This window comes from Orbilia oligospora, assembly GCF_000225545.1.
Source record: "Orbilia oligospora ATCC 24927 unplaced genomic scaffold scaffold00076, whole genome shotgun sequence".
Lineage (NCBI taxonomy): Eukaryota > Fungi > Ascomycota > Orbiliomycetes > Orbiliales > Orbiliaceae > Orbilia > Orbilia oligospora.
The window spans coordinates 180,569-457,757 of NW_011645633.1; the positions used below are offsets into that span (position 1 = coordinate 180,569).

The window sequence follows — 277,189 nt, forward strand, 5'->3', positions numbered from 1 at the left end:
ACAACCACACTAGGAATCCAACTACAATGTATCATGTGCTTTTCGTAAACGCTGTTGAACAATGAAAAGTTGAAGGCTTTACCACATCAAGCGGCCTTGATCATGAGAATCTAAAAGACGAAAGTCAGCCATATTTCAATCTAACCCAGAAATCCGAAACAAATTGCTAGGTGTGGTACCTCGTTCAGCGCTTTCGCATCCATAACCGCCATCCTCTTCTGCGCAATCCATTTCGACCGAAGCGCTTGACGACCATTTACGGGTGTTGACGTCCCGGAGCCATGTAAGGAACTAGGTAGTGATTTCGACTTCTTGTCAAGTTTTGGTAATGGTTCTGGTTCAGCTGAAGGCATTGCAGGAGGGGTAGATGCTGTTGATGGAGGCGCCGAAGACGCTACGATTGCCGACTTGAGGGCCTTCTTTTCGGCTTTCATCCTTCGCTTTTCATCTTTTCGTTGTCGCTTCGCCTCTTTTCGTTCCCTTTTAGCTTGTCTCTCGGCCTTTCGGAGGGCTTTGTCGGCCTTTCGTTTCGATTTGTCGGATTTACGATCTTTTGAGGCTGACGATGAAGAAGAGCCGGCATCTTCGTCATCTTCAGAGTCGGATGATTTCCGTTTCTTCTTTCTACTATCTTTATCCTTCCCCTTCTTCCATTTTTTCGGCTCTTCCTTTTTCCCATCTGTGGTTTCCGATTCATCTTCCTCTTCGTCTTCACTCTCTGACTCCTTCGCATCCTCCTCCTCCTCCCCCTCATCGCTCCCCTTCCTCCCATCCTCCTCTACGCCCTTCTTCAACTCCTTAGTAACCCAGGTACTTTCCAAAGTCTCCCCTTTGACGAACCTCATGCCATACCTCCCTTCGATCCACATCTTCCTCCTTGTATCCTCTTCACTCCTAACCAACTCATCTGTCTTCCCATTCAATCTCCCCAATAAACTTTGCAGATCCCCTAAACCGGTACAAGTATCCTCCTGGTTGCCTTTACAGCCTAGACCGAGATTATCGTCCTTCAACATGACTTTGATACCGACTTGTGAGGCGACGGTGTGGTGTGGACTATTTGGGTCCGGGCCGAGGATTGTACCTGGTGACCACCCTTGAGAGAGAAGCATTTTGTGACCGAAGCCGGTGGAGCGTGTCCATTTTGTATTATTTGGATCGTGAGAGATTTTTCTGTGCGCGATTGAAAGTTAGCGATTTGGTTGGTCCGAAGGTCATCCATGACGAGTGGGCGCCAATTGACGGGGCAGAGCTTGGGAAATGAGATCGCAGTCATATACCTCTTCTTTGATGGTCCGGCTAGACCCATTGTGATTAATTAATGAGAGTGTGAGGTCGTTGAGGGGGTGTATATGGAATGCGTATGTATCGCGGGTCCTCGAACTAAGAGCGCTGTGTCTATCGCTGAAACAAAAAAAGATCTCCAGAAAATTTGGCTCCCAAACCTACCAGCTCGGCGCGGTCTAGCCGAATCAGGAATAGCGGTTATTATAAATACAACATGACAACACAACATCTTGTGGAATCGCGGCCATCGATCATGCCTTCATGCAATGCTAACCCCAAAACTCCGAAAGATTCCCAAAACCCCCCTTTGGAAGGGTGTGTATATATCAAATCCACCCAAAGCTCTACCCTTAAAGGGTTTTTGTGGCAGAAGAAACTTTCCCTGTATATCTGTAATTTTCCTGTGCATTTCTAGAGCTCAAATATGATATTAAGAGCAGGAATCACTTCCCTCCATAGCACGTTTTCGAGACCAACTTTAAAAGATTTCCTCCCCTCATAGCAAATTTACGTGAAAATTAAAATATCAGACACGCTGACGACTTCCCCACTAAGTTATATCATCTCTACGGAGAGGAAAAGATTACTCTGCCTGTTCGCTGTTACTAGAGACGAGCTTACACTATTTAAGCCCCACTGTTTTAATGCTGAGCTCTCTTTCTGTCTTTTCCCTTTCACTTCACCTCCTCTTTCTCTTGATTCTTTACTAAAAACGTACCAAGATGCATATCCAGCCTTCTATTTATGTTATCGCCGTTCACATCTCTTCGACACCACGAAATACATCAACGGCATCCCACAAACCCATGTGCTATAGATAGCAGCAGCTAACATAAGCTCCGACCGGTAAGTGGCTACAGCCTTCTTATCCCTTCCTCTTTATTTATTTATTTTCTAATTAGAGGATAAAATTTGGGGTAGTGAGTGGTCTCGTTGGTACCAGACAACACGAAGTACAGTAGTGAGCTGCTCCAAGAGACAAACCGCTGAGGTCGAGTTTCATCCTGCAGCGAAGCGCCATCAACGATCAACATCATATACCGTATTCCGATATATCTACCCTACGAAATGATAAACGATAGTCTCAAAGCCGTCTCGTATTAGGGTGCGTACCAAGACGCCACGGACCCCGAGGCTAGATAGTATCCACAGCCGGTTGCGACATGCATGACCGGCGTGAGGATACCAGAAAACACCAACAAGAAAAGGCCGAGAGCCCTCACAAACTATGGGGACATCGTTCAAACAAATCTAGATCTGTAGCGATTGCTGCGAAGAAAACCAACTTTGAGAATGCTAGAACCGGGATTCAACAAAATAGGTCCCCAACTTTGGGAGAAGCACCCAAACCCTTCCTTCATAAGCGATAATATAATACCTTCGAGACTATAGAGCGATATATTACAAACTTAATTGCGTGCATGTGTAAGTACATATTAGTCCTTCAATGAAGCAGCCACCCTCGGAAGTCTTATTTCCAGTCTATGAGGGCGTGATACATATCAAGATATATAAATTCTTTGCCCCGCCTTCCCCGTTGACGGAGGAAAACTAATATAGCCAGAGCCAACTACCCTATGATATAATACCATCACCGAGCCGATGAGCCGGTGCGATAAATACATGGTTTAGGAATATCGAGTTAAACTTGCGGCCCATGGCCCATCTAGAAAAGTCCAAACTTATATCATTATCGTGGCCATATTATCGATGAAGGGGTATACTAAATATAGGCAGGGCTGGTCTCGTTCCCAGACGCCACAAAGGGCAAGGCAGGGCCTAGGGCCGATCCAGATTTCACAATTTGGCGACTGAGGTATGCCTATACAGGAAGTCAGTGGCTTTTACACACTATGTCCAGAACCAGACTATAGCAATAAAACGCTAACGCGGGTCACTTAAACGAAGAGAATGGGTTATTCTAAAATCGCAAGCTAATCTCCAGGCCAATTACAGATATAGGAATACTAGAATACATAAAAAAGTGCATCAAAATAGAAATACTCCAGACCAGACCACGGATGACAAAGTTCGCTAGACCATTGACGATCAACAACAACCATATATTTTATATATAAGGCACAAGACGTCCATAAGTATTTGCCATAAAACAAAACATTAAAAATGAAATTGATTTAACGTTATAACAGGTTAGACAAGTTAACCTACCCCAGTGAACCGGCGCAAGCGCAGTAGTAATATAGTCTCGTATTGCAGACGCGGTCCAAGCTTTGGTAGTCATACTAACGTATTGACATCAAATCTAATAGAAATATTGCTCAATCTTTATATTCAAGTCCTGAATATATACGAAATCGATCATCCTCCACGGACTAATCAAATACGCCGCCATGCTAAATGATAATCACTAATCAGAAACCCAAAAACAAACAGCATATCTGGCACAACATCTTCATTCCGGGAGGTAATGCCGCCATAGCGTTTGACTTGAAGCTACCATCTAGATCTGTTAGCAGACTATTTGAAGTTCGTCAAACAATATATATATATACATTAGTTGCCAGCAGCACAGAGCACTCTACTCCTACATGTTTAATCTACAAGCACAGCTGCAGATTATTACACCAAATTTAATCAACTCTCCAACAACGTATCACAATGCAAATTCCTCAAAATATATATATGCTACAATTCGCCAGCTTATTGATCATCCACCTTAAAGTTTCGAGTTAGTCATGTACTCACGAGCTAACGTCATAATATACCGAACGTTTCCCAGAAGTTATACATGAAGCCAACTAGCCCTACCCTGATGGCTAAGGTACAATAGTAAGCCGCCTAGGTGAAACATGTTAACACATGCTCGACAAGAACCATTATATATTACTGTATACATGTAACGTTTCAGTATACATATACACGGCTCAAACATCACGTTTGAGTGGCATGGCAGAACGCATCACTCATACACCTCTAAATTTCTTATCAACGTGAACATTCTACTTTTTGTCACATGTTGTGATATGCGGCGTACGGAATGATTTGTATATATTCCTGACAAAGAAGCACAAGCATAAAAAGGCCGTTTGTGAACTACATTATATAACAATCATATGCAATATATTTGAGTAGGTAGCAGATGACTGTACGTATAAACTCACACTGCTGAAACGAGAAACCCTGTTAATACCAATTAATTATAGGCTCTATTTAGATAAATTCAGGTTTAGGTTCAAAAAGCGGTGTTTACCACGACCCTATATAACGAATAACTCCAAGCCCTATCTTCCAATGTGGTCACTGATATTAGATCAACACGAGTCGAAGATTCGATTGGAGACTAAACGATTGAAACAATTATATAATTAAGGGCTCTAGATCTATAGACCCTCCTCAAGTAAATCCAGCATGCCCAATACTCCAGGTCTAATGGGGCCTATTCGTCAAGACAACAGGCAATATCGTCGTGGTCCGTATAACAGGCCTAGAGCAAATCAGTTTTGCCTATTTTTTGGGGTGTTCAGCATCCGTCTAACAACTAAACTAACTGGATAGCACTCTTCGTCGATATCCTCGCCATAGAATGATTCATCTCTTCGTCGCTCCCGAATAAATATGACGAGTCCGCCCCTTATCCATCGTATAGTGGATCCATGGAACCCAGTTGACCGAATTTATTGTTATTTTAAAACTAGATGTTGTTGCATGCGATTTCCATACATGTATATATACAACGTATACGCGTACGGCATCGATTTTATCAATCGGAAAGCGTCTACGACTAAGTATACGACACTAAAAAGCCATCATCTGCACTTAACTCGACGGCTTATACAAGAAGGGGTCGGTTGATGGGGCACAGAACTAAAATACCCTCATTGAGACAGTCAGCTAAGGGGGGGTTGGATTAGGACTGTCAACATCACTATATAGTACTATTAGCGAAACACTAAATACATTCCCTAGTCTTACTGTTCCACGTCCGTACGCGTACTTCTATCCGTAGTTTTAGTGACTCTAGATAAGTAATCTGTCCTGGGTTCAAGTCAGATTTTGGTGCCATTTGTGCAAATTTATACCGCATGCGCAGCTCTGTATTTCATGAACGTCTAGAGTCCTAGGCCCTAGGCTCCTAACCATATTGTTATAAATATTAATTTACAATTACATTTCCCCTTTCTTCCCTATCACATACACGTTCTTCCAACATAATAGATAGCCTAGTAGGTCATATATTGTCTCGTACCCAGACCTGGAAGGTCATATAGGGGAATTGAAGAATAAATTTCAATCCACTAAAGATTTATCCTATAATGCCGTTTGCTTTGGCAATTGTACAAAAGCCCCATTCCTTTCACCTTCGCCATGCTTTTTTTTCTTCACTCAAAATGATAAAGACTTCCCAATTTGCAAATCCCAACCGCTCCACAAAAGAAAAGGTATGTTATATGCAATGCTATGTTGACCAAGAATGATAGTGACAGACCTAAAGGAAATGAACAAGTCGATCAGGGTACAGAAATAAAGGGAAAGGAAAGGAAGATAGCGGAAATGACTGGAATCAAATGTTCTATATGTACTTTAAAAGAAAATAAAAAAGAGAGGAGGATCCTTCAAAACTAAATATCCACAGTAGCTCCGTCCTTATCGCCATCCTTCGCCACCTTCGCGTATGTAAGCGTCGAATAAGGCTTCAACTGTCCTGTCCCGCCAGCACTGACATCCATATCACTTACATCCTTCGCCCCCTGGATCCTCGCTCTCAATTCATGCTCGTCCTCCTGTGGCGAGTCACTATTAGTAACGATTCCCAAAGTTCTGATAATTTCTCCCGTCCTTCCTTCAAGGACGCCGGGGTTCTTTACCTCTGCTGGCATACTATTAGTTCTAGTCAGACCATTTTGGCCCCAGTGGGTTTCGTTCAGTCCGCCGGCGCCATTATCTTCATCGTAGGACCAGCCGCCGTATCCGGTTCTTTTCTTGGATTTATTCGCGATGGAAGTCGCGGCGGCTTCGGTCATCGAGGCGGTTACATCGACATCGACGATGGTGCTGACGTCGGCGGTACTGGCGGCGCGACTGGAGCGCTCTAGGTCCATTTCTCGCTGCTGTTCTAATTCACGTTGGTAAGAGGAGTCTTCTATTCTACCGGCAACACTATGGGAACGTCCTGCATCTGTTTCTGAACAGCCCGCAGCTTTAGTGGCTAATCCGGCTCCAACACCAGCTCCGACAGCTCCAGCTACATAACCCTGGCCGTAGCTGTTGTTTCCTTGCCCGTAGCCAGCATATTGTTGACCGTAGCTGCTGCCTTGTGTGTAAATGCTATCTCCTTGCGCATAGTTGCCGCTTCCCTGAGTATAGCTACTAGACTCGTTGAGGTGTGTGGAGCTCGAGAATTCAGATTGCGATTGATGGGAATAACCAAAATTCGAGCTAGCGCTGCCCTCGGCGATAGCACCGGCTGCGTAACCAGCAGCGAGTCCAGCACCAGCGGCAAGGCCTGCTGTTGCAGCTACACTTCCTTGGCTGTAGCTAGAATTCTGCTTCTTTCTCTCTTCATCGATACGTGTTGAGCTCGAGAATTCGGATTGAGATTGGTGAGAGTAGTCGATTCTTGAGTTGCTGCTACCCTCCGCAGCAGTGCTGGCTACATAACCGGCCGCAGCTCCTGCTCCAACGGCAGCCGCAACATTTCCACTTCCAGTACTCTTTCTCCTCCTTTCCTCCTCAAGGTGCGTCGAGCTTACGAGTCCAGCTTCAGACTTTGACCGTCCGGAATGAGAGCTGCTGCTATTTCCAGCGATCGCACCAGCCGCGAGTCCAGCAGCAAGTCCAACACCAGCAGCGGCAGCCATATGGCCGTGGCCTCCCTGGCTACTGCTTCTCCTCCTATCATCCTCATGATGAACGATATCATACCCGGTTTCGGATTTTGATCGTCCACTAGATTTTCTCGATTCCTCATGGTATGTGGAGCTGGAGCTGGCTTCATACTTTGACTTGGCACTCTTGCGTTCATGGATGGCACCGGCTGTTAATCCAGCCGCGAGTCCGACGCCAGCCGCTGTAGCCAATTGGCTAGTACTATGACCACTGTGCTTTCGCCTTTCTTCCTCGATTCTAAGCTCGTATCTCCTCCTATCCTCTTCGCTAAGCTTGACATCGAACTCATCTTTCCGCACCATCTTGATCCCTGGGTGACTTCCTTTACTCTCATGTGCGGTAGCTTTAGCGTTGACTCTACCCCAGATGACGCTACCTGCCAATACACTGCTAAGGAGGTATGCCAAACTGATGGCTTCCTTGTTCTTGTACCACCCGACTTTACTAGCAGGGATGGCAAGGTCGCAGACATCAGCCAAAAGTTGGGTGACGATAGCACCGGTTTTGGGTTTATCTTCATTGCGCGTTCCAGAAGTTCTAGCTGCATCGATGAAAAGTTTCTTACGCTCCCATTCGGCGGCGTTAGCGAGACGGGCTTCGGCGGCAAGAACAGCGGGATTGAGTGTTGGAGACGCTGCGGACGATCCAGTCGATACCGGTGACGCTGCCGCTGGTAGCGTCCCTTGAGAATGGCGGTGATGGTGATGGTGACGCCGACGGCGTTCATCCTCTGAAGAACTGGAAGAATCACTGCTAGAAAAGCTCGATGAGTCGCTACTACTACTATAACGGAGACGTGCTGCGTATGGAGTAGCGACGCCGACCGTTGCCGCCATAGCAATCCTTTGGTGTTTAACCCGTCTTTTTTCCCTCCTCAATTGATGTTCCGCTATAGCGATTTCGTACAGCTGATAAGCGGAGGCGAGGACGGAAAAGACAATTGAGAAGAAATAGAACTTATTCCCCTTGCGGTTGGCTGAGTGGGCCCATTTCGATTTGACGACGTTGAGAACTCGCATTGTATGCAGCTATATCGAACCATTCATATTAGCTATAGGTCCTCAAAATATTCGAAATTTTAATAGTTCGCACAATTGTTACCGCTTCACTTGCAGCGTATACGAATGCACACGCCCATTTGCCAACAATGAACCATTTCAATGGACCACCTTTAGCACCCTTCCGCGCCTCAAGAGCTTTAAGGCCGGCATCGAGAACGTAAAGAAATTTGACGACTTTCCGGGCAACACCGAGTTCTTTGGATGCTTTGTCGACTTTACACCTAGCGCCATGGGAGATTGATGACATAGACTTGAAGGTTGGCGTTCCAGGGATCAGGAGAAGGCCAAGAAGCCCCTTGAGGATTTTTTCCATGCCCGCTATACAAAAGCAGTCATTGTGGGTTAGTACGCTGTGATTGAGAGAGAGAGGGAGCACAGGGGTGATAGATGACATGAGAGCATACCAGTATTATTGGAAAAGCGGATGATGTTACCCGCGAGTTCACGCATTGCGACGGTGGTGGGGATTTAGAGCTCCCCCGCTCTTCTTCTAAAATAAAATAAACTAAAACTAAAAATCGTATCTCCAATTCAATGACGTTGTGTGTGTGATGGCGATGCTGTGTATAATATGGTGATGTCGATGTTTTTGTTGATGGTTTTGATTTTGGGGCACGCGCCCCCCTGGCTTGAGGGCTGTCAGCAGGCGTCGTTGGACGCCTCACCGACGAGGCAAGAGAGTATATTGGTCACGCCTTTTTTTTTAGCTTATCGAAAGTGATGTTATGATATTAGATGATGTTTAAGAAAGAAAAAGAAGGAAAATGGAAGATCGAAAAGAGGACAGCGGTGGGCGAAGAAGCTAAAAGGGATGGCTGGGTGTCAATTGGCCGTCAGTCGCGAGACTCAGCCAAAAACGGGCTGAAGTGGGTCTGTTCCAAATCCGTCCGATTGGAACCGGAAGCTTGTCAAGTCTTAGCTCCCTGAAGGGCTGGGTGGTTCCGAGATCAGGTCACGTTTGATCTTTACGATATCCAAAAGGTGGATTCTTTATGCACATTCCGAATGTTTAACGTTATATCATAGATCTATAGATCTATCTATTTGTGTATGAGATAGTGAGTCTGGTGATAAACTCCTGTGATAGAATCAAATTTAATCAGTTCAATCCAACGTTTGTAACTAACCAAGTATGTATGTAAGTACTAGCAAAAGGTCGGTATGCAAGAGGTGGGAGGCTATTACATGCAACATAGCTATGTAGCTAAGTACCATCCATCGACGAGCTGAAGATGGTGGGGAATGTGGACTAACTTAGCTAACTGGTGCTAGTGAATGACGTACGGTACTTATTCAGATACACACTAGTGCCTAATCGAGGCGAGGATGTGGATAGTGCCGAAGAGATGTCTTGAAGTTTTAATGATTTGTTGATTCAACAATGGTTGTCGATTGATGAATTGACCTTCCCCAATCAGCAGATTTAACGGCCGAAAAGGGTCACGTGCCAAATTGCAACACCGGTTTGTGTTCCATAGACGAGTGTCGCCATCTGCCGATTTAGGAAGTTCGTAAGACTCGATAATTACAATAAGATAATATAATATCTCTAAGCTATGTCACTACCTATATATAACATCTTGAACCCCTCAATCACATACAACAAGACCAATAATTTACTACGATAAATTACAATCATTCAGCATACGTAACTACAGACTAGTATATGTCGTGTACAAAATGTCGGTCATTCAATTCCCGATCTCATATCCCGCCCTCATCGAGGGGACGCCCTACGAAAACGCCCCTCCTCTACCCACAACAATACGATCAGACGGCAAATCACTCGAGAACCCGCCATCAGAGTCGATTTCTACCACCTACAATGAGTTCCCAGATCCATTAGATAAGAGACCCGGAAAGGCTGCCTTTGACGTTCATGTATACTATCATGAGCCAAACAAGAAACAAAAGGAGTTTGCCAGAAGTCTCTGGGAAAGAATCCGATATGAGTGTATGTATATTATATCTACTAGTATATATCCCTAAATACATATATCTTCGATTGCGAATCTACCTAATCAATCCCTTTGGAAGCACAAATATACGATAATGAACTGGTATTATGGTACTAATGGGAATACGAATTAAATATAGTTCCCGAGTTAAGAGTTTATAGATTCTGGGAGCGGCCCATTGGTATATCTCCCCGAATTCCGGCCTCAATTCCATGAATACTGCCGTTATGTTTTATATACCCTGCTAATTATAATTTCAAATTCCTAACAGGACCCCATTTGTAAGTATTATGTTAATATCCCTCAAGGAATACTATACATTCTCTATGTTGGGTCGCTAATTCGTACTCCAATGTACTTATTTAAGAACCGCCATGTTCGAAGTAAGTCTTACTCTCCCCAACTAATAGGTATCAATGTATATAAAGTATATGAATTGACTAAACCAATAACCGATTCAAGGTAAACCTTTTCACTCCTGCGCAGTTCGGTGCATTTATCCCCTGGCTTATGCTCCACCGAGGACCTCTAAGCGTCTTGGTTCATCCAAATACCGGCCACGAGCTGCACGACCATACTGTCGGGGCCGTCTGGCTAGGCGAGAAGTTACCGCTCGATGTCAGCATTCTGGTTAGCTAATGTTGTTGAAGGGCCACAGTTTACCTAGCTTCCATCCTTGGGAATACCGGCATATCATGGAATGATTGGGAAAAACCAAGTACTAGTATAGCGTCCACATTCCCTGGTTGCTCTTCAGCATAGTTACTGCCATTGTTTCCTCCCAAGTCATTTTATACCAAACTCCATTTAATAAAGCAGGCCCAAGAGTGGCGGTTTATCTCCCAGGTTTCCCAAATATAACTCCGTCTATATGCATGCTGGTACCATCAATCCATCGAATAGACCCAAAATAAAATACATCTCACCCAAAATTACTAACCATATGCCCAACCACACTCACACTCACATCAACAGCCTCCACACACCTAGGACATCACACAGTATTAACATCAAACCACCTAAATCCTTTCCAAAGGAATCCAATTGGGACACATACCAAGAATAATAGCACTGGTACCGGTCGTCACACCGATCAACCATTGTAAAGTACTAAACTTCACAGACTCTAATTGAGCCCTCGCTTGACTCAACTCCGTCTCAATCCTCGTATCCGTCTCCTTGATCTTCAACTCATGCACACTACTCTCCTCCCTTATCCTTCCCTTTTCTAAGTTCAAGTCAAGTCTAACATTCGCTTGGGTACGGTTAATCTCCTCTCTAAGCCTTGAGCGTAATTTATCAATTTCAGATGTGAGATGTTCGTATTGTGTGGAGGTTTGGAGGAGCTCCGAAGACGATGTTGTTGAGAGATCGTGACGGAGTTTGGCAAAATCGACTTTTTCTATAAGACCCATGACATCGAATTAGGTTTACTGAAATAATACCTCCAATTTCAATACAGTGTTGATTTAAGATACTAACGAGCATAAGTAACCTTCTCCTGCTCCTCCTTCAACACCATTGCCTGGCTCAGGTTCTGGATACTTTCTTCAATAGCATCACTTAAAACCCTCATAATAGCGACCGATTGGGTCTCCGTAAATCCCTCGGACTTAAGGCGTTCGACAAACTTAAGTGTATCGAAGTGATGGTCCCGGCGGAGTGGTGAGGTGCTACTGAACCCTCGGGCGGAGGGGTATAAGAAAGGTAGGAGGGGTTGCGAAGTGGGGCGCACGAAGACGGTGGATAACGCCCTGCCCGATGTCATTAGGAACGGTATATGGCGGGCAGACGGCATTGTTGAAAGTCTGTAGTAGGTACTAGAAGATATCTATTACGAAGAGGGGTTCTGGCGATGTGAAGTTTGAGGTTGAAGTTGGAAGCTTGAAGCTGCACGTTCTCGTGGCCGTCGGCTAGTTGGCGATATCGCGTCACGTTACTACGAGCCTCGGCATAAATCCGGCTGGATGGCGATTACAACACAACACAGACAACACAGCAACATCAACACATACACTCCAGCCACGAATCTTCTGCCCGTTCTTCAGCCACAGACAACTCCCCCAATGCAATATCTTACCCAGAACAGCCCCCTCCTTGAGATCTCGAGACAGGATCAGATAAGCCCCGGTCCGTGCTGTGTATTAATTTTACACCATACGAAAGTCCATCATAGCACTGATGCTCATCGCAAGGGAAACCTCGGGGCCCGGGTCACTCTACTGTCGTACTTCGTACTCAAGGTCAGCGTACGCACTTAAAAACCTTGAAAACTTATAATCTCATACAGTCCGACATAATCGCAACCTCACAATCCTGCAGTAAGACTCAAGTATCATGACATACATGTCTTATACTATTACTAGACCTCGGCGCCTTCAAACGGCACTGCACAGCAGCCCCCCACTTTTCCCCACCAAAAATAAAAAATAAAAACAGAAGTCTTCCAATCCCAAAGTACCGATATCCCCTCGAAATATACCCCTCTCTCCATCTATAGATCTACTCCACTATGCATCAATAGCATTATTCCATCGTTTCATCTCTGCATCTAGCTCAAATTCCAATCACGCACCTCGGCAAGCAGGTTGCTTTCTTCCCTTTACGAGATGCAGGTAAAGACCAGGATTATGATATTTCGCCGGGGGGAGGGTTGTAGGGAACGGCAGACGGCATATTAACCGATGCAATGCATACTTCTGCCCTCTCTTTCTATTCATGTAGCAAATGTATGTAATAGTGACTGTAGACTTCTTGCATGCATACATGCAGACGGGGGACGAGTACGAGTGCACCGCCCACCCCGGGACGCTGTCGCTTGGTGGCACAGCGTCGAAATTAGCGTTGATTTTGTTGTATTTTTGATATGCGGTAGGATCCGTAACAGGGGTCACGGATGCCGGATGGCCCAAATGCCATATATCAGACGGGTACACGTACTTAGGCACGTAAGAACTATGTATCAAGGATTATATTTAACCCGAACTTTTGAGTTTTGCTGCTATTAAAAAATGTATTATGGAATATCTAGATTTAGAATAGCCGATATCAGTGTGGCATACCTTCTGGAGTGCATTTACTGGGATTTAACTTAATTTGTAAACCCGAGATGTTGATACGCGATATCGACATGCGATGTGCATCTAAACGATACCGGTATAGTATCTTTAATCGTGTTCTCTATACATTTCTAGCCAGTATCACGATACAATCATCCTTTTTAAAGGGGACCAGTAAGGAAATACTTTTAGCGTATTCTATATCAGTGTCATCTTACCCCAGATATCTGAAACTATCGACCAATGTCCTCCAATTCGATTCACATCAATTGCAACTGCATCATATACGAACGTTCGAACCCCCCCCCCCCCCCCAAGGATCTAGTAAATGCAATCACTGCAAAAGTCATCAATCAACTATCTAGGTACTCTGAATACAGGTTATATCGAAAGATATCTTAATATAAAATTACCAAATGTATTTTCCTTACGGCCTTAGCTAGCTATCTTACGGCCATTGATCAAATAATCGAGATCAAAAGTGTAACATTACTCAACTAGTTCCCAACACCTAGTATAATCCAACAATAACCTCCCTAGAGGCAGCCGAAAACGTGAACCGTCTCATCCGGCGTACTTGCCATCCAACAATATCCTCCTTGTTGGATGGCTCGGTTAGACAGCAGTGAAGGAATATCAGCAACTGTTAAACTGACCGGGGTTCAGTTTGGTGAAATGGAACTATATATCTCGATTGAGATGTATCAAAGGAAGCTGGGCTTTTTGAGACGATATGAAACTAGATCTAGTGACGTCTATGCATATATGCATAATCATGGATATTCCATGTTGCCGTAAATCCTTTGTAGTATAGCATATTATTTTATTTAGATATCAAACTACATAGCTATTCGAAAAATGCCAGACGTTAGTATACCAAATCTAGATATCTGTTGAAAGGCGTATGCATGTGGCTGAGTTTAAGAAAAATAACCCCTTTCAATATGGCAACCCGGTCCGCATGTTCGTGTGTTATTGTCTTTGTTACAATACCGTTTCATTGACATGTTGATACCATGCATCTTTTGGAAAAAGGCAAGACCCCTTATGCCGAGTCGACGAGAATACCGCTATTGTCACAGGAGATACCGGGTGGCAATCAAAAACGCACAGTATCGATCCTCCAACTAACCTCGATGTACATATGTACATATATCTACATCGTTCGCTGTACCTCATGCTCACTGAGCTGTGGCAAATCATGTATCAAGAACCCACGCCGCGTGAGACAGACAGGGCTCTCTAGAATGAAGTTTGGGATATCAATATATTCTGCCTTGATCATCGATCCTGACTCGACCGAAGATTCTGGTATGACATGTCCATGACACGAGTTCATTGCATCAAGCTGTGTGAAAGCTCCCAAATAATACTCCCTGACAAGGAACAAAAGCCTATTCTTAGTGCTTCAACGGCTCAAGGACTTGCACTTCCGCCCCGATAGATCCCGTGTTTTATCACATTAGTAGCTCTGCTGAGCTGGCAGCACTATAATTCAGGGCCGATCCAAAAATCCCCACAGCAAAGCCAAACCATCCTATCAAAGCTAAAGAATCGAAAATCATGAGACTGTTCGAGTCATATCTATACCATCCGATCCTCTCACCACTCTTATAGTCTTTCAGACCGTCCGGGGTGTACAATAAGTTATAGCATTGGGGTCAACTATTGGCGCTAAACTAAAACCACTTGCGTGGGAACTATATGCAGAATTGCACAAATTAAATTAATTATTGAATTTTTTTTGCCAAAACATTCAAACTAGTTTCGCAGAGCCTTTCGATCCACCCGGGTACCCAGGTGCAGTTGACTTTGACATTCGCCTTTCGATCCACACGAATCCGAATGCGTAAGGTTCACCAGAGGAATATTCTAGGCAAACGCTGGGATTCGTGGCAAATCCAGCTTCCAGCCATTAAAAGTGAATTAACATGTGAGGCGTAAGTATGTGTACGCAAGTCTTCGACTTCGCCTTTTTTCACCTTCGAGCTGTCATTAATGCATTGAGGTTGTGGCGGGGAGTGGCGAAGTCCTTTTGAGACTCTAGACATATGGCGAATTATATCACCGTATTGGGGCACTTTCAGCTCAAGAGCTTCAAGAGCTCGGTTCAACAAAGCACAAAACACTTTCCGTTTCCCAAATCATACCCGAGATGTTTCTTCATTTAAGAAAGAAAGAAGAAAAAGCCAAACAAATGCCGACGGATATTAATGAAAGAAACATATTATTAATTATGATCAGAAATCCATTCCTTTCCACAGAACTCATCTTCTAGAAGCGCCAAGCCTAGGCGGTTACCTTGCCAATCTCATGAGAATGTCACAAATTGCGTTGTGTCAACAGGCGCTGCGAGCTTCTACTGGTCACCAAGACTAGCTCAAAAAAAAAAAATCGATTGAAAAGTAGTGCAGGGGGGAGGTCCAAGGATCCTAGAGAGAAGACCTGAAGGCTCCACTTCAAATTAATTCTGCTTTGACAAGTTGAAGAACCCATGAACAAGCTTTGATGATTGGTGCTATTCTTGGAGTTAAGCTTAAATATCCAAAAAAAAAATCATACCATTAGTTCTCCTCGATGGGTGAAAAGGAAAACCTCTTTGAAAAGCATGAAGATCCTAATCCTGGTGGATCTACATACGTAGTAGGCTGAAAGCCCTTTGGACGAAAGAGTGGCGAAGAATTCTGTCAAGATCGTAAAATGGCTAAAAAGAAAGAATATTCCAATCGGGCCAGGTAGATATTCCGGTCATCTACGGCGCTCCAAAGGGTATCTTCGGCGGCGGATCGCCGGTGCATGAAATTGTAAATGCAAAGGTAGTGTGGGCAAGACGTTATCTCGCCAGATTTCCTTAACTTAGAACGCCTCTATCTGCGGTGTAGCTGCGCTATGCACGAGTCAGGAAAAAGTAGTGTAACGAATCCCCGGTTGAGCGCGGGCCCTAGAAAAGAGGGATTTGAATTTCGTCGTAAACCCCTCCACTTCTTTGCATACGACGAAACATCGTACATCTTGGATATGAATACTTGGGATCACAGGATAGTACACATGGCAGATGAAGATCACATTCTCAAGCTACGATACGTCCAGCGTGGCCATTTATCTCCGTCCACTTAACTATATTTAGATTTGGGATAGTTAGTCCAGTCTAGAAGGAACAGCCCACAGTTTTCAAGATCGATGACATCAAGGGAGGCTGGGAATCCCTTAGATTCGATTCAGTCGCTAAATTTTTAGATACTCATTCGGTGTGTTAATTGGCAATTGGGAAACTCCTCGCCTGCAGCCGATAATATAATGCCAATGCAATAGCGCTCTTATGAACAAAAGGGTTTTCCCAATTGCAAAACTAAAGGTCCACCAGAGCTCATGGCATGTGGAGAAGGCAGCTGTAATGCAACATGTATCACACTTCTGCAGCTAGAGTTCTTGCTATAACCCGATGTCGAAAAAATCCGCAGATGTGATGACAGACTCCCCTCAAGAAACCATGACACCACCTTTCTCCATTTCCAGAGCGATGAGCGCCTGGAAAAATATGAGCCGTCTTCATCGACAGCTAGAAAAACACATGAGAACTAGAAAGATGGCTAACAGCGCCATCATGGTTCGATAATTTCCACCCTTTCTCGATGCAAGCAAGTCTGCTCTGGAAGAAAAGAACGAAGTCACGATTTCCGGCGCAGAAAAGCCAAACTTTCTCGGCGAATAAGAAATGCTATCTGGACGGGAGGAGCAGCCTTGGCCTAAAGAAATTCCCCACACCCAGGCTCAGACCCACAGTTGTTCGGTTCGCACGGGCAGCAACTTCGAGGGACAGGGCTCGCTAGCCAACCACAGACGATGTCGGCCTGCAAGGGTGGAAGGATTGGCATGAAGGCCTTTCAGCGAATCAGAGCCCACTCACCAACCAGCCAGGATGTATCCAAAAAGCCCGTTCCCTGTCGCTTTCCCTTTCCAGGCTTAAGGCGCTTTTCTGGCCATCTTATCAGAAGTCTTCAGACCCCTCATTCGTCAGAATGGTGCACTCTGACCTGGGCGCATCCCTCCACAGCGCGAGTTTTTAGTTGGGCGCAAAGGACCCAAAGAGAGACACAATGGTCATCTGCAGGCAGCGTGAGGGTCTGGCCAATGAACAGTTACCCGGAAGTGGGCCTGTTTGCTTTTCGAGCCAACCGTAGGCTTTATGTTGGCGCCAGAAATTCCAATGGGCCACCACTCCACCTAGAAATACATCTGGTTCTTCATGCTCTCCGGCCCAATAGGCCATTTAACGGGATCGTACAGAAGAAAGCTACGGCAAGGAACCAGGAACAAATTTGCCTTTTCGTCCGTTAGCTTTTTCATCCAGTCCATGAACCTCGTCGCTTACATATAATGATAGATGCCTGGCTCCAAAAATAACTTGCCCATATACTCCTCATCATCCGCTCCTGTGACTTCTTGATCTCTCTTCCTCTTTTTCTTTCGAACATACCGATCTGACTCCAAGCATACACTGACAATTCAAAGTTCCTCTTGACGACCTGAACTTTGGCCAACACTTTCGCCTTTCTATTCTGCTATCGTCTTTTCGAGGTTTAACGGGAAAAACAAAGATACTTCAAGAAATATTGCAGGACAGTCTTTCGGACAGAAGTTTATATCAACCTCTCCGAAAAGGATAGCTTCTCTTATCCATTCACTGTAGTGAATTATATATTCGATAGCGGTCTTCAGAGAAGACGCACTTATCCTTCCCATTATCATTATAACAGGTTCCAATCTTGAGCGCAATTTTATAGCCGCCCAAGGTTTCAACGTCCCCTCCAAACCCTTCAAAAAGGACATTTCCTTCCCCCTCGTCCTCGAGGATATCAATACCAATGGATTCCAATCGTCCAACAACACCACTACGCATTCATCAAAGAGAATCAGTCAACGTAGACTTTTCTACCTCGGGTCCAGGAATGAGTAACTTCAGAGAAAGTAGGATCAACGCTATGGCTTCGACTGAGGCTAAGCTTTCTGAGAAGAAGGGGTCTGACAGCAGACCTGGTACTTCTTTAAGCAACGTTAGCAATGCAAGCAACAAGAGACCGAAGACCGCCGCCTTTGCCCTCCCAGAAGACGACGAAGAAGATGCCGAAGCAAAGAAGCAGAGGATTGCGGAACGTGAAAACCATGTCAAGTCAGTCATGGAAAAAGATATGAAGATTAAGTTCAGAATCAGGGCTGCTAAGCTTTTCCTAAGATTTCTTAACTTTGGCTGTTCTCTTGTCGTATTGTCTCTCGCCGCATCTAGCTTCGCAATCTTCTTCGCAACAAAGCATTTAACCAACAGGAACAACCTTCCTCCATGGGCTCCTAACACAATACTCTGGCCTACCTACGCTACCCTTGCCATCGCCTGTATTTCGCTCCTTATGGCTATCGTTGTTCTCATTTCGTATTGGAGAGGCGGTCATGAAAAGGCTGAATCTGCTAGTCTTTGGTTTACGGCTTTCTCTGTCTTTGGCTTCCTCTTCATGATCATTCTCTGGGCTGTCATCGCTGGCACGATCACCAATGCAAAGAACAACAGTGGCGGAAATGATATGTGGGCTTGGGCATGCAAGGACAATCAGCGAAAGGAACTATTCCAAGAAGACATTGACTACGATCTCGTCTGCAAGCAATTGGTAAGTTACATCTGTTCTCATCTCAGCTCTCACTGAATATAAATATCTAATTATTTACTCAGGACTGGACCCTTGTCTGCTCAATCATCGAAATTGTCATTGAGTCCCTTGCCATCATCCTCTACGTTGGCGCTTTCTGGAGATATGCCTCTAAGTCCAAGCTCCGCAAGTCTATGGATCTCCGTGACCAAGCCCGTCACGAGCTCTACCTTCGCAAGCTTGCTGATGGTGACGATGATGTCTACCGCCCAACTGAACACGAAATGAAGACAACTGGCGACGTCAACCTCGCTGAACGCGGGTACTCGATGTACATCCAACCTTCCACTCTCCCCGTCGGTGCCCCAATCATCGACCCCAACTCGGGATTGGCTATCGATCCTCACACCGGTGAAGCCACCAAGCCACCAAGCAAGTAAATTGCTTGATGACTTGATCAATCAAAACTTTCGTTTTCCTTTCACCGTTGATCCCTTAATTTACATGAGGATTCACGAGTTCCTTTTTCCTTTTCTTGAACATAGCCAATTTCCTTTTTGTACAGGTGGATACCCATTGTCTTTTTGCTTTTGTTTTATGTCCCATCTACCTAAAGTTATGGCGACTCGCGGATAACTACGACTCACGTCTCTCGTCTCCTCATACCTAGCGTGCATAGGATTGCGCCTCTGTGTGTGTTTATTTATTTCCTTTGGTAGTACTGGTTTGCTGTACTCATATAGTCAGGCCTTGAACCTTTTAATTTCTTTGACTTCATTATCGAGACACTGAGCGCGCTCGATCTAGATATCGAAGTCACTTTCTTCTTAATATATCCTATCATTAATTTATATTTTCATTTACAATTGTTTGTCCCTGTCCTTCTTAAACTCTGGTGTCATTTAGCAAGTAAAATATCTCAATGAACTTCTGTTTTTTTTTTTTTTTGAAGCTTTCGTTCCGAATTAACTTCCTTACGCTCCTTTATGAAAGAATGATGTTAAATTTAAAGACCTCATGGTGTATTTAGAAAGGAACTAGACGACGCAGATTGACCTTCAAACTAGGAAGAACTTGTACTCGAATCGGTTCGACAACCAGATCCGGTATTCAACTTCTCGAGGGAGAATAGCAACTCGCGTCTACTTTGAGACCGATATATTTCGAGCAATAATGAACTTAAGGACTGAAGGTAAAAAATCGGGGCATTGTTAAAACTAAACTCCTATAGCTCGATCACGCCTAAGCGCTGCTACATGTATATAGCACTAAGAATTCGCCGAAGATACATGTTTACGAATGCTCCACAGACGGAACGGTAATTATATACAATTCCGAAATGATTAGGATTTCTATGTTTTCTGACTGGGGGGTTGAATTAAAAGCCATAGTCATATACTTAAATATCTCAACTACTTAAGCTTAAGTATGATGTTATAATTACACCCAATATCTGAATACTTATATACACTCCAGCCGCTGTCAAAGAAGATGCATGTCCTACTATCCAAATCAATTACACAGCAATACCCCCACAGTTAGCAAAATCATTTAGATTTCTAATCAGTGACTTGCTCTGGGAGCCGGGATTAGTACTTTCCTCAAGCATCCCCACGTTCAATGCGTCGACGCACAAACCTGTCAGGCACCCCGTACGTCTACCGACATGCGTGTAGTACCTCGCAAACCCCCAAACTCTCAGCCGAGAAACCAGGGCAAGGCATCACTAACCTAGCAGCTCGTCCAAGCTATCCGTTATCTTCCCGACGTCAGTGCCCATCTTTCAGGAACCAACTGCAACCTCATGCAGTCCGTCGACAACACAAAAGGGCTCGGTAGGCGGTACGTTATGTTATGTTTTTTGACGAATGATATGGCTCGGTTTACCGCCCGACAAACAATCCATATTGTTCAGCCCGTGAAGTTTATCATAGTGAGGGCGAACGGAATTCATGCTTAGAGATGCAATGGCTGCATTCTAACTTGATCGCGGGTTACTCGCATCGCCATTATCCGTTCCCCTCACTGCTTCCTTTGCGAATCAGAAAGCTTCGAAAGTGGTAAGTGGCTCAATTATGCATTCTGATGGCTATAATGTTATGGGGTTTGGCTTACAAGAGTTAGATTCCCACCTTTGTCAGCAATGAGCATGTGATACTATCGCTTTTGCCATTGGTTCTCAGGAACCGACAGTTAGGTCCAGCCGTTTCAATTGCAAAACTTTTCTTGAGAACCCTAGCACGCAACCTTAGTATATTTCTGTATCTCTTCCACATAGTTGTCGTTCGAATGACACCTTTTAACGTTTCTGAGGGGCTAAATTTTTTTTTTCTATGTTGCACAGAAAAATCTTTTATTTTCTTATACAATAGTACTCGTAAGATTTGATTCTGCCCTGACAGCAGCTCAGCTGTGTGTGTATAATGTGAATGATCGATATGTCGTGCGAGTTCGAAGCCTCGACAAGCGCTCAAGACATGTTCCATGCTATGAGTTTCTTTAAGAAACCGGGTACGTCAGAACCCCACAATTAAAAAGGTAATTCTCGTATTCGCCTTTTGAGGACGGCACTAAACACCCTAGCAACTGTGCACACCATACGCCCGATATTATCTTGAATATGTTCATTCTGTCATGTATTGACATCTATGCTCGCAGCTCCAGTCCACGGCCCTAGCTATGCATTCGCATAGTTAACCTAAAGAACCACTCTCAATTCGCCAACTTAATTTCATTTCGTAGTGTAAGCTGAATAGCACACAGCACATGCATGCAGGGCTTCCACAAATTCTCGCTGACTCCCACATGGGCGTCTACAGTGACACTGGCGGTTTTATAATTCCTTTTTTTTTGGACTTGAAAGAGCGCTACGTCGCCAAAAGGAGATCGTAAGATTTGATCGGATTGTATCGTCGAATTCGTGTCTATGCATGCATCGACGCCTTAATTCATTATGGCGTGAACACGAAACATTTTGGTGATATTTTGTTTCTTTAATTGGAAATTTAAATGACTCGACGTCACGATCTCAAATAGATCTCAAATCTGGTTGATGAAAAAAAAAATATACACATCATGATTACAGATTCGATGGTTGAACAGATCCAAACCCGAAGAAAAAAAAAGACAATTCCAACATTTTCTGAACTGGAAACCCCGACCACCTCTTTTTTGGCTCCAATCAGCTGATTTTGTGCTTATGCATGTAGTTCAAGGTAACCTGGAACATGCATACCGTTTGTGGTTTGTCGGCTGTTGAAAAAAAAGAGAGAAAGAAAAAGACATCGGTAAGATTCGCCCACGATATCGAATATGCCAAACCGTTGGCATGGTCGCACAATTATTATACCCGCGGGTGACCACAGAACGACCGGATCGACGGCCAGGAATACCTAGTAAGTGCAGTCTTTCATGTTCAAAACTTTTAAGACATGCAAGCCGAGGGAAAAGGGGCCCTATTCCAACGTTCGAAATCTGGCAAGGTATCCAGCGAATGTTGAAGCCTTGCAGTAGAAATTACAAACCTACGCACCTAGCCTGGCTTAATCCCATAGAATACTATCAGGTCATGATTTCGGGAGGACCAAAGCCAACCGTGCGACTACGACTCCAACAATATCCGTTCGGTCGAACGTGTTGCCGACGCTTATGAGTGATATTGATTGCCTTTGATATTAACCGTCAAGCCGTTATATTGCCAAGTATATGGAAAATTCTAAGGATGCCCATGGCTAGTTCACCGATCCCCTTAATTCTTCTTTTTCTTCCCCTGACCCTTTCACGGTAACGTAACCGTCCCGCTACAGGCATTACCTCACTTAAAGTATGGCGGTGCTCAATTAATTCGTTATCATCCTCATCGATGTGCCTTAAGCCTGACAGTCGTTGATATAATATGATTGTAACCGAACGGAACCCTGGCATTCAGGCACCTTGATTCCGACTTATGCTCGTAATAATATTGCCCCTCTTACTAATTTTAAGGCGGCACTGCATATGTGTTTAAAATGCGCAAACTTTTTCTCGTATCGCCAGGATCTGATCCGTGGATTGTATGGAAATGTGCAACTAGCCTAAATCCCGAACGATAATCTGGCTTTATATATTGATCGTAGATATATCCGGAATGTAAACAATCGTGGACCGTGCGCAGGTCACGGTCACAGCATCACTAGCGTCGGAGGAAGAATGTGGAGAAATATCAATCTATCGTTAAATAATATCTGGGAGTTAGTTTGGCCTTCGGCTTGGGGGATCACCAAGTGGGTAGGGTATATTCAAGAGAACCCTTAAGCTTAAGCTTAAGCCAGGAACGCACATATAATGCAAGGATCGAGAGGTCTGGCTACAGTGAGATCGTGGGGCTTCTTTCGGTTTGTGTGTGCATGTGGACATGATCAGTGCTTCACAATACGGAATCTATCGGGCAGAGGCGACAGATCGGAATATATCACCTACACTAAATGTTCGAGGGCTGGGCACTGTCGTTGGAAGTTGGAATTGATGCACGTCGATCAAAACTACTTCGAGGTAGCCCACCCCCTCACAGCTCGGCATGTCAAGTTCCACGAGACCAAAAGTTATGATAGTTAGGAATGTGATGGACAAACACTGTCAGATTGATCCATAATATATACAAAAGGAGATTTAACATGCAAGTTGGCAAAAAACAAGTATTCAAATGCTTGTCAAAAAACAGAGTGGTATTGTGAGCTAAAGGTAAAAAAGGTGTGAAGTCCAAACTGAATCCATTGGCATAACAAACCCGGAACAAGAAAAACCCAAATCAATACCAAGAGACGCAAGTTAAGAAGCAAAACAAAAAACACCCGTTATAGCTCGCGCTATTACCAACGTCCCTCCGTAGGTGCTATAGTCTTTTTTGAATCCCGCTGTATATACCGCTAATTACCCAGATATCGCAACTGCCTTTTTTGTGAGGTTTCGTCGTACTAGTTGTGGTATCTTGTTCCAAGCCGCCAGTGCGTAGAAGAAAAAAACCATACATAGGAAAGTCGTCATGAGAAGAAAAAATGAAATGGTCAATTATTCAAAACAGGGGGCTTAGACAGATGGCATAGCCAAAAAAATAAGACGTAGCTCGCTGAAAATGCATGACAAGTATACGCAAACAGACATTTGAATGCAAATAATCATAACGCCACTAGAATATGAATGCTTATGGATAGAAATAGAGAGGTGTATAGGATGGTGTTTGGTATGTGCAAGGGGGAAGGTAGAATATGAACAAATGAATATTGGATAAAGAAAAAGGAGGATCCTGAGGGAATAGGATCCAAGAGCCAAAGCTACCGTTTTTTCACATCATCTTTCCATTGACCTCAACTTGGAATCCGGATTTCTTTTGCTTGATAGCTTTAGCAAGCATCAGCTCCCTCATCCAGTCAATACGCTCTTCTCGGCTAGAGACAGCAAAGTGATGTTCTTTCTTTTGATCACCGACCTTCTTGGTATCTTGGTTGGGAACAAGTTGGAAATGATACATGCCATCTGAATCCTTCTTGGATCCGGTTTTCAAACCTTTAAACTTGTTTGATCCGGCTGTGGTGCAAGTGACGCTATATTCATCGATTTCGATTGCCGCGAGGATGTCACGGCTGTTGGTTGATTTGTAGACCGTGAGTTTAGTGCCACGAAGCTCAACGCGATGGGTAACCCATTCGTTCCGCAAGAAATGATTGGTCCTCTTTTTCATTTCACCCGTGAATACACGTTCGCTTGGCGATGCGGGGGCGGATCCATGGCTGGAGGCATCTTCCCATTCCGCTTCTTCGTTGACAGTATCAATCAAAGATTTCCCGAGGCTTGGCGGCTTCTTGCTACTGCCACTGAAGGAAGGCTTTCGACTGATGCCAGACACAGAATTTGAACGGAATGCACTACTGGTCTGGGATGGCTTAGGACTTGCCATAGATGCGGATCGAACCAGTTGAGGCGGAGGGTTCTGCGATCCGAGAGGCGGGCTTGGAGCAGTTGATGATCGTAGAAGAGGTGGCACTGGCCTAGTGACGATTGGTGGTTGTTGTTGTGGTTGAATAACCTCCGGAGGTTGATAGTTTCGAACATCCTCGGTATTGCGAGGTGTGAAGCCAGCACTTGCCGGGCCTGGTGCCACAGCTTCATTTGATAATTGCAATGCGCGAGGCCTGTGTCTATCAAAAGTTCTAAGAGAAGTGCTCCTCTGAACTGCTTTCGTCATAGGAGGAGGCTGTGCTTTGATTGGATAGGTGCCGTGTGGAGAGACAGGGCTCTCACTCTCGCGGGGCATCTCATTTTTTAGATTGGAGGGAGCTCGCTCCTCCAATCTTTGTAAGTGCTGAAGAGTGATGAACTTGTTGACCTGTTCCTGGGCAGTCAATGCGCTGACTTTGCGAAGTTCGTCAGCCTTCAGCTTCATGTCTCCCCTGTCTGATGGACTCAACACGTCGCTAGAAGCACAGATTGAAGGCGCCCATGGGCTTTTAGCATGAAAATCGTCATTATCCCATCTGGGGGATTCAGCCTCAAGCATTGAAACACGTTTGCCCTTCGTTAGACCAAGAACGGAAGGTGCGGCAAATATTTCAATGGAAGCAGACACGGGCGAGATCGGGGTCGAAAGGCGCTTGCTGATTCTTCTCTTGGCAGGATTTGGCGCTGTGAATCGGGGTCCCGGCTTATGCCTTCGACCCTCGTGCGAAGGCGTGTGGGAGGACTTAGACTCGGCTGAATTCAAAGCTCTGGGAATCGCAAGTGCGGAATCCGGAATAATGATGGAAAGACCAGTTGGACGACGCTTCTCCTCCATTGGGGGTGGGGAGTACGGGTCATGGTCGCTGAACTCATCGACTTCTTCAATTTCGTCCTCAATTTCGTCCTCAATTTCGTCCTCAATTTCATCCTCACTTTCATATTGAGGAGGGGCAGAAACTTGAAGTCTTGTGCGGTGTTGAAGCGAAGCGACATCTGTGCTGATTCTTAGGACAGGGGCATGCTTTCGAGGGCTAGCAGCGGATGGCCTGCTAGTTGCTACGGTGTTGGAACGGGTGACAGTAGAAGGGCTTGAAGCATAAGACGAAGGCGACACGGCGGATAGGTTAGGGGAATGGCGAAATTTTGATTCTCGAGATTTTCGAGACGCATGCCTCGAGAGAAGGGGTGGAGAGTGAACGGAGCTAGCCTCAAAGCTGAGATCCCTTTTAGGAGATGAGCCTGATACTATGGGCGATTTCCGAAGGTGGTTGAGTTCGGACCACAGTTCAATACGCTTGCCGAAAGATTGAATGTCCAGCTCCTTCAAATCCTCCCACTTAAGCTGCATGAGAATCGCTCCAGAGATGTCATTCTGGCGGAATTTCTCAATAAGCGTCTCTTCAAACCCGAGGCCAGACATCCAGGTGCAAACTTGCATAGGGGACCAGTTCTCAATCTCAGACTCCTCGATGTCATGAAGGGCCATTGACATGGCACTGACAGGCCTCTCGTTGACATTGAGGTCGACTGGGAGACGCTGTACGGGAAGTGCATGTGGGACCTGAAGGAGACTGTGCTGAGACCCAACCGGCGACTTCCTAGAAGAATAAGGGCTCGAGTATGAGTTTTCGCGAACCGGAGAAATTGGCGACAGGTACTCGTCGTCCAAATGTTCTTCGCTTTGGTGTGGTTGGAGGAACATCGTGCTAAACAAATGAGGTCCACGGGGGCCAACGGTTGTTCTTTTCATACTCATTTGCATTGGCTGCGACGCTCCAAAATCCATGGCCAATGGAGGAGTGGTCGGAGTCTTTGCTTCATCGCAAGAAGATGCAGTTTTCATGCCATCCTGCGATTTCCATATTATCATTAGCTTTAGTTGAAGTTTGAAAGAGATATCGAGCCCGAGATTGCACTCACAGATCCAACAGAGTCCCTAGCGGCACCATCTGACAACCAATTGTTCATCCTAAGTGCCTTATTGTATAAACTATCTCCATGAGGTGCACCTCTTCCAGTCTCATATTCCTCATCTTCCTCCTCGTCCTCCTCGTCCTCCTCCCTAATATCATCAATTATATAATCTCCCTCCTCTGCATCCTCTAGAAGCTCCATGTTGTCATACGAGGAGTATCGGTAACTTGGCGCCTTTGAAAGCCTGGCATGCGACATTTGAAGTACTAATGGGTCCTCGAAGTCTATGGATGATGCGATCGAAGTCGCTTCCGATAAAGGGCGTGGAGTTTTCCTGTGGTCCATGTTTACCAGGTTCGGTAAAACGGATGAGTGGAGGTACTGGTGCTGATGGTACGACATCTTGGAGATGAACTGTAAGGACTGTGATTTGATTCGGGTTTATAGCTGCTGGCGACAATGCCGCTTCCCTAGGGAAGTCGAGCCACGGCAAACAATGGCAACTATATATATTTGTATATCTGAAAACCAGACACAAACCTATAATAGTACGAATGCCGTCGTGCGTGCGTGCTGTTGGTTATTGTTAGAGTCTCAGTTGAACCGGATGTTGTCTAACAGCTGTCACCACCCGTCCACGTTGATATCTGACAGTTTGGAGTTAATACTGCAACTGAGGCGTGATGCGTATAAAAAAAACTGAAATGGGGCAAGTTCCAAGTCACCCGCAGGTACGATGATGACAGAGGTGGAAAGATATATCCCAAGTAACCAGGGAAGTGGGTGAGAAAAAGGAATAGAGGAGGCTGCGTCTCGCGTGTGGGCGAGGGCTTCAAGCTTTTTTTGTAATCTTCTTCTCTTTGCGGTAGGCCGGCTTAAGCTTTTTGCGTCGTCGTTTTTTTCTCACCGCATCCTTCTCATTCCTTTTTTTCTCACGAGGGGTTCAAAGATGAAACTCGACGCTCGAAACTCCAGTGTCATGGGTGGTGGTGTTCTCCTGCTTCGCCCGAAGCTAGAGTGTGGCCGGACCCTGTAAAGGCGGGAAATAGCAAAATGGAACGGCAAAATACCTTCCCACTTGTCTAGTGGGATGTGAGCCAGGAAGAATATGAAGAGCAGCTGTTGGAAATCAACGCTCAGAGCCCGAAATAGATGGATGACAGTCAGGATTGGAGTGGACATGGGCTTTTAGGTCATCTCCTGGAAAAGACCATCTAAAGCAGGTTGAGATTCGAGGTTCTGGTTGGCGCCTTGGATTTGGTTCTATATCTGGTCTTTCTCTTCCTGGATGACTGTAATTCAACGGGTCGCAGCTCGACTAGTACCTGGCAGGTCACTATACAAGTCTATGGACTGGTTACTACCGACCCTCATCGGAGCACGAACCGTTCAGACCCAAAGCAATCACGGGTTGGCGTCCGCTCGTTTGGTTTGAGCTCTGCTCATGCCTGGTTCTATACTGGGAGAGAAATGGGAAAAGAAAAGAAAAGGTTCCCCCAAGGCAGGCTAATCACGCTCTCTTTTCTGTTGTGTGTCTGAGATGTCCCTCTGCAGAATCGATAGTATTGGATTGGACAGCATAATAGTGATGGTGGGGAACCTTTAGCTTAGGCGCTGGGGTTATGTTTTCACCTGCATCCCAGCCTCGGCCTCCCAATTGGATCAAGCTGTGTTTTAATCCTTGCCCGCAGATTTTTGAATGCTGTGATCCATTAAAAAGAAAGCATGGATACAACCGCACCGCATGGAAGAGTGAGAGAGGTTGCAGTCGACCTCATCCGCCTCGAGTTCTCCCTAGCCCAGGTCAATCCTTCCGAGGGGTAAAGAAGTCCAACCTTGTTCCGTTCACCCCCAAGGTTCCTAAATTTTAATATATTTTTTATCCTTCTTTTTTTTCGAAAGGTGCCCCAACCACTAAAACTTTGCGCCGCTTTTTGAAAGAGGCGAGTGGAATCGATGATATTATCGGTATAATATCTCGAGTCCTAAGGTTGTTTCCTAGCTTGCTCTCCTTCGCTAGAGGAGGGGCAATTGCTCTTTGTGCAAATGTCAGTGCGCGCACGCCCGTTTGTTTCTTGCATTACGGAACGGGAAAGCCGGAGACTCGAACATCAAATTTGCTGTTACGCGCAATATGCCGTAACAAATCGGTGTGATCGGCCCCATTATTAAACGAGACCAAGAGTGCCGTCATCAATGACCCGGTTCACCGTGCCAATCGATTTCGTTATCATCACGGGTTTTCGTTTTCTGAAGCTTTAGAGCGGACTTAGCTCCTCTCATTTCGCTTCATTAAGCTGGTCAATTGCGAAATCTTCCGCAGGGAGTGGAGCCCTTAAGAGAGAAAGTAGTTTGATAGATCAGGCTGTAGGTCTCCCGCAATCGAAACGTTAAAGGATGTATCACCCAATCGCGTAGTGTTCGAAAACAGGCGGTCGTAGTGGCTCTCGTGCTGCCACACCTTCAAGCCGTCTCAAAGGACGGCAAATTTCTCATCAGTCTAGAGAGAATATTTCAGTATCGTTCAGAAGAAATACGATACCCAGAGCTGCATGTTCATTCATTAGGCGAGAATCTGAAACCATCTTCATCCTTTCCCACCCACATCGTCATTCAACTCTAGAAACCAACCTTGTCGAAAGAGAGGGAAAAAAAAAACTCTTTGTCCATCCGTCCTGAGAACGTTTATCGAGGCCCTGGTAGGTTAGGTTATCCCGCATCCGCCGACCAAACAAACGTTCGCAAGATTCGTGGGGTTCCTGATCGTGCGTTATCGTTTAAAATGTCATCCCAATTGCCCGAGCTGGACATTTGAAATGCGGGTCGCCGGGATGTTTCGGTTGATAATCACTTCCTGTGATCTTATTTGCAGGCTGGAGTGATAAAACAGAACGGTTTCCGCCTCAGATGCCTTGCCATGCCTTCCTTCCTCCATCCTAATCCTAGGCCACAAATCATACGATGACCTCGCCAATAGACAGGATCTCGATTCGATTGAGGCCCTGCTGAATTGAGGCATTCGTGACGATTCAGGATGTTGTACCCCTCGTTTATGCTAGACCACGTTAATAAGGCTGGATTAAATTGTGCTGCCTTGAGGTCGCCAATATGTACACCCATACTGATGTCGGCGAATGCGGTAATGTCTTTGTCTTAATGATCAAAAAGGCCATTGGATGCTGTCCCAACACAAAATGGTTTCCAACACCCAAACAACTTGGGCTTGATCAATTGATTGATGCCTTACGTACTGGAACAGCCCCTTCGGATAGACTCTATAGTACTAGCTCCTGGCACGGGATGATTTTGACGCATACCTATCAGAATACAGCATTGAGGGAACGGTCGATTGAGCAGATCTTGGTTTGAGTCAGAAAGCCCCCTTTCATAGCTCGAAGTGGGTCTCTGGTCCCTGATCGATCCTCGCCTGCATCTTGGCCGCGTTCGGAACAGCCAACGTTGGTTGACATCGTCGCCGGATCAAGCAATCGTCTGCACAGGAACGCCTTAGTTAACACATGGCAGCGACTAGTGAGACCTTCGGATAGCTACGAGCGAAGGTTTTTTGAGGCAACTAACTAGTTCATAATAAATCAAATATATGGTATTTACGCTAATTGAAATGCTCATCCCTAAGTACTTATATACTAACCTGATATTGTTAAGGCGAGTTTCGAGATATCTGATGCATATTTCTCGGCGTGTGCCTGGGCGGCCATCAATGAATATAACAATATATATCCAAGACAATTTTGAACCATGGGCTTACAATATCCCTAGGCTTCCCATCATCTCTCTTCGAGATACCAGCAGAAGGTTAGACAATCTTGATATAATTACCGGAAACATATAAATATGTGACTTTTGTTTTACCTTGGTGTGTAAGCGTCTATGAGATGTGTCCACCATGAACCCTTGGATACAGTCCCATCCAATCTAATTACCCCGGCGGATGATTTATATGACAGTTAAAGCTTCACGTCTCGTGTCGAAAAGCATCAAAACTTAGATTCTAAGGTTGACCACATGAGCAAAAACCTGCAGTTAAGATTGGCCTTAGCTAGGGCCTTTCGCAATTCTACACTAATATTTACAGATGCACATGTATACACTAACTCAGCAGATACAAGATAGCAGCTTCTCCGCATCTCATCGCATGATATCTGACGTCCAACTAAACTCAAACACGGATAGCCTCAAGTATGGTTGTGACATGTCTAACATTTGCAAATGGCTGCACCCTGGTAGACAACCTTCTACTTCCCCTCCCGTCCGTGCCTCCTCTTACTTGCAATTGGCTTACAAGGAGCTTCTTCTAGTGCAAATCTTATTACATAGTACAAAAATATATCGGGTGTTCTTGCTCATACCTAAGCTAGACCTTCGAAAATCTATCCAATAGCGAATTTTGGCGATACTACTAAATGTTAACTGAGATGTCTCAGGACCAGGTTCTCAGGCACACACACTAAAATACGTTGAATTCTACACACCATTTCCCAAAAATAAACTAGTCAAGTCTCCACTTGATAGAAACTATAGAAGATGCTTGCTGTTAACGTGGTTCTATGAGATTTGTACTGGTGCCCTCAGAGCTCGGGAGCTCAAAGCTGCGTTCAAGCAACTCTCAGGATTAAGGCGTTTCTACGCTCAAGGAATTCCATTAGTTTCTTGAAATCTAGTAACATCGTCTAGCGAGAGTTTTGAGCGCCTTCCGGGCCGTATACGCCCGCCACGGTACCCGGCTGACTAGTTTTGGGGTTTCATATAAGCAATATTCAAGAAACAAAGGCTATATTCAGCACACGCATACTAGTAGCACATGAAGATAAGAATAGTTTCTCTCAACTATGATATCAAAAACCATGAGATAGGAACTGAGACACAAAATGACAATTCTACGTTTGACTACACACTTGAGTAAACCTAGGGCGTACAATAGCTTCGTGATAGCGGGCAGTAGTTTGAGCGGGGAGTTGGGATCGTGGTTTTTGTTGCATATTGGTTGAAAGGCAGGGTTATCCAACACAAATCAAATAGACATTTGATAACCAGAACCAGTCCCAGTCTTACGAGACTGGGTGTCAACAGGGAATATTATGCAGGTTGGGCCCACACCAAGGTATTATTTTACTATACAAAACGCAACGTAACCAGATGTCCCTCCAAGTACAATTGCTTCTGCAGGAAACCTTAAGATCTTTCCTGATTTCTTTGCTTTAAGGCGCCAGGCATAATTAGTTCAAAACCATTAAGTGGCTCGACGCCCGAATATACACATCGTGGCTACAACACGAGTTCCTGTAAGCGCCCGAGAATCCCCTTACCAAAAGTATTTACCTACGACCGAACAGGTAAATTTCTGCGCAAATTCGAAGACCAAACAGTTTAGGGTTGATAATTTAAAAGAAAGAAGAAGATCTACAAGATTTGTGACTGTAATTTTGGGTTTCTTTCCATTGCATTAGGATTGCAAATATCTCCGGTTATCAAGGTGCCAAACTTGAATTTTGAGGCATAGGATGCTTGTGGCCCGAGGGCGGCACGTATCTCTCCGACGATGGTCATCCGACTACTCGTTTTACCTTTGCCGCTTTTATAAGAATGATACTGCCATGCAAGCCAGGAGGCGGTCAAATCTGCCGCTCCGAGTAGCTGGTCTTCAAGCCCGCATAAGGGAACGAGAATATGCGTCCCCCGGCGTAGAAGCCAAAATTTAAAGGAAGGCACACACTTAATATCTTGCCCCCGTGATATTAATTTCCATAAGCTCGGTAGAAATCACCCAAGCCCAAGTGAAGCCAAGGCTGGCCATTACCATAGGGTCTAAAGTATGTTCTCATTGGATCAGGTTACAGAGTTAGACTCGTAAATTCTTTCCCAGACTGGTAAAAAAAAAACGATATACTGGACTGGTATATAAATATATATAATGTTCGAAAAATACTTGTTAATTTACTGACATTATATTACCATTAGAGCAAACAGATCTGCAAAAAATTATACGTACAAGCTATGAATAGAAATACTTAAATCTGGAGAAGGCTCCCACATACAACATAGTGGTCATCTTGTCTGTACACGCGTAGATGGAACTGAATTTTAAATGCGGATTTTCTAACAGGATAATTATAAGTTACAAACACTATCAAAAGTCCTAAATAGAGGCAAACCATCTATAGCAAACCATTTACTCCTGAAATCAGATTGCATGCATGCCCATGCAGAAACAATCGTCATCAGCTTCGAGACTGGGAACCCTAGTACATGACTTCATTTCATTGTTAAATACGTATTTCAGGTACCGGAGTGACATTCAAAAAAGGATTACAGTTTCATGATCAGAATACCCACCTTAATTCCCCTAACATCGTCCCATTTCGTCTTAATGCTGCAGAAACATACTACGTAGAGCTTCTGACATCGCAAGATCGATTAACATGCGAGGCCACGTTTTCCTTGCAAGCGAAAACCACGAGGTTCGGAAACGTAATGTCGCCTTGCATAGAGCAAACACCATGCATTCCAGACCAGAATCTGAGACGCCAGGCAAACATTTCGCTATTGGCGCTCAGACGATATGCAAAGAAGCCAACGAGAGATCAACCGACATTCTCGAAACCCGCATGGGAGTGCGAATCGACCTCCTCGTTACAGCACGAATGTCTCTGGGAAGCCGTGTCGCTCATGTGATCCTCGGGGACCCCATACCAAAATCCTTCACCTCCTGGAAATGTGTTGTTACACCCGTGTTGTTGCACAAGCTGCTTGTGTGACGGTCGATCCCACCAGGATCTTTTGTGTTACGATCCAAAGCTTTAAAGCCGAAACTTTCACCCATTTTTAGCTATCTTAGCTATTTTTTTTTAAGTTGCTGCCGTTGGGCAAAAGTTTCCGAACCCGTAGTCTCGAGACCAGATCAATATCAATTATGGTCGCATGCATAGTATGCATGCGTTTACCTTGGAACAAGACGAGTGCTGGTTGGTATTCTCTACACATGGAGGCCATACTGGTACTACAGTGGGTTTAAGTTAATTGATGTAATGGAATCGAGTAAACCCTATATACGTATTTCGATGCCACCTAGTACCTACTAGTATAGCACACTGCTGCATATACTAACTGACCCGGACCAAAGACTCTGACAGAGCAATACCTCCGGAGCAGGACATAGCTACATAGATCTGCCACATATCCCCGTCTATGCTGTGGTATCGCCGATACAGATATGCAATCCTTATTTGTGCAACAGACTACATCTTTTGTCGCGTCTCTAGTTTCGAATCTCACATTCTCTGGACCATATGATGGTACGGACCTAACATCATCTTCGCTCATCACCTTCCCCACTAATGTCAGTCCACGTGATTCGGAATAAAGGCACCTACACCCAGATCCATCCCATCTACTCCGTACTAACTGCAGAATTGCGCGTTGTGCCGTGAACGGGCGTCGCTTGGTCGTCCCGATGCCGCTGCAAAGAAGTCCTTCAAGCACGCAGGGATCAACCGGGATGGCCCCCTAGGAGGCTGCATGATCGGGGGCCGGGGCACAGAGCGATGATCTGGGAGTTCTGCAGCTGTATTCATGGGTAATCCTGGTATCGGGTTCTGCCCGCGCGAGTCGTTCGCCAACTTTGGATTTTCTTCATCTGTTGAACCCTTAGGCTTTAGTTTGGATCCGTGCCTCGCCATGGCTGTGTCGATGGGGCAAAGGAAAGACAAATGACCTCAACCTGTGCTTAGAGGAGCGCTTTCCGCCGTTCTAGTTACTAGAAATTAATCCCGAGAGGTTATTTTAGGAAACTAGAGAGACCTACCGCCGGGTTCTGGCTGATACATTCCGTTTCAATTAACGGTTCTGCCCAGATTTCGATTATCTAGGCTTCCTTATATGGCGCTAGAGCTCTTCCTGCCCAGATCCAGAGATTTGGTCGTAGGCCAAGCTGGAGAATTTTTTTAAGCAGATTCATGGACTCGGGTAGAACATGACATCTTTGGCACCGTTTGACAGGCGCCTATGCTGGGAGCTGCCGGGCGCCTAGGTAGGGCAGAATTACAAAAAGGTTCTGATGCTCGCTTTGTTGCTTAGAATAGAAACAGCACCAAGATGTGGGGACTGCTGTGGGGGCTCGTACCTGAGGGTTCCCGGGAGAGCTCAAGGGGATCGTGAGCAGGGGAGCTGGTCATTTCCCCCGGATCGGATGAAAGTACTAGTACGCCGAGTACCATATCGCCAAGCCACCATAGCTATATAGCTCAGAAATTAGTAACAGCCTACTTAGCAAGTCCTTGCTCAATGGTAGTCTTCAAGCTATTAGCTAGACATTGTCTTTTTGCGAAGGACCTGGTGCCTCAAGTGGTCCAGCACTAGTGAACACCCAGCCTCCAGCTTCCGCTGAGGTTTTCGATCTCTACCACTCGATCACTTAGCAAGAATCGAATCTAGCACTGAGTGTGCCAGTAGTCCCATACGACAGATCACGCTTCCCTCACAGGTAGCTGAAAATGTGAAACTTCCTGTGAGAGACGGAATGGCCCGCTCTAAGGGATCTGAGCTCAATTGTCATAGGTAATAGAAACCTCCCGGAAAGACCTAAAAGACCGGATTAGACTCTAGCCAACTCTCATAGCTCTGGAGTGGGGCAATGAATTGCTGAGTTGTTCGTTCAGCCTATTTGATAGCTTACCTGCATGGTGATAACTTTTGGAGATTGCCAACGCACAGGTGCATAATGACGTGCGACCCGCTCCCGCTGTGAGGAATAGCATATTAAAAATTAAATAAGGAGGTGTAAAAAGTTTACTAGAACGTCATCCCAAGCACATCTAGGCTTGGATCGAGACACATTAATCGTTTCATTCTTCGAATTTTTATCCAAAGCGGTTTTCGGGCGGAGATTGGCGGGGAAGTTAGCGGTCGGCGAAATTGATCAATTGAGACAACCAAACGCAAAAATACAACATAACAGACTGAAAAAGAGGTTGGGCTTACCTGGATAAATGGGGAGTAAGGTGGGAATTTCAAACTGGTAAAAATTTGCGGTCGGGAGTCAAAGAACTATCGGCTGGCGCGCGCAAAACTGTACGTAGGAACTCTAAGAAACCGTGGGGAGAGTCTTTTTTAGACACATCTCGAACGGGCGAGGATGAATATTCGATCCGCTAACTTCCTCCAAAAGGGATCGTGTAGAGTGAATTTTAGGAAGCATCATGACGTTGAAGCTTCGGTTACCGACCCCTATAAATTGTCGAAGCGTGTGGTCCAAACGTATAAGAATCGGATGATAATGGCCTCAGATCGAACCGATTTGCTGATTTCGAGAATCAATAGCCTAGCCAGCTCCCAGGAGGCATGGATCAAATTGTACGTTTTGGAGGCAGTATTTGTCGGAGGGGACACTACCAAAAGCCTCTCGAGCCTCAAATTCGGATATATTCGGTGCCCATTGGCGATAGAAGGAAATGTATGGATGGATCATCGTCAAGCCTGGCAGGTTTTCGGGACAGTTTACAAGACCATCGGGACTGGGGGTCGGTCAGTGATGTGGGAGAAATGTCGACATTGTGGTTTAGATATTCAGACCTCAGCTGCTGAATCGAGTCGGGGGCGCTGCAGTTCGGTTTAGGGGGATGACTCGCTGGGGGGGCTCTCAAGGTCGAAGGATCCTATGATCATGAAAAGAGTCCAGAATACCTGACCAAGAGATTCCAGAAGCCGTGGCCAATACCATAACTAACCGGAAGCAAAGGCGAATTTCTAGAGACCCGAGGCCTAATATTGGCAATGGGGGCATTGGTTTTTTCTATAAGTGGGAGAGGAAGGAAGGAAGGAAACAGGATACGCACTGACTTAGACCAAATTCAAGATACATCGGCGTAAAACTTTCGAAACTGGTGGAACTGTGCGACGAAAATTCCACTATACCCCCGAGAATTTCGAAAGAGTACAGGTTAATTAGATTGAAGGATCTAAAGCCTCATATCGTGGAGATCCTGAGAACGTACATATTTTGAAAATAGGAGATTAGAACATCTAGAAATAGTATGATACGACTCTGAACTTGGACTGAGTGGCCTAGGGAGAAAAGTAAGTTCAAGACATGAGGGGCTAGGGAGGTAGACGTGTAGACGTATGAGCCGACCTCACTTCAAATTCGCTTCAACGTTTAGACAACTTGACAATCTATAACCAAAATTTACAACGTATAGTATGTTCTCAACCACAAAAGACCAGTGTCTTTCCATGAACTTCACCGATAGACCGTGCATGAAAACTGTTGCTTTGAACTGAACTACTTCGATCTCAATCATATCATCTCAAGGACCCCCGCATATGCAGTCGCTAGTGCAGTAATATTTAACCATGTGGAAGTTTCAATAGTTTACTTCGTAGTTTGTCCTATGAACCCCAGAGGCAAGGGTAGAGAGAATCAAATCAAAAGGGAAGTCATTCTAGCGTTTAGACCCGACCCATGAAGATGCTTGGAGGAAAACAAGGCAATCAAGCCACAGGAATACGGATTAAAAAGAAAGCTTTCTTGAAATGACCCGTATTCTTGGATGCATAAGTGGTGTTCTTGTGATGAAGATGATCGTACCATTTTTCCTTTCAATAGTGCATTGCATCTTGCAGAAGTGAAGTCCTCGCCGTTCTATTGGTAGCGTGGTAGAATGTTGCGTTGACCAGATGTTTCTCCGCTGGGGTTGGCTTATCACCAAGCACAGGCTGATTCTTAATAATACCTACCTCAAAGTTCCACATTGTATTTCCAGGAAGCGACTCCTAGACTATTGTATTTCTTTCTTTCTTTCTTTCTTTCTTTCTTTCTTCTTTCTTTTTTCGGTTAGGAGATGGAGTGGAAAAGAGTGCCGAAGTCGATCCAGAGAGCTCAGATATTTAGATATCCTCCCATTTTTGGGGATGCCCCAAGCTGGATACGACGGAGCCAATCTTTTGGGATCGTTTCAGTCCTTTTTGGCAACATGGTGATATACTTACAAGACAAGATAAATCAAATAGGTATTGAACTCAGTGTCAATGATTAAATCCCTCAGTTATTACTGAGATTATTCAACGTCTATTGGCTGGATTTTTTTAATTCGAACTATATTTCAGAATCCGACCGTATTAGACATCCAGACAAGGGGCCCGGAGGGGCACAGCGGAGTCCTCGAGTACGAAGTCTTAGATCTATAGAGGGATTCACAACTCCCATTGCGCAATCGACAGAGAAAAAATTCCTTTAGTTCGCTGAGATTTCTGAGGACGGAAACAATCGACTGGCTGCGAGGCCCGGTCAGCTCCTAAACCCGTGAACACCCTCAGGTTTTGAACATTTGAAAACCATGTGTCGGTCCTATAGAACGTCTACCCAATCATGATTTTTAGCAGCTACCACACCATGGTCACGGGACTTAAGGTCAGGGATGTCGTGCAGGACGCTAAAAACTTGGTATCTTGAGCTCTGTAGACTTCGCAAGATTCATTTTCCGTATAAACTTGTCGATGCAAGCCGTCAGATACAACCAAGCATGTGAATTATTGCCTCGTTCGAGAATGGTCCTTGGAAAGCTAAGATATCAAAAAAATAAAAACAAAAAACCCTAGCGAGTCCAAGTTTTGTACAAAATGTACAGGTACAAGTGGCCATATTTTCAAAGCTAATCCCTGAAATCGTTGAGCTTTTTTTCTAAAATCTCTTTTTGAATTTTCACAGTTATGACTGGTAACATTTGCAAATCCTGTGAGGCCTTCGCGTACTTCCGCTCTTGCCTTTGCATTCCCGTTTCACCCGCGAAGAGCCGGTTTTGATTGATTTCTTTCGCTATTACACAGCCGATTCAGCTGGCCCGGGATATGAGGGTTAGGGCGCAGTTTGAGGATGCTCGCATCTGACCTAGTTTGACAGCTCGAAATTCAAATTTCATTGCATTTGCGAGATGCGAAAGTCAATGAGCTCAGACACGGTTGCACAAGACTTCAAGCTGAAACCAGCCGACAGCAAGATCCGGTAGGCCTCATGGGCTTGGCATGCTGGAATGCTTCTGAGATGAGGTGACGCAACGGCACCCGGCGCTCCCACTAAAATTCCCGTCCTGAGAGCCGTCATGTGGAGTGCGCACTTGCAAGAAAAAGGTTACTAATTGCATGAAAGCTGCTCTTTTGATGTTTATATTTTATAGACGAATCGACCGAGGAGCTTGAGAAATTTCTGGCGGGTGGAGATCCATTTACCGAGTTCCCGTGCAAGACACAGTTTCTCGGTTCTGGGGACTCTCACGAACATCTAAGCTCATCAGGCTCGTCACGATGCACTCTGCATAATTCTTTGCAACCTCGCTCTCGGCCGCTTCGCTTCTAGACTATTGCGATTGGACAAACCCCCCTAATATCCTGGATGGAGTCCCAGAGTCCATATGCACCCTGAATCTCACCTGCCAGGAGATAATTTAAACCAAAAATTCCTGTTCCGTATCCGGTATTAATGCGCAACGTAAAATTTGCATTCGATATAGCTCTGGGATCACACTTTACAGTACGGACATTGGGCGAATGCTCGAATTCTTCATGGAGCTCTAGCTCATTGGTCTCGTAGCTGTTGTCTTTCATCCTTATTGACTTAATGCAGACACCCCATCAGACTAGTATTTCAGAGACAAGAGGGTCGTTTAAGCGGGACGGCAAGCCCACCGCACTGATGATCTGTGACTATGACCAGGTCTGCTTTAGTTTTCGTATCGAAACTAACATGGAATCGAAAAACTAATGGCCGTTGGGTCAGCCTGAGACAGACAAATAATAGCTGGGTCGCCTCGCTACACGAATATGAAAGATTGACCACTTCCGGACAACAATGGGGCTATGGAATGGCCACGAGATAACTTCCCAGTAATCGCACTGTCGGAGAATCCATAATATATGACACCAATGACAGTGCTATTTCTCCTACGGATATACAACCGAATTTGGATTTGACCGATATACAGATCGAAGCTGAACTAAGTCTAGATTCCACGGATCAGACCGATAGCCTCGAAGCTTCAAAAGGAATATTATTTGTGGCCCGTGCTATTGGTGGCCATAGGATCTATCATCCATCCGTTCTCGTCCATACAACTATAATTTTAACCTTGGTGCAGCTGAGATATATCGTTCGGGTCGTTCGTGGTCGGACTACGTGTAGCTTTGTTGTCCACCTCCTGGAATCTGAAGGGGTCTGGATCAAAATAATACTGACTATACGAGGGAGCTGACATTATCTTGGTATATCTGGCATGTTCGAACGTTCGTCGATCGAGACCGCCGGCTTGTTAATCGGTTATCGGAATGTGTAAAATATCCTTTAAATGATTTCAGAACGCTAGCATGACTTAAATTTTATGGGGCTGACAACCCTGACCTATCCGCTTTGAGGTAGATATATAAAAAAATTTGCATACTACGTCCACTGGCTATCATAAAGCTTGAACTTGTACCTGACAAGAATTCCGACGTAGTGACGAACTAGACATCAATAGTTGAAAACAGTTGGGTTTCGTAGACGCGGTAAGACCGCCATTTGCGGAGTTTCTTCTATTGTCTTGGACCCAATTAAAGATCAAAAGAGGCCACGCACGAAAGCAATTGTTGCTTTGTTGGAAGACTAGTCTAGCCCTTGAATTGGAACTATCAATGGTAATCGAGTTCGAGTTGTTGTTTCTTGTGAGTTGTCAGGAAGTATATATTCCTGAATCGACCTCGCCCAACGAAGCTGGACCTGAACACAGTTTAGTTCCCAATGTGTAAGCCAATGTATGCTGTTGTTACTATATGTATATACTCTTAGTCGCATATGTTAGTAAGTTTGATGTTAAGTTAGTTTTATCTAGTACCTTTGATATAATATCTGATTCAAGATACTCTGTTCAGTTTCCAACCTTTGAACTAATTATGTTATAGTTAATATTCGAACTACCTTAGTTGGCTGACTTATCTCTTGATATTCGAAGAGCAGGCCGCCGCAGCCGGCCGCAAATTTTATCAAAGTATTAGAGACTAGATTTCCGTGACAAACTTTAGGTATAACACTGATGCTATTGTTTCAAGTCATTCTGGCAGACCGTCCATGTGGGTATATCGGGAGAAGCCATATTCCTTGTGAAGTTCCTGCGTTAGTGAGATGTGTCAGGCCTCGCGGGTCTGTATACACCTTGAATATATTACTACCCGGCGACACCCGGATTCGTATTAGGAAAGAATGTCATATCAGGCCATTATAAAGATTATGGCTAGGCCCATAGTGCCAGCTCGGTATCCGCGACTTACTTGCTTGTGAAGGGATTGGATATTGATTGCTCGTTGTCAGAAAGTTTCAACGGGCTGAAGGCGAATGATTCTCACTGCAATCGTGGTTGGTCTGTCATGCAAATTATAATAAGGGACAATCAAGGCGAATGAGCAACTACAATCACACTAAGGCGAATTCATCACGGACTTATATCATATCAACCAGGGAGGATCAATTATTCGCCTCATACAATACAAGGTCATTTTAAAGATACGGGTATGAAAGAAGGGTATTAACGGAATTGCTATATGGACCCATTTACCATGTGGCCATGCAATGCATGCGTGGTAAAGGGCAAACAATTCGCATCTACGGTAGAGCCGTTTCATTTGACCTCAACCGGGCTGCCAAAAATGACACTTTAGGCCTTTTACTCGCGTGTGGAACTTCGCGAAGGCAAGCTTCGACAGTAGCCATGCGACGCCAACGGAGCCCCTGCATTCAGGTTGCAGAGGTACGAAGCGAATATTGATCCCAAAGCTTCCTTTCTCTGCACCAAATATTTGACCGGAGCTGGATTAAGGAAACACTTTTTAGATTCGGAAGTTCTCATACGAGCGAGTGTTAATTCTCTTGGACGCCCGAAGAGGGAGAGAGGGAAAAAAATAATTCAAAAAGAAACATTTTTGAGCGTCAAGGATTCATCGATCGTTTTTTTTTTTTTTTTTTTTTTTTTTTTTCGATCAAGATGGCCGGTAGCCAAAAATAACTTTTTCCGTCCTCTGATTATCGTAAATTTGAAAGATGCAATGGCGTTCTACTCCGTAAGTGCAGGGTCGAAGAGCAATCCCGCCCGCACATAACCTTCTTTTTGGTTCATTTGCTTTTCCTCACGAGCCTAAATACCGGCCTTTTTCGAGCTCACCTTAAGTAAGGGGAGGTAAAAAGAAAAAGAGAAGGTCAGCTCAAGGAAGAAGCAAAGGATATCTAAGGCCACGGAGTTCATCGTGACCCGAAGGTCTCACTTTGTGCTTTTTCCATAAACTGTGCAGAGTTGGACAGAAATTTCGCACTTGCACTTGACCCTTGTGCACGTGGGGAGGGTGAGAGATGGCGACCTGTTCTCGTTCCTCCTCTTCCTCCACAAGCCGTCGCTCTCTTTTCTTTGGACAAGGCTCCAAGCCTGGGGTGGGCTCCCCATGTCGAATAGTAGAAGGGAACGACGAGGTCCACCCATGCCCAATAGTAAACCCTTGTCTAGCTCGCAAGGGCTGCAGCAACCAATCAAAGGCTGCATGAACCTCGTCTGTTTTTTTGAATTCTCTCAGGAAAACACAATTTCTTTTTATTCGCATCTGCGAGCCTGCAGATGCATGTTTGGTTGAACTGATAGGAGGGACTGGCTCAAAAGTTAAGATAAAGTATCTGGGCTTGTACCCATCGGGATAAATGGACTAGGGTGGTCTGTGGGGCATTTGGTGCATCCATGTAGGCGCGTACCAAATATAAGTACACTGGCAGGACCGGCATGCTTTCATGCAAGCTCCGGGCGCCAAAAGGTCTCTTTTCTCAAGAATAGCAGGAAAGTCGAGCAGGAAAGCAGAAGGGACTTACATAGCACACATACAACAGTTCTTCATACCACACCGCAGCGCACGCTACCTACTTTCGAGCACCATCCCTCCATAACAGTACAGTCTTGCCAGCACACGCAACCGGTCTAAAAGGACCTGACTTAGGACTTACTATACTTGACAGACGGCCGACCCAAGATACGGTTGTTACTAAGAATAACCACGATAGATCCAATATCCACCTCCAAAAAAGAAGTCCGCAAAAAGAATCTGTTCTATAATTTAGTCTTTTGACAGGGGGAAAAAGAAAGAAAGCTTCTATCTTTCGACAAGAACTTGCCTGCACTTACCTTTCGAGTCAGCCTCTTGATAATCTGGTATGTCTCCGCTCCAACCTTTATAACTTATATGCTCCCCATACAGCCTCTACCCATTCTGCTTTTCATCCCCAATTGCTATTCCCTATCGTACCAACTTCAATTCTACAGGACGACGTTGACGCTCTGCCCTGTTTCCATTTCCCTTGTTTCTATTTTATATAATAGTCCTAGTATATCGTGTTGCTTTAGTCGCCCGCCTATTACAACGGCGCCTGCTCTGATCTTAGATTCTTCAACCACTTGTTTGGTTCTAATAATTTTTTTTTCTTTCTTTATTCGTCTGATACCTTTTGAGTCTAAAGACTTACCACCTTCCTTTGATCAAAGATACTTTTCATTACTCCAGAGGTAGTCGTGTAGAGTTGAAGAGCAAGTAGCTTGACGCCTTCCTTCAACCTTCATAACCCCTCTCGTCGCTTAACCTTCCTTTCAGGATGCAGCCAAAGGCCCCAAAGACAGCTTCAAAGACCCACAAGAGGTCAAGGACTGGTAAGTCCCTTCGCCCATGATTAATATCAATTAGATATCAAATACCTTTTACTATCGTGGGTTCATACTAATATCCCCTCCCCCCCGCAAAGGCTGCTTCACATGTCGCCTTCGCAGGAAGAAGTGTGACGAAGGAAAGCCTGTATGCAGAGCATGCAAGCACTTAGGATTAAGTTGCGACTACAAGAGACCCTCCTGGTGGGGAAACGTCGAACACAGACGACGACAGAAAGAAGTCATCAAGCTGCAAATTAAGAAAACAAAAGTGACCGAGAAGGCAGCAAACAATGCTATGGCATCAATGAGCGTGACAGCATATCCGTCTTCGGTGTCCCAGTCCACATTGCCTACTCCGGAATACTACTTTGATGGCATGGTCCGACCTGTACGATCTCACTCTGTCGACTCTGGATATTCGTTAGAATACGACTACGAACAACAGGACCAAAGCTTCGATAAGATGCAGATGGCCCACCCGACACAGGTAAACTTCGTCGAGACATACGACTCTTCTGGCTACTCCTACAATCCTGCTTACCAGAACATCCTCGAGAACAAGTCTCAGTCGTACTTGAACACAATGCCGACCATGGATAGAAGGGAAAGCATGGCTTCATTCTGCAGCACACAAAGAAAGGATTCGAACTACAGCACAATCAGCAACACTATTCTTCCTTCAATGCCAGCGGAAATATATCCAGCAACCGATCTTCCAACTCCTCCATTACACCCGGCTGTTATTCTTCCATCGCAAAATGTGACTCCTGGCGAGGACATTGTTGACTTCAACTTCGTTGATTTCAATAGTTGTCCAGAGTCCGTGCCAATCAACCATGTTGTCGATGATGACCAGGACCAACAGCTTCTCAACCACTTTGTGATCAATGTTCTCCCAATGATCTTCCCAATCCTCGATTTGAATGTTCCATACTCACAGAGCAACTTCATTTGCCCCGCCCTGGGCTCCAACCCAGCATATTTGCACTCCTGCCTGGCAGTCGCTGCGATGCACATCAAAGCCACCGAGCAAAACATTGACACCTCGGCTGTTGATGAGGATATCATGAGACACAGAAAATCTACAGTTGAAAGGCTATGCGAGGCCATGAACCTTAACGTCGACCCTGTACAGCCATTGGAAGCGATCCTGAGCGTTATCGCACTGAGGGCATTCGTTGCCTCGGTTCACGATAACTTGCCAGATGTCCCATGGCACCAACATTTCGAAGCCGCGATAACCATGATCCAGCAGATGGGTCTCACCTCCCAATTCCAGGAACTCACTTCAACCTCCACCAGCGCCTCCTTCAACATGACTCTAGCAGCCTGGATTGATATCCTAGGTTCAACAATGCAGGGCCAATTCCCAGCCTTCGCCCACGAGTACTGCCAAAACTTCAAGGAAGGAAAGAGTGCCGGCTTCAAGGAGTTGATGGGCTGCGATGACAAGGTCATGTATTTGATCTCCGAGATCACATGTCTTGAGTATCACAAGCTCTTCGAGAACCTCCCCGACGCAACGCTTTTGGAGCATATTACATCCTTGAGTGCTTCTATCACTTCGACCGAAACCGAGTTCGATCCTATTGCCGCCGCCCAAAACGGCCCAATGGACCCGAACATCCTTTCTGGTCTCATTACTGCCGCTTACAGATACGCTGCCAGAATCTATCTCACTACCCTCGTCCCTGCTTATCAGGGAGTTCCTTTCAATCACAATGTTCCAGCCGTCATCGAACTTGTCGATAAGCTCACTACTGTACTTGAGCTTATCCCAACTGGCGAAGATGGGTTTGATCGTTCCCTTTCTTGGGTCTACCTCATTGGAGGATCCGTTGCTACACCTGGATCAGCCTTCCGTACCTTGTTGCAAACCCGCTTCGGATCTCTTCCTCAGGAACATCGATTCGGGAGCTTTTCTGACATGTACGAGTTGGTTAATCTCGTCTGGAGAGAAGCCGATGCCGCAGGTACTTATGTCCCATGGCGAAACGTCATGAACGCAAACAGCTGGGATCTTCTCCTTCTCTAAACACTACAAATCACCGACCTTCTTATTCTTGTATATATTACTTTTACCATATACCCGTTTTTGCACCTAATTTTTGTTTCCTTGCAGGAGTTTTGCATTTTTCTTTCTATTCAGGGTTGGCCGTTGTGCTTTCGATACTCTGTATAACGGAATACCTCCTCAACCTCCGTCTACTCACATGCGCTGAGCGCTCTTCACGACTCGAGGGCGCGCAGTTTATCAATTTCTTTCCTTGTTCTTTTCGCTAAACTATTTGACGAATTCCCTTTCTGTTAACCATCCATACGTGTTTCCTTCTCTCTCAAAACCCCTCTTATCGCTTCCCGCTTTCTGCAAACTGTAATACCCACTGAATACCCTCACGGAGTTTTTCTTCATTTTCTTCCCTTGTACTTTTTTCCTATCTCCAATTGGGTTTCTAATTTTCCTTGGGACTTCGGCGGACGGGGGGAAAAAAATCATCTTGGGAAATAATTACATTCGTTCATCGCATAAATTTTTTTGTTTGAGCAGATCATAGCGGCAGGGCTCATTTCTTTTATCGAGCCACATTTTCATTTTAGCCTTTCCTTTCGGGCTTCTACATTAGAGACTGGAGAAATTTATCTGATAAGCGGAGTTTCTTTTCTCTCAACTATTTTATACATTTTTACAGCCTTGGAATTTAGTTAATCAAAAAAGTTATTAAAATATATTGGTTCCAAAAAAACAAGTAAAAAGGAATAGTAATGAGTAAACAGCATTCGGCAGCTAGCATCATCTAGGTTATCGTGAGACTTTCCATTCTCGATTTTTCTGCTACGGTCCCTGATCAAGGCTTGTTCCTGATTTTTCCCAAGGCCCTGTCTGATATTGTCCAACTGTTATTGAGTGACTTTTTTTTGCCCCTCAGCCATCCCCGGTCAGGACATGGCCAAGGTCCCACCGTCTTGAGAGCTCCAAGTTAAAATATATTACGAAAATGGCGTCTTTGCCAGCCGAAGTCGATCCAGCCCGCTCCCTCCTAGCAAGGTAATGCTTAAGGGTTTGCCATGGTTTACGGAATACCAAGTGGTGCCTGGCATAAAGTTGCACAAGACAATTCAATAATAATCGTGCGCGTTCGAAGTCTCGAAAACACGGTGTGGTAGCTTTGGAAATACGTCTGACAACAGGTTGGACAAAGTTAGCTTACATGCCCAAGTTTCCCGTTGACAGTATACACGGAGATGCATGAATTTGTGACAATTGAAATAGGCATCGTGCATGCATGTCGGAGTTGATTTTCCCCGAACTGTCGACCCTGAATGAACGCTCGGGAACCGAGGCGGCGTGGGAGACTTAGGCTGATGGGTTTGTCAACAAAAAAACCCCACACTCTTTCATCCTTGTTTTTGCAGCTTAGCTTCGTCCCGACTTTGGGATATCTATTCGGCCAGTTGAAACATGTGGAGATGATTACAACTTGCAACCCAAGGTTCTTTGTAAATGCGTAAAGATATGGGGCCATAGCCTGAGGCGCTATAAGTATTGATACCTACAAAGACATCTTGCCTGTTTTATTCCGCGCTTTCCCTTCTGAACAATAGCCTATGCTACAGTAATGGATTTCCTATAGAACTAAGCCATGGTCATGACCGCTCCGAGTCGGAGATACCTACGAACCGGTCTCGCCATTTATTTTCCGGTCATCGCAGAAAGAAAAAACAAAATTTTTAAAAAAAGATTCCGAATATCCGAATAGCATCGACTTCGCCAAAATAAGGACGTCTTTGCGAATGGACTTTCATTTCCGTTGGGATAGGGTTGATGGGAGAGTCTAATCGAAGAAAGCTTGAAGCCAGAAAGCCACAACAACGTAACCAACTTGGTTTGCAACTCCAACTGCAGACGACCTGCAGAGACCGTTCTTGGATTCCCAAAAGGCTCCACCACACCATGCACTCTTATTTGGAAATTTACGAATCGGAATAGCCACAGGGTCATCCGCGGAGAACCCATGCATTTGCAGGACATCTTTTTGGGGTTCTGAAAATCCTGACCCTGTATGAAGTACAGTGTAAAATCTACTCTTCACAAGCTACACAAACTCTAAGGCAAGGGGTCGGATGCTAGCACTTTTGGGGACCAGAGAATCATTATTCCAGGGTAGTACTTTTCTTGGGGGATATCTTTATTCTATGTAGTGCAAGAGTTTGGGGCGAAATGTTTGAATTCCCATTGCATTAACGTCTCAGAAACGTAACCCACAAGATGACAATTAAATTCACAATAGATCGAGATCCGCATGTTGCAAATGTTAACTCAACGGTTATGTTAGGGCTGTTCTATGTTAGTTTTGGGGGGTTATGTTCGTCAATACATTAAGTGGAATCCAAGTATTCCAACTGCCGTTAACCTCATTCCTTTCGTGAATAACGTGCGTCATCGAAGAAGTTCTATGCAGTTTTTCTATCCCTTCTAGTTGGAATATAATGCTTCTAGATTGGATACACGGCAAACTCCTGCCCGAGAAAGACGGCAGAGACATCAGGGTAATAAGAACATGATTGTATTACCGGTATTCGCAACCGAATCGCGGATCTATAGGCCTGCAAGGTATCTCGGAATGCTTAACTCGACTCTGATGACACTACCTCAGTCAACTAGCTTGCATACCGAAAAGATTTTTTTTTTTTCTCTCGCAATTTCTTCCTAAACCACGGTTGGTCGCAGACGGCGTGGGGCCATGTGTGGGTTTATGTTTCTTGGTTTCAATAAAAAGACGGTTAGATCACCTGGCCTCGTGTTCATTGAATTCCAGTTGGTCCTACTTGTGCACCCAGCAGTTCCAGGGGATTGGTATTCCCAGGTTTTGGATGCAACGTCAGAGCATGTGCATATTTCGTGGGGTTCTCTTTGCATATTGATTCCCAGTATATAAGACGACCTGTTTTTGTTTTGTTCATGATTACCCACTTCTTAAAGCTTAAAGGTTAACTATTTTTGCCAATTGAAGCCGTACTTTATATTAATACTGCATCAACTATAGACTTAAACAAGGGGTGGTTCTATAGTACTATCGTCGATATCAAACTCGGCCACAGCTGGTGGACATGGTTCACCATGTAATAATAAGACGGACCATGTAAAAAGAAGGTGCATTGACAAAACAAGAAAACCCCGCATAGAAACAGGTGCAAAGTTCCTCCTAAAATGTTGTCATGGGTGTATCTGATAATCATTCAATAAATATAAAATCGTGGGGTTGCTAACTTATCCGTGATATTCCCAAATAGGTGCGTCAATGGCCGGGTCTGGAATGTGTATAGCTTGAGCCGTGTCTCTTGTCTAACAGGCTACTGCGAACCATTCTATCCTTTCCAATTCACCGTTCGAATTAGTCTATTTGCGCTCAAATAACACAACTGGCAGCTGTGAATTCGTGAAAGGTGTGTTCATTCTTGTGGGCTGAGACATAACAATTCGGTAGAGCCCTTTTTTTTTTTCTCAAAGTAAATTCAAGACCCGTTTCTCGCTAGTGGGGCGGGCGCGGGAGCGGGACAGCTGCAAAAGTTTTCCGATGCTTAAATAGGAAAATGATTACCATGTTTCGTCTCTTCGAACAGCCTTTATGAGTTTACTTCTCCGAATACGGTGAATGCACGGTTCAGAACGTGATTTGTACCACCAAACCGACATACTCTTAGGAAAGAGAAAAGAGAATGAAGGAAAAGAAAAAGAAAAAGATCATAACTTTTCCTCCGTATAATCAATTTTAAATTGCTTCGAACTGGCTGAAGGGGATAGGAACGCGGCTTGTGTCAAGATTCAAGCTAGTGTCGCTGATCCGCACTGTCATCGGAAGAATTAATTCAGCCGCAGTAATGATTTACAAGTCTCGATGCAGCGCAGTGCACAAGGCGTGTGAAGTTGAGCTAGTAATCACGGGCGCTCGGGCACCTGGACCCATACACAGTACACCCACAACCGAGAAGATTATCCTGCTTGGAATGATACGGTTTCTGCTGAACTATCTCATGCCCCCATGGCTATAAAAATTGCAAGTTCGACTACTGTGCCGTTAGTGCGCAGAATCAATCGTGAAGGGATCTCCGATAAACTTTTGAATTTTCACACTTAGGTGCAACTTCATCGACGTTTTTGGTGAAAGTTCGTTCTGCGGCTCGGAGCGAGGTTTCCTAGCCCGAGCTCTAATAAACCCACCGGCCTCAGCCGTGAACAACGGACTTGCCGAAGAGCGGGCCTTTCCTTTCCCCCTTCTTTGCAGCGATATTGCAATTTCGGTTAGCTGAGAGGGTTCGTAATCTTGATGGCGAATTCCTCCCGCTGCGGAGCCAAGGTCAACGTTCTTATCCGGCTGGCATCCCCACTCTTTATGCGAATCTCTGATTTTCGGCTCAAGCAATTGCAGCGCCGCAACATGGGTTTGCCAATCACGGGCGAGACTGTTCCCACTTTAACGAAAAATTGTGCAGATAAGGTTATTCTCTTTGTCACGCTTTGTCGATGGTCTCCATCTTCGATACCCATCTTGCGCAGGTAGCTACACCAGGAAAGGAAGTATCAGCCCACCTTCTACCAACTACTTAGCCGTCTAAACGAGACATGATTGAGAGGACATTTCCCTGTAAGCGGCGTAAATACTGTCTTCCCCCAGCGAGAATCCTTGACTTTTGTCGATTATAATCATCCACCTGCAGCAAAAAAACAGAATTCTCGCCACACCTTAGGCATCTTTGCCATATGCAATGTCAGTGAGTGTAGTGCAAATGCCTAGCATCAGATCATGAAAAGGTTCCGTCGCTTGGTCTACTGTATGGTTGTAGCGAAGCATTCGCGAAAGGGTCAGAATTGAGTTCTTTCAGCCAAGAAATGACTTTGAGGGCGCACAGGGCGCAGGGATCTGGCATCCATTGTGCCGCTTTACCCGCAGAAGGTTCCTGAATTCGAACCTTCTAACCGACGGTCGGGAAGCCCTGATAGAACGTGGAGATGCTTCGATACTCGACAGGCATCGCAGTCGCGGCCTAATGATTTCAACCGGATAGAGTGACGCCGACGCATAAAATTATAATGTCAGTCTTGGGATCAATATCGAGGGTTTAAGGTACATATAGATATCTCAGCTGTCAAACCCAGGTTTTAACAACGTGTGGCGGATATGTTACAACGGCCGCTTATACTCTTGCTCAGATGAATCATGAACGCACGGCAGATAATTAGTATTCCGAATCAACTTGTCGCACAGATCACGTTTCTTCTAAAGTGGGTAATTTCCTATCATCTTCTATAGCTCTCCGAACAATCGCCATATTCATTGCATTTCGCGAGATTTTGTATTGCTTTATAATACAAACGGGTATAATATCAAAAGACTTGCAACTGAAATGTTCGGTTGCCTTAAAGCGCCATTGGCTGGTACAAATCCATTCCGACTCCGAACGACCCTCATGATTTTTTTTGACTCAGTTTCACACTGTTTCCCCGCTGTTGATATCCCACAACATCCCGAATTGCAAACAAAAGAGCGAAGCAAGAATTGACAAAAGAAGAAATTTACTTAATAAAAAAGAAACTGTCTCGTGACATGATGATGCCCAGCCCGGATTTAAGTCTTGCCATCGGAAAACTCCCCGGAGCTCGTATTCCATCATCACACGGTAATCCACCAAAGCACATTTTGTCACATCCTTTTTGCCTTATCCCATTCCACCCCGCAAGTTTGCAATGGGCGGTCACTCCGTACTCTAGACTCAGGAAAACTCCTTGAAATGCCAAATGATTGAACCATCACTTGTCACTACTGTTGCTAACAACCCTGTTGATGCAACTTTGCGGTGATATTGATGTTTAGTCTGCATTCGGGTTTGCTGCCGCCTTATGCGCCGTGCTCCGGCAATTTCACCCGCAGCAAGCCCATTATAGGCATCCTCTTCATCGTCGTCGTCATTGTCGCCTTCGTAGCCATCACCGACTTCCGCCGGTGAGAGTAAGTTTAGTTTGTCAAAGAATAGAGGTTCTAACCGGTCATCATCGCTTTTGACCGCGGTCTTTTCTCCGGATAAGACACAATTCACGGCCGATAATGCTGGTGAAGGAGGTGGGTTGGTTGGAATAGTGGTTGCTTCTTCTTCATGATCGAAGTCTAGGCTCGTATCCGTTGCGGTGTAATCAATTGACCCGCCGCGAGAACGTGGGGTGAGTGGTTCGCGAAGGCGAGGGATGGAGTGATCAAGGCATCGCAGGAGGAGTTTCTTGTATGGGTCCGCTGTTGAAGTTACACGAGGTCAGCAACTGAGCTGAGACATCTGGGGATGGCATATATCCCCACTCACATGATTAAAAACATCTGTGATATGTATGCATATGGGCTGTATATGCAACGCTTTGGGGAGCATGACTTACTTTCCCATGAAGAGCCAAATAATTCCAACTGACTGATCCTTCGAAGGTCAGTTTGGTCTGGAAAGTCGAGCTCCTTCGCAAGATCCTCGCAAAGGCATTTGTAGAAATCGCTATCAAATGTGTCGTAAATACATCTAGGATCGTTTCTTACGTCCTCAGATAACATGCCGTATGATAGATCATTCGGACTTGAATCAATGCAGATGGCCATCTTTAAAATCCCAAGCAGGCTCGAGACAGAAACAGATGTTGATGCTACTGAAATATTACTGGCAGTATTGGAAAATTGGGTCGAGTTTAAGTGAATATCTTTCTCTCTCGATATGGCAGTATTTTGTGAATATCGATAATAGAAGAATCGGCGTAAGGGTATGATATGTTGTATAGAAGGATATTTGAAAGACAAGTAACTGCGCGAGATCAAATCATAAAATAAATAAACTATGAAAACGCCTTTGAAGCCTCGCAGCTATCCTGAAACTCTATAAAAGACTGAAACGAGAGAAACCTGTACGAACACGTATACGTGCACAGCTGTAGAACAGGCTGAATGGGCGATATCAAAAGCGGATGCGAGGATCTATATATCTTGAAGTATAACATAGCTCGAGTGACAGCGTCCGTAGTAAGAGTTTCAACGAATGACAGACGCCCATCATGATCCCTGGGATTTGCCATGGTCAACTGCCATTATTGTCGTCCTTTACAAGAAAACTTCCGTGCTTATTCGAGCTCTCCAAGCCGCTTACGATAGACTCTGTGCTGTATTCATCACACCACAAACTCTTTTTTCTTCGCTTCAAGAAAAGACCCATATTACCTTTTTTTGATCAAGGTTATCCACTTGTGGCGAAATTCCAGTTCATAGATTATTGTTATCCCGCATCAGAAATTTTATCGGAGCGGTGATAGGGACCCTGAACCAGGTCCGACCAGTCAGTTGTTTCAGCGCTTATCGAGTGGTGTGTCTCCTTTACCAAGGACGTGGATCTGCCGTGTTGTGATCTTTATCAAGTGGAGGAGTTCCACTGCCACCGCTTTTCATAGCGTGGGGATTAATATTCGAGCGAGTGCAAGCAAATTCCAAAAAATGGATGGGTAAGATTGAAATAATTTCTTGGTCTTGTGGGGTGTCCAGGAGCCCACCTTCATCAAGCTATTGGCGAGGCCCGTCGGCCATTGATACGATTCGACGCATTTGTGTGCCGCATGAATTTCAGCGGGATGCATCGATGTAGTTTAGTATGGTAGCTCGTACAGGTACTATACTTGGCCGGCGCACTCGGGCTTATCGATTCGACGCGAACAGCGACGGTGGTTGCAACTAAAAAAAAACGATTGCGACAAGGAATTTATCAAATTGTGGTGTTTACTTAATTTATGTCAGCTCAGGATTCATTATCTTGCTAGTTCATTTTCAGCCCGAAGTGTCTACGTAGACGTCTTGACGGGAGCTCTAGTGCCCAAATTTGTCAATATAGGCATAGTTACACTAAAAAATTAATTTAGAAAAATCTGATTCGTAGCTGATCCTAAAAAAACACTCTCGTGTAAATGCGTTATGCATGTCTGAGGGCCTGGAGCTAAATATTCAACATAGCATGATTTTTTCAACTAGAACCGGAACTGCAGTCTCATGCCAGGGACTGTATAACAAGATCGAAGCTCAGCTACATATCTGCATGCGCGATATTTATCATAGGCTCGTCAATGATAGGGTACCCTCGCCATCTGGGGAAAGAGCATGCACACATGATAGATTTATAATTTCAAGATAATCGAGACGGCCTGAGACATGTCCAAAAAGAGTCCTTCGGCACATAGGCGATTGGATAAGCGAGGCCAATGGAATTGGTTATTATAGGTATAAAATTTAATTTCATGGATGTGTGCACACCATTGGGAATGTTTCATATACTATATCAATTTCTAATTCGATATTAATCACTCTAGAAGTGATACATATTTGTGATATCAGACTTCTAGAGGTGTAAATATAACGTTAAAGGTGCCAGTTAAGTCAGAGTGTATCCTATTCTTATGAAAGTGAGCTCCACATACCAACATGATTATAAGCTCACACGGAATGATATTCGAGGACTAGACCTCCCATCACTAAACTTTAGCATCCTTAGGTCTTTGAAGCCCTCCATATTAATATCAAAGCTAGATTCGAGTCCGTGCGCATGCGTGCTCGAGCATGACCCGCTTCAGCTGTCAGATAGATGTCGATAATGCTATGGAACTAGCATAGTGCACCATGAAAGCGGGCTCATTAGCCATTGGATCACAAAAATATTTATTATGTAAATACTTACACTAATACTGAGTCCTAAAGTATAGTTAGTCATTAGGTAGTTTTTGCATCTTAACATGATATCATTCTGATTACGACGAGTGCTTGCGTCGATGCCGCACGCGCACCATGCTATCTAAGTAGTCCACGGGACGGGACGAGCGACCCTTCTCCGGCTTGGAGCGTCACTAATCCTGGGGACCCGGACGCTTCATCAAGCTGAATTTGAGCGCTCTACCGCATGTCTTCGACGTCATGATCGCAGGATGCATCAATGTATCGATGCTCAAGCGCTGGTAGTACTGATCTGGATACCTATATCCCCTCTATGATTGGGGGTGCCGCTCATCCAATGATAATCTCGTTGGAGAAGAAGTATCGATACTATTAACGTGCCTTAGGATGGATCATAAGGAGTTATACATTTTTTCTTTCATAGATAATATCCTGCCAAAGATTTTAAAAGTGCCAAAAGGGCTGCCAGGACCGCTACTTCTGCGACACAATTGTTGCATTTTGAGATGTGTTGTGTTGTCTACCAAGATGTTTGTCATGCTTCCGCATTGCTTCTTTCGGCGGCGCTCTTCAATGCTTCTCAACAACCTCAACGACGTCCCTCTCTTTGAGCTCGTGACATAGCTCCCGACATCATCGCCAACTTCATCGGACCATCCAAGCCATAAGCCCTAGATTTTACGGCTTCCGATTAACATATAGACACGTATACGAAGCGCACGCTCTAATAGAATCCCCATTATATAAAGGGGACCGGTTCACAGACCTATTCCTTCTTCCTTCAGCTTTACCATTCCTTGGACCGAATAGACCGTCGTTATCAAGATTCTTTCAGCTCTGCATCTACAGGGCATGCAAAGCATGGCCCTAACATTCCACCCTAAATCGTTGAACAAAATGTCAGTCTACGTTAGGACTCTTACGGTCAACGACATCGACAAGATAATCGAGTTGGAGAATGCTTGTTTCCCTGAAGCAGAGAGAGCCACACTGGCTAAGGTATGCTATAATTGGGTCTTCAAGGGAAAATTTTTTTTCGTTGGAAACCCTGCTAATGTTTATTTGCGATTAGTTCCGTTACCGATTGAATGTCTGGTAGGTTTTCTTGAGACGATTGATTGAATTCATGGTTAGGAGAAATCGGGCACTGACATGGTGTTATGATAGCGGGGAACTTTCGCACGGATTATTCACACTATCAAAGCCCCACCCTGATACGCCGAAGGGCGTATCTGATTTCCAACCGAAGGAGGTCCTGATTGCAATGATATCGGCTACCAAGACTACCTCTCCTGTTATTACGGAGGCTTCGATGCGGATCCCTCATGACCTTCTTGAGAAGTATGGAGCGGAGAAACCTACGGTGACTCTGCCCGTTGCGCAACCACCCCAGACCCCGGAGTCTCAGAACACCCCACCTACCAGCTCCACAGAACCAGCCGCCGACTCACAAGCATCTTCGACAACAACATCTTCTGAGGCTGCGAAGAAACCCGTGCAGGAATCCGTACCGGCCGTAGAAGGCCATGTTGAACATGGAGAGACCGTCTGTATCCATTCTCTCTGTGTTGATCCTACATACCGAAACAATGGATACTCCCAGGTTCTTCTGAAGGACTTCTGCCAAAGAATGAAGGATGCAGGTCTCTCGAAGAGGATCGCTTTGATCTGCCGCAAGGAAACAACCGGTGTTTATACCAAGAGCCAGTTGTTCAGGTACAGAGGCGGTAGCAATGTTACGCACGGCGGGGTTAGCTGGGTAGACATGGTATATGAATACACGACTCCTCCTAAGGGCCGGGGCTCCGCAGTAAGGGCCTAGGATACCCAAAGCAGAACCATCGGTTATCGAGCTAGTCAGGCTAAGAACCCTTCCGTCTCACGAGGCCGAACCGAAGAAGCTGAAAGGGGGCCCAGGCCACTGTTTGGGACAACAATTGGAGCTTTGGCACAAACCCACCCGTTCGCGTCTATTTTGAGTAGTTATAGGTCCGAGCTTGACGAGGGCGGCCAAATTGAAATCCCCAATCTTGATTTCGATGAAGACTGAGATTGTTGGTCTCTTGCCCTCTTTTTGTATCCATTTTTTCTTTCAGCTCTTAGTTTTTCTTCTTTTTTTTTTTATAACCTTTACCACTGTTACGACTATGTGCATGAGGCGTTTTGTATTGATTCGTTTACTGTCATTTCCTGTTGTTTGATGCTTCCCAATTTACATCTGGTATTGCATCATGATATATCGAATAAACTAGGAGCGGGCTTGGTTACCATACTGCTCTTGTCTCCTCCAGCAAGCCCCAGTGGGGTACCCCGATAGTCTCTCCTTTCATTAGTGAATTTCTGGATTTGAAAACGATTGGTAAGCATAAGTTGTAGATGATTTTTGCTTCCCAGTCTTGACAGATATACACAAAGTTGCTTAGCTTGTCAGACCGGATGCCGACCACTGCTGACTCTTCTCCTAAATTCTGACTTTGCTTTGGGAATTGATTGTAATTTCAATTGAACCATCTAAAGGGTATTTCAACTATTCTCCGCTATGCGACCTGCTATCGAGAACCCAAGACTACCATACTGAGGGATCTCTATACCTTAGTATCGTTTAATAGGGATATATCAACAAATATTCCAGGCGTCTGTCGGAGTCCGATGAGTTTTGTATCAGCCTAACATCTCTGTTCTAGACTATCCCAAGTCTCCGTTACCCTCAAGCTTCTAGATAGCCGACACCTCTCCATATTCATATTGCGTTATATCGTTCTCGTAAAAACCAGGTAATCATTTATCTGCCGAAATGTACAATACTAATGATTTAACCGTCTTGTTAGCATACGAAAGCTTCTACAAGCCCTCTACACCCCCGCGCCCTCAACCAGGGTGGAAGTCAAGAGTTTTTCTTACCATTATTCCCTCTGATAAACACATCACCGTACCGATTCTTTCGTTCACCGTTGACATATTCCTCCGTATTCTCAAGCGCGATATTCATATACCCATCTACTGACTGAAGTTCACCTGTTTACCCCCCAGCCACCATCAGCATCCCTAATGTCCTATCCGGGAAAAACGCCTGCTCTCGTATTTTGATTTGGGAGGGGGGAGAATTGAATCTCTAACCTTTGTATTCAACCCCGGAGTTGAGCTTGACAGTGATCGGAGCGCCATGGATTTCGGATAGGAAAGAGGACGGGTCCTTCGACGAAGATGTCGGAGCGGCTTCACCGGGTGCGTCTGCCATTGTTGATTATTGTGTATCTGATGGAAGGAGGGAGGGAGGGAGGAGGGGTGGTGAAGCCTGCGATGTGGGATGTCGATACTGTTTGTTTGGGGGGAGGGTTAGTGGGAGAGGAAAGTGACGCGATAAGGATTGAGAGCTTTAAAGCTCAAGGTGCTGGAAACTTTGGTGTAACCATTGAGGGGCAAAAGAACACGCTGACAACACAACTGAGCTGGTCTTGGTTTTGGAAATCTCGAGAGTCTGCGTCCATGAATTTTCTTGACAAAATGCTTTAATTGATTCAGAGTCTTAGTTATTACTACTCTTGCGTATTCTTTGGGGTGCGTCGGGCTGGTCTCATATGTTGGTTTTCACGGAGTGATAATTCATATCTAGATTTGGCGGTGGTATGAAATGCCTGAATAATATGCATAAGACTGAAGTGTTTTCCAGGTTTTTAGGAACGTAAGGACTGCATTGGCTCCTATTAATATATTCTAGTTTATAATTAGGTAGTTCAGGATATTAATTGAAGAAAAACCTTCCTTCAAGGCGAGGGGGTTTATCTGAGCACCGCTTCCTCGCCTGTAAAGTCCCATACTGGTATCCCGAGGCTGAAGATATAACTTACTTACAACTGGGTTGGTGATTAAAACGCCGAAGTCACATATATATTGATCATATAGATGAATTAAATCTAAGCGAACTTCAAAGGCTGCTATATAAGGAAACCTTGAATATTACATCTTAGCTTTATGCTATATTAGTCTAGTTTATGCTATATATAGATCCATACATATATACTTACGCCTTAAAGACTCAATGCTCGCACAAGCTATAACAAAGCCCCTGCACCATCGTCGAACTATTCCCAAACGAAGCTCTCTCCTTCATTAGCTCCCTTCTATACCCTTCCGCTTCTCTTCTCTCTACAACCTCTGGTATCATCCCAACTACCATTCTAAAGACTTCCTCTGGCAATTTCCCCATCGGCCCGTTCCGCAACATATCTTCAATTTCCACTCTAAACTCCGGTTGTTGCGGAGCTACCATTCTGGTAGTTGGAATATCATCATTAGCTGGATCACAGAGGAAGAACACTAGTATTTTTCTATAACCTGGTTTTGCTGGGTCGAGGAGCTTGAAGGGTTGGACTTGGTGTTGGTAGATGTTTGGGAAGGCTATTGCACGGTTTTTCTAGATCGTCATAGACCTCGGACTTAGATTGGCTCGATGATATATTATATGGGAGAATATGGGCCCTTACCTTCGTTTCGGTTTGTCCAATCTCCTGAACTGCCCATGACTGAGATTTAGAGCTCATATTAAACACTATCGGCCAGTCCGAGTTCTGTTCTAATATATGTGAACTCTCCCAATTCGGTACGTTTCCCACTGTCCGACGGAAAGCTAGTCTGCTTTCTGTGACATTTTCTTGATCGTAGTAATATATTCCTGTAGATATTATTCTTTCATTCTACATATCGGGGTCATCAGCGTTTGCATGTTTGTATCTCTATAAAATACTAAATAAGAGGGCTGTAATTACCAGCATCGCCTCTACATGCCAACTCCCACCTTTGTATGTTGCGTTATCTGGCGTTAATATAATATTGGCCAATTTGACGATCACTTTCAAGGTTTTCCCTTCCAGCATTGCATCTTCAGTAATCTCTGGGGGCTCCCAACTCGAAGGTAAGTATTGTCCCATATTACCCCTTACCTCATATATCCCCGGGTCTCCTCTTTGATCAAGATCTGCATCGTCACTATCATCGCATCCTTCGAACTCCGGGTCTCCTTCATCATCGGCGTCAAATCTTTTCGAAGCGTGTGGTAATTTCTCTAGAAAGTCGACATCCAAATATTCATCGTTGATAAACTGACCCAACAATTTATCCCATTTTAACTTATGATTTTCGTTGCTTAGTCTTATGAGGTCTTCGCACCACCATTTACGACCCGCTATGGCGAATACCCTTCTAAAATCATGGGCACCCGCTTTGAGATTCGCGAGGACTTGATTAAATAATGGGACGAACTTTGTAAAGATTTTTTCGAGGATAGGGTAAAACAAAGACTTTTGTTCATCGGATGCGAGGTTGTTGATGTATGATTTTATGGTTGTTTTGGTGCCGTCTGGGGAAACTTCAAACTCGGAGGGTAGCCAGCAGAATTTATTGGAGAATCCGATGCTGTCTATGTTTGTGTCTTTGGGAGGTTGGATTGGCTCTCCAGTTTGGAGGGAAAGAGTGTGATTGTAGATTATGGGCCAGAGAGAAGGGTGGACAAGGTCTAGGACTTGCTTATTAGAGCCGGGGTGCCAGTCTTTTTTATCCTTTGGGACGTTTTCGAGGGTTGCTACCGCTGTATTATATATTCAGATGTTAGAATTCTCGTCTCAACTGTTATAAATAGAATCTTGCTCAAATATTGATCCATTCTTGAGGAGTTTAAGCGTATACCATCAATCAATTCCATCCTCAACCCCTCATCGACGCCCCAGTCTTCCCTCCAAACCCCGTCAACATCTGGCTCGAACCTCACCCCTTGCTCCCTCAACCCCTCAACAAAAGGTTTATAAACATTCATAAGTTCGTCATGTATATACGCCACATCATCCTTATCCCACGTCAAGACTCGATGTCTTCCACCGTCACACGGAGGAGCCTGCTTTTGCGCTTCTCTTAGCCACTTCGCAAATAATTCTCTATCCAATACCTTTTCCGTCCAGTTAGGTTTGTTTCTAACTGCATCAGAAAAGAGACGGATATATGTTTCTTTGTAAGTTATTGCGGTGGCGAAAGAGGGTTTCCCGTCCAGTGGGTGCGGGTAAGCTGATGGTGGTGGGAGTGTGAAGCGGACCTTTGAGCCGGAGAGGTTGAATTCATTGGTAGGACGAGGTGAAAGGTCTGAAAATTCATTGAAGGAGGATATAGGACTGTTTATTTCCTCTCTTTCTGCATCTTCTATGCTAATGGGGTTGGAGGGATGTATATTAGTCCCAAAAGTCGACATGTTGCAATATTGAAGCTACGACTCGCTAGCATGCTCCTGTGTTGGTAACGTTGTGTTTTTTGCTGGTCAGCTGCAGCGCTGGGTTAAATCGAATCCATGGATTGTGAATTGAATTCGAAATTGGGATATATTTATAAGACGAGGAAACTGTATCTGTTTCGTGTAGTGCGGTCAAAGTAACGAATGCGACTGTGACTTTATAGTTCCTGGCCCTTTGTGTAGGCAGCAGCCTTCTTAAAATCGATCTGTAACTCGCGAACCGAGTTTGGCTGGCTCAAGCTATGTAATGGTGTGGGTCTGGATACAATTCGGCGGGCCGAACTAGAATTTTGCGTTATTCATCGGAGCCACTAGGCCATGTTGCATGCTGCAGGCCAGAGGATCTGTCACGACTTGATCGAAAATAAGCTTGAATCGTAACTATAACCACGCGCGGTGTCAGGTGAGACAATGAATTAAGCTTAAGTAGTAGGAAAAGCAGTTTAGTCAATTAAATTAGTGTTAATATTTAATTCAGAAACATGATAATATTCTTTTCTAAGGCAATGGCAGAGGCGGATGATTTCACTCGCATGCATGCATGGCACACACTACGGTGTCCATAAAATGAAAATGGTTTTAAATTTTATTCTCGAGCAACTGGCTCCATGAATCCAAGCTATTGAAGTAAGATTATATACAATACGTACTCGTCAGAATATATTCTAAACATAAATCTCGATAGTACCGTCAGCTGAGGGCCTTATGGCTGCAACAGGACAAGGCGGTTTCAGATCTGCTTTCACCTTAAGGACATTGTATACATGTAAAGTCTTGTGATTTGTCCTGTACAATCTACCTTAAAACTTAACAGCACCAAAGTAACAAGCTTTAGTATTTCCTGACAAGTATTATGATATTATAAGAATTGAAAGTGCCTGCCCACTACGATATCCTAAAATCCGACATGAGGCATCGGAAACGTGGTATTTTACCACCGAAAATGCGTTGTCGATGACTGTCCGAGCTCCAACCAAAAACCCCTGCAAAAATTTCCAATTCGAGCTCTTCCAGCGACTCAAATGCAAATCCAATCATCGTTTTCAACTTCAAGCTTCCCCACCACCACCACCACCACCACCACCACCATCATCACCATCTTGTCTCCATCTTGTCTCCATCTTTTTTATCATCGTTACCTGTCATCATATTATCCCCATCATGGCGGACCAGCAAGATTTTAACCCTCCTTCAGTAATAAACGGCTCAGACGCTCACTCCAAAATCTCAATACCCCCACCACCCCTCCCTTCCGATCAAAACCCTTCCACAAAGCCCCCTCGAACCCGTCAAATCGCAGACGCAGCTCTCCTTTCGTCTTCTCTCCCTTCAAAGCCCTCTTCTAGACCTCCAAACTCCGATACATCCTCAAATATTACCAATAGCACCGATACACCGTCATCTTCTACTGGCCCTTCTTCAGAATCATCAACCACCCAAAAACAACCCAAACCAGACGGCCTAAAACGTTCAGACCCTTTCCAATTCGGTACCAGATACTTGGAAGAAGGAGACGACGAGTTTGCGTTTAATGCGTGGGACCATGTTGAGGTAGATGATGACTATAAAGCGTATGCCGAGGGACAGTATGATATGCAGAGGAGCAATCCAGTGAGGGAGTTTGATAAAAGTATGTCCCTTCTATATTCAACCATTCTTCAGAGGGGGGGAGGAAAAGGAAAATGAGGGAATATAGAAAGGAACTGACAAGTGTGGTTGGAATGAATAAAAGATCGGTTCAATTCCGAACCTGAGAAATGGTGGAATAACTTTTATAAGAACAACCGTGAGAATTTCTTCAAAGATAGGAAATGGCTGCAGCAGGAAGCAAGTTCATCCCTTCCGCCGCCTTTCACACCCTCCTCCAACGTTCCCACGTCCTAACATTTTTCCAACAAAATAGTTTCCAATCCTAACAACCGCGACCGCTGAAACCTCCCCTCCAATTCGTCTTCTCGAAGTCGGCTGTGGCGCAGGAAACACCCTTTTCCCGATCCTCTCCTCCAACAAAAACCCCAACTTCCACATTCATGGCGCCGACTTCTCAAAAACTTCTATCGAATTGATCCGCTCCAACGAACTTTACACTCTCCACCACCCAAAACATGTCTCGGCATCCGTTTGGGACTTAGGAAATGCCGATGGAGTTCTCCCAGAGGGTATTGAACCAGAATCATTAGATGTCGTTATCCTCATCTTCGTGTTTTCAGCATTACACCCGGATCAGTGGGCCCACGCCGTTAATAACGTAAATAAATGCCTGAAGAAGGGCGGGAAGGTTTTGTTTAGAGATTACGGAAGGGGCGATTTGGCGCAGGTGAGGTTCAAGAAGGGAAGGTTCTTGCAGGAGAATTTCTATATCAGGGGAGATGGGACAAGGGTATACTTCTTCGACCGAGACGAGTTAGGTAATATATTCGATCCGAAATACAAACCCCAAGTAGAAGAAGATACCGAAAGAGAGGACACAGGAATGAATACCGTATTACTGGGGGTAGATAGACGAATGCTAGTCAACCGTGCAAGAAAGATAAAGATGCATCGATGTTGGCTTCAGGGGTTATTCGTCAAAGGTGGTGACGAAGAAGTCGAGAAGACACTAGGAGAGCAGAAAGGTCCAGAACCGCAATGGATGAGGGTGGCGCATACCGATGTGACCGACCAAAGCCAAGAGAAGGAGGTTGAACAAATAGTTGATACGCCAGGGTTGGAGGAGCAGGTGAAGAACCTAGATCTAGGGAGTACTCCCTCTGTATGAGTTTACGTATGCGATATATAGACGCATGTTCCCGATGATTTTCTAAACAATGATACCCACTTGATCTATACACCTTTGAAACACCGTAGAGAGGATAAATAGGTGGATAGATGGATAGGTACTTAAGTACCTATCATTCAGCAAAGACCATTCCCCCATCCTTCCCAATCATCTCCCTACAATACTCCTCCAAAATTACTCCAATAGCGAGCAAAGCACTCTCATCCAGACTCCGGGCCATAACTCCATCCCAGCCTTTCGCATCAAAGAACTCAGAAGCATATCTGTGTACCGCCTTTAATAGATCCGAATCCGGTAGATCTCCCATTATCTTCTCATCTTCTAAAATAGACTTGACAGAGTCAGGGAGTACAAAGTCGGGATTCATAGGATTATGAAAGAGGATTTCATCGGCACCGGCAGGTTTGGAGTGTCTTTGGGAAAGTGAACGCTGGGTGACCGTTACAAGGGAGGATGAGGCGGTAAAGACGTTTGCTTTGGAGTGAGAGTATGGATTCCACGGGGTTTCTTCTTTTTTTGATTCTTCTTCATTTTCACCGTTGCTGTGGTCGTCGCTGTAATCGTCCTCTTCTTCTAAGTTAGATTTAGGACCGCCATTATTTGTAGAACCATTGGCAGGACCTGGCGGTTTAGGTTGGCTGGGCGCAGCTAGAGATGTCGCCCGTTCTGGTGACGATTCGGCAGATTTGGAAGCTGACGAAGATGAAGATGACGAAGACTCCGCTGAAGATTCGATATAATCCGACTCGCTGTCTTCCAGCGACAATTTTTCTGTCATTTTCGAGGGTTATAGAAGCTTTGCGGTGGAGTGCGACGGGTATAAAAGCTAAGGTAACGTTGTATGGAGCCTGTGTGAGGTTGGTTGGTTGCATGAGATTAAGGACGCGAAGAACTTAAGTCTCATTCAATTTCTTGGCAAGCCTCGACCTTCCTCCAAAACTACACAACTGCCTGCAGCGATATAAGTGTTGTATTCAGATTGAATGGAACATATTCATTTTGTTAGCAGTCTCGAAACTGGAACGGCCGAGCAAAATTTGTTAGTAGGATTGCATTAGTCTTGTTGAGTATGTTACATATTACACTATCGAAAGGTTTCGTTAATTCTGACCGTGGGCTATTCCCGACGTCAAAATATCTATTCACTTAAGTACTTACTTGTTCAAACCCAGTGGAAGTAGCGGGAAGTCGAAATCCGATCCTCCCTAGATTGTATTATTTCCTCAGGCACATCCTCAAGCTCCTCTTCCTCAAAAATAGGACGCTCTTCACGAAACTTTCGCATTTGTTCGGAGTCGTAAGATATACTTCGAGTACCATCCCGGTGAAGAATATAGACATTGGAATTTCCTGAGAAAACCGTACAATGATCGTGAACCGGATTTTTTGGCCTTTTCCGGACAAGCTCTGGATGATGCACAAGATTGTGTATCACGATCCAACTCTCTGATAGGTACATATTCACATCCTCCTGGTTGTACCTGTTATCTTCCGTATCCCTCCCATTGTTTTGGCGAAGACACCAATAGCACCGAATCCAGTCCTTCTGATACCCGTTCGACTCGCCCATGAAGTATAGATAGGTGTATAAAATATGCCACGTAAACACCCCTACGGGATGAAAAACTGTCCCTGATTTGGAACGTATTAGTTCCGTCTTTAGGACCATGGACCACGGATGGATTAACGTCTGCGGCTCGAATTTTTCAGGATTGCCAAACAGGCGGACATGGAAACTATTAGCGAGTTCTGTGGCTATTGACCGCCCCCTCGATCCTTGAGCAAGTAATCTAGATATTTTCATTGTTTCCTCGGCGATAGACAAAGGAGGTATGGTGAATTCGTTATATAAGTCCGAGGACGCCGCATCACTGGCATGAACGTTGTTGAGCTCTCTTCCAAGCAGTACTGTCCGAAATTTGTCGCTTAAAATGAAGTAGAGCAAGGAATCTGAGAATCTCTTGTAATATGTCTCGGGGGTCATTACAACTTGCAGATGCTTGTAGTTTTGCTGGTAGATGTCTTTTATGAAGTTGAGAGCGTCAATAACAAGCTGAGCATCGTACTCGCCTCGAATCCGAGACCATCTTGCCCTAAATCGGTGAGGTATACTATTTGCGGTTTCGAATTTAAGGCCATAGAAGTCTTCTATGGCTTTGGTTGCAGTAGTAATAGGTATAATCCGTTTCAATTTTGCACCAATAAAGTCCTGGGCGGAAGTTATCCCCCCTTCGCGTGAAATTTGAATACCGACTATGGCTGGTAGCGGTACAAGCGGGTGTGTAGCTTCGAAGAACTCAAGGTCTTTATATTTAATACCGTGAACGTGTTAACCAACAATCAATAGGCCAACTCGCTGCAATTGCTATAGATATCAAGGTGAAGCGCATGGACTCACCGATGTGCCATTCAGAGAAACATTGGTGGCAATATCGCCGCATAAGCCTCTCCCCGTCATCTACGATACCGAGTCTGGAGACTGGGAAATAGGCGAAATAAGAGTACTCCTCGAACTTCCGCATGCTGGCAGTCGCCAAACAGGAGCTACAGCCATGGTCAGATTTTCCCGAGATGATTCCTATGGCCTCAGCCCAGTAGTCTTTGTTTTCAGGTCGAAATCCATCAAATTTGATGCGACTCAGCCATGAGGCAGCCCTGAGCCTGATATTGATGGGATTAGAGTCATATCCACTGCGAAGCAGATTATACCAAAAAAATTGATTTTCATGACCGAGGCGTCGCTTCAGGGTCTGACAGGTAAGAGCAAGAGCTGCAACATCGCAAGGGAGGAGGAGCTTTGCAATGTGTAGATGGATTTCGGTCGGGACAGTCTGTAATGTTGCCATAGTCGAGTTTTAGACGGAGGCATAGCTCTTTACAAAAGCATACTAACATATAGATCCTGATCCTGCTGCTTACCTAGGTATTTAAGTAGTAGTTACACATGCCCGCCCGCCCCGAAAGCCATATGAATACTTAGGGAGCAGTCTCGTGGCCAGCCCGGCCCAGACGCTGTCTTTCGAGCTTGAGCTGCAGCTGCGATTCGTACAACTCATGGATCCATTTTCCGGTAAAGGGATAAATATCGATCATGACATGATATCAAATTTCAAATCACTAGCTGGTCGGTGGAATTAGATCCTCGTCTAGTCTGTATACTATTATTGGATATCGCACGATGAAGGATGTATATGCATAAGAATATATGCCGGATGAGAGTTGAGATGATGATGAAATGAATTCAAGCTGTTCATGCAGTCTTCAGCAGCAATGATAATATGGTCGACAACACATCAACACATCTCCGGGATTACGAACGTCGTTGACATCGAAGCCCTGTAGCCAGGACGCCTAGGACATCGAGATATCCGGATTGCCAAGAGTCTGACTTACATTGTGTATTTGGTACACCAGACAGACTACTACTCTTAAACATCACACAGCCTCCTCCTCTGTCAGTATATAAAAACATGTCATGAACATCTCACCTCTCCTCTTCCATCGCAGCTTAGGCCCTTATACCCCCAATGATCAATCCACAGCGGACCTCTCACGCGTTGTCACTTCATTTCTATATCGCGATGTAGATTATGACTCCTCTACGCGATTTACTTTGAGGAAGGGAATGAGAGGACACCACAAAGGTGTTAACTGTATTGGTGCAGATGAAGACAACGGACGATGGTAATTAGTTTATATCTCCGTCCTTTTTTGTTTCATTTCTTCCCATCATCATAAAGTAGATTTGTTAGAGGATTATAACCGATTCTATGGCTAATACAATTATCTATTGTCGTAATTTTGGGCAGGATGGTGACTGGAGGCGCTGATGGCAGTATCATTACCTGGGACCTCGAGCAAGAATATCACGATGATGATAATATTAGGGCTTCAACTACGGTACTGGAGTATGTTACTTCCCCACACTTACAGAAGCTACAGCTGTCTAATTGATGTGGTATAGGGAGGATAAACCAGACCATGGTGTGTCTTCTATCAGGTTCAATCCTCATAATTCGTCTCTCGTATGTCCCCTATCCCTCCAGTTACATAAACTAGGTAGCTAGGTATACAATTATAAAGTGCTTATTTACAAGTGTAGTTCTCTGCAACATCCTATTCTTCCACACTTTCCCTCTTCTCTTTAACCCCTTCAAATCCAATCTGTCTACAAACTTATCCTCTCGATTCCCACCTCTACACTCACTCAACTTCTCCAGCATCCGTCTCAACGGCATTAATAGCTGTCGCCGGTTCCTCTCCACATATCCGACTAATTGATCCTCGCACTTCATCAACCTCACAAACACTCTTTGGACATGTGACGTCAGTATTCAGTGTTTCTTGGTCACCTATTTATTCATCAATTCTTGCATCAGGTGGGAAAGATGGCAGTGTGAGAGTTTGGGATATTAGGTATGGGGCTACTTGTTTGGGGAGCTTGGATGTTAATATGCTACCGCGAGCTGCAAATAGAGCTGCGGGGAAAGCTCATGATGGGGGTGTTAATGGGTTATTATGGACTTCCGATGGTAGAAGGATCGTCAGCGCTGGGATGGATGGGAAAATAAGGGTATGGAATGCAGAAAATGGGAAAAATACAAACGTCGTCTTCCCACCCGTGATCAAGAACAAGTTTCAATCAGAGTTCCCAATGGTGATCACGGAAAGCGACGACGCCGTCGGCGGAGAAATGCTATGGACTGGGAACGAGGAAGAGTTATTGGCTTTCGATCTTGAGAATGGAAAGATGTTGAAAAGGGTCAGGATTCCAAAGACTGAAGTCAGAGATGGGTTAGGAAGAATTATGGGGCTAGTTCAAAGACAAAGAAATGGGGAGTTGTATACTTCTCATGCGTTAAGAGATGGAAAAAAGCTTCTTGGGAGAAGAGAAGGGGTAGCAAGGTGGAAGTCAAAACGGTTATGGAAAGGAGATGAAGTGGAAGTTGAACAAACGGAGAAACAAAGGAAGTTACAGGATATATTTGAGAAAGCGACGAGGGGACCGGTGACATTTTCATAACAAACGACCCGACTCTACTTTGCTATCATCATTTTCTTTTCTTTTCTTTTCTTTTCCCTTGAAAAATTGATTACGAAAGGAGCAATTTGATGAACCGCGGATTTGTTGCAGCCAAAGAGAGCCTAGTGTTTGTTTGCATGAGCTTCAGGCAATTACACTAGGATCCAATTATAATACATCTACGACCCCTCCTCGCGATTCCCACCACATAGCCTCGTCTCTCACTACAATACACTACACTGCACTAATATTTACGATGTCCCTAACCGGCCTCCCCCCGGAGCTCCAAACCCTTATTCTTCTCTTCATCCCGTTCACATCCCATTTTGCAGTCTCCAAGGTCTCCCCCTTGTGGTCTTCCATAGTCTCCTCCCACGCACTCCAAAAAGCTCGGTACGGCCCAAAATTCACAACATTGGGTCTACCAAACCTCCACCGTCTCCTCAATTTCAACGGAGATTTTAAGTTTACAATCAAGGGCGACAAGGTTATCAGCCACAAATTTCGGAATGTCATTGAGACCCAACGGAAAGAACTAGGGGAGAAGATTATCACAGAAACTAGGGAAGAATGGATGGATATAACCAACCACCCGTTTCTAAAGGAGCCTATTTTTTCGCCATTCATAACCTACCTATCAGCAGAAGAATCTGACAAACAACCATATGGGAATTTGGAGGATATGGTTCTTGATAACTTCTTTATCGAAGTAATTCCGACCCATAGTGCGGATTACCCCTCGTTTCAGAGTATGTCACCTTTTCACTGGTCGGTTGAGAACGATGCCTTCCAGGTCCGGGTACGAGATAATGCTACAATTGAAGATTTGATCCATTTTCTTGTGAGAGTTTTGAAGGTTAATGAGGGTGGCGATGGGGGATACGAGGTTATTTTGACACATCTGTGGGATGCTTGGTGGAAGAAGTGGGTAGGGGTTTTGAGGGCGAGGATTGTTCTTGCATAAACAACTTCCAATCTGATATTGAAGTTCACCATTGCGACGATTCTATCGATCTGGATACAAGAGATACGCTAGACCAAATACTACCGACTGAGGTATATATATCTTATGAATCCCAAGCAATATTATCCCCATCATCACCCCAGCCGCTTCCCACCGTCGTATCCCAAGGGGGGCTTGTATTCCACTCCCCTCCTCCGCTAGCGCAATTGGGATCACCGACTTCAATCCTTTCAATAGTCCCCGCAACCAGCCAATCCCCATAATCGTCTTCACGCTCATGACTCAACATAATCTCATAAACGTGTTTATCGTCCTCATCTAAATACCGCTCCACGAACACTTTTTTCATAGTTTGGATCACATCCTTAACTTTACAGTTCCCTAACGGCGAGAAGGAAACATTCGGGGTTGGAAACCATGGAGTAGAGCCCCATAGACGGGGATGGAATATATATATCGTGAATCCATTCTCTTCTCCAGTATTTTCAATAGCGTCGGGGGAGAATAAAGCATCGCTTAATAGTGATGACGACGATGGTATATCCACCCATTTCGCTTCTTCCTTTTCTCCATCTAGTAACTCCGAATCAATACTAGAATCAAGAAAACTCAGAGAAGCCAACTCCTCCCCCGTCATTTTGATCTTCAAACAGCCACTCGAATCGATCAGACGGTGGAGACCTGGGATTTTAACACCAGTTTTGTATTTATCAACATTATCCTTTGAAACGGATAATGGAAGATATCGAGATGAGATATGTGAAGGTGTAGAAAGGATGGAATTCCATAGCTTGCAGGTTCGGAGGGAAGCTATGATGGTTGAGAAGGGTAAGTAGGAGAGGATTGTAGAGTGGAGTTCTGGGGGGAGTGAGTTGATTGTTGTGGGTGGCATTTTTGGAATGAATCGTCGGAAGGAAGCCAAAGAACAAAATAAAAAATAAAAAGAAATAAAAGAAATACAAATAGAAGAAGACAGAGGAACGGAAAATCGGGACAACAGGGAAGCCATTGAATAGTCTCCGTGGGTATATGGGGTGATACTTTAGTGTTCTAGGCGGCTTTGGGGCTAGCTAAGCGGAGTTGTAGACGATGTAGACTTTGTCGTGCAGGGGTTGTAGTCTCATCTTCAGAGAAGAATTATAGATCATGGAATTTTTTGATTTTTTTCCTTCTCGCGGTCAGGCTTCGCAACTAAATTGTGACCGTCATGAATAAAGCCGATCTCCAGTAAAATTGGCTTAGCCAGTGGATTTCTAAATCTCGGGAGACTCGACCGCCTAGGTATACGGCCCCTTAGTAGGCTGGATATCGATGCGGACGCACCAATACAATACGATGAGGCTAACTTATTCCCCCACTCATGAACCTGACAATTAACAAAAATATCAAATAACCTTATCAAAGATCTAGACTTAACCCATACTGACTCCTAAAGCAGTTTGTAACGATATGGTATCGATCATTACATCAAAAAAACTTAGTGTGGTTCAATCATCAATTGCTTGTTGATCACAACCTTGGGTTTACATTTGACTTTAAGCCAGAAAATGCAACATGATCAAGCAACATGTTCCTCCCGAACCCCAGCCAAGATTTCCATGGGACATGCATGTGCATAGATATATCCCCAGAGTCTCCTACAAAAAAGAAAATTTATCATGACAATTGACTAGTGCTACTCCGAAGACGTCTTCTTTATCACAATAGGAAAGTCATTTGCTGATCTCGAAACGTCTTGGAACCAGGAAAAAACCATTGGTATCTGTTCCGAATTCTGCGAAACTAGACCGACTAACGTAGTCTGGTTTAGCCTACCCACTATTATTTTTTCCGCCGCGCCGCCCGCCCGCACAAGCTAGTATATAGTTAGCCGTTCGTTTCAACCCCTACATGCTTTTGAGACTGTCCAGAATTTCTTAAGCTCAACAAGCAACTGCCAATATTTGGTTACGTCGGTGGCGGTTTGGATGGACGGGTATCGACAGCAGACCGTTCTGTTTGATTATACTTTGGGACATCAGTCAGGCCTTATATGGAGTATCGATTATATCAGGACTAGTTGGCTATATTGGACTCTGCATATAGCAAAACTAGGATGGACCCTTTCCCCGCTGAATCTTTAGAGTTTCTAACAGCTTCATACCTACCGCTGCAGATTCGGAGATTTTGAATGTCCCTGAGCTTTGCATAACGGGAAGATATCAAACGCCAACCTTTTGACGAAATACTTCTTCTAGAATTTCTTACCTTTCTGACACCCCCAGTTTCTCCTCGGGTCATGGTTTACTTTAACAGTGGCATGCAACGTTAACGTTAACTTTTAAATCATTGACTCCGTCAGAACCCTCCTTCGCATTTTCTAGAGTTTGTTCCAGAGCTATAGAGAAGGAGAAAGAGAAAATTGAATCCTAGCAACAGGGTACAGGACACAAAACATGCCTGCATAACATACGTATATCAATCCATGTATCGTATGATTTTCGAAATAAAGTTGATCCAATTTTTTCTTTTTGCTGATGCAAGAACGTTAGATCTAGAAGCTGTTATTTTGAATCTAGGAATTAGATGCGAACAAGGCCGGTTCTAGATGTGCTAATCGAGGGTTTGTGGCGTTTGTGGCGTTGGCAGTATCCAGATATGCGCGTAGAAATCTTGAGCTTCGAACCGGCTGGTATAATTATATAAATAGATGAGAAAGGGCCTTTCTGTAATTTTCATTATCATATCAGAATCATCAGTTCATAGTTTAATCACCAGTCCGTACAATCCAATCCTCAGATCGGTATATCAACCATTACCCTTTTGAATCTTCCGACATCTCCATTCTCGACTATATATTTAACAAAATATCTCCCTTTTGTCCGATAAGAAAAATTATCTATTTATTTTAAAGAATGTCCAACTTACAAGGAACCCACCTCCAAAAGAAATCCACCAACCTCCTCTGCGGCGGTAACCGTGCCCACTCTCACCGTCTCCGCTACGCCAGACGCCAAGAAGAAGTCGACGACCTTCAAGACGGTAAAAACACATGGTTCACCGACCGTCCCATAAGATGGAAACTCTACGGTACCATTAAAGGCTTCGACATGTCCACAATGGAATCCATCATCGTAAAAGCTCTGAATAAATGGGCCGCCGTATCGAGCCTCACATTCGAAAAGGCGGCTGAGGGGGCTGATCGGGACGACATTGAATTAAAAATAGAAGTTTCGGGACCTGATGTTCTTGATCCTGATTTCCCAGCACAGACCGATGGATCTTGGATCGCTGCTAATGCTTCATGGGGACCTGGCATTTCAAGCCGATGGGTCCCAGTCGAAAAGAAGGTTTGGACGGGATATGTCAAGTTCAATAACACCAGTACTGGACCGAATAACTGGAATGTTAATCAGATTCATAATGTTTTTTTGCATGAGGTTGGTCATACTTTGGGATTGGGGCATACTTTGACTGAAAATGCTATTATGGCGAGGTTGATGGCTGGCGGTGGTGGAAATGTGGACTTGGACTTGAAGCCAGAGGACATTACGAGGATTCAGAAGTATTATAAGCCATCGGGAATGAGGAGAGTTAGGAGAAGGAATATGTAAATTTCTTTGATTCTCTTTTCTAGCTTTATTGTATTATATATGCACTGGATTATATTTAGAACGTCGGAGTTAGAAGGCTTAAGAGATAGCGATATCTGGGTATTATAAAAGTTGTATTATCTTCTCAAATGCATGTACACGAATAAATATTAAGTCGTCTTGAATATGAAATTTACTGTTCTAAGTAACATTAATACCCATGATATCTTCCACCTATAAGCGCCATAAGATCCGTGCCATATAGCCCATGAAATGCCTTACCTCGTTCCCAAATTGCAAACCCGGTCATAGAATGCATATGCTGAACATAAATTTATAGAACAAAATTAACTATCAACTCTCCCAAGCCGACTCCTCAGTCCGACATTTAGATTCTCTACAGGACACCATCCATACCCATGAAACCTAGTCCCATTAGCCAGCTGTATTCCCCCAGTCTTCTCTTCAAAGTCCCTAATATTGCCATGCCATTCCTCTAGCAGATTGAAGATCTTAACGAGGCCAGATTGTTCAACCGATCTAATAAGATTTCCGTACGAAAGTGTCACACAATCCCAATTCGAACAGCCTTTTGTAACATTTTCTGATATGAAGGTCTGTAAAAACGTCCGCCATACGGAGATTTGACGCGTTAATTCTGTTACTCGAGAGGACATTATTTTTTCTTTCACGTTTCTGCATATTAGCATACGCTCTCAAAAATCCATAGAAGAAAGAAATCAATCGATGTAGAAAGAAGTATACATACCCAATGTTTTCTCTGGCAAAAGTATCGTCTCCACCACCCTTCCACATCTCAAAAAGTAAGCCCCACAAACGCTTAACGAACCGGCCTCTTGGACCAGCAGCTTCTCCAACTCCTTGGTATTCCTAGGATCTCCAAAAACCTTGGCAATAAACAGCCAGTCCTCATACCCCGGTTCACATGCAACGGGGGCCCATTCGTCCAACCATACCTTCGAATAAGCGTTCAACACATGTATACAGTCGTACTTATCACACAAGACCGCGAAAGACCTGAGTTGTCCAAAGTTTATCGATGTTGTCGGAATACTCGATGTGGAGAAATGAAGGATGTTTAGAACCGATAGTAAAGTGTCCGGGTCATCCTCATATAGTGTCATAATTATATGCGGACGGTCTGAGATCGTTTCCATGGAAGTGGAGAGGGATTGGAAGGGACTGTTGGGGTCTAGATGACGTCGCCACACCGGGGAGACGACACGGAGAATTTGGGAGGAGACTAGATAGCAGTGGGAGACTGCCTGGGTGGGGAGATGGATTATTAAGTCGGATACTGGGGAGATGGGGTATGTTATCGGGGTTGACTGTGAGGTAGTACCGTGCATGCTCGTATCCGTGTCATTGCTACAGCTATTGATATCGATGCTAGTACTAGTGGGGGTGGTGATAGCAACTGGGCGGGTGAAGTTGGCATCGATTTCACTGGGAGTTTCGGAGGCCCATAACGGGAGTGGATCTTCTATTTATTTGGTTTATTTTTCTGTCAGTACGAGCATACTAGTTAGTTATCATAGAGACGGGGTGAGGAGAGAGTTCGACTCGAAACTCTAAAACTTACTACACCGGGCGCAGAGTTCTCTTCCTCTTTCTCCCTCTTTTCTTCCAACATCCTCAACTCTTTCTTCCTCGGCTTCCTGCGCATGCGCTGTCGTTACCATACCTTTATTTTATTTATATTAAAACTATATATATCCGCAAAACGAGTCGATAAGCCGGTTATCGTGGAATAGAACTGAAGTTATTATATTACCCGTGACACTAATGTAATATCATATCTAGGAAAAAAAGAAGGAAAGGAGGAAAGAGAGAGGGAGAGCATGGCGGCCACGAGGCTAGATAAAGCTAGCCCTGTTTCTCCTCGTTCGACCAGGATGAAGCGGTACTCTGAGCGGGCCAAGAGTGAAACGAGAAAACAGGGCTGCATCTCTCTTCTCTCTTGCATTGCTGTAATGTGTCATCACCTATTTTTCCATATCTTATTCGCTACTTTGAGGGATTCAGAGGGTACTACTTCGGGAAACAAACATGAGAAACGAGCCTGTTCCACTTTTCCCCTCTTCCAAAAAAACCCAAGGCGATATCTCCAATTTATTTTACGCATGTCGATTTCAAGACATCTAAGTATCTATTCGAACTCGACAAAAGTGGTCATGAATTTGGTACTCTGTACAAGGATTTGCATTCCAGAATTGGCATCAGATGGCGGGTTCTAGCGAACATTCCTACTTACAGGGGTACCCCATGCATGCTTAGCGGGTCGGGCTGAACATTCGACTTCTCGTCGCGGGTTAATTATGCACCTTTGGATTTCCGCGTCACCATTCCCGTCATCAACTTTCTCAATCCTTCAATGGACAAGTAGGTCTCTTCTCTTTTATGATTATATTTAACAAGAAACAAATCTCTGTATTCAAAAGTGAAATATTTACTTGATCTACAATTCAACTAATCACCGTCTTAAACGTTAAAACGTATAACCATGACTTTCCTCCCCACTCTAAAGTCGATCTTCTCCCGCTCTAAACCCCTTCAGACGCCGTATGGTGGTACACATACCTCGAGCATCCGCTCCTCAACCCCCACATTCCGACCTATCCGCCCTTCAAATCCCAAATCCACAGGGATTCTAAAACTTCCTCCTGAAATCCTTCTCGCAATCTTCACTTTCGCATTGACGAACAATAATGGAATCAATAAACTCCACCACCCAAGCTCAATCGGGAAAACATGTCGAAGATTCCACGAAGTCCTATTATCGTATATCTACGGAGAATGTAAAATGCTTTTTCAGTATTCAGGATGGGAGAACCAACCCGGGTGTATTTATTCTCGTGATAAACTAGAGTTGTTTAGACACTATGGGAGTTTTGTCAGGTATATAATTATCCTTCTTCTATATCTTTCCAAGTATTTAGATAAAATATGCATGCACAAGAAGATCTAATATAAATTCCAGAAAACTATCAATAATATCCGACCATGCAATTCTTCCCGACTCCACACACCTAATCGCCCGTTTCCCGTGGGCCCCTTCCCTCCCGTCTGCCCTCTTCGACCTAACACCCTCATTCACCCACCTGACATCCCTTGAATTCGACGGTAACTTTTATAATTCAATCCAAGATCTAGTCCAAAGCCTTCAATACCTTCTCACTACCTCCTTCTACCTGAAAAAGCTATCTCTAAATGTTAGCGTTCGGTATCAATGGAGCTACAATGATGTATACGAACACTTAAGTAAAGGGATAAGACTAGAACAAAGCAATAAAGACACAAAATACGCGGTTTTGGATGAATTAAAAATTAGGGTATTGGACGAAGGGGTTGATACGCCACCAGGGGAGTTGAGGAGGTATCACTTACTTGAGATATTGTGTTTGATATTAAGACCCGCTACTAGGAAGACGAGGTGTTTGGGGTTTAATATCTTCAACAAATGGGAGCCGGCTAGGTATGAGAACCATAGAGAACAGATCGAAAATGAGAGGAGTAAGTTTTTTGATTTCCCTCATTTGAAGAAATTGGAAATCTCGGGGGCGGAGGGACAGTTGGAAATGTTTGATAGGTTTGTGAAGGTGGATTGGAGTGAAGTTGAGCAAATCAAAGCTTTGGTTGATTTTACTAAGGAGTTTGATAACTTCAAGGTACATCCCCTCCCTCCATTTTCTCCATTTTATATATTTTCGTATACTTATATCTAGATAGTTCGCCCATTTCATCCGTCGTTTTGATCGCCTTCGCACTTTAACCATAACAGTCATCCAAGAACTCCTAACATACCTCCCAAAGTTAATTCCTCCACTACAACGTCGACCGTGGTTTCATATATCTCCGTGGGGATACTTTCGAGATTCGATCATACTTCCTCGCCATCCTTCTCTAAAAGTTATAAAAATTGGGGATACGGGAGATAACAAAGTAGAGATTGAAGAAGAGCTGGGATGGGATGTTATGAGGGTTTGTAAGTTGGAGATGAGGGATAGAGGGATTAGGGGGGCAAGGGAGGTTTACGAACCGTATAGAGTGCTGAAGGAGGGGAAATGGCAGAGTTGGTTGGTGGTGTTGTATTTTGATTAAACTATTTCCAATGCATTAATGGTAGTTAGTGTTGAGATCAGTGGTAGTATCAGAATAGCGCTATAGCCCATATATGGAGCCTTAATGATGATGTTGATAGGGGTGGCAAGTTTAGACTCGAAAGGCTTTCCGGTGGATTACCGAGTCCTCAGTTGATTACAAAATTACAAAGCTCCTAGACCCCGAGGTTTGCAGAAATTTCGAAACCGAAACCAAGGGTCTTGCCCATGGATATAAGATTTGAAACTGAAACCCGACAAGGTGCACAGGATCTATATATATTCCATTATCCCATATAATATCCAAACATCAAGGCTAGGTGAGCTTGTTCAGAATTGTCTGATATCGGCCAGGCCATGCCCCTTTCATGAACCCGCAAACCGGGTTAAGATAGCATATGTTTTCATGAAACAGTCTATCGGTCTTGGGAAGATGCATACTCATCTCACCAGCCTCGTTTATTTACGAAATTGATAAGCGTCCATAACCAATCGTATATTTACCGCTTGAAGTCTAGAACGAGGAAAAGAGGACTATGCTAGTACAGTCCCAGCACTAATTAGCTTCATGTTAACAAGGTATCCTAGCCGATCGGGAATATAAGACTAGTCTTGGGTTCCACCGTCGATGCATTACCATCATCCGACCTCGCTCAGCTTACGATTTGTACTACCATATGCCCATTGAGTGGAATTGAGGCTAACTTTGAGGATATGCCTGCTCTATTTCGATGTACGGATCGCTTTGGGGAGCACTGGTAGGCTCGGGTCATGGGTATTACCATCGAATAAATAAGTGATACGAGACCATAAAGATTTAGAACTTTCATTTCCAAGCGGCTACGTTGCCCCGGGCCGAGTGAGGTCCGAGATATCCAGGCTTCGAGGTTTGGGCACCTACCCATCATATACCTTTCGTGATTCACCCCTCTAGTAATAATTGGCATTTATGGATACACGTAGCGTAGGAGTGGGGTGCCGAGATTGGATATTGGTTGGATTGCCCTTGGATTAACAAAAAGATAGACGTAATTATGTTTGAAGTAGAAATTTACCTGCAATTAGTGGGACTCGCCCACATATGCATGATCCTCCCCCCTTTCCGCATTTTCCGCGCCACCAGCCACCACATCAGCAAATCCTTCGATTCTGTACTACCATGCATGGCCAAATGCGTAACACACATACTAAAATGCATATGCATACGATTGGTCACACGCCATGGCACTTGCGCATGCTTCAAACATATCGAAATTTCCTTTCCTAGATTTGCAATATTAATTATTTCAAAACTTAAACGTTATAAACCACAAACATATCGATACATCATCTTTACTAATTCCCTTTGACTGGGCCGTGATGAGCCGTCCGACATTCTAGCGGCACCCAGTGCCAGGCTATGGCTTAAATATGTATCCTCGTATTTGGTAGCTTCAAAAACGCTAAATGGATGGCTGCAGTTGAATATTCATGGACTTATTTCTGTTGCATAATGAATGCATATTCTTTGTTTGCCTATTCTGTGAAAAGGCAAACAACCCGAGACCGCCTAATGCACAGGACCTAGTCCGGGGTACAGGACTTAGGTATGCATATATATGATCATATGAGGCAAGCATTAATATTGATATCGATAATCTTTGGAAAACAAGCCTCCCTGGCGTTGCGCAAACGCAGTATAAAATAAAGCAGGAAATAGATAACCCGATCCGCGTTGATATCCCCAGACTACATCAATATGAGCAATTATAGTCTAGAACCAATGGGTATTGTTACGTTTTATGCTGCTTGGCCTTCGTGATCAGGCCTATAATATATGAAATATATCAACAAGTTTGCTTGTAAAGCCTAGCTTTTTATTAAGTACTGATCAAGTGACCTTGAACTCAAACTATTAGTGATTTTATATCTTTCCCTGCACTAGATCGACAGAATTAACGTAGATATTCTTTGAGCTGATTTCACCTGTACTTTGGAGAAACTCGGGATCCTGTATTGGAAATAAAATAATGGTATTTGTTTCGATAATGAACGACGGTTAAATATCTAAAGAATGGGGGTAGGTTAGATGTACAAAATGATATAGTACAAAACAATTCTCGCGGGGTTTCGCATTCGAAGAGAGTGTAAAACTAAAAGCCGCCTCACCCCTAAATATATAAACAAAAACGGTAATTTAATACAAATCTTTGCAGATAAAATATCTTTAACATATAGAGTTGCAACATTGAATAATAGATTCATTCCTGCCTTGTGATCGGCCTTTGATCTAGAAACTTAAAATTTTAAAAAACAAAACGCCTTCATGCAATGATATATAACCCTTGTACCACTATACTCGCTGGTAAGGGAAAAAGTAGTGCCACCCAGTGTATTTGCTCGATACTAAAACAAAGAAATCCGCCCATATACGAGAAAGTAGCCTTGTTGCTTTAACCCTCGACCCAAACCAATCGGTTTGGTCGAAACTTCAATGTTCTCTCCTGGCCCGTTCCATCCCGAACCACACAAACACCCTTATCATCATCCCAACCCAAGATCTCCCCTAGACTTTTACTGGAATCTTTCTTCCAAGCATAACTCTTCACAACCGCCATTTTGATATCTCCAATTCCAACAAATACGACTGCAGAAACATATCCGACAGAAGCCGCGGGGGTCTTCAACCTGTCGTTCAAATTTCGTAGATAACACAATTTCATAGATGTTAGGGATAAAGATCCCTTAGCGTGCGTGAACGGCGTATATAGAATGTTTTCATGGATGGCCAATTGTGCATCCATCAACAGCATTTCTCCGGGAGCAGGTTGTGGAACCCATTGCTTGGCTTTGGAATTCCATTTGAATTCGATTGGCGGCCCTGGCGCACCGCTTTCATGGGGCGATGTAAGTTGGAAAATACGAGGCTCAAGAGTTTCGCCCCCATAGAAGACATCTTTGATCAAAAGAGTTTGCTGTGATTCACCACGGTAGGCGATGAGGTTGACCATGTTTAGGAGGGAAAGATCGCCGAAAGTGAGGTCTATGGTCCATTCAGGGGTGCTAGCAGGGTATGGAGCAAAGTAGCCAGAAGTTTCAAAGTAGACTGCAAGGATCCTCGCTATTAGTTTTTTACCCACCCATCAAGTTAGTTTCAGAGGTGTTAAAAATGATAATATATATCGTAGAGAATAATTAACGGAAGTCTTACGTTTCACAACTTGCAAGACTTTTTCAAGAGGGTCGTCCTCGTTAAGTATAAGTTCGATCATTCGGTTTGAGGCCACGAGACTGACGCGGACTATGACATCGTGGCAATGAGATTGAAGTGGTAGATTCCCACTGGGGGCATGTTTATACAAGGACTCTGAGCTGAGGCCCGCTATGGCGCTCGATATTTGAGTTCCTCCCAAAAGATCCTCTGATTCCACCTTTATGGTCTCAAAGGTCGTGCCGACGGCGGGAGCCCTGTACGGGGCTCTTTCTGTAAAACTTCCAGGCATCTTAGGCTTGTGGGTTTTCAAGATTCGTAATATTGACTCGGGCAAATTAATGGAACAAAAACAAGCTCTATTTTATATATATTAGATATTTATCTTATGGAATATGATGAGGTAGGTAAAAAGAAAGTATGACTCTGTAGGCGTTTATATAAATTTATTGAAGATACCAGCTATAAGCGGTGTATGAAAATGAGCACTATACTATGCTTCTAATTAAGTGTAATACTGAACGTCTGCAAGCTTAAGACTATTCTATTTATAATTATATAGTTATAGTTTCCAATGTGACGCGCACAAAACCCAGTCACGCAAACATCCAAAATAAGGTCACGCTCTACGAGTAATCTGGGATCGCTCCGGCACGTTCACACTCTACAAGGCCATGTCACTTGTTCACTCTAAGGATAGCTTCTGGACGGGTCGATCTGGTAGGCTCTGAAACTCTAAGCAATCTTGGTGTGAGTTACTGTGAAGGCTTAGCAAATCAAGGGACCCGGGCCTCCAGGCATCAGCTGCAACCCGCCGTAATTAATGTTGCCTTATTATGGGGCTTCAGAAAGTATAGATATCCCGTAATTGACGGGAAGCCACTCTGATCTATATATGAATTCATGGATATATATGCGTATTACCGGTCTCGGGATATCAGTGCATGTGCACTAAGGGTACTTCTAGGCCTGAACTTAGAAGATATGTAAATATGATATCGACAAATTAGTCAGTTATTCTTTGATTTCCCCTGTACTCGATTATGCAATAAATACATTAGGAATCATTAGCCTCGTTTGAAATAGAGAACTTGGTCCCTAAGTTCTAAAAAGATTTGTCGCTCTGTACAGTGCTATGGCAAAATACGAGGACAAATACTCTCAAGTGGAATTCATTGTAGGCTTATGTATCTACATGTACACAGAGGATGCATTTGCTATACTTCCACTCTTCAATTCTTTATAAGCCTCGATCCTTCGGCTATACTCAAGGCATCAAATAGATGAAACAACCCATCTTTGTTCTAGGGTTCCTGTCGGATCAAAGCTAGTCGCCTGATCGATAGCCTAAGGACTTTTTCGTGCTCCAAGTGTCTAGATGCATCGACACAATCCCCGATGTTCCTCCCCGAATACATGGTTATATAATGGTTATGTTCCACCAACCCTACGAGTTTGAGCAGATATTTTTAGGAATCTCTGTTGTGGGCCTGATCGCTAGGGGAGCAACGCGCACGTAGGCAAGTCCTCGGCGTCGGTGACTAGTTTCCGTCCGTTGTTTATCAAATCTAAAGAAGGATGCTACTTGCCTGACTAATCCGAATGGACGGTCTCAGCGCTGATAAAGTGGGCTGTACTCTATGCCACGATACACGGGATCAAAATTTTCCTTCAACGGAAAATCACTATCGAGATTTTTTGGGTGTTTACTAGCAATTCAATTGATCAAGATGTCTAGGCATCTGTGCTTTAGGTGTTCATATATCGAGACTGACATATAGACAATAGAATTCATGAGGTGGTATAGCCTGACCAAGTGACAATGCGATTACGTACACATTCGTTACCTTTTTATTTTTATTTTATTTTTGAAGATCTCTCGAAGCGGATCTGCTCAACTTTGGGGGCGCTGTAACAGCAGCCAGTCATAAATTAACATATTACGTATAAACCACCTTAAAGTACCCCGTAACTCAGAATTAATGCTACCGACCTTGAACCCGAACGTCGAAAATCGAATTTCGGAAAAGGTTAACAATTAGATCAACCCATCGTGAACTCAACGCACGGGTATCAACCGGCCAATAATTAGATAAGATATAGTGGCTATGTTCATAAGATGGAAGTTGTGCACAGACATATAAATCCCGAAAGCCTGTTGCTTGATCGAAATCGTAACATTATCAATCGCAAACTTAGGCTCAAGGCCACTTTTTCAGGCTTTAATTACCTGGCCTAAAAATTCACAACTACAGAATCTCTAGATGTGATTATAGCGAAAATGACAAGAATAATCGATCTGCGAGCATAGAATCTTAATTGACCATCATAACTTCGACAATTGAATTAGTATATACCCAACAGCGTCCAGGGCGCAGTATGGTACTGCCGGATCATCACGGTTCAAACCCCGTCCAGGTGGAAACCCGTCTAGGCGGTCAACGTTATACAAATCAGTCTAGTTGGAATGTTTGTACATGTATGATCAACACCAAACATCATTTAGGTTACCCCCCTAAAGCACAGAGCTAGAGGCGCAATGCAGCCTGCGCATGTCCATTAAGGAGAACCCGTAAAAGTACCGCACCCGGCAATATTCACAATCAAAAAGTTTTGCAACTACCCGCATGACGGCGCTAGGGACTAGCACAGCTAGTTAGGTTGCATAATAACAAATGTATATGATCATATGTCCCTTCCGCATGTTGGGTGGTCCCTATGTTCCCATCTGCCTGACCATTCTGGCTTCTGCAGGTCTTGTGCTAGACTAATCTTTTCATTTCTGCTTTGTTATCTACCCACGCGCGGCATCAAGCAAACATGGCGGACGAGAAGGAGTTGCACGAGATAGTATCGATTATTCAAAAGGTCATGTTATATAATTACTTATATATATTATGAGGCTATCGTGCATGATGCAGGCATCGATTCGGTCACATTTGCGTTGCTAGGTGCAAAATCCAACAGTTTGCGCAAACTCGCCGTTGAAAGACAAATCTTACTGCTCACATCATTATGCAGAGTATCTAAATCAAAGGTTATGTCAATCATTTGAGACTTTCTTTTGGCTGGTATGTTCCTTTGTCTATCTCATACTTATGTCCAAAATGATATATTCATGTGCATCATTCAAACAAAGCATTGCATTGCGCATGCCGCAGAAAAACAACAGCCTCGAATCCATCCAGAACGAATGTCCGTATCTCACATCTTGTTAAACGCTGACACCGCCACATTTATGAGGCAACTGCTACATTCCGGTAGGCTGTCAAGGTATCAAATCGTTTCCCTTTCAAAATTCAATCAAAGCCTCCTATCGATTCCAATATCCGCTTTTCCATTTCACCGGAGTATATCCTCCGGAAGTATTATGCAGTAGTTACTTAATGCATGCAAACAAACGGCTTGAAAGGAGATGGCTCCCAAAAAAGTGAGATGTCAAAAAAAAAAAAAAGAGAGAGCTGAGGTCTGGTCCCGTACGAGAAGTTACAATATATATATTTGTAATATTATATCACATTTCCCACCACATCAAATAATCCCTACCTATAGCTTGGTCTATTAACCACCATGCAAATACAGGGACCAGCCTACCTGTCTTCATCTGCTGAAAGGGAGCAAAAAAGAGAGGGAATCGAAATGGAAAAGGAAAGCATGGGCAGAGGAAAAGCTTTCCAACCAACCAGACGAAGTTAATGGGGCTGCCTAATTTGATAGATAGCCGCTAGCCGGTGCATACAGAAATAGAGGTAAGAATTCCGAGAGGTGGCGTTTGGCAGGGAATACTAGCTACTCCTATTGAAGAGGGATAACGAGAGATAAACGAAGCCTGGGGATATCTTGCACCATCGGTGCATCCGTTGATGGTTAAGAGCTGCGCTGTAGAGTCCAAGAGCTGAAGTCAAAGTTGATAGTGGTTGGTCACTATTACACATAGTCAAAAGCGGCGATGCGGCAATACAAACAGCCTGAGATATCAAAGATCCCCCGCAGATGTCCGTCTCATAAATGACATGAGTCGTGAAGGGGCCTCTGTATATGGGACGAATAAAAGTAGAATGTGAAGTGGGAAAATTAATACTCAATTCATAACAGATCGACAATTCATAGGCCAGGTACAGGTACGTACATGTATATGTACTGTCGGTATAAGCGAATGTGATATCACTCTACACGGGAGAGGAGAAGAGGGAGTCGACTATCGCGATCGAGAGAGTGTGTGATAGATCTTACAAGGAGATAAAATGCCTCAATGCGGAGATATATTGTTGGTTGTGGTCTGATCTCACGTTCCTGGCTGTAATCTCCGAGTTTGCAGGCAGGAGCACGGTTAAGGTGGGCTCTTCCAGACCGTGATACAGCAGTGAGGCAATTGGGGTCACAGATTTCATTCAATAGTTCGCATTTTCCAAGAAAGTCACATGGGAAATGGGCTGGTGGGGCCGGACAAGAGATATTATTAGGAGTCGTTGGGGGAAGGAATTCGCGTGTGACTGGTTAAAAAATATTGGCTGGCATCCCGTCGATGTCTGGCAACCATTATCTGGAACCGAGAGAAGGAAACGGCCCACTCTGAGCTTCCTCCTCTTTTGGACAAACGGACAAAGTCGATCACGGCTCTTCTTGACCCTTCGCAATCTCAATCATAAAGGACCAGCGAGTTCACGCAAGTTTACGCGCTCCACTGATCGTTTTGGGATGTGGAGTTCAGCCTCGAAGACGTGGAGGAGCCTTTCAGGACAGTGAAGCAAGGGTCCTTGTTGTCCATCCGAACACGTTTTGGGAACGGCCTCGAGAAATCCTGCCCTGTATCGAGAGTGGGTCTAGCTTCAATGGCAAGTAAAGACGAATTCAGTGGATACCAGTTGACCGGAGATTCCATTTTTGATCATGATATATCCGTCCTTACTATAGGGTCCGTGAGATTGCTCTTGCTTGGCCTGCGGGTGTCGTACGATCCCATTGCCTTGCATGGCCCGGTTAGAATTAACCAGTTTTTTTTTACCCAAGTGTGTGGCTACTGACAGGCTGGGATAAAAAAGATGTCTGCCCGAGAGACAGAGTTTCCCTTCGTATTCATTCGCCCTATTTTGGCAGAAAAAGATGCGTCTAGACCGTGTCGACCGTTCAAGTTTATCCTTGAGGTACATACATACGTATGTATGTACATGTGTGTGTAGTGTATGTATGTATGTATCTTTTGCATGCAAGAACGTGCAGGTAGATACTCTTAGGCCCTGTAGGAGTTTTCTTTCATGTCCAATGATCTCATACATGCGGATACAGGGTCTTCCCATGGAGAACACAGTAGGAAAGCTCGAATGGCACGGTCACAGGATCAATCGATGTAATCTCAAGAGTCGATTCGAACACGAACGTTGGGCATCTTATTAGAGTTTCGAATGAATTTGAATGAGTGGCATTTACAGGTTGTGGAATTTGCAGGGGAAAGTTAAACACCAACACCCACCACCGACTGTTCTGGACTATGGAGATCTATCAAAAAGTAGTAGCATGTGGGAAGATCCGTTTTCGCAAATTTGAATTGGAAGGGGTTGAATCAAAAGTAGGCGCTCAGCCTATACACAAAATATCGCAATTGAGGCTCTCACAGATTGTTGAAATTTGAAACACCATTCTTCAGCGCTGATTGAAGATATTTATCTCGTGCAGAATAGTTCGGCAGGAACGCCTCCCACGCCGCAAATCACTCGAAGTGTATCGACAATATAGCGCCCGCGGGTCGAAATTCAGCCGTTGCAGTTGGCGTGCAGCAGAAATGAGGCGTTTTCTTCGCAGTTGACCGCTGCAAGAAGCAAAGCCAAATTAACTCGATTTTCATGAATCAAGAGCAACGTATCCCAGAACCGAAAGGGGTAATTTTCAATTTGTTTCTGTGATTTCTTCTTTGTTCTGCTTGCCGGGTGGTCAGACTCCCGGCATCCAGGGGAAAAAAACGTGTCCGAATTTATATCTTGTGGGACATGACAGCACGGACAAAATGCCCCGGACAAGCCTTCTTTTTCTCGCCTGCTCGACTGACCCAGATTCGCGATGTTACTCTGTATATAGGAAATGGGCGGAGGCGTTCAAATTGATCAGATCGCGGTTGAAATTGAAGAGTGAGGGCCAAAAAGCGTAATTGGGTGATTAAATTCACGAATTGTGTGGGCTTGGCCTAGAACCCTGTTCACAAACCCTGCCCGAAAGCCAAAAGCCTGTATGAGTTCAAATTTAAAGATTGCGCTGCACACCGTTGAATTTCAAGCTGAACGAATGATGACAGGCTTGTAGTGTAATGCATGATCTAACGTCCCGGATGTCGACGGTCTTTGCCAGAAGACGGTGCCGTCCGCAGTACGAAAATGAACAGCAAGCTCGAGACGATAATATAATTTGAAGCACAACCTGTAGCAGATACCTGTCCCCAGTAAAGTTGCTGAAAGGGGGTCGCTGATTGGTCAGTCTAGGAAAAATCGGACCACCTCTTTCTGCAATCGACCAGGGCATCTGATGCTTCCAAGAGTTCTAGACGCGCCCATTGCCCACACCTGCTCCCCTCACTCCCATCAATTCCCGAATGAGTCTCCCATCTCGAGTCAAGAAGAGTCAGTTAGGAAGCAACCGCTGCTGCAGGCAATATTAAATAAGGATTATCTAAGCCGACCTGGTGTCTCTTCGCAATAATGAGCAAAAAAGAGTGTTCGCTATTTCGACAAAATCAAAATTGCATTTTTGTGAAATGGTCAGTTGCAAGTTGGCAGTCGTTAGGCCTCTTTGAATACACGGGTACATACCGTACGGAGTACTAGTAGTGTATTCGACCAAGCTGAAATGTGGGGTCTCGTTGTCCTGTCTGCCTGCTTTGTCGGGTTCTCCTAAGAAAGGGAGCCGCAGGCCTTCGGAAGACCCGTTGTACTGGTGCCCGTTTCCTTGGGTCGTCTGCCCATCCCTTTGTACCGCTCTAACATACGTATCCACTGTAACTACTACTATCTCTGACTCTGACCGTCTTGCTTGGTGTTTCCCATTTCTTTCGCTTTCACTAGGCGTTGTAGCCCTCTCTCTTGCACCAAAGAGAGGATGGATGCCAGAGGTAGCATGGTCCATCAATAATAGTATTGCATTCCTGCTTGGACGCATGTTTGAACGCCACCTTCTCCCTTCTTGTTGGCAGCATCGGTTTGTGGGAGAGCTAAGGGACCCCTCACTTCCGCCCAAGGAGACTGGCGAGGACATTGCTCAGAAGGGTCATCCTTGCCAGCACCCGATTTCGATTTCGATTTCTTCTTTGTGGAGCCCCAACTTTTCTCACAGGGCGGTCGAGCCAGGCGCAGGCTTCTGTTATTGGCTGCGGGAAGGGGAACTCAGTTCTGTCTTGTCCTCAGGTTCACGTACGACCTCTGGTCGAGCTACCTATCCTTCCTTCGTACATACTTTCGGACAGTTTTCTTCCCCTTCCCCTTCCTATTTTCCACCCTCTTCGCTAGTTGAGTTGCGTTAGCTGCTGCTTAGGTTAGTTCGTTCGTTTAGTTTTAGGCCGGCCGAAATGACAGGAAGGGAGTAAAGTAAAAGTAAAGGGCGCAAAAGTAAAAGTAAAGTAAAAATCAAGAGCGAACGGTGACCCTTAGTCGATCGATTCACTGGAAGTCGAGCCTGGTGCCTACGCCTGCCTGTCGACTGTTTCCCAAGTTTCAAGTTCAAGATCAGTTGCTCCACGTTTTTGCATGCCTCCCACCCCCCAGCATCAGCCTCGCGATCGTTCCAGTTCCAGTTCCAGTTCCAGTTCCAGTTAACTGCAGTTCTAGTTCCTGTTCAAACGGCGGCGGTTCTTTTCGCATGTTTTTCTTTTTCCTTTTCTTTTTTTCCCTTTTGCAACAGAGCCAGCCCAGCTAATAGTTAACGTGGGCCCTGCCCTGGTCTGGATAAGCAGCAGCACTGCACCGCTCTGTGTGAGTGAGTGAGTGAGGAAGCAGGTAAAAAGAGGCAGAGGCCCGGTCGTTCGTGCGTGTGCGTGCGTACATACGTGCAGCTGCTGCTTCTTAACTTAACTAGCGTTATAACCACCGGACCCGCCTTTTTGCTAGCATTAATAATTGTTCTTCTGAGCGATTCAATTCCAGGTCCGAGGCCGAGTCCAAAACATTACATCTTTAACTTCACATCGTCCTTTGGGCGTACATACGTCTTCGAGGGGAAAAAGACATCGATCACGCCGCTGTCATTGCATAGGACTGCCCGGATCCCGCCCGACATCCAATCGATAACATCAATAACATAACACGGTTCTTTTATTTTATTTCGTTTTATTCTTCCTATTCCTTGTTTTTCTTCTTCTGGCTGGGGGGCAAGAAGAAAGAGACCAGCATTCGCCGTTGGAACAATCGAACAGCCTAGCCTCCAAGCAACCAGGAGAAAAAAGAAGTTAGACAGTGGCGACGGGACCAGAACGTTAATAACTGACATACAAACATACATCATTCGTCCGAACCACAAATACAACCACAACCACAATTAGAATTGCAATTACAACCACGATTACAACCTACAACCTACAAGTTACAGTTACGACCGCAGGGAACTCGAGTTTGGGAGTATTGTTATTATTATTATACTTTGTACCGAGTACATACATACGTATATACGTTGGTACTTGGTGGTGATATTATATTCTATTGATCGGTCATTGATCTATCGATACCCGTCGATATAATATATAGTATATACATATACATTATCTATTCATCGACTTGAATTCATCGTATACGATATATCGATCCGCCAGTATCCAATCTTGATATCCCTTGACTTCCTGACTAGCCATTCGGATCCTCTGAATTTTACGTTTACGCCGAGACCATATCGATTCACACGCTCCCGCATCCGCATCTACAACCACACTCCCTTTCTACTGACTCTTGCTCTTTGCTAGCTCTCACCCACCGGTCTTTCTTCTCGTCCCCCTTTCTTGGACTCTGAGCTAGAATTTCTTCGTGGTGACACGAAGTGCCAAACTTTGCAGAATTCGTCGACCAACTTGTACTTCTGTACTCTCTCTCACAGTTACAAAAAAACGAAATAAAAACAAAGAGCTGTTTGGAGGACCGCCTGGGCCAACGGTACTGGGGGTGGCCAGAGAGTGTGATAGTATGACCAGGCCGCTAGAATAGTTGAGAGTAACGAAGCCACAGGATCTTTTCTCCCTCCCTCTCCCTCCCTCCCTTCGTCTCTGCTAGTGTGAGGTTAGAAAGCATTTTCTCAGCTTGCCCACTCGTCTTCTCCGTATACAATTTCCATCCATCTCATCTTTTTCCTCCGCCGAAGTCTAGGAGGAGAAAGGAAAGAAAAGGAAAGAAAAGGAAAGAAAAGGAAAGAAAAGGAAAGAAAAGGAAAGAAAAGGAAAGAAAAGGAAAGAAAAAGAAAGGAAAGGAAAGGAAAGGAAAGGAAAGATCGAAAGATCGAAAGAAAGGCGGAAGGCAGACGTCTCTGATGATAACGACGGGTACCTGTCATCCCCAACTTTTGACATTTTCGATACAGCCTTCGCATACATACATACATCCATACATACATTACATTATACATTATACATACACCCGCATTTTTTTTTTCTCAGCCTCCATCCCTCCACCAGTCCAGTCCATTTCAGTCAAATCCGACGTTTTGCATTGTGGGAACTTTAGACGACATTGACCCCCTCCAATCTTCGGTACCCTAAGGCGGCGGAGGCGGCCACGCGAGTCCTGCCACGATATTTCTGTCTCAGCTTCTTATTCTTCCAATTTTGCGCCCTGGCTTCCCGCTACGCTATCATTCTTATATCTCTTCACGCCTGTCCGCATAAATCGCTCGGACTTGCCATAGACTGTTGACGTCCCACAAGAAGCCACCAACGTTGCAACAAAAAAAAGAGACTGTATGTCTGTTCCAAGTTCTGGACCCTCTTGTTCTATAGCAGTCATATATCAAACCCTCACTCGAGGTATGTTCGTGTTCCACTAGATCTGTCTGTATCCCTTTCCTGGCTTCCCGTCGGGCTCTTGTCTCGTGCGTGTGTATGCGGGGAGCGCCGTCATATGCATGTCGTCCGCCCCTCCGCCCATTTGTTCGCCTTTGGGGTCTGCCTCAGTCGCAATCGCTGTCGCATTCGACAGGTGATTTGTTCTTTTTCCTTTATTTCTTTTTTTTTATGGCGAGATCCAGTTGCATAACATCTTGTCTATCAGTTACTGATCGCTCTAGGACTCTTTTGTCTACTGGTCCCAGAAATAGTTTTCATTGCTCACATATAATCTTGGTAGCAGTTGTGCAACTTTTCTAGAAACCCCCCCCCCTTCGCAAATACCCTCTTCGCCTCCTCGTTCTTTGTCCTTCCAATTATCCAACAATTCGAGGGATTCAATTCTAGCCTTCAACCTCTCACAAACTTTCAATTTCAAACTAGGCCTACCGGATTTCGTACTGTCCAGCCAGATCTCGACTAGCCAGATCCCAAGGATCCGGTTGCCTTTACACAAGAAGGCTTTGAAACAACCGGAGCACTTACCCAAATAATCCTTCAGAAACATTGTCAATATATACCAGGAGGCCAGCTTGTACGACGAGCCATTCAACTGCAACTTCCCATCCCACCATTTTCTATCTCCTATATTGCAGGACGACAAAGAAAAGAAATACCTTCCGGTCTCACAATCCAGGCCACGCCGCTGCCACGTTTTTGACTTTGCCGGAATATTCCCTGTTCACACGTTTTTGTCTACAATCTGCTTGGAGCCGACCGTCGACAAGTTTACGTCCGTGCTCCCTAAAATAAATTCCACGCGAGATCACCTCTTTCCCTTGGGACAAAATTACTTTGATTAACCGAAAACCGATTTCTCACCCAAACACGAGCTTCTTAGCTCATCGGGCGTATCGTTTGGATCGCCATATTCTTTACCCGTTACTCTTTGCTATTTTGTTCGACACAACATTCCAAGATGAATGGGCCTCGAACTTCAGCGATGGATATCGATAGTATCCAGCTGGAGGATGCTTTGGGCCCTTCCATATGCATACCCTCCTGCGATAATAAATCCATAATACACTCTGGCCAGCCTGGATTTCTCGAGATGATGAATAAACATTATCCAAAGGATGAAATGAAAGCAAGGCATTTAATCAGCGTCCTAAAGTTAAAACTCTATACCCTACAAGGCCAGGAATTTTGGAAAACCCTTATGACTGGTATGGCGGACATTACAGGGTCGCAGTACACATTTGTAGCCAAAAGAGTATTAAAGGGCGATGCAAAGAGTGCAGTCGAATACCCACCGCTTGGCGAGGAAGGATCCTGTCTTATGGGCCTCGCTTACTACGTGCGGAATCACGACGGTAAGGACGCACTCTACAACGACATCCAATATAAGGGCTACAAGTGTCCATGCGCACACATGAAGCACGATAAAGTCCTTGTAATTCCAGATAATCTACAGAGTCTGTTTCCCGATAACCCGAACGGCGCCTCTCTGCCAATTCCAGCTGAAGCGTACCTAGCAATACCGCTTTTCACAGAAGGTAAATGCTACGGCCACATCGGCATGATGTGGTCGAAATGGGGTTTAGATAACAGGCCTGGGCTGAGTTGGGCAGTCCTTGAGCTCTTCATGAAGTCTCTCGAAGATCTAGTTACTTGGCGAATTCTGGAAAAGCCAGGAAACCCATCAGATACAATAGCCCCGGGCACAAAACCCTGGAATCCGTTTATGGGCAATGTTGTTCTCCACGAAGATGTGTCTCCCCAGCAAACAATACGGCCGGCAGCAAGAAATCTGTCACATGAATTACGGACACCTTTGCAAGGTGTCGTAGGCATGTTGGACGTGATGCTTGCTTCGTTGGATTCTCTAGATGATGAACCAACACCGATCCTTCTACGCCAATTTGTCTATGATATGAGGAAAAATATCGAGAATTGCCAAGGTAAGAATACTTGGCGACGGTCTAGACTCATTTATGATTGCTAATGTAACATCCAACTTGTAGACAGCGCACAACGGGTAGTTGACGCCGCAGACAACATGGTTCATGCGTTAGATCTAAATTCAGACATCGCTCTAGACCCACCGGCTCTGCCTCGTCCGGACCCTCTCCCCACAGCTCTTCTAGCAAAGGTAAATGCAACATACGTAGCAGATTCTTTAGTAAATCCAAAAAAACGGAAGCGGAGCGATGGCAATGATAACGCCGGCCCACCGGCTCCGCTTCCACCTGGCCGCTCCAAAACACCACCAGCAGAAAACAGCAAGCGCCGTACTTATCGCCTACGCGGCAGCAGAGCAAACAGTCTTCCACCCGAAGAGCTTTCAAAAAGGGAAATTGATACGTCGTTGAACCGGCCGGGAAGCGTCTTGCCTCTCCCACCCACCGGACAAACCCCATCTGGTACGCATACTATTCACCAGGAAGCCTCTGGTCAAGTCACCCTCAACCACAGGAGGCTCAATTTGATTGAATTCATCTCTGGGATGTTGCAGGTCGCCTTAAAAAGCGGCGGCAGACCAGAAAAGGTCCAGGTCGTACCTAATCAATTCGGAGAGGTTGTGACGGCGACAAGGAGATCGGGAACCTTGAAGATCGATTGGTCGGTCGAGTTCGTTCCACCGATGCTCATTAGTAAGTGGGCAATAAATATCAGCTTTAGCGAGCATGTAACGGCTGACTTAGTTGTAGTCGACAAACTTACTCTCGAGAAAACACTGTACGCCGTTCTTCATAATGCCGTCAATTCACACCTAAGGGTGATGTCAAGCTAGTCGCTACCGTCTCTCAAGATTCTAAGTGCGTTCAGTTCAAGGTCACAGACACCGGACCGGGCATTCGACCAGAGTTTGTTCCTCATATTTTCAGAATGTGGCGCAGACAGGATAACAGCCTTACTCGAGCCTTTGATGGGGTTGGACTTGGTTTATTTGTCGCGAAAAGGCTAGCTGCTCGACTTGGGGGCGACATCACTCTCGTCAATACTGTTACAGAAGGCGAAAACACCGGTTCGGAATTTCGTATTGTATTGCCGATTGAGATGGGTAAGGACCCAAAGCATGGAAGGTCAGGCTCACCAGCGATCGCGGCGAGGAAACCCATCGACAGGTATTCTTTAATGCAAGGATTGGCTTCTCCGGACTTCCCACGGCCTACAACTAGCTCAACCGAAGTCTCTTCTCCTGTTTTGACGACACATACTCGGAATGGATCGGGGCCCCATGCTATGACCAACGGAGCTATCGAAGAAGAATCAGTTCCTTATCGCCCGCGTAAACAATCCCTAACTTTCCGTCAACCAGTCAACGGCATTCATGCCAGGAAATCCAGCAAGAAGGGCCGCTTCGACAAGGATCTTGGCAAAAAGATTCCACTCCGTATTCTCGTTGTCGAGGACAACAACATCAATCGCAACCTCATCACTAAGATGCTTAGGAATCTCGGCTTCGCCGACATAATTGAAGCAGAAGATGGGGAAGATGCCGTGGCCGCCATGGCAGCAGCCACTAGCTTTGGGCGGCCCATCGAGCTCATTCTTATGGATCTATGGATGCCTAAAATGAATGGTATCGAGGCTACAGAGAAGATATTTGCTCTCCCAGAATACGCCAACGGGTCAAAGAAGCTTACAGTTTTGGCCGTCAGCGCAGACGCTAGTCCCGATGCTCATAGGGATATCACTAGGGTTGGAATGCAAGGATTTTTGAAAAAGCCATATACGATTGAAGGTCTGGAACAGCTTATTCTTGACAATTTCAAACACGGCTACTCAACAACTGCGGCGACCATGTAGTAGAACAATATTTCTACACAACATTTCGAATACCTCCGACACGACCAACCCATCTGTACAAAGTCACAGCCACGAACCTCGTAACGATTTTGTTTCTTCTATTCTGTTTTTTTTTTTTGTTTTTTTGTTTTTTGGAAGGTCCCCGTACGGGCATATTGGTTGCTTTACGTTTAATCCTTCTATATTTCCATGTTTCTTCTTTTTGTGGGAGTACTTTGAGTAAGGATCTGCTCAGACATAAAAAGTTTCTGCATATACCTCACTTCCCTTTCTTTATTTTATCTTCAGCATCAGGTATCATGATTGCGTTTACTGCAAAGATATATCCGGCGTTTTCCTTGATCCCCTTTTCTTTAGCTATTTTTTGCCATTTCTATAAAGCGGGATAATTCTTTCTATTGGCTGGAAAGGCGTTTTTTTTTTTTTTTTTTTTTCTCCCCCTTCTCCTTTGAGCTCTTCTCTTGAAACAAGCCCGTTCACTTCTAATGATGTATTTGTACATCCTCAATATCTTAGCTAGGGTAGATGGGTGTTATTTGTCTTTTGATTAACACAAGACTTCAAAATTGAGCCCCCGGCTTCTCCTTTCGAGAAACGATCTTTTTTTTTCCGCTTTCGAATTTCCTGTCGAATCTAAAACCATTCAAATTCTTGTGTGAAATCACTCTGCTTAACGTTTAACCGGATCATAGTTCCGTTAGCTTTGATTCTTTAATTCGCCAAGTAACCGAGCCTCGCAATTTCAGCGGAATCTAGAATCGGGTGGAGACGAGTCGATCTTCAAGAAACCCATATCCCTTTAACGAAGCCCTGCATTGGGATCCACTCTCGAGGTCTACTCCTACTAGTAGTCTGTCCGGCGCGGCTAAGGTCCCTTTTATTCGAGCTTTAGGATTTTCCAGTTTATTCATATGGAACTGTGCCTTGTATAGCAGAGAAGGGGAACCGATGCCCTCTAACTACCAGCTCTTTATTTTTCGATGTTTCGATCCACATCACATTCCATTCCTCGAATCTGGAAAATGAACGATGAAGACGTCTACCTAAGATGCAAGTGAAAAGTATCCTACCTTGAATATTCTCCAGGATTTAGGCAGAAGTACATTTTGAGAAAAACTTCGAAAGCGAAAACATGCATCTTATGCATGTCTTTTGTTTTTCCTTACAGAGATTGCCTGACTAAGTATGTGTCGTGAATCAATGCAATGCCGGCGATCATATGCAGTCGGCAAGAAACCCCTCCAATCCCGTGATACCATTCATAATGGCACTTTTTTTTTTGCGTTTCTCGGCGTATATACAACATTAACGCCTGTTTTCTTTTCATATGCGCTCCTGTCCTCGGCCTCTCTTGCTTCTTTTTTTCTTCAAACTTTGTACTCCCACAAATATTGCCACGTTTTTCTCTCTCCCATCCCTTGTGCCTTAGCATCATGTACGGTATATGCGAGGGTGGTCTTGTTACGGAAGAATTAGAAGGACTTTGCATTACTAGTCGTACATGCACAGATAGACTTTTTCTTTTCTTTTCCAATTGGAAAAAAGGGTGGAGCGAAGAGAGGGGTACAAATTAAGCCTATCGGAGACATTCTTACGACCAATTCCGACCCATGGAGACGGAAGTACCTCTGCTCTTGCTGTATCTACAGTTATCGTACTTACATACTTGCAGAGCATATACATATATACAGGTAAGCCAAGCTATGTTGCGAGCCAATAAAACGCCTAGGATGCAGGCTTTTTCTTCAATAGTAGCGTTGAAATCGGCCTTGGATCGAGCCCCATTGTTTTTTGAACATTCCTGGCCATGCAATCCCAACATAGACTGCGACCCTGCGCATACATACATTCATACATATATACTATGTAACGGCCTGTTGGACTTCGACGAGGTCTTATGTAGATGTATGCAGACAAACTAGACTTCGGTAGTTCGTCTTGGCTTTTCTTTTTTAGACTTTTTTTTTCCGAACGAGAGAGAGATCCACTTTTAGATCATGCCAATTATATCGATCTATATGAAGCCAAAATATTTCCGGCCATGGTTTTCCCCCCCAAGCAAATCATACAATCTTGGTGTGGGGCGCCGCCCGAAATGGAAAACCCTGTGGAATATATCTTTAATCATAAAGGTTCTCGGCTGTGTCACGAACTCCCTTTTTTTTTTGAGAATGCCGATCAACCATTTTGTGCATGAGTCGAGATTTGTCATCTACAGTATGGGGCCAACCTAGCTCGAGCTCCAGAACTCAAGCGACATCTATGATATATGATACCGATCATATGATATCAAAACACGGTTGATTTGAGGAACGCAATCGTCGATTGAACAATTTCCTTTCTAACCCCCCACTAACTATCTGAAAAAATATGTACATTCGATTCGCAACTGCCCTGAACAACCTAGCTGGTACCATGGTGTATCACCTCTCCATTCCACCCAAACTTTAAGCCTTCGTGATTTGAAAAAACAGATCACGACTGTAAGCACTGTGTGTCATGACCGCAATCTCCAAGGGTTTGTTATAGGGCCCTGCAGGCCCTAAAACAGGTTGCCAAAGATTTCCGCCATATCCAGTCATTTGAAGGTGGTAACGTCCTTTCCTCCAATAATGTTCAACAAATTTAAATGTTTCGCCAGTGCTAAGCAGAGAGGTGGCACAGTTGGTCTTATCGGTAAGGGCAACGGTACAATTGAATTTATGACCGGATCCGAGGTATCGTGTAGTTTTAACGTTCTGGATGTGGACGGTGCCGTCGCTCCTGTTTTTGATTCGCCAGCGTTGAAGTTGGCTAGTCTCCCAGCTATACGATCTGGCTTTGAAAGTTACATCGACCATGCCAGATTGTTCATAAACGTCTTTGCTGCTACCGGTGAGATATCGATCCGGCCATGATGGCCAGTTGAATATAAAGTAGTAGTCGCCGTCTGGGAATAATTGAGCAGCAACGGACTGGGAGAATACGGCGGTAAGGATGAACCCCACAATCAGGGCAGAGGATTGGATGAGGTTCATGTTGAAGAGGCTCTTGAATGGAACTTTCCCGACAAGATTGTTCCAAAATATATGTATCGAAGAGAAGCTTGAGGCCTCAGCAGTGTAGATCCGAGGTTTATAGACTTAATCTAGTAGTCTCGTGGTGATATTGATAGGGCTAATACTGACCTTGACGGAACATAGGCCCTTATATATATAGGGTTTTCCCTACATCGCGAGATCTGATCATCTACATCATGAAGGTATCGAGCTTCCTACAGTTTTCTACATCGCTCTATCATAAGATATTTTCGGTAGGTAAAGATAGTTTTTATTAGTAGGCCTATCCTAGGCAGCACAGGCGGATAACACAAGTCTGCCTTTTAGAATTGTACCAGGAAGCTGTATTTTAAAAGGTTCCTGGACGGGTCTTCATAGTCTGGAGCTAATCTTGTCCCCAAGGCCGGTCTCGAGCCAATTTGGGAGGTATTTCAAACTTTCTCTATATTTTATACGAAATGGGCCACACATCGGCCAACTCCACAACTGTCACCTTTTCCGCGGCTGCAACGAACGCCGCCGCTAGTATACACTCCTGCGCTTTTTGATACAAATATTTTGGTTTAAAGCATAATACCGACGGGTTATACTACCAAGACTACCTTATCACAATCTGAAATGGAACCCCGAAAGAATTTCTATGCCAAGGACCTGCCAAACTTCGACCGATATAACGATGCCATGCGACGGACTATAATGTAAACTCCGGAATGCAATGATGTGATCGGGGTATCATAGGACTAGGCACAATTATGTACCGTAGCTCCGTTATAGGATCCACGAAATATTTACAAGCATTGGGCAAAGTAAGCATTCGCTGTTGAACACGTGAGACCAGAGCTACAAGCTTGAGGGCCCTATATATATCATTGATTAAATTAGTTAGAACCATGTATATATTTATTGCGTAGCTCATTTATGAAAAGGATACAACCACGTACTGGCCATGCAATCCCACCGCACTGTCCAAACCTTGATTGAAGTCGAGAAGTCGTAGTAGTCACGACCGGAGTGGTGGTAGTCTTGGGGGCGTACTCCGAGGTCGTTGTCGTTGGAGGCGTAGTTCTAGGAGCAGGAACGCATTGCCAATAGAAACTATTGGGACGGTTACAAGTTGCCCCATCCTCACATAAGGTGCGGGTGAATGGGGTAGGGAATGCAGCTAGGCCTCCACACTATTTATTTGTATTGTTAACAACTTCTAGGTTTGTAAACCTATACATTGCAGACGGGAAAGACTTACTAGACCGTAAAGAGTCTGGACATCGGACGGACGGGTGTTCGTCGTAGTCGTTGACTGAGCGAGTGCGAGACTCAACATTAAGGCCCCAGCCAAGGTGGTTTCGACCGATACCATATCGACGTTGGGGTCTATAAGAATTCGAATTTTGATAAGGATAGGTATATGTATTCTGAAGCCGTCTAAACGATAAGCTTTTTTGCCAATGTTGAATTATATTAACCAAGGTCTACCCAAGATATGGGTTCATGGTCATATATACATGTGTACGTACGAATTAATACATTTGAAGAATTTTTGAGTCCGCTCATGCATGAATCGATCTAGCAATACATCAATCCCGAAGTTCCCTCGGAATAGAAGTCCTGTTAAACCGATCCTAGCTAATTGCAAGCCTATAATTTATCAAACTGTTTGAAATTGCGTTATTGTCTACCATGGTACCAGAGGCCTAGTCTATGATTTCTTGAGAAATATTGTCAAATTTGAAAATATCCTGCCGTAAAGTGATAATGTAATCCGGCCTCACTTCCCCCATCGCTAGAAAGCTTGAAATTTTTAATTTACGATTACTGATCGTATTTTTTCAGGGCTATATTCATGTCAATATAGGATTTAAGCTTAAATCGAGCAGAATTTCTTATGCAGCTTGTCATCAACTCAATGGAACCATGCAACTAACTTCCGGTAAACTGGGGTCCACGGTACGATTGCGCATTGCAACGTTGTTTACAAGCCGACTTTCCGCAGCTATCAAATACATATTCTAGTAATCTACTTATGTGACTGGTTTTAAGCTCTACAGGCCTACAGTAATATTATAATACTCATGGTATTTTTCAACGGTAATATGTAAATATAGAGTACTCAACTATCGAACTTAGGGAAATTTCAATCTGTTAAATTAATCCGCCGCTGCCTTGTGTTGAAGAGCAGACTGGCGATGTTGGATTTGGTTCAGACTAAGACGGACCGTAAACCCTTAGAGGCGAGCGGTTTTTCCAAGGCTCTGCAGACGCTCGTACCTCGAGCAGGGTCAAGTTCCACAACTATCTCCACTTTTGTTTTATATGGATTACTGCCGCCGGCGATATCAAACATTCAACTTTGACCAGTGAAATTTAGAAGTTCTCCAAGGGCTCGTATACATGGACATGCCTATTGATATAAAAGGCGCCTTGTTGACTATGTGCAGAATATCCAACATTTCAAGTTTTTGATCCGTCATGTTGAATATCGTTATTATGTCGAGCCGGCGGATGCCGACACATTTCACAATGCCATGGCCCGTCTCAGGTATCACAAAAAGCCCCTCATGCACCGACTAGGTAGAAGCCCCAGACTACGTATACTCTGTGCACAGTAGGTCCTTTAAGGGTTACGCGCCAACTGATTGGGTAAGCCAGAACGACCGCCATCTGGCAAGCTCGCAAGGGCGCACGTATCACAAAAACCGCAAACGATGCCTTGAACAATGTGATAGGTAGGTTGAGATCTTGAGTGGAAAAAATGTCTGAGATTTGTTTCTTTCCACGATACTTGGCTACTGCATACAGGAATGTGGATAACGAGGCGTTCGGGCGTACGCTCTCACCATTCAAGATCCGCGAAATACGAGACGCCAGGTCCCTAGCTTGTTGATCCAGACACGAGATCAGATCACATCTGATCTGATGTCTTGTCTCTCGGGAATCGAACGGAAGATTAAAAAAAAAAAGTGAATTGAATAATTAACTAGTTAGAGTGGATTCGTGGGTGAGATATTATCAACTGCAGGAGACTGCTCTAGACCTTTGCTATGCAACGCCAAAGGTTTTCCCGATTATAGTATTCAGACTCGATCCTGGATGTTGTTTTGGAGCAATTAATTGGATTCCTTCAATTAAGTAGCTTTCTGTTTGATACGTATGCAGCCTCCAATTGATGTGCATTGGCCGTTGACTAGCAATCTTTTTGAAATAGCTCGTTTGGGACATATTTTTTGACACTGAGGCATCCCGCCTCGGAATTTCCGAAGCTGAATAGGTTCATATTAGGATTATGAGCGGGATAACAAAAAACCGAGACCACGGCGCTTGTCAGAAAAGAGGAATAAGAAACGAGATTTGGAAAGGCCAATCATTCGTTAAATTTGCGACCTGCTGTGTAAGCAGAACACTTCATCGAGTCATTCGACCTCAGCAAGGGTCCAGCTCCACGTGTGGGCTCTGAGTTGTTCCCGCTTTGTTACAAATAAAGATTTCCCTATCTCATATGATAGAATTCCCAAGATTTCGATCTCGATGTTTCTCTAAAAGCAGCTGCCGACAAGTGAGAACCGTTGGAAGAGGGCAGATGATACCAGATTCCAGCTGGCTGGGAAGTGTACAGGGATGTGGATTCTTCAAAAGCAGAACGATCAAGGCGAGATTGAAGCTGAGACCTGGAAGAACCGCGCTAACCTAGATCTCGCATTTTGGCGAGGTGGGCCCACAGCGGACCCACACATGATCGGTGGGCTGGGAATTCCAAGAGATTTGGTCCTCCATGCTGTTTTGTTGTTTCTGCAGGAGCATTCTCATTTTAATTGATTGAAACCAGAACCACGTCAGGAAATATTTAACGAGATCTCGAAAAAATCTCGGGGTTACACAAGAAAAAGATACCAGTCTTGCAGCTGTCTGCTCCTGGTCTTAAATCTTAATTAATTTCCTAGGATCCTGCACTGGCAAAAAAAAAAAAAAAAAGAGAGAGAGAGGGAGGGAAAGCCACGCAGCAGCTCGTCTGAGGGAAAACGGCACCGGCGTTAGGGAGGGGCGCAGGTCTTGCTGTACTGAGAGATCCCTTGCGTTCGAGCCGTCGGTTACAGGGAACAGGTCTGGAGGTAATCGATAGCCAAGTCAGATCCAAACTGACGTATACGACAGTATCTCCACTTCAACGCAATCTCGAAGTTCTGCCGTGCCCACAAGTGATAAAATGGACGCCCCGAGCTACCGACGACAGCCCATCATGACACCACCTATGCATAAGGTTTCTTGCCGAGTACACGGCATAGCATAGCATAAGCGAAGAATCCGGGCCGAGTCCTTGTGGGAACGGTGAATACATTTCCCAAGGGTTCGGTGAAAAGATAGCACTACTGTGTATACGATCATGCCGGTTGAGACGTAACTCGCTCACACATATTTCGTGCGAGTATTCCGTCTGCCATCCGACATTTTGGGAAATTTGAAGTTCCTATGTATCATGTAAAGGCGGGAGGTTTCATGCATTTCGCACGAGAATTTAACCGTCATTTCTGAAGTCTAAGCCGTTGCCAAGGCAGTTGCGATTGAGCATTATCCTTTGGAGCTGCCACAAACTTGGAATTTTCAGGGTGCCCGTGACTGCTGTAGACAAGCTGATCAAAGACATCTGATATGTTCAGCAACTGGTGTATGTCGACGACGAGGGTATATTTGCCGCTAGATCGACAGTAGGAACTCACCTCACAGATACGTACATATATTATCTTTCCGATTGACTTTGTGGAGCAAGTTTTGCAAATAAGAGCTATAGTTGCCTCATCTTCTAAAATATAGGAAAGACTAACCGACTAGTAAGCAATGCTTTAGCTTTCCTAGGGTCCTGCGGTTGGAGGCACTTAAGGAATGCCCGTTGGCGGTTAACGGTTCAACTGCGGTGAATTTTCCTGCATGAGCATTATTGGCCCAGGACAATTGAGATCGCTTGAATTCAGCCACTTCTTCCACTACAGATCATTCGACTCGTGTTATTCTACAGATAAAAGAGGAGATCGCTGAGTAAAGGAGGCAAATGAGCCCCTCACTCATGCAAGAAGCGTTCGTCAATGCAACTCCATCCCGTTCTCCCATCCCGTTTCCGTGACAGGACCCATGGTATATGTGCCCGCATATAATTGCGTATGAACGGCAACCATATATCAATGCCGAAGCCTTCCTTGAACCTATGCGATTGGTGGACGTAGCTGCATGCGCAGGTCAACGATTTCAATGATCTTAGCGGTTGTGCATAACATTGTTGGTGGATTGGATCCGTCTAGGCCAAATCGAGCAAGAATAGTCAAAAGAAACCCATCCCTGTAGATGTTCGATGCTGGGGATCTAGAACCTCGGGGCCAACACTTTCGAGGTGTTCACTAGTCAAGATGATCAGTATTTATTTATAGCATCGACTGTTGAGGCCAGCCAGTACTTTGACGCCACATATAAAACTCCAACATCTATGCTCGGCAGGAATGCCCTTAATTCCAGCACTGCTACTAGTATACTAGGATTCAATTACAAATTTTCGGGCTTTTTAGTATCCAACGTCTACTTTACATCGAGCTGTATAGCTGTATAGCCTTAATAACCTTTGATGTAGATAGATACATGGGTCTGGACGAGGCCATGTCCATGGCAATAGAGCGGGATCGATCGATCGGTGACTTGTCATTGCCTGGAAGGGATTTCGACAGGCTTGAACCTAGTAAGATGGCGTTCTGCGGAGTTTAAATTTGGAAACATTCAAAGTTCTTTCGGTTCAAAACTTACAAGTTCATGAATCTACCGACGGCCAAGTATAACAGTAGCTGCCTCATGTATCGGTTAGGATTTCAAAAGTCCTAGTGCCAATCCCCAAACCGAATCCTCTCGAAGGGAAAAATTGTCCCCGGCGTTTAACGGGTAAATGGGAGAAAGTTGTTAAAATGCTCGTGTGTGTGTGAGTAAGTTGTTCCTAGAATTCCATGTACACATTTGACGTCTAGCTTCACTAATCTCGACTACTCTGTGTGGATGTCCCGTATATATTATAACGTAGGTAACTAGACTAGTCTAATCGTAGATGGGTCTATAGATGTTAACGCCTGTATCCCTTTGTGACTGTTATCGCCCTTGATGGCGCAAGAGTTGTTACCCCCCGCCTAGACCATGTAGCATATCGATACAAATCCATGCTCCTATGCCCTGCCTAATAACGGATTAGCTTACGTTATGTAATAGCATGTGCGATACCTATTTGCCCTCCGCGCTATCGATCCTTGCATTGAACAACCGATTGGACCTTGGTCGCAACGCAGATGCCCTTGTTGCATTTCGACTGCTGGAATATTGGCCTTAAGTTAAGGCATCCAGACGTCCCGAGTCTGAGGAAAGTCCGCCGTTGCTGCCGAACTGCTGGATATAGTTGGAACGCTCAATCGTATATTTGTCCGATTATTAAGTCCATCGGTACCAGGGAGTTCGTCTCAAAATGATATCTACGACAATATCCTGGGCCTAGACCCACGAGACTATTAATTCCGACTATGTATACGGAGTATATGCAGAGGAATCAAGCCGTGACGACATTCAATTCAACACTGGTATACGGTAGCGGAGATAGAAGTGCGTTCTTCGGTGTAATTTTCGGTCTTTGCGTGAAAAGCTAGGACTGTATCACTGGCAACCGTTGGAATTCGGTACTCGGATAAACCGAGCGGTCGGGCCGGGTATTCTGGCGAATTCATCTGCAGTTAGCTCAGGAATGTCTGGAGATACGGTTGAATCTAGAAAATAGTAGGATAGAAATTGAGAGAAATTGATAATTTGGAGCTTTTGTAGATATAAGTTGCTTCGGATATAGGCTTGCGGGTGATTGGAAGTTCTTTCATGATTAAATCCGTCTCGCATCTCCAAGCGGCCTTAGAGTGGAATTCTATGTGGTATAGCTAGAGCGCCATGGTGTATGATTTCGCCTTTTCTGAGGCCTCTAGACAAATGAACCTATCTCTCATCAGGATGCGCACTTTGAGAGGATACTACACCGTAATATGTGCATGAATCTACAGAAATCTACGTCTAGTGCAATCGTAGAGCTAGGATACTATTTTGAATTCCATTGAACCTCGATACCTATAGGTTGAGGCCTTGTCGGCCTCGGTATTGAGTTTAACCATTATCGCGCTTCGGAACTTGTTTCAAAACAATCGATCTCGCAAAGCTGTGATACATGAATGGGAGCATAATTTTCGACATAACGTTAACAACTAGAGACAGTGACTCCGGCAATAAACCGGTCACAGAAATAACCCGAATGAACGGATATTAAATTGCCCCAAAGGTTCACAAAATTTTCGGCGTGAATATCCTCCTCCAAAAGGCCTTAACTCTTAACATAATCTTTAGATCCTTAACTCCTGAAGAAAGAGCGCCATATTTACTCAAAAACACGGCATTAAGACGGTAATGGCTGAGTTAGACTCTCCGAAAGCCTGGAGATAGCATCACACAGTTAAGAAAATGCGTTTTTGTCAGTTTAGAAGATGGAGTTTAGATCTCATTCGGGACTTACAGCACACAGTTCCCCCGACTAACCGCATCAAAAACTCTTAAGTCCTCCAGAATCCTGCAATTCGGACCCACAGGCCCTTCTAGGCCCTCGAACCTACGGGATTAAGGCGGTCAGATACTATCCGACCGATGTAGAATTCGTGGAAATCATAGACTCGATATTTATGTCCGTATTTTGAGACGGTGTAGTAAGACTTCAATCTCTCCGAACTCAGGAACCCGGACTCTTAACTCCATCATGCGGCATCGCCAAGGGGTATAAATTTCAAGAAAGTCCACGAGAAACATATATAGCAAAGATTTACTATGCTATGTGGCATATCCGGCTAGATACAAGGTGGTATCGAGATGTAATTCGTGCAGATGCACAGGAGCTGCCAATGGGAGACTCCAATATCACGAATCGAACAGGACAGGCGCAATGGTAAACCAACCACTTTCTCCTTGCTCACGTTTACCCAGGGATCGATTCAAGTAGAATAGAATGCACTCGAGCTCACGATTCTGTCCTTGGGCTTAGAAAGGGATTAAACTCGATCGATCACATCAGACCCGGATATTCATTACGAGGAATGAATGCAACTGAGACGGATCTCGTAAAATACGTCTATCGATATCAATCGATAGCGGCGCAATTTCTCCCGAGCTAGTTAACGGGTTGGATGGAATTGTTATGCGGCACGAAAACCGCGGTACCGCAAGGTCTGGTGTAAATAGGTGCATGGGCATGCAGCTGGCTCCTTGACTAGCAATGGTTCGGTGTTATCTCCTTACGTCGGGAAATTCTCTCCCAATCGACTGGAATTAAGATCCGGAACAATCAAAAAAAAGGTTTGGAATTGGCGAAGTGGAGTTTTTTGTGGGGACTATGATGTCTTTCGGGATCGATACTAAATTCCGAGCATTAGAAAGGCTTACGAGGAAGTTTCTAGTGCCCGCCCCACATTTGACTCCACCCTTGGGACCGGCCTCGTCCATAAACTTAGATGGATTTAGTAATAGTGGCTCTATTTCACATTGGAAAAAGATATTTTTTGAGATCACCTGGGCATATCAATTGATCAGTCTACATGCTACCTACACTGCAAGCAACCTATATCGATATCACCTGTGCCATCTAGATACTCCCCAACCGGAACCAACGTTGAAAACCCGTATGCAGTTAGAGTTTCGGTGTTCTCTTCCATGCCTCGGAGAACGGCTGCCTTCGTATTCGCACAGAATGGTTTTTTTTCTTGCATCTGCTGGGTCTCTTCGTTCACTTCTGTGTGTTCCTGTGAGCAAGCCACATTCCACAACAGCAAGCCAGCACGCTGCAATGTCGCAAACATTATCACAAACGTAGAGCTCTAGACCCCCCCACAATTGCAAAATACTTACTTTTTCCAATACAATCCAAGGCTGAATGGTAGGAATATTGTTTTGGAGGATGCGAACGAAAGAAAGTATGGAACACAAACTCCGAAAAGGCCATGCGACCGAAATTACACCGATCACGATGTAGAGTCTCACAAGCTTGTGAACCAAGAGCCAGAAACATGACTTGATCAATTGAATAAGGTGACGGAACTGCGTTCGCACGAACGAAAGCCCCAGCTTGACCATTGGCGAACTAGCCTAGACTCTCTGGCCCGGTCTGCCCTTGCCTACTCTGTACGTGTATTCGTTCGTTGCCAATGTTTCCTGCGATATTGTTCTCGGCATCAGAGCTACTATGCTACTAAAAAGCAACGGATTTAAGCTGGTTTCTTTTGAGCTTCAATTGAGTTATTCCGGGCGAACAAAAGACCGTTGAAAAGACTAACCTCCACCCTGCATAAGGCGGGTTAAACGACATCATTTCCCAGCTCCTGAAAATCTGCATTCGCGGTGGAGACGTTAGACTCGATCTGGACGGCGAGGTTTTGTCGAACTGGAAGGTTTTAACGAGAACCGGACGACATGTTGTGAAAACGGGCTTGTGTTGGGCCGACATGCATGGGCCTGTCAACGGACTTAAAGCCATAGATCCTAAGCCTAACTTAAGGACGGTATCATGATAGATTGGATATTTTATGAAACTTGCTAGATTCAAACTGATTTTCTAAAGTGAAAATTACTGGTGAGAAACAAGTACCTAAGTAATTGTTGACTTGGGAATAAAATGTTCGGCTATACGGCTTACCCATTGGTCGGTTCTGATCATTTCCCCGGGTACGCTCGTGAAGAACCCTGTACCAACGGTTTCGTACGACTATGGATGTTGTATTATATTCTGGCTGGGAATGGATTAGGAATCAAGCTATTTTAGCTGTCTGCCGATCCATTTAGTCTGTATACTAGGTATGTTTGGAATTTGCGGGCATGTATTTCAGATATCGCAGTTCGCAACTAGTATACTGGTGTATTCGAAAGCTAAGAGTTAGAATTCAATATACAATACCGTTGTCTCGTTACCAATAGCCGGTGTGATAAGTATATATGCATGTTTACCATCTTAAACGATCACTAGACACTTACCGGTATACCTACCACTTTATCGGGCAAGAATTGCCCCGAACTTTTTCCAATCGCCTTATAGAGAATGCTGTTAAGCCCGGCTATAGTTCAACTACTGTCCACCGATTATGATTGATCTAATTTCAGGCTGTCATTGTCACCCCACTTTTGCTTAATTCTTAGTGCCGCATTGCCGCACTTCCTATCTACATAGAGTATATATATCAAAGGTATATGCAAGAGATATGTAATACAAGCATTTGACATAAAATCCGGTATGTCGGCAAGTTTATTCGACCGATTTGAAGAAGGGAGAACAGAATATTGCTCTTATTTCCGTAGCGTATTTCGGGGGCTCTAGGATTGTTTAGAATACACAGCATGTATGAGCGATATGATATTTCGTCTTCGGACAGTATTTTCAATTGATACTTAGTACATTTAAATATTTACGTTCAGCTTTTATTAATCTGGAGTTAAGAATTCATTGTCCATTTGGGGGTCGGTTGATTTTCCAGGGAATTGCAATACTAAAGGTGACTTGGAGGGATATCTTTCTGCATCTACCGTTCAAATCCAGAAATCCGAATATCCCGATGTTGTTCCATTAATCTTCTACGACAGATCTAAGGACTTGGATTCGGGCTTGGCTGAATTTAATAATCGAAATATTCGTTAACGTTAACTCACCACACGCTGGTGTGGCTCGATATCTTACCCGTTTAACGTTTATAATTACTTACGCATTTATGGCCGTTCTTGGGGAATAATGTTAGGGGAATGTCGACCGGGCCGGCTCTAAGATACGACTAATGGGTCTGAATCTAAGGCATATAGTGGCAAACTACTCACTGAACGAGGTCAGATCATACATATCACGTTTTGATTTGGAAAAGGTAGTTTTTTTTTTTAAGAAAAAAGATTTTCATCTTCGATCCGAATCGATAGATTATAAGTATACATGCGCACATACATAACAAAAATCAAAAGTTCCAAATACTAGCTAGTATGATTGTATATATTGTAAGTCATAAACCAAATCCGAACAGGCTCCGAAGAATAAACGCCATATGCTATGCATCATGGTATCCCTACTTCCAACTCGAGCTAACAAAAGAAAAATCAAAGATAACAATAAAATGAAAGTAGAGATTCCGAACTTCACAAAGACAGACTAACACATTAGTTATTATATAAAAAGAAAGACAAGAATAACTTTATTTAGGCGGGAGATGCCTTAGTTAATAAAGACACTCCTGATAAAGGCCTCCCTCTTGGGGATGACAATAGTCAAAAGACCATTCTCGAGGAAGGCGCGAACGTTATCCTGGTCGATAAGTCCCTCAAACTTGAACTTCCTCTCGAAGACACCGATTGGGCGTTCCGAGATCCAGTACTTGGCGGTCTTCTCCTGCTTCTTTTCCTTCTTTTCCGTGGCTGGTTCGGCTGGTTTTTCGGCGGCTTCAGTCATTTCGACATCAGCGTCTTTGGTTGGAGCCTTACCCTTATCAGCTTTGGTCAGGAGAGGTCCATCGACGACTTCAAATGAGGCATTGGAGGCGGTTTCAGATTCGTCAACTTCATCTTCGACGGTTGCGGCCTTTGGCTTCGAGTTTCCGCTAGATACAGAGGCAGCATCATCATAGACGACAGTCTCACCATCAGCGGTGGTAACATTGGCGGTAGCGGTTTCTTGAGCAGCGGCTGAAGCCTGAAGAGCTTCTTCAGTCAACTCTTGATGCTCTTCAGTCTTGGTGAATGGTCGCTTCACACGATTGATTTCACCTTTGACAACAATGGTTTGGGCATCGTCAAAGTCAACAGAGATGGAAGCCTTGTTGGAGACTCCTGGGAGTTCACCTTCAAGAACATAGGCGTCTGCAGTTTCAGAAACATCAAATTTGGGGGTAATAAAGCGCTTCACGACACGGGTTTGGCGAGGGGCACAAGAGCGGGTTTGACATTGGGCCGGAGCACAAGCTGCGGACTTGTTAGGCTTGGGATGACAACGAGATGGAGTATTCTCTGCAGCTAATGCGGCGGCCAAGAAGTCAACGAAGGGGTCGGCGGCTGGGGCCTGGAAAGAGACTGGTTGGAAGCGGACGAAAGGCATGTTGATTGGTTTTCTTTGGGGTTTGTTTGTTTGTAGGATCTGAAGAAGATATTGTGGAGATCTTGAGAGCTTTGATCGATATATATTTCAGATCTATAAATTGCTTAGGTGGGAAGCTTCGAAAGATTTTTAAAGGATGATAAGTTAATAGATGAGATACGATGCTCAAGATGAGTTGACTGATGTGAATGTGTGATGATGCTGAAAAGAATATTTTGATTCAACGAAGGTGAACTCGGTCGTTTATATACACATTGAAGCCAGTAGCCAGAAGACCCTCGAACCAACCAGGTTGCGCGTTAAAAGATTACGACGCTCGTCAATTAGAAATGCGTCGCGCTTATGAAACAGAGTCATTGTGGGGGGAAAGCGTTGCGAGAACTTGGGAGAAGATTGGAGAAGGTTCGAGAAAATGTCTGTCCAAATATGGAAAACCAGTTCCGGATTAGTCAACAATCCATTCCCAATCAGGAAAGCTAAGCTCTCTTAGAGTTCTCGGATGACAATTAGTCATGTCGAAAAGAACAATACGTAGTAGTATTCAGCGGATCGGAAATACAGGTCTGACTGTAAGCAGCCGCGGGATTATATGTATCGAACATTATCAAAATAAAATTGTGGGTTTTCGCAGAAACTGTGCGAACAAAACATTTCGAAGAAACAAAATCGACTCTTTTTTAAGTATTCGAGTATTTCCTAATTTGGAAATCGCTGAATTGGGTTAGTCTCTGGATTTCCAACAGCTCAACACTTCTGAGCAGCTCACCTAAGTTAAAGAAATACGGCCTCGGATCTCGGACTGTCCGCCGGACAAATTACTAATATCCACAGGATATTCTCTAGTCCTTTTCATTTGATTTACCTGTTATCAGGTCGCTTTCCTAGCTTCAAGGCTCTCAGGTCGTCCAAAGTCAACTTAACACCTTCCAATGCTTTCTCTGTCCTCTCCACTCCGATTTTGACCACAGAGGCGCTCCAGTTTTCCGTATTTCGTCTGTGGTAATAGAGGGTTTCTAATGCCTTCTTGATGTCCGCCCTTATTTGGTTGATTTGATTCCCTAACTCGGCGCCTAGCTCATTCTGCTTGTCTAAAATTTTTCTTAGGTAGCCTGCTTCGTTAGGTCTCTTCAGAAACATTGCCATATCTACCGCTGTCTGCAACTCCTGGTGTAAGTCGTTGCAATCTAACTTGTGACGATGAACTGTTTGGTTCCTTAAACGAACAAGGGATTTGGAACTATCATCCAAGAACCTCCCTATGTTGGGCGCTTTGATCACATTGAGCATAAATGCGATATCCACAGCATTACTAGGAATAGCAGCAATATTGGCTGGATGGGCTATTGTCCGTATCCACAAGCTTAGTTCCGCAGATTCTGGGTAAAGGAACTGGGTGGTTGATGTGAGGTGTGGAAGCCATTTCTTCGCGAAGCTATGACATACACACTCTAGGACATATTGCGTTTCTGTCAGGATTGCGAATTGAATGGGATAGGGAAGGAATATCTTGTCTGGTGATGGAAAGTTTTGTTGTATGATATTGTTGACGACATAGAATGCGGTCTCATCAGCACTCGAAACTGGGATAGGCGGGAATGGGCTGGCGACGGCGGTCGGAACGGAGATTAGCGGGATTGGATTTTGTTTATGTTTCTTTAGCAGTCTGGCTAAACTTTTCGAGCGATTGGTTGTGGGACTAGGTGGAACAGCTGGCGGACTGATTGCAGGTAGAAAACTTGGACGGGGTGGTAAGGACGACGACGGAACTAATAGGTTAGTTTTCACATTGGCGACTAGAGACGTTAATACCTTCACTTCTTTAAAATTATATTTGGTAGCGAGCTCTGATCCTTGGTACCTTCGGTATTATTGTTTGTTGGCGACTTCTGTTTCTTCTTCTGCTTCTTTGGCGGTTCCTCTGTAGAGTCGTGAGGAGTCGCCACATTCCCCTTTCTTGACCTTCGCCTACCCCTTTTCGTTTTCTTTTTGGGGCTCTTGTTTGTTAGTGGGTGGATGACGATGGCATCCGTCGCCATGTCCCCTTGGATTTCCCTAGGAATAATTTTCATGCTCTTCTTCCTTGCTGAAGGCTTTGAATTCAATGGACGGCCACTATTTACCTCTATGGCTGTGCCTCCAATCAGAACAGGGAGGGGGTTATAAATCGGAACTTGACTGTAGCCTTCCTCGCCGACGCCTTGTGATACAGGTTCGGGTTGCTTAGGCGCCCCACCTACACCGTTCTGAACGACTGTCAGAGACGTGAAAAATGGATGAACCATCACTGGCACGGTGGGTTCGACAAAAGGAGCTTCAGTCCTTCGAACCGGAATCCCGAGGGCGACTCTCTGGTTTGAGTACTGAAAAGCATTCTGATATTTGTTTGGATTGGTTGGGGCAGGGGCAGGGGCAGGGGCATTCTCTGCAAGCGGCACACTGGGCACTTCTTCATTACTATCGGTCTTCTCTTCGAGGGTCCGATCATATTGAGATTGTTCATCAGTAACCAGTGCGAGGGAATTGGGAAATCGCATAGATATTACGGGCCTATTCGGCTTCGTAATACCGTTGAATACCATTTTGGTTGCCAGTCTCACCAGTCCACTTGAAACAATATCCCGTGTGATACTGTGCTGAGAGCAGAAGGAATCGACATTGCAATCATTGGCATGGCTTTCAAACGCAGAAATCAAAATTTTGCGACGGGATACGAGAGATCCTTCATTGAAACGACTGGATGAAAGGAGTATTTTAAACTCGGAGAAGATAAGAGCTTCAAGCTGTTCCTCTGTCATAGCAATGTTTAATGATATGAACTTGAACGATATGGGAGGTGTAGTCGATGGAAGAGACATTGCAACGGCAGAGTCTCTATGAAGACCAACAGGAGCTAGCTTTTGTAGATGCTTGTTAACATTACTACAGCTAGAGGTTCAAGGAGGCGTCGTACCTGGGAAGTACTAGCAGCTTAGGTAGCAAGCGGTGAAGAGGATAGGTACCGTTGGAGTGATAGAAGTGGCTGAAGCGGTGTAGCTAGTAGTGACTGAATTTCAATGTTGGTGTAGGCGATTGAAGTCAGGGATGTTGAGAAGTGCACTAAAGGTGGTTGGTGGAAAGAGTCAAGTGTTTCGAGGTGTGGAGGGCTTTTGTAGTCAATTTTGATATAGCAGGCCTTGGCCTCGGCCGCACCACTCCTCAAACCATGAAGTCTACGTAGGTGCATGAACTGGAAACGAGAACAAGTTGAGCTACAAAGAATATTCTGTCATGTTGAAGGTATAAGCCCTTCGATATATCATTTCGGTAGTAGTATAAGTCCATTGAGAGCTATGGGGTTCCTCCAAGTCCATATCAGAATATCCACGAGCCAGTTTATGCCATATATTATATTTACTTGGGTATAATATTACAAATATCTCGCGATAAATTTAAGACACCCTAAACGTTAACGCTAAAATCAGGTGGAACAACAGAAAGAAACTCCTTCGCAAATGCTGCAGCAGTCGCAGCAGCATATGGCTGCCATTTCTTCGCCTTATGTGAGTCTGCGTAGTCACAAATACCTCGAATTATCAAACATGGCAAGTCATCAATGATACCAGCCGCCTCCATATCTACACATATAATCCCAAGGTCCTTCTTGAGCTGTTCACGGGTATCACCATCCTTGAGAACAGTATTGGCCGATCCAATGGTGCCATAATGAACCATGGGGTCACTAGATGCCCGTGAGGGTCGCTCAACCTTCTTGCTTTGGTCGCAATCCCTACAATCGCTAGTATGCGATTTGTGGCGGTAGTCGTGCTCGTAGAGCACATCATGTTCCTCGCCTGGATGAACATATCCCTTTTGGACCATGTGAGCCCTATTACGGGTCATTTCTGACAAATAGTCGCTAATTTTATTTGGTTCGATTGAATGTCGAGCAATAAGCGTATGCAGATTTGACATTAGGAACCACGAGGGTTTATTCAAATGGCCGGTTCTTTCAAAGTGGTTGTCTGGGTGCGTTTTGCCTCGATCAAATTGGACTGCTCCTCCAAAATTCGCTGTAGGTTTACTCACAACAACATCACCGAGCCTGATATCGTATTGGGGTAGATCTGGAATACCGCCGCCTATCCCAACGAGTAAACCAAACTTCAAAGATTTGAAGTCATTTGTTAACTGCGTTACTACGGCTGCAGCACGATTGTTGCCGATTCCGGGCATGACAGTAACGACCACATTGTGGTTGCCAATTCTTCCGAGAGTGTAATTGTTTCTTTGGGTTTCAATACAGTTTGGGTACTCCGTGTCCATAATTGCTAGTATTGGCGCAAGTTCGACGGCCATCGGACATATGATCGCAATTTTGAATGACTCGGGTGGGTAAATTTCAACGGAGCTTGATACGCAACTGGACATTGTATCTACTCTGACATGCGATATCCCATTACGCCCGTTTACCACTGGGTACTCTTTCCTTGACGAGTTGACTTCCGCGTACTCGAAAGATGCCGGTTTGGGGGTAAATATGGCCTCGTTCTCAGACATCACCAAGGGAGGTGTGGTGGATCTATGGCTACCACTGCGATGGCTTTTAGAGTTGGTGGTGTGGCTAGAGTTAGAGGTAGGTTTCTGGGAAGACCTTCCATCCTCGAATTGTAAAGTACTAAGCTCCGGGACCGTGATGTTAAAGCCCTTTAGAAGTTCTTGCTCTAACGGAGCGACAATATTCTGGTACACAAGGTCCCTAAACTGTGGGTGATCAAAAGAGGCGGCTTCGGGAAGAAATTGATCACATTCTAAACAAGCATCGATAGCGGATTTGTAATCTTCGTAAATATCGTCGGATATATCGTGAAATATTCTATCAATCATAAAGAAGGCTGTATCAAGTGTCTCTGTACCCGAAGAGCAGTCTTCCTCTGTCGGTTGTATGGTTTCGCCAAGCTGTATTTCGACTAACAGGCGGGCGAAGTCCAAAATGAGAGGGTATTTATGGAATTGGTTGATATCGCTGGATTCCAAGCCATCTGGAGTTGGAGGCCGTTGTTTGGATGATAAGCAACTATCGACATACGGTTGGCGGAGGTTGATGGCGTTTGGATTGGAGGGGTGAGAAAGGAAGTATATATTTCCCGCATCCCACGTCTCCCGAATCCAAGGCCCGTCGCAAAGCTCGAGCATAAGGTGGCCAAGAATCACGGCCAATATCCTCCTTTCTTTGAGAGAAACTTTGTGTTTGCCAAAGTGAGAGAAGTGGCCTTCGTTGAGGAGCTCCCGCAGCGATTTACTTGGGTATTGGGATGTGTCGAGTCGTTCACGACGGTTGGGGAGGTCATGGAGGCGTTCGCCTATAGAAAGAAGATGTAATTGCCTTTTCCGCATCTGTGACCGGTTAATCGCACGGCAAAGATCTCGAGCCTCCGGTTGAGATTGGTTACAACTACTTGAATAGCTGGTCGTCATTCGAAAACTCAGTCAGCGGGCCAATTAGTTCTACCAAATATTAAATATATTATAACATGCGAAGAGCATGGAAAAATGAGCTCACCAGCTTTGAATTGTACATTTTGCACCTTGCCACCCAGAAGGGTTCGCGCACGTGGAAAGATAAATATCCAAGTTTATGCTAGCGTCTAGGGTGGCAGGATTAACTTCATCCCGGGCAGGTATATGGAGTCTTGCTTTATGAGCCGACGAGTAACATCCCAACAGGCGTATGAGGCTACTGTGAAGCTTTTGTACCATGTCTCGAACAAGATAAGTGGGCTCTCCCCTGGCATCCGCTTTTGGACATTGGGAACTCGGCTTTGTTGTGGACGCTTTTTTAAAATCTGTGTGAGGAGACTCATTTTCGGAGCTTGATGAGTATTTGTAAACTTCCTTCATATCATTTTCGAATATCTTTATAGCCCCGATCATCGACTTGTAATCCTGGCTGCCCTTAAGGCGAATGTAAGGGTCTAGATACTCGATAGCACCCTTTTGTCCCTTTGTGCCAAACAATTCATTTTTGACAACTTCCAATTTTGCATACTTGATAAGTCCCACATTAGACCCATATAAACGAAAGGTGAACATATCACCCTTTAGGTGTTTGAGTAAATACACACCTGAGAGCTCACGGTTTTGCTGGCCTTAGCTTCTTGGGAGTCCCCAGCTAGGATCCCATCATCTATAATGTCGTCAAAGGCTTGAAGTAGCTCGTCCAACGATCGAATGCATCTCTCGAACAACTGGCTCGGGATTTCAGAATCGGCTTGGATGTGCTGGAGGATTGTTCGCATATCAGACTGGAAAAAAGTTCGAGATCTGCTTTGCTGCAGCGAATCCGCTTGGTTGGCTGTGTGATTGTAGCATGCCAAGCGACTGCAGAATAGTTCTTTAATTGCTCGTAGTAGCTCCCACTGGCGCGCGCCGTCTACCGAGAGCCTCATTCTCGATTATATATCAAGCATCACTAGATTAATATTGCATGCTCTTGAAATTTCAATAGCATCGCCGAAATTGACGCCTGAGTGTAATAACCTGTATCCTTTCTTTTCTGGTGGCTTAAGGGAACGACCGCGGAAGAATGCTTAAGTAAGTGTGTATTATATTCTGCTATCGGTGCATTCGAACCCCGACCGCGGCGGAGATGATATGAAGCGATATAGGTTTCAAGCTTCCGAATCGCGCACAATTAATGGCATTCCGGGAGATATCTCCAAGCCCCCATCTAATATTATGGCTATTCTGGTGTGATTAAGAAGGATTAGTCGGGAGTCGAGTTTGCTGCGCTGCCAGCGGCTTAATAAGTATCGATGCATCGTTTGGCGCTTAGCTGACACCCCGCACGAGGCTGCGTTTTATGCACATACAAATATGCAACAAACTATCCACCGCTCGTCACAGGATATGCTTCGCATTCGCACCACAGCCATATAAAGCATAATACGGAATAGGATATCAATGCGGAATCTACATGGAGATATCTGTCCTATATTCTGTTCAAAATCAAACACTCCGTTGACACAGAAATCTCGAAAAGGCACAGAGGATCCGACAACGATGCGATGAATTCATGAAATTTAAGCTAGTTCCGGACCTTCTTCGAACTTCACACGCTGCCACCATGAACCATATGCACCAGGACTCTCCAAGGGGTGCCAGCGGAGGATCTAGCCCACAGTTAACATCTTCGCTGATTCAATCTATGGGAGACATTCTCATGGAAGATGCCGAAACCCTTATAGATACTAGCAATCAAACCCCGATCGCCAGCATAACGTTAGAATGCCACCAGCTATTCAAGGAGACACTCGCCAATATACAACAATCCGACGAACATGATATTTTTGAAACACAGTATGGGCGATTGAATATCTGGGCGAGCAATATTGGAGCCGTCGTAAAGGATAAATCTTCTCTGGACTATCGATTACGACTGAGCGACGATATTAAATCCATGATTCTTCAGCTACTAGAAGTCCTGAAAGGAAGCCTCCGCCAAGGTAAATAAAGATTAAATACCCAGAAATTCACGTCTAGGCCCTCTTATAATGTATATATGTCATTAACTAGACTGTTCAAAAATACAGCACTTGATGAGGGTGGGGATCCAAACCGACGGACTCAAGTTTTCGGAGAAGTAATAGAAGCTGCTAGTGCTAGCCTAGATAGATTACAGAATCTCGCAACGGTAATCAGGAAATCATCAGCGCAAAGTCGAAACCTCCGGTCTAAGGCTTTGTCGAGTGATGACGAATTAAATTTCAAGGATTTCGTTTTGAGGGTCCTCAAACATCGGTTCAAAGAGGCCAATGGATCCCTTTGCGAGCAGGTCGCTGAATCGGTTGCTTTACGTCGTAAACAGTTTGAATACAAAATACGACACCAAGGAAAACTAGCCCGCCCTGTAGTAGAATTGGGGCATTCGAATCTTCGCCCGGAACCATCGATGGCGGGAACAAAGCACCATCTTGTAGCTCCACAAAGAAATTACGGGGAAATCAATACCGCTACCAGAGAGCCAAAAAGATTACGGCTTATTGCACCCCTCGGCCGCCCTTGCGCAGTGGCGCCGTCAGAAACGAACGCCTCTACTCTAGATACCAAATTATTTCGGAAAACTTTTCCAGTGCACAAAGCACCCCGCTCAATCGCGAGCCAAGGTACATCTGTACGAGACGTTGACCTCGAATACCCCCCGCCACCAGCCTTAGCCTTAGAGCACAGAGAATGCACTTGCCCATATTGCTGTGAGATTCTCTTGTCCGTTCATACAAAGAACGAGAGATGGTGGAGGCACCATATCGACACAGATCTCGAGCCATATTCTTGTATTTCGGAAAAATGCCGGTCGTCATCAACTCAGTTCGCCAAATTCCAAGATTGGGCCCAACATATGGCTACGCATGGCTCGTCAAATATAGCGTGGGGTGTTCATTTGAAAATGTTTCACTGCCCGTTGTGTGAATCTTTAGAGCCATTTCGATGGAAGGAAGACTTTACGAGCCACATGAATACCCATCACGCCGAAAGATTTACATCGGCGCAACTCCTAACCCTCAGTCGAAGAAGTACTATTACTGTCATACGGGGGCCCCATGTATGCCCCTTTTGTAACCGTATGCCGGAAGAAATTGAAAAAATAACGCCCTTGAATAGGGATAAAATGACCGAGCTCCTTCCTCGACACATAGCTGGTCATCTTAGATCATTGGCATTCATGGCTTTGCCTTGTCGTGATGATATAAAAGATTATGAGTCAAATGCTGGTCGAAATCAATCTGGGGAGGGTTCTGCAACTTCTCGTAGGATATCTAACTTAGATTCAGATAATGAACTCGAAGAATTTTGGACCAACGTCACAACTGGCGTTCAGGAACAAGACGTCTTCAAAGAATTAAAATTTTGGAAAACCATGGAAGAGGTGGAAAACATGGAAAAAATTAGGCACCTATATCACGAAGATAATGCCAGACCACCCTCGCGCTCATCAACCCAGCATGGATGGGATTTCTTACCTTCTCGATCTGAAGAGTATCATATAGAGGAAGATCCGTTGATACAGAAATTTATCGCTAGTCAAGGAGAAATAAACCGCCAGAGCTCTTCTGAGCAGGTCCAGGCATCGGATTTGGAACTCAACGAAGGAATGCCTCTGTACATGAAACTGTTAGACCGCTCTCCCAGTCCCCCCGTATTTGATATTATGAGGACTTTAACACCGGGTGTTTTAGATCTAGTCCGAAGCGTACTGATGGTGGGGATGTCGACGTAACCTCACAGACGGACTATGTTCCTTCAGGCTATGATGGGTGGACCAAAAACTATGTCAAGGGCTACCTGTCGGGATTGGCGCCACATGTGGACTACGAATCCATAGTAAGTCCTGTGACCGCCTCAGTGCGTCTGGCTTCGAGAGCAGCAAGTCCTGTACTAGCCGCTTTATCCATTCATGGTGAGTTAAGCTTTGAACTCTTGATTCAAATATCGTTTATCAGATCCCCGACCCAATAAAATTTAACCGCCGGGATTAACGGAGTTCATGAAACAAAATAGACAAGACCAATGACTCCAAGGATGCCGATTTGGGCTCTCCTTGTGTTACAAGATTGTCTCCCTGTGTCGCCGAGTCAGCCACCCCGCGCCCCCAGCTCGAGTTTTCGGGACTCGAATTTCCTTCTCCTACTAGTACTAGTAATTATGGCTTTGGTGATATTGGCAAAATCATGCTAGCGAACTCTACAAACATTACTGAAGCTCCCCTTGGAAATGAGTATTTACCGTTCCCTCAAGACACGTACGCTCGAATAAATCGTCCTCGCTCACAGATACACCATTGTCCAAGATGTGCTCTCGAGCTTCCCAACCTCGAATCTTTTGGGGACCATATGGCTAGGGTGCATGGTAGAAAGGCCTTCGAGTGCCCGGAACCAGGCTGCCATGTTGCTTATCTTAGGGGAGACAGCTTGATGAGACATATTACTGATATACATTCCGTGAAGGCCGATGATGGCTTTTCCGCAAGAAGTATCGATACTATCGTTCTTTTAAGAAAGTTACACCAGGAAGCAAAAGATCGACACGAGGAAGGAAATTTGAAGTCTGAAGATTCAGAGCGGATTACAGCAGGCCATGAAGGAGAGATAGATGACGTTTTCGAGAAAACGCCTTCTCCACAACAGCATATTTCTACCACGAACAACGAAACTCTGAAAAGCGAGACCTTGATCTCAAGAGATGATAAAAATGCTCGAGCCCCCGACATATTGTTACCTAGTTTCCGTGGTATTTTTGGTCTTGGTTATCCGCCTCGAGATCGAACTCTCGGAACTCCCGCCCCCGACATATCGTTACCCAGTATACGTAACATTTTTACTCAGACGGAAGAATTCGTATATAAACCAGGAACCAAACCAGCAGGACAATCATCCACGGGTACTCAAATAATACCGGGCCCTATCAGTAGCATCACTACAATAACGTCCCAACGGGAACAGTTCACAGAAGAGAAGCTCGTTTATACTTGTTCTGAATGCTCGGCCACATTCAGTAATAAAAAATTACTTCGTGCCCATATGTCAGGAAACCATAACTTAAAGGCTTCTATTTGTCAACTGTGCGGCATTGGATTCGACAGTCCATTTAATTTCCAGATGCACCAGTGTCTGAAACTTGAAGGACCCTGGACCGCAATCCCAGAAGATATCGATTCTGAAGCTGAACAACCGGTCACCCCTCCGCCGGTCACTCCACCACTAGTCTCCCCGCCGCCCCGGTTGAAACTACCAAACAAAGACCATCCTGTTTGTGTTTGTCCTGAGTGTGACTTCAGTTCTTATGACATAGGATTAGTCCGTGTGCATATGACCCGAGTCCATGATATATCGCCCTCAGATTGTGGTCGATGCGGCACGATATCTAGGGATATGGCTAGCCTGACAGGGCATGTTTGCAGCGGGTCTGGTCTGAACGAAGCTTTAGCCAAAAATCCACTGCGGGTCACCGACCCAAGCAAAACCCCTCCTCGGCCAGTTGGAGGGCCATTATCGAAAGTACCCATAGATGTAGACCCTGGATATGGGATATCACCACCAGTCAAGCGACCGCGAAGGAAATCCGCCAAGGTGACTAATTACTACGATTGGGACCGGTATATAAATGGTGGCGCTGTTTCAACACCATCACCTGAAAAACAGCCAGAAGACAGATCTTCCAGGGCTGGGTACGAGATAAACAGATCCGAAATAGCTGAAAGTATCGAATCTGAGATATCACCATCGGTCAAGCGGCCGCGGAGGAGATCCGCCCAGGTGACTAATTACTACGATTGGGACCGGTATATAAATGGTGGGGAAGCGCTTAAAGACCGGCCGAAAGACGGATCCGACGTATTTGCAAAGCTTAAGCCTGAGATGTCATTGGAGGGATGGGAGCAGCGGCGGCTACAGAGCGAAACGGTCCATAAGGTTGCTCTCCGTAATAATTCGGACACAGCTATATCGACATCAGAAAATAATGCCGATAGTCAGGATTCGATACTCGTTTGTATGAAGTGCGGCGTCGGAGGCATGACCGAAATTTTTCTGAAGATGCATATTTGCGACGACAATGTCGAGGCTAGCATGGTGAGGGAATCTTGAGGTGGGACTCACATCACTTGATTGACGAATTAACCAGGTGATGTCGAATACCATACGAGAACTTTATTGGCGTTTAAATGGCCCCGTGTCTAGATGTTAGGAAATACGAGGTGAACTCAGTCAACTGGCAGAGCATCAACTGCTGACACATGGGGAAACAATCGATTATAATTAAATGGCTCCGAGCTTGTATGTCAGCAGCAACTTATTAGCCCTCCGACTCTTTCTTTTTTACCTACGAACAGGATGGATTATACCATGGCTAGTTTAATCTCGTATACGGAGCCGTACGCCTTATCAAATTAACCGCCCGTGTTTCGTTTTCAGGTTCAGCAATTAATATTTCTTTTCATGTATATAGAGGTTTTGGATTTCTGATATTTTGGCCCCGGGGTTGACGGAACTATAGACGGTGTTCATGTGGATAGTATGTGGTTATGTTTTAAGTACTTACCTATTACGGTATTCCATGCGCATTTGCATGTTATAACGCTACCTGGCTATGGCAAGATTTATACATAAACTCATCATACAATTTATATACAATTAATACACCGCCCTTCTCTTCTCTTCTATCTATCTCTCCCCCAAAAGGCTCTATCTTGAGCCGGTCCGTCTTGCAACCTCATCTGCCAATCTTGTGCCCCCTGCATCCCCACCACTATCGTCCCTCACAGGTGCCGGGCCACCATGCATCTGCCTATCCGGCTTTCTTCCATAGCCATGGGGCTCAAGTCTATTCCACACGACACCCCAGTCCACAGCCTCCCACCAATTATTCAAGAAATCCTCCTTCTTATCGAACCCATAATCTACAAGCCAAGCATGTTCCCAGACATTCACACACAAAAGCGGTGAATAGCCACCCTCCCTTCCTGCAGCCTCTTCATTCAACGGAGCCTCGGCAAGCGCACGGGTATAGTTATCGCTGGTGTTCGAGTAGTCCGATGTTTGTAAGGATGATGGGAAAGTATTTGGATCTTGATGAGGACGAGTGGTGGTGTTTACGTCGACGGACTGACGACGGTGGGAGAGACCGTATGGAGTCCCGGAGTTATAAGTAGTTAGGATCTTGAGTTTCCTATCATGATGGTCGAGAACAAGCCAGACGAATGCATTGGAAAAACAAGCCAATGCAGTTGCAATGAACGATTCCTTCAAGATATTGATATGGCCGAACGATTCGTTAATGGTGAGCATGAGTACCGACATTGACTCCGGACGAGTGGGACTGGTGCTCAAAGATTGGAAGAAGAAATGATTGTTATGAGCCATAGAAGCATAGTTGAAAGTAGCTGCTTGGTCCGAGTCACGGGATGTGAGAATGGCGACTTGGAGAGGATGCTGATTTTGTAGGTGTGTTCCAGCTGTGACCAGGTTTAAACGGTCAATGAGGTGGGTTTGGTATTCCTTCCAAGCGATTTGAAATTGATGAGGAGAATAGACCGGTGCGATACCAGATTCAAGCTTGGTATTCACACCTTCCAGCACCGGGACAGTGAAAAGAGAGCGACGACTGATAGCAGGTGGAGGGACGAGGAAGCTACGAGTCTGTAGATACCAGTTAGCACATGATACCACTATAGCATTGCTATTGAAGCTCGTATTGTACATACGAGATTAGAGCTCCCTGAAAGAAGACTGGTTGGCCGTAGCCGCGGAGGAGGCATCGTGAAGTATCCGAACAGGGCACCGGTCCCGTTGATGAAGTTCCTGTCGAGGAGAAGTTGAGAGGTCGTGAGAAGGTTTGTTGAAGTTGCAATTGGAAAGGTCAGAATTTTTGGTGTTGCGCCAGACGTTGGAGACCAAACAGGAAGCGGAAGCGAACCGATGCCCCTCCACGGATTCGTCCTCCTCCATCCATCTTCCATTCCCATTCCATTTTCAGCCTCATCTCTCCGACACGACACCCCCCAGTAGACGCCAAACGAGGACGACTTCTCGATCCCCGTTAAAAGCTGTAGCTTGGTATAGCAGGCAAGGAGGAACAGCCATACGAAGGCAGGGAGAACCACTGGATCGAGTTTGTCGGCGGGATGGCAGACGCGGTGCGACGGGCTGTCTGGGATGGCAGTATCCCCTTCAAGGTCATGCTAGACCCCAGCGAATGTCGTATCTTCGACAAGGCCGACCCGTACTATGTAGGTGACCCTTCGAATAAACGAACAAATGAAATTTGCTTCTTCATTTGACTTCCTGCTGAGATTTCATGGATAGAAGGGCTGATTCGCAGCTTCAACCATCTGTCTCTAGTTCCAAGCCGACCGAGTCGCCTATTTACCCTTCTACCTGCCACGGATATACAAGTTCTTCGAGGACTTCCTGATAGACAAGGCTGTAGCAACGGTGGAGAATGCCTGGTTCGAGGTGGATAATGCTCCATTGAGATGGTATGTTGCTCTTTCCTCCTAGCCAGGCTTTGGTTTCAAAAACAAAAGAAACGATTGGTTGCATGTCTATACTACATGGATAGATGCTGACTGGATACGGATGGAGTCTAGGCACTGGCCTATTGGTCTACTATACGACTTCTACACTGCCCTAGATCCCACGAAGACACCTACATTACCTCCGACAAATCACGATAGGCCGGGTTCTCCTCCTCTTGCTGCTGATCTCGAGCCTGGCGCTGCACCTGTCCCGTGGACGATTACTCTTCGATTCGCTTCATACCCACACGATTTCTTAACCACACTTACACCTACCTCTACACACGATGCATTTATCAATTCTATCAAAGAGGCTGATTTCTCCCGGAACGGAACGGCAAAGGCCGTAATGAGTTTAAGTCCTAGCGATACTCGAGAACTATTTGCTAGTCTGCAGGATCATGACTACAACAGGTTCTGGGGCGTAACCGATAAATTGTTAAACCATTCGGGCATAACGGTAAAGAATATTCCAATTAGGATCTATAACCCAGAGACGGGTCAAGTGATCCAGGGTAGCGTACCAACGAGGCAGCCAGGGACCATACGTATGTGTTTCTCTTCCTAGACGGCTGGCCTAATTTGCACTTGTCGCAAATGCTGACAGCCTTACTTACTGATAGGTGGCGACGCACAAACTCTCGGCACGGCCCTCAACTCTCTCGTCCCTATAATCTTCCCATCCAAACGGAGCGTGGTTCTCGCCCGTCCCGTTATGCACGGCATCGTCCTCCCGCTAAGCGCACCTTTATTGGAATTAATGAGAGAAGCGATGTACCCAGACGGGTTTCTGCACATTACACTCGCGATGATGTAGGTATTTTTTTATACTACTTTCGGGGGAGCGGGAAAGGTCTTTTTTATGGTCTTTCTATACAAAGCGATTATTTTCTGATTGTGACAAGGAATGACGACAATGATAATTCACATTCATTTGTTCGACTTAGAGCGAGTGAGGGCGATGTCGGCGCGGGATTACCGCTAGAGGCCCTGGTGGAGGAGCTGGAGTGGGTTATGTTGTAATGTTGGCGTTTTCAGGACAAAGAATACAGGACTTTTATTTCCACCCGACCAGAAGCATCTTACCAAAAAAAAGGCTACAATCTGGGTTTCTGAAATGCATACATCCTCGTACGTTCTCCCAAAGGGACAAACAGCCTTGTTTGTGTACAGTCATCATGGGCTTTTTGTAGCTTCGTACTAGTAGGTTTCTGCGACCGGACATCATTATTGCATGATTTGTGTGACCATGTTAACCTGCATATGCGCCCCATCGGTCTATCGACAAGGCCGCCCCACCCGCTATCCAAGATGACCATACGATCCCATCAAAACATTTTCCCAGCCCGGTTCCTATCTAAGAACGAGAGGCTCAGCGGGACCTAAGATCGCAGGAGCTTAGTCAAAGAAACAAGTCTCAACCAAGATCGTGACTTTTGCCTCTCATCTGCCGGCACTCCGAAAAAGGCAACAATTTCAACGCATATGGTACCAAAAAGCAGGGATTCAATTTGATAGACATAGGCAAATGCGCTTAGATGATTATTTCTGGGATCCTGATGATTTTTAACGGTGGGTGTCACACCTATTAGGCCTGCGATCTCACCTAGTCCTACTTTCAATGAAAAGTGTGGAGAGAAGGGAATCTACATCTGGAAGTTGGTGAGATGAACGTCAGGCTGCAGCTACCGTCGGCAGCGATATCTTGTGCTCAAGGACTCGCCCCAACTTCCAACTCGATATTCCTTCTTTCCTTCCTTTTCCTCTATATATTCACTTCATACGTATCTTACCCCCAAGTTATGCACTCTATCAATTCTAGCCTCTTGAATAATCCCAACATACATCATCGAATACACCCAAGATGAAGGTTCTGCAAAGGTTATGTACAATCTTCTGCCTACTTTCCCTCGTCTTTGCCCAACAGGACTCCCTCGCTTTCACAGATCGTGATTGTACTCAATATTTCCGAAATGTGACTTACACCGATTCTCCATGGCTGTGGAGAAGCTACATCACCAATTTCGACTACGGTCGCTTCTTCAGACTTAACCCTGCACTGGTCGATCAAAACTTACCTGATGATTCGCAGAACATAACAAGAATTTTATTAGAGGCATCAAAAACCAATCGAGTCCGTCCGACGGCTATCTTATACCCTTTAGCCGTATCCTACGAAAATGTAGTATCCGTTTGTGGTGCCACATCAGGGCTTTATCAGTGGCCTTTGATATCCGATACTTTGACTACATGGATCTTACCGCTCTTCGGACTTATTGTTTCTTTGCCCTGGGAATCAAACAAACGAGGGCATACTATCCTCATGATATTCCGCTGGATTGGATCCCCATTCGCAACTCTCACATATATCTTCTGGAATCTCCGTGCGATAGGGCGAGCAGCTACCCTCGCCGACCTTGGAATCCCCAGGCGTCCTCGCGAAAACGCTACACTGGCACAACCCAAAGAAGTCGGAGATGAAGAAAATAACATCGAACTCGACGGCATGGCTAATGGAAATCAACACTCCTCGGAAGAACACCTAGACCAAATTGATCGAGCCCCCGAAGATTTCGATCCGGAGAACGAAACATTCTGCTCCGTCCGCGATTCGTTCGGTATTCTCTGTGTGATGAACCAATACAAATTAACTTCCCGTCTACCAATTTCCGAATCCACTCTGCGTGGAAATATTCTTTCGGCACTTTTCCTCGATGACGACGTAGCTGGAAAACCAGGTCTTGTCGAATGGCGTACTTTTGTCGCCGTTGAAATCCGACGGTGCCGAAAACGCGGTGTAGTCCCCGTTCTAGCGTCATTAGGATGGTACTTCTTCGCCCTCGCAATCTCAATGTACAAAGCCTTCGGCGACGTCGGTGATAACGCTACAGCTCATAACCTGGCTCTGGGGTTATTAATGGGCTGGCTCCCCGTTCTCGTTGCAGCCGCTATTATCGATCGAAACAGCGTTGACAGCGAACACGTTGTAAAACTCTTGAATAAACTGATGAAAATGGTTCATAACCACGAAACTACGTTTACAAAGTTCGTCGGCCAGGGTCGTAGACGGTGGCATTATGGGGTTGCACATCCGGTTTTATCCATGTTGGAACGATACCCGGAACGTTTACAGCGGCCTGTCGATTGGGCTCGTGTGGCTAAGGGCTGTGTTGATGATAACTGGTTGGGGTATGAGACTCGAACGTTTTCGATCAATTACTTTAACAAATGGGAGTTCGTTCATATGATTGCGGCATGGTTAACACTTGGGATGTCAGTCCTTGGTGCTTGGTATATCAGTTACAACACCCCAACCGTCGGTCTTGGATGCAGAAGTTTTAGTTACGTTATGTTTCTTGTCTTCTGTACATTCACCGGACTCGTAGAACTGGCACTTTATCCCACCATATATAGACCAGTTAGAAAGAAGTTTACGGACGATATCATCGGAGAACAGGGGTTCAGAGGTTATTTACGGACCAAAAAATTTCGAGGACAGATGAACGGCGTTCTCGCAGGTCTAGATATCATCTCAACGTTAATATTGTTCACAACAGTATTTATGCAGACGACCGGTTCCTTCCAATTCTTCTGGTGTCGGGCAAGTTTAATCGGACACCGAGGTGGATATATCATTTTCGATACGGTTCGGTATATCAACCGTTTCTTTAATGCAAGGATGTACTGGATGGTTGGAGCGATTGTTAGTAGTGTGGTTCCTGGGTTAGGCACCGTATGGGCTTTGAGGGAATGGTTAACGCAGAGCTTTTTGTGGAGTAGCGATGTTACGCTGGCTAGGAGGGGACTAAGGAGGGTTAGGGTTTGGAAGGGGTTTTGGTGGTGGGTGAGGTTAGGTGGGTGGTTGAATTTGAAGTGGTTGAAGGGAGGAGTTGGGTGGAGGCCTTGAAGGAGTTTATTACTTTAGTATAGTCTTTTGCTTTGCGTCCGTGCATGAGGTTATTGGTGTTAACATATGCGGGTATTACAACCATCCCTTAATTTTTTTTATATTTTTTTTAAACGGCTATTATATGCATATTATAGCCTTGTCACATAAACCAGACCCAGGAACCCGCCTTCTATTATAGCCATGATAGAGAAGATTTTGATAGGTTTTCTTTTAACTAGTTAACTCATAAGAGATCTAATATCAATTTGGCCATGCATAAGCAGACAGTATAATTTGGTTTACGAGATAAACCATATAGGAGAGTGCCACTTCAGACATACATAAAGGCTCCGGTGTGAAGGGTGGTTTGTAATACATGTAAAGAGCTAGTACTCATAATATGTATATGTAGATGGAACTATATATACTGACATAACTTTGAGGTCATACAGCCATGAAAACATCCCCTTTACATAGCCAGAATGAAACAATGACATGCCACCGGTGCGTATTCTCCCTTACCATGATAACCCCCCCCCTTCTTCTCTACGGTCGAACTGAGTCAAATGACAGCCTTGAAGCGCAAAATGCATTAATGTTAAGCCGTTTATTTTGAGAATAGGATATGAAATTCATAGTGTAGAAGACTTCGGCGATGTAATTTTCACAAGGTTTAAGTTCGATAGAGTATTAAGATAATATTTTGATAAAACGGCCGGCCGTGGGTATGCATATGATTGCACACCTTACCAATAGAATCCTGGCGAACTTTAAGGTACTATGTGCTCGGGCACGAGACAGAGGTTTTTTATATACCATGCATATTATAATATTAATGTTTAAATTTAGGTTTTCAGAGACCTTATAGTAGTCTCGAATCGACCCGGGTGCCCCCTTTTAGGATCTTCTAGATCGTCAAATACAACTATATAGTATATTTCACAAAGTACTTCCGAAATTAATTACTCAAAAAAGGAAAAGGAAAAAAACAGGGGGGAAGGGGGGAAATCCCCCGCTCCCCCCAAAATTGAAAATTTCTAAATATGTTATAACTTAGCCTCGCGCCTCGCACCTAGTCCTAGCCTGGGAGGTTAGCTCCCAAACTATAACCTAACAAGGTGATATACAAGGGAGACGGAGGACAAATTGAATAGAGGAGCTTTGCGTTGTCGGGTGTTGGACTCTGAAGATGTTACACAAACCAGCATCGGCCAAACCCTCAGCAAGTTGCCAGTGCAGCCACCGTACAAAGCTTGCAAAGCCCCTGGCCCCCATGCAACCCAATACACACTTATACCCACTTTACCTATGCCTAGTCTTGTACCTAAGTACTTAAGTATGTACACAGGATATTAGTGTGCCCTGCTTGCCGCCTTGTGTAAAAGGTACTCTTTGCATCACAAATCTGTGGCTTCCAACAGGCTCCCCAAGGTCAAGGCGGCCCTCATTGCGCCCCGCTCTCTACAGCAAATAGAGGAATCGAGAAGATAGTATATGAGATATACACGGCTATTAACGAAGATGCCCTCCATGCCTGCTTGCAAACCCTTCCTCGGGAGCTGCCTGAAACTTACGTAGCTTACGACCGGATCCTTTCTAAAATTGAACACTCTCAAGACCTCCACATGTACATGGCCAGGTAGGTTTTCAATTGGGTTCTCGTTGCCTCGAGACCCCTGACAGTTGAAGAACTTGCAGAAGCATGTGCATTCAAATTTGGTGACAAGCAGTGCAGCGATGGGGCCCGGAGACTCGCTACCGACAACTGGAAACTGATATTCAACTGCAACAACCTTGTAACAGTTGACCAGCACAATGGAAAGGACTCAGTTCGGTTTGTACATGCAACAGTTTTAGAGCACCTTCGAAGAAAAGGAGTAGTTGATGATAACACCGCATACCAGAATGCAGCGTGTATTTGCCTAACCTACCTCAACCTTACTGACTTCGAGAGTCAAATTACTCGATATTCACCGAGTCGCACTGAAAATACATGTATTCAAAGTCCAAAGGAGTGGATTCCCACATTAATTTCCCCTTCGCAAAATCCGCCCTCAACTGCTTTGGCGGTCGAAAAGGTTTCTAGAATTAGAAACGTCAGCAAACTAAAGGCATCTACTCTCACTCTTCCGCCGATTGATCTCAAGAACCTTCAAGCCAAGTTCTTAATATCTAGGACCAGTCAAGAACTCCAAATACTAGAGAGAAAATACAAATTCGCTGAATATGCACGCCAAAACTGGATTGAACACTGTCGTATTCTCTCTGAAACCAATTCGTGTTGGGTTTATTTTCCAAAGCGGTTGATAAACTGTTTCAAAAAGCCCTCCCTTGCCCATGGGCTGGGGATATCCTATCTCTAGGTCTCGGGGTTGATATCAAGTTCCAGGAGTCAATTATTTCACCATCAGAGCGCGTTTCCGTAGTTTGGGCCGTACGGTATCAGCACGTCCCCCCTCCTACAATTATTACAAGCCCGTATGGATCCCACTAAATGGGGCCTTATACTACGTCTACCAGTTCGTGATGGAAAGTTAATAACCGCTATAAATGGCGGGGACTGGGATTCATATTTTACCTTTGCGATAACCCCAATTTCAGCACATGGGAGGCATTCGGAAACACATCGAGTGAAGAAAGGGATCTTGGGCCTATGAGGGATTCCCTTATAGTAGATGCAATCCTAAGGTCAGATACTAGACCACACTACACGACTGACGGTAGTGGGGATGTTACAAGGTACGTAGCCGCCTGACGTCAGCTGACCTACTCCCTCGAATTCATGAATTCATGAATTCGAAGCTAACAGGTAGTCTCCTAGACGATCGCCATCCACAATATCAGATGACACAAATTGGTTCCTAATCCGATCCTGTCCTTCCTTGGGGCTTTCTCTAATTATCTACCTTAAAGACAAAGCGAGATTTTTGATGTTCTTCCAGAAGAGCACCAGCCTCAACATACAGGAGATATTATTCCAACACGGTCCCTACTTAGTAGACCCTATTGGGCTCATACTAATCACACTCAGCAATGGTCAACACCAAAGTGTGGACCGCGTCTGCAATACGAGACTAGGTGAACACCGACCTTACGATTACGGTCTCATTTCTATGATGGAGATCATGCTTGACCCGACACGATCGGGTAAATTTGCATTTGAACCTAACAGACCAGCCTATCGCTTACTAGACGAGCCAACTCCCCAAAAAAGGGCCCCGCACTATCTCGAATGGGCCCTCGAGCTGGGGTTTTCAGATGTAGCGGACTTTCTAACCTCGTACGGGGCTCGAGTCCCCACAAATATTGTAGAAAAAGCTGCTCGGATGCAGGCTTATAGAGTCGTTGAATCTTATCTCAGAACAAGATTGATGAACCCCAACCCTAGTCGAGATGATTATAAGTTCGTTCCAGAGGAATCGCTGAGCTTGCTTTAGGAAATGGCAGCCTTAAGTGTGAGCGACTGGCGAGTAGACTTCTATATTACAAGGATATTCTCATCTTCTGAACCATCGGAATTGAAGAAGACGAAGAAGAAGACTAGAAAATATTATGACACAGGGTAGATGATAGCCATCATAGTTTCAATATGTATTAAAAGGTTTTAATGGTTATACTATACTCTCTCTTTGGGACACACAAGCAACTTTCGTGAAATTAAACCACAATTCGAACATCTCTCTATTTAGTCCCCAGTCATGCATAGCGCTACGGTAGCCAAGAGCGAGTATACTTAATTTCACATTGTCAAAATCCAAATATATTGGCTGCAAGAAATTATCCAAATGTTTTCTCAACTTTTTTGTTGTCTTCCCAACTTTCTGTTGTATGCAGGTTAGTGAGCTATGGATGGATGCTTATATATGTTCTCTTGAGCTCGAGCGCCCTAGGGCTATGACTCCATTATGTATATATGAGTGCTTGGGAACAATAAGATCATATGATATCATACTAATAACACGCAAGCCGGGAGCCCGATTTTAAGATTTTAATCGAAGCTATATTTTAATATTACACATAGTATTTCGTATAGATGTAGCCTCGCGCATAGCTAGCAAACGCTCTTACACGGCATGGCATCCTGGGACCGAGAATATCCGTATCCGTATCCTCATGATCAGTGGCAGCCTCGCTTGCAACTTATCGATTATCAGGCTGCGGGATTCGAAGCTACCCAATATTATAAAATGCAACAAAATTAGCTGTAGCTGTTATACTTGCTGCCGCCTGATGAGGCTGAAGTTGCTTTTCGGTCGATAGATACAATATCAAGATCACCAAGCTGCTGAGTTAACTGCTAAGTAGCTAACTTAAGGTCACCATCAACTTCAACCCGAAGCCTTGCACTGCCACACTCTAAACCATAAACCATGTTTCCCAACCCAAATTAGGCCTCCAAAACTCATTTGATGACCTGATGTCTAGGTCGATTTCGGAAGCCTTTAAAGCCCAACGGAATGTAGACTTCTTAAGCTCGAACTTACGAGTACTTTTCTCCCGCCTCAGAATGATACTTTTATGCCAATGAGACCAAGCTTTTCATGGATCCGGAATCGTAGTCCTTTTCGAATTTGAACCGGCAGCTCCCCCGCAGAAAAATATAACATCTACAACACAAAAACGCTTGAAAGACTATTCCGTTTCGGTACTCTAAAAAAGATCTCATGTCGACAACAGCAGCACCGTATGTCCCCTCATACGGGGACTACTATCCGAGAGAACTTGAGGGTCTTTTAAAGAAATCGCAGGAGATTTACAAAAATTTACCAGAGAGGCTGGATTATGTATGCTGAAATTTACCCCTTACTCTTACGCTCTTCGCGATATCAAAATCCAGAATATCCTAGATTTCTAACTTAATCTTTATAAAATAGCCCGAGAAAACCGTCCCAAAAGGCTGGCCCTCGCCCCTACCCCCCTCCCGCATGATCTGGGACCGTGAAACCTTCCCAACCGACTCCTCGCATATCATTGAAATCACCGGCCCCGAACTTCTAGAAATCAACTCCGCCCTTTCTTTAATCAAAGATCTCTCAATCCCTCACTCCGAAATTAACAAATCCACATTTTCCTTGCCGACATTGGGACCACGTCTTGATGCCGCCTGTCAATCGGTTCATTCTGGGTTAGGGATATGCTTTGTAAATGGTATTCCGGTCGAGAAGTATACAGCTGAAGAAAATGTTTGTATCATGCTTGGTATTTCTTCATATTTCGGGGAGACGAGGGGACGGCAGAGGGATGATGGTGCTAGATTAAGTAAGTAACCTTTCCCTTCCTTACTTTTCCGGGTCATCCATATTCCTCTTCGTATTCATGATTTTACTATATACTAAAAAAGAAATTTAAAAGTCCATATCTTCCACGCTCTGACCCGTGGTTTCCCCGCAAACCTCTCACCAATTTTCAACAACCACGCTCAAGTTTTCCATAACGACATGACAACCGATATATTGTGCATGTACTGCCTCTCCCCGGCCTCCGCCTCAGGTGGCTCAAACTCCTATGCCTCACTTCACAAAATCTATAATTATCTGGCAGAGCATAATCCGGATGTGATACATACCCTAGCAGCACCGGATTGGCCGTTTGATACTTATGGTTATAACCCGCCGTTTCATACCAGACCCTTACTATTTTACACTCCGCCGGAAGGTGAAGAAGGTGAAGAACGAGAAGATGAAGACGAAAAGGGCGAAGACAGTGGAAGTGAAGATGGAGAACGTACGCCTCGTGCATCAGTTCTAAACCTATCTCCATCATCCTCAACCACAGATCTCCCTTCTTCCTCCTCCTCTTCTTCATTTCCAGACCCTACCCCCAAAATAGGTAGAATCCTAGGATCCCTCTCCCCGCGCCAACTCTCCGGTTCGAAAGTCCACCCTCGTCCCTCCTGTATCCCCGCCCTAACCCCACGTCAACAATCTGCTCTAACGCTTCTCGAATCCCTCTGTCAAAAATTCAGCATAACCCACACATTATCCCGCGGATCCTTTGTATTTCTGAATAATCTCACGGTGCTCCACAATAGAAGTCCTTACTTCGACGATCCCGAGATCCCGGTGGAAAAGCATAGGCATTTGATTAGAATGTTTTTGAGAAATGAGGAATTGGCGTGGACAACCCCCAAGGAGTTATGGTTGGATTGGGGGAGGGTCTTTGGTGAGTTTGATGGGGTAGAAGAGAGGTGGGTTGTTGATAAGGAAAAGGATTATAGGGATCAACAGAGGGGGATGACGACTTATACGGCTGGTGGGGAGGGTGGGGATGATGCCTATTGATGATCAAGAAATCTGTGTAGTCTAAGAGAAAGGTAGTTTTCAAAGGATATGAATAGTATATCACCAAAACCCCAATTGAAAAGGATCATAAAGACGAGAATACATGTCGAAAATAGAACAGGTTCATATAGCGAGCGGTATCCTCCACAGTTCCTAAAGCAAGAGTCTGTTCAAAAACAGACATCGGGGACTTTTCTCTCTCCCACTCCGTTGATCTGATCCCAGAACCATACAATCAAGCGAGCAAGTAAAGAATGAAAAACAAAATAAAAGAATAAATTCAATCCGCTCCTATCCAATGTAATGCATAGCGTTCGTAGTGTAAGTTACCTAGTTAGTTAGTAGTTATTAAAGTATTTGGCGATATATGATCCAACCTCCCAAAGAAACGGAAGTAAGAAGAAGAAAAAGAAGGAAGAGAAGGAAAAAGAAGGAATTTAAGCCTCTTCAGGCAGCCACTCCCTCCAGAATCCCCATGCTAGTCTACCAGTCCCGAGGGCCTTGACCCCGACCAAGGCTTCGACACCATCATTTCCCTCTGCGGCCAAGAACATTTCTTTGGTAATCGAAGACCTTTCCTCCGGTTTACCGAGCATAGCCGGCCATAGCACACCGACACCATCACCACCAAGTGTAGCTTCATAGGTAACCATTCCTTCTTCCTTCAATGTTTCTTCAACCTTCAATTTCTTGACTTCGTCGCTTTCCGCCTGAACCGGTTTCAATATCGAAAACGCACATCCACCGCCACCTGCACCTGTCAGCTTCGTCCAACCAATCCCGCTGCCGTCAACAATTTGTCTAACTCTCTCCAACTTCGGATGGCTAACACCCAGACTAACCAACAAACCATGGTTAATCCTAACCAACTCGCCCAGCCTAGTAAGGTGACTATCATCCGGCCTGAAATGCTTGTTATCAAGCAACATCATAGCTTCAGCTGTCACGTTATCAATAGCGTCAAGCATCAACCCACATGTTGTCGGATGCGAATTCCTCAACCCATGTACCGCAGCAACCAATTCAGCAGTCCGACGGGGTTGGTTAGTATTAACCAACATGAGTGGCAACTCGGGGAAATACTCTAGTCGCTTCACCTCTGGTGGTTTCGAGTAGTCACCTCGGCGGAATAATACGGCTTTACCACCTGTAGCGACGGTATTGTCGACACCAGATGGGTTTCCGTGAATACACATTTCTCCAACAAAAGCCCAGTCGTTGATACGTTTTAACTGGCGGACACATTCTTCCTCAAAAAGCTTGGCGGAAGGTCGAACGAGCATTCCTGATTGGAGGTGGAGAGCCGCGGAAAGGCAGACAGTAATACTGGCTGATGAACCGAGACCTGCGCCAATAGGGATCGTGCTTCGGAGTGTGAATACGGAAGCCGGCGAATGCTTTGAACCGAGGCAGAGGTAGACATAGAGGAAAGCCGTGGCAGCAGAGTGGTACTTATTCACAATGGGAGCCAGGGAAGGTTGGAGAGCTTCGAGGAGTTCGGGATCGAGGGATGTGACGGTGTCGAAGTGGATTCGCTTTTTAGCAGGAGAATTGAAGAAGTCCCAGGGTAGGGATTCGATGTCCCAGGTGTGATTTAAGTCGATGTCAGAGAGATGAAGGGTTACTGTACGATTATCGCGAGGGAGGTGGTGAACATGGAGATATGAACGAAGGGAGAGAGCAGCAGCTATGGCGGCCTAAGCAGAGCTCCTCATTAGCGACAATTCGTTTCTATCTAAGATAGACTAGAGGGGCATACCTTGCCATGTACGACAGCGTGCTCGCCGTACATGATCACCTTTGCAGGTGCAGAGACCATAAAGTCGGGTAGTTCGGGCTCCATTCTCTTCATGTAAGATAAACTTCTTGTCCGCGACAAGCTTCGAGTTCGACCGTTCAGCCCGGGTCTAGCGGATTCGTTGGAAGTGAAGGGAGGAATAGAGTTTTGTAGAGTTTCCGATGCGACAGAAGTAGATTCCGGAGGCGCCGATCCTCGAAGAAATCCCTGGCTAAGCGGTTGACGAACGTGGGAAGGAGCACCACCACCAACTCCGGCGGTATAAATTCGAGATATCGAACCAGATGAGCCCTTGCGATGGTGATGTTGGAATGTCAGGGGGGCAGTTGGCATAGACAAAGAGGATTTCCTAGGAAGCTCTTTTGCCATAGCTCTCCCTCTGCCACTATCGCGACGCTGAAGGGACGGCAGCGTTGGCGGCGCAGCTGCAGTTCCAACGCTAGCACCCGGCCTATAACTCGAGCTCTCGCCAGCTGTCTGGGGTCCATTGACGGGTAAAAATTCGGTATCCGGGATTTGAGATAGTGAAAGAGACTGGGCACCATCTAACAGGTCGGAATCGGGGCCGTTGGCCGGCTCCTGCGCATCGTAGTACCTAGAGACTTCGCTTTCGGCGCGTTTTCTGGAAGGCGAGGACGAGACCTCGAGGAAGTCTCTGTCGACAGCCATCTTTAAATCTTCGTGGGACACGGGCATTGAGGAATCCTCCTGGGTCATCTAGTATCGAGCTATCTTCTTTTGAAATCTTGGATTTCGAGACCACTGGTTGTTGGTTAGTAGAAGTTATCAAAGAAAATGACGATAATGTGGGGAGGTTCGTCGTCTGTCGTCGACGCGCATACACGAGACCGGACGAAACAGCAATAACTCACATATAATTGTCCCACACGCCAATTGCGAAAGAAAAAATAATGATATCTAGCGAAAAGAAAGTTTTATGAAAAAAATTGAAAAGGGAAGAAAGAGAGCTTTTGATTAAAGAAATAGAGAATAGATATAGATATATAGACGTAGATGATATAGGAGCAAGGTAATTGGGTACAGAACAAGGAGAAGGACAAAGATAGAAATATGAAAGTATGGAAATGTACAGGTCCAGAACCAGAACTAGCCCAGGAGAAGCCACTGTTTGCGAGTGGTTCCTCTCCCTCCGACAGACAGACCAGGACAGGCATTTCGACCTCGTAGTGACAGGGGCTGGCTAAAGCTCAACCAAAATCGCACCGGCCCACCGCAGCCCGCCTGACCGTCTGCCCCGAATTCCCCATTACCCCATTGCATAGACATCCCTCATGATAAGTATATGACGGCCCTATTCCTGCAGGAGGAAAAGGACATGACGTCGTGCGACCCTCCTTTGTCTGTTTGACGAGGGGTTGGGTCAGCTACAGACGGTTCGAGGCTGGGCTGTGCGTTCTGGCGAGCATTACCAACAAACGCAGGTTTGTCCCTCTTCGTCCACCCGCCGGAACAGCCATCATGTTCAATTGGTTGAAGAAGCATTTCTCTGCAGCGACGAGAATGCATCCATCAGATCATAATGGCAGATCTATTCGAACTGTCTAGACGAGTCTAACTGGCTTTTCAGGTATGATCTTCGGCGTCCTTAAGCCTTGTTACATTCTTTGGTTACTAATAGAATGTATAATATGTGTTAGCTTAGCTTTTTACAAAGTGCATACATACTACATATGTACACAGGCGCACAGTACGTAGTATGTACATATGTAGCCCTGGCTGGTGTTTAGTGGCAGTCTAGTCCTGATATCTTTACCATGGCCGTGGGGATGGTTCTGGGCTGAGACTAGCTGGACCCGGCTGCAAGGTACATACCCTCCTCGGCCAAGCTCCGAACCACTGTGCAGACCTGCCCTAATAACATTTGCGCTATCTGATATTGTTAAGAAACCTCCTTCGAAAAAAGGGTTCTTATCGCCAACTAGTTACGCGGATAGCTGACTTCAGTGGTGTATACGATATTGAGAGTCGGTAAGGTTGATTCGGTAGTGTCAGGTGGTGAGATGGTAGACAATCGATGACGATAGATACGCGGTACCAACGCCAGCTGCAGGTCTGAAGAGCTATTCACCAGAAGCTATGCTGCAGTATATCATCTTATAACCGATCAGACACTCGGCTATAAATTATAAACCCGAACCACCCAGCCACGTTCTCGCTTGTCCTCTAAACTGTGGCGTCGTTCAATTTGTGGCGCATATTACCTGTCGCACAGCTCGAAATTTTCCAACATCAAAAACTCCATCGCGACAATTTCAACCTCACTCAACCTCTCATCATCAACAACCTCAAAACCAATAATCGACTGCTACCACCATCAAATCGCCCACAATGGCCGAAGCAATGGATATAGACCCCCCTTCCTCCTCTAATTTCCCAAAGATCCAAATCAACCTCTCAACCCGCGACACTACCCTCTCAATCCCTCTACAACCTCTACGAATCCCCACAAACCTCAAACGTTACGGCCTCTCAACCCTCGTAAACCACCTTCTCGAAACCTCCAAACCGATCCCTTTCGACTTCCTTATCGATGGAAAATACCTTCGTACTTCTATCGACGAATACCTCACCCAAGCCGGCTTAAGCTCCGAAAAGCCATTGGACGTGGAATACGTTAGATCGCAATTACCACCAACCTATATTGGTAGCTTCGAACAAGATGATTGGATATCTTCTGTCAATATATCATCTCCTTCCCCGTCATCTACAATCCTTACAGGATCCTTCAATGGAACCGCACAGATAACCTCTTTGTCAGGCGAAGTCCTCGCAAGAACGGTGCCAATGCATACGCAGTCCGTCAAATCCACAACCTGGATCACCCACCCCGGCCAATCCTCAGAAGCATCTTTCCTGACCGCCGGCCTCGATCGCACGATAAACCTCTGGTCCTATACTCCATCCCAAGAACCATTGTCCTCCCACCCCCTTCAAATCTCTCCATCAACATCCTACATCTCTCACAAATCCACAATAACATCCCTCTCCTACTCCCCCTCAACCTCCCAATTCATCTCCTCCTCTTCAGACCACACAATCGCTCTGTGGTCCACAAACTCCAGCTTACTACCAACAGTCACAGCCCCCCAATCCACAGCATTCACCCGAAAACGCAGACGTACAACCACAAAACCTCCTTCGACCATCAAAAAGGGTCCTTTGGCGGTATTAACCTCTCACACAGCTCCGGTCTCCCAAGTAATCCACTCCACAGACCCAACGGCAGCCTACTCCGTCTCATGGGATAAATCAATCATAACCCACGATCTAGTCACCTCGCAACCCGTTTCAACCCGAACAACCCAACATCCACTTCTCTCAATAACCACCTTACCAACCCTAAGCCTCCTAGCAGCAGGTTCGGCAGCAAGACACATAACCCTCCACGACCCACGTGAATCCTCGAGAACAGTACAAACAGCCGTACTACGAGGCCACACAAATGGTGTCGTAAGTCTTGTGAAAAGCCCAGAGAATGAATACATCTTTGCAAGTGGAAGCCATGATGGGAGTGTACGTATCTGGGATGTTAGAAGTGTTTCTTCTACTTCTTCTACAGATGGTGGAGATGACGGTGAAGGGAAGAGCGGTGGTAGTCTGTTTGTGATTAAACGTGAGAGCGGTAGTGGGAAGGTATTTGGAGTAGATTGGAGTCGTGATGTTGGGTTGGTTAGTGTGGGTGAGGATAAGAAGATACAGGTGAACAGAGGGGAAGGAATGGCGGATGTGACAGTTATGGATCAGTCTTAATACAACCACCTCGGTTTTTGTTAGATTGTACTATCATCGTCATCATATTGAAAGAGAGAGGAGTGTACGATACTTGAAGATCACGAGTCTGTATTTGAGCATGCATTTTTATAGAGACGATATATTACTCAAAAGTTATTTCTATAAAAGGCTTAGTGAAAAATAATTCTAACTATATTCATTTCCTCAAAGACTAAACGTTAACATGAAGCATCTAGATTCCCCATAAAGTAGTAAATACTTGGGGAGACTACTCGTGGATCGATATCGATATCAGGAACATCAAAATACGCCCAAAAGCCATAAAGACTACCAATGCAACACTATAACACCATCAGACATATTATATACACCATCAACCACATTATCTTATCCCACAAACTCCCACTTAATAACCTGCTCCGGCTAAATAGCTGAATCCCTATAAAAAAAAAAATCCAATTGCGTACAAAAGGTTTTTCTTCTTGCGCTATGGAAGCATGAAGAGAAAAGAATAGAAGGATGAAGAGCTGATAGAGGGGACACACAATCCACTACCTTTAAGATCTTTCACTAACGTATAACCATACTGACTACCTATCCATACTCCCTTAAAACACGACAATGCATGCCATGCATGGTTATACGCTAAGCTAGCGGTGTCAAAAAGAAGAATGGCAGCAAAGTAAAGTTTAAAGAAGAATATTTGGTTCGAAACCGTCAAAAAAAGACGTAACGAAGGCGAAGAATTCAAAATAGAAAGGGATTTTAGAGAGAGGGAGGGCACGGGTCAGAAGAAAGGGATAATGAATTAAAAATCTTTAGAAAAAATAAAGATGAGTTTATAAAAATGCTAATGCATGCTTCAAAAGTCGAAACGAAAGAAAAAGAAAAGAAAAAGCCCGCTATGAAAAAATAAATAAATGAAAACATGAAGAAAAGGAGAATAATACTTCTCTTTTAATTATGTCTCCTTCCCTTCACTTTCCCTTCCTCTTTGCGGAAAAAAAAAAAGGCAAGCTAAAAGCAACAGACGCAATGCAAAAAAGGAAAACATAAGAAGGAAAATATGCATCGTACAGTTAGTATGGGAGCTAGGAAGGTTTTTTGGAAAGAAGACCATGGTGTGTGAGTGTGAGAAAGGCTATGTTATGAACGAGATGTAGCGGAAAATGAAAAAGCTAAGGAGAGATGCTAGATGACACCCGGGGAACATTGTACATAAAAATGAGGGTAAAGAAAGCTAAAATTAGATAGAGATTTCAAGCCGCACACACTGGGAATAAAAATTACAAAATTAATTTGTCACCCTCCACAATTCCTACTTTTCTACCCCTCCCTTAGTCTCGGAGAGCCTGCCTATGGCTTTGCCTTCGTCTCCCTCGACCTCCTCATTAAGATATCATCTGGTCTCGGCGGGTGGTTTGCAAAAGAAAAAGATATGCTGAACTTTTTACCCATTTTGGTTGTGATTGGTGGCAGTGCGGGTGGTTGTGGTTGTGGTTTTAAAAATTATACTGCGGTATAAAGTAAGTGAGGAGACGCTTCAGGCTGATGTCTGAATCCCGGCAAATGAGAATGCGAAAAATGTACAGAAAAGGCGCAGAAAAAGGGAGTCCATGTGTACGTGAAGGAGTCAAAGCCATCAAAGTCGTATGAATTTGTATGTATATATAAAGTTGCCGCCCGAAAGTCGTTGGTAAGGATGTCCGTTCGATTCGTGCTCACGTCAAAGCATGCCTCCGTTTAGTTGCCACCAAGCTTCAGCACACTTCGGATGCCAGTCTCCTTCTTCTTCCTCCATGTCTCCTTCTTCTCCTTCTTCTTGTTGGCCATTTCTGCCCACCCGTCTTCGTCATCGCTATCGTCCTTAGGCGCAAGAGCGGTTTTCAAGCCGGACGGCGGTGCCGCGGAGAGCAGGGTTCTGGTCCTATCACCACCTCCACTGCTGTTTCCAGACCCGGTTTGGTAAGTCACGGGTCGATATCTGGACGGCTGCCCAATGTTACTCCGCTCACTCGGTGCGATCGATGGTGTATACCCTGGTTGCATGAAAGTTGGCAGCGTGCTAGATCGAGTATGACCGTAAACTGACCCAGCGTATCCTGGGCTCAAATTCGAACCCGGTGTTTGAGGTGGTTGCTGCTGGGGCATCAAACCGGGTCCAGGCTGGAAATGTGGCAGGGAGCCGGTGTCTACCATACTCATCGCCCTCTGTCCCGGCATCATCATATTTGGCATGAGACCATTACCTCCCATCATACCCATCCCACCCATTGGTGACGCCGGCGGCATCATTGGCATCGAACCAGGCATCCCCATCATCATTTGCTGCTGCTGCTGCTGCATTTGCATCCACTGCATCTGGAGCTGCATCATCTGGGTCATCTGGCTCGCCATTTGCAATTGAACATCCCCACCTGGGGATGGCTGCGGCGATGAGATTGGCGCAGAAGACATCATCGCCTCGTTATAAAATGGAGCTTGCTGAGCTTGAGCTCCACCCCGACGAGCGGCTCTAAGTTCCTCATCGCGCACAATGTTCCCGATCAAGCCGGTTGGGTAGCGCCCTGGCCGAGGTTGTTGTGGAGGAGGCATAAACTGAGACTCTCGCTGGCTACCGCCATACAAAGATGATGGAGCCATTGAAACCCTATTCGCCGAATTAACCAAACCAGCACCAAAGTATGGATCGGCTGGTAGATGCCTGGCGAACGGGGGGAGGTTAGTTGTAGAAGAGTTATCGTTGAACTGGGTAGTTCCAGAAACCGAGCGAAGGTTCGGGGAGGAGTTGGAGTTGGAGAGGCGAGTTGGGGGGCGACCCGTTGTCTTGCTGGGGAAGCCATGAGCCATGAGAATTCCCAATGGGACTTCCTCATCCTCGCCATCAGACTTATCACCAGCGGAACTTGGGGAGGAGATGCTCAAGTGAGGCATAGGAGCCGAAAGGGATAGCATAGGAGTACTATTTGAGGCTGCCTTGTTCATCATTCCAAGGTTGTTGGTCTGCAGGTTCGTAGTATCGGTACCGTGGGATCCGGTGATTTTCATCATCTGCTGACGATACACAGACAAATGGGCATCCTGCTTCGCACGTTGCTTGGCTTGGTTTCGCTGCCGTTCCATTTCGTCGTCATCTTCGGACAAATCACTTTCCGAATCATCATCGTCCTTCTTTCCATTGCGTGCCTGGTATTGCCTCTCCTCCTCTTGCTGGGCCTTATACCTCTCAAACTGAGCCTTTGTGAAAACCTTTCGCGGTTGTTTTAGACGATCAGACTCTCCGGCCTCAAAAGAAGATGCAATAGCGGCATCTCGCATCAGATTAGCTGTCAAGAAGTCGTCGGATTCTGCTCTGGCAGGCTGAGGTCGGGATTTCGACGTGGATCTTTGAGATCCCGAATCGCTGAAAAGATTGTCTTGGGGTAACGAGACAGGCGCGGTTTTGACACGTGGGAGCCTGGGAGGTGAGGAAAGAGTAACGGTCGTGGTTGGGATGGGAGGGGGTGGTGGTATGTTGATCTTTTCCTCCTTTGCGGTCGTATCCGAACCCCTAGAAGATGGTAATTCTTTTCTCCTTACTGTGGAGGCTGGAGAAGTTCTGGCTTCTTCCTGGCTTCCATTCGAGCTTGTAGTAGTTGGCCTCTTCCCCATTCCAATTGCCCTCCTTACGCCTTCCTTGACCTCATTTCTCGGCGCCCTTCCAGTTTGTGGAGGCGTAGCCAGCGAATCCATTGACTCGACCTTCAATGGGAGTGTAGAAGCTGGCGTCAAGGTTCTGTTATGACGCGGTTGGTAGTTCTCCTGCTTTGGTGGCGGCGCTGGAGGCCCGGGCGATGGCGACTTCTCTCCAGACATTAAAGAATCTTCTTCTGTATCTTGCCGAGATTCCCAGGGGTACAGGCCTTTCTTAGCTCCTGGTGATAGTCTTGTATCCCCAATTTTGGGACTTGGCAAAGAAGGGGCTACTTGTGCCTGATAGCGAGAACTGACAGCCGACGGGTAGATGTCTTCGTCATCACCGTGAATTCTCGAGTCGAGAAACTTCTTACCTTGTGGGGTACCCGAGTTCACTGACTTTGGTGGTGGAACCGGTGGTACAGGGTCAATTGGCGCGTCCTTCTATTATTAGATCACGTTAGATTCAATCCCGTAAAAAACAAAAAAAGAAGACAATAAATAAATAAAAATCCAATGCTGTAATTCAGACAAGAGTCTTACAGATGGAATGAAAAGGCTAGTGGCAGCCTTGGGTCCCACTGCATCTAACAATCCTATTGCCGACATTCGCTTTCCGTCCGAGGTAAACTTGAACATATCATCTCCAAATAACGGCTCCGAATCCAGTGCTGTTTCCAACCTTGGAGGCTCTGCTAGTTTGAAAGGTCCCGAAGAAGGTCCCTTCGACATGGGACCAGCTTTCGAGTTCTGCCATCCTCCCCTAGAAACAGGCGCAGCTGTTCCGTAAGCCATAGGGTCTTTCAAGCTCATACTATCGGAGACGGCGTAACCGGTGCGGTAGTGGTCCTCTGTAGAGGGAGGAGTTCTCGGGATATCGGCAGACGAGGGCAAAGTTGAGCTCGACGACTGCCTATCCGAGGCATAATACCCGGTCCCGCTGCTCCCACCACTGTTGCTGTTACTCCTGCTGGCGGAGGAGGAGCCAGTCGAGTCTCCGTACTTGAGATGTGTAGAATATCCCTGTTGGTATTGCGGCTGGGGATATTGGGGGAAGTGTGATCGGTTCTGAGGTGCCGGTCTTTCAATCTCGTCGAAACTGAATTGACTATTACCACGAGGAGCACCTGGAGATTCGGGTTCGGCAGCTTGGTAGGTAGCGTCTAGAGAATTACCAACGGACTTGCGACGGAATCGTGGAAGTTTGATAGGCATATGGTTGGTTGGAGGTGATTACCCCTGACTTTGGGAAAAATGGGATATATATTTTTGACGTGTGATAGAATGTGTCGTTGAAACCGACAAAGGGGTTGGTGTATTTTTGGGGATTGAGAGAGGAAAATAAAATAAAAAAAGAAGCTCGTACGTTTCGTTCCGAATTCTAAGAGTTTAGGAGGTATCTTGGATTCCAAGACCAGGATAAGGATGCGGTTAGGTCCCAAGAGGAGTCAGGAGTGGGTGTATGGGTATGGGTATGGCTGTGTGTAAGTGTGAGTGGGAAGGTATTAGGTAAAATGGTCCCAAGACTCAGAACGAGTGCAACATCGAATGTCTTTCCCAACAAGCCGGCCTGACGAGCAATAGGGTGTACGTCTACGTGATATATATGGAAGGAGTGGGTAGAAAAAAGGACGAAAATGGCGAGTGGCGACAGGAGACAATCATAAAACGTGAGAAGCACGATTCCAAGATGTCAAAGACCGGAGGCAGAATATTGGTGATGATTGGTTTTGGGTTTGGTTTGGGAGTACGGGCAGGTGCACACAATACGCCTCCTGAAAGAATATTAGACCATTGTTAGCTTAGTGTATTCCCTAAACAGACTCCGAAGGATTCCGATGCGAACAGATGGGAAAAAAGGACGCGAGAAGATTGGCAGAATGAAGCAGTGGAAAATTGAGGTATGGAGGCAGCGATGAGAACGGGGAGAGGGAGAAGGGAGGTTGGAACGTTGGTTTGATGGAGATGGTGATATAAAGATGAGGTGAAAAGCGAGGTGAGGAATGAATGAATGGATATTATGATGAACTGAACGGCGGCGAAAATATGCACCAAATCGAATCGAAAAAAGGGACCGAAACAACTGTATGTAATAACTGCAACTGCAACTGCAACTGCACAGCACGAACGCACCAAAATATGACCGCTTGACGGCAAGTAGTCCCTGATGGAAATTAGGGTGAGGCAAAAGGAGAGACAGAAGGGGGGAAAAAAAAGAAGCAGAAGAAGAAGAAGCAACGTTTCGAGGCTGTCCCTGGGTTGTGTTTCCTTCTATTTTTCTACCGACCTTCAAAGAGGTATGTAGATAAAACACCCAACAGAAACAACCGACGACGGACAGAGAACAAGTGAGAAGGAAGAAGAAGAGAGAGAAAAGAAGGAAAGAAGAAGAAGAGAAGGAAAAATAAAAAAGAGAGAGCTAACTTATTGATAGTGTATGTAATATGCAATGTAATGCAATGGGCTGAACGACAAAGTGAGTGAGGGAGTGAGTGAGTGAGTGTGAACAACTGCACCTGTTTAGTTACTGCAATGCACTTTTCCTTCTCGCTGACTGATCTGGATCTGGGTTTTCCTTGAAGCCAGGACGGATATAAGCCACAAATAATCTCCCTCGAAAAGTGGAGGAGAACGGAGCGGTGAGAAACAGGAGAAAAACAGCTTTGGGAGAGAGTGAACTAGGGTGCAGGGCTGGGTGACAAGCACGCTATTGGCGCCCAGAAGACAACCAAACCCTTTGCAGACACTAACGCCAGATCTAGGGAATGAGACGTGTTTCTTTGGGAGCAAGCGACTGGCTGTTGAAGATGCAAAGAACTGCAAGTGTTTGACAGGACAGGAGTCAATGCATTTGCGGCGAGGGAGGGCAATTGCAATACCAGGAGTGTCGCGAGAATCGCCAATGAAATCAATAATGTTATCTAAAGCAAGACTAGTCTCAAAATGAATATCAAAATCTAGATAGATCTCTCTGCAAATATATATATATATATATATATATATATTCTTATATATATTTTTATATCTCCACTGCATATACATATAAGTCTAAATACTATACATACGACGTTTGATGTTTATGTATGTATATATGTATATAGATGTGTATATGTATAAACCTAGAAAGATATATATGTATAATATATATTGATTTTTTGCAGTGTCGACTAATTGATATTGATATTGATATTGATATTGATATTGATATTGATATTGATATTGATATTGATATTGGTATTGACATTGGTGTTGATTTGATTTGGTTTGATTTGATTTGATTTGATCGGGATGACGATGATGCGACGTGCGCGGATGCCATCAGTACCGAGAACCCGCCGCCGGATTGCGAAATTGAGACCAAGGTAATCTGGGTGAATGCGAAAATGGGGGGTGGAATGGTACCAGGAACAGGCCTGATCAAAAGAAAAGACGTGGAGGTTGGTCGTATGTAACCGACTAGTAGTTACTTGCTGCACCGAACTGCACTGCACTGCACTGCACTGCACAAGGGGGGAGGAATAAAAATGACCAGGGGGAAAGACTTTTAAGACCCACCACCACCACCACGATCACCAATTGAAACAAAATAGCAATTGAAAGTAATTGACCTACCAGAGCTCGACTGATGTGATATGATGTGAATATCAATACGAATATGTAATCGGTTGTATAAAGAATAAAAAAGACAATCGATATCGATATATATCGTGGTTGACAGAAGAGCGTGGAGTCCGACTGTGTTGTGTGGCGTGTTGGCAATGTGACGGAACGACGTTGGGTAGACGGTCTATCACCGGGGTGACTGTCGATCGCGGAGTCCCTTTTTGTGTCTTCTTTTGTCCAGTCCGTCGACGCTGCTCTGCTCTTCGCTGCTCTTCACTCCACTCCACTCTTCTCTGGTGTGGACGCAACGTTGACTGTTTTTGTTTACGAGGCTGTCGGTTCGGTAAGTGCCCTCGCCAATAACCCAATGAACAATTAATAACCAACGACTCCGAACTAGCTTCTGCACTGGCGGTTCAAGACGCTGCCGAGATTGTCCGATGGCTATAAAAAGTAACACGATCAAGAAGAAGGAGGTTGTGCCTCAAAACAAAAAAAAATTAAAAGAAAGGAAGAGGAAGAAGAAGAAGAAGAAAAATAAAATAGAATAAGAAAGTTCCCGTCAAATGAGATACCAAACCCAAGGAACAAGTTCAGGTACAGAACCAAAGAAAGAAAGAACGAAAAAAAAGTCTTTTACCAAACTACGATCGGTCAAAAAAGGGAAAGACGACGACACAGCTTCTAAAAAGCGAATGGTCCGATCTGATCAAGCGACGAATGGTGTCTGTACTGTACAGGGCTGGGCGAAGGAATAGCTACGGATATAGAACGAGTGTGAACGACAAGAAAAAAGAGGACGACGCTGACGCTGAACGAGTGGGCGCTGGGCTGAGGCGGCGAGAGCTGGTTGTGAGGGGAAAAGAAAGAAGAGAAATGAGAAAGATATCGGGACCTCATGGTCAAATTCATTCACCTAATAGCCATAATAATGCCTTGTTGGGCCTCTAACCCGCCACTAACCACCGCCTACTGCCTATACTACTACATCCATAGTGCTGTGTATGGATGGTCCAGTCTACAGTACCTACGGAGTACTTGTTTGCCTGCTTGTGATTGCTTGCCCGAAGGTTTTTTTTTTTCTCCCTCTGCCCTGGTGAAAACTTGCTAAACTTGCTCCAATCCCATAAACCATGTCACTTTCTGCTTTCAACCAGGAGGCGACGGGAAGCGCAGGAGCTTTTGTTCTGGAGGCGAAATTTACAACAGGACGGAGAGAAAAAGGAATATATCCCATGAAAAGTCTCGCTCAGTTTTCCAGAATCGGTCTTGTACTAGCAACAAACATCGACATCATCTAGTTCATAGCTGTCAAGTCGGTGTGGTCCCCACCGACGAAAAAATATTAAACAAATCCATCACACAATTGGCATTTTTGGAAGCTTTCCTCAAAATATCAATTAACTCCGTGATCGAGCAATCGATGGGAAAGAAAGAAAGAAAATCCCACGGTCAACGACGGAATTTCGTCGCTCGGTCCAGCTGAGCCGGCGCTCTATTGCATCAATTCCAGTATTTTACCCCTGCATCCGATTTCCGTAAACCAACGGACGCCACAAGCCCAATTCTTGATTAGTGAGGCCGAAAAAAAACTCAACGTCTGTGTGAAAAGTTCGTGATGTTGAATTTTTGCACACCAAACTGCGATAGGCCAAGCCTCGGCCAGAAGACCCCACTGGCGGGAATCCACAGGACCCGCTTCTACAGACCCGCTACCAAGCTCTCAATGTGTGACAGTGAATCCAGAAGACAAACTTTTTTTTCCTCTTGGGTGTGATCATCAGGGTGCGAAGTCACGATGATTACACAATCGGAACCAGCTTTTGGTACGGGGGTATGGTTACCTCCGTTTGTTCATGTGAACCTTTCTGACACTGCCGATGTCGACAGCCATCTTTTTTTTTTCCTTCTCAGCTGCTCTTGTGAAATACTGTCAGTTGTCGCCACATCCTTTCTTCAGCTACATCCCTGTGCCTTACCCGGCCAAGCTTTGTAAGCTCAAATTTTATAGACAGTCAGGGGTGGGCCGATCTTTATTTTAAGAAGCAGGGCCTAAGCTTCCCAGGCCGTCTTCTTGGTTTTTGTGTTCCCGTCCTACCCTTTAGAAGAAGAATGCTGTACTCTTTTGACAATTCCAATCTGTTAAACATAAAAACACGTGGTCTATAACCCTCTACGCCATTCGTAGACTCTCTGTTTGCAGCATTTCGACACAAAAATTACTCGCAAGGGCCAATTATGATTATTCCGTATGTCAGGGGGGCGGTTTTCGATACCTCATGTTTATTGAGATCGATCAAAGGTGTACCGCAAACCCATCTCTTATTAAAATTTGGTGATAATCGCATTCTCTTGCAGAAATCGGGTTATTAACGCCCCACCGATGTTGCAACCGCTTAGCTGAATCTGTCGTTCAGTTTTCCCACGGTCGCCCCCCATGCCTGAACCTGATAGCGCCGGAAAGGAAGTGGAAAAAAAAAGGTCCCGCAGACGCGAAATTGTTATCAAATTTCCACCAAAATAGAGGCTTTCTTCCAACCGGAGGCTTTCCTCCTCCACTCTCATTCTTTTTTTTTTGTCCAACCTTCCTCCTCTCCTTTCCCTCCGGAACTCTTCATGTCGTTCTAGAATATTGCCTTTTTAGGAAATAAATATACAAACAGTAAAAGCTTTAAAGAGGGAGCAAAAGGGTAAAGGGTACTTCGTGAACTATTAGTAGATGTGAGGGGCGGGTAAAAGGAGAGAGGGGGGAAAGAGCTACTTTTTTCTTATGCAAGCTTTTGGCTTGAGACATGGAGAGAGAAAGAGAGAGACAGAAATCCGTAACGCCCTCTCGAGCCCCAAATATCGATAATTGTTTCAACAAAAAAAAAAAAAAAAAAAAAAAAAAAAAATACCACGCCCGTGATTTGCGTGCGATTATATCGTTATCTTAACCTTCCCCATATTTCAATCTCATGGCTTCAATCGATCTCTCGCGTGGCTGGTAGTTACCACGGTGAGGCTGGATTGCGCATTATTATTCCCCCCAAATCCCTCGTGGCAGAAGCCGCCTCAGTACTACCACGACCGACAAAACCCCAAGCCACGTATTCCATCCATGTGTATGTATATCGCCCAGAATCCACATATACATACGTCATGTATTTCAAAACATAAACGTCCAAACCCATCCAGTAAGTATAATCAACCCCTCAGTACCAGGATCCGTCTTTTTCTTATCCCGTCGCTGTCGTCATCCGCTTAATATTCGGATCTCCATAAACGTCCAATTGTCTTTTCCCTTTCCTTAGTAGAAACTCCACGGTATCAAAGTCCTTCCTATCCACTTCCGTCGCATACTTTCGAAATTCCTGTGTCACAAACGATTTGAAATGTGTTCGGCTATCGATGGGTTTGTGGTATACGGCTCGAAGGCAGGAGCGGTAGAGGGATAGGACTTCGCGCTGTAAACCGGTGTGACGGGTCATTCCGTAAGGGTTTTACTTTTTTTTTTTTTTCAAACCTCTCCTAGTCTTTTCGATCTATTTCTTATCGCCTCCCTTCGTCGTCGCCGTCGTCGCCTTGTTAGAAGCCGGGGTGCACACGCACGGTAGTATTGTAAGTGGGGGAAAGCTAAATGCGGGGTATTATGATTATGGTTAGTAGACGGTTTATAAAACATAAATTCTTTAGATTTATTTCTTCTTTGTGGTTGAAGAAGAAGAAATTTTATGAATGAAGTGACCTACATTTTGATATTGGGAAGAGGTGAAGAAAAAAAGATGTTGGGTTAAACTACTAAGTTAAGTTTGTTTACCGTTCCGTCGTCGTCATGTTGCATAAAACGACGTCAACTCAGGTACCTCGGCTTTAAATTCCAACGTTCTAACTTCGGAAGCTACCCGCCAGCTCCACATGTGCATGCATGAAGGATTGAAGGTGACCCGTTGAAAAGTAGCCGCTTGTTAGGAGTTACCAAATCACACAGAAGTTTTATTAAGTCCCCGTCATCATTATAATATTATTTTGTAGATCAAATATAAATTCTATGTCGAATATTGTGCAACATATATATATATCTAGATCATCATAGTCAGTCGGGTTGCAGGTATCTAGAGTACATTTGCATAAACTTAGTCTCGTATCCAGTATAAAACTATCATAGCTTCACACTAAGATATATTGGAAAAAATCTTGTGCCATCGGGCTCAAGGTTGATCTTAGAATTGATAGAGGCTTCGAAGTCAATTAACGAACATGCATTCAATACACTGAACTAGTTAAGTAGTTCGGCTTTCACGTTTAGCTCGCGGCTATTCCCGAGACTAATCTGCAGGCCTCAGAAACGTCGATCTTAATTACTCACTTATCATAGTTATACGTACATACAATTAATTAAACCGAAATAACTAGCTTGCAGCTAAACACAATGATAGAGCCAATTGATCAATTGATGTGATGATATCATGATTATCGATATCAAGATCTGGATGACATTATCAAAATCAAAACATGGGTTGGTCGAAACCATCCCGGATGCGAACTTTACAATCTTGATTAATCAATGTTTCAAGGCAAATGTTTACCATAACGTTATTGTTATCACGGATAACGGGAATAAATTGATACCGTATACTAGTATCTGAAGCTAGATGGAATGTATGTATCAGATTTAAAGTGTCACCTAGTTATATTGTAAACTGTAATTCGTGAAACATATACGGGCATACCCGTCTACAGTCATCCAAATAGTGTAGCACCCGCCCCGATCGAAGCAACCCATTTTCCCCCGTTTCTCTCTAGTATATTAGTATGTAGCATCGATCGAAGCAGTGTTTAAATTGTCTAATCGATCGTCGAGTCAGAATTCATCCTCAACTGTCCGACTTAGATCTAGAATTGTATTTGGTATTTTCTAGCTAGACCCATGCATGGCCCATTTAAATATCAAACACTAACAAGAAACTAGTTTTCGCAAGATAATATTGTCTCGTACTCAGACCTGGAAGTAGTACACAACCGGGTACGAGACCATACACAATTGGAATTTATAGATTCACAATCAACATATATAGGTGACGTAGTTGACAACAGCTAAGGCTCCCTAGGACTTTGAGACTACCGTACAGTAGTCTGAAACTTCTCTGCAGATCTGTAGGTATACTTGTATACATGAATCTCCATTGTCGACAATTTGTGCCTCGCGAAGTGCCCATCATTAATGCGTCCCGACATATCAAAATCGATATCATAGCGCCAGTTGCAACAACGTAACCTAGTCCAATAGATACATGTATACATATCGATACTGATCTCAACTTAATTGTCAGCATTCCGCAGCTAGCTCCTCAAATATTAGACAACTAAACATTTTAGTGGTGGTGTGTAAGCGCTAGATACTCATGGAGAAGATAAGCATTCGCGATTTCTAGTTTGTAGTGAGGCTGAGATCTTGATAAGCCATCCATGGTAACTGGTTCCGGGTTAATTGCGTTCCTTGCGAGTATTCTACCTATATTTTGGAGATTTTATAGTCTATGTATACGTACTGCTACAATTATAGACACACTTAGATATATATATACACATATGCGGCTGAACTTACGATCTGACTGTACCGGCCTCGCCCCCAAGATCTGACACGACGAAGCATATATTTAGTCAATCGAGCCCATGGCGCCCAAAGCTCGCAAGGTTGGCTTATAGCTTTACTAATTAATCAATGTAGCGATGAATTATATATTTAATCATACTAATGAATTGCTGTACAAGAATGTAGACATCTAGGTGGTCTATAGTAGACAGCAATGATTGACTAACTAAGAACTTGGTACTATCTACGTATGGTATAACAAGAGAACACTGTGATAGCTTAAATTTATAAACCTCTAGAGACAGACTCGACCGGGGAAAATGCGACATCTCCTTGTCTTAGCTACGTTATACGTATATATACATGTATATATATATTAAGATGAATGCATTGATGCCACATTTGGGGGGTGCGTGCACATGTGGCCTAAACTAATGAAGCTATTGGTATTCGAAGCGCTCGCTATGTTTTCAGGCTATAGCTACTTAGCTATTACATGTCCCTCAATGCTTGCTTCGATCAACAAAGTTCATAACCTTATTTCCGGTCTTACTCCTCTCGAATCCATCCAAATCCTTCACAAACTCGACCTTGAAGTCATCTTCATTTCCATTCTCCTCATAAACAACAAATAGTTTCTTCAACCCCTTAATGATTTCTTCATTCGAGACCAAAGCATCACCGCCAGGTTGAACTGCATTTGGATCCGAACGGTAAAGACGAATTGTCAGAATGAGCGTCTCCGTTTCCGGTAAGTTTTCTAATAATATTTGATATTGTAAGATCCCCCACCCCTTTTGTCCTTGTATATATGCCTTGACCCTGTGGAATTCAAAATACTCTCCAAAGAATTTGAAGCTAAATCGACGATCTCGACCATAGAGCCTTATGACTCGAAGGTGCTGTGCGACTTCGGGTGGAATTTCATCCGTAGCGGGGAAAGGTCTAACACTCGCCATGTCACCGGTGACATATCGGACCAATGGGTTTCTTAACCTCGAAAGCGAGGTTTGGACTAGAATACCCTTCTCCCCGTCGGGTACAGGGTGGATCTCTCTTCCAGCACCAGATTCATCAAGTAAGTCAGACGGCAATATTTCAACCACCATCATTCTGGAATCATATATAAAATCCACACCGTCTTCATCTGGTTCTCCAGTTATTGAAAAATTCGCAACAGACCATGCGCCCGCTTCGCAACTGCCGTTGACTGAGTAGATCTTTGCCCCCAGGACCGAAGAAACGATTTTTCTTTGATCCTGACTGAGAGCGTCGGATGTATAGACTACTTTGTTGACTTGGACTTGAGCCCGTCGTTCAGCTGGTAGAGATGCCACGAGGTTTGCGAAGGCGAGAACCTGACTGCCGTCGCCTGCGAATACGTTCGCCTTGAAGCCGATCACGTGTTCTATGGCTATTTCTCCTTGCATGGTTAAACCGCCACAGAAGACTGCACCGCCAGCCATTTCAAATAGTTCGGTCATAAGGTCCAAGGCTCTGTTGTAATTAAGATGTTAGTTGCTGAGTCGAGTTCAAAAGGTGTAGAAATGTATAGTTTGGGATCTACTATAGGGCTTTCCTACCGATACAAATTCCCAGAAGCATGGACAGAGAACACAACATCACCGGGGACGATCGCTCCACAAGTCCTGATCAAGGCCGCAGCAGCGGCTCGGTGCCTTCTGTTTTCAAGGACATCCGTGGCGAATAGCATAGGTTTTCCACCAGAGCCACCGCCGGTGATACCAATATATGCCGATTTGCGGTAAGGGTTTTCAGGGCTGGTGTCGGCCCATAGACGGTTGATGGTGGGATATCTAGTAAAAATAATCTTTAGTATGACGGGTTTCTTGACTGTGTACGCACTTTGCTTAATGAAAAGGTGGTATGTCGACTTACAATGTGTCTTTCGTAGCCAATGGCATCGCGCTCAGGTTAACGCCTTCGGTATCATTTTTGTCAATGCTGTTGGCGATTTCAATTACCTCGTCCTGGGTCGGTGGGTATTTAATTTCCCGGTTATAGAGCGGGTGCACGTTGGCTACCGCGAGGACTTGTTTTAATGAGTATCCAGTATCCATTGTGTCAATCAATTCTTTCACCGGATTCAATCTTGGGATGTAGCTAGATGTGAGTATATATCTTCCGGCGCAATTGTTCCCGGTTTTAAGTCTAAAGGTTTGGATCGTTTCTGAAAAATAACTTCGATTTAAAATTTGGGAAATACACAATTGTACAGTTATATTCAACCATTCAATCGATACCGAATATGAACAAAATCACTCCGGCATGCAATGGCCTTTTATGTGAAATCAATCTTCTTTCCTCCCCCGCCCAGCCCCGCCCGCCCCGCCCCGCCCCGCAGCCTCGCGAGTCCGATTCCCGAATTCGCGGATTCAAAGCTAGATTCTGCAAGGTTATACACGGTCACGACCAGATCCCAGGGGTGGCCATTCGTGCTTGCTCAAGACGCAGCTATCCAAAGTTCTCATTGGACAGAAACACCCCGTGAGGTTATACTTCAGCTAGATCCAGCCAGCTGTATACCCAGCTAAGCACAGAAATTATATCATGAGCAAAAATTAGGCAGGTGCCGCAACCCTTTCCCAGCCAGCACGATTTTTTTTTTTCCCCTCCCTGCTCCCTTACTTGCGATTTGTAGATTCGCGAGGACGTGGCGGATCCGAGCCGGGGCCGCGCGAATCTCGGTCGATTAGCCAATTAGAAACGAATGGGTAGGGTCCTGAGATCTGAAGAGCTGAACAAGATGGAAAATACGCATGTTACGTGGAGTTCTTTAGTCTGGGAACGCTCACCTCTGCCTTAGGGAGTTCTTATGCATATACGCCTTCAAAAACGTACTAGCTCGAGCTTCGATCAAGATTAATATTTGCAATTGGATCGACGGTAGTATTCTAACTTTTGGGGGTACACCAGTAAAGTATGGACTTCGAATGTGCAGTATGTATATTTAGCATTCACGGTCGCAATTTCGATATGCTTGCCAGAAGCATTGCTAGCTACCTTGCATATGGAGAATTTGGTAGGTACCAAAGTACTCAAGAACGTATTTTGAAAACAAGCCGATACCATCGGATTCATCCAAATCGAATTCTCGGCAGAAATTGCCTTTGCCGCGCTGCAGGGTGCAAAGAAAAAAGAAAGAAAATCGATATCCTGCAGCTGATCAACATTCCTGCTCCGATTCCTGCAGACAATATGCAAAGATCCTTTCCAGCGACATCGCGAGGAATGCAATTCTTGTTAAACTTTTTTGGGTTTGAGAGCCTGGGGTCAAAACTCGGCGGCTATCCGGTCAACTTTTTCGGCTCGAGTATGTGTGGTAACACGACCGCTCACAAACTTCCACGTTGATATGGAAAATGCGCATTTGGCACTCGTATGTACGGTATGTAGGTATGCATCGGCCAGGTTCCTGACGGCCTCGGGGAACCATCACGACTCCAAGAAGCTCCTATAGCTCAGTTGGTAGAGCGCGACACTAGTAATGTCGAGGTCTACGGTTCAAATCCGTATGGGAGCAACTGGTTATTATTTTTTTGCACCCCAAGTTGTTCTTTTTGGGTAAATTGGCGTGCTGGACTGAAAATCTACCTGAACGGACTTTTTGGGGGTTGGCTTTTGCGGGTGAACTCAAAAAAATAAGAAAAGCTAAAGGGAAGATGTTAAGATGTATTACTTTTTGGTTGTATGCATGTTGATGCGTGGAAAAACATTGGAGGAGTGCAGCGGTTGTCGATCTGATATGAATGCTGTGCGACAAATTTGAACACCGTCTTTGATTCATTGGATCATATCCTTCAGACTCTCACGACATATTGAATATGTATGGCTTATTATAGTCCAAACATATTACATGCATACATAGTAGATATACACCAGGCCTAGCCAGTTTAGACTTCAAGTCCATGTGTATCATATTTTACTTTCAAGTGACTTCAATTGCTCAATTGCTAAAACGTTTGTAATGCTGCAGCCAAGAAAGCTATCAACAACAGAGCCGTACCGACTTCATACACACTGATTGAAACCAATCACATAGAACATGAGGACCTCATAGAATCGATCATAGAATTCGCAACCGAATTCTGTACTAGCGAACAACATGAAAATTGCAAAGAAAACCCGGCGCTCGTCTCAATATTCATCGTCAAAGGCCACATAGTGCCCAGGCATATAATACCTTTCCCAGAATCTCCTTTCCTTCCTACTAACCCTACACATCCTAGGCTGTCTATTCCCATCCAACCCTTCCTCGGAAAAGCAATTCAAACTTCTAAAATCAATGTAGTCAATTTTCCCAAACCCTTCAGCGGCCACCAGGTGTTCTACAAGTTCGTCACCTGGTAGGTCCATATTATATGCCCAACGTGGCCAAGGTATCAATGCCTTCCGAAGGTTCTGGATACGAGATAGGCATATATAAATATCTATCACGTCAATGACATCATACCCATCGCATGTGAAATCGTCTATTCGTAGGTGTGAAAGGCTTGGGAAGCGGAGGGCAATCTCATCGTAGACCTCTATGGGCACGCCCACCGGTCCATAGAAGCGTATCCAGAGTTCCTCAACAGATGGGAAAATTGGAGAAGGTAGTCTACCGTTATGGAGGAGTGCTCCGGTAGAGATGAAAAGATATTTTAAAGTACCACCCAAAGCGGCCATGCGGGAAAATAACAGGGTCGGGAGGGGATTGATCTCCCTTGAGAGGTCGAAAGAGCCACCATCCGAGTCGGTTATGTATAGACTCTGGACTCTGGGGGGATAGGGGATTGCGTTTTCATGGTATAGACCCGGGTTACAAGCCGGCGCTAGAAATTCTCTATTTTCGGGTGATAAAGCGATCGCAGCCTCAATGTCTTGTTTGTACATGAACCGTTTGATGGTTCCAAATTCATGGGAATGGATTTGGTTGTTATCAATAGATAGCAGCCGGAGCCGGGGGTAGAACTCATATTTTGAGATTCTATGAAGGACGGCTAGCGGGAGGATGAACCGAAATTCGTAGGTGGTTGAATACCACAGTCCGAGTTGTTCGACGTGGGGGAACAATCGAAGGCCGTTTGTCCAAATCCGGAGGAGGTTTATGGCTTCGAAGGCATTGAGCTCCCAGAGATCTTGGGACTTGAAGTTTATCTGACTACATCCGCAGGTATATTGTAAGCACTTCACATTCATTTCGTTATTCGTTTATATCCAACTAAGGAGTTGAATTGACGACTACCAGCTATTTGCTAGCCAGGCGGCCCATTGCGTGCTAGTTGTTGGGTGTGGGTCTTGGGTTAGGTATTTACCGAACAGCCTTCCTATAGTTCTTCAGATTTCCAGTCTCAAATGCCGCAATCGAGGACCTCGAAAGCGTGATCTGCCGAAGAAGCAGAGGTAAAGCAAGCTTTCGATGGTATTTGGAGCATCGCGAAAAGCTTTTCAAGTCTCTCTTCGGGAGCAAATCATACACCGAGAGCCATATCTCAGCAGGGTAGTATTGAATCATCTTCAGGTTGAAAAGATAAGCCTTTATAGATATGACGATAAGGATTGCTCTAGCAGCTTCAATACTCTTTATCAGATAACGGTGAAGATGGAGTTTAGACGAAGAAGTAGAGGGACCATGGAACGGGAACCAGGTTGCCCTTTATATAATATGGGGGCTGTCCGAAGCGGAGGGTGCAAGATAACGAGTCGACCGCCGACACCCTTCAATTTGGCACAGCTATTAGTAACTTCTAGAAAACATGCTCAGTTACATGCCACTCAATCGGAGGGTGGGAGTGAATTTGGAATAACAATATCTGTCCTATGGCTGGTTATCTTAAGGGCTTGAGTGGGTACCCAAGGTTGCATAGCCATAGTAGCTTCAATTGTCGATTCATTGACTGTGCCTATCTCCTGACTGACTCGATATATCCATGGATTTCACCGACGTCGCCAATTCAAGCATAGGCGCATAGTATCTTGAATTCACGCTCTTCTTCGGTACTCTATCATGTTCATAGATTCATCGCGATCGCTTCAAGGCCATATTTCTCCTGGCGACTTCGAGGAAGTGCTTTTATGATCCGGGCGCGAAGACATACAGAAAATGGCGTGAGGGGTATGTAACTTTGCGAATGTTCCGAAGTGCGAGTTTGTTCCGCCTAGAAAGGCTAGCCTGGTGCCTGAGAGCTCCTCCAAGCATTCTGGCCTGGGTAATTGCAGCTAGCGGCGTCATTCCCTTGCCTCGGCAGAGCAAACTTAATTGCCTCAAGGACGCAAACGGGTCAGCAATGAACCTGAATGGCTGGAGGAGCGAGCAAAGACCATATTCTGGTACGTACCTGGCAGATGGGCCTTCATGAGAGGACTGAGGTTAGTCATGAAGTGTACGTAAGAGGAAGAGTAAACGTATAGATATCGATGGAAGTAGATGCAGACATGTAGAGTTATACTCGAGGGAAGCTGGTAAACCAACTTTGTGTTGCCTGGTCGTCAACCTCGCGTACGTTGTGGCGATGATTCTTCGTCCCACTTCAACCACAGATCACCACCACAGCTAGCTTAGTCAACACGGATTGATACAATATACCACATCCTTAAACTCCTGATAACTGCGTGATCTAGCTTTCACTCCAACTGCAGTTTCTCTTCTAGTAGCTTATAACCTTAGACATGGCTTCTTACGATAGCGATGATGAGGTGGACTATGCTACAGATCCGGCATGGGCACATATAACCCCACTCCCACAAGACGACGGCGAGAACCCCCTCGCCCAGATCGCGTATCATCCAGACTACGTCGTCGCGATGTCATACCTACGCGGTGTAATGGCTATTAACTACCATTCGGCCCAGGTTCTAAAACTAACAGCCGACATCATTGGCATGAACGCCGCTCACTACACTGTATGGGGGTACCGATTCAAGACCCTTATGGCGCTTGAAGCTTCAAATGGTTTTAATGATGAGGAGACGAGTTGGAGTTGGAGGAAAGAGCTGGATTGGGTACAATCTATTGCTAAGCAATACGAGAAGAATTATCAGATATGGCATCACAGGCAGCTAATCATCAACCATCTGAACGACGCCACTGGCGAGAGGGAAAGGACAAATGAGATGTTTGCCTCGGATTCAAAGAACTATCATGTTTGGACTTATAGGCAATGGCTGGTTAAGAGGTTCAATCTGTTCGACAAGGAAGAACTGGATACGATGGAGCTGCTGTTGAAGGAGGATGTGAGAAACAATAGTGCCTGGAATCATAGGTACTTCATCACGCTTGGGAGGCTTGGAACCGACAGTCCAGCGGACGGAGTGATAAATCGAGAAATCGAACTCGCAAAAGTGGCGATATCAAGCGCGCCACAGAATCCAAGTCCTTGGAACTATTTAAAGGCGTAAGTTATGCATCGCAATTTGGTGGGATCTATCTTTAGGATCTACCGAGTCTACGAGTTCGACGAACGGGGAACGGGTATTAATCTCCTTTCGTTTACACATTCAGAGTTCTACGGAAAGGCAATATCGGTCTGGCTTCGTTGAAGGATTTCTGCGAACAATTCGCACCGATCGATTCGGAGGACGAAATTAAGTCATCCCACGCCCTCGACATACTATCCGAAATATACGACGAAACCGGAAACCTCGGAAAAGCTGAACAGGTATGATCCAGATTCGCTACCTATTAGGCTTCGGAGATAAGGACGGGCCAAAAAAAAAAGCCACTTGTTGCTTATCAAGTTCCCTATTTTGGATCACCGCCTTGCTAACCAAAAATTCTAGGCCCTGGTGCTCCTTGCTGCAAAGTATGACCCCGTACGAAAGAATTATTGGCGATATAGGAAACGACTCCTCGGGTCCAACGAGAATGTGCCGACTGCAAGCGAGAAGACACCGATTGTGCACGCAACAGCATAGGGACCGTGCATTTTTTGAGCTCCGTGGGAAGGAACAGATTGATCGTTTTTCCAGGTTGCCGATTGTGCTCCAGGTTTAAAGATGATTTGATTGGCTCGGGTAGCTTGCGTGGCGTATTCGGTATACCGACTTCATGTACCGACATGGCTACAGCAATGTGAAAGTTTGAAAATGCCTTCCTTTACCTTCCTTGTTTAGATATGGATATGAAGAGCTCGAACAGTAACGGCGTTCAAAAATAACGTGACTACTAGTTAAATAGGAACTAGAAGCGGGAGATTCCGAGGGGGCGCTACGGCCACAAGATCGGACCACTGACGATAATATGCAATGCATTAATAAATGTTATTGAGTCTCCAACGGTGATAGCCACGTAGCTAGCCACGAAGCGTAAGGTGATATTTGGTTGAGGAAAGTCTAGCAGTCGCTTTTCAGCCAAAAAGATAGGATTCCAAAAGTGCGCCCAGGGCATTGACAACCCAGAGCCTCTTCGGTAATCTTTGTGATATAGGTCTGATATAGCCTGTTCACACCCGAAAGAACGATATTAGACAGGAACCTTGACGAAGATTAACTCAGAAGTCTTCCTCCTTCGAATTTGATTTGATCGCCAGCATGCAGTTGCCCGGATCTTCCAGTAAAACTCGCGGCTGTCGGGATGCAAACCCACCAATGGGGCATAGGGTGTTTCAACATTCAACGACGTCTGCAACACCTGTTCTTTGGGATTTCCGTAGATTTGAAGTATTTTTTGGGGGTGGATTGTGGATACACGATAACCTAAGACCTGTGTCTCAGTTCCCTTTGTCACTTGGTATAAATGGATCTATGGTTAGTATCCGCGGACTACTGCCCATGCGGTAATTATACACGATTTTGTCTCAGCGTTGCAGCACCCAGTTCGGTTTGAGACTGGCCGAATAGTCTAACTAACTAGTTTGGCTAATTCGGGATGCAGGTTCGGGGCATTCAAAGAAAGTAAGAAAGAAAGAAACAAAGAAGGAGAGAAATATATCGATATCAAAATTTCTGTTGGTGTCTAACTATCTTGCCGCCCTTCCGTCCCATTCGCCTGGCTCATGGTACCATCCTTCTTGATGTTGTTAGAACTCTGCACTGCTTCCTCCTGCTTCTCTTTCTTTGCACTTGCCGCTTCAAGGGTTTCCTTCAAGGTTTCTTCATCCATAGAAAATAGCTCTGGAGGTAAGTTGCTGGCTCGTATCAAAGCTTCGAGCTGATCGTCGAGGTTGTCTAAGCGGGCCTCAAGTTCACTTGCTGTTTGTTCCGCTCTGATATGGACATCGGTATCAGAGGGGGTAAAGGTTTGCGCGTTAGTCAATTCTCAGAGAAAACATTACGTGTCCATGACCTTATTTTTCAGCCATCGTGAAAGATATTTTCTGCAGGCTGAATAATGAGCGAACGAACAGGAAGCAGAAAACCGGAAGTGGGGTACGGGATCTTGCAAAGAGGATCGAGAAAAAAAAAAAAACAAAAACAATAAAAAAAAGGCGAGAGGAAGAGAGAAAAAGAGAATCGGATGCCACGGAGTAACCCCGCGGCTACATTCCCATATGCAAATGGCATAAGAAATCAAAGACATCATAATATGCAGAAGCCAAAAAATGTTTCAGACAGTTGGTGGGGTGGAGAATTCACCTGACAAGATCTTGATAGGTCTAGACGAATCAGCTGGAGATTAGCGAGAAATAGCTGTTATCGAAAGGGAGGAGTTCGCCTAAGTACCTGTCCAAAGTTGATATCGTCTTCCTCAGATCCGGAAGGCATATTGACCGTTATTATAATTTGGAATAATAGAATTTAAGTTTTTTGTTTTAATTCTTCTTCCTGTTGGGAACTTCTGGGCTGGATGTTCGTGCGCGGTGGAATTGTGAGAAATATGTCGACTTGCAGAGCGCAGAGCGCAGAGTGCAGTAGTTTAGTGCTTAATGTGCAGGAGGAGAACGGCCACCGTGGAAGGGTTTTTTTTTTTTTTTTTTTTTTGACTTCCTTGTGATAGGGAAAAGTGGAAGTTATGGCGAGGAGAAGGATGTCGAGTCGAGTTTGGGAAAACTTTCGTTAGCCGATGGATCGGAGCTGGGCCAACCGTCGGGCTCCTTCGAAACAACCGAATCCCCAAGTTCTTACTCCTTTCTCCAGCCTAAACTACCACTATTGTAAGTACAATTGTACATGTACAAATACAAATGCTTGGGATGGAAGAAAGAACAATGCAGACGGGTTTACTACATCCAGAGTAGAGCTTCTCTCTTGTTCCGAATGTCAGACATGGGAAGGAACCAGAGCTTAGGGTGGGAAGCTTTAAACGAAAAAGCAAAAATAACATTAATACAGACTATTGATACTCTGTAATTCGACTTTCCCTTCTTGCTTTTTTCCCGCGCTCCGAACACCCAAACCCCGTGTGCATTCGATCAATTCTTCAATCTAGTTTGGCCAGGTCGCAGGAATCGACCCGACTAGAACGTTGACAATATGCAGGTTGATATTGGACCTCGCATTATATTTCAGTAATCACCAGAGTTTAAAGCATGAAAAACTTGCAAGATGCCCTGTTCGTGCAGCATAAGAGTCGACTTGACTTCATCATGGGTCTCAGTCTCGTGCAGATTTGTGCCAACAAGTCCCAGGGATATGTTCCACTTTCAACTGTCACTCTACACCATTGATTGGGTACGTAACAAAAGTCTGCATCGTCGGTGTGTGTCTGTGTGTCTGTTTGATCTCTCTGTGTGTGTATGTATGTGCAATAAGTCCTGGATTAGGTCCGTATAATGTATTTCGTATCGCCGCACTATTCTGGAATCCGATTTTTCCCTTTTTTTTTTTCCCCCTTTGCAATGGATGCAAAAATACAATACCAAGATAATATTTGGGGCAAAAAAGCTGCAATTAGCTAGCGCGGGAATATGCGATATAAGGTTTCGATTTGAGACTTGTCTCTTAATTGTAGTCGTTAATTGAAGAGCCTTACTGGTGGGAAGTATATCCAGAGCCGTCGAGTGGTTGAGACTGAGCGAAAGCCCTTTGCGTCAAGTATAGGGTGGGCTTGATTCAGAAAAGCCACTACTGCAGAGGGGTTGGCAGTTGGGACGGGCACTGGCAGGTTTTTGGACGTCGTTTCGAATTGCCCTCTCCACCTTCCCTTCGTCCCGAGGGGCAAAGAGCAGTCATGGGTGACCCGAGCGGCAAGAAAAGCGACAGAACCTGCAGAGGAAATCTTGATTGAACCGGTCCCAGACCCGCTTTCCACGATATCGATATCGTGAGAATTGCACCATCTATTTCTAACACCTTCCGCCCGTCTTTTTTTTCCAGAATGTTATACCCCATATTTCACACATTTCCGGCATATTGTTAGAATGAAACAGTCGTGGATTCGATTTCCATACCCGCAAAGTACTGAGTACCTCGGTACGCGGCGGTCAACCGTAAAACTGGTTGACCGACTTTCCCAACGCGGGGAATTTCTTCTTTTGATTTAGGATATTAAGCCTACGTCATAGTCACCGTCATAATGCACAGGGCCTCGGGTAATGCACGGTTTGACAACATCCCAGTGAGAAGAACAAAGTTATGTCAAAATTGCTAAAGAGTTCGTATGTTACATAAGTTTTCTGATCGGTCTGGTGGCTTGTGTCTCTCCCTTGAACTGAAGGGGACTTCCTTACCAGCCCAATGGCTTGCTCCACCCTCCGCTTAACCTTCACTTGAGCCATTAGCAAAACGACTTGGCGGCTCTGGGTCTTCCTGTGAATTCTTGAAAATGGTTTAAGTGATCGACACGCCCATTGACAGACATGCATTCACGGACCACGTTTTTTGTTTCTTCGGGTTGGAGCTTGAATGAAGCCTGCGATAGCCCAATTCCCATTACAAGGAGAAAACAAGATCCCGCAGAGGCCCCACAAACGAAGATTGCAGGCGAAATGCCCGATCGTGGCAACCTGACACTGATGGTCGTTCTTTAAATGTCTCTCTTCATCAGGATGAGATTTTGGGATCAAAAGACGATTTCAAAGTTCTATGTAGGGGTGTGGTCTTCGTCTCAGATTAGTGGGAACCTTGGGGGGAAGGGAGGATTTTGGCGGAATTCGAACCCCCATCTCGAAAAGTATCGCATGCTCCACGATTTCCCTCTTAGGTCGATATGATTAATGCATTCTGGGCTGCGTTGTTGAAACTATCACCTAAACGCATGTTTCTTTTTGGAATGGTCGGCCCGGCTACTCTTGCTTGGGAGGTGTAGTCCCACGAAGCTTGGATTTGAAAGCTGCAACCTGGAGTGGGCTCATAGGGCAGCGATCTTGTATGTATGTATCGTGGCTGGCCTTGTACTCTCCGTTTTTGTATGAATTCCAGCTATGCGCGACCCCCTTTAACTAGGTAGAGCACATTAAGCATGTAATGTACGGATACGTATGTACGTATCTGCGTACATACACGCATATATGTGCCTGGAAATATGATATTCTCATTAGGCTTCTTCTGGAGTTAGAGTGTTCGAAATACCTCGTGATTTGATGTCTGGGTTGAGGTATTCCTGTGGCTGGAGAGTCTCCACATTATGGAAAAAGGGACGGATCAAGCCCGCGCTTCCTCGACGGAGAATAGGTCCTGGTAACTTTCGTTAGCCTGGCCGGTTGCGACTCCGAGTGAGACCTTGGAAGTTTTGGTTGAAATTCGAGGGTCTCAGAACTTCCCGAGGCATCGCGCCTTTTTACCCTGTGAAGTCAGGGAAAGAAAAAGTTATCACGAAGTAGGTATTCTTTTTTTCTTCTTCGTTCGTTCCTTCGGCTTCCCCTGGCAAAATAGCTGTGGATTTAGTGTCGGGTCCACTGAGTAATTAGAGAACTGCCACTCATGGCGGTTCAGCTTCTTTCCGTATATCCAGTTCTAGTATAAACTATGTGAGCCAGAAACTGATAAGTTATGGGTTGCGCAGCCAGCAAAAAAAAAAAAAATGTGACCTAAACTCAATTGAGGCGGCCAGCACCCTGACTTTTTAACTGCTTGGTCTCCCCAAAAAAAAAAACAATTTTTCTGATTTAAGGCCAGAGAAGAACACGGAGCCGATTAGCATTCAGATCGCCTTCTGGTCCTGTGAGTGAGCTGAAATACCATTCGCCAAGGTCCATTCATGCACCCGAAAAAGGTACTTGATGAAGGAACAACCAGATCCCTTTCGGAGGAAAAAATCTTACCTGAATTCGAAGATCCTAGATCCTCGAGCTCGTGGATCCGGGCAGCTTCTGCTTTTCGTTGGGGAGCGGCGGCACTTGCGTGAGATAGCCGAATTTCTTCAAGGTCGCTAGGATTTTTGAGGAGCAAAAACTACACAGTACGATATTTTTTTTCCAACGTCTGGCTGGAGCCTCGAAGCGGCGGCGGTGGCGATACGACTAGGCAAGGGCCACACAGCTTCGCAATTTGGTCCAACGACAGCCGTTTCCTAAACGTTCGGTAGGGGGAGTGCACCAGTGCAGTGGCTGGCAAGGCTTAAAGGTCAAGTCGAGCCTTTTCAAAGAAGAAATTTATCAAGTCTAAAACACAAGTGGATGAAGGAGAGGGGCCAGAGGTTAAGACGACACACACCACGTATTATTGCTTTGCTTGATCATAATTTCCCTTGTGAACAGACGATTTCCGTCCGAAGTACAGCTAACCATTTAAACGTCATCTTCCTGCCTAACATCGTCAACCGGTGTCGACATCCGACTTTGATCGCCTCAAGTTGTTGTGGAAGTTATCGAAAGTGTCCTTTCTAGTCTTAGGGAAAGTTGTAAGGGAGAAGAGAAGCCTCTAATCTGGTCTCCCTACCGTAACCCCCCCAGAGGCAGAACCCGGCCAAGAGGTAAATGAAGAGAAGGAGAATCGAATCGGACAAAGTCCTGAGTTTGGAATTGTCGTGCCCAAATACTCAAGGCCGAAGCGCAGTTTAACAAACCAAAAACCCCCACAACCTACAGACTTGTTGACACCTATAGCTTGGTTATGGGAACTTTAGCTCAGTGCTCCCTGAAGCAGGCGAACATTGGTTATAGACGGTCTTAGATGTTCTCGAATTAGATTTTGCGACGTCTGCAATAGCTGCATTTAGCCTTCTGCACCTGGTTGGTCCGTTCCGTGGTGTGTAGGAGGGGGCATTTTCCTTTCTGTCGAAATTTCTCATTTGCATTTTTCACCCACGTTGACCGTCTCGACCTGGATCCGATCCCTTGGCTGTAATGTTATCAATTATCAAGACCTTCGCCCCAGAGAAGGACTTCAACGCCGCAATTTCGACAAACTTCCACGGTTGATTTCACATCCCGTTTTTTTCGTTCAACCTTAGGACTATCGACTGGTCGGCCAATGCTAAGCTTCTTTTGTGGATTGGAACGAACAACTGAATATTTCTTCTCCAGATTTCGGGAAGGCGCAACTCTTATCCACTCAAACGCTTCCAGATTGACCTGGAACAACCAAATACTGCAAGCTCCTCCCTGTTGTATAAATTTGCCCAACTTCTGGTGTGAGCACAACAAGACATTCTCATCAGGATAGATATTTTTTTCCCCTACTTTTCCTTGGTCTGTCAAGAATCGTTCGCCGTTCGCCGGCTAGAGTCTTCTGCATGTCGGACCTCAGGGAGATCCTCGATAGACTTGGATTGTCCCAGTACCTGGGGCGCCTCATCGAGGAAGGCTTTGATCGGTGGGATACTATTTTGGATATCCAAGAGACTGATTTGTGAGTGTGATCTTTAACCCCCGTTGCCTCATATCGACTCCGTCTGCTGTGTCGCAATTGGTTGGAAATGTTTTTCCGAGACAACTCCCTAACAGTCTCCCTGCACAGATCGTATATGGGGTTTAAACTAGGGCATCGTCGGGTAAGTAGTTTGCACCCCGATTGTTTCATTACCACCACCCCGTTTCCCGTTTTTGATTGAAGCGTGAACGGTATCACCCGTTTATGCAATCGTCAGATGGGTTTCTTTTTTTTTTCCCACCCACGATTGTGCAGCCTTAGCGCCCATAGGCTGTGGTGGTTGTAATGGGCATTTGTCGACACAGGTTTTTTTTTTCTGACTAGTATCAATTTTTTCCGGTTACCCAAAGGTTCTTCAAAGGGCTATAGCACGGGAAAGAGGCATACCCGAACACGAACCGATTCCATGGCTTTGCTCGCAACCCTTTTCGGAGGATGCTGGTGATGAACCCGACGATAATTCCTCCCCGCGGGGTTTTAGACCCGACTATAAGGGGGTAGTTCAGACGAAGCGAAAGTACCGTCGACATCCTCGGGTAAGAATATTGACACCTATTGGTCTCTATAAATCCATATGCAGGATATACTAATATATAAACCAGCCCGATGAAAACGCACCAGAGAAGCCACCATCCGCATACGTGATGTTCGCTAATAGTGAGTTGTCTGAGCATGTGTATACCACGATATAGACTCGCGGCTGTATGCGCGGGACCTCAGCCACATGGAGAAGATACTAACCAATTGTCACAATTTTCATGAACAGATGTCCGCGAAGAACTCAAAGGTCAAAATCTCTCGTTTACCGAGATAGCCCGTTTAGTCGGTGATCGGTGGAAGGTGCTGCCCCCCGAGCAGAAAGAAGAGTACGAGTACAGAGCCGGTGTCATGAAAGATCGCTACAACCAAGAATTAGCTGCGTATAAAAAGACAGACCAGTTTAAAGAGTATTCACAGTACCTACTCGAGTTCAAAAACAAGGAAGCCGCAAAGGAGGCCGGAGGTAAGTCTAACATACTTGGCCTCGAGGTCTTTTGTTTCAGTTTGACCTTACGCAAGGCTTTCGGTAGAAGCATCTTTCAATCCTACGACAGATATACCTCGAAAACGACCCAAGTTAGAAAGCCTTCCATCCCAAGGTTCCACGCATAGTTCCTTACCTGGTTCTAGTATCACATCCACTGGGGGACAGGCTCCCCAGCCGATTCAATCTCGAACACAGCAACCGCAGGATGCGGCCGGAAGTCCGAGTTACCCACATGCACAGCCGACGAGTATGGCCATGAGCCAATATTCTTCTCAGCATGGAAGACGAGAGTCATATCACTCGCCCTTCACACAACCGTCTACTCCAGCTTCTCAAATGGTTAGCCCTATCGCTTTTTCAGATGCTGCATCAACAGCCAGTAATCATAGCCTTCGACAGTACCAGTCTGGACCACCCGATTCCGTCATGCTGCCGTTCCGTGATAGTCCCGGCCGATCGAACCATGGTCATTATTATGAACCGACTCGAACACAGCCACTGCATGGAGGGGGCCATCCTGAAACCTTCGATCAGGGACCAGGGCTGATGCAGCTGCCCAAAATCAATCACCAACCGCATATACAACAAAATTTGTCGTTTTCGAGAGGGCAGCCGTCGCCTGGCGACTCACCATCTCAGAATCCGCGAAGATCAGGAAGCATATCGGGTATGTCATATACACAACAACGTCCCACATTTCATTCGTCGGATACCCTGTCCACGCAGAATTCGGTGGGCAGCAGCGGTAGCTCTTCGGTACCATCGCTGACACCAGCAACGTCTTCAGACGGCGATGGCCGTCAAATGCATGCGCATAATTCCCTCCGAGCGCTGCCTCCCTTGCGAAACCCAAGTCCGTCGTCACACCCGCCACAGAGAGGTTCGTCAGGTTACTTTACGCAACGACCAACGAGAGAAATGAGTGGGAGTGGAAACGGTGGAGGAAACGGTACTGGATATCCAGGGCACGGGTCGACATCTTCATCACCTCGTAGTCAGCTGCCGTCACTTGTGGAACAGACAATGCAAGAACCCCCTCGAAGGAGCGGCGATGGAACGGACCACTCGTGACTATTCAAATCCACTAAAACATATGTTAGTCAATTGAAATGGCTGTTATTAATAGCGAAAGAGATGTTATTGTTAAAAGCTGACAAAAATTCAAACGTCGGCAACGCAAAACCAAATGTTACCAGGCATAATGAAAAAGTACAGAGGGAATCGAATATATCCTCATTTACCACTGCAATTCAACAACAAAAACGGATTCTAGTTTTGTCTAAGGGAAAGACACTCACTTACTAAACAATTTGACCGTTCGAATAATGTATGAAAGAAGCACCAATGTCTTTTTTTTTCTCCCTCTTTTTTTTTTTTTTTTTTTTTTTGGGAGGGGGAGGGGGGTCGTTTTCCGTACAAGCAGATTTTTCGCGGCGCAGGGCATACTTTAATTTCTCAGCCAGTATTTTGAATATTTCCTCGATCAAAACTTCGAATCCTAGTTGATGGAAGAAAAGGGCACAACGGGTTCTTTTAAGACTCCACGCTAGAGAGGTCGAGGGCGGCATATGTCCAATCGGGATGTGCTCTGTGTTTCCTTCTCTTTCTTTTGAGCGAGCTAAGATAAGTTTCCTTTTGTTCGGGGTGTGTGCAGCGCTGCACGACATGGATTGTCGAGGTGCCAGATTGAACCCTGCCACACCGCAATCTCAAGAATCCCATCTTCTGTAGGAAGGGAAATTGCATGCCAATTTCTTTTCCGGGTTTCCTCTTCGCCACCGTTGGCTGGCCCTTTCCGCTCGAGGACCTATTGTTGGAGTCCGAGAAACATTTCACCGGGGGGAGGGGGGGGGGAGAAAAAAATCCTGACCACGCCCGCGGGGTCTTTGAGACTTATAACGGCGTTTCTGGAGCTAAAGTTTCGCTTGTAAGTAATACTTGTCCTTTTATTGCATTGTAGTTTTTCTTATGTCCAGGGTATCAGATGTATATATTTTTTTAGTACCCATTTCTTTGTTGTACCAAAGTTTTGTATTAATATCGTGGGGTTTGTATTCAAAGGGTCCAAATTCTGGAGCTTATTAACGGTATTATTGGATGTTGTCCGTGAACCGAAAAAAATTTAAAAGGAACCGGTTGGCATCTTGAGCACTTCCATGCTGATCAACCTTCTAGGCATTTATTTCTCTTAGCCTTTCGTCGGGGCTTTCCTGTAGAGTTTATGCATCAGTTGAGACAAAGTACATACCCACAGCAGTACACGCGTGTCCATCCAGTATTATAATCAATCACCTTCTCGTTTTGAATCTGTGGGCTAGGATCAATACTGTCTTCGTCTTAGATTGGGATGTTACTTATAAGTGTTTTTCTGCAAGGCTGAGTGTATTGGTATGATCGTCCTGTCGTTAACTGTCTTTTGAGCCTTCCAACTGGCCAACATTTCCCCCCAGCTGAAGAATTTCTTCTTTTCTGACTTCTGCATCTTGATTTTCGATTCCCGAATAGTCGAGTTTTCTTGTTGAGCAAGGGCGCGGCGCTAGCGCAATGTTTTGGGTTCCACCTTGGGTCAAAATTTCGCCACTTGTTTGAAATGGTAATTCACCTTTCCCCTTTTCTAACAATGAGAATCCCATCCAGTCGCAAAATACCGAGATTCGTGTCGCAGCGAGAACGAGAACTGAGCAACAAAGTTACCGTCATTTCGATTTTTTTTTGTAGGAGAGGTTGGAAGAGAAGTAATATTCTTAGGCGTATATTGAATCTTTGTATTTATTGGTTAATACAATCAATTCCCACCCAAAGGTTAATGGCGCCACACAAAGGTTGGGTTCAGAATTTGGTTAAAGACTAGCAAGGACCTTCTCACCTAAATCGGAACATGGGTTGGCTATTATTCCTCGTGGCGGGCCCGGTTTTAAGTTTGTTATTGAGGACTGTTTTTCTCTGTTATAGACCATTGAATGTTGGTTATACCTCTAAAACCAAGTCTATTTGCCACTCAGATATACGCTCGTGTCGAAGTCGACCATCAATGTCAATCGAAATGAAGAGAGGGTTGTGGTTCATTTGCAGGCCTGTCGTTGCAAGGTCCCCTCTTTTGTTCGGGCAGATCGATCCTGATGGCTAATTCCGAAGGCCCGCCACAATTTTCGTGTCTCTCGGAGCCCATGTCTTCCATTTTGTCGCGGAGGTGGCTGCATTATCGATATTCCGACTGTCTCTCTTTATAAGTAAACAGTTTTCCTGACAAGACCCGGTTAGTTGTCTCCCGAACTGTACCCTCGTTCTTGAATTTTTGGTAGGTAGCCGAATCGACCGATCAGAAGGCCTGCCAAAGAGTCGATCTTTTACCGTAGACACAATCTGCACCTGCCCCAACCTCGACCTTTTCAGCGCCACCCCTCCCTTTGGACACGAAAGATCCTCGACATGATTAAAGTTCCATACCTATCCTACCTTACTCCTTGCGAAAATCTTTCCCTCTTTCCCTGCCATGTGGCTCTCGGGCTGAATATGTCAGGATTTGAGGAGTTTAGTTGGCTATACGTGGCATTGGGCGGGTAGCCAGTGCGGGGTTTTTCTTTCCTTGTACCGCAACCACAAGAGATTAAAGTGTCTTCTAACCACCAGGATAGTTTGAAAGACTAAGAGAATCTGTTTGGAACCGAACCTCTGATCGACACCTGGTTGGGACCTCCCTTCGTTTTTCGAGAAGGGTTGAAAATGCCGAAGGGACTTCGAATTTCTAGGCTAGGAAGATTCAATCACCTTGGGTTGTTCCTTCACCTCAAATGACAAGATTTTCAGAACGAACAGATGGGAAAGCACTGGACGATCATTTGGTGCACTATTCTGCAGCCGGTTACCGGAATTTTTCGGTTTTTATTCTCAACCTCGTCACTATAAAGTCATGCGATACTTGCATCCAACCCTTTACTCACTTTTTCCTTTTTCTCAGTATTATTCGGTAGCTAATAGACCTATACAGTGCGTAGCCCCTTCGGAACCCGTTAGTCAGCTGCACGAACAATGTAAGATAAGGGCTCATGCGAATGCAAACGCTAAGGCATCTTCTGTAGAATTTCAATATCAGCTCCAAGGAAAGGAAGGGCAGTTTCTATTATAAGTGGCTTTCCTAATTGCAACACCGCCACGGATATTGGAAATCTTTGCTCCTATTGGCTCAGGGCTGCCACCGGCATGTATGAGGGACCAGGCTAGAAGCTTCTGCAGCTGCAGAGCAACAAGAACGGCTGCGGAGAGTGTGGGAGGATGTACGTCCAGGGATCGGTGTTCCGCTAACGGGCGGTGTGGGTATGACTGTGATCACTACCTGCTGGAGGAAAGACTAGTTGCTCATGCAGATGCAAGAAGGGTGCTATTCCGGATTGGCTCCTCGCTGTCAATGGGAAAGGAAGCTCGACATTTTAGTCCACGACGATCCTTCTGTAACTTTATTCCCACCATAGCGCACGGCCATGGCGAGAGCTTTCCCCAACGGTCTGGGTCCCTTGAAGGCCCTGCAGTGCTGCAGCTTCTCGCAGGCCCTGCGAATACCCCCCTGCGAGCTCGCACATGACCAAACTACTTTTATCCACAAGAGAGCAGGGGAATTGTTGGAACAGAATTTGAGATATGCATCTCTTGTGGTTGTGCAGAGACCTTGGTCTGGCCAACGGTGTGTTGGAAATGTAGAATGCAACACAAAAAGGTCGATACAAAAAGTCTAAAGCTTGATTCATCGTCCTTTGTATACCGGATTTCGATATCTGACGTTTGTGCGCAGAGTTAGAAGCCTAGATGTAAAGATTCTACGGAAAGAGATCGTCATTTGGGAATGCTTTATGGGCCACTTATACCTTGTTTGAAAAGTTGGAAGCGCCTCGGAAAGCTTTTCGAGAAACTAGACACACGCTTTGACATCCTACCCACTCATAATTTACAGAATGCATCTTAAAACCAAGGCAAAAACTCACCATCTGCAAGGTTCCCTTACTGGTTTTGGTGTGAAATGCGTTGTTTGAGGCGGATGCAGTTGATGCGGGCCTCGCTGTTTGGGAACAAATCAGCATCGTGAAATTCCCGGAACTGAAATCCGAACCAACACCACTGCGCATATTATTTCCATGTGTAACTGCATATTGTTTGTACAGCCGTCGAAAAATATTTCCTCAGCCCGCCGAATATGCTCTGGATGATGTGAGGGGAGTAGCTTTTTTTTTTTTTTTTCCCGTACAAATTTAATAATTTTTTGGATTGAACTGGCGCGTATGTTTCGAGGGGATGTGTGTCTTTGACCTGTGGACTTAAAACTAACTAGTTGAACGCCAACGCTAAGCTAAGTGATGACAGACTAGATTTAACCAGGCGGATATTTCGTCATAAACTTCCTTCTTGAGATCGTTGCACTTGAAATCCTTGGAACTTGCATGACCTGAGACTTCAACTACATCATGCATATCTAGATTATGCGTCTATAACTAAGGACCAAATCCATTTTATGATGTTGCCTCTAATAAAGTAAAATAAACTTTAAATTTAGTTCTCGGCTCCGCGTTTGTCTTGCGAGTTAATAATGGTGATTCTTTATTTTCAAGTTTCACAGTTTTATTAAGTCTGGGCCTGTTATTATATTCCCCACATGCTGGGGACAAACCAAGGATGTTTCCAAGGGCCTAAATCTGGTAGCACACATGCAGTGGGCCATGGGGGGTGCAGATTCCACCCAATCTCACCAATAACCGTAATCATAACTGCGGCATGACATAGGTGGCTCTTGGTCCCTGGATTTAAGAGGAAATTTTAACTTAAACTTGATTTTTCTTTCCGACCACGAGCTAACCGCCACATTCACTGACACTTTAATGGTTTGTTGGAAAAATAATTCCACTATGGCTTGCAGTAGCTCTTGTGTGGCACTGGAACTAAGTTAGTTGACGGTGTCGTTAATTTGCCTTCGAAGCTTCGTTTAAGTTTGTACGACTGCTAGCATGTTAACATGGCTAACATGATCTCCGTGAAACTGGGCTGCGCTTCACTCTCGAGTAAAGGCCCAGCACTCGGCCTATGGAACAGGATTACGTTTCCTATTATAATTAAGTCACTTGCGCATGCCTTGATATTTAGGAAGCTATCCCGAGACTAGTTCGAATGCAGGGCTTCGCTTCTCTTCCGCAAGCTTGAGTTTTGCATTTCCTTGATTTTATACGCCAAGACTTCTGGGGCTAAAACGGAAAGGCCAAACAAACGTCGCCGCCTCTCACAAACAACCCAGCACGTCGACTCAACACCACCCTCGCTCCAAATTCCCTTCTCATCAGTCACTACACCACCACCGACCAGAAGAACCCGAAGGCCCGTCTGGCCCTCCCCCTGCTTCCAAGAAAGTTCTGCTCCTGCCTAAGAAGAGTCTTTTTTTGGCGTTATAATTTAATTGGTAGGAACGTTTCCACCGGCATAACGTTACATCGCAAGCCTATTCTTGGGCCTTGATCGTCAGGACACGTCTGCACGCACACACGAAACAACAGATTCCCGAGGTGTCACATTCACTGTTGTACCATTATGACAATGGATCCACCTTCTAAGGGTGGGTTCTCGATTTCTCTCGGCTCAAAAAGACCTACTGGTGGGTCTGCGACGACTGCAAGAAAGCCGGTGCCCGGTGCATCTGCCTTTTCCAAGCCTGGGACCAAACGTGGACCAGCTCTTTCCGACGACGAGGATGATGACACCCATGAAGACGACCACCGAAATAAAGTACAGCTGGTCACAGGTTTTGGGAGTAAAGGGGCGGTCACTGCTGAGGGCGAGAAAGAAGTGAAGGCTTTGGTCATACCATCATTGAGGAATAAGGATTGGCGGGCTGAGAGTCGGAAGAAGAAAGGGATATATTTGCCTCCAGAGGCGACAGCTCAAAAGGATGGGCAACCGGTTGATACACGAGATATCATTGGAGACGAGCCGATGAAAGTCGGTCTACAATTCGTAGAGAGATCAACGGCCGGCATGACTATCGCCGAGGGGGATGTCGCGATGTCAGATGCTAAGGACCAGGATGCTGAAGGCGAAGAGGCAACTAAGAAAGTCGAGAAGACGGAAGATCAGCTTGCGATGGAAGCCTTGCTGGCTGGGGACAAGGCAAAGGCTAGTACTTTGACGATACCAGCTGCTTCAGGGAATGTAGCGGACAATCGAGTTGCCGTTCAGAATGAAGACGACGCATATCGAGCTGACGTCGCGTCCAGACCGGACGCCGCGACGCTTGAAGAATACGCTGCTGTACCTGTAGAGGAGTTTGGTGCGGCTTTGCTCAGAGGCATGGGCTGGAAGGAAGGCGAAAGTATCGGAAAATCGGGAGGTGCAGGAAATAAACCGAGAATCGTTGAAAAGCGAGCCGCTTTCCTGGGTATAGGTGCCAAAGGTCTCGGGGCAGAAGAGATGGGTGCTTGGGGCAAAGGCGATAAGAAAGGTCGGCAAAGGGTTGATAAAACCTATTTGCCGATTACCTTGGTGGACAAAAATGGAAAAAGGGTGGAGGAGGAATCAAGCAAAGATTTAGTCAAGAAAGATGTGGAAAAAGACTGGAAGGGTAGGGATGATAGGAGCCGACCCGAAAGGAGAGATATAGACTACAGAGACGATAAAGAGAGTTCTCGGTCAAAGCGTGATCGCGAAAGGTATCGAGACGATGAAAGAGATCGTGACAGGCGGGATAGGGATAAGGGCCGGGATAAAGACAGGGACAGAGATAGCTATCGCGAACGGTCACGCGACAGGAGGGACCGAGACAGGTATAAAGATAAAGATAGCAGCAGGGATTACGATCGAAAACACCGTTCTTCTGAGTATGATGATCGGGATCGAGACCGACGGAGACACCGAAGTCGTAGTCGAGAGCGGCACCGGCGTTGAAGCGCTACAACCTCGAGGGTTATCCTCTACCCTGAAGAGAATTGTTTTCATGGGGAGCGAAGGTACTGTTCCATATGTATTGTTATCTACGAGTTGACATAAAATTAAATTGACTAACATCGTTAAGACTACTTCCCAGGCATTCGGTAGTAAAAAGAACTGTGCGCATGTGCTAACTTGAGTTCTTGCTAGGGCGATGTTTTGATTCACCAATAGAGGGGCTCTATGCTAATTGGTTCGTAATAACCTCGTGAACTAACCAACGAGACCAAACTAGCCCGAAAAGCAGCTGTCGGGGGCTTTATGTGTGGCTGCTGGTGTTTTCGCTCGCCGAATATCGTGGCCTTCCAAACGAGAATGAATCGCGGTGAGGCGCTAGGTGCTGTCTCGATTATTTCCTCGAATTCTTGGTATCTAGCTTGAACTATTTCGTAAATTCAACTGTTTATTAATGCCGAGAACGATGCTCTTGAGTTCGATATCTCGGTAGTTGGCTTTTATCAGCCCAGGCTGGTCTTGGCTACGCCTTTACATACATATTGAACATGAACTCACAAAGGTTAACTGGTTGCACCTATGCATGTATGATCTACGTCCCGTTCTGATGGTCATCCCTACCCCGCCGTATAGCGGATAGTCGGCCGCGCCAAGTATACCACCAGACTACCAAGTATGAAGACATGTTTAGTCCCGTTCTGATTAAGTCTAGTCTCTAAAACCGTTCACGATATGCGTGCAGTCATAGCCTTGTAAATGCAGGCGATCGACCGGGAAATTATATACCTATGCACATACATAGCCGAGCTAGAATTTTAAGGTTCGGGATTCGGAATATGTAGTGCAGAATAAGAGTTACCTAATTTATCGAGGTGGGGTCTCTTACGTATATATCTTTTATTTAAGGATTAGGTACTAGAAATTAAACTACTGAGTTTAGTTGAATTCTAGCTTTTGATTTGTCTCGTACCCAGACCTGGAAGTCAGGTTTTCCTGGAGGGGTAGGTTAACAGTCACCAACTACCATCCGACCGACCCTAAATTTATAGAAAGTCAATCTCAATTACCTATAGCGAACGTAACTTTTTTTTATCTCAGCATGTTGGTCTTAAAAAGGCTGTGAGGCTAGCAATTGCGCAAGCACATCATACGGAACCGATATTTGATTCCAGCGATGGCAATATATTTTTTTTCATATTCATATTTCATATAGCCAGGTATGATGCTAGCTAACTGCTGAACTCCACAATGGTGTTGTGGGTGTTGTACTTTACGGCTCGACCATGGTGTCACAAGCATCCGAAAGCAGCGAAGTTTGGGCTACGTTACACAAAAGGATGATGATGTAAGAAAAGTAATAAGTATAATTCTAATGGCGGGTCGGTACGTCCCGAGCAACATTCTGCAATATCTCGTCGTCGATATATTAATGTGCTCAGTCGTTTTTTGTGTCGAATCCAGAAGCCTTGGCTAAGTGTTCGGGATCCGGCAGGTTTGCTACAATCCCGAGAGTGTGCGTGACCATTGGATGGACAGGGACTAACCCTCCTAGTTCGGAAAAGAAGGGAGAATCGGTCCGAAAAATTGTCGTCCTCCTCGCATGTATCCCGACAGAGACATTCCGTAAACGTAAACGTAACGGCAAACCGAAAGTCTGTGATGTAAGACGGGCCCCCTATACCTTGATTTTAAATATTAAAAGCTTTTAGCTAATGCGCGGAAATGAAAACTGAAAAAATTTTCAGCTTTTTTTGTCCACATTTTTTTGGATTGCCCATAGCGCCCTGAATACTTCCCGACGAATCTAGGATGCATGTTTCCTATTTGCGCACATTCGAAAAATAAGGCCCTAAGTTATGCTCTCGTGATCACACTCTCACCTGGCAAGCTCCTCCCTAACCCGAATAATTAATTTGAGACGGAGAAAATACCAAATTAGCAATCGGAACACACGACCCTTAGCAACCCATCTCGTGGGGGTTCGAAATCTGGGGTAGTCAATTGGGCTGCAGCCTTCTGGAGGAAGCTACTCCTGAATTTCCCAGAATATAAAGGTGTCGTCAACTCCCTTGTCCAGTTACGACAACCGTCTGGCTCCAGGAACCAGGAACCAGTGCCCGCGAGCGTTTGGGTTGCCCTTGAATTCTTGGATATCGGGATTCGGTCTCTCCCTCGCCTCTCCCCAACAGCCGCTCGTTTTAGTTCCCAACGCAGGACCCTTGTGGTATTTTGTTCTCGACAGGTTTTCCGAACTGGCCTTGGCTTATGCCGCTTCTCCAGCAGCCTACTTGATATTGATATTGAATATTGATATTACGGTATATGATGTATAGAAGAATAATATTGTATTTTCATGATATCGTTTCATTTTCCTTACTTAAAATCTCTCTCTAGCGATTGTTTTAGTATTCCGTTTCTCATACATGCCTGGAGGTACTACTCAATTGCCCTAGCAAGGACGTGAATACGTCTACTGCCCACCAACAGAGGCCCTCCTACGCATCCATTGCGAGCGGGTAACGACTCTCTGGCATCATATTACCTCCTTATTTTTTTCTCTTTCGGACCTTTCTCTTCCTCTTCCTGATCACCTCAACTACCTGCATCATATCACCCATCCGACCAGCTAGATTCCTCTATCCGCGATCAATCAACCGAACAAGTATGTCAATATCGTCTGATACTTGGTAAAGTATTATAAAGGGGCCTTTCTGGCCTCGAGACATCTAAGGGTAGTGCTAATGGGACCCCCTAGAATCTTCCTAGCTTAACTTCTTACTCTCTGTTAACGATGGCACCAAACACCAAAGTTATTCTGATCCGCCATGGGCAAGCCACTCACAATCTGGAAGATGTAAGAACTCATATATATCTTAACAATGTATCTTATATCGAAGAGCAATGACTAATCGAAAAATTATAGGACTTCCAACAACCAGATCCACGCTTGACTGAGCTTGGAAAGGAACAATGTGTTAAGGGTCTCCGTGACGCTTTCGCCGCTGGTGAATGGGAAGACTTCCAAGATCTCGAACTTATTGTCGTCTCTCCACTCTTCCGAACTTTGGAGACTGCGTTCCTTGCCTTTGGTAAGGAATTTCGTGATAAGAAGGTTCCATTTGTTGTTCTCCCAGAGTTCCAAGGTATGGTCAAGAAAGATGTAACCCAATCTCGAAGTTGTTTGGAAACTGAGAAGGCTCTCGTAATTTTTAGAGACGTCTCCCAACCCTTGCGATACCGGCAGCTCGGTCGAGTCACTCAAAGCGGCGTTCCCGTCCTTGGACTTTCGCAACTGTGAGCGCCACGACTGGTTGACGAAGTCTCACGGATTTTACACTCGTACTAACCTTGGTGTCCGCGCTACCTGCGCTCGAAAATGGTTGTTCGAGCGTCCTGAGAAAGTCATCGCGGTCGTAAGTTCCCCCCTTTTCTTTGCATCCAGGTTGACAGAACCGTACTGATCTGTCTTTTGTCTACCGACAGGTTACTCACTCTGGATTTCTCCGTTGGTTGACCCCACAAGATTTTCCCTTCGTCGAGAATCGTGACAAGTATCGTAACTGCGAATATCGTGGTTACACCTTTGCCCAGACGACTTCTGATGATGGTGAAGGAAGCCCTTTCAAGTTGGTCGAGGAACACTGGTCCGTCGAACTTAGGAAGGCTAAACGAACTGGAGAGGTCGAAACTCCGGTCTTGACTGCTGACCCATCTGAGACTGCTGCAGAGGCGATCGCTCCTCCAAGCCAGGGTGGAGATGGAGCTTTTGATGATCCTGAACAACCTACCATTGTCTTTTGAATGAGGACGGCTATGTATCTCGTAGCTGGTAATTTCCCTCGTCATCTCTGCTGGCTAGGCTAATCTTTCGTTTCGTGGATAATTCTTTTCTTCATTCTCATGATTCTCATAATTAATTACTTATCATGGCTGGCGTTTGGAGAGCGGGCATCATGTGTTTCCGGCCGCTACCACGCATTACCATCGATGACTGGGATGTTTTAGACGCCCAAAAACGGTCAAAGATGTTTTCCTTTTTAGCTCTTTTTCTAGTCGTGTTCTCTATTCCAGGTTAATGTTATGGGATAAAAGGTTGTTTTTGTATTATTTGTTAAGCATAGCATTAAACAAACCAAAAAAGCTTACTCTTCCAATTCGAACTACCCAACCACCGGAGCTAGCTGCCGTATTGATATATTATTGTCTTATATCGATATAATTTAAACAAACGCCGCCTAGACACCAGCCATTTGCTAAGAGCATTTTCGGGAAAATAAATGAGCCCGACGAAATCCAAAGTACTGCGCAATATGACAGAGATAAAGATATAATTAAAGAGTGAGCACCCCCAGAGTGCCTACGAATCAAAAAGTTCCGTGTTTTCAGAGTGATGGGAAATTTGAAAGAAAAATGAAATGGCCAATGGCCCGGGAAGTTGAGAAATATGGATATGGCCTCCCGAGCCTAGGGGGACAGGTCATCCCATCAAGATGATGGGGTTCGCATAAGTAACAAAGACAGTACCTAAATTTTGCGATGTTGTAAAGGGTATATAAGCCCTCAGGAAGACTTTTCCGATCTTTGCGGTGGACCCTCTCGTTTGTGGTAGTTAACAGATTTCCGACAGGCGTGGCATTTCCCCGTATTATTCCTGAGGTGTTTTGTACAGGAACCACAGAACATAGAGCCTACAAACTCTTGATAAGAATCGAGTAAGAGAGCTTGAAAAAAGCCGTTTATTTCGACGGGATCCGTTTCCGCTAGGCCTCGTAGCCAAGCTCCTGAAAGACGATTTTGGGGGATAACCTTATCAACTACCTGGCGTAAGCCCTGCCAGTCCGAGCATGGTGCGGTTTGCAAAAGGGAGTAGATTAGACTGAGTGGGGTTTCAACCGTCTTCTCCACAGGTGCGCCATCATTAGGCCTTTTCAGCATGTCGTCTTGTAGAGACTTAGCCAGAGTGGACATCATGGCCCGCTTGAGGGAGTCGATGCCTAGGTAATCCGTAGCTGCGTATAAGTCACAGAACTTTTCCGTGCTTAGCTTGCCTTTGATCGAAAAACCTCCGCTGTACAACCATGTTGCAATGGTTTCGAAGGCATCGGGCTCGATATCTGGTAAATTAATCTCCCGGGTGTTGCCCTCGATGAATCCTTCTTTGCAGGCTGCCTCGAAGAAAGTTGATTGCAAACATATTATCGCTCGATGAAGGTCATACTGCATTCTTTCCTCACCGACGATAACATTGACATCGGAAAATCGGGGATTTGCTAAAAGGCTATAAGAAGTTAGGAATAAAGGTAATTAGCGATTGTGTCGCGTCACCTAAAACGAGAGCCAGCCATCAGGGAAAACGTGTGTACCTGAGTAGAGACCCCTCTTCCATGCATGGGATGCTGATTTTCGCGCGCTTGACTGGCCTTATCTCCGGGATTTCAGTCTCCGAGTCTGAATGAGCCGGAGGTGATGTATTCTTGTTTTCTGAGGATGACATCGTTGGTTTGAAGTTGTTGGGAGAAGAAACTAGTTTGAATTAATAGTGCCTCCTCGATCTATTGTGTGTTCCTTGATCTTGTTAGAGGGACTGTAGCTCGAGTGTTGCTAGAGTTTGTGTTGCTCTCTAAAATAAAACATCACAGTTGTTGGATTTTGCTGGCAACGCAGACTGTCGAGGTTTTGATATGCATATTGGTTACTCATGGGATGATTTGCGGAAACGTCTTGACCTGATATTGCTTTCACCGGTAATTACGATATTATAGCTTACCAAGAGTATGTGAAAATACTGCCTGACATCTTAAATAGGAGCACTAAATAAACTGGTGTTTTGTTTGATCTCCTTCGTAGAGTTTTGCTTAACCATTCAGTTGGTGATATCGAATCGAATATACATGCATATCACCTAAATTAGTCTTGTCCGTTCCCGAAACTTCCATTAGCTAAATCGTAAGAACATCTATTATTAAGAATAAAATCTCAATTATCGGTCAGAGTCAAGGCTAATCGTCTGTATAATATTTGTATTAAGCGGGAGTTAAGGATTCCAGGAAGAGAAGTATCTGCGTGAATTGGAGGCTTGATTAATTAATTAGTACGCCTTAGAAAAATGATACTTCAAATGTTATTAAAAGCTATTCCAAGAATGACTTGCGGCCCTCTCTGATCCTCATGGCCCTGTCCTTAAGCTTATAGTCTTCGAGCCCTGTTGAATCTGGGTTCAGGTGGAGATAGGTAGTGGGAAACCGTTAGCCCAGTTAAAATTGATGCCTTCATCCATATTCTTTGGAATCTTGAAGGTATAAAACTTCGCCTCAACCGACTTTCCCCTCTTTGTCAACGCTTTTACCATAAGCCAGAATCCATAAGCATTCAGTGAGTTGTTTGTCTATGCGTTGGTGTCATCTTTGATATAATCTAGCGCTATATATAGCTGTGGGTATTTTTAGTAGTTCACTTGGGCTTCTTCGTATTGTTCTAGATGCAAATATGCTAAAATTCTGATCAAGTTCACCCAAGGCTGGCTTTTGATATCTCGAAGACCCTCCTTTTTGAGAAGTTCATTCCATTGGGTTGATAATGTAATACTGATTCGGAGTAAAAGCGGGCGGCGAGAATAGAAATACACCGACATATGATAAGCCTTTGGAGGAGGAATTTCTTGTCTTTACGCATCATCAGGAATATATCGATCCCTTTGAATATGTCGTATGCTACTTGAGCGTTGTCAAGTGCGGGGTGCTGTTATTTCCAGTCTATTACGGCCGCTAAAGAATGGTAGACTCGATTTTGCTTTCCCATGTCTCTGGGATTGCACAGTATTCGAATTCTTTAACCATAGCGTTGTTTTAGGGGACCAAGGAAAGCATATATTCTTTGGTGATTGATATAATAGGATTCTGAATTATAGCGTGCCAAAACGAAAAAAATAGGTTATATACTCAAATCGATTGTATATACTTAAATCGGCACCAGTTACAGCTATATATATTTAAATTTACACCAGCCACACAATCTTCAAGCTTAACGCATTTATAATATTTATATTAAATTTAATTTAAAAAATTTTTAAAACATTTATCTTCTGATTTGTTTAACTGCCTATCTATTTGCCTACTTGTCTACCTGTCTACTTGTCTATTAACCTATTTACTAACCTATATATTGGCCTGTTTACTGGCCTGTCTAGTAGTTTATCTAGCTGTTCCAGTAACTGTTCTGGTAGCTATTCCAGTAGCTGTTCCAGTAACTGTTCTGGTAGCTATTCCAGTAGCTGTTCCAGTAGCTATTCCAATAATTGTCCTAGTAGCTGTTTTAGTACCTGCTAGTTAGTTAATAAACTGCCTACTAGTGAACTGCCTGCTGGTGAACTTCCTGCAAGTGAATCCCGTTTACCCAGCATGCGTGGTAAAAATGTATAAGTCTTGAGATTCTTTAAGTTGGATTTATTATGGTGTTCAAACCGAATACTGTGTGGCTGATATAAATTTAAATGTATATAGCTGTGGTTGGTGTTGATTTGAGTATATATCATCGATTTGAGTGTATAGACAATTTTTTTTCGTTTTGGCCCGCCATATGAATGAATTATTTATTCGCGAAATCAGCCACATATTCACATGGTCGTGATTGGAGGCCAGCTTAGGTTTTTATGTAATTTATACATAGATATATATATAGGCATCTAGAGCTCGGTTTCTCAGCCTCCTTTTAACAAACTAGACTAATAAATCAAACCTAGCCGGCCTTTTTGGGTGGCCAGAGAAACCAATCTTTGAAACGTCTGGTGTCGAGGCTATTGAAACGTACAGTCGCTCAGGGCGGGTCACGCATGTTGAAATGCCGCATGGATCGATCAGGCTACACACGGTGGATCTAAATTTCTAAACCTTGTCAGGGTAAGCAAACCGTCGGCACTGGCCGATTTAATAGAAGAACTGTAGCCACTGTGCGGTATGCATATATGAGGCAATCAACACCAAAGTTTTCCTCAGGAATAAATATATTCGGATGTGTCTACCAAATTTAAACGAGCTGGAGATAGAGATGGATGGGATGGTTGGCGAGAAATAACTAGGGTGGCTGGCTGCTCTTTGTGACGTCTGGGAACGAGACCAGGTGGCTGCATATGCACATTCATTTCCGATATCGACCATCGACCAAACGCATACTGGCCTGCCTAATTTGTAAAATTTGAAGCCTTGTTATAATACGTTATACAAACTGGACCCTGAACCCTTTTTTGGGGAAGAATTTATATTCTAATATTTTTGTATTTTTTTTTATTAGCCCAAAGGCTAGTCTTTACTGAAAGAGGCTTCAGCACCGGCCAAGCCTAGCCTGGGGAGTAGTCAATTGGCCTAGGATGATTGATAACTAGCTAGCAGTCTCGAGAGACTTTATTCGCCATTCTATACTGCGGTTTTGCTAGTAAAGAGACATTTTATTTCGTTCTATTTCGGGCATCTTCACAAAAAATAAAACACTGGAACCTAACACTAAATAAATATAAAAGTCGAACGTATAGAGATTAAAAAACATGATAAAGTAGGAGCTAGGGGCTATATAAGCCTTTAGTGAACTACTCGTATCCTTAGCACTGCAGCCAGAAATTCAATCTTAAATCTGATATATAGTGTTAAATCTCTCGGAAGGACTCGAAAAGTGCTGCGAGAAGTATGGTCGTATTTTTCCCCTGCGCTACAAAATTGGGATAGCTGTTAGGGCTAACTGGGAAATCACGCCACTCTACACAATCTGTGCAGAGCTTGATGTTATTCCAGTCAGACATTGTGGAGTGCTCAAACACATTCCCAAGCCCTTCTAGCATTATATCATACTCACTTTTGCCTTCCGCCTCTGGATTCTTTTCTATGTATTTCGCAAAGTTGAAATCTACGATTTTTTTGGCGAGGTACAATGTCACCTCTTGTTTGAGGATTGGTGCAAGAAGGTAGTCGGCTGCTTGGTATAGTGCTGTTATGAGATCCCAATCTAAAGGGTCTTCATCCGTGAACCCGAGAGACCGAGTGTAGAAGTACTCTATAACTCTTTTGAATACATCACTGTTAATATGCGGGATGGTAATTTGGCGCGACTTCCCTTCTGTAAATGCCTCATTGAGGGCACCGACGAAGTAGTCTGAGTTTGCGGCTAAGATAATCCGGTGTAACTTGAAGACCTTGGCTTCTTCACCGATGATGACTGTGACATCTGAGAAAGTCGAATTTTCTAGGAATCCTCGCAACAGTGCTCGATGATCGACCCCCCCCCCCCCCCACTTTAGACTGAGAAATATAGTGGTTCCTTATTTTCCGTAGGTCTCGATCAAAATTAATCCTGTCGCAGCTAACGGATGTACGCCACCAGTGGTCCATGTTACTTAATTGATTTTAGGGTTCTTGTAGAACGTAAATTATAGGAAAAACTCAATGATCAGATGCTAGCGAAAGCAAGGAGTAAAATGAGTCTAGTATAGAGCTTGAAGATATATTACTGAGTATTTATATATCCGCATTGGCAGCTAGGTTGTTCAGAACGCGGGGGTGAAACAAATATTTTCTGCTCAACATATATCCGTATATGGGTGGTATACGTTAGTCTCGTATCCAGGGTATACGTTGAAAGAAAAGAGCTCGCTACTAAGTTGTCTGGCCGAATTTCGAAGTTAGATCCCAAAAATTCGGGCTCGTAATGCTGGATAATTCGGAGGGATCTAGAGGAACGGGTCTATGGGATGATGATACCGTTATCAACATTAAATTCGCGATGAAAGTTATAATCTGTGGATTCGTGAACAATATTCAAATTTTCCTATCTCTAATCTATATTGTATGAAATACCTATCCTTCAGATTCTCTACAAATCGAAAATGCAATCTAAATGCCAAAGCCTTCTAGTGATATATTACTATCCACGAAACCGTCTTCTAGTCATAACTTTTGGTCGCATCCTCGACACTTTTTCCGTGGTTCATAGGTCAATCCCAATCTGCAGGTCTGGCAGAAGTTTGAGAATATCATCTTTTGCAAGGTGTCAATGATCAGACCGTTGAAAAGATTATGATTATCCTTGACACTGGCCATTCCCTTTACCCATTCCGTATTGACCCCCCTCAGAGCTAGAAACTGCTTAACTGGTTTCTGAAGCACATCAAAATCCTTCGATGTTGAGACCTGTGCGAATCTCCACATAAGGTGGATAGGATTTTGGATCGTACAATCATGCGTAGCTTTGTTCTTCACAACGTCCATCTGGATTGTAGTAGTGATTTGGTGCATGATCTCTTCCTTGAGGCTGTGAATGCAGAGATGATCTGCTGCTGTATATGTATCGAGGAATTTTGAAGGTTCGTAGTCTTCAGGAACGCTGTAACCACATCCGTATATCCACTTGAGAATGACATCAAAGGCGGCAGGTTTTATATTTCGTAATTCCACCCGATGGGGGCTACCACCTGGCTTCATTGCCTTGCAAGCTTTCCTTAAGTACTCAGATTCGGCACAAATTATAGTACGGTGAAGTTTGTATTCTTGACGGCCCGTGCCGACATATACCGTAACATCGGAGAATTCTGGGTCCCAAAGCTTCCTAGAAGAGGCCTCAATATTAGTGTATTTTTCGGAGAGTATTATTTGAGCTTCAAATGGAACATGTATTTAAGAAAATACAGATCAACGTACCCTAACAGTAGTCCGTATTCACTTGGCGTGGGCGCTGGGGATGTCTCGCCCTGCATTTCGGATTTTAGTCGTTTCGAAGGCGGTTCAACTATAATATGCTCGCTCGGTGTTTCCTGATCGATGGCCATATTTTAGAAGCCTAAACTGAACTAGGGCTCTACACTGCGCTGATCTAAAATCGTCTCAGAGACCGAAGATTTGTGGCAAAACTTATTGTATAGAATATTCTATGATGTATAGGTAAATATAATTTTGCAAGGTTGAGGTTTTCTTGAACTACCAAAATAGAAATATTGGACAAGGGTAAGAAGTTTCTGGGTATAATTTAGTTTAGATTTAGGGTAGGTTTCTATATGGAAGGGGGCTGGATGGAAGCTTTGGGATGAGGGCGATATTTAGAGCCTTCAGGGTATGGGGAAAAGAGGCTGAGTTTTGGTAATGGAAGCTCCGAGAATGCTACTAGTTCTTGGGCCGTCATAGAGCCGGTACTAATACACGGGTGGTTGCGTGTGGCTGCAGCGCTGAAGCAATCAAGATAGAAGACTGCAGACTGCGCTTTACCAAAAGCCCAGATCTGCAGACCGGTACCATGCCTACCAGTGCCTAACCGTTTGAATTACACCAAATTAAGTCAGAAAAAAAACATCGAAGGATCCAACATAGCTAGGGACGCGGTGGGACACAAAACGAGATGGATTCGACTGGTATATATACAGTAAGCACATACATGTATGTAATTGTTTGAGGATTATTAGCCTCGAGACCAGACGCCATGTAGCATGCATCATATGGGGTCGCTGGTAAACTGGTCAATAACTGGAAATATACGTTCGAAATTTCCGCCGCCCACTAAATACAGCGTACCTTACGGTAAAGAATGACCCACGAAATAACCCTCCGAGGCTAGTTTGAGCCACCGATGAACGCGTGAGACTCCGAATAATGCCTGAAATCAGTGTCAGTATTGTTCAGTTCAGGTCCTAAACGATGGTGCCAGCCTCGAATGGAGCACTGTTAAAAATGCAACACCAGGCTGTTACACAAGATGGCTGGGAACTAGTGCTTGGCACGCATGGCATGGGACCTACAACGTTTACCTGATTGATCCCAACCCAGGTATTTTTTTCGGAAACATGCAGACCAGCAGCCGGGGTTTGCTATGTAAGTTCGTCTAGGTTTGGGAAGTTCATGCGATGGAGCTCTCTGGTAGATAATTGCCTTTGGTTCTTATGATATCTTGTCTGTTTTGATCTTGTACTATAAAGCTATATATGCAGCCTCGAATTTGGTCTGAAATTTCTTCAACCTGTTGCATTCTGCGCTGCATGCATGCACGTCTGAAGCAAACGACTATGTGCAGCTGTGGCAGAGCATACCTGCGTCGCTAATTTTTCCTTTATTAGGGTATCCATAAGACGGGTAGCAACATTTGCTAGCAAGAGCACATAGCATGTTGCAGGTTTTCGAAATATTGGTATCCTTCAGCTTGCTATTGGTTTCAGTATATTTGGCATCACCAAGAAAGAGTCATGCATAATTATGTTATCAGCGTGGTAGTATCCCACAGGATTGAGATTGGCCTGCCCGAGTTTTTCCGCTCCGTAAATCGTGACGTTACACAAAAGATAACTGGACTGGTACCATGGTTTTCAGAGTTTTAAATTTTGTAAACATGTATCGGTAGGCAGTGACTAAGGCCGATGCATGCTGTGGGAAATAGAGCTCTAAAATATTAAAATACCCAATTAGGAAGAACCTAGTCTGGGGACGCCCACCCAAGGCAGAGGACGTGAGCGTCCCGCAGACTAGGAAGAACCGTGTAGAATTCAATCCTAGCTGGTCAAGCACCTATGATTTTCATATGCCCTAGAGGGTTTTTAATTGTATGATCATGTGCGTATGTCGACATGTCACTGCAATCTGCTACCTGGCTGTATAGCTACCTATATAGTTGCAGCACCCGTAGGCTGAATGCCATAAATTCATAGATTGATTGAATCGAAATTCTTGAGGCCGCTCAAGTTCCCAGGGCGCTCAAGGTAAGCAAGATGATGTTCTATAGAAACTTTTAAATATATATAAATCGCTAATTTGACCAGCGAATATTATGATTCTCCGTGGGAGCCGTATTCTTGATATCCTGCACCATCTCCCTACTCGCCGTTTCAGCTTCCATGACCTCACGAACGGACTCCATCCTCGATATCCTTTCAAAACTATCTACCCTCAAGATAACACTTTGACGATCGGACGGCAACGACCTGTTCCAACTCCCACTATTGCAACCTAAGGTATCTCCAGACTCCGCTGACCTCCCTCTACTCTCAGGAGCACCATCAGAGTTAAAAGTTCTTTCCACGAGCTCGCTGCTATCCCAGCCACTATTATTCGACCGTCTTCTTTTGAGCAGCGATTTAAAAGCAGGTAAACAACAGACAATGATTCCAACACACTGTTCTAAGGCGCCCCAAGCGTTGATGATACCAATTACGGGTGCGTGATTGGCAGTGACAATGTATGCGACTCTGCTAAGGGATATTATGACTCCTAGAAAACCAACTCCAAACATCATGGTTACTGCATAAAACTTCTGCTTGCTGATCCGTCGGATGAGATATAAAAATGAGAATGGGAAAGCAAAAACTGTATTGTTTGTTAGCAAAATTTCCGACTATTAATATATTTTCTAGAATCCCTCTATCGACCGGGGTACATCGATATGGATATAATACTTACTCAAAATCTCTGTTCCGGCATGCATTCCAATTGTAATGACAAACGGCTTCCGGGAAAAGTATGCGACGCAATAATTCTCAGGAGTGGCATAAACATTCCAATTGTCTGATACCGGAAGGCACCAGAATATGTATATGATGACCCAAGCAAAGTATGTTAAGAAGATTAATAATGTAAGTGCATGCAATGCAAGTCGGTGATATGGGAGCGTCATAGGCTCCACTATTTTGTAATACAATATCAGAATATAAAACTTAACCCCCCACCACGAGCTATAATACGGATATAGCGATGAATAAAGGACTTTAAGAAGTGTTCTCAATCGGTTAGGTTCGAGAAGAGCATATGCCGACAGTGGATCGTTGCGGTTTGGAGATAGATTCATCCGGTCCACACCGTTTATGAGGACGACTGTGACTGTATCGGAGATATTTGCAGCATAGAAACAGATGAGTGTTATTGTGAGGACCCAGTCGCTAAGTTTGAAGCTGAAATGGGGAGGTTGGCCACGGACACCATAGTATCGTATGTAGAAGCGGAGAAGGAAGAAAACAGTGGCAATCCCGGCGAAAACCCATTCTAGGATCTAAAGAAAGTCAGTGTATTTAAATTGAATGGCACGGATTATAAGGGTCTTTTCAGGTGGTTCTACGCATATATTATATATAGTAGGCGGAGTGTGTATCACCGCATCATTATAATATAATGTATTGTAGGGATATACGTACGTTAACGACGATTGGCTTCACCCACCATACCATCACTACATCCAGCGAATGATACCAAACGACCGGTGCCTTAGGTAATATTCAAGATGCAAAAGTTTTCCAAGTTACGTCTATTGTGACGGTCACATTGCAGAAACGGAGTCCACTCTTGGAGATATCAAGATCTGAGATTCTAATGATCGACCGGCCCTAGAGAGAGTATTCCGTGATGCTGATCGAAATTTTAACTGAAAAGGGATTTTTAAACTTGATCGTGTGGGACTTGTGTAACTGGGCCCTTTTATAAGCTTCATGTGATCGTAGATTAATGTCCCTTGAGTGGCCAAACTCTAATCGTCCGTGCATGCATTCATTCCTTTCGCTTGAATAACGTGGCGTTCAAAACCCGAACTCATCCTCATGGTAGGCATCATTGTGGGGGAAATGCCAAGACAAAGGAGTGATAGGACTAATCGTTTCCGTCTGCGGAATATACCGCGCTCACTCTTTCAAGAAGAGTTGCGTAAATGTCACTTGTAGTTCACTCAAAATCGAAAAAAGGGGTGGTACTCCGTAGTTCGGCCGGACCATGAGACGGGATTTTGGGGAAAGTTTAATGGCGTTGCGATAAAACTTTGGCCTGGAAGAACAAGCTTTTGATGGGAGGCAAGCCTAATGTCGGTTAACTGACGGGTCGTATCTTAGTACATGGCCACTCGGCTCAAGCGGATTCTTTTTAAGTACTCCACCGGCCCGTTAGACTGGAAAGCTACACTCTATCAGCGACGATTATTAATTCTCTCTGTGATGTTTCACTAGGCTTTAGAAATACGTATTCTGTCCCTTGAATCGCTCGGCCGAAATCTTAGAATAATGTTGAAGAAAATTAGAATGGAAAGAACAATAGAATTTGGGTACCAGGTAAGGAAACGTTGTCAAAGCGTCTCAGCTTTTCGATCCGAAAACCTTTTGACGAGCGTCTGGCCTATGATTCTGCAGAACTCCAAGACATTTGCATGCCTTGTTCTGGACCTCCATCCTGATTGGCTAAACCTTGGACACATGGCTTCGTAATTAACAAGAATGTGTTTCCTTTGCTCTCAAACGGTCTTCATTGCCAAATCGGATTTTTAATCGAATGTCCCGGGCTGCTCTGGTAACGTTAGCTTAACGCATGTATCTTAGCCCAAGCCATGCAATAAAATCTGAGGGCCAATAAATTGGTAACCGAGTTGTCGTATCGCCACTCCAATCATGGTTGTGGATCAAGTTAATAATACATATTGATATACGATCTAGTCTCGGGGCCAAAAAAATGTTGCTAGGAATTTGAATTTGCATTTCATGAATTCAGGGATATCGCGTGTCTACTGCGACCCGTCAGCCCTGCATCAGCTGCCTTTCCACCGCAGACGATTTCACTCGCGCTTGGGCCTAATACTGTGCATATACTATTGGACGGGCTCACGGTCCCCCCGAGATGACTTAGAGCTATGGTAAGGAACTGGCACCCGGATCCGCGGATGGCCAAGTAATATGCTTAGAAAGATGTGGGCAACCGTATTGATGCTGTAACAGAGTGAATACTTTCAGAATACCAGTAATTATTCTCGTAATTAAAAATTTAAGAATAAGCAAGTATCAATGTTGAGAAATAAACATCTTTGAAAAAAGTATTCTAAACCGAAAAGTCTAAGCACCGCCACTGTTGCATTTTCCGCGTTGCGCCACCGCCACACCTCACATACCCGCGACGCCTCGCGACCAAATCAAAGCTGTGGACCTACTCATCATATCATCTCATCAACCTTAACTTTCAACTTCAACATTCATCATGGACAATATCGGACTACCACCGCCCCCTCCACCTCCTGCAGATGACATCCCTCCACCTCCACCTAGCTTCGATAGTGCGCCCCCTCCCCCTCCACCACCTCCAAGCGATGCCATACCACCACCACCTCCTCCACCTGTGAAGAAGGCGCCGGTGGCACCGAAGAAGACACCGCTTTCTGTTGAAGATTTGCTACGGAAGAAGAAAGCTGCTGATGAAGCGGCAAAGAAAGTATGATTGATCTATTCTATATTTTAAACTATTCAATTCTGATTAATACTGATCGCCGGTTAGCCTAAATTCCTCTCCAAAGCCGAAAGAGAAGCCCTGGCACTAGAACGACGCGCCAAAGAAGTCGAAGCAAAACGACAAGCAGAGGAAGAAAGTCGTAAAGCCTCATTACCCCCTCCACCAACAGCGCCATCACGTCAAAATGGCCACCATACAAATGGAATCCCAAATGGTCCTCGACACCCTCCATCAGGCCCACGAAGTCACAGAGAAAGGGAACGAGAAAGAGGAGACCATAGAGATCCACCGACTGGTCCGGCGTCAATGCGGAATGAGAAATTCCCGATGGCCCCGCCACCTCCACCACCGAGTAAATCGTCGCAAGCTGATCGGAAACGTGATGCAGAGGAGGATGCAGAGGCAAAGGTTATTCGATTACGATACATGGGCGCCGATCTCGATTCCAATAGTTTGAATAAGAAGAAGAGGAGAAAGACATCAGAGCGAAAGTTTACATTTGAATGGGGTGCAGAGGAGGATACATCTCAAGATTACAATCCGATCTATGCGAACAGATCTGAGGCCAAGTTCTTCGGTAGGGGCAGGCTAGGAGGTTTCGCTGAGACGGATAGATCGACAAAGCAGTATGCTGCAGCTTTAGAAAGCCGTGGCGACGCCGAAGAGCGAAGACGAGCGAGAGAATTGGTAGAAATGGATAGGAAGAAGCGAGAGAACTTGAGTTGGAGCGACAAACATTGGAGCGAAAAGCCGTTGGATATGATGAAGGAAAGAGACTGGCGTATCTTCAAAGAAGATTTCAATATCTCCACCAAGGGTCAGTATCACCTCCCCGCTATCCTACAGCTAATTATGCTAATTTTCATTTTTATAGGCGGCGGAATCCCTAATCCCATGCGCTCCTGGAAGGAGTCGTCTCTCCCTCAAGTCCTGCTCGACGTAATCCACAGCGTCGGCTACAAAGACCCCTCCCCAATCCAACGTGCAGCCATCCCAATCGCCCTTCGTTCCCGAGACGTAATTGGTGTCGCCGTTACTGGTTCCGGTAAAACAGCATCCTTCATTCTCCCATTACTAGTCTACATCAAAGATCTCCCTCCTCTCGACAATATCACGAAACATGATGGTCCTTACGCCATGATCCTCGCGCCAACTCGTGAACTTGCCCAGCAAATCGAAGTCGAAGCCGCGAAATTCGCAGATCCGCTTAATTTCCGATGTGTGAGTATCGTCGGTGGACACAGTATCGAAGAACAAAGTTACTCGCTGAAGGACGGCGCGGAAATTGTTATCGCTACACCCGGTAGATTGCTCGACTGTCTCGAACGTCGAGTGCTCGTATTGTCGCAATGTTGCTACGTGATTATGGACGAAGCAGACCGAATGATAGATCTCGGGTTCGAGGATCCTGTCAATAGAATTCTGGAGTCCTTACCGGTATCAAATGTTAAACCCGATACGGAGGACGCAGAGAACCCGGTCGAGATGTCAAAGATCATTGGTGGTAAAGAAAGATACAGACAGACAATGATGTACACAGCTACTATGCCTCCGGCGATTGAACGTATAGCACGAAAATATCTTCGCAGGCCTGCTATAGTTACTATTGGTAACGCAGGAGAAGCTGTGGATACAGTTGAACAACGGGTAGAATTTGTCGCTGGCGAAGACAGAAGGAAGAAGAGGCTCCTCGAGATTCTTAACTCAGCAATGTATGCACCCCCTATTATCGTATTCGTCAACATCAAGCGCAATTGCGACATGGTGGCTAGGGATTTGAAACATGCTGGTTGGACGGCAGTTACATTGCATGGTTCCAAGAGTCAGGAACAGCGTGAGGCGGCTCTACAACAGTTACGGCAGCACCAAGCGGATGTCCTCGTTGCTACTGATTTGGCAGGTAGAGGTATCGATGTCCCCGATGTTAGTTTGGTAGTGAACTTTAACATGGCGACGAACATTGAGAGTTATACCCACAGAATTGGTAGAACGGGTAGAGCTGGAAAGAGCGGTGTGGCGATTACGTTCTTGGGATCGGAAGACAACGATGTGATGTATGATTTGAAGCAGATGCTCCAGAAGAGCTCGATCAGCAAATTACCAGATGAGGTATGGAGACTTCTCCCCCAAAGGCGCCAGTTTTGGCCCCCTATAAATTGGACAAAAAATGGGTGTAAGATGCTAACATTGGTGCTTTCACAGTTGCGACGACACGAGGCGGCACAACAAAGAAGTCAGAGGAGTATGACGATGAGGTCAAAGCCAACTAAGGATAAAGAAGGAGATGTTGATATGCCATTGATGAGGGACGCCGCAACAGGAAGAGCCTGGGGGACATGAGCCGAATACTTTAGGATGACAGTAGATATCGGTACACCATTTACACTTTACGTTCTAGAATTTGGGGCGCATATATTAAGCCGGGCCGTTTATCTATATACCCGGTGGGTTTGAAAGTACTTGGGATCAACCTATTTTGCCATTGTTTCTTTCTCTCTCGTGCCTAGTATAATACTCGTGCTATCTTACAAGTCCACATTGATCACTGAGAAAATCACCTCCCCAATTGCAAAGGAGCCCACCAGAATTAAAGCCAGAGAATGCGATACCTGTGTGGACGCCGGAATAAAATGCTTCGAACCCAGTTTTTGCGAGGGAATCATAAGTAGCGGTGGAAAAAAATTTAAAAAAAAACCTCTACTCTTTAAAAAAAACGCCCTGCTTGGCGCTGGTTCACTCTATTTCTTAGTATAGTTTAGTGAGCTTCCGCTGGGGCTTTGTAGGATGCAAGCTCCTTCAAAGATTCACCGATGATCTTGAGGGATTGATCGATTTCCTCCTCGGTGATGACTAGTGGTGGAGCCAATCTGATGATGTTTTCATGGGTTGGTTTGGCCTAGGTAAAAAGAAACTAGAGTTAGCACAACCTGTTTTTCATTGATTGAAGGAAGTACTTCCGGGATATAAACTCACTAGCAACCCCTTCTCCTTCATCAGAAGGCACAAATCCCACGCACGACGTCCATTCGTCTGAGTTTCATCCACAATAATAGCATTCAACAAACCCTTTCCTCTAATCGTGCTAATAATCGGACTCTTAAGATCCTTCAACCCTTGTCTGAACCTCTCACCAAGAACAGCAGCTCTCTCAGTCAATCCTTCGTCTCTTACAACTTCCAAAGCCGCAATAGCGACTGCGCATCCCAATGGATTTCCACCATATGTGGAACCGTGAGTTCCAGGTTCAACGCAGAGCATGACTTCCTTGTTTGCTAGAACTGCAGAGACAGGGTATGCACCGCCAGAAATGGCTTTTCCGAGGAGGACGAGATCTGGTTTGACATTTGAGTGTTCGACACAGAGGAGTTTTCCTGTTCTTGCGATACCGGTTTGGATCTCATCGGCAATAAATAGGACTTTATGCTTTTTGCATAGTGCATGCACCTTTGTAAGATAATCGTCGTCCGGAACGACAATACCGGCTTCACCTTGAATAGGTTCTACCAAGAACGCCGCAATCTTTTCTCCATGGGTATTGAAAGCTTCCTCCAAATCTCCAATATTATTATACCTAAGCGGTTTATTCGTTCCCGGAATTGTAGGTCCTACGTTTGGAAGATAAGGTCCATAATTCTCGCGAGATTCAGGGTCGGTAGACATGGAGATAGCACCGAAGGTTCGACCGTGGAAGTTTTCGGTCACGGCGAGGACGATGGCTTCGTTCTCTGGGATTTTCTTGACCTTGTAACCCCATTTTCTAGCGATTTTGATACCGGTTTCGACGGCTTCGGCTCCCGTGTTCATGGGGAGGATCATGTCGTAACCGAAGTATTCGGTTGCGAATTTGGCGAATAGGGGGAAGACGTCATTGTAGAATGCGCGGGAGGAGAGGGTTAGTCGCTGGGCTTGCTGGACTAGAGCGTTGACAATCTAGATATTGTAGAATTTGGATGTCAGAAGAAAGTTGCTTAATATTAACCCATAAAAGGCGTCCTTTGTGTGACACGAAATGCAATATTATGCCCCACTTAAGAAGCTCCCCCGGCCCCACTCGCAATATCCGATATTAAAGTATAGAAATCACACGGTGGAGGTACAGGTACACACCTTAGGATGGCAATGTCCCTGATTGACTGCCGAATACGCGCTGAGGAAGTCAAGGTACTCCTTGTCTTCGGGATCCCACACTTTACACCCCTTTGCACGGGAGAACACCATAGGTAGCGGGTGGTAGTTATGTGCGGCATATTTGTCCTCATACTCGATTGCCTGACTGGTGGACGAGGCATGGAAGGACTTTGTGGAGCCTGATTGTGAGGAGGGCTGTGCACTGCCCGGGGTGGATTGCGTTGCAGCTGGCGGCATTGTGGGAAGCGAAATGAAGAGGGCCTGATGGGACTCAAGCGATCGAACCAAGCAAGTGGGTGAGATATGCGGGATGTGTAGTAGAAGTAAGTATCAATTAAGTTAAAAGATATCAAGAAGTCTGGGGATCTTTCGAAGCCCGGGGTAGCGAAAGATGGGCTTTTTAGACAAAGCTAAGGCTCAAGTAAGTTTGCTTATTAAACTTGTGGAGATGATCCACCCCTTGTGAGTAGAAGATATGGATAATGGATGGATAGATAGACAGATAGATAATTTGTTCAAAAAAAGATAGAAAGAGATAAACTCGCGCCAGACAGGACAGGCACCCCAGCCCATTATATATAGGCCCCGGAGAAGAGGGTCCAAGAGGAGCCAATTGCAAGACTTCCAATTGTCCTTCTTGTTCCCTATATCCGCTCGAGGAAAAAGTAAGCCGTGAATAACCCCCCCTGTTTGATATAGCACACACTACATTCCGCCAGCCATATTCGGGGTCCCGTGACGGCTTTTTCGGCCATCGAATTGTCCAAGTTGTCTCGGTTCTCGTCTAACCTTGCGCTTAGCGTCAACTTGTTATCTGACATGTCCGCTAAAGTTGAGTCCACGCGATCGGAACTCCCGCCTGGTTCAACGTGTTACGTACAAACTTTTGGGGTGGGCTCCGACGCTATCTTTTTTGGCTCTAGGTATGTGCATCTTGTTTTTGCCTGACACTACTTCCGTACCGTGTTCATTGGCGGGGGCGGTTGATGGCTGATGGGGCTAACCAAGCTAAAAGTTAGAGCTGGTTTAAGGTTGTTTGCAACTGCAACCTGTTTTTCTTTTAGTTTTTTTTTTGGTCTTAGCTGGTTAAGCTTCCTAGTCTGGGGGTCGCTTCCTGGCGTTCACAACCAGACTATAAGCTTCCAGGCTAACGAGTCTCAAGCTTGCGGTTAGTTATTTGGTAATTGTACTCCGTACTCTTCTCAGGGATGCACACTTACGAGCAATGTATACGTACTTCAAAATTGGAGGAGTCGACAGCTGCAGAACACTGACACGGACCGATGACATGAAACGCAGACATACACGTGGGGGTTAAGTTCTTTGTGTTGCAGGGAGGTCCTCATCCCTGTGCGACCTAAATGGAACCTGCAACAGTCAACGCACCTCTATCTCCATAACGGACCGTATCTACAGGTATCTACAGGTATCAACAGGGTACCCCTACGTACAACTGCCATGTACTATCATGGTGGTACACTTCGTATTGAATACGGTACCGGTATCTACTCAATACGTAATATAATGCTGCCGACTCATGACAGGGTCCTATGAGGCTTTGTGTTACAAAAACAGCCATGTTATTACTTTTAACTAAATTGATAAACCCATTCCTTATACGTAAACCCTCGGGTAGGGGGCTATGTCATCAAGTATGTGTAATAGTAGAGTACTTGAGATTCAGCATCTCACGCTTTTCATTGCTTTCCTAGCAATAGCTATAGCCATAGGCCCTCCTCATAGGTATATCTATTACCCATGAATAATAAACATTTTATATTATATGTATATGCATAACGGCCATTATCAAACTCCATCGACCCTTCTTCTTTAGTGTGGGGTGAAGTATCTAGTTCAGATAGCCCTCACTCTTCAACCACTCCTTAACATCCTCCCTATCTCTCTTCAACCAACTGGCCTTCGCCTTGACGGAATCCAAAGCTTGCGCTAGACCCTTATCGAATCCCTTGGTGTTGCGGGTGTTGAAGAATGCCTCAACATCTGCAATCTGTTCTTCACTAGTGAAGCTGCTGGTCACGATCTGGACGATGCTACCGAGCATGCCGAGACCGGGTGGGAGCTTCTTCTCAAGGATATCCCAGCTATCCTTAGCCCATTGCCAGAGAGCTGTGATACCTTCCTCGTGTCCACGGAGCCCAGCGAGTGGCAAGTAAATATCCTGCTCCTTGACGTGCTCGGAGAGCGAGAGGGCGAGGGTCTCCTTGATGCACTGTGGGTCCTTAGAACGGCCGAGAGCACGGAGGGCCGTGTTTCGCTCGTCGCTGTTGGCACCGGTATCATACGCAGCTCGGACGACCTCCCATTCCTTCCTGCCTCCATTCTTCAACACAATAGCATAGACGGAGCTTCGAAGGTTTGGGTGGATGGCAGATTTATCGCCCGAGGTGAACTTGGCGAACATGTCTTGAGCAGCCTTGACGACGCTGTATTGTACCATCGTTAATATTGTTCCGTGGGAGCTACATAGGGTAGAACTTACGCTTCATCACCGCTCATACCAGCGCTGCCGAAAGCCAAAGCCTTGAACTGTTGGAGAATATGGTCATCCTTCTCGCTGAACTCCCAGCCAAGTTCATGTGCAAGCTTCGACACGATCTTGTTGTTGAAAGCCTTGAGACCATCCTTGACTTCAGTTGGCTCGAACACCCAGGCGCCCCTGATGGTTCCAACTCGGTTCAAGATCTCGCTCCAGACGACGTACTCTTTCTCTTCTGTGAATCCCTTGACAAGAGTAAGGAACCCGCTGGTCTTCTGGTGCCCACTGGCAACCAAAGCACCAGCATCGGCAACCATACCCGTTCGATCCTCAACAGTCAAGAGCCCCTGCTTAGCAGCCTCACCCAATTTAGCGAGTCTATCGGCTGGGTAGAGAGTTCTGTAGATACCAGAGTGGTTGGAGTTGATCTTGTAAAACTCCTTGTCGACCTTAACTTCCTTCTCCCTCTCAGTTAATAGAACATCCTCAACACCGGCCTTGGTCTTCAAGCCCAAGACAATAGGATACAGAGTCTCATCTTCCTCAGGCTTAACATCTGCTGTCCTCAAGAATCTGTTTTGCTTAACTTGGATACCGTTGTCAGTTTCAGTAACGCTAACGACGGGGTGTCCAATGTGTCGAGTCCAGACATCCATCATGTGGCTGATATCCTTTCCAGAAGCCTCGCTGAGAGCCGCCCATAGATCACTAGTGACGGTATTCTTGTATGCGTGCTTCTTCAAGTACTTCCTGATACCTTCCATGAAGACATCCTCACCAATATATTGGCTGACCATGCGAAGAACGCAGCTACCCTTGGAGTAAGAGATAGCATCGAAGATCTGGTTGATCTCGGAAATCTTCTTAACTGGAACCTCAATTGGGTGAGAGCTTCTTAGGGAGTCGAGCGAAAGAGCTGATTGCAAGTTATCGGCGACATACGACTCCCAAACCTTCCACTCTGGGTAGAATACATTGCAAGAGTACCAACTCATCCAGGTAGCGAAACCTTCGTTGAGCCAAAGACCATCCCAGAAGTCCATGGTAACCAGGTTACCGAACCACTGATGGGCAAGTTCGTGCTGAACGACCTCGGCAACTCTTTGTTTGGTGCTGGCACCAGAGGTGGTCTCATCGAAGAGGAGATCCACGACCCGGTATGTGACCAAACCCCAGTTCTCCATAGCTCCGGCGGAGAAATCTGGAATAGCAACCATGTCCATCTTCGGCAAAGGGTATGGGGAATCGAAAGTCTTCTCATAGAAGTCGAGGGTCTTGGCTGCAAGGTCCAAGCTGAACTTTCCAAGCTTGGCAGACTCCTCGCTGGTAGCATAGACTCTGACAGGAAGTCTAAATTCATTGGTTTCAATGTAGTGGAGGTCACCGACGATGAAGGCTACCAAATATGTCGACATGAGAGGAGAAGGTGCAAATAGATGCACAGTCTTCCCATTAATCTTGCCACTAGAGTCGACCTCGTTCATGTTGGAAAGACAGGTCAAGTGTGGTTCTGCGACCAAAGAAACCTCGAAAGTGGCTTTCAGTCCGGGCTCGTCAAAGCATGGGAAGGCCTTGCGACAGTCTGTCGGCTCCATCTGGGTGGTAGCCAGGTATTTTGTCTTCCCATCCTTGTCCTTGTAAGATGAGCGATAGAAACCAGCCATGTTATTGTTCAAGTTACCGGTGAAGGCGATCTCAAGAGAGGCGGTGGTGCCAGCCTTGAGGGTTTGCTGGAAGTCAAAGGTGGCTGTTTGAAGGTCCTCATTGTACCTGAAATTGGATTAATATCCGTATTATCTGACTTGGAATATAGAGTATAACATACTTGACATCATCAGCGGACAATGCACCGATTTGATCTTCCTGGTCGCGCTTGAAGAGCTTTGCCGAGTGGATTTTGATTTCGGTGGTGTTAACGACAACCTCGGTGGTGTCTTCGACGATGTCCAAACTAAAAAAGTGATCAATTGTATCGCCATTAGCAAATGGCCACACTATGATTAAGTATAAAATGATAAGGGAGAACATACGCAACGATCACAGTTCCATCGAAAGTGAATGCTTTGTGTTCACCACGCGAATCTGTAGAATCTTCAAAGAAAGGCTCAAGCTGGATCTTGTAAGCTGATGGCTTGATAGCCTTTGGAAGGACTTCACGGCCCTGAGTGACATCGATGCTGGAAGCCACATCGCCTCCTGGCATGAGTGACTGGCACATATTGTGACGACGGGACGAGCAGAGCCTTGCCTGCTGCCTAGATAAGAATCTATAAGAGGGTTTGGTAGACCTGGTGGTAGTGGTGGTAAGAGGAGTCCGAGATTGTGACTGGGAGTGGGAAGGAGAGGAGGAGGAGGAGGAGGAGTAAATGTATGATGGAGTCGTGACAGTGGAAATAAGTCTGGTCGTCGACGCGGGGACAGCCAAGCTTTTATATCGGCGGGCGGGACAACCTGCTGCTAATCAGCAACAAACACCACCACCGACGTGGGACAGTTAACTCACCACAGACCGGACGGCTTCTGGAAAGAGAAGCTAACGTCCTTCTCAGAAGGGCAGCTTGGTTGGTCATTCACTCTGCTCTTATTCCCGCACTCGACTGTTTCAATTCACTCGCTTTGGATATCTGCTGCTATGCTGGCAATTTAGACGGTGTAATTGTTACTCGATTCAATTGACAAATGGCTGGTGGATCGAATATCAATTGGAGGACCGGTTTTGCTCCGTCAGCACTTCACAGTCGACGCGGTGGGCCTGTACGTAAGTCAAAGGATATGCACTCTATTCTTCTATCAAGAAAATTAAAAATGGACAAGGAAAAAGACTTTTCTAACTTCGGAGTGGGGCGAGACTTGCCTTGCAGGAAAACCCGTCAAACGCGAGCTATGGTGCTAAGGAAAGGACGGTTAGTCAAGGCTGTCAAAGACACGAATTGAATACACCTTTCCAGCAGACAAACGCATATGCAAATGCACAAAAGATCGCTGGAATGTAAAATCCTTTTCTGTCTGCACATATGACTGGAAGGCCTTTCGCGGTCAGCTGCAATGCGGCCAGGGTTCTGCCGAGGACCCTCGACCGCCCCGGCACAAAGGCAGCGTTTGTCCCGGCCGGGTGTCGACGATACCCCGGCCTTCCATTCCAACAATGCTACCACTTTCTGCTTTTGACGATATCTTCAAGGACTGCCGTCTTGAGGAGGACCGATGCCTGGTATCGCCATATACTGAACTAGACGGCCCAAGTAAAGTCAAACTGTGGTAGTTGGATATCTTGCATATCAAACACCGGGTCTTGAAAATATCAATATCCAATACTTCGTGCCTTCAAGGCCGGATAACGAATGCAGAATAGCCCCACTTTGTCTTGAGGTGGGGTCTATGGGACGTCACTACCCCGCATATGGCAGGAGCCTTGCAAGCTACCGCTTCCCAAAATTGAATTGGACTAACGACTAACGCCAAGTCTAATGATCTCGGGCGGATTCTGGCGAAGACACAAGAGATCTAGCCGTGATAAAAGTCTTGATGATTTGAAATCACCGTCTGAATACCCTAGAACCAATCATCCGATCATGGCCATAATATGACCGTGCATATAACTGGATTGGTTTTCCACCATTTCTTTTTGCTTGTTTATCTATTCTTTTCGGAGCAAATTTGTTCACATTGGACCAGATACGGCTAACCTGAAATTCACATCCAACAACCTCAACACCAGAATTGGAAGCTCAGAAAGCCCCATACAATATCGCGATCCGGTCTTCTCCGTCAGGATAAGAGTGATAATGACAGATTAATTATTAATTTACAGGGGCAGTTATATGTATACAATAATAGGCCAAGAAACTGGAAACTAGATACGCCATACAGTGCTAAAACAGCGGAATGATAAAGCCCTTCCTTGCAACGTGTAAGGACTGGCTACGGGGCTATGTACGTGTAGGTCGCTAATATGCATATGTCCAAAGGTAACCTAGATGGTCTAGGAGCCCAAGTTGATCCAATATCGCCTCGAAGTTGAATTGTTATTCTTCAGTTGAGGTCACGTCCATCGCCACTTCCACCTCATACTCTCCTCAATCCTCTTCTTCGCCTCCGCTGCCTTTTTCCTTACCACCAGGGCCAATTCCTCATACCCCTTCTGTTCCTCAACCGGGACTGAAAATTCCCCTCCATGAAAAATCTCCGTACCCCTCCTCAAAATCTCCAGGTACTCATCCTTCTCCTTCTTCCCTTCGCCAAGTGGAATTACGATACCACAATATCTCCACAGCACTCCATTCATGAGCAACCTTGCCAACTTCGAATTCTCCGCTCTAAATGGCCATATAGTCATAATAATCCCTTGTAACCAAGCTGCCAAATCACAATACCCATTGAGTCCATACATAGACTCAACCCCCCTTAATCTTCTAAAATCAGACATCGCATAATCCATGTAGTTCTCAATCGCCGAGGCTCTGATATATAACGGCGGTGTTCTTCTACCTTTTGTTCTTCCGTAACTTCTTTGTGTCGGGGTTCTAGAACCATCTCGGTCCCGTGATTTTTTACGTTGAGAACTCTGGCAAATTTGTTGTAACGTCCCAGGGCCAATGTTATCAGTCTTTCTATATGCACCACTCCATTGCCACCATTCTTCGTCGCAATCCTCAAGCTCGTACCCGGCGCATAAAACTGTATGCGTGTTTTTTATCAAATTGACACTCAGCTCCTCCTCACCAATGCAAAACCTCTCAAGCAAATACTTCCAAGCTCGAGCATGTTGAATAACCTCCCTTCTAGCTTGCTTATTCTCCCTCCTCTCATCGACCTCAATAGTAAGTTCTGCACCATTATCACCCTCAACGGTTCCACTAAAGTAATCTTGCGCAGAAATAATCCATTTAATAACCGTCCACTGGGCTTCATCTTCCTCTTTTTGTCGTTGCTCTTCTAGTAGTTTTTCTTCATTATACGTTTCTGGGACCTTTTCGTCCCGGAAAACTAGTTCACACAGACGGGTGGTGTCTTCAAGGCTTAACCCTGTATTTTCAAGGGTGTTCGATGCATAAATCATCCTACTAAACTCCTTGGTAGCGATGTTGTCGAAGCTTTTGGCTTTCTTTTCGTACCGGGGGACGGGAGTCTCGGGGGGAGTGATAGTCGCGGATCCTGAGCTTTCGCCTGAATCCGACATGGTGAGTATTCCAGGATCTTATAGTATAGAGAACAATAAATACCGCAAAGTAATATATTGCGCTTGTGACGTCAAATTTAAATTGCTATATGGAATGAGAGGTGGGTAGAATGCTCCAATAGATAGTTAGAAACTTAAAATTGATCTTGAGATATTAAGGTCTTAGGCTGCGACCAGTGATTTTGGTTGAGGGGAGAGATAGAAAGCGAGAGAGAGAAATTAAAGAGAGAAGAAAATTTAATAAAGAAGGCACGGATAATAATAGTCTCTACAAGGCTATCAACCAAATTTGCAAAGGCGAGCAAGATCTTATAGGTATACAAGAAGATCTAGGGTTTATGAGGCCGTTCGCCTGTGATCATCGCCATGTGGGAGCTATATTTGAGCGTTGTTGCATTACGAAACCTTAGTGAGGAAAAACGTTTTTTCCAGACTGCCATGCATCATGACTTCCACAATTATGAATCCCAATAATCTAGGGCAGCTGTCCTAGCAAACCAAGATGGGCTTGTAGGTCCGGTTTGAATGGTTATATTTATCCCTATAATCTTCCATAAGAAACAAATAAGAGAGGCCGACACTGTCATGCCGATAGAGTAAAAGGAAAGAAGAAGAAACGAGAAAGAATAGATAGGTAAAAGTTACGATGTCAGTATCAACTATAAGGGCCACGCTTAAAAGGGGTACGTCAAAGGGGTTCGAAGTAAATCATCGTGCACGTGGGCGTAAAGCCGTTCAAAGAACTTGTAGCCATATAAAAATACATCGTTGGCGAAGCTTAAAAGAGGAAAAGCTATGGAAAGGTACGTAGGAAGGTCAAAACTGCATGTGCAAACCCGAAATTTTTCTACCATATGAAAATGCAAGGACGTGAGATGTAGTACAGTATTAGTGTTAGGCAAGGCTGTGGACAAGCCCAAAACGTAAAGGAAAGCCACAGCAAAGTTATTTCATATCGGGGGGAACAAAAGAGGATGATCATCAAGGATAGCAGAGCGGTGGTCCTCAAACCCCCAGTCTTAAGGGTGGCTACACGCAGATATTACGTGACCCAGATATGTTAGTAAACCGTCAGATTCACATGAACGGTTCAGCTAAGCACTGACCTGCCCATTAGGGGCCGGAGTCTCTCCTTGAGCCTGGAAATATTTTGTGTAAGGGTTTTCCCCCCTTCGAATTGCAGCCTCATCGACTTCGACACCTGGGTGACCATTCTCCAAGAGCATTCTTCTATTTGTTGTCGCTTCCTTCCCATCCTCAGCAAGCTTTATTTTGTTGACAGATTGAACTGAGAAGGGCCTAGCGTGTTTGTCAGCAAATGTCTAAGCTAGAAGTAGAATATAGAAAATCTTGAAAAAACTCACCCGTTGACTTCCCTATCAAGAGTGAGGTACTCCTTCATTGAATCCTTGCCTCCTCTTTCTTGCAAGTATTTCATATACAGATGCGTCAAATCTTTAATTGTTGATGGTGGCAGCCTGGCACGCCGTCGGATATCTGTGTGGACTTGTCGAATCTTCAAGTGTTGGGCAGCCTCATTTTCTGGGGTCGTCAAGAGCTCCATTTCAAGCTGCAACCAATTGATCCAGAAATATCGGCTGTCGAGACACCAGTGGTGATTCTTTTGGAACAACTGTCGGGCCTCTTCGACATTACCCTTGTTTTTCCAAACCATACGAGCCCACTCTGCGGTGATAGCACCTTTAGTGTATGGATCAGTTGCGGGGTTGTCAACAACGTCTGAGAACACTTTGATGGCGGCATCCAGCGCTTCATTTCGGCGGGTGATATTGGCCAATGCAACAATCCCTTCGACGTATCCCGGTAGAACTATCAAGATAGATTCGATGATGTCCTTCGCCATATCCGGTTTGCCATGCATCTCTTCAAAAAAGGCGTACTGCAGACGAATTTGCGGTCTACTCATCGGGACGTAGAGCATGCAAGCACGTTGGTAGATATTTCGCACCTCTTCTTCCTTGTTCTCTTGGGCGCTCACCCACCTTGCGTATCGGAACCAGAATTCATCGTAAAAAGATGCGGTAACCAGGCACCGTTCGTAGAGAAATTGAATACGTGCGTAGTCTCCTTCAACCTCCTCGAAGTCAAGGTACCTTCGCCAATTGATGAGTTGCGCTTCATCGAGTTCTGTCACGTGGAAATAAGGGCGTTTAATCTGCGGTATTGTCAGCATAGATCTAATAATCGGCTTAGAATCTGCATACCTCCTGTTCGTATGTCCAGCGCTTCGTGGTCTCTGTCTGAGTTCTCTGGAAAATTTCGAGATGAAAATTGTCGATTCTGGCTCTAACTTCTCGTTCAATTTCAAGCTCTCCACGCTCCATTTTCAATTGTTGATGACCGGCTTGAATAGGCTGTTGTGGCTCATTCTCAACCTCTTGTCGGAACTGTGCGAGCATATCCGCGGGTAGAAGTTCGTTAAGCGGCCTTGTCTGAGCCATCGTCCTGAATCTTTCGAAGTATCGGGCATATTGGTGCATTGGAATATGAACAACCCGATCCAAAATGGCATATATCCTGTCGTGGGCATCGAGCCTCTCCTCAAACTCGATGTATTTGTCCCAAAACGGGTGAGCGAGAAAGTCGAGACCAACGCAGTTGGCACCACGCTCAAACAATCTATTATGGTTAGCGGAGTCCTTGTCAGTTTTAGCTATCCTATAATGGTATGCAGAAATCGGGGGGAGGGATTGGATGAGCGCATGAGTAACAAACAGAATGAGACGTTAACTAAGCCTAATACTGGCAACCGGTCCAGGAATTTTCTATCGGTTGTAGTTTATTTGCCATCTCCGAGATGACTCCGTTTCTTATTCCCGTTGGTGAAGTGCGATGAACCGCACGCAGACTCGGGGATGTAAAGAGAGGTGTGTAGAAGAGATGTGAAAGATAGAGATAACGATGTGGAAGTGAGGTTCATCGCGGAGAGGTTTCACTGAAGTTATGATAGAAGATTTGTAAAGATCTTGCGCTTCAAGGAGGGGGGAGGGGAGGGGTAAAGGAAGGAAGGGGGTTACACGGCTGCAAGGTTTCTCCAATAAAGTATTTATACCACTGGAACATCCCTCGTCCCGCCGTTGAATCTAGGTTATTGCCTTCTATATATGTTCAGTTGGCTTTTTGTGATAAGAAAACTTACTCTCTGGTCACGTCGATATCATGGCTGGTATCGACTTTGAAGTTACAGTACGCGGTCCAGAGGTCAACAGAATTTGTGATGCTGGCGACTCCACGTTCGTACACCATCTCTGAGGCCTCCGTACCAGCAATACTGAACTCCAAGTCGGCGTATTTCTTCCAGTATCCGAAGAGTAACGGAAATTTCGCGAGGAACCGGTCAAACGCGCTTCGGGTCATAGCTATTGCCTGGGGTGAGGAGTTCCTGTTAAGGCCACCACCTCCCTCAAGACCTTCGCAGACGCGTATTAACTTTTCCCAATTCTCGAAATCATCACCGTCCTCCAGCTAATACCAAATTGAATCCAATTAGCATTTAATCACAGAAGTATCCAGTGAGAAAAAAAAAAGGAAAACATACGACGACTTTGTTCGCAGCCTCATATTCGGCATTCTCATCCACATTCATCGCCTGGGGGTCGGGGTTCTGGTAGTAGCTCATATTGGCGACGTGCAGAGGCCGCTACCCACTGTTTACTGGTTTTCCGAGCAGAGAAATCGTACAGATCACGGGGAGCCAAAGAAGGTATCGCGCATGCGAGGTCAATGGAGGGAACGTGTAGTATGTCGAGAGGGTCCGAAAGGTCGTGCGGATGAATGATGACGATAGTGGTAGCGTCGTAATTTAGTTTGGAGGATGGATTGATGGATGAAAAGGTGATGTTCAGATGGCTGGGGTGTCCTATTGAAAAAGCTGGCCATGACAACGCCAAGCCCGCCAAGAGTCAACTCGGATGTTTACCGACACAACACAACAACGCGCAAATTTCCAACAGCTCGCAACACAATATAGAACCACGCCAACATTAGGTACATGGCCAGTTACGAGACTGACACGGCCATCAGTCTCGTAACCAGACTTGTGTGTTGCGCTACCAATTTTCACGGCCATGCCCAGCGTGAGCGGCAGTCTCGTAACCAAACTGTGTGAGCGGCTGGTGTTACACGTTACGTATGACCAACACTTTCGTATCGATTAGAATATATGACCTCAATATGCATTTTCCCATGCCCTGGATGCGCTTTTGGTTGGCTAGAAGTAGCGACTAGGCTTACAAGATAGTAAAGTCACTATATAGACAAGCTAAGCCAAGATCCATGCTAGGAATCTTGTTTAGCTTATATCGTCATGAAGGCTGAGGGTGTCAGCCTTGTTAGCATGCTATAGCTAGCATGTTTTATAAAACCGAAGTACTTACACTTCACGATATCGCTCTAAATCAACTCTCACCTTTCAGAACCTAAGTTTCCCGGAATTCGTCATTGAGCGTGTAGGAACATTGCTGGCGTAAAGTTTATTGGGATGGAAGCGGCAGCATCGGTCGCAGGGCTAGTGGCCCTTGCCGACCTCGTTATTGCGAAAGGATATAAATACTACTCTACGGTTAAAGAAGCAAAACACGAGATTCGAAGCCTTATAGATGAAACTGTATTATTGCATGGAGTACTTAGCAACCTACGTTTCGCTCTCCTACGGCTTGGGGAGTATGCGATCGAGCAGCAGTTCGGTATGTCAAAGGGTCTTCGTCTACTGTTGTAATCTACTAAACCAACTCCTATGGATAGATTCTATCGGAGCGTCTCTGTCTGAGGGGCCGAGAATTCTGCGACATATCCTCATGACATCTGAGTGTCTGATGGCCTGCAAAAAGGACCTCCAGCGCTTGTATGATGCACTCCCGGAGCTCGATCATACCGATTCGTCAAAGCTTGCCCGTATATCATATCGGTTAACCTGGCCGTTTAAGAAAGAAGAGACAAATCAAATAACGGAGAGCATCAAGCGGCATAAAAGCAATATAATGCTGGCCTTGCAAACTAATACAATGTATTCCACCAATGGTTGTTAGAGCTTTTGCAATCTCGCATGAGAGGCTAATCAAGCTGTTATATAATTATCGATATGTCTATAAAGATCGGCATTAGTATCAGTTTTAAAAGGACAAGACGATTTGAAAGATATTGCAGAACAAATTCGGGCAGGCCAATTGGACACTGTTAAACGGCTTGAACGGATATATCTTGGTCTGTAACAGCCTGCTGTTGATCTAGCACAGTACTAAACTCTTATTATCTACTCTAGATATCGAGAAGCGGCGGATTATCAATTGGGCAAGCACTGCGAATCCTCGGGCTGCCCACCAAAATAATTTGAGTCTCCGATATGCTGGAACAGCTGAATGGTTTGCTGATCGCGACGAGTACCAAACATGGAGGAACACGCCCAATGCGCGGCTCTGGCTCTCAGGAATCCGTGAGTAACCGTGTCTAGACCCTTTCCGCCATTAGCAGGTAAAGTTTGCTAACTCATTTACATGATTATTCCACTCAGCGGGTGCTGGAAAGACCGTCATGGTGTAAGAGACTAGCAGTTGAAGAATTTCTCGAATATTACACTAATATATATACATTGATTATAGTTCATCTATTATAGAAAGTATCATCGACGAGATGGAGGATAGCGATGCGATAGCTTTCCACTACTGTGACTTTAAGTCCAAAGACTCACAGACTTTGGACAATATACTCTGTTCACTAATCATGCAAGTTTCTAAGCAAAGCGCATCCGCATTCGACATCCTAGAGGAGGTTTACATCAAGCACAATCCTGACAGATCTATTGGCTCTTGTTTAGGGGATTGCGGTGTTGACCTTATACAAATTTTGTCACAAGTCTCCATGCCATATGCCAACTTGATCATAGTTGTTGACGGATTAGACGAATGCACAAATAGAGCCGACTTAGCACAGCAGCTTAGCCGACTCCCAGATATAGGACCCAACCCAATCAAGGTTCTTTTGTGCAGTCGCCCCGAACCAGATCTTGAGAACGTATTATCCGCCTATGATAGAATCGAGGTCGCCGCTTCCAAATCAGATGTACAGCTTTATGTTGCGTTAGCCGTTGAAGACCGAATCCGTTCTAAAAAACTCAGACTGGGTAGGCCTCGGCCAGGGAAGCCTGATATGAAGCCTTTGATTATAGACAATCTTGTCGAAGGCTGTAAAGGAATGTTAGTTAAATTTAGACCTATATCTTTTGATCCACATCCGCTCAAGGCATTGCTAAAATTCAACATATACTATTAGGTTCCAGTGGGCAGTCTGCCAGATCGATTATCTATGCCAGCTTGGTACCGATAACGAGCGGAAGCAAGCGCTGAGCAACCTTCCACCGGGACTAAATGGAGTTTATCAGAAAATTCTGGAAAGGATAACATCGAATGAGGGCGGGGGCGGAAGCGACATAGAGTATCTCCTGCGGACGCTACGATGGCTGACGTTTTCCGTAACCCCGTTGACTTTATCACAGTTGACAGAGGCTGCTGCGAACATTAGATCTGCGGAGGGTTTCTATGATGAGGACTCAATTCTTGACGAGGATAAAATTCTCGAATTAGGGAGCAGTTTTGTGAGACTGAACCACGAAACAAAAATATTGGAATTTTCTCACTTCACCGTCAAAGACTTCTTCATACAATTAGAGAATTGGAGTCAACGCCCGCCTTCATTAGACCTTTTCAGAATAAACAAATTTGATAGTCACAGATGGTTGGCAAAGTTTTGCTTGCGCTACATGATGCTCAAAAACTTCCAAGAAGCGTATCTCTTTGCTGATGACGAATTCGCGGGGTTGTATGAGACTTACCCATTACTCAAGTACGCGGATTACTATTGGGACGAACACGCCAGGGCCGCTCTTCCTCTTTGGGACGATGATCTTGACACCTTGGTTAAAGATTTCCTTAGAGTCCAAAACAATTCTTACTTCCTGCGATGGCGAAAAGGCAACCTCCTCCCTGATATTGGAAACTCGAGACCTGGCTTCTGGGGAAACGGTTTATTCATTCACGATGGCATCCAGCTTTTCTTCGCAGCTTATTCTGGGCTGTTAAGCGTAACGAAAGAACTCGTTAAGGAGGAAGACTGTGTCAATTTTATAGTCCCTCACTGCGGAACTCCTCTTTCGGCGGCTTTGCTCAAATATCATGAACGGCAGATACCGGTCGAGCTTCAATCAGATAATCAGTTACCCCCGATTTCTCATGATTACAACCAGATAATCTTGCTCTTGATAAACTCGGGGGCTGATCCCAACATATGTACCGAGGGGAACGAAATTACCTACCCCTTTTTCACTTTTTTCGAAGCAGGAAAATACTGTCCTACGACTGCAGAACTGATATTCTCAAAACTTGAGAAGCAAGTTTCGATGGAAGTTGTTGACTCTTTATGCAAAAATATTCTAAGTGGGTGGATCACCAACGCCGAAGTCATCCAGTTACTCGAATTCTCCACGGCTGAACTCTGGGATAGAAACTGTAAAGCGAAAATCTGCGAGGCTTTGATGAGAAATGGGGCTGCGGAAGCAGAGGTCGGGCATCTTGTCGATGATTTCCGGCCATTGGCGCTGAACAAAAACGAAGTGCCTGACCCCGATGAGTTTTTTCCGATAAGAAATACTCTTACTCCTGAGCAAGAAACAGACGCACCACGTCTGCAAAAACTACTCTCAGCTGCGAGAGCAGGGATGAGTGACATAGTCAATACTATTATCTCCAAATACCCTGGTATTATCAACAATCGTGGTCCAGATGGATTTACCGCTCTTGATTGCGCGTGCTCATTTGGTCATGAAACCATAGTGAGTCAGCTGCTGGCTTGCAGTCGTATTTCTGTGAATACGCAGGCGCCAGAGAATGATAATTTCTCGCCTTTACACTATGCTTGCATTTCTGCACATTATAATTGTGTTCGACTCCTGCTGGACGCAGGTGCTGATGTTAACCTCCAGTCTTCCCATGGCGAGACTCCTTTGATGTCCCTCTGGCAATCGTATGATATGCTTTCTGCGGCTGCTGGGAAAACAAAAAACCTTTTCAGAATCTCAGAGGATCTAATTTCTTCCAATATCGATTTCTCCCTGAAAACTAACGATAATGGCACGTATTATCACTACGCATGTTTCCTCCCAGAACCTAAATATCTAGAGGCTGTCCTAAATCGAAATCGTGGCCTCGACATCGACAGCCAGGACATAAAAGGCTATACTGCCCTCCATGATGCAGCAGCTAATATCAATAGCAGTTTGGTCAAGCTTTTACTTTCACATAAGGCCGCTATTGATCCCTGTACTGATACCGGCGCTACGCCTCTTATGAAGGCTTGCCAATTTGGGAACCCCGATTCAATCGCCATTTTAATCCAAGCCGGCGCTCAAGTGACAGTAAAACACAAAACGCGAGGATGGCTCCCTCAGCACTACGCATGTTTTTCCTCCAACCCAGACAGTCTACCCTTACTATTGAAAGCCGGGAAGGCCTCTGGTAGCCAGATTTCAGTCGGGACACCAACAGAGGATGGGGAAACTTTGCTGCACATTGCTGTTCGGAACGAGTTTCCGGAAACAGCTCTTAAGCTAGTAGAATGGCTATTGAAACTTCCAGATATCGATGTCGACTCTGTCACCACCGAGGGGTACACAGCGTTTGCAGTTGCAGCGGGGATGATGAAAAGAAGTCCTGAAGACCCAGACCTTGGTCAGCTGGGACTACATTCACCAGATAGTCCTTGTTTCCGGCGCTTTCAAGTACTTAGACTTCTCCTACCACGGACGACATTGCCTAACGGCTTTGGTGTTACCTACAATGCCCCCTTCTTCGAGACACTCCAGGTAACCTGCGAGGCATGTTGGAGAGAATGTCTTTTATTGTTTCAGAAGCATCCTCAGATTGGACTAGAAGCTAAAATCACCACTGACGAACAAACCCCACTCCACTCGTTAGTATCGAGGGAAGTCTCACTCTCAAGAGTCGAATTCATGATTAGAAGTGGTGCAAATGCGACAGCAATAATGCCTGACGGCCGTACTGCACTTCATATGATGCTTGGCTGGCTGGACACTGTCAACGGTATCAAGCTGATTAAGCTCCTATGTGATCATGGAGTGGACGTCAATGCGTCGTGCAGACTAGGCAAAACCGCACTAATGGTAGCTGCTGAGAAACAAAAAGTTGGTTTCATTCGAGCTCTACTTGGCTGCGGCGCAAATGTTGCGGCAATCGATTCTAAAGGCTGCTCTGCACTCGATTATGGGATAGAAATTGATTCAGATGTCTCGGTAGTGAAGGTGCTTGTTGAAGCTGGGGCGGAAATCGAGCATAGCACCCAGGATCGAGAATTACCTCCAGTAATTAAAGCAGCTTCTCTCGGAAACACGATAGTCCTAAACTTCCTTCTTGACCAAAAGCCTATCGATGTTTCCAGAACAGTGGCCGAAACTGGAGAAAATATTTGGCATATGCTGCTGTTCTCCGATAACTCGCTGCGAATAATCGAGATATTAAAGGAGAGAAAATTCCAGGCCTCGATAAATATGAAGAACGCAGCCCAATTAACGCCTCTGAACATAGCACTGGATATTGACTGTAGCCCCGATATCCTTGAAGCTTTGATACTGGCTGGTAGTAACGTCTTCGATGAAGATTCCTACGGAACCACATGTTTGGAGTATGCAATTAAATCCCGTCCGGTCTCTAGTGTTAATGCGCTCCTTAAAAACCTCCCCCGGGTCGATTGTACAATGGAACGAAAGGTCACACTGGAATTTCTCCGGTCCCCAGGCTTCCCCCTTAACTCTCAAGTCATAAATTTAGTGCTGGAACATCATGAAAATATTTCCCAGGAGGACGTTTTCCTTTTCGCTGGGTTGAAAGACCTAGACGATAAGGCATATAGCCTCGTCGCATCCTTTATTCGCCAAGGAAAGGTCTACACCGGAACTGAATTCGTCAGTGATGCCGCCGGCAGATCTGCTTTCTCAATCGCGGAAAGCTGCTCAAATTTCCAATTTTGCCGTATTCTAGAAGAATGGAAACCGGTTAAGGCCGATGGCAATTTTCCTTCCCTGGATATCGATATATATACCGGGGGACATAAATCCACTAGCAGCTCAATCAGCGGGTCTAGTGGGAGTTCCGGCAGCGGCGCTCATGCATCATATAGAACTTTGTTCCAACGGATATCTCATGCAATTAAGTTTGGCAGCTTTCAATCTCAGATGGGAGAGTTTCTTTCAGACGAGGACTTTGAAATAATTAAGAACGGCACTGGCAATTGCAGACCTCTAGTAGTACCAGATTTGGGAGTTCCACAAATAGCTTGGTTCTCCGTAACAATCTTACAGGTTGCTATCCACTATTGGGATCAGGAAGTCGTCCGTATTCTTCTATCGAATAAGTGTCTGCTGCCCATACAAGATGGGTACGGATGGGACGCGCTATTTCACATCCTCAACCGCGACGCGTCGTCTGAGCTTGAGTTTATAGCAAATGTTCTTGAAGGTTTAGAGTCGAAGGAAGATCACAGAGGAGAATTAAGGAATCATCGTCTCGTACCTGCGTCTGGTACAGCTGATGAAGGTGTATTAGAAACTGCTCTTCACTTTTTGGCCCGTTCTGGCCATTGGCGTTGCGCAAGAATTTTAGTGGAGAAAGCCGCTCTGTTTTTTAAGATTCCTGATGAGCTGGATCTACCCCTTCGGGGTCGACAGCGCTGGATACAAGGAGGCACATGTAAGTGTAACTTCATGGATTTAACCGTCACTCAAGTTGCTACATCAAAGACACCGATAGCTATCGTCGAATGGGTTTTCTCGATCTTATAGTTCCGAAGTCTTCGGGGTCGATGATATTTAAATATTCATTCCTCCTCAAGTTTTCTGTTTTATTGTCGAAAGTTTTTAATTTTTATGAATACAAAACTAACAAAACCGGGGTAACAGTCTCTATTGTCAATCTAATTGATTCACGCGGCGATACACCGATACGTACTGCCGTCATTCATGGCAACCTGAAGTTCATTGAAGAGATGCTTAAACTCCCGGATCCACAAAGGCCTCATGTTGACCTGTGGGGACAAAATGGGCTACTTTCTCTCAAATGTGCGGCACTAGAAGTGAAAGGAGGATATGCAATCGCCGACACCCTGAATGCTGGTTATCCTAATCTAAAAATGAGTGGTCAAGAATTCTTCAAGCCAGAGCTTGAAGTATTCTCCTGTGCAAAGAGTGCCCGGTGTCTTGAGATACTCTTGCAAGCAGGGGCAGATCTCAGCTTCTGGGATGCAGCCGAAGGTCACGTTTTACATCATCTCCTCTTCAACCATATGCACGAGGCTCTAGATGTCGTCCTGAACCACATGGGTCCCGAGTGGGCTATCTCAGTTCTGACAAAAAGCGCATCGGTGTACGGGCACGCACTAGATATATTAGGCCGTACCGGTTGCAACCCCTGCCTAGAGGACGGTCTACAAAAATTCTTCGGCCCTCTTTTGCCAGGGATCCCGATACAATGTATCGAGGATGGAATAGAGACGGCAGCATACCAGGGATATTTTGAATTTGCGGACAATCTTAGGTTCATTGTTGAACAACGACTTGATGGAATAGAGTAAGATACTGGCCCCTATCTAGATCTAGAGATGAAGTTCTATAGGTATGGGATTTTATCGGGTTAGTAATATACTAATGAATTCGAATCCCAACTAGATGCGTTGACATTAGTGTATTTCGTCTCAATATCCATCTACGTAGACATGGAACCGAGCCGATTCTATCGGCAGATGGATCTAGGAATTTGATTTCTAGTGTATTAAGTAAGTAGGTATCTTATAAAGTTTTTAATTTGTATTTGTCGTAGCGCTTAGTTCTAGCCATACATTAATTATAAGCCTGTTCGCCACCCATTTCTTTCAATGTTGTCACTTTCGAAGTTACCAGCTTCGTGGGTAAGTTTAATTATAATTAAAGGCAATGCAATAATCGTAGCTGTAGACATGCACATATTGAGGTTTTTAAGCCTATATGGTAACTATCTACTACTATCTGGATCGCAATCAGAATTAAGTGTATGAAGGGCAGATAGATGTAGAACGCTATTTACTTTTTAAAAAACACTGTCAGGATATGATATGATATAGTATTACAGAATATAGTTTCTAATTAACCGGGTATTAATATATTAATTCTCATGACTTGAATCAGTAAAATTACATCACGTTTTGTCTCCGCAGCTGACAGGCAAAATGTGGCACCTATCAAGAACCCTCACAGCTACCAGGATAAATCAGGACAACAGTAGACCACCAAATGTGCCTCTTATAAGTAAGAGGCCATATGGTACCCTGAATTGAATAAATTCCACCCCTCCGCCCCCAAAATCCCTTTGATCAAATGAATAATAACAACATCAATCAAATCAACTCTTTGCCCCCCAAACTGTGCCATAAAAGCGCAGCCACCATGCAACTTCAGACAAAAGTTACGAGTCCAGAACGGCCGGCCGACGGAGCGCAGCACTCAGTGGACTTGCAAACCGACCGGCGTCTTCCGACGCTTACATTCGGTTCGGTTTCATTGGCCAGAAATACCGCCCGCGTTACGTTCCCCACTGCCGTTCCGTTCGAGATTTGAATTGAATTTCTCAACCGTTTTCGAACCCGATTCTCTTTTGTTTTGTTTTTAAAAACTCTCCCGATTATACCTTCCCTATAGTCCTCAAGTCTGGTTAATAGTCGTAGTTCGAACTCATACCCAATTTTATCAACTCGAAAGCTTCATCACAATGGCAGCTGCTACAGCTAGAGCAGCTTTTGGAGTCCAACATATCGCCAAGGTGAGCGGAGACTAGACTACCCATTCGGTTACGTCGACTTGGCTTTTCCTTCCGGCCCGCTAAAACTGAATGCCTGTCTGTCTGTCAGGGAATCGGCCGCCTGTCAAATATCGTTCTAAAGCGAGGTCTGTTGGATTTTTACCTCTTCAACACATCATTTCGAGTTTAAAATTGGCTAATTGTAGTTGCACGGGCGTTGTGTGCAATTGACAGGCGCTGGAAGTTTCGTCTGGACCGATGAGGGTCGTAAATTACTCGACTTTACGGCGGGGATTGGTGTCACCAATTTAGGTACTTGAGCGTAATCGCTTGGTTGGGAAATATTCTTTCTAAACGAAGAACAGGTCACTGTCATCCCAAGGTTACGGCGGCAGCTCAAGCTCAAATTGGAACTCTGGTCCACGGCCAAGTCAATATCGCAATGCACGAACCAATGCTCTCCCTCATCGAAAAGCTAAAACCTGTCATGCCAGACCCTTCCCTCGATACCTTTTTCTTCTGGAACTCCGGCGCCGAAGCAGTCGAAGCGGCAATTAAACTTGCTCGTATGGCGACAAAACGTCAGAATGTGATTGTGATGCAGGGCTCCTACCATGGTCGTACGTTCGGTACAATGGGATTGACGAAGAGTAAAACGGTGTACAGCTCCGGATTTGCACCTTTCATGCCGGGTGTTTTAACATCACCGTTTCCATATTGTACGCAATGTGCTGTTGCATGTGGGAATGATACACTGGGTTTTGAGAATTGCTGTAATAACCCGATACACGAGTTGAAAGTATTGTTGAAGCAGCAATCTGCAGCCTCAGATACAGCAGCAATACTTATCGAACCGGTATTAGGTGAAGGAGGGTATGTGGTTCCTCCACCCGGGTTCTTACCAGCAGTTCGAAAGCTTTGTGACGAGCATGGGATACTTTTGATTTTGGATGAGGTTCAAAGTGGGTTTGGAAGGACAGGGAAATACTTTGCGGCTGAACATTGGGGAGTCAGACCGGATATTTTGGTTATGGCGAAGGGGATTGCAAATGGTATGCCGCTTAGTGGTATCGCGGCAAACAAGGAGTTGATGGATAAGCAAAATCCGGGAAGTATGGGTGGCACTTACGGTGGGAATGCGGTCGCTTGCGCAGCGGGTGTAGCTTGTGCGGAGGTTATGCAGGAAGAGAAAGTGCTTGAGAATGTTGCCGCCAGGTATATTCCGACATAATGACCCTATGCATATATCAATGCAATGCGGTCATGTTTACTAATATGTGATATAGATCGAAACAATTACTTGACACTCTGAACGCCCTTAAGACATCTCCAAAGACAGGACATCTGATCAAAGACGTTCGCGGTCTTGGACTTATGATCGGTCTAGAATTTAACTCCCCATCATTCCCAACCTTGACACCAAAGGATGTTGCAGCAGGGATCTCAAGCAAAGTTCAAGCGAAATGCTTACAGAATGACATGCTGACGCTAACTACCAGCATCTACGAAACCATCAGGTTCATCCCTCCACTAACGATCAGCGAGGAAGAAATGAGACAGGGCTGCGAAATCTTTACTAAGGCCGTCGAGGACGTCGCAAACGAGTCTTGAAAGTTTACGACAGTGTCTGCACCAGGCTTTATTATGCGCTTAAATTCATGTCTATATTTTTTTATATATACAAAATCGCTCAGCCGGGGAAAGAAATACTCTATGCTAAAAGATCGTTCCCTGATATTGATACTCAAAATAAAAGTCTAGTACTTACTCCTGGCACGAAAACCCATCCAAAGTCATCCGGGGTATCTTCGAAAAGTGCAGTCTATAATAAACTTGATTCGCCATCTCCCTATACTCTCTGATAACTTCCACACTGACTCCTCCAATCCTCGACCCTTCTTCGTCTGGTTCCATGGATCTCATCACGAATATAGTTTGTTCTAATTCATGCATTCCACACTCAACCCACCCCTCCATCGCCCTCTCCCACATTGCCACCAACTCCTGAGGCCCCAGGTCTTCCTCAAGCTCCAGATTCGGCCCAGGAACTATAAAGAACCTTAACCGTTTCATATCCCTTAGCGCAACATATATCTCCTCCACAGCCTCTAGCGACAAATGACAAAGATCGTGTTCTGTCACCACGACTTTCAACAATGCTACATTTGGACATCGCCAACTGATTTCCGCGAAGAAAACAGGATACATGTACTGTCGTGTGACGAATAACTCTCGAACATTTGGAAATGTAACCGCCTGCGGTAATGCGAATAGTACGGGTTTCTCTGCCGTACCTCCACCAGGTCCAATTGCTGCTGTTATTTCGTTCTGTGTGCCGAATTCGCCGCATAACGCCAATTTTGTCAATGTTTCCGTCGAACCCTGTAACGTCCAGAACGGGTTGAAGAAGTAATCCGGGCATGGGAATTTCGCCATGGTGAAAAAGTTGAGCTGGGCTTCCCTGACCCTCAACCCTCGCGGGAACTGAATCGGTACGCCATCCCTCACGCCAGCTTCTCCGAGCTGAAGAAACCTCTTATTTTCTTCAGATAAACATTCGACCCCCCATTCCAAGATTTCCTTGCCAGTTTCCTCTTCATAGTCCCCGCCTTCGTCAATAAAGGTGAATTCCAACTCTTCTACTCCGTCCAACGCCCCCTTCCCAATCCCTCCCTTTGCATCGACTCTACCCCTCGATATCGTGGAAAACAACGCCCAAATTAACTGCTTTTGAATCCCTTTCAACTCCTTAACGTCCAAGTATTTCCCTTCCAAACTCCTGGCGATGACCAATAAGCTCCCCAAGTTTGGAAAAAGTTGTAATCCCTCGGCGCATACTCGTAAATAGTCCACAGTTCTTTCAACTTCTTGGGTACACCCAGCGAACGATATACGTTGCGCAGCATCGAGGGATATGTGCTTAACATGTGATCGAACGTGATACAAGCTTCCCCCCGGCGCAAAGGCGGCAGGGGTAGTTGTATCGATGTAAACACCATGAAAAAGTGCAGGAAGACATATCGACCGACAGAATTTCGAAGTTTGAGAAAATAATTTGAGATCCGGATGGGTTAGGTAAGATGTCACCATGAGCATGAGCTCCGGGGGTAAAGCCGATAGATCCATTGGCGTTCCGGCGGGTTGCCACCCTCCTTTTTTGTTGTTTGTGCAGTGATTTCGGGGACTTATGAGCCTCTGTGCTACACCTTCTTTTTTGTTTCGCTGGTTGCCCGATCCGTTATAAGCCGGGGACTTATAGGTCTCTCTTTATGGGCATACGGGGACCCGCCTGATCTGATATGGAAATACGAATGCGCACGCACACGCGCTGCTGCCGGCGGCGGTGAACCTGAGAGTGGGAGAAACCTCGTTACCCGGAGTTTGGGACTTGGGACTTAAGTTGGGATTTGGGATTTGGGATTTTTACATGGGAGGAAAAGGGAAAAAAGGGAGCAGCGCTTTCTTCGATTAATTCAGGGTGGTTTTTGGGCAGTGGGGTTTTTGCAACATCCAACAGTCAATTCGGCAGACCCCTTTGATCGGGCCGCCCTTCGAGCCAGGCTGCTAACATGCTGCCTGGCCTGCAGGACCAAAATGCTCGCGACCGAAGGCGGCTCGTGGACATCACGTGACGGTGACATCAGAATACCACAAAGTTAATTAATCCGTTCCGCGTTGGTTTCGACGGAGATATTGGTATTGGCGACTGCGGGGTTTACGTATTGAGGAATTCGAAAGGAAATTATTGTATTCGAGCATCTGCGCATTCTATAAGACGAAATTAGTGGTGAATTGTATTGTTATATAACCGCATATTTGTGGGCATATGTGCTCTGATTCCTGAGTAAGATATTGTCGCTCTTTGATAGTAATTAACTGTCAAAGTATATATATATAACGGTTTATATTTTGGAATATCCAGGCTTATCTTGTAATTGTAAGATTTGATCAGGGTCTCCGCAGGATCAGAAGTAGTGTATGCAGCATATGTTCTGATATCCATCTGGTCTTTTTGGAACTGGTGTAGGAATATATAAACATGTATATTTAGAATGTAGTCAGATGCGAGACTATATATAACCGAGGATTTGCTGAATAAAATGTAGATAGTAGTATTATATTCGAATCTCGAAAGAACGAAAAGATACTATTACTTCTATCAGATTATGTGAATACGCCAATAGGTATCGATAATATTGCATTCGGACTACCCTATTACCATCCCCGTTCGAGCCAACCTCTTAGAATGATCCACCCAGCAAATGGGATCCCAGCCCTTCCCCAGAATTGGAAATAGCTCCTCTCTATTGGTGCATGTAACCTTCCTCACATGTACTCCACCATCTACCCCAAATCTACGTTCAGAAATCACAGCCTCGCAACGAGTCTCTTTCTCCACGACATCCCACATCCAAAAGGCTATCCTTTCCAGAGCCACTAGACTTTGATCCGCAAACCATGCTCTCGCCGTCTTTCCAATCTTTTCTACCGGCACGGGGGGTGCAGGGTCCCAACCCGGCTTCTCCCAATCAATATCATTCGTATCTTCCAACGGCCAAGGTATCACCGCCCTCCTGAGCCCCTTAAAGGCCCTTAGCATTTCGGTTACTTCCTCGAAGTTTTCGGTAATCATCGATCCCACCTTTGAACTGGGGTCGTGAATCCTCAGTTCCTGTAAACTCGGAAAACGAACTGGGAACTCATAGATATATTCATTGGTCAGAAATCTGCTACTGATGCACAGAGTCGTGACATTTGGATAGACGTAGTCCGAGATATTCAGCCATAAAATTGGATTCTTGATGTATTCATCCTTTGGTCGGTTTCCTCTTGAAAATCGTTTCGTAGAATGATCCGGAGTGCCTAAGAGGCTGAAACTTCTTAACGAACCCATACAATTTTGTAGAGCGACGCAGTTATGTAGATTATACCCCGGTGGTGTGAAGTATATAAGCTTAGCAGTGAGTACTACTTCTTCCAACATGTGGGGGAAAGGTATATGATCCAACCCTTTCGCTGCCATGACTCTATTAGTCGAGTCTAAAAACTCTTGATTCTCAGTCGAGATATCCGATGGATACTGCTCGCCTGCCGACCAAAACCTATTAGTTTCAATATGTAGCTTCCTCAACTGTGACTCATAAAACGGAAATGTCGACAATGTCGAAAATATCGCGCTGAATATCCGATTATCAAGCTGTAACAGTTTATCATCAAAGGAGTCTCTCTCGGCAACATCCCTTTGCTGTAGATAGTACGAACAACTCGGGTAAAGCAGTTTTAAATCCGTAACGTTGGGGAATAATAACCCCACTGCATTCGTGCATATTCGCCAATAGTCCATAAGTTCGGTTTCACTTTTGATATAAAGAGGACAAAACGAGACACGTCTGACGGCGATGCAGATAGCGGGGTTATTTTGCCAGAGTTGGATGTTTTCCGGGTACAATCTCACCCGACGAAAAACGATCGGAATGCAGGCTTTTCGGCATGTTTTGGAGGTAGAAGAGAAGGCTTTGTATTCGATGGGAGAGAGGAATGATAGAATGTGGAATGTAAGTTCGGTGGACAAGGTCGTCAACGATACTGCAGGGGGGTCCGAAGCCATGTTAACTACTATGCAAGATTCTGCCATGTATGTCCGTTGAACCGATTCAAAACCCTCATCGAGGGGTATATTGACCCTGTTAAAGGCTGAGTGTTCGTATAACGATCCGGGAAATGGTTCCTTGCATGGGGGCTGCAGAAGGACAAGATGGTGGGTCACGTGATAACAGAACAAGGTTCTTGGCGTGGCTTTTCTGCCCAACTGTGCGACATCTTTCTTCCATTCTCTTTGTCCTCCTTCGCCTTTCACATGCGCATGTATCGCCATCATCATCACCAACAATTTCATCCTCAGAAACACCAACGATAGCTTTGGATACTTATATAGACCGCAGATTCGAAGTATATAAGTACTACCTAAGCTATCGCTCCTCGTTCAAGCGGCGGTATATCAAGCGCCCGTTCAATGCAATCTCAACAATACCATCTCCCACTTCTACAATATTCTTTCCTAACCCACAACATCCCCTAACACCAACTTAACTTCACATCAACGATATACTTATACTTCAGCATCGCTATTGATTAACTTGCAATCATGTCTGCTGAACGACCTGCACGAAAGAAGCCAGTCTTGAAAGGGATCGCGGGATTTAAGATGGCGAGTCGCAAACCCACGGTCGTCAAAAGCGATATCGAGTCATCATCATCGTCATCACCATCGACACTAGTGGCATCAACGACACCGATTCTAGCTAAAGAACGATCTACCACTATCGATCTGACGCCCCCAACTGCATCCCAAAGCAGTCCACCGCTTCTCAAAAAAGAACCATCTACCACCATCGATTTAACATCTCCAACTGCATCCCAGGCTACCGTACCATCTGGATCCCAAAACCCCAAAAAGACCGAGAAAAAGAAGGAATTCAACGACCTCGAATTCTTTGGCCGTTCGAAGGATGTCCACGCCGGTATGCGAATAGTGGCAAAGGCAAAGCGTCAGAAGGAGGCCGAAGCTCGTGAACAGAGAGCGAAAGCTGTAGCGGAAGAGAAAAAGAAGATTGAGCCAAGAAGGTATTCGAAGCGTCGAAAGAGTGATGATGAAACTGCCATTCTCATCGGCGACGACGAAAATGACGACAACAAAGATCCCGATTTCCTCCCTCGGAAGAATAGAGACCCAACGCTTACGCCCAGAACATCCGTCGAACCCATCGACCCTTCCGAAGTCGATAGAGTCCTCGAAGCATTCAATAAGAAAAAAGCAGAGGTTGAAGCAAGATCTCGAGTCTTGTCGCCTCCATTGTCAACACAGCTACTGGCTAGTCAACATGCGACCTCTACAAACCCTGCCGACGCCTCTAAGGATATTGTTATTCAAATCCTCATAATCAGTGGAATACCCGGTACAAAACCCATGGTATTCAACCGAAAATTCGGCCAGACTCTTGGAAAAGTACGAGATACATGGGCACGTATGCAAGGGTTCACAGAGGACCAAATACAACACTTGGTTCTGGTCTGGCAGAATGAAACCCGGGCCTTCGATTCGACGGTGCCCAAGAGTCTGGGGATTAGGTTCGATAGGGATGGGAAGATGTACCTCGACAGAAAGGGGGGGAACGATAGTTTTTCGACATTGGGGAAAGATGAAAGGGAGGCGATACGAAATGGTATCAAACCTGACGACTGTAGGATCTATTTTGACGCGATGTGGGATGAGGAATTTGAAGGGTTATTGAGGCAGAGGGAGGCAGCGAAGGAGAGAGAAAAGGCTTTGGAGCTTTCCAGCGACCACGAGGATGAGGAGGTCGTGACCGGCATCGCGTTGAATACGCAGATGATGGAGATCACATTGAAAGGAAAACATTTCAAGGAATTACAGCTCAAGGTTAAGCCGGTAAGCTAAAACTCCTTCCTTCTGACCCACCCATTAACAGCCACTAATGCAAGACGGCTTTTAGAGCATGAAAATTAGCGAAGTGATAGAGAGGATGCGCGATGAACGAAAAATAGACGAAGACACAGAGATAGAACTCCACTTCGATGGCGAAGAACTAGAGGAGGATATGACTCTAGAAGACGCAGAAATAGAGGATGAGTTCCAGATCGATGTGGTCCTGTGGTGAAACGCCAGTCTAGTCTTCTTTTGCGTTATCTCTCTCCTTCTTCCCCAACAAATCAGACACCGCCTTTTTCACCTCCTTCACTTATCAGTGGAGAAAACGAAATACAGCTAAATAGTTAGGGCGGCGGGCGGCCCACATCCGTGATGCGAGTTCTCGGATACTTTTCGACATTTTTCGGGCGTTGTTTGCGCATAGCTAAGGTGGTTTATGGCACGTCAGCCATTCACATTTCCCCCTCCCCTTCTCTCTCTTCGAGCTCGTTATGCTCTAAATCACGAAGTCACGATGGCATATTTGTCTACATTTCTCTTCTTTGTATCATAAGGTGGCTTTTTATTTTTAATTTTAATTTCTTTTCCGTTTATGGCAGCGAAGGTATTCATATTGGTCAGTTGTCTGGTCTTAGCTGACATGTTTTTTTCTTCTGTTTTTACGGCGCATGGTGGTTGGTTGGATGGGTGTTTCGCTTTTGGTAGGAATGAATCGAATCCGATATCTGCCGACAGGTTTTGGTGTAACAGAATCGGAGCTCTATGTGAAGGCGGAAGCTCCAATATAAAACAAAAAATAATAAGACAGCATCGACGGCAGCAATTATCTGAAGAGGTTAGATTAAGCTCATAGGCCAGATGACCTGTCACAGACGCAATATGCAATCCGCAGGCCTTCTTGCATAAGAATCTCAGAGAGCTGGAGCTCAAGCTGCTGCTCTAGAAAAAAAAAAAGCACGCCTAGAACGAATCTCATCGATCCGTTAAGACCTCGTGGCCCGCTGTCCTACCGTTTTACAAAGAAGGAGAAGAAAAAAAAGAAAAGGTTAAGGCTTCTTTTAGTATAATTCCACAGGAATCCTTTTTTTCATAATGGTTAGTAGCTCTGGAATAATATAATACATATTTTGTATAATATCCTGTTACGTTTCTCTTACCCCATAGCTTCTAGCATGCTAATGCGTAAGCACGAACTTTACGTATTCTATTACCCCATAGAACCACGATCCTGGTTTGCCGTATAGTTTACGTTCCGTTCGTAAGGATTCCTTTTTTTTTTGTGGGTGTGGTTTTGCCGGGTGTATGCGTCGTTAGGCTTTTGTACGAAGTCGCTGGTGGTATTCCGATTCGATTATGTCAGGGGTAAGTCATAACTCATGAACAAAAAAAAAGAAATGAAAAAGTATGGGGAGTTCCTAGCAAACACTTATCTTTATTTTTTATTTTATTCTACTTTTATTTTTACTTCTTGCGCACGATGCAGCCTTAAAATGGAACATGGGGTTTCGATTCGATTCGTTCGTTACTTCGTGATCATTGGATTTATCCATGGGTATATGGCGAAATATATGCGAAAAAAACCAATTGGTCCAATGAGAAGTCTACTTTCCGACGGTCAGTTTTCTCTGTCCTCGATATGTTTAGCTGGTAATCAAACTACCTATGAATTCATGAAGTGAAGAGACGAGTTCCCCAACATTTCAGAAGAAAAATAAGAAAAAATAACTTATTACCCCAGATTTTTTTTTTTTTTTCCTTGCTCAAAAAGCCAGCCGATGACAGAACATCTTTCTATTCCGTATGCAGAATTGCTTAATTCTTTTTTTTTTTTAGGTGGTGGGTTTATGAATTAGGCAGGTTCATAACTCTTTAGCTATCTTAAGCTATTGTTGCTTTTTTTTCAATACTTTTTTTCTCTGGAGTTCGGAGGAATCGGAGCTTGACCGTTGTGGATTTAAAGTTGGCCTCTCGCCGTTTGGCCGGGCCTTTTCAAGCATTTTCAGAGGGGTCCTATCTTTAGTTTGGATCTGGAACTGGGCCGCCGCCGCCGTTTACATACATACACATACATAGAATTGCATTTCTTAGCTGGTTAGCTAGTAGATTCGGGGAGAAAAAGAAAAGTAAAGGATGTGATTTAGGTGCTATGTGCTCAGTATGGATGTAAGTATGTATGCTCAGGGGACCAGACCCAGTGGCCTTCTTTCTTCCAATGTCTTGGAATTGTTTTTCCTTCTTATTTTCTTATTTTCTTTTTCTTTTTTGTAGAGAGAGAGAGAGAATTCGCGATAACAGGAGAATATGGTGAAGTGACCTCGAGATAAGGGAAAAGTAACGGTAACCTTAACCCTTGATGGTTAATTGGGTGAACCGTTGTATTGCGTGTGAGAATATATATATATACTGGCGGTGTAGTGTCATTTTTTTTAACGTGAAGGATCCTCCTGCTTGTTTTTGTCATTAGGGACTTGTTTTAATTGGTTATCGATTACCGGTCCTTGCTCTATCTATCTTTGTCTATTGCATATATATTCTTTTTTTTTAACGGATCTAATAACTGTTCTTTTCATCCGTTGGATTTTATTATATTTTTGAAATTGCGACACTGAAAGACTTTAAGGCGAAAGATAAGGGAAGAGAGAGAAAGAAAGAGATAGATCTTATCATTTTTCAACGTCGAGGCGATATTTCAGCGGCTTTGCTTCAGACTTGCGAACAGATATAGACCGGAGAGTTTTCCTTTTATAGACAGATCGAATATACAACATCTCAATAATTTTCTTCGATATATCCTTCCTCTTTAATACCTTTTTCTCCCCTCCTCGAATATTTCTAATATCAATCGATTGAATATTTTTTTTCTCTTTCTTTCAACAAGATGACGATTACATACCCATCTTCTACACAACAGCCACAGCTTCCATGGTGTCAGACACCATTGAAGCAGTCTAAGGCCATGAGTCTTGCTGCAGGATGGTAAGATCCTCCTCTCTATTCATACACAATAACTATCATATATACTAACATTCAATTTTTATTTTTTGTAACAGCAAAGTCTACATGAAACTCGAAAACCTACAACCCTCCGGCTCCTACAAATCCCGCGGAATGGGTAACATGTACCTCCGCTCCCTCGCCTCCCTCCCAGACCCCAGCCGCGCAAGGTTCTACTGTTCATCCGGTGGGAACGCCGGATTAGCTGCTGCGACAGCTGGGAAAATGCTGGGCGTTCCGACTACGGTTGTTGTTTCCAAAAGAACTAGCGATTTGATGAAGGAGAAGATTAGGGATACGGACGCAGATCTTCATGTCTTCGGGGATGGGTTGATCGAGGCGGATGAGTATATGAGAGAAGAATTGATGAGGGGGGATGATGGGGCGGTTTATTGTCCGCCTTTTGAGTAAGTATACATTTTATACATATTTAAGTTCTTGACTTATTTATATATATAAAGAGGAGAGATTTTGGGGCTAATTATACGGTGGAATGAATATAGCCATCCATATGTCTGGGAAGGAAACTCAACATTAGTCTCGGAACTTGCGGCACAACTACCAGAATCCCACCAGGTCCCAGACGCCATCGTCTTCTCCGTCGGCGGTGGCGGCCTCTTCAACGGAATAGTCGCGGGTATGAAGGCCCACGGATGGGATTCGGTTCCTATTATTGCTGTCGAAACCCGTGGCGCGGATTCATTAGCCACAGCGATGTTACTGGATGAACATCATATGTTACCGGCTATTACCTCCAGAGCTACTAGTTTGGGTGCTAGGAGGGTTAGTAAACAGACCTGGGAGTATGCTAGACACGGGGGGAGAGATGCAGGGTTGGATGTTAGGAGTGTGGTTTTGAGTGATGATGAGGCTTTGATGGGGTGTGTTAAACTGGCGGAGGATGAGAGGTTATTGGTTGAGGATGCTTGTGGGGTTAGTGTCGCGACGGTTTATAATGGAGCGTTGAGGAGGGCGTGTCCGGAGTTGAGGGAGGATAGTTTGGTGGTTGTGATTGTTTGCGGTGGTATGTTCATTCCTTTACAAGTTAACTCTACACCTTTATATTCCTGGGATATATGCTAATGACTCGAGGTTTTTAGGATCCAATGTGACGATGGAGATGTTAATGGAGGCGAAGGCGAAGAATCTTAATGTTGAGGATACTACGATTGCAGAATCTAAGAAGTCTGTTCTGGTGACGAAGGAGGTTCCTTCGAAGGAGAGGGCTGCATCTTCTGCGATATCGCCCACACGGCCGCCAAACCCGACTCGATGGTCCTGGCGCTGGAAATTAGGCAATAAATGAATATGATCTCGGCATCATATCGTTATGATCGATCGATCGATCGCTCGATTTTATAGATTTCTTAATACTGGATTTTGAATAATCATATCTGTTTGACTTGATTGATCCATTGGAAGGGACTATCATGATATGACAATTCTAATGGAGGAGTACTGCAACGGCGTTAATTTATCAAAAAAACTACAGTTGGCTTTGTTTTCATTTCATTCACTTGATAGTTATTAAACCGAGTTTTCTTTCGTCTTATTTCGTTTCGCAATGCATGTATTGTACTTTTATGCCATCTTCACCCAGCGATTTTAACAGAAAAGCCCCATTGACCTCAAAGGCCGTCCAATACGTATATATTAACGTTAAAGAAGACTAAACACCAAGTCTCCAATTAACAATCGAAACAAGAGTGGATTAATTACTTAGGAGCAAGATATATAGGCCCCTTCAGAATTAATCAAAACCGTCTCACTTCTTCCTCGGTCCTCTCTTCCTCCCTACCTTCTTCCCCGTAGATTTATTCTCAGAAGCGCTATTACCACTATTCCCAAATCCATACCCCAATCCTGAAAGGAACTCCCGTGCATGTTGTGTAACGGATCTAAAAATGTCCAATCCATAAAACCATGTCGCTTCTTCCGCACTACCAACGTTTTGTCGAGTCGTGTGATGGTGGTGGTGGTGGTCTGGTGGAGATGGCGAAGGACTCTGCGATGGTTCTGGAGAGTCGCGGAGTGTGGAGATTGAGGTTCCTGATGTGCTTACTTTTTTCTTCTGGCGGGCTGTTCATACAATTAACTCTTCAATTAGAACGAAAGAAGAATGGTGTAGATATATAAGAGGGGAATAAGAAACACTAACTTCTCATAGGCCGAGACGACGCCGCACCAGCCTGCCTAGTATTTGTCGACGATGACCTGGAAGGAATGTTTTCTGTGGATTTAATAGATGATCTAGATTTTGTCTTCCGAGGAGTGTAAGTCCGTGGAGTTGCTTTTGTCGAAGAAGAAGAAGCTGAAGATTTTGTGATTCTAGATTTCGAGGTTCGAGGTTTTAGGGCGGTTGAGCCCTTGGTTCTTTTTGGCGGCATGTCTTTTTTTTGACTATCTTACTTTCCTTCTTTTGTAACGGAGGGTTTTTTTCTTTTAGTCGTTATCGCTTGGTATACATTTGTTTTTCTGTATACTATGGATGCAGACAGAGCTATAGTAGTATGTAATATCCTTCGGCTGGATTCAGAAGGAAGGAGAGGACGGGATACGAGTGGGGGTTATAATTCGCTAACGATGATTTCGGCAGACGTATGTACGGGAGATGTGGAAGTCCCCGTGGGGTTTGTAGAAGAGAGAGAGACAGAGGGGGGACAGAGCGGGGGGATTATCAGCGCAACGGATAAAAGCAAAACTTTTATTTTGTATTTTGCATGTTATGCTAATACGGACATAGATATATGTTCTCGAAATAGGATTTCTTGTTCAATTAATTACTAAATACGCATGGGATCGATAGGCGTGCATGTTATGCCATGTGGCGGGGAGAACGATTACGGTAATATGTGCTATTTACGGAACTGTACAGTCTAATTAATGTATATTATATATATAACAAAGAAACTTTTTTTACAATTGATATATTATGTTTTGATACGACTATCTATTAAAGTCCCGTGGGCTATAATTATAATATGGATTTCGATATCGAGCAGAGAAGTTGATACTCTGTTCCATTCATGAATTCAATTCAATTTGAGAATTAAAGGAGATATTTTGCGTTGAAGTTGTGGTATTTCCGGATGATACCGTGAGGCTTAGCTCCAAGTTGGCCCCACCGCAATTAAACATCCTGCGAGATGCCGTCAATGGAGGGCGTATACGGACAGGGTCCTTTTTTTTCCATACAGAATGCATAGTTCAGCTGGGATACTGTCTTTTTTATCTTTCCCCCTTATCGAGAGTGGTACTAGCCCGTTTATTATTATTACATCATCGGTGGCGGGAAACAGAAATCTATAATTGACTTTTACATATGATACTCTCTTTTCGCTGTGGGAGAGACCTTGGCGTTAACAAGGTTACTAATTAGTCTTAACTAACTAAGCAGAAAATTCTTCTACTTGGTCCGAAAAAAAAAGAAGGTAAGACAAAAATAAGCTATTTTATAGAGAGACGAGATTGAAAGGTGACATTTGGGGGACGGGAAGACTGACTTTTCGGTTTAGAGTGGATTTTGTGGGTAAATATAGCAATCCTTTCAGGTTTAAACTTCGAGTTTCTCTCTTCTATTTCTCCTTCCTTAAGCTTAATAATGTTGATTTTTCTAGAAACTACAAACGCCTCCTTGTTACCTTGTGTCGGCAATGCCGTGTGGCCTATAGTTACAATACATGTTCCATATGTTTTGTTTATTATTATGATCTATATCCAATCAATCGATACAATCGCATGCGCATGCGCATTGATCAATTGATAATGTCTGAAAAAATGGGGGCGGAAGTATGTTGGAACTCGAAAGGGTTTGTAACGTTTGTTGAGGGGGGTGTGCAGTGCAAATACTGGTTCCGGCAAGTCGAAACGATGGATGCGAGTTGATCGATTGATCGTGAGGTCGTTTTTTTTTTGAAAGTTAATAACTTGTTGAATTCGAGACTTATAATCTATACATTTAATATCATTATTGATCTACTGTGTATGGATTCGATCGAATCTCTCGAAAGAGAGGTGAGGGGGGGAAAGAAAGGTTATTGGGGATTGTCGATGCGGAATAATTTTTTATATCTTCGAAAGTTATGAAGTCTGCGCATGCATGCATGGTCGACATACACATTCCAGATGCACATACGCAGACAGTACATGTACATGTCGGCTGGAACTTCACATGGCGAGGGATCATGATCAATGCAGATGTCAGGTCACCCTTTTTTGTTTAAATTTTTGCCTTTGCCTGTCAGTCAATATAATTGCTTACTTACTGACTTATACTTACTAACCAACTGACTATCAAGTTGGGATTCGATGCAAGTTTCCGTTCGCGAAGATGTTTTTTTTGGGAAAAGAAAAGAAAAGAAAGAAGAGAAAGATGGTGGATTGTAATTTGCTTTTTCTTTTCTTTGACTGTGACGTTCTCCACCGGGCCCAGGACCCCTTGGCAGGACCCATGGATCTGAAAATAGCAGTGTGCAATCTTGCGAAGGTAAGGAAGTCCAAAAAAGAGAAAGCACTAACTATTGGAATGGAGAGAGGTGGGATGTAGATCTAAGATGTTGGCTATAACTGCGCAGTTGCAATGTGAATAACCATGGGGTATAAAGAGAGGAGGGGCTGTCCCTGACTTGATTTTCACTTTGAATTCAGAAGACATCGATATCAATTGACTATTTTTTATTTTATTTCTATTTCATATCCTTTCGAGTTCGAATTCAAAGAGCCGGTCGCGCAGGATTAGTAATATATATATTCGAGAGAGACATAGCATAAGCTTAAGCCATCAGATCAGATCAGATCAGGGTAAGTTAACTAGTACAGTTCTGCACTTGCATTTTTTTTTGCATTCCTCAGGTCCATTCCAATTCATTACATAATTTCATAAGGGTATCTGGAGCTATATCGATCCAGTAGAAGCTTAAGCGCTTGAAGATAGTCAGAAGAGAAGAAAGGAACAAAGGGGGGGGGGGGAAGATATCGTGGACGATTGAAGGACACAGTATCCCTCTATCCCTCTATCCTTTTATCTATCTACCAACTTCGAATTTGAATTCAAGTTCTGCGGTGTTCTGGAGATCCAGATATCGATATCGATATCTCCAGCTGATACTACCTGAGTATCTACCATATCGTATGATATTCTAGACAGTTCTGCAGTAAGATCAGATATCAGCTTATAATCCTCCTTTTTGTTCTCAGCCCGTATTCCTTTCCCTCTTCCCTTTTCATTATTCTTTTTTTCCCTTGCCGAAAGTGAAAAACAAAAGAAAAGAATCCTATACCTATACTCCACATTTGCAGTAGAAAGAAGTGTAGGATAGTCGGGGTTCTAGGAATAGAAGCCAGAAGAGGGATAAGTTTGCTTGCAATTGTGGTTGCTTTCGCTTGTCAGCCATCCACCCGTTCAGCCAGCCAGCCAGCCCGGCCAATATCAGCCCTATAGCCTAGCACCATTACCTCTCAAGCTATTGGGCCAGACAAGCTATCCACAACGTGCTTGGTGGAAGCTCATGATTCGATTCGATTGAGGAGATATACTTCTCCTTGTTCTTCTTCTGTTTGTTCTTTGTAAAAAAAAAAGGGCAATCAAGAGTGCTGTTGTCATCAATAGCGTAGCTTAGCTTAGCTGTGAGCAAAGAAGTGTAAATAAGCTCTTCTTCCTCTTCTTCTTCTTCTGCTTCTTCTTCTGCTATAAATTAGCTCCTCTTCCCCCTCCTCTCCACTTCACTTCACTTCCCTTCTTTTCTCTTCTATTTCCCACCTCTTCTTCTTTATTCTTCTCCCTGATTCATATTTATTTATTATACTCAACAGCATACGCAGGTTGTGTTTTGGAATTGGAATCAAAGCTAACCAGTTGGGTTGTAGTGCAGTGCAGCTCGGAGAAACTGCCGCATAAAAACCGACTCGACCTGAACTAACCAATAATCCCAGTCCGCTGCTCCTCCTCTTCTTCTTCCTCCTCTTCTTCATTCTCCTCTCCGACCTTTCACCCGAAAACAAGAACTAGAACTCTCTTATTATCTTCATCTTCATTATCTTCATCTTCATCGCCTACCTCCTATTACCCACTCTTCCGAATACCGATAGTCTTATTAATTCAGCTAGTTCAACATGTGGTATGTCCTGTCTTCCTCCCCTCCCTCCCTCCCTCCCTTACTCTTCAATTGTCCCGTTCTGGAGCTTCAATTCGACTGGAATTCGCCATTTATCGTTCCAATTGAGCTTCACGAACATTACACGTCAGCTTATTTGGCGGATTGATTGATTGATTGACTGATTGGCTGATTGGCTGATTGATTGGTGTCTAAAGTGGAATCTTTGGATACTTGAACTATCTCGTTGAGCGAGACCGAAAGTTCATCCTCGAGTGCATGCTCCAAGGTTAGTTCCATTCGTTCCTTCCTCCTCCTCCTCCTCCTCCTCCTCCTCCTCCTCCTCTTATTCTTCTCCATCATATCGTGGTAGCTTCGGATCAGCTGTACTACCAGCTACGACAGCCTTAGCAGACAGCTACACGCTCATTGCTTCTGCTTCTGCTGGTGTTTCTGCTGTTCAGTACTGATAACCGTACCGGTACCGGTTGGCACTGCTGGTGCCCCGCTATTCTGGGCGTGTCAGTACTTACGCACATCCTTGTGTGTTGTTGTTATCCGCCCAATTATTCCAAATACCGTGTCCGTGATTTCTCGGAAAGCATTAACCGGCTGACTGGAACCCCTCACAAATCTTTTTTAAAATAGGTCTGTCGAGACTCGAATACAGAGGTTACGATTCCGCTGGTCTCGTTATCGACGGTGACAAGGAAGGCGAAACCTTCTCCTTCAAGGAAGTCGGCAAGGTCATCAAGCTCCGTGAACTCATCGAGGCGGCCAATCCCGACCCAGAGGCTACTTTTGTCTCCCACGCTGCTATCTCTCACACCCGTTGGGCCACCCACGGAAAGCCTTCCCGTCTCAACTGCCATCCTCATAGGTATTTATTTCTTCCTTTTCCTCTTTAATTTTTATCATAAAAACACACGTAGAATAGAAACAATGGTGGTGTTTCTATGGGTGGATAGTAAGTCAGGTTCTAATGTATGCATGTTTTAAACAAATAGATCCGACCCAAATTTCGAGTTCACCGTCGTCCACAACGGTATCATCACCAACTACAAGGAACTCAAGTCCGTCCTCGAGTCTAAAGGCCTCAAGTTCGAGACCGAAACCGATACCGAATGTATCGCAAAGTTGGCCAAATTCGTCTACGATACAAACCCAGGTATCGACTTCACCACCCTCGCCAAAGCCATTATTAAGGAGCTGGAAGGCGCTTTCGGTCTGTTGATCAAGTCGACCCATTTCCCACACGAGGTCATCGCCGCCAGAAGGGGTTCCCCGCTCGTTATCGGTGTAAAGACAAGCAAGAAGCTTAAGGTCGACTTTGTTGATGTCGAATACTCCGAGCTCGAGGGTGCCGCCCTCTCACCCGAAAAGGCCAGCCACAACCTCGCCGCTAAGAAATCAAACACCCTCCTCGCTCCTCCCGATAAGTCCCTCCTCCACAGGTCGCAATCTCGTGCTTTCCTCAGCGACAATGGCTTGCCCGAACCCGCTGAGTTCTTCCTCAGCTCCGACCCTTCTGCCATCATCGAGCACACCAAGAAGGTCCTCTATCTCGAGGACGATGATATCGCTCACATCCACGAGGGTCAGCTCAACATCCATCGTATGAAGAAGGATGAGGGAACCACCAGTGCCGTTCGAAGCATCCAGACCCTCGAAATGGAGCTTCAGGAGATCATGAAGGGTAAATTCGAGCACTTTATGCAGAAGGAAATCTTCGAGCAGCCAGAGTCCGTCGTCAATACCATGCGTGGTCGTCTGGATCTCGAAAACAAGACAGTGACTCTCGGTGGACTTAGTAGATTTATTTCCACCATCAGACGTTGCCGACGGATTATCTTCATCGCATGCGGTACCTCCTATCACTCTTGCATGGCCGTCCGTGGTATCTTTGAGGAGTTGACAGAAATCCCTATCGCGGTTGAATTGGCGTCCGACTTTTTGGATCGACAGGCCCCCGTGTTCCGAGACGATACCTGTGTGTTCGTTTCGCAGTCCGGTGAGACCGCAGATTCCCTGATGGCTTTGAGGTTCTGCTTGGAGAGAGGCGCCCTCTGCGTTGGTATTGTTAACGTTGTTGGTTCGTCCATCTCTCTGCTCACGCATTGCGGTGTTCACATTAATGCTGGACCGGAGATCGGTGTTGCCTCGACCAAGGCTTACACATCTCAATACGTCGCACTTGTCATGTTTGCGTTGAGCTTGAGCGAGGACCGAGCATCCAAATCGAAGAAACGAGGAGAGATCATGGAAGGTCTCGGCCGAATTTCAGGACAGATAAAGACTCTCCTGGACCAGGACAGTGCTATCAAGGAGATGTGCAAGAGGTTCTTCCAGGGCCAGAAGTCGTTGTTGTTGCTGGGACGTGGTCACCAGTTCGCAACAGCTCTGGAAGGTGCCTTGAAGATCAAGGAGATTTCGTACTTGCATTGCGAGGCGGTTATGTCTGGTGAATTGAAGCACGGTGTTTTGGCGCTCGTTGATGAGAACTTGCCAATCATTATGATTTTGACCAGAGATGACATTTTTGCCAAGTCGTTGAATGCTTACCAGCAGGGTATGGTTCCCCTTCCTAAGTTTTGAGTGATCCGAATGAATGCTAATCAAGTTCTTTTTTTTGAATATAGTTATCGCCCGTGGCGGACGTCCTATTGTGATATGCGCGGAGGGAGACGAAGCCTTTGCTCACGAACAGTGCGAGCGTATCGAGGTCCCCCAGACTGTGGATGTGCTACAGGGTATTTTGAACGTTCTTCCCCTGCAGTTGATTGCCTACTGGCTGGCTGTTCTCGAGGGCCTTAACGTGGACTTCCCCAGAAACTTGGCCAAGTCAGTTACTGTCGAGTAAAAAGAAAATCTTAAAAAAGGTCGAGTGTTATACAGGAAGGGAAATTCGGGGAGGGGTCTTTCTTGGGTGTTCTTTGTGTTTTTTTTTGTTTTTCCGGGTTGTGGAACGGTATATTGATTGCTGCAAGGAAATTTCGGTTATCGTGCGTTTTTTCTTCTTCTTTTTCTTCTTTTTATTATGTGGAGAAATCCCGATTTTTTTTATTATTATCCTGGATTGTAATAATAAAAGAGAAAAAAAACGGATGGGAGGGGATAAGGGAGGGATGTGTATAGCTAGAGCGGGGCGGGCGATATATGTTGGAAGGAAACTCTACCTTGGTTTTCGGTTTCTTAGATGTATCTTGTCTGTCTGTCGGTCTTTCTGTCTGTCTGTCAGCGAGCTTTAGATCGGGGAAGGGTGGAATGGAATGAAACGAATTAGAATCGATTGAACAGAAGAAACAAATTATTCCGTGATGTAGCTTACTTGCTGGGAGTAGTCTGGGAGGTAGCTTAGCTTAGCTATTAAGTGAGATGTGTGGATGGTGTTTGTAGGTTGTGGTTGGAGGCGAGCTGAGGTGTATCAGACGTCTGATGGCTAAGTAAGAAGTGTGCATATGGGCCCACCACCTGTACTGTACACGGCTCGGTAGTCGCAATGATCCTGCAGCGAATGCACTTTGAAACCCTGGCAAATACTGACCTTACTATTCGCCTATGTAAGTAAGTCAGTATACCAAGGTTTTCTAGATGACTCTTTTTTTTTCGGTTTCGTGATTATCGGAAACTAGAGAAAGACCCACTTTTTCGTTAATCCTTGTTACGAGCAAGCCATCTTAACTACCCTGAGCCACCCTATTGAACGATACGATACGGTACATATAACGATAGTTGATTATAATACAATATAATGGGGTAAAGTTATGCATGATGCTTGTTCTTACATGTTTTTCTTTCTTTCGCGGACCAAGGAATAGAAGAAGTAAGGTAATTGTGGCGGACGAATTAGGATCCGGGTGGGTATCATGCATGTGGATGCATATGATATGGCTGGATCCTTTTTGACAGCTCTTGATCTGCCTCCCCCACCTTTTACCCTCGGGACGCAAAAAAAAAAGAAGAAGTGGAAATCGAATCCTACGTAAGTTAATCTTTTTTTTTTTTTTTTTTTTTTTTGGTCTTATGCGCTTTTTTGTATCTTTTCTATTTGATTGGATTGGATTGGATTTTGGAGTCGGCAATATAATGGAGGGGAGGAGGGGGGACTGCGGATGCGTGTCTTGCTGACAGGATTTCTTGGATTTCTTTTTTTGCAATTGCCCCTCTTCTTTAATAGTGAATGAGTGAATGGTATAAAAGGGAATCTTTCTGTTGTCTCTTTCTTTTAATTCCTTTGAAGTTGTAGTTTTGCCTTACAGGAGATATTTAGATAGATGGATGGGTATGTCCTAGATTAGGGATATCTATATCTACATATCATCAGTTTATATCCTTCCTGATTTCATTTTATATCATTTTCATATATACTATACGAAATAATCCCTACGGACGGTATAATAAGTAGTAGTACTACTACGTAGTAGCTATGTCGACGAGTACAGCTACAAACGAGGCTGCGGGTTTAGAGCTAGAAATAGCGACGGTTTCGAACATGGCGGTAGATAACAACGATGGCGATCATGACGACGAGGCTGTTATATCTACATCTACATCTACATCTATACCTACACCTACACCCACACCTATAACTTCGGACGAGACGATACTTATACCCCCAGCTATACCTACGATTCAGAATGATAGTGTGGTAGATATGGATACTACTACTACTACAACTACTACTGCTGCTGCTGATGGTGGTGATGATGGTGATGGGGGTGTGGAGGATGGTATACCCTCTTCCGGCTCGAGTTCGAGTTCGAGTTCGAATGTTCCTGCGGATTGGGTCATTGTATCTTCTGGATCATCTTCTGCTTCTTCGGTTACGAATGAGCTAGAAGATGTTAGTTTAGAACGAAGAATTGGTGGTGAAGACGGTGAGAGAATAGATTCGGCAAGTTCGGTTGTTTTTGTGGATGGTAGTATTGAGGTACCGTCGATACCTTCTACTGCGTCTGTAGACGATACAGAGCAGGAGGCTACACCGTTGATTATAGATGAAGGGGTACCTCCGTCTGATATTCAAACTGGTACCCTAGATGAAGATGTTCCTTTATCTTCATCTTCTTCATCGAGAATAGAAGGTGCGATACTGGAAACCGATACACCGGAGTCGAGCGAGCCTTCTACGCCTACTATGAGGGAGATTACGGTGTTAGAAGGGGAGGCTATGGTGGTACCTGTTGCGAACGAAGAGGTAGCTGAACGAGAGGAAGTTCCTGCTCCTGCTGTTGCTGCTGTGGAAGAAGTAGCTGTGGTTGAAGAGATTCAAGGTGTATTACCAGATGTATTACCGGCTGCAGAAGAGAATGTGGTGGTGAATAATACTGAAGATGGTGTGGAAGCTGTTGTTGCAGAAGAAGCAGCTGGAGTAGAAGTGCCAGTGGAGCCAGTGGAGCCAGCGGTGGAGGGGAATGAAGCTGAAGCTGCAGCTGGAGAGGAAGTCCCACCACCAGGAGACCCAGCAGTGGACCCCGTAGACCCAGCAGGACAACCAGAACAAGCAGAACAAACCGAAGCAACCGACCCCCCCACCGAAGAAACAACGGCCCCCGCAGAACCCGAGCCAGAGCCAGAACCACCATGGGTATACGACCCCACACAGCCCACCACCATCCTAGCCATCCCTCCCGAAATCATCTTACACGTCTTCAACTTCCTGCCCCTCTACAACATGAAAGAATTCTCACTATGTTCCAAACGATGTCGTTCACTCGCCATCCGTCGGATCTTCAAACACGTTAATATCTCCTCTGATGCTTTAAAGGCGTTTCAAAAGGGTGGAGAGCTACATTATATCGCCGATGCGGTGTTTGGGATTGTGATTCGGACGAGGTATATTGGGCTTGCTAATGAATTGTGTACGTTTATGAAGGAGTGTATGTATACCTCTGAAAAAGACGGGGGGAAAGAAGAAGAGGGAGAAACTGGATTGGGAGTTTTCAGTGCTGTTCGAAGGATAAAAGTCAGTTATGGACAGATACGCTACGACAGAATGAGTGCCCTCGTCAACACCGGCCCTCTGGACTCCCTCAGCGCCCTGGACGCTCAATTCATCAAAGCCATGTTCTTATCCCTCCGAAAAGTCAAATTCTGGAAGAAAATCCGCTGGGTCGACTTCGTTGTAAAACTCTGGGAAGACCGTCACGGAATATTCGACGAACCGGTCGAAGAAGGGAACGAAGTAAAACCAGAAGATAAACCAGGATATCTCACAGACGAAAATGCAAATTTTCTAGAAAGCGTCTTGGATTCGGGAGTAGACGACTTTGATGATGGAAAGGATATGGTGGCTATCGCACCGGCGTTGAAGGATGTTAGGTTGATTAATTTCAAACCTAGGAGGAGGGTTGCTTATAGGAGGAAAGTGGATATATTCGAGGTTTTGGCTTGTATGGGTGGGAAACCTGAAAAGGTGGTTTTGGAGTATATATCTGCTGGGGAATCGATCGATCTTGTCCCGGGGAGTAGGATCGATGAGGTTAGAGTTCAGAGAGGGGTGGAGGAGATATGGGTTAATATGGCTTCTTTCGATGTCCCCGGGTTTATGGATGAGATCGCGAGGAGGTTTGTGGATTTGAAGTCATTGATGCTGATTGTTACTACGGCTGGTGGTGAGGGGTATTTACTACCTGCTAAAGGTGTATCGGGGCCATGGAGAAGAGGGGTACTTGAAAAGATGGAAAAGATTAAGGGGTTAAAGACTTTTATGGTACCCGTGAGAGTGGGACAGGAAGGGGAGAATATAAATCACGGCAGGAGGAAGGAGCTTGGTGAAGTTCCTAAGGATACTATAGAGAGACTGGCAGAGTTGGTGATCTATTGGATTGAGAATGGAGCTGACGACTTGGAGAAAGTTATTTTCGAGAGGAAAGAACTGGAAGATGAAGTTGATTCTGCGGTAGGGCCCGGGTGGATTTGTAACGTGCGGTGGGAGAATAAGAGACCCAAGTTGGAGTGGACGGTTGAGAATCTCTCGGTTGCGGTGTCTTGAGTATATTACCTTTAAATTTGATTTATATGTATTTTGTATCCATCACAGCGTCTGATTTTATACTTAGCTCTATTTTGTATTTGCATTGCCTGCGTGTATGTCATTATGTTTTTCATACAAAGTTGAATTGCTATACATAACAAGACTCGTTTGATAAAGGGGTCGTGCGGATTGGCTTCGTGATAGATATTTTAAAATCAACGGCTTATATACTTAATTAACGGACCGATAGCCCGAACCTACGTACGTACTAAGTAGGTACTTACCTCCTAGTAGTTAATTAGATGTGTAGAAAGATAGATAGATAGTCTGTAAATCCTTGAATTGAAATCAATACTAAAACTTAATTAAATATAAATCACCAGGCTAAATAGGCCTGTAAATAAGTATTATATCCCCAATTGATCTGAGTTTATATACATATGGTAAATAAGTATAAATACTTGACTCCCCCCACAGGCCTATCCTATTTCCCTCCCATGAACATCTTCCTCTACATACATAAATTTATAAAGTATGTCCCCAACGACCATTTAATATTTCTCAGCCGTTCTTGTTTACTCTCATCCAGGATCCCAAACTGAAACGGTTTTATCCTCGCAAAGCACCATAGGATACCCTCCTACATATTATATATTTCTCTCTTGAAGTAGGAAAAGGAATTCCCTCCCAAACTACCGGGTGGCCCCACAAACAGAACCGATTATTATATACATAGATTTATTTTTTCCTTCGTCGCCGTCTTCATCTTCATTTGGCTCTCCCTCCTCATATTCCTCCGCCGAACTCATCGTTGTTGAGTTATTCTCGCTCGCATAGCTGCTCATCCGCGATATCTTGGGCTTTTGGATGATTGTAAGTAGTATAGTATACATCTTTTGGTGAATTCTTCACACTATCTGTAAAGTGACCCAGGCTAACTATTTAGTATTATAGGAAGAAAAAGAAGTCCGCGATCAGATTTCAACATCTAACATGGTGGTTCCCACGAGTAAGTCGCCAGTTGGGTTTGCCAGCCTCAGTGTGCGGTGCCTTTAGGATCTCCTTTGACTGGTCGTGCCGCGGTGGGCCACCAGATCAAGTGTATATTTGGTAATGGTTGTAAGTTATGAGGCGATTGGATTGGATCGATTAACTATAATATGATTATTGGATGCTAATTTTGTTCTCGTGGTAATCTTAGGTGGGCTTCCTTATTTCCGCGAAGAAATCGGTAAAATAGTCGCGAGGACAAGGGTGTATACCTCGTCACTGCTCGTCAGGTGAAGAAGAGCGAAGTCGAGTATAGCAGGACTAATGAAAGAAATTTCGACGAAGGTCTAAGCGGTGGATGGTAGTTTTGCTAGATTGAGACTGGATGAACAGCTGGTAACGTTTCGTGATCACTATGTATATATCTCGGATTTATAGAAGTGCGTTTTTATTTAATTCGCAATACGCTTAATTATAAGGTAGAAATACATAGGACTTGGATCCAAGAATGTATACGTATGTAGAAAGGAGCGATGTAACCTTGATCTCAAAACCTACAGCCTCGTTAGCCTCGGATCCAGGTGCTTTGAGGCAGGGGCTCCAGTCTCGTCTACTATTTTTCAGTACTTCCAAGTATACGTACCTCCAGCTGAATATACCTAGCCTCGAATCCAGAACATACGTATAACTACAGCTTAAGTACATACCAATATACGCGGTATGCAAGCACATATACATATAACTAGTTCTGAGTTGTACGTTGTAAAATGGTTCGCTTTTGTCCCTTGGAACGTTGGCTTCGCACAGTGCGAGATCTTTCCTCGAAATTATTCAACTTTAGGCACGCCTAGGCCTCCGAGTCGTTCGCTCTTAGATTGGTTTAGGTACCTCAGGTATTCAGGTTTGCTGTTTAACTAGGTACCCACTCGTTCAACTCTAGTGAATTTGCCCCGCGTCGTATAAATAGGTGCATGTCGATGACCTCGAGGCTTCTGTTCGTTGGTCTCGTAACCAGACTGTGATCTGGTCGGTTTATCTTACGTCATATCCTCCATACCACTCTTTTCCGCGATTTCTATTTTTTTCTATAAAATTATTAGTTGGCTGATAGCTAAGAAGTTAGCTAGTCATTCAAGATGTCGACACAATCGGCCTTCGGTTCCATACCATCCGAACTCTTCATTGCTATTATTTCATATCTATCAGTCAAAGACATTGGGAGTCTCTCCTTGGCCTCAAAGCCCTTCCGTCGTCTCACCATTGTCCAGCTTTTCCGCAATATAAAACTCAATCCAGAATCGATCCTAGCTTTTCAAAGCGGTGGTAGGCTCAGCAATATTGGGAGTCGAGTCGAACAGCTCGTCTTGGATACTGCGAATAGTGGCGTCAGGGGTCCTAATGATATCTGCACATTCACCCGCTCCTGTATCGAAAACACCGATCTTGATGCTGCATTCCCCAATGTTAAGGGTATCAAGCTTGTGTTCTCGCCGGAGATGAGTTCGCCATCTGGAAGTTTTCTAATGGATCAACGGATATTACGGTCTACGTTGCTTGGATTCTCGAAGTTTTCGTTTTATGAGAAGCTTAGGAGTTTAGTTTTTGAAGTGGATACGTTTGGCGGGGGCGCTTTGGATTCGAATATTCGCTTTGATGCGAATAATTACTATCGATTATCACCGGAAAACTGGGGGTTTGTGGGTACCCTTGGTTGGGGATTTGATGACGAATATAGTTATGATTTACCGGATGCGTGGAGGGATATAGATGGTAACGCGGCGAAATTATTTCCAATTTCCTTGAAAGAGTTGGGGTTGGTTACTCCTTTCAGGCCACGATATTGTAATTTTATCGCCGATGCGATAGGACCTGGGATTCTTCGCGCTATTATCCCTATATCGAAGAATTTGGAGAAATTGGAGGTTTTGGCGATACCGCCGTTTATTCTGTTCTCTCTGGCTGCACCTGTGGCTCCGATTTTTCCGGAGAGTGAGGATGTTGTTTATGAGAATGTTAGGGAGTTTAGATTGGGGATTGATACGGAGAGATATCATGAAAGACTTGAGGAGGCGGTTAGGAGGGTTCCTAATGTTGAGAAGTTTGAGTTGGTATGTTCGACTGCTATTGGGTTTCATATTTCGGCGAGGAGGGATCAGCCTTCCATACGGTTTGCGCAAATGGCGGTATTGTCTAAATTAAAGAAGGTAAGCATCGAAGCACCGATGAGGGATGAAATTGAAAACCTCGAAACGGTGGCGAGAAGAGGACCGAGAAATGAGTCTCTTCCCGCGGGGAAATTGACTATTTCGGCGGTGATAGAGGCGGTTACGTTTTGGTTGAGGTCTGGGATGGATAGATTGGAGACCGTGGAGTTTAGACTTTATTTTATACCGAAGAATCGGTTGAATGATATCCTTGAGATGTTGGAGTTATGGTGTGATGTTTTGAGGGATGAAAGGGGGAATTGGAGACTAGAGTGGAGGAGTTTGAGGAGGAATTTTGAGAATGGGAAGGTTGAGAAAGGGAGGTTTGGGAGTGGGATGGGGTTTGATAGAGAGGTTTATTTGGAGACCGGGGAGAGTTAAGTATATCTACTTCTATATCTTGGTTTATAGTCATTCAATATCCGTATATAACAATTGATGTTAAAGCTAGTATATATTTTATATTCTACGGATTATACCACTTTCTAGTCTCGAGACTACTAGCCGCTAGCTATGATATTACCTAACATAACGGATCGTTAGTCTGTGATAATCTTATGTATGATACCAAACTCAATGTATCGATATAGTTCTATACTGAAGGAATTCTTCCGGGTCCCCTTGTCGGATTCAAAATCATACTTATGATAGATTGTACTCGAAGTTTTTTAAAAAGGGAAATATAGTTCCCAGAACCAAAAAGAACCAGGTAATACTATGATGTCATTAGAATCTAACAAAAATTCAAATCGCATGTATATAGAAACAGATGTAGATACTAGATAAAGAATGTAACGATCTAGCTATTGGTCTTCCTGCCTACTTTCCTACTTACCTCCTATACCTAACTTTTTTTCTGTTTATCTACCTTCTTGTTTCCATACTAGCTGAAATAGTTGGATTAGTACTAATAATTCTGAAGTTAGTAAATAAATAAGAAGTAGTTTGGTGATTATTCTAAAACATTGATAGAAATTTAGTAAATTACTGACTGGAACCCACAATTCAGATGACAGCTTAATATTTATCAAGTAACTCATGGTGCTTTTAGTAAATTTTGATATAAAGGGGTCCTTAGATTCAATAAGGGGGACCCCGAAATCCGTAGAGTTATCTATACTACGTATTAATCGCCTTTTTGGCGATATCGATATATATATCTTGGTCGAGGACCAATTGTTCGAGGGATAATTAAAAACTTTGTAATCACGATAGCTGGCTCATGACTTTCTATATCAATATAATGAATTTTATTATAATCCAATAGATGATTTAAGCGTTTTAAATATTTTCGTATCGTGAGGTGTCTTAAATTTAAAACTGACTAGCTGAATGATTCAGGTGCTACGCGTGCGAGAGGCCCCGAAGTGCGTTGCGTGCCGTCGTATTTTAGCACGCGTTCGGGCTTATCTTTCTTGTGTTACATTGCATTACGTCGTCGATGTGATGACAATCTACTCTCAGATCCTTCTCTCCTTCTTAGTCTTCCGATCTCTCCCAATTGATACCGTTTCTCCCGTATGCGTTTGATCCCCAGATTCCACTCTGCTAAGCGAAGACATCGTTCATAAGTTTGGTTTTTACTCAAATACCCGCAGGTAGGGTTATAAACGCTCTGATCGTTGATGACGTCGATGTACTTCTCGGTGTTTATCGCTGACCCTGGTTCTCCATATAAGTATAAGTCTTAGACTTACAACTTGATTTTATTCTTTGGAACTCCCACTGTTCATTGCTATTGAGATTATACTTCAATGTCGACGACGAATTCCACTTCCCCGCCCGACTCTCCACTGCAACAACTAACGCTGGATGACTTGGATATACCCTCCACCGAAGCCGAGACCGAGGCTGAGGCTAGTGGATCAGATGTGGTCAATAGTATCGAGTCTATTCCTTTAGAGCTCCGTCTCTCGATATTATCATATCTCAATATCAAAGAAATCAAACAGTTCTCACTGTGCTCAAGAGTTTGTCGCATAGCCAGCCTTCCGATCCTCTACCGCCGTCTTAATCTAGCATATGTGTACAACTCAGCAATAGACCGTGGTATCACGCCCACAACCCGTCTGGATCAAATACAAGCGGCGTTCTTGGACCCGGACGGTAGTTTGCATAACCTCCAGGATATTGTTCGTCACGTAACCATTGATACGGAGAACCTATCCGGTTACAACAACATTATTGCATATTACCGTGGTTGGGTATCACTTCTTCCGTTGTTCCCGGCTCTCAATAGTATCAAAATACGCTACTACAGTCCCTCGGCTAGCGCGTATTCTCCGAGTTTGTATGAGTTTGATACGCGATTGTTTAATGGTACTTTTTCAAGACTCATGGAAACATGTACGGCTTATCGCACTCTCAAATTTTTACATGTCAAAACGTCGGAATATCGCTTCTCGGACCCGGCGTTGTCTTCGAGGCCGAAGAAGATCGAACCTTTATCGGACGAAGATGAAGTATTTATGGGTCTCAACCCCGGGGAAAGTGCTCTGAAATATGCAACACCAGACACGATTCCATGCCCGGAGGCGCTTGAGGAGGTATACTTCGATATCGATTTTCGATCAAAACCACGCGGCGATGTTATCGACCCAATGCTGTTTACGAGGTCTTCAGCGAATACGTTGAGAACGTTGGGGGTTTGGTTAGATTTGCATAAAGATCGTAATAGAAATTTACCACTCTTTCCAGAGGGGATAGATCTGACGCGGATCACGGATTTGGGTTTGTGTCTGGACTTTTTGAACGTCGCTACGTATCTCACTAAAGTGGGAACGAGGATTCCTAATGTGGTGAGCTTGAGTTTGTATGTCGATCAGGGATCTGTAGGTGGATTCTGGGAGGAAGAAGCTATAAAGGCTTATGGAAGGATCGTGAGTGCCTGGTTGAGGACTTTGAAAAGGATGAGAGTTCCTTGGTTCACCGCAAGTGGAGATTATGAGGGCGAGGATGGGAGGACAGAGAGGGTTAAATCATGGTTCGAGACGAATGAACTTTCGAAACTTGAGAGGGTGGTTTTGGTCAAAGACACTCCTGAAGAATGGTTTGAAGCACAAGATTGTTTGATTACTAGGGTGGAACAGGCGAGGGAGTTTAAATGGTCTGAGGTTTACTTGGCAGAGAGACTACCGCTTGATGGATTGTAGTTTGGTAAGAAGAATCTAAAAAAGGGATTTGCTGGTCGAGTCTAGAATACTTACAGACAACGGCTTCAAATATGGACAGCCTTGGAATTTTGTATGTAGGATCCCTTTCCTGATGCTCGGAAAAACGAGCCCTTTCGGCTCGGAAAGCTACCCATGTAGGCTAGCAGGGATGCGGGGTCTTGGAGCTCCAAGCGATTCGCTGTCTGATGCAGCAATATACCGAGACATACTACACATAGAACAGGATTCCAAGGCAATGTAACTAATGTCAGCGCGGGGCATGCAGGCTAGGCATAGTAGCTCCACCGACGTAGCCTGGTCCCTCAGATCTACTACTATATAAAATCCCATGCATGATTTATTTTCTCTTATATATACCTGGGTTTTGTTTCTACGCTTCAACCCCTGAATATTCTAACGAATTTTCGCAAGATGTCTTCGAATTCGATCACCTTTGTTGACCTGATCCCCTCAGAGCTCATCTTCCAAATACTCTCAGAATTATCTTCTAAGGATCTAAAGAACTTTTCATTATCTTCTAAATCCTTCCGCGCCAAATCACTTCCAATACTTTTCCGCTATCTAAGGTTGACGCTCGACCATACCGAACTTACTACCGCATTCTCAGCTTTTAAAGATGGGGGAAGTCTGGCGAATGTTCGGTTAGATGTCAGGCAGTTAACGCTCTTTCCAGCCACTGATAACACGAATGCCATTATTAGCAGTTATCAAGTATTCACAACATGGGCGCATCTTTTCAACTCTCTAAGGAATCTACATCTCGAAATCACCGCCTCTCCCTCCTTCGTGCAGCTTTATCGAGACTTTTACCGGCGGATTGTCTATATAATTTTCCGCTCCCTGGAAAAAGATAGTTTAGCGTATTATACGATAAAAGAAGTCTCTCTAAAAATCCGAACATTACCATCCGGAACAGCTTTACATCTAGCGAATCTTAACAAGGATTTATTACACAAAGAGAACAGGGAATTCCTCGAACACCCTGCCTTTCGCGATCCATTTCCTATTACACCGTTGACGGGGGTATATTTCCCGCCTAATCTCGAGACGCTATATTTCGAATATTCACCGATTGAAATACTTCCCACGCCATTATACCCTTTATCGAGTGTCTTAACTGCGAAGGATACACTTAAGACTGTTCACTTGAATATTGTCCAGCTAGACGGAAACCGCATGATTGATGAATACTCATTCCCTGATGCAGAGTTTCCTAATGTCAAAACACTGGGCATACACCCACACTTCCTATACGACGGTGCAAAGCTATTCTTTCCATTAGTAAAATCATTCCCAAACGTCGAAAATCTGATGATATATATCGACGGGCGAATGTCTTCCGGGAATCGTCTGATACACGCTGAACCATATAATTCGGTCTCCTTGTTTCCGAAGTTAAAGTATCTTAGGACCTTTTGGTCTGAACAGTATGATTTTGTGGATGAAGCGCAGTTTATGTCGCCGTGGCAGCTGGAGACTGATGCGGTAGTGAAAGGATGGGCGACGAATGCGAGGATGTTGGAGGAGGTGGTTTTTGCGAGGACTGTAGAATATTGGAGGCGTGACGGTACGGATAGGCTGGAGGCTATTAAAGTGACGGTTAAATGGGTGGATGGAGCTGGAGGGCCTGAGGTTAGGTGTTATTGGTCTGATGAGTATAAAACGGAAAGGCTTTGTTTTGATATGGACTAGATTTCATTAGTCGACGATTGCTTTAAATTGCAATTTAAGTATATACATTGATATATAGGTACTTAAGTAGATATATACAGACAAAAGAGTTTTATAGTTAAGTGCTATTTTCATGAGCCATTCCTGTTCCTAGATATCGATCTTAATATATTAGGTTAATATAAACCTGGAATCTTAGGTCCTCCTGGCAATAGTGTTCCAAATATATTTTTCGGATCGTAGTTCCTCTTGACAGATTGTAGTCTTCGAATACTCTCTGCCCCATAGCCCTCCATAAGACCTTGCTTAGGACCCGCATAATTCAGGTACTCAAATTTCGACAACTTGCCAGCATCCTTCGCTGCCTTTTCAAACTGCATGATAACCTTCGTAACAAACTGCGCGATAACTTCATCATCCTTCGCTGATGCCCAATGTGGCTGGACCCATAGGATAATAACCGGCTCAGTAAGACCCATTGAATTCCCACCCTTTGCGTTTCCAGCTGCGATCCACTTCTTTCCAATAGGTTGGAAAAGAAGATCTGTTGTAAACCCTTCGATGTATTTATACTGTTCCGCTGTTTGAATCAATATTCTGTGAAACTGTTTTAGTAATTGAGCATCAGGGATAATTGATATCGTCTGTCTAATAGTACGGATTCCAGGATGTTGGATTTGTGTTAAATCATGTCCATGGCTTCCCATAGTCTGATTTCGTCCCAGTATCTGGACTAGAGAAGAAGGAATCTTCTTATCCATAAATGGGGCCAATGCATTTGGTGGATTGGGTACATCCATGATGTCTGTATAAATCAGGCTTAATGCATCCTTTACAGAGATGGCTCCATTCTTGACTGTTAACCAAGAAATGAATAGAACTTGACTTTTTGGATCCTCTCCTTTGACGCAATATTGATAAGCTGCATTGATTAATGTATCGTAAGAGGATGCAGGGAACTCGACGTATGCGCCAGTAGCGAGTTTCGACTCCACAGTGTCAAGTGTAAATCCAGTCACGACACCAAAATTCGACGAACCGCCTTTAAGTGCCCTGAACAGATCCTTATTCTCATACTTGTTCGCTTTCAAAACCCTCCCATCTGCCACCACGATTTCAAATTCTCGAACGTTGTCAACAGCCCATCCGTATTGATCTGCCAAAAAGCTGATACCTCCGTTAACCAGGAACCCTCCAACTCCAACATCGGAGTTTTGAGCGCCGACGACGGTTCGACCGTAGGGTTCTACTGTATTATAGACTTTTCGCCATCGGTTTCCGGATCCTACGAATACGGATTGGGAAGATGGGTTGTAGATGACTTTGTTTAGGTTACTGAGGGAAAGGAGGATTCCGTTATTTATGGAAGCCCAGCCGGCATTGTAGTGGTGCCCGCCGCTGCGAATTGCGAATTTGCAGGAGCGGCGGGTGAAGAGTTTGATTGCGCGGGAGATGTCCGAGGTGTCGGATGGGGTGAAGATGCAGGAGGGACTTTGTTGGGATGTTGGGGCTGGCGGGTTATAATAATAGAGTGTTAGCTGTGTATTTAATTATAAATATATACCTAGGTAATTATTGGAAAACGTACCGAAGTAAGTGTTTAGTACTCCGTATTCTGAGGTCTGCGGGTATAGCACTTTTTCTCCTCCTCGGAATTCAGAATTCAACAGATGACACTAGATGCAAGAGTTAATACAGAATGCGAATAGGTGGTATTCAATAAGAAGGAAATCAAAAAGGTCACTTACGCATCTAGAAGAAGTTGGCAATGGTGTACCGGACGCTTGAAGGACCAGCGAAGACCCTAACAAGATGGATAAGATTGAGAGCGCCATAATTGCGATTCAACGTCAGAAGCTCAATAAAGATACAATATCATTATTAAACTCGACTTTCTGCGGACGTAGCAGCCACATTATATATACTCCTGCTCCGCGGCCGGGGTCATAGAATAAGGCAGCATCGTCTTTGAATGGACCCCCCCCTTGGGATACACCATAAATACGCGTTGGCCTGTAAAACCCCCCCTTGCTTGAAAATCCAACGCAGGGAAGGCAGTTCTATGACAAGGAAGGCGGCGGTTACATATTTTATATCCATTATGCCCGCTGCCCAGGATTCCATACAGCTGCCCGATTTGGCAGGTGTGTACCGATAAAGTCCTGAAAAGTCGGTACCACAGATATCCGGGACGGGTGATTATGCTCAAATACGAAATTCCTGTCTCGGACCCAAAAATTAAGGTTAGTTATGGAAGTCGCTATAAGTTATATCTGCTCCGGAAGCTATCAATAAGATAAGGTGGTCTTTAAGGCATTAGAAGGTCATATTATATTTATTGTGTTTCGTGGTAGAACTACATGTAATTATCAATACCAATCATCCAAATACATTAATACATATTAAGTTCCCGGCCGAAGGTGTAAAGGTAGACACAACGTGTGCTATGGTGTGTAAAGGCCTCTTTGTCATTAATACCGACAAATTCATAACCCAAATAAGGAGCAGTTATCAACTAAAAGATTGCGAAATCGATCTTAGGTTGGAGGAAGAGGCTTCAAAGTAAATAAGAAAAAGTCATTGTTCGGAGGGGTACTGCCGTCCTTGACTAGTCGCAAAGTGTAAGCGCCTCCACCAGAGCCACCGGTTAGGTATAATGTCCCTCTGTTTTCGGGACCACCGATTGTACTGGGAGACTTGCAAGTAATGCTATAGTCGGGGTTGATTTTACAGGAAACGGGTAGATTGTTCGCAGGGATTGGCTGGCTGTCAGTGACCAATTCCAAGAAGCTGACATCAGGATAACTTGATGACTGTCTCGCTACGATAAGCTTTCCACCAAAGGTGGTCTTTCCGTTTAAGTCTGGATAAACGGAAAGTGTAGGAGCGGCTGCGGCTGCGGCTGCAGAACCGGTGGCAGCGATGAGCCATGCGGCAGAGGCCGGAAGCGTACTGGATGCAAGGTATTTGCCTGAAGCGGCCGAATTGCCGCCGGAAACCGAAGCCTTCAAGACATAGACTGTTTCTGTCTTCGTAGGATACACTATCGACATAGTGTCAGGGCTTGGGAGTACTTGCACTGAAGTAATAGTTCCTTGTGCCGCAATTAATGGGTCACCGGCAGTGGCTCCAACGCAGGAGCAAGCGCTAGAATATCTAAAACTGGCGCTCCTAGTACCCCCCTGATCGGTACAGCCCTCGATGATATAGTCTGGCGGTAAATTTACGATTGAAGACGAGGTCGTTGCGCGCTTGACCTTCTTCTTGAAGCCCTTCTCATTCAGATGGAGATATTCGATATGTCCGGTATTGCGCTTCTCTAGGATGGATGGGGGCGGTGTGATAAAGTTTTCAGTCTTCGTCTCAGTTGCTGTTGTCGCAGTCGATGTTGCGAGGGTGTACTGCACTTCCACTTTTAATCTTTAGATCGTGTTGCAGTGTCAGCTAAGAACCGAAACCAAAGATCGGTAGGATGTAGGACTAGGTTTAGCTTACGCCGAAGGGGGTATCACGGTGGTTAGGAGCCAAGAGACGCAATGGGAATAACCGGGCCGAGTAGTAAAACTGCCAGCAATGACCTCTAATTATATCGTACATCGACAGTTAGTCCTATAGCCTCTTTGTAGAAAATTTATGGAAATAGTGCTGTACTAACTTCTAAGGCAGTTGTCGTGAGCGCATCCCGATTGGACGGACGTAACTCTTCCATCTGCAGCGAGGACTGCGGCTGTAAGGGTAGCCCAGGTAATGAGAGACTTCATCTTGTATTTCGTAAAGGGTGTAGGGATTTATTGAATCGAGCGCTAAAGTGAACCAGCTGTTGAACAAAATTACACAGTTGCCCACAGCTAGAAGAGGAAAACTTCCTTTGGCAGCGGGGGATCTATGTCCTTATATATCTTCGCGGGTGGGTTGATTGCAATTGATTGGCCTGCGCCCTTACGTGGATCGTATACTCACATTGCATAAAGCTCGAGGTGAGTTTCAGACGCAGACGTCTAATTTCATTTCCACAATTTCCGAGTTTCGGTCAACCGCTATAGGCCTGATTTCGTTTCGTTAGTATATGAGGATAAACAGCCTACACTAAGCTATCCAGTGGGTCTTGAAATGATAAGTTCTGTTCTCCTACGGATTTCGGGCTAGCGGCTTTATGTGGCTTAAGCCATGCATAATCCAACGCAGGACAAGTTAGATGCGGCATGTTCCTCCGATCAAATCGCGGAATGCTTAAGCAAAGATACCACCAAAGAAAGGAAATATGGAGTCCCAGTGCTTGTCAGGACCGTGAAACTGGGACTCTGGATAGAGCATACCCTCATATACATGGTATGTTAAAATCTCGTTCCCTTATTATAATATTATTGCCTAGGAGCCTACAGAAACGGAATGATTGTTAAGATATTTAAATTTAAGCTTTCTGTTGTTGTGTTGAAAAGCAAAAATACCACAAATGAGGTTGGTTCATGCGGCAACCATGCGGCTTCGAGACATACATTCTCTCATGCCCCGGGTTCTGATTGCATATCGATATTGACATTTCGTAACTCTAAACTTACATTATGAGGTCTACGAGAATAAATCCGTTTCGAAGACTGAAAAGAGGACCAGGAACCACTTTTTTCTCACAATGGGTTGATTGCTTGGATGGCACGGTATGAACTGGTAGTTACTTAATTACACAGTTACACTAGGCACTTTCAACAACGCCGGTCAGGTTCGGATAGTTATTTCTCCACATGCGGTTATCGTGACGTCTGATTGAGAAGCCGCTATTAGGAGGAGGTTGGAGTTTTTTCTCTTGTATCCCTTGGCAGTTTGCCGTGAGGATCATCCTTGACGATAATATACTCGCTTTATAGGCCTGGCCTCAAGGTGCAACGAGATCCGAGCCATGATCCCGCCTTTTCTTTATTTTAGCCTTGTAGTTTTTAGAATATTTGTCCTACTCGAAAGATGTTTCTATTATCGGAGTTTAGTATTAATGCACACGAGTTTCGTGGAGCTTCACCTTGCATTCTACTACACCTAATTCCAACTGACGAAGGAGAATCTTGCGACGGTCATAGCTGTTTTTAGATCAAGAGCTTGCTGCTATGCTGCAGAAATCGATCCCCACATTGTCGCCTGTTATTGTGTTTTCCGTTTTCATATATTTTTCCGATCTTTCTCGGCTCGAGAACTGCGATGACATACACATAGGTAGTGGAATTATATGATTTGATACACCCAGCTGGCCAGCCTGTAGATGATTCGCTTCAGAGATATGTCTAGATTGTAGATTATGCCTTTAGAGAGGGTCTAGAAGAGGTCTCATGAATTTTGTTCTAGTGCGCCCTCCAAATATTTGGGGCGAAGGTTGATCTTTCCTCTAGCTAATTCTTCATGCTCCACTATCGACCGGCGAAAGTCTAAATGTGATAGCTTTCAGTAACCTTGCATCCAAAGTTGATGGTTTTCACAGTATGCTATCATGGCTCGCTTACGAACGTTTGGCCCCTCCGATGGAATGATCCCAGACGTACGTCTTTACGTTTATATCCACACCTTCCAGAGAATCCTAGGACCAACTATCCGATCCCCAGCTTAACAGCTGTCATTCTGTCTGTATTCGTGTAATCATGCTCAACTGAGCCTTATTAATACTAATTACAGAAGCCTTTTGCCTTCAAATAGACAGATGACAGCCAACTCCGAGATGGCTCGGGTTTTACAGCATAAATCTTTGAAGATATCTACGCATGGATGGGGTCACCGGTCGAAGTTATGTCGATTTTTAGTACGAATGAGCCGGACTGAGGCAGACCGTTTGTCATAGCAATCCCCTTTTCAAAAGAAATATCCGGTTGGTTCGGAGGCGCGCCTTGTGGGAAAATACAGGATTGGGACAGAGCCCCACTTGTGGGGGGCGCTAAATTATAAACTAGGCTAGCTTGTCCGACCACGCGGCCGCATTGTGGTTTTTTTACCTTGCGGCATTTATACCAGCGACAACTCCCTAGTACGACAAAATGTCGTAAGCCTACCGAGCCGTCGAGGATCCTTGTGGTTTTGTTAGTCAAAAGAGGGAGAGACAAAAAAGGAAAATAGAAAACGTGGAAAGATATTCAAGAAATTCCGACGCATGATAGTTGGTGTATCCGAATATCCGTTGTGGAGTTTTAACCTGGTGCAAACCGTGTGATGTTTTCTGTATAATCGTGTGGAAAATGAAGATGTACGCTAAAATATTGCCTAAGAGTTCTCTATTGTGGCGTCTCTTAAATAATTAATTGTCCTTCGCTATAGAACAGACGGCCGGCGACCCACTAGCATCAGGTGGTGGCAACTTCAAAGCCCAAAGGTTGTTCTAGACAGGGTGGGATAATATTATCATGAATTCCCGCTATCCTTGCCTATATATACAGTTTTCTTTAGCGGATTTAACCAAATTTGTGCTTGAACTGTATCTCGCGCATATCGGCATGTGTAGCTAAGGACAACCTGATTTGCGGCCAAGAGAAGCTGAAAGTCTATAAATGTGAGGTTTCCAGCCGATAGTTTTTATGTCTGATTAGCTCCCTCAGCTTGACCTCATGGGGCCAAGAATTGACTTGATTCCATGCTAATTCAAACCCCGCTAGGCGGTGATGATATAAGGTATTCGCTCGCGTCCTTCAACCGCTTTCAAGTTGAGGAGTTCGTTGACGAGAAAGCCCCCCAGGTTATGATGCATCACGTTTCAATGTTTGCCTTTTCGCGCCAGTGTCATGCAATATGGGTACCTGTAGGAAAAAATATAAATATTGTCTGATAATCTTAGCTTACTATATAGTACTATGTGCTGGGCACAAGCTATAAGGGAGAGCTCTCTAAATATGAGTAGACTTAGCAATTCAGGCGGCCTTTGTCGCCCCGTTTTATATACGGTCATGACATGCCATAGGCATTGGTTTTAGGGACGTGTCCATATTTATATATATCCATATTTAGCGTGGGGGTTTTCGTTTGAAGAAGCTAGACTGTGCATCCACCGTATATTGTATGTTGGGTTTGTTAAGCAGCTTACTCACAGCCTTTTGGCAAGCCGGCATCTCCAACCTCTCTGGTGCTCTTTTGGTAGCTTAGATTGGGATCAAGAATAAACAAGAAATCGATCGTGGCTTATGAAAAAAACATCTACAGAACGGCGCACATGCCTCCCGCCTCTCCCTTCACAAAATGCCGAAAACAATTCGGGCGGTGTTCTGTATTTGGATGGTCGTTTGTATAATATACGCTAATATAATCATAATTAATTGGAGTAGGACCACCGTGCAGCCGTTGATTAATTATCAGCGGGGACTTCAGGCCAGTTAAAGTTATGGTGTTTGGTTAACGGTTCGAGACAAATTTTAATTTATAAGTAGTACTATTAATATTTAAGAGCACAATCATGTATAGTCATATTGAAGGCTAGTACTAGGTCTAGCCAAAGGGATTCTGGGGGGTATTTGAAATATATAAGGAGTACCTGCTCTACAGTAGTAGGATCTGACTGGCCGCGACAGGCTTTGTGTTATAGAAAATGATACCCAGGCGGTATACGTACTTAGTAAATATGCATATGCAGTGTGCGACCTTGCTAACTCGGAGCTCAGCTAGGTCTCCACTATTCGGCATGGCCAGGCTGGTCTCGCGTCGCCAAACGTAACACGAAGTCCCCGGCAGGGCAGGGGGCGGGCTACAACAAGGACAACACGTCTTACAGGGAGCCAGAACTAAAAACTAATAGACTCTAAAGTTCTTCAATGGAGATCAGAGCTTGCACTTGATCTTTGGATTGACCACAAGGTTTATAAACCTTGGGAGGCTCTATACAATCATTCTACTATTTTTAAAGAGATGATAGACAAGGAAGAGAAGGATTACGTTGATTTCAACCGCCCTGGTATGGATTCGCAGAATCTGTGGATGTGGATACATAGAATAATTAGAGAAGCGATAGTCGAGAGAGATGATGTGGAAAATTTGCCAGAAGTTATGTTTCGGGATACCATAATTGGGTCTGGGGAATCTAACCTACTTTGCCGGAAAGCGGGATAATTTCAACACCATCCGAATCGAAATAATTTATAAAAATACTTTTCTAAATACCATTCTACTACGAATTACAAATTCAATATTGTATTACTATGGTAATAATTCGATAAGTTTGGGTTATTACTATATAGTAATATCGACCTGTTTACCGGCACAGTAGATATTAAAAGACGTTGCCTTCCGGTTTGAAAAGAACTACGGGTAGGGTAAAAGTCGCTGTTTTTTGTGTCTTGTTTATAGACTTTAAGACTGACTAGTGTATAGAATAATATGTATATATTGTTTGAGTTTTAGTTTTGGATTTATGCATAGGAGATTTGTCTCATAAACCAGACCCGATCTTCTCTGTATCTGCAAGTTTATTCGAGATCCCTGTCGATTAGACAGTATGCAGAGCACAAAGTGTTCCATATATTTAGATATAGATTCCAGAATATTAATAATAGATTTCGATCTTCATGAGCATAGGATAGATCAGAAAAACTATAGATCTATCGCTGTAACTCTGAAGCCTTTAAGCTAGCCTGAAACCCTTCGAGCCTTTGCGACATATCACTAGCCGCTTATATTCATTACAAGACCTATATATCTTCACAAGTAAGCCAATTTGTTTTGCCAATTGTGTATCGAGCTGCGCGGTGGAAGCGGATGGGTTGAGAAAGTAGTTAAATAAAGTCGCAAACCCCGGGCTGAAGTGTGCGTACTTATCTATGAATTTAGCCTCCAAAAGCGATGTTCCGCAAGTCTGTAGCCTCCCTCGTTTACAGAGAGTGCGCCAGGGCCCGTGATTTTAGCACAACTGGTACTGCCGTAGGGTAACGCGACATTGGTGCCGGAAAACTTGGACAAGGCATTTTCCTGGATAGTAGTATGTTTTCCACGGTTCTCGAATTCATGAATACTCCAGCCTAATGCACACGTTTCTCTTTAGGCTTCGGATGGGAAAAGATTCTGACGCTCCGGAGCCGACTGGATGTTGCCCTCGCATGCGAAGACCATCTCAAGAACCTCGCCTTCGTAACCGCTGACGAAAACTTGGAAAGAGGTTTCCGTGACGGCCTCAATGACCAGAAAGTTGCAATGTACACCATCAGCATGCCATGGCTCTAATCAGATATGACGAACCCACCACCAAAGCTGTTCCGACCAAGATAAGAAAATGCAACCATAAGGGCTCGATGAAATAAAGAGTGGGGAAATTCGGCAAAGATTGGCCGTTGTAATTTATGGTAAAAATGGTTTGGCTTTTGTTTTTGTGCTTTGGGAGAAGTTTATTTGCGGCTTACGGGCGTTGGCCTTTTTCTGTTTTTTAAAAAACGTTTCGGTTTCTTAGGAGTTTAAGAGTTTTCGGTCTGGTGCGCGGCGTGATCGATACTCAGATCAATATTAATATCCAGTTTCAAATAAAAACACTTACAGCAGTGTATTGCTTAGTGTGGATTTACTTCTGCAGATCTGAGAGCCGTGGAACTAGACTAGTGGCTAACTAAAGTCCTGGCATAGGTCGTTAAACATAAAAATACACATCCGAGTAACAAATAAATGGATAAGTTGGCCGAATCTGCAATTATAAGCTAGTAATCCTCAGCAACCAAGTAAATTCTAGTACTCAAGGCCAAATTTTAAGCTATATATAAGGGCGGATTGTAGTGAGAGAACGATCATGGGTCTATCTAGTTTTAATTCACATGGCGTGCAGATGCATGCTATCCAATAACGCCACATTCACTAAGTTGAATTCGATTGAATTAGTTCTTATCTTTGCGTATCTTGCTGCATATGGAAGAAGTTCCTAGGCACAGACCATAATATCGTACAGACAAATGAATGACGCCTTTGTATATCGTAAACAATTTAAAGCCAATGTATTGTGGTTTTTAGGTGAGCAAGTGGATCCCAATTTAGAGGCTAAGACATCCTAAAATGCAGTGAGGTACATCAATAAACAAACACTTTTGCTCCGGAATAACTTCCCAATTTTTGTGTTTGGAAGTACTTAAGTATATTATACAATTCATAGCATAACTCCTCCCATCTTGCAAGCTTGGTAATCTTGACAAGGACGGGCGAGCTATATAACCCACACCACAGCGGGGAAGTGATCCAAAGAACTCCCTCACTAGAAAACTGCATATTTACCTGAAATGCAAGACTAATATGTACAAACTTAAGTCAGTAGGTTAATATCCAGCCTCAAATCCAGTATGGGCGAGGCATAACCCATGTTCACGGGATGTGCACCGTCGCGGCGCCAACACATTTAATCGTTGCATTTTGGGCAAACCGTGCAGCAAGTTAGGAAGGCTGTGACGATTGAACTGGTATACACCTATCCCAACGAATATATATAAGACTATCCCAGCGAATGAGGTCCAATACTCGTGATTATAAAGAACGAAGGATGCGAGGTTTGACATGATCCTTAATCCCTTTTCTAGAATCTTGCAGCGTAACAGCGCATCGCGGTGAGACGATAAATAACTCGTGGTTCCAACGCGATCGCAATATCGATATCGATGTGTCGATCGATAGATATCAGGCAACTGCACATACCTCAAAGATTGCTCTCCCCGAACTTTACTATACAACAGAAACCCTCTGACTCGAAAAACCCCTATTGTTCTAGACAGGAAAAACGTATAAATGTCAAAAAGAAGGTGCGAAGACGAATATGATGATCGGAGGTTCCGTTGCAGGGACGCCTCCCCGGGGATTTTATCACACGATTCCTATACTATAGGATGGATCTGCGCCCTTCCCCTCGAAATGGCCGCAGCTCGTGCAATGCTAGACGAGATTCATGGTGATCTGCCCAACCGTTCAAGTGATTTAAACAGCTACGTTTTCGGAGCTATAGGCAATCACTACGTTGCCATGGCTTGTCTACCATATGGGATCTATGGCACTACTCCTGCAGCGCTTGTCGTTTGCCAGATGCAGTTGAGTTTCCCCTCAATCAGGTTCTACATGATGGTAGGCATCGGCGGTGGGATCCCTACAAAAACTGATATTCGACTAGGCGATGTCGTGGTTAGCGTTCCGACGGGACAGTGTCCCGGGGTGGTACAACATGATCGCGGAAGAATTGTAGTTGGTGGCCATACGGAACAAACGGGTAATCTCCATGGACCCCCTAGAGGCCTTCTTAACGTTGTTTCAAAGCTACGGGCGATTCATTCATCGGACGGGAACCGCATTTTTCAGCTTCTAGAGGAGGCCGAGAGCAAGTTATCAAAGAAAATCGGATTCATTCGCCCTAAGGAGGACGATATTCTATTCCGAGCTGGATATGATCATATCGATAGTGGTAGCGACACCTGTGACTACTGCGACGAACACGAGGCTTTGGTTCGGTCTTCCCGCGATACGCACGACCCAGTTGTCCACTACGGCATCATCGCATCGGGTAACACTGTGATAAAGGATGGGAAGTCTAGAGACCTTATCGGCGAGAAAAATGGGGCCTACTGCTTTGAAATGGAAGCAGCTGGAGTTGCAGACGTCGTTGAATGTTTGGTAATCCGAGGAATCTGCGACTATTCCGACTCTCATAAAAATAAGCGATGGCAGCCATATGCAGCGGCAACATCAGCGGGCTACGCTAAGGAGTTGCTTCAGACGTTATCTACAAAAGAACAACCGATCGGTAGGCCTCCGAATAATTCTGCACCCTCCAAGTTTCATAACACCATAGAAGGAGGTGATTTAGAGGACAACCTTTTGGGTATGTCGGATCCTTCTGCATCTACATATGGAATCTTTAAAATATATCGCTTGGTATATATTATATTTCTACAAATTCAGATATGTATATGGGAGCATTAAAGAAGAGTGGGAAGCTAACAAGGCTGCTGGCTGAGGAAGAATACAAAATTCAAAGCCTACGGACCCTAAGCTTCGGCGGTATGGATTTTCGTCTGAACAATATAGCACTGGCGCATCAAACTACCTGCGATTGGTTCTTCAAGACGAAGGAGTTTTTACAATGGCGCAATCGAGAAAATGTCGAAACTTTCAACGGGGTGCTCTGGATCAAAGGGAAACCGGGAGCCGGGAAATCAACGCTGATGAAACATACCCTTCTCTACTGCCGGAGAGAAATCCCATCCCACTCTATTGCGGCTTATTTTTTCAGTACACGGGGCCAAGGACTGGAAAAGTCTCGGTACGGGATGCTTCGTTCCTTGTTATATCAGATATGCGATAACGACTCAGGGGCCTACCGTGCCTTTCTTCAACGTTTCCGAGATAAAGAAAAAAAACATGCCTACTCTTGGGAGTGGCGGGAAGATGAGCTCGAAGCTATTACGTTAGAGTCCGTAGCTTCGTCGACAAAGCCAGTAGTACTACTCGTGGATGCTTTGGATGAATGCGATGAATCTGAAGTTCGGATGGTCGTCAATTTTCTAGAAACATTGAGTTCGGTCACTATAGCTTCTGCCAAAAATTCTTTAAACGTTTGTTTATCGAGTAGACACTATCCGACTATTAGTATGGCGAAAAAACTAGATCTCACCATAGAAGGAATAGCAGGGCACAACAAGGACATCGCTATATACGTTGAAGCCAAACTTAGGATCGATAACAACGACATCAAATATGAGCTCTGCAAAAAGGCCGAAGGGCTTTTTATGTGGGTTATCTTGGTTGTGGGATTGTTGAATCGGGCGTATGATGATGGTGACATCGATGCCGTTTGGATACGCCTCCGAGAGCTGCCGCCAGACCTTGATGCAGTTTTCAGCACGTTGTTGGAAATAGACAATCCAGAAAAACACCAAACCATTTTTATGCTCGAGTTTATGCTCTTCCGCAGAGGCCGCCTTGCGCCAATAGAATTGTATTATGCTGTCAAGGCGGGAACGAAACCTGAAAGTCTACGACGGCATGATACATCGACTAGCTTGATGGACAAAATTATCAAAAATTTTATTATCAACCATTCGAGAGGGCTTATCGAAGTATGCGGAAATTGGTATTATGGCGATGACAGCGATACCCGTGTCCAGTTCATTCACAAAACTGTGGAGGACTTTTTACTACGAAATAACAGACTTCAAACCCTCCATTCACGAATGGCTCCGGATTTTGGGGGATTTGGCGACGAAGGAATCGCATTTTCTTGTCTGGAGTACCTTAGGATGAAAGATCTTGCGAAGGAACCCTCACTAGAGTCAATCCCTGACGTAGAAATTTACCTCAATCGAAACTACCCGTTTCTGAAGTATGCAGCAGAAAATATTTTCTACCATTCAGAGAAAGCAGAAAGTGGACACCAAAAGATTATCACGCAGCTTATTAATACTCCCGAGCGCGAGCTAGTCCACGAGTTGATATCCGTATGCGACATATTTCGCCATGATATCCCCGGAAGATCAAGGTACCAGTGTAGCCAAGATGCGAGTCTACTTTACGCTGTTTCTATTCAAAATTACCCAAAGCTCGTTCAAACAGTCTTAACCCTTCCAACTAGCTATGACGTTAACGCGAATGCCCCAGGAGGATATTATGGGACCCCATTACAAGCGGCCGTATCAATTCAGGCAAACGATATCATCCAACTATTGTTAGACGCCGGCGCTGATCTTAATATTACCGCAGGAAATTATTTCCATGTGCTACAGACCGCTATCCATTGCGCTCCCATGAGTGATGAAGACGAAGTGCTAGCATCTACACTTTCCTTTCTAGCAAAGTTAATTGGTGCAGGTGCGGACGTCAACGCCAATGGGGGTGAATTCGGGACCGCACTTCAAGCAGCAGCAGCAATACCAAGCAGACTGCAGAGATCTAGATATAGTGTATACTATACAATGATTAAAATTATCCGAATGCTTTTGGATGCTGGTGCCGATGTTAATGTCCAAGGCGGATTATACGGAAATGCATTGCAAGCCGCAGTTGAAAGTATTGCCCACGCAAGTGGCGGCGACAAAGAACCAGCCAAAGAGGTCATCAAGATGCTGCTAGAGGCCGGGGCGGACGTCAATGCCCAAGGGGGCTTATATGGCAACGTGCTACAGGCCACTGCTGGGTTTATGAACGTGTCCGAAAGTGGGGATCACTTCAGTCATGAACTTACTAAAATACTACTGGACGCTGGTTCCGACGTGAATGCCCAGGGTGGGCTGTATGGAAGTGCGTTGTGTGCGGCATGTGCAATTTCGGGTTTCGCGCCGCGACAGGTTGAAGTCGCTAAGTCGCTCTTGAGTGCAGGTGCGGATGTCAACGCCCAGATCGGAAGCCAAAAATATAACACCCCGCTGGCACTAGCTTGTGGAGGCGGATGGACTGCATATGATCTGGTAGAAACGTTACTGAGCGAGGGTGCGGACGTGAACGCAAGGAGTAGAAACGGAAGCGCAGTGGATGCTGCCTTCAGACGTGGCTGTCTTGATGCCCAGGACAAAATGCTCAACATAGCTATGGCGGCGGAGGGCCCCTTCAACATATTAAGGAGGTTACAGCTGGCTGGGGCAATAGGTGCTGCTGAGGCTGAGCAGAAGCTTAAAAAATATCGTGATTGGGTATTGATTCAAGTGTCTAAAGGCAGGAAACGTTCGGAGTTACCCTATGATTTATACCTGCAGGAGACATCTCGACCGATGTCGACATCATGGTTACATTAATGAGCGGCTATTATACCCTTTTTTTCCTTTCCTTCCACTTAACTTGAACATATCTTTTTCGGCGCAGTATTATACATGTACATAAAACATATATCTCATCCGATCCCATACGTCTCCAGACTGTACATACCTGTTCCTGTTGTACCAGACATAACTATTCCTCGGGCCGCTTCTACCTTGTAGAATATCCCCAAATCGGTACCACCACTATAGCACCCTCTGCAAGCCCATCGATACCATGAGCCAAATTACATAAAACATGAATGTATGCATATAACCAATTTATGGTGTCTACAAAAACCAAGAGAGAGAGAGAGACCACTCACTATACAAAGTAAAAAAACAAGAAAAGGTCATAAGGGTATCGCCTATCATCGCCATCCAACCAAAAAAAGAACATAACCAAGAACCAAAAGGGGGAAAAGAAAAAGGACTCAAGAGGCATGCAATAGCAAAAACAGATGACAGAATAAAGGAAGTTTTGGGTTTTAATTACAATTCAAACTTCATCTTCTCAACTTCATCCTCCAGCTCCTTCTCCCCTTCCTTCTGCAACTTCTCAGCAATCCGCTCGACCTCCCTCCAAACCCTTAAGACATTGCCTCCAGTAGTCTTCTTAACATCTTCATCCTTCACTCCTCTCCTTAATAACTCCTTAATCAGTTGTGGATACTTACTCACATCCTCTAATCCATCAGGCATAACATCATTCCCGTCGTAATCACTTCCAAACCCCACATGTTCCCATCCAACCTTTTCAGCAATGTAAACAACGTGATCCGCCACATCTTCCAAACCAGCCTTTCCATCCCCTGATTGTGTTACAAAGTCCGGTACGAAATTGACTTGTACTACTCCTCCATTCTTTTTGACCAATTGAAGGACGTCATCTGGGACGTTTCTAGGGTGGGGGGTTAGGGAGAAGGATGATGAGTGGGAGAAGATTATGGGAGAGACGGAAATGGAGAGGACGTCACGCATTGTGGCGGCTGAGACGTGGGAGAGGTCGATTATCATTCCTAGACGGTTGAATTCGCGGATTAAGCCGGGACCTAGTTTGGGGTTTAGACCGTTCCAGTGGGGTGCGGGTACGATCTATTTTATTGCCATTAGTATAATTTTCTTTTGAAATAATTGAAATCTTCTTTGTGTGACGTCTTAAGATTAAAGAAATAGGATTGAGAGAGAGTACTCACTGCACCATCGGCATAAAGGTTATTGCAATTATGTGTTAGAGTGATATATCTCACTCCAACCTCATAAAACAACCTAATAGCAGCCGGCGAATTTCCGATCTGGTGTAACCCTTCAATTCCCAAAACACTCGCAATCCTACTACCACCACTTTTATAAAACACATCCTCGAATTCATCCACCGATTTGGCAAATCCAAAGTCATTCGGAAAGTTCCGTACAATCCTCTTCATCAGGTCGATTTGTTGGATAGTATCGTGAATTGATTCGTAATAAACTTCATTTTTGAAGGATTCCGACAGATCCTTTGATTCTGCCGGACATGGTGTAAAAACTGACCAAAAAACACCACCTAGCTTTGAAGTTTTGAGGCGTGGGATATCGATATGGCCGTATAAACCACCAGTTTTGAAGGGAACGGTGAAGTTCGGTGCGTTGATGTGGTTTTGGTAGAGAGCTCTGGCGAGGATTGGGAGGTCGATATGGGTATCTGCGCAACCCACATAACACGGGAGATATAATTAATACAGGGGTCGGATAACTCGGGATTTCAGGATTAACGATGAAACATACCAATCAGGGGAACAGAAGATAGAATACGATCTGTTCGTTCGTCTATTGTCAAAGCCGGCGGGGAATGTGGTTTGAAGACCTCGATTGCATTCGTCAGGTCCACATCGGCACGTTTTGAGAGAAATCCATTGAAATGCCCCGCTAGCAAGAAAATAGCACCGATTAAGGGCAGAAGATATTTGGGATTTCCTAGGTATTTTTGGAGGAACGGTTCCGGTGTTCTTGTGTGGATGTCGTGGTAGTTGTTATTATTGTTACTGCTGTTGGTGTTATGATGGTGTCGTTCGACCAGGCCCGTCGGCGCCCCTGCCGGTGTGTTGACGTACTCGAACTGCTGCTGTTTTTCCATGACGGGCGAAACTGATGTAATGATTCCACCCACCACTCTATACCACGGGTGTCATAGTACTTTTGAAAGTCCAAAAGTAAAGATGTGTAAGATTGTTTTACTGGGCGAGAAGGAAGGGAAGTGAGAGAGAGAGAAAAGAGAGAGCGAAGAAGAGAGAGCGAAGTAGATAAAAGTAAATTTAAACGTGGTGTGAGTCGAGTACCTGCAATGTCATCTGGAATGTGAATTTGACGGGAATGAGCGGATCCACCTGTTTCTTCATGCCTCCACTTCTGCTCCTACTATTACTACTGCTATTACTGCTATTACTACCATTACTACTTCTTTCATTGTTACTCCCACTGCTGTTATTACCTATTACCTCAAAAGTACCCAGACTAGGCGTGATAACAGTTAGAACGGCGCCCTTTCGGCCGGCGAATTGCTCTGCGGCGGAGTTAAAGTTGTTCCTGATTTCTAAGATCCGTCGGCAGGCCGGGCTCTCGCTGGGCCGAGTTGGACCTGATCACCCCGTAACGTTTTTGTTGGTAACTAAGAGGTAGGTAACTAAGTCTTTTGGCCAAGAACTTTGATCCGCGACAAGCCCGACGCAGCTGCAGCTTCTGTTTCTATGGCTTATAAAGCTTCTGCTTTCTATGCCCAGTCGCTAGGCCAGGTGCATATACAGACACTAGCTATGGGGTTCTACACCCCGGTTACTGACTTAATACCGGACATACTAAGGGGAACTACCCGGTCAAACGGTAACTGCCTGATAACCATCAGATCCCCAGCTACTCCCGATAATGGTTTTTTTTTCTCTATGGATGGGCCCAAATCGCGCAATAGTTTCACCCCGCCGCCGCCGCCACCTCTTCTTCTATCATTCTATCTAGCATCTCATCTCCCTCCCATCTCAACCCCACCCCTGACCCCTCACCTCCATCTCCTCCCCCCATCGCATCTACAAATCATCACCAAATAAACAAAAATAAAATTCAAAAATAAAATAAAATACAAAAATAATAGAATAATAATAAAAAATAAACAATGGCTCTTCAAGCTATCAAATACACCCGAGGCACCCTCTCAATCCTCGACCAACTCTTCCTCCCCCACCAATCAATCTACATCTCCGTCCCCGACGTAACAACCGCCTGGAATGCCATCAAAACAATGCAAGTCCGGGGTGCGCCCGCCATTGCCATCGTCGCCGTCCTCTCCCTCGCCGTGGAACTCCATAACAACCCTCCTTCCTCCAACCCAAAAGAAGAAATACACCAGAAACTAGACTACCTCGTTACTTCCCGCCCTACAGCAGTGAACTTGGCTGACGCCTCTAACAAACTAAAGTCGCTTACGAATTCCGTTGCAAATGAAACTCCGGAGATTGTCACAAAGACGTTTATTGAGGCTGCAGAACAGATGTTGACGCAGGATGTGGAGGATAATAAGGCGATTGGACATCATGGCGCCCAGTGGATCCAGAATGCTGTTGGGAAGACTTCTGATATAAAAGTCCTTACCCACTGCAATACCGGGTGTGTACCTTCGTCTCTAATACTTAGCCTACTATCGTATAGGGGAAGAATATAGAAGAATATTAATGGAATAAATAACAGGAGCCTGGCAACAGCCTCATACGGCACGGCCCTCGGCATCATCCGGTCCTTACACTCCGATACCTCCCTCTCCCATGCCTACTGCACCGAAACTCGACCCTATAACCAGGGTTCCCGACTCACAGCCTACGAATTAGTCCACGAGAAGATCCCTTCTACTTTAATAACCGACTCCATGGCTGCTTCTCTTCTCTCCCACCAACAGATCTCGGCGATAATAGTTGGAGCCGACCGAGTCGCTGCTAACGGAGATACTGCGAATAAAATTGGTACTTTCCAATTAGCTATAATTGCCAAACACTTTGGAGTTAAATTTGTGGTTGCGGCGCCAACTACCTCTGTTGATTTGGAGACTAAGAGCGGAGAGGGGATTAAGATTGAGCAGAGGCCTGGGTGGGAGGTTTTGGTGGTTTCGGGACCGACGGTTGTTAATGTTCCTGGGAAGGATGATGGGACGGTGAAGGTTAATGTGGAAGATGTTAGGAGTGTTAAGCAGGCTGCTGATGGGATTGGCGTTTTTAATCCCAGTTTTGATGTTACACCTGCGGCTTTGATTGATGCTATTGTTACGGAGAATGGAGTGGTTGAGAAGAATGCGGATGGGGTGTTTCCTATGCATGAAGCCTTTAAATAAATTTCTTCTCTTCTGCTTCCGTCGGGGGGTTTTTTTTGTATATAGCATCATGATGAATGAGATGGGACGGGGTATAGATATTTGGGCATCAATAGATATTGGGATTGGATTTTTTAGATAGAAAGAAGAGGAAGAAGAAAAGTTATCTTTTTTTAGACAGATCTTTCAGATACAATGACACCTTCGTTCCACTGCTTTCGTTTAATCGCCATCTCCACTGCTGCATCGCCCCAGTCTTCGCCGTGGTTATGACCGTCTTCCGTCAATCCCGCCCGTCTTCTTCCTTGTTCTTCGTTCAAAACCGTCTATTCCCAGTAAATATTAGTATACTATCCTCAAACGAAACGTAATTAATGTAAAAAGAATATGAATGTGGAAATTTTACCAAAAGTCCAAAAATCAACGGAACCCCAAAGTCTAATTGCACCCTCATCAACCCACGACTAGTAACCTCAGCGATATGTTCAAAATGCACGGTCTCCCCTTTAATCAACACCCCAATAGCAATAATCGCATCAAACGGCCCTTCACTCTTCTTGCTTCCAGTATTAGAAGCCTTCAAACTCCCATCCCCTTTACTCCCTGTTTCGGCACCACTACCACTACCCTGAACAACAAGACTGGGTAGGTCAGTCGCAGAACCTAATAAATCACCGGATGCACCAGAAGAAGTCGAAGCTTGGATTTGAGAGGCTGAGTAGAGACGTTGAACGGCTATGGGGAGTTCCCAGGATCCTGGGACGGATTGGACTATTATGTTTGAGGGGTCGACGCCGGAGGCTTTTAGACGGGAGATTACACCGGCTAGGAGGGGTTCTATTAGGGTTGTGTTCCAGCGGGCGTGGACTATTCCGATGCGGAGGGAGGAGCCTATTTTATCATGATATTAATTATATGTAAATATAAATATTTGAGGATGTTATGGGGGCTTGGATGGATGGTGGGGGTAGGGTGGGGTATTTACCATCTTTGGATTGTGATTCTCCGGGACCTTTTAGACCTTCGAACATCTTGGTTTAGTCTTTTCAATTCCCGGTAATTTTTGAGTCAATTGGATAGTATGTTTAATTAATAGTGGAAGGGATAAAAGTATGAGACTGTAATAATATAACGGGGGGGTATTTATATCCAAGTAGATGCTATGAGTCTATCTTAAGGAACGGCCGGTGCGGTGGTGGCTGATATAATATAATGCAATAGTAACGTTTCCAATTGCCCCGCAGTTTCCAACTACCTTCGATTCCTTGGAAAAAACACCTGGGAAAAATAAGGTTTTCGCTTCGCTTATACCTGCACGGAATGTATGTACTGGACTGTGCTGTACGACGAAACTAAACTCGATCTTCCGTGCTATCGGCTGGGGGGTTAAAAACATGGCTTGGAATGTGTTGATTCGGTCGATGGGGGCTTGCTGTTGCATTTTTGGAGCAGAGGTTGTACGACGTTATTGGATAAGACTATTGACATTATACTAAAGACTGATTATGGAATTTAGAGTTTTAATTACAATATTGAGGGAGAGAGTAGTTTGAACTTTTTGATATATTTAGATTATTACTAGACCAAGTCAACTTGTTGCTAATTTTTTGGTAGTCTGGCCATACATACTACATATGACATAGTCTCGAGCCAGAGCTGTCCCAGCGTGGCCACGATATAGTGCTGGCAAAGTACCGTGGATATATAATTTCTGGTTAACAGTTTACGACATCGCGGGGTGAAGTAAATCTGAAGTTTGTTCTTGGAATCAATCGAAGCCTTACTTTATATGGGCTATGTTTGAATGCATATTTGAAGTAACGATCTCGGGTTGATAATATAATAAGCTTATAAGGCATATCCATACCTAACGCTATGCAGACTTGTTTAAACCGGCTCTTTGAAAATGGCCGTGTTCTATGCTAGAATCGAATAACAAGCTATATTTTGATCGTACCTTCATAATATTGTCCACTTATATCCCTCAGCGATATCGTGACAACGTGATATTATTCCACTCGCGTATTCACGTCTAAGCCTTAACCCTCTTCCGACTTCCCTCATCGTCATCGTCGTTATCTCTATCATCCTCCAAAAACCTCCTGGCATTTCTCCTCAAAATCCTAAAAACTGCCATGATGCCTCTCAATAACTCCTTCCTCCCCTCTTCCCCGTCCAAGAAATCAAACTCTGGTGTATATAATATCTCCTTTTTCGTCTCAGAGGGCTCGATATATTGTCTATAGTGTCTTAGATCTTTGGCCAGAACTTTGGCCCGTGAGAAGTATATAAAAGTCTTGTTAATAGTCATGCAAATACTATCGCGATTTTGGCGGTGTCGTCTTTTGTTACGGGCACGATGGAGGTTGTAAGTTGCTTGACCGATTAAGCATCCGGCATCGGTGGCAGGCTGGTGGGTTCGTATTTGATGGGTTTGTAGAGTATTTTTGAGGGGGGACTGTGAAATGTATATATATCAGCATGGGTGTATCTCTGGTGTTTTTTTTCTTTAGTGTAAGAGGTTTCGCGGGTATTTATAGGCATATACTACATATATAGGTATGTATGTATATTGAGCGAAGGTTTTCATGGGGTGAAATTTAGATGTAAGAGAAATGATAAACTTGTAGAAGAGGGGATAAATACCGCTTGAAAAGTTACTAGAATGCCCCACTTGCCAGGAGAACCGGCTCGAGCCTCCATAGGGCCGACGATTCCTCCCAGGGTAGTAGCTCTGTAGCCACATGCCCCGACTATTCCCTTTGGATTGGTCCATATCATGTTTACTTTCCTGGGGGTGACAAAGAACGGCATTTCCTTGTCGATATCGCTTTCTTTTTCCTTGCTTTGGAGGCATTGTCGTCCCTTGAGGAAACCGAAAACTCGGCCTACAACTCTGTGGAGAAGATATTCTTGGTCTTGGTCCCGGTCTTGAGTTTCGATCGTGCCCTGGTTTTGTTTTTTCTCTGCGGCCGTGGCATTGGTCGGGACGGTGGTCCCTGATTTAGTAATCTTTGTGATGTACCTTCGCAGATCTTGGGACAAGGAGTCTTTAGATTTAGGATATGGCTTGCACAAGTTATCAAAGTGTTGAACAAGTGCTCTGAAATCTGGCTCTGAGTCTGTCGGAAGAGTACTTGGGAAGATTTTAGTCAATCGCACCCGTTTACGCGTGATGCCATACCGTTCGAGATGCAATTCTTGGTCGAAATTTTCAATGCCTGTTTGTCTATGGTCTGAGGCTGGCGGCATATTTAATATTTCTTTGAGGGGTCCTTTCTAGTGCGTATAATAAATAAGGGGGCGGTGACAGTTCCTAGGAGAAGGTATACGGTAGCTTATCAAGCAGAGAAGCTAAATAAGTAGATTGAGAATCGATTAATCTCAATTATACACCTAAGTACCTACTAAGTATATTATTTCCATGTATACTCCCAAACGCAACAAATATATTCGAAAACAAATACTCGCGATATCCGCCAAATCTTCTTCTATTAGTCTCAAGGTTTCAAGAATACTTCTTTAATGTATATTAAAGAAGTATGTCGATATTTATGACAATAAATACACAACTACTGTCCAATTCACCCATAGCTTCTAGATCGACAACAGGTCAGATTCCAGATAAATATAAATATCCGCTTAAGCATACGAGATATCCCTAATTCCAGATCTTTCATGTAACTCGATTTAATAAAGTGCACATGCGTGATCTTAATAACAACCTTCACTAATTCTAGTATTTCTAGTAAATATAAATACCAAATCCAGCTACGTAAAAATGGTAAACAGGCTTGCACTTGCTTCCAATTTGTTGTATTTTTGTCCGGCTCAAACGGGAAATACCACGCACGTTGCCCAACACAAGAAGGATCGCTGATCATGAGACTATCGCTCTAATTTAGGGATTAAAGGCACCTTCAGTACTGAGAAAGAACTACAAAGAAAGGAGCAGGCTAATCTGGACGCGCCAGGGATAATCTAAAGGCACAGGTAAGGTAGCCCTTACCATCACCAACCACCTACTTAAGTAGTTAACAAAACGTCCCTCGCAACCACCCAACATGACCCCGACAGTTTAAGATTTCGATATTCAAACCTGAGAGCTTTAACTAACATTGAAAAGATCCAGTCCGAAAGTATGGAATCTCAATCCAATGTCACTCAACGCCAGCCTGCTGAAGCCGAAGCTGAGCTACGCAAGAAACTCGATGAAGCAATTAAGCAGCGAAACGTCGACTATAAACTAGTTTTCTTGGTTACAATGTCGTTTGAGACCGATGACGCGGGTGCCAAAGCGGATTCAAAAGCATTCGCTGCAGCGATGAAAGAGCTCTTTGGTCTTATCGACGAGAACATATTCGAGTTCGTTTTTCCAATGGATATGCATGCAGATTTACATTGGGTCCGTACGATTCCAGATTGGATACAGAAATTGAAAGACTCTTGCACTGGAAGGAAACTACTTCTACTGCACTTCGCCGGCCACGGCGCTCTTAACTCTTTAGGCGAGTTAGAGCTCCAAGGAAACCAGTCACGTACACCATACAAGCAAGCGCTTCACTGGATTAACCTTAGCGAGTTCTTACTCAGACCTAACAGAACTGAGCTTCACGGCGAGGTAGATGTCACTTTCTTTTTAGATTGTTGCTATTCAGGAGCTTTTGTCGCGCCAGTACAATTATCCGACAAAACAGTGGAGGTATTGGCAGCAACAGATGCCGGATCTCTAACCACCACCAGAAGTTCGCATAATATTACGGCGACATTTACGCAAAGACTCATCTACGAGATGCGCTCGATGGCCTACGACGAGGGAAAACCAATTGTCACTTTCCCTGAGATTCTGAAGAGGATGCAGAATCGCAAACAAGACTCTCCTAAATCGAAACCGGTATACCGAATGCTATTCGGAGAAGTTCCGATCCTCTTACCCGTCAAATCTCTGGACCGCCCGCCGCCGGCTTCAACTGCTGTTCCATCTGATCCACTAGCTCTGGAGTCTTGGAGGCCTCAAGAGCACTCTTTAGCCTTGAAAGTTCACATCAATAGCAGCATAAACGATAAATCTACTCGGGTGATTGTTCAATGGCTTCATAAATTGCGAGGCGAGTTCGGGATGGAGCTCGTCGGTGTCAACGATACAAATTCTACAACCATCGTTTTTCTCACGGTTCCGTACACAAGCTTGTACGTTTTATACAGGTTGGAGCTTAGGGGAGTATGCAAACTTGAGGTTATTCACGAAAATTTATACTCTCGAAACTTGCTTAGTATGATGATGCATTCCTAAGACTCCCATTAATGTGATTTTCTTATTCGAGGTAGTAAGGATGACTAGTTAGAGTCACGAATGGTTACAATGTTTTAGTTTCTACTTTTTTATATGCTATAGTGTATATGTATCTAGCAGTTTAATTTTATTAATAAACTAGGTACCCTTAGAGCTCGAATCGCTACACCCTGGTCTCCGGTTTAGAAATTTAGAAATTACGTGTGAGATAGATGAAGTTTATATTGACAAGGTAGTCTATTTGAAGAATGAAGGTGTTACAAAAAACAAGCCTTTCAGTGGTAATTTGGTTCACTTCTAATTAGCGATCGCTAGTGCCGTAAATACCTGGTTGGATGCGTGGAAGCTGGGCAAGAGATGTTGCCTCGATAACCAAATCCGACACTGTGCAAAACAACGGAACTAGGGCTCTATAAACCTATCTGCTAAATTTCCACTTACGTTGTGCTCCTGACAGGAATTTTAAGCGGCGGTCGATCAGAAAATACATTCTGATAAGCAAACATGAAATTCTGAAGTCGCCGAAGCGGAGTCTCAATAGCAAACAGCGGTTCCTGGTATAAGGGGTCTTGATACCGACGTCCCGCATCATTGTAAATCCTGTTGATTACCTCCGCAATAGCTTTATACCCATCAAATATAGATTTAAAGGCTGATCGTAACGTCCTAAGCGAGGCGGTATTGTAAGAAATGACCGTAGTCTCGGATCCTCGTCCAGTGACAATATCCTTTCCATCAAGAACCCACATGGCCACTGCTACCGGGTCGGTTAAATCCAGTCCACTATTTTCTAGATACTGGACGAGTTTTTGAGTGGCTTCAATAGGGGTTACCCCTTCGAGCGGTTCTTTGTCTATTCTGTTGTTCCAAACGTTCCGAGGAAGGTTGATCTTGAACTCGTATACCATGCTATGGAGGTTCATGGTCTCAGCTACGAAGAAATGGTCCCTATGTACTGTTTGACCCTCCTCCTCAGTGGGTATAATATCTCCCCTCTTTTCGTTTAAAAGATGAAGAATTGAGAATTAGTTTCTTAATGTTGATGCAAGAGCAATATTCGTTTGAATATAGTATGATTAAAGATCCATGGTGGTGTTTGGAGTATAATACTTACGTTAGACTGTTTCTGGAGGTCGTCAAACACACTCCTCACATTTTCATACGTCGTTTCTAGGGATCTTGCGACGTCGGCATCAGGTGACTCTAAAGTCAATGGGCGGTCTATTTGACTAAGGTAGATCAACCATCTCAGATCTTCTCCGATGGTTGTAAATGCTGCCTCGTTGCCATGCACCCATGTTTCGAAATTTTCAATGGTCATGTAGCGCAGAGCTGCGTTTCTATATATATCGGGAATGACCATAATAATGTCAGTTAAGCTGTTGAACTAAGGTGGATTTCTTGAAGAAATGTCTGGATAAAAGAAAAATAGACTTACACACAGGGAATCGGGAAGGCTGTGAGCCCGATGGCGAGATACTGAAGTGTCGTTCGTAGTTTCATATTTGGCCGCAGTGATTTCAGATAACAACCTCTTGATATTTTTTCGCCGGTCCTCCACGATAGGATAGTATTCGAGTACTTGTGAACATTAGCATTCAAGAAGCTTCCCTCTTCACGTTGTGTTTGCATGGCGTGCAGAGGGATTTAAGTCTTGCGCCCTCGAGCACGAGTGAGAGCGTTATAGAAGATTTTGCCCACCCACAAATATCTCATACCCCATAGTGAAGATAAACTTTAATTTCCTGAATAATCTCGAATCGGGAAATTGAAAATTTGGAATCCGAAATAATGAGTGCGTGCATGTATGTAATGAACTAAAGTCATCATGAGGTTATGCGCTTCACGTCAATGTGCGACGGTTGTGTTTTGGGTGAGTTTTGTAATTCTTCCTACAGCGTAAGTCTCTAGCTGTCCGACTGCAATATTCCAAAATCCAACTTTAAAGCTTAAAGGTCGCTAATTGATATACCTTTCAAGGAACTGTTATAAAGGTGTGGTAAAACACGAGAAATGGATTGAATGGTTAGAATCTCCACAGCCCATTAACAATGGGTACTGGCTAGACTACAAAAACAAGCCAGCATGGTACTTCAGAGGACTCGGTGAGAGCCTGGTGGAACTCTTTAGCAAGATTGAAACCACGCATCCTCTTCAGACTACGGTCGAACAAATCAATAAAGCACTCTTGAACAATGGGCCAAAGGGTCTAGCAACTTTAACCATTGAAATAATCGACGGGATGAGAGCGGTTCGAAGGGTAAAGGAAGGTTTCGACGAGGCGGATATTCAAGATAACGAGGCAAATGAATTTGTCACAGAGGGGGAGTCCGTAAGGATGTTAACTGGACAGAGTTTGGCATCAGATTTGATGGGAAACTATGCTATACCGATGGAGCGTGCTTATCTTGCGGCACAAGAGCAGCTAGATCTGGCTCTGGATTCTGAAATTGGATTTCTTGGGGATACTCAGCGCAGCTTCAATTCGGCTTCCGACGTGCTCGACGATAGTGTTCTTGAAAAAGAGTTGCTCGATAAGATAGAAGGTAGCCGCGAACCGATGCTCCGCAAGTTCGAAGTATTAATGGACCAAATCATCAATTCTCCAGTCGAACTTAAGATAGACATATGGGAGACGAGAACTGGGGGACTTTTCAAGACTGAGGTTTTCGTGGCTATTATAAATCTATACAAAGCAGTCTCCGGGAAGGTTCCATTGAGGGATCCAGAAGCGCTATCGTATTGGCTCTATAATGCCACCTCTTTGAGCACAGATTTCATAGGCGACCGGGTTGTAAGATATAACACACAATCTAAGGAAGATATCAGAATCGCGTTTGAGGCGATTGTGAGAGTGCTCGACTCGGTGGGTCACCGCCTCGGAGGGTGGTTGGGAAATTTGGAAAAGGCATTAGTGAAGAAGGAAAATATTCAACTTGTGAGGAAGCCGGTAGTTGATCTTCAGCTCCTTGTATGGGCTTACAGGGTCAACTTCGGCCAACTATACAAGGTCGTTGATGAGGGAATCAAACTTCCTTCTAGTTTTTTTAAAAACCGTTAAGGGTCGTGTATGTGCTATGGAGTTCATCATATTCCGAGATACTTTTTCCTAGCGAGTTGGTGTTGGATAAACCTGATATTTATTGTGGTTGGCTCGTCGTAATATATCGTACAAATTCCCGCATGAAGAGTATATACAGTTGATTCTTGCGTGATAAAGTTTATTTTGGCCATTCCTTCCATCCACGACCATGTCCTTTCTGTAAAACAGTTAGTAAAAATACCATCGAGCACTCAGAGAAAGACTACATGCCAGCTTCCATTCCTTGATCATGGCCGGCATATTCAACATTGCCTTCTTCCGCTTGTTGACCCTGTACACCTAAATCAGCATCCTGTCCCAAATAACCATACAGTAATTCCAAGGCCACATACTTCTCCATCAATGTTCTCTCCCAGATCTGACCCTTGACCTTCTTCGCCGTCACCTTCTTCACTTCGGATGCCCTCTTCTCTCGGCTCATCGAGCTCTTAGGCGTAGGCGGCAATAGCTCCTCTACTCCAAATTTTCTCGCTAATTTGCAAATATCGGCCTGACGTCGGAGCGAAAAAATTGGATCCTGCCATTTTCCAGTAGCCGGGTTGACGGTGCTCGTGAACGGGTTCAGTTTCGGTGCCTCAGCCGTACCGGGTGGCCATCTTCTAAAGAATCGAAGAAGCCGCGGGTGTAGCGTCTTGGCTAGAGCGACGTATGATGAGCTTGCCGTGGCAGCCATTGGGTCGTAATCGCTCGGTTTCGAAGGGGCGTAGCGGCCGTGGTTATCTCATGTGTAAGTTTTCAAGAATGTCGGTAAACTTCTTTGAAGGTCAAAATGTCCAAGCTAAGAAATTCAGGCCTGTCACGTGAGCACCGAAGTCACGTGGTTATGTATTTTACCACAAGGACAACACACAAGGCGTTCTGCCGGATTCGGGACGAATGGTGAGCAGTTAGACACCGTTTGAGCTAATAGAACCCACATTGCTTCGAGAATTGGCAGTACGCCTCTCAAGAAACATGGAAATTAGAAGTCTGTTCTACTTTCAGCTTGGAATATCTAGTGAAATATCTGGAACTTATAGCTACGGGCATAAAAGGCAAGATCATTGCCACGTTCTGCCGATACAGCTACTCGATCCGTGGAAGTCTTCCTAGTATCTACCGAGATAAATACTGTATTATATTCTGTCTCCACGTATATTATCACTGCAGAAAAGTATCAACAATGCGTCCCCAGTTGGGAGTGTCAATCTGCGTCCCCCCCATCCCCCGGCACCCCCCGTTTCCACATGCCAAATATGCAGGTATGGCCTCTATCGAATGCTAAAATTATAATCGTCAATACAGGGCCGGCTTCGCCACTGCAGGGAGAAAAGCAATCAAGAGAGCACAAATTGAAGAATATATGGCATTCCAACGTCCATACATTGAAGCCATAGCCCCAATAATCAACACCATCCAAACAGACGCCATGCATAAGGACAGAGTTGGCTGGGACGAGGTAATCGAGGCAGATTACATCTTGCAAAGAGAGAGAAGGGCAGACGCCATAGCCCGAAGAGCCAGACAAAGAGAGATACGAGCCCAACAAGTTGACCAGGAAGAAGAAGAAGCCCCTAGGGCAATGCGATTCGAGGACTTAATGGAACAAGACGAACTTAATGATGGAATCGACATTAACGGTGATCCTAACGATGACGATGACGATGATAATATTCCAGTGGGCCCGATACCGCCTTCTTTAACAACTCTCTTAGACAATATGCAACCGACTCTTGGGAATATTACCGAACTTCTTGAAGAGGTGGACTACGATGAGGTCCCGTTTACACCAGAGGCACAAAGACTGGAAGCCGGAATGCCCTTCAATTATCGATTAATTAACGAAGAAGCTAGAGATAGAACAATTAAAGCGCTGGAAAGACTCGAAAAAGTTATTATAAATGGTACAGATGAATGGGATATCGAAATTAATGAAATGTTCGCAGTAGATACCGATGAGTACCACAGAAAGGCGGAAGAAACAATCAAAAAACACAGTCTGTTATCCATGCTAGAAAGACTCGTTCTG

General features: G+C 44.8%; 79 protein-coding genes across 79 annotated transcripts in view; 36 read left to right on the forward strand and 43 right to left on the reverse strand.

The window, feature by feature from the left end:
* Positions 1-86: 86 nt before the first annotated feature.
* On the reverse strand, positions 87-1,309 carry AOL_s00076g37 (uncharacterized protein; the record flags this gene model as incomplete). Its single annotated transcript, XM_011122590.1, has 3 exons — positions 87-110; positions 180-1,173; positions 1,281-1,309. 3 exons carry the CDS (start codon positions 1,307-1,309, stop codon positions 87-89), a joined length of 1,047 nt encoding a protein of 348 aa, XP_011120892.1.
* A 4,558-nt stretch (positions 1,310-5,867) lies between these two features.
* On the reverse strand, positions 5,868-8,645 carry AOL_s00076g38 (uncharacterized protein; the record flags this gene model as incomplete). The annotated part of the gene is made up of 3 exons (XM_011122591.1): positions 5,868-8,162; positions 8,236-8,513; positions 8,600-8,645. The coding sequence occupies 3 exons, from the start codon at positions 8,643-8,645 to the stop codon at positions 5,868-5,870; spliced, it is 2,619 nt and encodes an 872-aa protein (XP_011120893.1).
* A 1,230-nt stretch (positions 8,646-9,875) lies between these two features.
* On the forward strand, positions 9,876-10,792 carry AOL_s00076g39 (uncharacterized protein; the record flags this gene model as incomplete). Its single annotated transcript, XM_011122592.1, has 5 exons — positions 9,876-10,149; positions 10,293-10,334; positions 10,425-10,434; positions 10,521-10,536; positions 10,616-10,792. 5 exons carry the CDS (start codon positions 9,876-9,878, stop codon positions 10,790-10,792), a joined length of 519 nt encoding a protein of 172 aa, XP_011120894.1.
* A 324-nt stretch (positions 10,793-11,116) lies between these two features.
* AOL_s00076g40 (uncharacterized protein) lies at positions 11,117-11,951 on the reverse strand (the record flags this gene model as incomplete). The annotated part of the gene is made up of 3 exons (XM_011122593.1): positions 11,117-11,139; positions 11,211-11,555; positions 11,636-11,951. 3 exons carry the CDS (start codon positions 11,949-11,951, stop codon positions 11,117-11,119), a joined length of 684 nt encoding a protein of 227 aa, XP_011120895.1.
* Positions 11,952-18,077: 6,126 nt separating this feature from the next.
* AOL_s00076g41 (uncharacterized protein) lies at positions 18,078-19,291 on the forward strand (the record flags this gene model as incomplete). Its single annotated transcript, XM_011122594.1, has 2 exons — positions 18,078-18,872; positions 18,935-19,291. The coding sequence occupies 2 exons, from the start codon at positions 18,078-18,080 to the stop codon at positions 19,289-19,291; spliced, it is 1,152 nt and encodes a 383-aa protein (XP_011120896.1).
* A 4,880-nt stretch (positions 19,292-24,171) lies between these two features.
* AOL_s00076g42 (uncharacterized protein) lies at positions 24,172-27,140 on the reverse strand (the record flags this gene model as incomplete). The annotated part of the gene is made up of 2 exons (XM_011122595.1): positions 24,172-26,673; positions 26,745-27,140. 2 exons carry the CDS (start codon positions 27,138-27,140, stop codon positions 24,172-24,174), a joined length of 2,898 nt encoding a protein of 965 aa, XP_011120897.1.
* Positions 27,141-33,178: 6,038 nt separating this feature from the next.
* Positions 33,179-33,514, forward strand: AOL_s00076g43 (uncharacterized protein; the record flags this gene model as incomplete). The annotated part of the gene is made up of 1 exon (XM_011122596.1): positions 33,179-33,514. One exon carries the CDS (start codon positions 33,179-33,181, stop codon positions 33,512-33,514), a length of 336 nt encoding a protein of 111 aa, XP_011120898.1.
* A 642-nt stretch (positions 33,515-34,156) lies between these two features.
* AOL_s00076g44 (uncharacterized protein) lies at positions 34,157-34,435 on the reverse strand (the record flags this gene model as incomplete). Its single annotated transcript, XM_011122597.1, has 1 exon — positions 34,157-34,435. The coding sequence occupies one exon, from the start codon at positions 34,433-34,435 to the stop codon at positions 34,157-34,159; it is 279 nt and encodes a 92-aa protein (XP_011120899.1).
* An 8,963-nt stretch (positions 34,436-43,398) lies between these two features.
* AOL_s00076g45 (uncharacterized protein) lies at positions 43,399-45,485 on the forward strand (the record flags this gene model as incomplete). Its single annotated transcript, XM_011122598.1, has 2 exons — positions 43,399-43,453; positions 43,546-45,485. The coding sequence occupies 2 exons, from the start codon at positions 43,399-43,401 to the stop codon at positions 45,483-45,485; spliced, it is 1,995 nt and encodes a 664-aa protein (XP_011120900.1).
* A 5,735-nt stretch (positions 45,486-51,220) lies between these two features.
* On the reverse strand, positions 51,221-52,083 carry AOL_s00076g46 (uncharacterized protein; the record flags this gene model as incomplete). Its single annotated transcript, XM_011122599.1, has 2 exons — positions 51,221-51,735; positions 51,873-52,083. 2 exons carry the CDS (start codon positions 52,081-52,083, stop codon positions 51,221-51,223), a joined length of 726 nt encoding a protein of 241 aa, XP_011120901.1.
* A 2,997-nt stretch (positions 52,084-55,080) lies between these two features.
* On the forward strand, positions 55,081-56,233 carry AOL_s00076g47 (uncharacterized protein; the record flags this gene model as incomplete). Its single annotated transcript, XM_011122600.1, has 4 exons — positions 55,081-55,182; positions 55,256-55,278; positions 55,351-55,993; positions 56,045-56,233. 4 exons carry the CDS (start codon positions 55,081-55,083, stop codon positions 56,231-56,233), a joined length of 957 nt encoding a protein of 318 aa, XP_011120902.1.
* Positions 56,234-56,961: 728 nt separating this feature from the next.
* Positions 56,962-57,421, reverse strand: AOL_s00076g48 (uncharacterized protein; the record flags this gene model as incomplete). The annotated part of the gene is made up of 3 exons (XM_011122601.1): positions 56,962-56,987; positions 57,085-57,198; positions 57,301-57,421. 3 exons carry the CDS (start codon positions 57,419-57,421, stop codon positions 56,962-56,964), a joined length of 261 nt encoding a protein of 86 aa, XP_011120903.1.
* A 798-nt stretch (positions 57,422-58,219) lies between these two features.
* Positions 58,220-60,418, reverse strand: AOL_s00076g49 (uncharacterized protein; the record flags this gene model as incomplete). Its single annotated transcript, XM_011122602.1, has 4 exons — positions 58,220-58,597; positions 58,668-58,877; positions 58,950-59,767; positions 59,866-60,418. 4 exons carry the CDS (start codon positions 60,416-60,418, stop codon positions 58,220-58,222), a joined length of 1,959 nt encoding a protein of 652 aa, XP_011120904.1.
* Positions 60,419-61,618: 1,200 nt separating this feature from the next.
* Positions 61,619-63,215, forward strand: AOL_s00076g50 (uncharacterized protein; the record flags this gene model as incomplete). The annotated part of the gene is made up of 4 exons (XM_011122603.1): positions 61,619-62,087; positions 62,190-62,326; positions 62,361-62,865; positions 62,956-63,215. The coding sequence occupies 4 exons, from the start codon at positions 61,619-61,621 to the stop codon at positions 63,213-63,215; spliced, it is 1,371 nt and encodes a 456-aa protein (XP_011120905.1).
* A 133-nt stretch (positions 63,216-63,348) lies between these two features.
* Positions 63,349-64,014, reverse strand: AOL_s00076g51 (uncharacterized protein; the record flags this gene model as incomplete). Its single annotated transcript, XM_011122604.1, has 1 exon — positions 63,349-64,014. One exon carries the CDS (start codon positions 64,012-64,014, stop codon positions 63,349-63,351), a length of 666 nt encoding a protein of 221 aa, XP_011120906.1.
* Positions 64,015-64,398: 384 nt separating this feature from the next.
* AOL_s00076g52 (uncharacterized protein) lies at positions 64,399-64,806 on the reverse strand (the record flags this gene model as incomplete). The annotated part of the gene is made up of 1 exon (XM_011122605.1): positions 64,399-64,806. The coding sequence occupies one exon, from the start codon at positions 64,804-64,806 to the stop codon at positions 64,399-64,401; it is 408 nt and encodes a 135-aa protein (XP_011120907.1).
* Positions 64,807-64,847: 41 nt separating this feature from the next.
* AOL_s00076g53 (uncharacterized protein) lies at positions 64,848-66,082 on the reverse strand (the record flags this gene model as incomplete). Its single annotated transcript, XM_011122606.1, has 3 exons — positions 64,848-64,868; positions 64,966-65,540; positions 65,635-66,082. 3 exons carry the CDS (start codon positions 66,080-66,082, stop codon positions 64,848-64,850), a joined length of 1,044 nt encoding a protein of 347 aa, XP_011120908.1.
* A 964-nt stretch (positions 66,083-67,046) lies between these two features.
* Positions 67,047-68,259, forward strand: AOL_s00076g54 (uncharacterized protein; the record flags this gene model as incomplete). Its single annotated transcript, XM_011122607.1, has 3 exons — positions 67,047-67,144; positions 67,201-67,261; positions 67,339-68,259. 3 exons carry the CDS (start codon positions 67,047-67,049, stop codon positions 68,257-68,259), a joined length of 1,080 nt encoding a protein of 359 aa, XP_011120909.1.
* A 256-nt stretch (positions 68,260-68,515) lies between these two features.
* Positions 68,516-69,223, forward strand: AOL_s00076g55 (uncharacterized protein; the record flags this gene model as incomplete). The annotated part of the gene is made up of 1 exon (XM_011122608.1): positions 68,516-69,223. One exon carries the CDS (start codon positions 68,516-68,518, stop codon positions 69,221-69,223), a length of 708 nt encoding a protein of 235 aa, XP_011120910.1.
* Positions 69,224-69,326: 103 nt separating this feature from the next.
* Positions 69,327-70,115, reverse strand: AOL_s00076g56 (uncharacterized protein; the record flags this gene model as incomplete). Its single annotated transcript, XM_011122609.1, has 1 exon — positions 69,327-70,115. One exon carries the CDS (start codon positions 70,113-70,115, stop codon positions 69,327-69,329), a length of 789 nt encoding a protein of 262 aa, XP_011120911.1.
* A 2,002-nt stretch (positions 70,116-72,117) lies between these two features.
* Positions 72,118-72,816, forward strand: AOL_s00076g57 (uncharacterized protein; the record flags this gene model as incomplete). Its single annotated transcript, XM_011122610.1, has 1 exon — positions 72,118-72,816. One exon carries the CDS (start codon positions 72,118-72,120, stop codon positions 72,814-72,816), a length of 699 nt encoding a protein of 232 aa, XP_011120912.1.
* Positions 72,817-73,142: 326 nt separating this feature from the next.
* On the reverse strand, positions 73,143-74,498 carry AOL_s00076g58 (uncharacterized protein; the record flags this gene model as incomplete). Its single annotated transcript, XM_011122611.1, has 3 exons — positions 73,143-73,480; positions 73,565-74,299; positions 74,399-74,498. The coding sequence occupies 3 exons, from the start codon at positions 74,496-74,498 to the stop codon at positions 73,143-73,145; spliced, it is 1,173 nt and encodes a 390-aa protein (XP_011120913.1).
* Positions 74,499-75,319: 821 nt separating this feature from the next.
* AOL_s00076g59 (uncharacterized protein) lies at positions 75,320-76,917 on the forward strand (the record flags this gene model as incomplete). Its single annotated transcript, XM_011122612.1, has 3 exons — positions 75,320-75,714; positions 75,797-76,484; positions 76,546-76,917. The coding sequence occupies 3 exons, from the start codon at positions 75,320-75,322 to the stop codon at positions 76,915-76,917; spliced, it is 1,455 nt and encodes a 484-aa protein (XP_011120914.1).
* A 2,431-nt stretch (positions 76,918-79,348) lies between these two features.
* On the reverse strand, positions 79,349-80,398 carry AOL_s00076g60 (uncharacterized protein; the record flags this gene model as incomplete). The annotated part of the gene is made up of 2 exons (XM_011122613.1): positions 79,349-80,016; positions 80,107-80,398. 2 exons carry the CDS (start codon positions 80,396-80,398, stop codon positions 79,349-79,351), a joined length of 960 nt encoding a protein of 319 aa, XP_011120915.1.
* A 6,361-nt stretch (positions 80,399-86,759) lies between these two features.
* AOL_s00076g61 (uncharacterized protein) lies at positions 86,760-87,249 on the reverse strand (the record flags this gene model as incomplete). The annotated part of the gene is made up of 2 exons (XM_011122614.1): positions 86,760-86,782; positions 86,904-87,249. 2 exons carry the CDS (start codon positions 87,247-87,249, stop codon positions 86,760-86,762), a joined length of 369 nt encoding a protein of 122 aa, XP_011120916.1.
* A 3,836-nt stretch (positions 87,250-91,085) lies between these two features.
* Positions 91,086-93,919, forward strand: AOL_s00076g62 (uncharacterized protein; the record flags this gene model as incomplete). The annotated part of the gene is made up of 3 exons (XM_011122615.1): positions 91,086-92,067; positions 92,131-92,760; positions 92,901-93,919. The coding sequence occupies 3 exons, from the start codon at positions 91,086-91,088 to the stop codon at positions 93,917-93,919; spliced, it is 2,631 nt and encodes an 876-aa protein (XP_011120917.1).
* Positions 93,920-96,366: 2,447 nt separating this feature from the next.
* AOL_s00076g63 (uncharacterized protein) lies at positions 96,367-96,936 on the reverse strand (the record flags this gene model as incomplete). The annotated part of the gene is made up of 1 exon (XM_011122616.1): positions 96,367-96,936. The coding sequence occupies one exon, from the start codon at positions 96,934-96,936 to the stop codon at positions 96,367-96,369; it is 570 nt and encodes a 189-aa protein (XP_011120918.1).
* An 809-nt stretch (positions 96,937-97,745) lies between these two features.
* On the reverse strand, positions 97,746-98,314 carry AOL_s00076g64 (uncharacterized protein; the record flags this gene model as incomplete). Its single annotated transcript, XM_011122617.1, has 3 exons — positions 97,746-97,814; positions 97,899-98,132; positions 98,201-98,314. The coding sequence occupies 3 exons, from the start codon at positions 98,312-98,314 to the stop codon at positions 97,746-97,748; spliced, it is 417 nt and encodes a 138-aa protein (XP_011120919.1).
* Positions 98,315-108,229: 9,915 nt separating this feature from the next.
* AOL_s00076g65 (uncharacterized protein) lies at positions 108,230-109,105 on the reverse strand (the record flags this gene model as incomplete). The annotated part of the gene is made up of 1 exon (XM_011122618.1): positions 108,230-109,105. One exon carries the CDS (start codon positions 109,103-109,105, stop codon positions 108,230-108,232), a length of 876 nt encoding a protein of 291 aa, XP_011120920.1.
* An 858-nt stretch (positions 109,106-109,963) lies between these two features.
* Positions 109,964-111,960, reverse strand: AOL_s00076g66 (uncharacterized protein; the record flags this gene model as incomplete). Its single annotated transcript, XM_011122619.1, has 2 exons — positions 109,964-110,871; positions 110,964-111,960. The coding sequence occupies 2 exons, from the start codon at positions 111,958-111,960 to the stop codon at positions 109,964-109,966; spliced, it is 1,905 nt and encodes a 634-aa protein (XP_011120921.1).
* Positions 111,961-112,543: 583 nt separating this feature from the next.
* AOL_s00076g67 (uncharacterized protein) lies at positions 112,544-115,530 on the reverse strand (the record flags this gene model as incomplete). Its single annotated transcript, XM_011122620.1, has 3 exons — positions 112,544-114,444; positions 114,661-115,129; positions 115,207-115,530. 3 exons carry the CDS (start codon positions 115,528-115,530, stop codon positions 112,544-112,546), a joined length of 2,694 nt encoding a protein of 897 aa, XP_011120922.1.
* Positions 115,531-116,207: 677 nt separating this feature from the next.
* On the forward strand, positions 116,208-120,723 carry AOL_s00076g68 (uncharacterized protein; the record flags this gene model as incomplete). The annotated part of the gene is made up of 4 exons (XM_011122621.1): positions 116,208-116,586; positions 116,674-118,252; positions 118,318-118,538; positions 118,640-120,723. 4 exons carry the CDS (start codon positions 116,208-116,210, stop codon positions 120,721-120,723), a joined length of 4,263 nt encoding a protein of 1,420 aa, XP_011120923.1.
* Positions 120,724-121,320: 597 nt separating this feature from the next.
* Positions 121,321-122,594, reverse strand: AOL_s00076g69 (uncharacterized protein; the record flags this gene model as incomplete). Its single annotated transcript, XM_011122622.1, has 2 exons — positions 121,321-122,274; positions 122,340-122,594. The coding sequence occupies 2 exons, from the start codon at positions 122,592-122,594 to the stop codon at positions 121,321-121,323; spliced, it is 1,209 nt and encodes a 402-aa protein (XP_011120924.1).
* A 165-nt stretch (positions 122,595-122,759) lies between these two features.
* AOL_s00076g70 (uncharacterized protein) lies at positions 122,760-123,969 on the forward strand (the record flags this gene model as incomplete). Its single annotated transcript, XM_011122623.1, has 4 exons — positions 122,760-122,864; positions 122,977-123,113; positions 123,225-123,700; positions 123,776-123,969. The coding sequence occupies 4 exons, from the start codon at positions 122,760-122,762 to the stop codon at positions 123,967-123,969; spliced, it is 912 nt and encodes a 303-aa protein (XP_011120925.1).
* Positions 123,970-125,016: 1,047 nt separating this feature from the next.
* AOL_s00076g71 (uncharacterized protein) lies at positions 125,017-127,059 on the forward strand (the record flags this gene model as incomplete). Its single annotated transcript, XM_011122624.1, has 1 exon — positions 125,017-127,059. One exon carries the CDS (start codon positions 125,017-125,019, stop codon positions 127,057-127,059), a length of 2,043 nt encoding a protein of 680 aa, XP_011120926.1.
* Positions 127,060-129,694: 2,635 nt separating this feature from the next.
* Positions 129,695-130,478, forward strand: AOL_s00076g72 (uncharacterized protein; the record flags this gene model as incomplete). Its single annotated transcript, XM_011122625.1, has 2 exons — positions 129,695-129,780; positions 129,863-130,478. 2 exons carry the CDS (start codon positions 129,695-129,697, stop codon positions 130,476-130,478), a joined length of 702 nt encoding a protein of 233 aa, XP_011120927.1.
* A 1,227-nt stretch (positions 130,479-131,705) lies between these two features.
* On the forward strand, positions 131,706-133,322 carry AOL_s00076g73 (uncharacterized protein; the record flags this gene model as incomplete). Its single annotated transcript, XM_011122626.1, has 3 exons — positions 131,706-131,825; positions 131,916-132,300; positions 132,394-133,322. The coding sequence occupies 3 exons, from the start codon at positions 131,706-131,708 to the stop codon at positions 133,320-133,322; spliced, it is 1,434 nt and encodes a 477-aa protein (XP_011120928.1).
* A 437-nt stretch (positions 133,323-133,759) lies between these two features.
* On the reverse strand, positions 133,760-135,837 carry AOL_s00076g74 (uncharacterized protein; the record flags this gene model as incomplete). The annotated part of the gene is made up of 2 exons (XM_011122627.1): positions 133,760-135,019; positions 135,082-135,837. The coding sequence occupies 2 exons, from the start codon at positions 135,835-135,837 to the stop codon at positions 133,760-133,762; spliced, it is 2,016 nt and encodes a 671-aa protein (XP_011120929.1).
* A 1,632-nt stretch (positions 135,838-137,469) lies between these two features.
* On the forward strand, positions 137,470-138,891 carry AOL_s00076g75 (uncharacterized protein; the record flags this gene model as incomplete). The annotated part of the gene is made up of 1 exon (XM_011122628.1): positions 137,470-138,891. One exon carries the CDS (start codon positions 137,470-137,472, stop codon positions 138,889-138,891), a length of 1,422 nt encoding a protein of 473 aa, XP_011120930.1.
* A 1,725-nt stretch (positions 138,892-140,616) lies between these two features.
* AOL_s00076g76 (uncharacterized protein) lies at positions 140,617-143,763 on the reverse strand (the record flags this gene model as incomplete). Its single annotated transcript, XM_011122629.1, has 2 exons — positions 140,617-142,992; positions 143,092-143,763. The coding sequence occupies 2 exons, from the start codon at positions 143,761-143,763 to the stop codon at positions 140,617-140,619; spliced, it is 3,048 nt and encodes a 1,015-aa protein (XP_011120931.1).
* Positions 143,764-152,229: 8,466 nt separating this feature from the next.
* On the reverse strand, positions 152,230-153,807 carry AOL_s00076g77 (uncharacterized protein; the record flags this gene model as incomplete). Its single annotated transcript, XM_011122630.1, has 3 exons — positions 152,230-153,223; positions 153,310-153,543; positions 153,626-153,807. The coding sequence occupies 3 exons, from the start codon at positions 153,805-153,807 to the stop codon at positions 152,230-152,232; spliced, it is 1,410 nt and encodes a 469-aa protein (XP_011120932.1).
* Positions 153,808-155,884: 2,077 nt separating this feature from the next.
* Positions 155,885-156,928, reverse strand: AOL_s00076g78 (uncharacterized protein; the record flags this gene model as incomplete). Its single annotated transcript, XM_011122631.1, has 1 exon — positions 155,885-156,928. The coding sequence occupies one exon, from the start codon at positions 156,926-156,928 to the stop codon at positions 155,885-155,887; it is 1,044 nt and encodes a 347-aa protein (XP_011120933.1).
* Positions 156,929-158,398: 1,470 nt separating this feature from the next.
* On the forward strand, positions 158,399-159,643 carry AOL_s00076g79 (uncharacterized protein; the record flags this gene model as incomplete). Its single annotated transcript, XM_011122632.1, has 3 exons — positions 158,399-159,123; positions 159,231-159,387; positions 159,509-159,643. The coding sequence occupies 3 exons, from the start codon at positions 158,399-158,401 to the stop codon at positions 159,641-159,643; spliced, it is 1,017 nt and encodes a 338-aa protein (XP_011120934.1).
* A 1,039-nt stretch (positions 159,644-160,682) lies between these two features.
* Positions 160,683-161,431, reverse strand: AOL_s00076g80 (uncharacterized protein; the record flags this gene model as incomplete). Its single annotated transcript, XM_011122633.1, has 3 exons — positions 160,683-160,932; positions 161,303-161,322; positions 161,390-161,431. 3 exons carry the CDS (start codon positions 161,429-161,431, stop codon positions 160,683-160,685), a joined length of 312 nt encoding a protein of 103 aa, XP_011120935.1.
* Positions 161,432-166,280: 4,849 nt separating this feature from the next.
* AOL_s00076g81 (uncharacterized protein) lies at positions 166,281-168,515 on the forward strand (the record flags this gene model as incomplete). Its single annotated transcript, XM_011122634.1, has 6 exons — positions 166,281-166,396; positions 166,505-166,538; positions 166,768-166,953; positions 167,020-167,074; positions 167,184-167,420; positions 167,488-168,515. 6 exons carry the CDS (start codon positions 166,281-166,283, stop codon positions 168,513-168,515), a joined length of 1,656 nt encoding a protein of 551 aa, XP_011120936.1.
* Positions 168,516-174,014: 5,499 nt separating this feature from the next.
* Positions 174,015-175,358, forward strand: AOL_s00076g82 (uncharacterized protein; the record flags this gene model as incomplete). Its single annotated transcript, XM_011122635.1, has 1 exon — positions 174,015-175,358. The coding sequence occupies one exon, from the start codon at positions 174,015-174,017 to the stop codon at positions 175,356-175,358; it is 1,344 nt and encodes a 447-aa protein (XP_011120937.1).
* Positions 175,359-178,146: 2,788 nt separating this feature from the next.
* Positions 178,147-179,156, forward strand: AOL_s00076g83 (uncharacterized protein; the record flags this gene model as incomplete). Its single annotated transcript, XM_011122636.1, has 4 exons — positions 178,147-178,209; positions 178,279-178,498; positions 178,569-178,768; positions 178,839-179,156. The coding sequence occupies 4 exons, from the start codon at positions 178,147-178,149 to the stop codon at positions 179,154-179,156; spliced, it is 801 nt and encodes a 266-aa protein (XP_011120938.1).
* A 759-nt stretch (positions 179,157-179,915) lies between these two features.
* AOL_s00076g84 (uncharacterized protein) lies at positions 179,916-180,849 on the reverse strand (the record flags this gene model as incomplete). The annotated part of the gene is made up of 2 exons (XM_011122637.1): positions 179,916-180,633; positions 180,719-180,849. 2 exons carry the CDS (start codon positions 180,847-180,849, stop codon positions 179,916-179,918), a joined length of 849 nt encoding a protein of 282 aa, XP_011120939.1.
* A 3,141-nt stretch (positions 180,850-183,990) lies between these two features.
* Positions 183,991-186,162, reverse strand: AOL_s00076g85 (uncharacterized protein; the record flags this gene model as incomplete). The annotated part of the gene is made up of 3 exons (XM_011122638.1): positions 183,991-184,583; positions 185,401-185,942; positions 186,035-186,162. The coding sequence occupies 3 exons, from the start codon at positions 186,160-186,162 to the stop codon at positions 183,991-183,993; spliced, it is 1,263 nt and encodes a 420-aa protein (XP_011120940.1).
* Positions 186,163-188,120: 1,958 nt separating this feature from the next.
* AOL_s00076g86 (uncharacterized protein) lies at positions 188,121-188,606 on the reverse strand (the record flags this gene model as incomplete). Its single annotated transcript, XM_011122639.1, has 1 exon — positions 188,121-188,606. One exon carries the CDS (start codon positions 188,604-188,606, stop codon positions 188,121-188,123), a length of 486 nt encoding a protein of 161 aa, XP_011120941.1.
* Positions 188,607-191,311: 2,705 nt separating this feature from the next.
* AOL_s00076g87 (uncharacterized protein) lies at positions 191,312-193,900 on the forward strand (the record flags this gene model as incomplete). Its single annotated transcript, XM_011122640.1, has 4 exons — positions 191,312-191,542; positions 191,606-192,377; positions 192,435-193,669; positions 193,763-193,900. The coding sequence occupies 4 exons, from the start codon at positions 191,312-191,314 to the stop codon at positions 193,898-193,900; spliced, it is 2,376 nt and encodes a 791-aa protein (XP_011120942.1).
* A 415-nt stretch (positions 193,901-194,315) lies between these two features.
* Positions 194,316-195,925, reverse strand: AOL_s00076g88 (uncharacterized protein; the record flags this gene model as incomplete). The annotated part of the gene is made up of 3 exons (XM_011122641.1): positions 194,316-194,456; positions 194,534-195,490; positions 195,668-195,925. The coding sequence occupies 3 exons, from the start codon at positions 195,923-195,925 to the stop codon at positions 194,316-194,318; spliced, it is 1,356 nt and encodes a 451-aa protein (XP_011120943.1).
* Positions 195,926-197,537: 1,612 nt separating this feature from the next.
* AOL_s00076g89 (uncharacterized protein) lies at positions 197,538-200,403 on the reverse strand (the record flags this gene model as incomplete). The annotated part of the gene is made up of 4 exons (XM_011122642.1): positions 197,538-198,132; positions 198,189-199,955; positions 200,011-200,136; positions 200,216-200,403. The coding sequence occupies 4 exons, from the start codon at positions 200,401-200,403 to the stop codon at positions 197,538-197,540; spliced, it is 2,676 nt and encodes an 891-aa protein (XP_011120944.1).
* A 1,824-nt stretch (positions 200,404-202,227) lies between these two features.
* AOL_s00076g90 (uncharacterized protein) lies at positions 202,228-203,364 on the reverse strand (the record flags this gene model as incomplete). Its single annotated transcript, XM_011122643.1, has 1 exon — positions 202,228-203,364. The coding sequence occupies one exon, from the start codon at positions 203,362-203,364 to the stop codon at positions 202,228-202,230; it is 1,137 nt and encodes a 378-aa protein (XP_011120945.1).
* A 1,094-nt stretch (positions 203,365-204,458) lies between these two features.
* Positions 204,459-207,004, reverse strand: AOL_s00076g91 (uncharacterized protein; the record flags this gene model as incomplete). Its single annotated transcript, XM_011122644.1, has 5 exons — positions 204,459-204,663; positions 204,729-205,540; positions 205,590-206,004; positions 206,525-206,850; positions 206,924-207,004. 5 exons carry the CDS (start codon positions 207,002-207,004, stop codon positions 204,459-204,461), a joined length of 1,839 nt encoding a protein of 612 aa, XP_011120946.1.
* An 861-nt stretch (positions 207,005-207,865) lies between these two features.
* On the forward strand, positions 207,866-215,016 carry AOL_s00076g92 (uncharacterized protein; the record flags this gene model as incomplete). Its single annotated transcript, XM_011122645.1, has 6 exons — positions 207,866-208,070; positions 208,646-208,816; positions 208,895-208,919; positions 208,983-209,576; positions 209,653-214,136; positions 214,346-215,016. 6 exons carry the CDS (start codon positions 207,866-207,868, stop codon positions 215,014-215,016), a joined length of 6,150 nt encoding a protein of 2,049 aa, XP_011120947.1.
* A 1,169-nt stretch (positions 215,017-216,185) lies between these two features.
* Positions 216,186-217,826, forward strand: AOL_s00076g93 (uncharacterized protein; the record flags this gene model as incomplete). The annotated part of the gene is made up of 5 exons (XM_011122646.1): positions 216,186-216,236; positions 216,325-216,361; positions 216,450-216,527; positions 216,581-217,430; positions 217,502-217,826. 5 exons carry the CDS (start codon positions 216,186-216,188, stop codon positions 217,824-217,826), a joined length of 1,341 nt encoding a protein of 446 aa, XP_011120948.1.
* Positions 217,827-217,979: 153 nt separating this feature from the next.
* On the reverse strand, positions 217,980-219,341 carry AOL_s00076g94 (uncharacterized protein; the record flags this gene model as incomplete). Its single annotated transcript, XM_011122647.1, has 1 exon — positions 217,980-219,341. The coding sequence occupies one exon, from the start codon at positions 219,339-219,341 to the stop codon at positions 217,980-217,982; it is 1,362 nt and encodes a 453-aa protein (XP_011120949.1).
* A 1,081-nt stretch (positions 219,342-220,422) lies between these two features.
* Positions 220,423-221,823, reverse strand: AOL_s00076g95 (uncharacterized protein; the record flags this gene model as incomplete). Its single annotated transcript, XM_011122648.1, has 1 exon — positions 220,423-221,823. One exon carries the CDS (start codon positions 221,821-221,823, stop codon positions 220,423-220,425), a length of 1,401 nt encoding a protein of 466 aa, XP_011120950.1.
* Positions 221,824-222,360: 537 nt separating this feature from the next.
* On the forward strand, positions 222,361-223,894 carry AOL_s00076g96 (uncharacterized protein; the record flags this gene model as incomplete). The annotated part of the gene is made up of 2 exons (XM_011122649.1): positions 222,361-223,665; positions 223,730-223,894. The coding sequence occupies 2 exons, from the start codon at positions 222,361-222,363 to the stop codon at positions 223,892-223,894; spliced, it is 1,470 nt and encodes a 489-aa protein (XP_011120951.1).
* Positions 223,895-226,543: 2,649 nt separating this feature from the next.
* AOL_s00076g97 (uncharacterized protein) lies at positions 226,544-227,965 on the forward strand (the record flags this gene model as incomplete). Its single annotated transcript, XM_011122650.1, has 4 exons — positions 226,544-226,641; positions 226,716-227,066; positions 227,163-227,683; positions 227,760-227,965. The coding sequence occupies 4 exons, from the start codon at positions 226,544-226,546 to the stop codon at positions 227,963-227,965; spliced, it is 1,176 nt and encodes a 391-aa protein (XP_011120952.1).
* A 459-nt stretch (positions 227,966-228,424) lies between these two features.
* On the reverse strand, positions 228,425-229,046 carry AOL_s00076g98 (uncharacterized protein; the record flags this gene model as incomplete). Its single annotated transcript, XM_011122651.1, has 2 exons — positions 228,425-228,738; positions 228,818-229,046. The coding sequence occupies 2 exons, from the start codon at positions 229,044-229,046 to the stop codon at positions 228,425-228,427; spliced, it is 543 nt and encodes a 180-aa protein (XP_011120953.1).
* Positions 229,047-232,770: 3,724 nt separating this feature from the next.
* AOL_s00076g99 (uncharacterized protein) lies at positions 232,771-235,611 on the forward strand (the record flags this gene model as incomplete). Its single annotated transcript, XM_011122652.1, has 5 exons — positions 232,771-232,775; positions 232,970-233,040; positions 233,400-233,631; positions 233,759-235,320; positions 235,391-235,611. The coding sequence occupies 5 exons, from the start codon at positions 232,771-232,773 to the stop codon at positions 235,609-235,611; spliced, it is 2,091 nt and encodes a 696-aa protein (XP_011120954.1).
* A 1,566-nt stretch (positions 235,612-237,177) lies between these two features.
* On the forward strand, positions 237,178-239,745 carry AOL_s00076g100 (uncharacterized protein; the record flags this gene model as incomplete). The annotated part of the gene is made up of 1 exon (XM_011122653.1): positions 237,178-239,745. The coding sequence occupies one exon, from the start codon at positions 237,178-237,180 to the stop codon at positions 239,743-239,745; it is 2,568 nt and encodes an 855-aa protein (XP_011120955.1).
* Positions 239,746-241,853: 2,108 nt separating this feature from the next.
* AOL_s00076g101 (uncharacterized protein) lies at positions 241,854-243,302 on the forward strand (the record flags this gene model as incomplete). The annotated part of the gene is made up of 1 exon (XM_011122654.1): positions 241,854-243,302. One exon carries the CDS (start codon positions 241,854-241,856, stop codon positions 243,300-243,302), a length of 1,449 nt encoding a protein of 482 aa, XP_011120956.1.
* A 1,373-nt stretch (positions 243,303-244,675) lies between these two features.
* AOL_s00076g102 (uncharacterized protein) lies at positions 244,676-246,073 on the forward strand (the record flags this gene model as incomplete). Its single annotated transcript, XM_011122655.1, has 1 exon — positions 244,676-246,073. One exon carries the CDS (start codon positions 244,676-244,678, stop codon positions 246,071-246,073), a length of 1,398 nt encoding a protein of 465 aa, XP_011120957.1.
* Positions 246,074-246,505: 432 nt separating this feature from the next.
* AOL_s00076g103 (uncharacterized protein) lies at positions 246,506-247,856 on the forward strand (the record flags this gene model as incomplete). The annotated part of the gene is made up of 2 exons (XM_011122656.1): positions 246,506-247,726; positions 247,845-247,856. The coding sequence occupies 2 exons, from the start codon at positions 246,506-246,508 to the stop codon at positions 247,854-247,856; spliced, it is 1,233 nt and encodes a 410-aa protein (XP_011120958.1).
* Positions 247,857-247,941: 85 nt separating this feature from the next.
* Positions 247,942-249,600, reverse strand: AOL_s00076g104 (uncharacterized protein; the record flags this gene model as incomplete). Its single annotated transcript, XM_011122657.1, has 3 exons — positions 247,942-249,275; positions 249,354-249,441; positions 249,514-249,600. The coding sequence occupies 3 exons, from the start codon at positions 249,598-249,600 to the stop codon at positions 247,942-247,944; spliced, it is 1,509 nt and encodes a 502-aa protein (XP_011120959.1).
* Positions 249,601-250,302: 702 nt separating this feature from the next.
* Positions 250,303-251,526, reverse strand: AOL_s00076g105 (uncharacterized protein; the record flags this gene model as incomplete). Its single annotated transcript, XM_011122658.1, has 3 exons — positions 250,303-251,185; positions 251,261-251,345; positions 251,421-251,526. 3 exons carry the CDS (start codon positions 251,524-251,526, stop codon positions 250,303-250,305), a joined length of 1,074 nt encoding a protein of 357 aa, XP_011120960.1.
* Positions 251,527-258,592: 7,066 nt separating this feature from the next.
* On the forward strand, positions 258,593-262,455 carry AOL_s00076g106 (uncharacterized protein; the record flags this gene model as incomplete). Its single annotated transcript, XM_011122659.1, has 2 exons — positions 258,593-259,550; positions 259,631-262,455. The coding sequence occupies 2 exons, from the start codon at positions 258,593-258,595 to the stop codon at positions 262,453-262,455; spliced, it is 3,783 nt and encodes a 1,260-aa protein (XP_011120961.1).
* Positions 262,456-262,947: 492 nt separating this feature from the next.
* AOL_s00076g107 (uncharacterized protein) lies at positions 262,948-264,571 on the reverse strand (the record flags this gene model as incomplete). The annotated part of the gene is made up of 3 exons (XM_011122660.1): positions 262,948-263,550; positions 263,652-264,139; positions 264,223-264,571. The coding sequence occupies 3 exons, from the start codon at positions 264,569-264,571 to the stop codon at positions 262,948-262,950; spliced, it is 1,440 nt and encodes a 479-aa protein (XP_011120962.1).
* Positions 264,572-265,600: 1,029 nt separating this feature from the next.
* Positions 265,601-266,806, forward strand: AOL_s00076g108 (uncharacterized protein; the record flags this gene model as incomplete). Its single annotated transcript, XM_011122661.1, has 2 exons — positions 265,601-266,091; positions 266,173-266,806. The coding sequence occupies 2 exons, from the start codon at positions 265,601-265,603 to the stop codon at positions 266,804-266,806; spliced, it is 1,125 nt and encodes a 374-aa protein (XP_011120963.1).
* A 152-nt stretch (positions 266,807-266,958) lies between these two features.
* AOL_s00076g109 (uncharacterized protein) lies at positions 266,959-267,816 on the reverse strand (the record flags this gene model as incomplete). The annotated part of the gene is made up of 3 exons (XM_011122662.1): positions 266,959-267,111; positions 267,192-267,676; positions 267,771-267,816. 3 exons carry the CDS (start codon positions 267,814-267,816, stop codon positions 266,959-266,961), a joined length of 684 nt encoding a protein of 227 aa, XP_011120964.1.
* Positions 267,817-268,817: 1,001 nt separating this feature from the next.
* AOL_s00076g110 (uncharacterized protein) lies at positions 268,818-270,037 on the reverse strand (the record flags this gene model as incomplete). Its single annotated transcript, XM_011122663.1, has 2 exons — positions 268,818-269,243; positions 269,432-270,037. The coding sequence occupies 2 exons, from the start codon at positions 270,035-270,037 to the stop codon at positions 268,818-268,820; spliced, it is 1,032 nt and encodes a 343-aa protein (XP_011120965.1).
* Positions 270,038-270,926: 889 nt separating this feature from the next.
* On the forward strand, positions 270,927-272,078 carry AOL_s00076g111 (uncharacterized protein; the record flags this gene model as incomplete). Its single annotated transcript, XM_011122664.1, has 1 exon — positions 270,927-272,078. The coding sequence occupies one exon, from the start codon at positions 270,927-270,929 to the stop codon at positions 272,076-272,078; it is 1,152 nt and encodes a 383-aa protein (XP_011120966.1).
* A 437-nt stretch (positions 272,079-272,515) lies between these two features.
* AOL_s00076g112 (uncharacterized protein) lies at positions 272,516-273,581 on the reverse strand (the record flags this gene model as incomplete). Its single annotated transcript, XM_011122665.1, has 3 exons — positions 272,516-273,073; positions 273,193-273,418; positions 273,517-273,581. 3 exons carry the CDS (start codon positions 273,579-273,581, stop codon positions 272,516-272,518), a joined length of 849 nt encoding a protein of 282 aa, XP_011120967.1.
* Positions 273,582-273,906: 325 nt separating this feature from the next.
* On the forward strand, positions 273,907-275,139 carry AOL_s00076g113 (uncharacterized protein; the record flags this gene model as incomplete). Its single annotated transcript, XM_011122666.1, has 2 exons — positions 273,907-273,977; positions 274,059-275,139. 2 exons carry the CDS (start codon positions 273,907-273,909, stop codon positions 275,137-275,139), a joined length of 1,152 nt encoding a protein of 383 aa, XP_011120968.1.
* A 160-nt stretch (positions 275,140-275,299) lies between these two features.
* Positions 275,300-275,854, reverse strand: AOL_s00076g114 (uncharacterized protein; the record flags this gene model as incomplete). Its single annotated transcript, XM_011122667.1, has 3 exons — positions 275,300-275,338; positions 275,392-275,452; positions 275,514-275,854. 3 exons carry the CDS (start codon positions 275,852-275,854, stop codon positions 275,300-275,302), a joined length of 441 nt encoding a protein of 146 aa, XP_011120969.1.
* Positions 275,855-275,922: 68 nt separating this feature from the next.
* The window catches only part of AOL_s00076g115 (uncharacterized protein), a gene marked incomplete at both ends in the record, with an annotated part of 1,834 nt that continues 567 nt past the window's right edge, over positions 275,923-277,189 (forward strand). The window contains 2 exons of the mRNA XM_011122668.1: positions 275,923-275,981; positions 276,466-277,189. The exon at positions 276,466-277,189 is cut by the window's right edge and continues 567 nt beyond it. Coding sequence (XP_011120970.1) covers positions 275,923-275,981; positions 276,466-277,189 — 783 coding nt within the window. The remainder of the gene's footprint in view (positions 275,982-276,465) is intronic.